This window comes from Muntiacus reevesi, chromosome X, assembly GCF_963930625.1.
Source record: "Muntiacus reevesi chromosome X, mMunRee1.1, whole genome shotgun sequence".
NCBI classification, from domain to species: domain Eukaryota; kingdom Metazoa; phylum Chordata; class Mammalia; order Artiodactyla; family Cervidae; genus Muntiacus; species Muntiacus reevesi.
Window position 1 is genome coordinate 51,384,555 of NC_089271.1, and position 288,358 is coordinate 51,672,912.

Here is a 288,358-nt window from a genome sequence, read left to right on the forward strand (position 1 = left end):
TGACTCTTTGCAACACTATGAACTGCAACCTGCCAGGCTCCTCTGTACATGGGATGTTCCAGGCAAGAATACTGGAGAGGGTTACCATTTCCTCCTCCAGAGGATCTTCCTGACCCAGGGATCGACACGCCATCTCTTGTGTCTCCTCTGCTGGCAGGTGGATTCTTTACCATTCAGCCACCTGTGAAGCCCTTAAAGAATAAATGTTTTTAATTAATTAATTTACATTATTTTTAAGATACAATGCTGTTGAACACTTAGTAGACTACAATACGGTATAAAGGATACTTTAACATGCATTGGGAAACCAAAAATTTGTGTCTCACTTTATTGCAATATTCACTTTATTGTGGTGGTCTGGAATACCCCACAATATCCCTGAGGTATGCCTGTACTAGTTGTTGCAATAAGAGGCTTGAGAGTGTGTACAATCAGTTACACTAGAGACTGACCAGTTTGGTGAGGAAGTCCCCCACCTGGAAGAGTTAAGACCAACTGTAACACTATTGAGGCAGCTGTCTTTAAACCTATTTCAGGGTACTTCATATGCAATAACTTCTCCAGTTCTTCCTCACTGACTGGCAGTGAAGTGGAGGACCGTTTATTGACCATACAATTTGATCAACATTTCCACTACTGTTTCCAGAGACTTCTCTCAAATCTCCTTAATTTGCCTCTGTCAGTCTTCTATCATTCCTGTAACAAACTGCCATAAACTCGTTGGCTTAAAACAACAGAAAATTTTAGTCCTGTAGTTCTGAAGTCCTAAATGGCTCCCACTGGGCTAAAGTCAAGATGTTGGCAGGTATGGGTTCGTTTATTTTTTTTTAAATTTCATTAATTTTGTCTGTGCTGGGTGTTCAGTTGGTGTGTAGGCTTTGCTTTAGTTTTAGCAAGCAGGGGCATCTCTTCGTTGTTGTGTGCGGACTTACTGTGGAGGCTTCTTTTGTAGCCAAACACAGGCTCTAGGTGCGTGGGCTTCCGTAGTAGAGGCATAGAGTCTAAAATTTTATCCTCCGTGAAAGCTAACAAGTTAGCTGGCCATGGTTTTATGCCTGCTGGTAGAAAACATGAGACTCCTGGGTCAGAGACAAAGGACTTGAATACTCACAGCGTTAGTGGTAGCCAGAGTATCACCATTTTCACAAGTTCCCTAAGCCTCAGTCCCCACAGGGTGTTGCAGAAGGCCAGATAAATCCTGCGTGTGCATTAGGTTCCATTATAGGAGAAGCACCCCTAGCTTATGGGTGTCGAGTCTTTCATAAAAGGTAGTAAGCCTGCCTGATCCTTGCCTTGAGGAAGAAATATCTTGAGCATAATTTCCAGTATAACTTGCCCTTTGCTCTGGAGAGGGAGACTCTGTCTTCTTAGGCTGTTCACGATATAAATATTCAAAAAGATAGTTTGGAAAAAAGGCAATCTTCGGTCTGCTTGAAAGATATACAGAAATATGAGATTTGTGGAGAATAGTCTCCCAATAATCTCTCAAGCCCCTTTGAATCTGGAACTGATGTAATGGGCTCTACGCCTGGCTACGTTTTTGTTGAAGCAACTGGGCGACTTGCCCTGAACTATGTTCCACCTTTTGGAATTTCCTAATTGTATTCTTGCGGTGTTATTTCATAGTTCCCATGTCCCTATGTTAATATGAACTGATAATTTTAGAGGCTTGATCAAAACAGATTCGATTTTTAGGCAAACGTACTTCAGAAGTGGTATTGAATGCTTGTTAATTCATCCCTCCAGATGGCACATTATGCCTGGTTATCTCTCTCGGTGTGTTGAAGTGTTGTCAACCCAATCCACAGATTTTAAATCTATGGATTTGAATTCTATTTCCTTAAATCCATTTCCTTCTCCAGGGGATCTTCCCGACCCAGGGATCTAAGCAGGGCGTCCTGCATTGCGGGCAGATTCTTTATCATCTGAACCATCAGGGAAGCCCCACGTATTTTGGGTTTTAACCGCTTATCAGACATACAGTTTGCAAATATTTTTCCCATTCAGTAAGCTGCCTTGTCATTTTGTGGAAGGTCTCAATTGCTGGGCATAAACATTTTAGTTTGGTATATTCCCACGTGTTTATTTTTGCCTTTGCTGCCTTTGATATTGGTGTCAAATCCAAGAATTTATCTCCACGAGTTATATCAGGAGCTTACCACCTTTGATTTCATCAGAAGTTGTATGGTTTTGGGTCTTATGATCGAGTCTTTAGTCCATTTTCAGTTAACTTTGATGTGTGGTGTAAGAGAGTGTTCCAGTTTCATTCTATTGCATGTGGCTGTCCAGTTTTCCCAAACCATTAATTGAAGAGACGGTCCTTTCCCTTTTCATATTCTTGGCTCCTTTGGTAAAAATCAAGTGACCATCAATGTGTGGGTTTATCTCTGGATTTTCTCATCTGTCCCATTGATCTCTATGCCTCTTTTCATACCACAATCAAGTTCGTCAGCACACTCTTCACCTCACAGAGTTACTTTGTGTGTGCGTGTGTGTGTTTGTGTGTGCAGTGAGAACACTTAAGTTAATTTTTGTATATGGTGTGCGGTGTGGATCACAGTTTGTTTTCTCCTCCAAAATGTTTTATCTATCTGTTCCAGGACCATTTTTTAAAAAGGCTTTCCTTTTCCCCATTTAAGTACTTTGTCACTTTTTCCATAAAACAGTTGTCCATAGGTGTGCAAATCTGTTTCTTAGACCCTCTATTCTGTTTCATTAATATGTGTGTCTGTACTTACATCCATACCACACTGTCTGAATTATTGTAGCATTAGAGTAAGTCTTACGGAGAAGGCAATGGCACCCCACTCCAGTACTCTTGCCTGGAAAAATCCCATGGGCGGAGGAGCCTGGTAGGCCGCGGTCCACGGGGTCGCTAAGGGTCGGACACGACTGAGCGACTTCACTTTCACTTTTCACTTTCATGCATTGGAGATGGAAATGGCAACCCACTCCAGTGTTCTTGCCTGGAGAATCCCACGGACAGGGGAGCCTGGTGGGCTGCCGTCTATGGGGTCGCACAGAGTCGGACACGACTGAAGTGACTTAGCAGCCGCAGCAGCAGCAGCAGAGTAAGTCTTAACATTACATAATAGAAATCCTCCATGTTAATCCCTGCTTTGTGTATTCTAGTTCCTTTGCAAAGCAATATAAATTTCTAACATCTCTGTTTCAGTTTTCACCAAAAAGTTGACAAAGAACTGGTTGAACAAATAGAAGGCAAATGAGTAAAGTGATATGAAATTTCAACAACACCGAATCAAGTTGACTTCTATATTAGAGAACACTGCACCCATCCTTGACTGAATGTACATTCTTTTCTGGGGACACATGAAACATTCTTCTAGGTAGACCATGTGTTGAAATCAGACAGGGTACGTTGTCTGACAACTGTGGAATTAAGTTAAAATTGACCCAGAAAGAAGGTGTCAAGAGAAAATGCCTGTATTTTTGAAGACTAAATGAAAGCGGCAGTAGAGGGAGCTATGTAAATTGAGAAAAAAAAGTGTAGATGCTGGGTTTTCTTGCTGGTCCAATGGTTAAGAGTCCGCTTGTCAAGGCAGGGGCCGCTCGTTCAAGTGACCCTGTGCGTTAAAACTACTGAGGCTGCACTCCAGAGCCCGGGTGCCAAACTCCTGAGCCTGTGCACCCCAACCACTGAAGCCTGTGTGCTCCAGAGCCTGTGTTCTCCAACGAGAGAAGCCACTGCAATGAGACACCCTCGCACCACAGCTAGATGGTAGCCCCTGCTTGCCACAACTAGAGAAAGCCCATGCACAGGAACAAAGACCCAGCACAGCCAAAGATATATATATAAATAAATTTTAATAAAGCATACATGCCTCCTTAAAAAAGGAATAAACACAAATTTCCCACTAACGTGAGCAACAAAGTAGAATAAACTTCAAATCCTGGGCAAAATTATTACTTTTTCCCCTTCAATCACTCTATTTATTTATTTATTAATTATTGGAATATAGTTGGTTTGCACTGCTGTGTTAGCTTTCTGCTCTAGAGCAAACTGAGTCAGGTATACACACTACTATGTATAAAATAGATAACAAATAAAAAGTATTATTTTTTAAAATGAAACTGTTATGTACAATGGATGGCAGAAATTTATAACTAGATATGTTTATTCTATACATTACGTGTAAGTAGGCCTTTAAAAGGCATAGCCTATGGGGTGTTATGGTAAAAATCACTAAAAACAGTTTCCTGTCTTTCCCTTATCTCCCTGTGCTGACCTGGTCACCCCAAATGGGGCTGTGCTTACAGGTATCAGTGTCCTTGGTGTTTGTTACAGGTGTCAGTGTCCTTTGAGGACATGACCATGGAGTTCAGCAGAGAGGAGTGGCAGCACCTGGACTCTGCTCAGAGGTTCCTGTACCAGGACATGGTGCTGAAAACTACAGCCACCTCCTCTCACTGGGTGGGCACAGCTACCCTGTGAATCTATGAGGACCCTGTTATGAGTAAAATTGTGTCCATCCAAGAAAATATGTTGACGTCCTAACCCCCACTATTTCTGAATGTTGCCTTAATTAAAAATAGGGCCTGAGATGGTAACAGGTAAGAAGGCCAGAAGTCCCAGAGCGGCAGGAGAAAATAAAGTGCAATTGGCAGAAGTTTCTTCCTCTTCTCTATATGTGTTGACGACACCTAGTTCTGCCTTGAGCTAACCAATAAGTTTTTCTTATGGAAACGTTTTTCTTAAGCTATGCTAACGAAACCATGTATTTGCTTTGGAACCTGCCTTTCTTCAAAATGGTTCTGCCTAAGACTAACTTTTTTTTTTTTTTTCATCCTTTTCTCAACCCTTGGGCTGATAATGGCTCAACAAAACAGTATTCATGTCAATTGTTTTGTGCCCAGGGGATGATACACCTTGGGCCATTCTATCTCAAAAATGCATATTGTGGGAGAGGGGCCTGGTGAAACTCCCTCAGCCTGAGGTGTCACTCTTATCTGATTAATAAACTTGCTAACAGACATAAAACACCTTGCCAGAAACTAGCAAAGGGGCATTCTTTCTGCCCCTTTCTGATGTCCATGTCAGCAGCTTTCTCTCTCTCATACTTTAAGAAAATTCTGTTACCCAAAATGTCCCAGTGGGCAAGCCTCGTCTCTTGCCCTGGATCAAAGTCCTCTCCTCCAGAGGCCAGGAATCCCAGCGTAGCACACGGCTCACAGCAGTAACCTTTCAGGTCTTTCCAGAAGTAATCAATCTAGAACGAGGTTGTTAGGTGGGCCCTAATCCAATATGCCTGGCATTCTTACAAAAGAGGGAAGGGTAGACACAGAGACACACAAACACACGGGAGAGACTGTGCCGAGGCACACAAGGAGTAGATGACCGTGTGATTGGAGTGATGCATCTATAGGACAAAAGATGCCTGAGGCCACCAGGAACCAGGAGAGAGGCATGGAACACACCCCTCCCTAGCACCTTCAATAAGAGCATGACCTGGCTGACACCTTGATTTTAGACCTCTGGCCCCCAGAACTGCAAGGCAAGAAATTCTTGTTGTTCTGAGCCACACGGTTTGTGATACTTTTTTACAACAGTCCTAGGAAACAACAGCTTTCTGTACTTGGGAGTGGAGTGCTATTGTAAGAAACACCTAAAAAGACATGGAAGTGGCTTTGGAATTGAGCAGTGGGGAGAGGCTGGAAAAATTTGTAGATGCTTGACAGAAAAAGTCTAGATTGCCTCAAGGAAACTGGTGGGAGAAATAGGAATAATTGTGTTTTTGCTGAGGTCTCAGATAGGCTTCCCAGGTGACGCTAGTGGTAAAGAATCCTCCTGCCGATGCCAGAGACTCTGGTTCCATCCCTGGGTCAAGAAGATCCCCCAGAGAAGGAAAGGGCAACCCACTCCAGTTTTCTTGCCTGGAGAATCTCACAGACAGAGGAGCCTGGCGGGCTACAGTTCATGGGGTTACAAAGAGTCGGACAGGACTGAAGCCAATTAGCACACAGCACTGGCCAAAGAACCTAGCATGTCTGGTACCTACCTGTTTGAGAAATGAATTCTAGGTATTTCCTAAAAGAACTAGAAGATTTAGAAAAGCTAATTTAATCTTAATTTCTGAATAATGATTTACTGGTTGAATTTAACACATGATGAATAAGAGACATGAATAGCTTTAGATATTTTCACCCTGCACAAGGTTAGGTATAACTAGGTGTTTAATAAGCATAGCGTATCATGGCGAAAATCCTTAAAGACAACTAACTTCCTAGTTCTCTTCCATCCAACCCCCAGTGCTGACCATGTCACCTTGAATGGGACTGTATTGTAACAGGGGTCATCGAGGACGTCACTGTGGACTTCAGCAGAGAGGAGTGGCAGCACTTGGACCCTGTAGAGAGGTGCCTGCGCCAGGATGTGACACTGGAGACCTACAGCCAACTGTGCGCAATGGGTGAGTAAGCACAGCTGCCCTCTGCACCTTCCAGGGGCCTCAGAGAGGCTGCTTGCAGTCTCAGCAGCTGAAGGCTCTGGGGCATCTGAAGTGTGTAATGGTGCCATCTTTGATTTGCCCGAGATACTTCAGTCCTTTTACACTTCTTTTGATTATTACTCTATTCCCAGGGAAATGGGATTACTTTCCTGAAGAGCAAATAGGAGCGTGGGTGAAAGGCCCTGAAACCCAATTTAGTGGACCCAATCCTGTATCGTGTCCTGTTCACAGGGAACCAAGGTCCCAAACCAGAGGTCATCTTCAAGCTGGAGCAAGGAGACGGTGCATGGACACGGGAGGAGGAAAGCCCACATCACGGCTGCTCAGATGTGTGACCTGAGTAGCTGGGGGACGTGGAGTAGATCTGTTTTTCTAGGACGGGCCGATGCCTTTGAAAGGCTCTGAAGATAATCTGTCTTGAAGGTTCTAAGAGCGCCCGTGATTCCTTTCCCAGAGTTCTCCGCGCCTGGAACTCGGGGCACTTTGTGTTGGCTGCAGCCGTTATAACAAGATGGCAGCGCCGGCGGAGTGACCACGGGTGCCTCCTGGCGGGAGCCTGCGGCACTGGTGGCAGTGGTATCGACGCCATAACTTCACGGCTCCCCTTTACCAGCCCCCGAAGTCTCCGCGGAAGCGAGGCCTCGGCCGCCGCCATAAGCCAGAGGCTCAGCCGGCTAACGGTGAGAACCCCCTCAACGGTTGGTGGGCTGGTGAAAAGAAACCAGACAGTAGCGGTGGTCAGGGTCCCCTTGGCGGATTCTGGGCCCTGTAACGCTGAGAAACAGCCAGCGTTCCCTGTTTCCTGCCTGCCTTCACGGCCTTGCTCTGTGGACGAGCCCGAGGGGCGTCCGTCGTCCCCTTAGAGGTGTCGGAGCTTAACCCCAACCCCATCTTTGTCTCTCAGGATGGCGAGCAGCAGCGGATCCAAGGCCGATTCCGTTGTCGGAGGGAGATATAAACTGGTTCGGGAGATCGGGTGTGGCTCCTTCGGGGACGTTTACTTGGCGATAGACCTCACCAACCAGGAGGAAGTGGCAGTGAAACTAGAGTCACAGGATGCGAGGCATCACCGGTTGGTATATGAGAAGGAGCTCTATAATGTTCTTCAAGGTGGGGTTGGCATCCCCCAGATACGGTGGTCTGGTCAGGATGCGGACTCTAATGTGCTAGTCATGGATCTTCTGGGACCCAGCCTTGAAGACCTCTTCAATTCCTGTTCGAGAAGGTTCTCGATGAAAACTATACTTATGTTAGCTGATCAGATGATCAGTAGACTCGAATATGTGCACACACAGAATCTGATACACAGAGACCTTAAACCAGAAAACTTCCTAATGGGTGCTGGGCAGCAGTGGAAGCAGTTATTCCTTATCGATTTTGGTTTGGCCAAGAAGTACAGAGACCCCAGGACGGGGCAACACATACCCTACAGAAAGGGTAAAAGTCTCACTGGCACGCCTCCCTATGCTAGCATCTGTGCACATCTTGGTATTGAACAGAGTCGCCGAGATGACATGGAATCATTAGGATATGTTTTGATGTATTTTAATAGAGCCAGCCTGCCATGGCAAGAACTAAAGGCTGCAACGATGAAGCAAAGATGTGAAAAGATTAGCGAAATGAAGATGGCGACACCTGTTGATGTTTTATGTAACGGATTTCCTGTAGAATTTGCCATGTACTTTAAGCATTGTCGTGGGCTGTCCTTTGAGGAAGCCCCGGATTACACATACCTGAGGCAGCTATTCCGCATTCTTTTCAGGACCCTGAATTACGAACATGACTATGCATTTGATTGGATAGTGTTAAAGCAGAAAGCAGAACAGCAGGCTGCCTCTACAAGTGGGCAGTGTCAGTCAGCCCAAACACCTACAGGCAATCAGACTGACAAAACCAAAAGTGAAGTGAAAGGTTCATAAGCAGGAATCAAGGAACAGAAGACAGAGAACAGGAGACTCGAGCAGCAAATTCATTTCCCTCTAAACTGGCTCTGGTCAGCAGAGATGGTCTCCTCTAGGCTGAAGGCTCTGTCATTAGTGAAACATGGTGTCCAGTTTTCTTTTTTTTTTTTTTTGGTGTCCGGTTTTCTATTTCACTTTTTCAAGTGGAAAAGTTCACTAAATGCTTGACACACACAAAATTGGTGGGAAAATTATGCCTGTGCTAATTTTAATTAAAATTTTTTATTTATTTATTTATTTTTTAGATAGTGGAGTGCAGTTTATTACACCGGCGGGGCCAAGGCAGATTCTCCTCTTAGTCAATAGTCAAATTCTTTTATTTTGAACTATACTGCTTTGAGAGATCTCATTTCAGAAGAATAGCCTGTACAGTTGCTATGGTTGTTAATGCATTCTGAAAGTTTATCCATCCCTGGGGTTTGCAGGTTGTTCACTTACAACATTCTTAACATGGTTGACTTCTTGTTTGCAAGCCAGCTGATATGGTCGTAATCAAGATTCCAAGTTTGAGCATATGAACGACTCTGCTTGCTTACTTGAGCTGGAAATAACAGCCTCTGAAGTGAAGACTTAAGAAAAACTTAGTGACTATTCGATTATCCTTAGGACTTGTCGTTAACTCTATAATGTTCTTGGTATTTAAAAAACGCGTGTTTGTCACAGAATTTTAGTTAACATCTTAAACTGAACGTGTATATATGTTGCTTACATAAACGTGTCACTGTAAACATCAACATGACCTGGGATTTGTTTTTATTTTGAAATGGAAGCTTTTTGGTTTACAGATTCATTAAAAACTATGAACTGTTTCTTTAAAAACAAAAAACAAGCTCTAAACTTTTAGAAGTGCTTGGACAGGGTTAACAGAAGCCCCTTTGATACTTAAATGCCATCTCCCAGTATGACCCTTGCCAACATCCACTGTCTTCTTTGCCTGGCTTTCTGGCAGGAGAGCTATCTGCCCTTCCCCCATCCCTGTAGCCTGGATCAAGGTGCTACCGTCTCAAGCACCTTGCTTTCTTAGTTATTTTTTTCCTTCCCTAATATTTTGTGCTTCTTCTGTCCTGCCTGCCCCTCCCCCGCGATAGATTTTGTCCTTATGCAATGGGAATCCATATATCTGCTTCCTTGCAAAACCACCAATTCCTGCTCTTGCTCCCGCCAATCTCTTTCCATTTCCTCTCCAGCTTCTCAACTGTCATCTAGAACTAGTTTCATTTCATTTCACACATGTCAAGAGTGACATCAGATTCTATACTCTTGCTCACCACCCTATGTCTCATCCTCAGTTGCTAACTTCCTGGTGTTTGTGCTTCAGTTTCTCTTATAATCAGCTACTTTGAATGTTAATTGTCTTTGTTAAACATGTGGGATTCCATTCTTCGAGGTGCTTGTTCTTATTGTTCTATCTATTTGTAACTGTAGAGATTTTGTGTTTTCCTTATTAATGAATACCTTGTTTTCTTTTTACAAGCTTTTTTTCCTTCCTTTCCCTCTAACTGAAGGACCCTGTCTTCTGTCCTCTGCTCTTCCCTTCCTTAAGGGAATCTTCCATCCGTTCTGAACCCTTGTTTTATTTTCCTATTCTAATGACTCATATAAATGATCCCTTCAGTCCTTGCATTACGACTGTACCCTAATACCAGAGTTTACCTGTGTAGAGTGACAGTTCTCACAGCTGTGCAGTTCCTTCATTCTCAATGTATTATTAACTGAAATCATCGTTGCCCAAATCAGATATTTTTCTCCAATATTCTTCACCCTGCAATTCCTCCTTTTTTCCTCTTTTTGAAATTATTTAAATGCCCCCCGCTTTTTAAGTTTCATCTATGTCACCACAGAGCAAGTCCATGTTTTATCCTGGATGATTCTGTTCCTAATGGGATTAACTGATTCCATTTTTTAACAACTTCATTTTAGGTGTTCATTACCTAAACCATAACATTTGTCTTGTACTAGCCTTATGAAATGAAATTGCAGTTCCTTCCAGTTATGTAGTACATGATAATGAAACTTTCCTCTTAATGACAACAGGCCCGTTGTTTCCAATAGAAACTTATCTTCCAACACGCATGTTTAACTCCAGTTTTCTTAATGCTTCCTACATAGGAAATTTCTGTGTCTAGGCTATTGATTATTTAGGGCTCTATTTAGATACAGGCTTCACCTGTTCTGTAAAATTGGGCCCTTAATCTCTCCAGTATCTAATATTCTTTTCCTTTTCTCACCCCCACCATCCCATAGAAACTCAGAACAAATAAAAACTTTTCCCCCCTTTATTTTAATTTTTAATTGAAAACGTTTGTAGAGATGATCCATTCACAAAGTTTGAAATTCAGAAAGTGTGAAAGAGTACACAGTAAAAAAAATCTCATTCTCACATCTACTCCCCAGTTCTCTTCCCTGGGGACTGCCAATGCTAATCATTTTTTACTTTCTTTCCAGACGTATTTCTTTACAAGTAATGCTTTTAGATTGTCTGGTATATGATAATTTTCCATCCTATATCTATGAAAAATCTTTAAGAATAGAAAAAGAGTATTTTATTCTTAAAGTTTCTAGTGGAAACATGGAGAAACCAGGTCAAGTACTGACATTAATAGTTTTGTGTAAATGTTTCAGTGGGTTTTTTATTAAAGTGTGTCAAAGAGAGTTCAAAGAATCAGATTGTTAGTAGGGAGGGGTGAAATGGCTTGAGAACAAAACAGAAATTCAGCCTTGTTCATTTATCACTCTAGTGAAGCAGACAACTCTCACTCAAAAAGCATCAAGGTGGGCAGCATAGTGTCTTCTTTCAAATTTCAGAGAAAATTACGTCTCCCTAAAGTTGTGGTGAGACCGGACTAATTTTTAGAGCAGATTGCACTTAACTGATCTATGAATCACATATATATTTTGAACTGGCACAACAGAGCAGAAAGAGCCAAACTGATGGAAGAAGTGTATGTGAATAATTATTGGATTGGGGAATATGCTGGATTTTTTTTTTTGAGGACAAGTTCATGACTAGCAGAATGCAAACTCACATCCATAGCTATGGTTCCAGACTGATGACTCTATTTATGTGCTGATAAGGAAGTCTGTGGGCTCAGAAATGTTAAAGATAAATATTTCCAGCACAGGCATTAACTTTTTACATTGAATAGTGGTAGCTGTAACTAAATATTATTGGCTGTAGTGAATTTTGTACACATATACTAAATGAAGTAGAAAGTTGGAAGAAGTTCTCAATCCATGCCTATGAATCAAGATGCTTAACCCTATAGAATAAATGAAATGAGGCTTGTGGATATACAGAGCATAGCATAGGAGTGAAAGAATAGTGAAGTCTGGCAGAGATAAGGCAAAGTTCTAGATTTCACTATTTTAGCCTAACCAAAAGAAGAAAACAAACTGGATTTCATGAAAAGACCCTGATGCTGGGAAAGATCGAGTGAGGGCAGGAGGAGAAGCGGACGACAGAGGATGAGATGGTTGGGTGGCATCACAGACTCGATGCACATAAATTTGAGTAAACTCCAGGAGTTGGTGATGGACAGGGAGACCTGGCGTGCTGCAGTCCACGGGATCGCAAAGAGTCAGACATGACTGAGTGACTGAATTGAACTGAAGTGAGAACATGACACAAACAAACTATTTCTACAAAATAGAAACAGACTCACAGAGAGACATAGAGGACAGTCTTGTCTTAGGCAAGGGAGAGGGATGGATTGGGAATTTGGGATTAGCAAATACAAACTAGTATATATCCAATGAACTACCAACAAGGTCCTACTTCATAGCACAGGGAACACTGTTCAGTATCCTGTGACAAACTACAATGGGAAAGAATACTTTAAAAATGGCATACAGCAGAAATTAGCACAATACTGTATTAATAAGTCAACTATACTTCAATAAAAATATTGATAAATATGAATCAATTTATCAATCAAAATATTGATCAATATTGATAAAAATGAGGACTAAGTTAAGCCCTCTTAAGTCCTCCAGCTAGTTTGAGAACCACTAGCAACACCTTTCCCAGGCAGTAGAGTACCAGATGTTATGCTGGGAACTGAGTAGGGAGAACTATATCATACACACACACACTTGGCCCTGTAGCAACCCTGAAATGTGAAAAGCAAATACAGGTATAGGTAGGAAAGGTAAATTCTCCATAGGGGTGGGGGGCAGTTTACCAGTGTTGGAGAAGCTTAAATTGGATGACAAGGAATGTAATGAAAAGTGCGAAAGTGTAGAAGTTTAAAAAACAAATGATGTCAAAGAAGGGTATATGTGACATTCAGGGAAGCAAAATGAATTAAAAATCTGAGGGCAAATGCCAGATTCCATCATAGAAAAAGTAAGCATTGTTTCCTTGATCTAATGGATCACCATGGAGGGATTATATATGCAGGGAAGATATATGAACTAAGTTTTGTACCTTTGAAGAATTATACTCACTGGTGCAATTGTATTTTATATTTCATCATAACATATTTTAAATGGAGATTTCTAAAAACAACATTAAAAGAGGAGCTGACCATAAACTGAGTCCTTGCACAGAATTTTAATTCCAGATTGAAAATGGCATATTCTAAGACCAATTTTTAAGCATTTAAAAAAATTTTCCAGTTTTAGGCAGGAGTGGCTGAGAGATTAAAAATTATATATACTTAAAGTGTACAATGGTGGTGTTTTGATATAAATATAGTTTTTTCAGTTTGACCTACCTAAGGCCCAAGTAGTGTCAAAAGTTCCAGAGGAAACTTCCAATGCAGGATGGTTTGCACCTATATGAAATGAAATCGTCAGTGAGGTGTGCACATGAAGAATCGTATCCACTGAGTTCTGCTTTGGCCCTATGTCCTCAGCACTTTTGGCTGGTCCTAAGCCAGCGGTTCTCAAACTTGAACAGGTATCAGAATCACCTAGAGGGTGCGTCAGCACACATATTGCTAAACCTCATACCCAAAAGTCTGGTGTAGGACCTGAGAATTTGTGTTTCTGTCAATCTCTCAAATGATGCTGCCTCTGCTAATCCAAGGAACATACTGTGAGAACCATTATAAAAAAGACGGCTTTTTGTGTCAAGCCCTACTATAATACAGTTATGACAACACTCTGTCTTTTTCATTAGGCCGACCCCTTGTCCAGTTTACACCTGTTATTCGGTATGACCATTATTACTACTATTAATGGCTGCAATGCACAGCTTGCGAGATCTTAGTTCCCTGATCAGAAATTGAACCCGGATCCTCAGCAGTGAGACCACAGAGTCCTAACTACTGGACCTCCAGGAAGGAAGTCCCCCAGCATAATGGTTAATGGTGCCTCCTTCCCATTCTAAAGTGTCCTGATTTAGATGATAAAGTATAAGGTTAACACATCTACACTCCATAGGGAGATCAAACATGTTTTTGAAATTCAATTAGCATAAAACATTGACCTTGGAAGAATTGGCATATTTTCTACCTGTGACCAATGCAAATCTTACAAATGACTGTGTATCTTTTCCAGCTACAGGTAAGAAAGAAACTTATAGCTCAATTTTAATTACTCTGCAGGACTATCAGGCACAAATGTCTACAGTCAAAATAGATGCTGGTGCTGACTTTGTTCATTCTCTCTATATCTCCTCTGACCTAAATTTATAGAGTCATACCTGGACATTTTGCTTCAGGGATTCTTAAAGGCCCCCTAAAGACACTGGGAAAGCAATGGGTGCAAAAGAAACAAATACATGAATTATTGATAACTCATTAAAAACTTGGTTACTTCCTGCTTTTATTGGGAAGGGGCTTGGGTCTGTGAAGTCAGGAGCGTCGTAGAGATCAGACCCACCAGCCTGGAAACACCCACACTTCAGCTGGGGGTCGCATCCTGTAGGAGACCCAAGGAGCACCACATTTCTATGGCCACAAGCTGTGTATCTGTAACTGATATGATTGTGTGACACTTAGAAAAGGCAGGTTTCTCTCTGGGACCAAGTGTACTACTATCCGCTCCTAAGTTGTTAGGTATCTGTCCTTACACCCTGATCCACGACTTCAATTTCTATAAAACAGTCATGTATATGCACACATTTTAAATGCGGAAATGTCGCGACAGTGGTGTTAATTGTCAAAACCAAAACTATCCTTCATACATGTTTACTAGCAGTATCTTGGTATTAAAAATTATGCTACATGCAAAAACTCAATATTAAGAAACGGTTAAACTTGTACACAAAAATATTTGCTGACAGAGAAATATTTAAATTACAGGAAAGAGGAAAAAAAGGTAAACAATTCTAGTTTCCATTTAAAGTGTGTGCATACATTAAAAACTCATGAGCTGAAACACTGAAGCCCATACCCAGAAAAAAATGCCTGAAAGCATAAACATCAACATGTTAGTAGAATTGATAGTTAAGAGGTAATAGAGTTAGTTCAATTCAGTTCAGTCAGTTCAGTCGTTCAGTCATGTCCGACTCCTTGTCACCCCATGGACTGCAACATGCCAGGACCCCTTGTCCATCACCAACTCCTGGAGTTGACTCAAACTCGCGTCCATGAGTCGATGATGCCATCCAACCATCTCATCTTCTGTCGTCCCCTTCTCCTCCCACCTTCAACCTTTCCCAGCATCAGGGTCTTTTCAAATGAGTCAGTTCTTCCCATCAGGTGGCCAAAGTGTTGGAGTTTCAGCTTCAGCATCAGTCCTTCTAATGAACGTTCAGGACTGATTTCTTTTAGGATAGACTGGTTGGGTCTCCTTGCTACCAAGGGACTCTCAAGAGTCTTCTCCAACACCACAGTTCAGAAGCATCAATTCTTTGGCCCTCAGCTTTTTTATAGTCCCAACTCTCACATCCATACATGACTACTGGAAAAACCAGTAGTTTTTGACTAGACGGACCTTTCTTGGCAAAGTTATGTCTCTGCTTTTTAATACGCTGTCTAGGTTGCTCATAACTTTTCTTCCGAGGAGCAAGCGTCTTTTAATTTCATGGCTGTAGCCACCATCTGCAGTGATTTTGGAGCCCAAATAAAGTCTGCCACTGTTTCCACTGTTTCCCCATCTATTTGCCATGAAGTGGAAACGGTGGCTGACTTTATTTTTCCTGATGTATGGATGTGAGACTTGGACTACAGAGAAAGCTGAGCGCCGAAGAATTGATGCTTTTGAACCGTGTTGTTGGAGAAGACTCTTGAGAGTCCCTTGGACTGCAAGGAGATCCAACCAGTCCATCCGAAAGGAGATCAGTCCTGGGTGTTCATTGGAGGGACTGATGTTGAAGCTGAAACCCCAATACTTTGGCCATCTGATGTGGAGAGCTGATTCATTTGAGAAGACCGTGATGCTGGGAAAGATTGAGTGAGGGCAGGAGGAGAAGGGGATGACAGAGGGCGAGATGGTTGGATGGCATCATCGACACAATAGAGATGGGTTTGGGTGGACTCCGGGAGTTGGGGATGGAGAGGGAGGCCTGGCGTGCTGTGGTTCATGGGGTCGCAAAGAGTCAGACACGACTGAGCGACTGAACTGAACTGAACTGATGGGACCAGATGCCATGATCTTAGTTTTCCGAATGTTGAATTTTAGGCCAAAGTTTTTTCACTGTCCTCTTTCACTTTCATCAAGAGGCTCTTTAATTCTTCTTCGCTTTCTGCCATAAGGGTGGTGCCATCTGTATATCTGAGTTTATTGATGTTTCTCCTGGAAATCTTGATTCCAGTTTGTGCTTCATTCTCATGATGAATCTTCATTCCAGCATTTCTCACGATGTACTCTGCATATAAGTTAAATAAGCAGGGTGACAATATACAGCCCTGACATACTCCTTTTCCTATTTGGAACCAGTCTGTTGTTCCATGTCCAGTTCTAACTGTTGCTTCCTGACCTGCATACAGATTTCTCAGGAGGCAGGTCAGGTGTTCTGGTATTCCCATCCCTTGGAGAATTTTCCTCAGTTTGTTTTGATCCACACAGTGAAAGGCTTTGGCATAATCAATAAAGCAGAATTAGGTGTTTCTCTGGAACTCTCTTGCTTTTTTGATGATCCAGAAGATGTTGGCAATGTGATCTCTGGTTCGTCTGCCTTGTCTAAATCCAGCTTGAACGTCTGGAACTTCACGGTTGAAGCCTGGCTTGGAGAATTTTTAGCATAACTTTTCTAGCATGTGGAATGAGTGCAATTGTGCGGTAGTTTGACCATTCTTTGGCATTGCCTTTCTTTGGAATGAAAACTGATCTTTTCCAGTCCTGTGGGGACTGCTGAGTTTTCCCAGTGTGCTGGGATATTGAGTGCAGCACTTTCACAGCATCATCTTTCGGGATTTGAAATAGCTCAACTGGAATTCCATCACCTCCATCAGCTTTGTTCATAGCGATGCTTCCTAAGGCCCACTTGCCTTCGCATCCCAGGATGTCTGGCTCTAGGTGAGTGATCACACCATCGTGGTTATCTGGGTCATGAAGATCTTTTTTGTATAGTTCTTCTGTGTATTCTTGCCACCTCTTCTTAATACCTTCTTCTTCTGTTCGGTCCATACCATTTCTGTCCTTTATTGTGCCCATCTTTGCATGAAATATTCCCTTGGTAGCTCTAATTTTCTTGAAGGGATCTCTCGTCTTTTCCATTCTGTTGTTTTCCTCTATTTCTTTACATTGATCACTGAGGAAGGCTTTCTTATCTCTCCTTGCTATTCTTTGGAATTCTGCATTCAAATGGGTACATCTTTCCTTATCTCCTTTGCCTTTAGCTTCCCTTCTTTTCTCAGCTATTTGTAATGCCTCCTCAGGCTACCATTTTGCCTTTTTGCATTTCTTTTACTTGGGGATGGTCTTGATCAGTGCCTCCTGGACAGTGTCACGAACCTCCGTCCATAGTTCTTCAGTCACTCTGTCTATCAGATTTAATCCTTTGAAGCTATTTGTCACTTTCACTGTATAATCATAGGGGATTTGATTTAGGTCAAACCTGAATAGTCTAGTGGTTTTCCCTACTTTCTTCAATTTAAGTCTGAATTTGGCAATAAGGAGTTCATGATCTGAGCCACAGTCAGCTACAGGTCTTGTTTTTGCTGACTGTATAGAGCTTCTCCATCTTTGGCTGCAAAGAATATAATCGATCTGATTTCAGTATTGACCATGTGGTGAGGTCCATGTGCAGAGTCTTCTCTTGTGTTGCTGGAGGAAGGTGCTTGCTATGACCAATGCGTTCTCTTGGCCAAACTCTATTAGCCTTTACCCTGCTTCATTCTGTACTCCAAGGCCAAATTTGCCTGTTACTCCAGGTATCTCTTGGCTTCCTACTTTTGCATTCGAGTCCCCTATAATGAAAAGGACATGTATTTTGAGGGTGTTCGGTCTAGAGTGAGAGGTCATTTTAAGTTTCTTCTTTCTCCTTAGAGCAGAGAACTTTACACTAAGTTACAAATGTTACACTCTCTGTTACAAATATAAAACTTTTTAATATATTCATATATATAAATAAACATTTTATATATTTATATACTTATATGATTTTTATATAAAAATATAAAACACATTTAACTACTCCATATCCATTTAGTAAACAATATTAGCGTAATGCAGTTTTGTAATATATACTCTCTCACTGAGCTGAGTCCCTGTGACAATCGCCTGTGCCTGGCGTTGAGCAGACTCAGGACCATCAGCAGAGGGAGCTGTGGGGCAGGGGCAGTCTCCCTCGTCTTCCTCTGTCTACAGAATTTCAAGGGGAACTTTTAGCGGGAAAGCTGGTCTTGGCTGGAGTGTGGGGAGGGTGGAGGACACAGTCAGGAGACCTGGCTCCTGTCCACTACTGTTACAACCCGAGAAACCTTGCCAACTCATGTACCTTCTCAGGCCATTTAATTCATTTTTAGAAGGATGAGGAAGAACTAGACGGGCCCTAGAGACTGTGCTCACCCTACAAACCTGCCATCCTCTAAGTTCCCAAAACAGGGATTTTTCTGCCCTAGATCAGGGTAGAGGGGAAGTCAGCAAATCCCCAAGGATCAGGAAAAAGGGAGCTCTGGTGGCGATCAGCTGAGCCTGTGCACAGAGCCAGTGGGGAGTGCTGGACGTCAGGGGGCAAAAACGGTATGAAACGAAACACACATACACAAATGAATACATGGGAAAATAAGAATAAGAGCAGTGTTTTCTATCAATGTCAATATGTTGGTTGTGATCATAGTCTGACAAGATGTTACCACTGGGGTGAAACTGGGTACTATGCCCTAAATGTCTGTGTCTCCCCCTCCCCAGATTTCATAGATTGAAATCCTTATCCTCAAGGTGATGGTACTAGGAGATGGGACCTTTGGGAGGTAATTAGGACATGAGGTTGGAGTCCTTATGAATAGAGCTAGTGCCCTTATAGGAAAAGACGTGAAATGAATGTGGGACACCAGCCATGTGTTTCTCAGAATCAGCAGGGGCATGGTGATGAATCTCAGGGGCAGCAAGTCTGGCATCGGCCCCCCCTGCCCTTGCCCTGAGTCCCTAGTGCCGGGTCAGGGTCACCTCCTTACAGAATTCCTGTCGCTGGAGCCCTCTCCCTCCTCACCTCACACACACTGCCTTGTCCCTCTGCAGCCAGGGCTGGGGACCACTGGGGCTGCTCCAGTTGGCTGGCATCTTCTTGCTGGGCTCCAGGCCCCAGGCTCTCTTGCTGACAACTCTGGGAACCCCAGGTCAGGTGGGCACCTGTGTTTTCAACCAGAACTGCTGGGGCCAGAAGGGAGATTCTGCAGCCTTCACCATGGGGTCTGGCCTAGGGGCTCTGCAGAGACCCCAGGAAACCTGGAGAGACAGTGCCCACATGCTCAGCTACTTAACATTCACCCCACAAACACTTCCTGCAGGCACTAAGGAGTAGCTAACTAGATTGGATACTATTGAAGAGAAAATTTCAGAAAAAAAACCACTCTGCTTTATAGCCAAGGTGGAATACAGGGAAGATTATAAAATTTGGACAAAACTTAGTGAAGGTTTGAATCCCAAGTCTCTCACATGTTAGCTGGGAGAATATGAAGAAGTTACTTGTGGACACAAGTTCTAAAGACAAGAAAACATGTATATCTGAAAGAGTGATAAAAAGTACATGGGGGGCTTCCCTGGTAATCCAGTGGTTGTGATTTCACCTTCCAATGCAGGGGTGTGGGTTCAATCCCAGGTCAGAGAGTTAACATCCCAGGTGCTTTGCAACCAAAAAATATAAAACAGAAGCAAGGGCTTCCCTGATGGTCCAGTGGTTAAGAATCTGCCTTGCAATGTGAGGGACACCGGTTCAGTCCCTGGTCGGGGAAGATGCCATATGCCTTGGAGAGACTAAGCCCGCGTGCCACAACTACTGAGCCTGTGCTCTAGAGTCTGAGAACCGCAACTCCTGAGCCCACCATGCAACTGCTGAAGCCCATGCACCTAGAGCCTGTGCTCCACAACAAGGGAAGCCACTGCAATGAGAAGCTGTCACACCAGAACTGGAGAGTAGCCCCCAATCACCACAACTAGAGAAAGTCTGCATGCAGCATTGAAGACCCACCACAGCCAAATAAAATGAATAAATCTTTTTAAAGAACAGAGGCAATATGGAAACACATTCAACAAAGACTTCAATGGTGGTCTACATCAAAACAAAATTTTTTTTAAGTACATGAAATGTACTTGTAATGGTAATGGGTGTGGTGTTATTCATGTCATGTCGTGTCCGACTCCTTGTGACCCCATGGACTGAAGCACGCCAGGCTTCCCTATCCTTCACTATCTTCCAGAGTTTGCTCAAACTCATGTCCATTGTGTTGGTTATGCCATCCAACCATCTTATGCTGTCACCCTCTTCTTTTGCCTTGAATGCTTCCCAGCATCAGGGTCTTTTCCAATGAGTCAGCTCTTTGTATCAGGTGGCCAAAGTGTTGGGACTTCAGCTTCAGCATCAGACCTTCCAATGAATATTCAAGGTTCATTTCCTTTAGGATTGACTGGTTTGATCACCTTGCAGTCCAAGGGATTCTCAAGAGTCTTTTTCAGCACCACATATCAAAAGTATCAGTTCTTCAGTGCTCAGCCTTCTTGATGGTCCAACTCTCACATCTGTATATGACTACTGGAAAAAACCACAGCTTAGACTATATGGACCTTTGGCAACAAAGTGATGTCTCTGCTTTTTAGTACACTTCCTGGATTTGTTATGGGCTTCCCTTGTGACTCAGCTGGTAAGTAATCTACCTGCCATGTGGGAGACCTGGATTCGATCCCTGGGTTGGGAAGATCCCCTGGAGAAGGGAAAGGCTACCCACTCCAGTATTCTGGCCTGGAGAATTCCATGGACTGTATAGTCCATGGGGTCACAGAGAGTCAGACACGACTGAGTGACTTTCACTTCACTTCACTTCTAGATTTGTCAAAGTTTTTCTTCCAAGGAGCTAGTGTCTTTTAATTTCATGGCTGCAGCCATCCTCTGCAGTCATTTTCGAGCTCAAGAAAATAAAGTCTGTCACTGTTTACATTGTTTCCCAATCTATTTGCCATGAAATGATGGGACCAGGTGCCATGATCTTAGTTTCTTGAGTGTAGAGTTTTAAGCCAGCTTTTTCACTCTCTTCTTTCACCCTCATCAAGAGGCTCTTTAGTTCCTCTTCACTTTCTGCCATTAGGGTGGTATCATGTGCACATCTGAGGTTGTTGATATTTCTGCTGGGGAAGAAATGAGCAGGGTGACAATATACAGCCTTGTCTAATTCCTTTCCCAATTTGGAACCAGTGCGTTGTTCCATGTCCAGTTCTAACTGTTGCTTCTTGACCTGCATACAGGTTTCTCAGGAGGCAGATAAGGTGGTCTGATATTCCCATCTCTTTAAGAGCTTTCCAGAGTTTGTTGTGCTTCACACAGTCAAAGTTAAGCATTGACTAAATATTAGCCATTACTGGTCAATTAAATTACAATTAAAAGGCACATATCAAGGCAACTCATTTAACTTTCACAATTCTGACAATTAGTTCCAACTATTATTATTCTACTCATTTTACAGGTAAGAAAATAGAGACTTAGTGATTTTAAAGTCATGTGCACTGCTGCTGCTGCTGCTAAGTGGCTTCAGTCGTGTCCGACTCTGTGCGACCCTGTAGATGGCAGCCCACCAGGCTCCTCCGTCCCCGTCCCTGGGATTCTCCAGGCAAGAACACTGGACTGGGTTGCCATTTCCTTCTGCAATGCCTGAAAGTGAAAAGCGAAAGTGAAGTCGCTCAGTCATGTCCGACTCTTAGCAACCCCATGGACTGCAGACCACCAGGCTCCTCTGTCCATGGGATTTTCCAGGCAAGAGTACTGGAGTGGGGTGCCATTGCCTTCTCTGCGTGTGCACTAACATGGCAAAACAAGTGGAAAGACAGGATGCAACCCAGATCTGTTTCAAAATTCAGTCTCAGCCACCATGTAATACTGCATCAAATGTCCAGTCCCTCACCTGCTCTCATCTATTGATAACTAACCAAACATCGTCAGGGCCCAGGCTCTTAATATTACTTCATGTGGATTGTAAATTACTTTTCCAAGAGGGAAATTAGCCTGGCTTTCAAAGGTCCCTCAAATAATCCCCAGCACACGATTCCAATAACATACTCCCACCAGGAATCCAATCATTGGTCTGTCTAGACAGCCAATAACTCATCCTTACAGTATCTGAAATGCACTCAAGGAGAGGCCAGATGCTGATCTTCCAGGCCCCAATTAACTTCCTCCACATGATCACAATTCCTGATACCCATAGGACCCCAAACCACTGATCCCAGGTATTTTCAAAATAAGACCCCTCAGAAGTCTCCAGTTGCTAAAGCTCCAATGCTCTTAGTTACTCGCTGACCACATCAGCCCTTCAATCATTATCTTGCAGAGGCCTTAGTCACTAACTTTTACAATCAACAATTCCAAAGAGACGTCATTACTTCCCTGCCAAAATGCCCAAGTATTGTTTGCTAAGAGTTCCCTCAAATGCAAATTGACTGTTGACAAATTAGTAACCCAGCAGGAGTTCCCATTACTGACACCATTAGGCCTGAAATCAGTGGTTCCTGATAGTGCCTACACATCAGTATCAAGCTAGGATCTTCTCAGAATGCTTATGCAGAGTTCCGCTCCTGAACGAGTGTAACTGAGTATCTGCGGGCCCAGGCATCTTTGTTTGTAAAAACTCTACAAGAGATTCTGATGCATTGAGAGGAGTGGGAGCCATTCTTTTTGTCATTATCAAGCCATTATTGAATTCCTATGTTCAATAGGAGTATTAGAATGGTGGTTGTGGCTCAGCTGGTAAAGAATCCACCTGCAATGCAGGAGACCTGGGTTCGATCCCCGGGTTGGGAAGATCCCCTGGAGAAGGGAAAGGCTACCCACTCCAGTATTCTGGCCTGGAGAATTCAATGGACTGTATAGTCCATGGGGTCCCAAAAAGTTGGACACGACTGAGTGACTTTCACTTCCGCTTTCATTATTATTCTACAATTTTGGTTTCCTTAATGTTGGGTAACCTTATCCTCCACTCTCAGATGATTAATTTATCTTAAATTTTATTTTTGGCTGTTCTGGGTCTTCGCTGCTGCTTGGACTTTTCTCTAGTTGTGGTGTGAGGGTTTCTGCAGTGGTTTCTCTTGTTTCAGAGCATGGACTGTAGGGCGCTCTGGCTTCAGTCATTGTGGCTCCCGGGCTCTAGAACACAGGCTCAATAGTTGCGGCACATGGGCTTTATGGTATGTGGGATCTTTCCGAACCAAGGATCAAACCTACATCTCATGCACTGGCGGGAGGATTCTTTACCACTGAGCCTCCAGTGAAGCCCAGGATCCAGTCTTAAATTTGATTTTCTCTTGCATGCATCTTCTCAGTATCAGACTTCTCTTACAACACTGGAATCCAGAGTCATTTAACATTTATGGACCATGGAGAGAACAGGAATTCAATGTTAGCAGCCTATATCCTTCCCAAAGATACCCCTTTTCTCAGCCAGAGTCAAAGAAGGTTAGTTTTAGACATGAAATAATTTGAAGTGTTTCATCGATTTACCATATTGAAAGAAAACATTCAAGGAAGCTTTTAAATAAAAAGAAAATTGAATCAGAAGTGAGATCTCAAAAGAACAAAACAATGGGTATATATATACACACACAGACACGAGTCCACTTTGTCATCATGAGATCTTTGAAAGCAACAGGAAACATATATATGTAAGTGTGTGTATAATCATAACAGAGGAAGAAAACAGGACTGGGAATTTTAAATTAAAAATACTAGGTGTCTTTTTAAGCAGAAACCTAAAGAAAATATAAATGGCCCATAATAAAAAATTATCTTGAAAGGTCAAGAAGTATAACTGTTTGTCTTGCTGAAGAAAACTAAAAGGAGAGGGCATGTCTCTAAAGGTATAATAGAGAATATTAGCATTTTTATTTTAATATAGTTGCTTTACAATGTTGTATTAATTTCTGCTATACAATGAATCGAATCAGCTATATGTTTACATATATCCTCTCTCTCTTGGACCTCCCTCCCACCCCCTAATCCCACCCATCTAAGTCATCACAGAGAACCAAGCTGAGGTTTCTCTGCTTTATAGCAGGTTCCCATTAACCATCTACAGCTATGGCTGAGAACCTGCTATAAAACACAGGAACCTTAGCTTGGTGCTCTATGATGACCTAGACGAGCAGGAAATAGCAACCCACTCCAGTATTCTTGCCTGGAAGATCCCATGGATAGAGGAGCCTGGTAGGCTACAGTCCATGGGGTCACAGTCAGACATGACTGATCGCATGCATGTGTTCACACACTCACGGATACACACACACACACACACACGGTGTGTATATATCTGAATCCTAATCTCCCAGTTTGTCCCACCCTCCCTTCCCCCATCCATATGTCCATTCTCTATGTTTATTTCCAGGGCAGGAATAGAGATGCATATGAAGAAAATATAAATTTAATCATGCTTGATAGAAAAGGGAAGATATACCTTTAAAGATTTTATACAAGTTAAAATTCCCTGACCTAAAAAGGGAGTGGATTGGGAAGAAAGGGTAAGAATGATCATACCTGCATTAAGTCATGAAAACTAAGAACAGAAAAAAGAAAGTAGAAACTGATATAAATAGTAAACATAAAGTAATAACGCATAGAATTAGCATAGAATTGGTATAAGGTCAAGATTCTACGGGTTTCAGGAACGTTCATGACACAGACCACATTATCTAACCCCTGAGAAATTAGGTTAGAAATCAATTTTTTAAAAAGGATTCACTTTTTATTGCAAAGTAGAAAAGTGCTTCAAAGTGCTTACACAGGTGAAATGAAAAAAATAATCATAACTGAACTTTTAAAATACTTGTTAATGAGCAATAATGATAATACAATACAAGATATCTTGTGGGTCTTAGATGGAAATGTTTAGCCTTATGGCTTAAATTAGAAAAGGAGCGGTTGACTAATAATTAGCTGGGGATCTGATGTAAAAAATCACATCACTGAATCCACAGTAGCCCCATCACCAAGGTAGAGTCCCCCCATCACTCAGCTCAGAGTAGTCAAACAAACCCTCTCAAGATCACCCCTGACCGGCGCTAACCTGTAACCCCTGACAACTCCTTTGCTTCCGAGGTCCAACCTCTAACACCCTGGTATTTAGTGGAGAGGCAGGGTAAGGTGAAGGCTCATGCTCAAGAGCACTTGGGAAGCCATGTTCCCCAGTCAACAGGCCGCTTTCATGCGGAGTCCACTAGAGTTCCTTTACCCTTTGCAGATTTGCTGGGCTTCTAATATGACCGCACTCAAGTGTCATTGCTTCTTAGGGACTGCCATCATGGAAGGGTGTCCCTGCACTACAGTGGAAGAAGCTGTTGCCTCCAGTCTCACCCAGCAGGCCAGTGGGGCTGCCCTGGGAGATGGTACTCTACCATGGTGCAGGAAGGTCTTTGGGGTTAGGGTCTGAGGAGCTGCTAAATGCAGTCCATGGGTGAGAGGGGCGCCATTACTAATGAAAAGAGTAAGAATAACCCAGAATAAGTCCAGGAGATACTATTATAGCAGAAATTGATGAAGGCTGCTTCTAATATGCTAGATCTTATTCTTTTAAGGCCACTCAGCCATTTTCTCAGAAATGTTTCTCTTTTTCACTTAATTACATTTTGAAAATGATTATTTCTAACTAGAGCTGTACATTGCAGCTGGTGTTTGCTTCTCTGAGAAAGCACTCCCTGACACTCCCTTCTTTTGTAAGCATTCTTTATTCCAGAAAGAAAGTCACAGTGTGATAGCTTCAGTTCAGTTCAGTCCAGTCACTCAGTCATGTCCGACTCTCTGCGACCCCACGAATCGCAGCACGCCAGGCCTCCCTGTCCATCACCAACTCCCGGAGTTCACCCAAACCCATGTCCATTGAGTCGGTGATGCCATCCAACCATTTCATCCTCTGTCCTCCCCTTCTGCTCCTGCCCCCAATCCTTCCCAGCATTAGGGTCTTTTGCAATGAATCAACTCTTTGCATGAGTTGTCCAAAGTATTGGAGTTTCAGCTTCAACATGATTCCTTCCAAAGAACTGATCTCCTTTAGGATGGACTGGTTGTATCTCCTTGCAGTCCAAGGGACTCTCAAGAGTCTTCTCCAACAACATGGTTTAAAAGCATCAATTCTTCAGCGCTCAGCTTTCTTCACCATCCAACTCTCATATCTATACATGACCACTGGAAAAACCATAGCCTTGACTAGACAGACCTTTATTGGCAAAGTAATGTCTCTGCTTTTAAATATGCTATCTAGGTTGGCCATAACTTTCCTTCCAAGGAGTAAGCATCTTTTCATTTCATGGCTGCAATCACCATCTGCTGTGATTTTGGAGCCCCCCAAAAATAAATCTGACACTGTTTCCACTGTTTCCCCATCTATTTCAATAAACTGTGGAAAATTCTTAAAGAGATGGGCATACCTGACCACCTGAGCTGTCTCTTGAGAAACCTGTTTTCAGGTCAGGAAGCAACAGTTAGAACTGGACATGGAACAACAGACTGGTTCCAAATAGGAAAAGGAGTACGTCAAGGCTATATATTGTCACCCTACTTATTTAACTTATATGCAGGGTACATCATGAGAAACGCTGGGCTGGAAGAAGCACAAGCTGGAAAGAAGATTGCTGGGAGATATATCGATAACCTCAGATATGCAGACGACACCACCCATATGGCAGAAAGTGAAGAGGAACTAAAAAGCCTCTTGATGAAAGTGAAGGAGGAGAGTGAAAAAGCTGGCTTAGAGCTCAACATTCAGAAAGCTAAGATCATGGCAGCTGGTCCCATCACTTCATGGGGAAATAGATGGGGAAACAGTGGCAACAGTGATAGCTTCAAGATGTACCAAAATCCACCCAAGACTGCCTGACACCAACTTTGACCATGAAGAAGTTTTCCAAGAGGAAAGAAGAATGCAAGCTTGCATCTGCCCTACTCCCTACCTGCAGCACTCCCATCCCCTCCTGAACTATAAGACCCCCTTTCTATTTTTCCCAAGGGAGGGCACAGTCCTGAGGGCACTAGGCTACTGTGGCCTCCTTTGCCTGGCAAAGCAATAAAAGCTACTCTTTTCTACTTCACTCAGAAGTCTGTCTTTGCATTTCTATTAGCCATTGGAGAACGTGATAGCTTATGGTGAACGGTGTCGGATTCTTGATCTCCAAAGAAGTTTTAGCTTCGGGACCAGGGACGAGCTTGATCACTCAAGGGCTTTTGTGTAGCAGAGTTTTATTCAAGTATGAAATGGGACAGACAAAGTTTCTGACATAGACATCAGAAGGGGGAGTGCAGAGAGTGGCCCCCTGCTAGTGTTAGCAAGGGTGTTATGTAGTTTTTAAACTAGTTATTACAATAAATGAAAAGAATCTCTCCAGGTTGTAAAGATCTTACTATACCCACTCCTATAATTTACATTTTAAGATAACAGGATGAGCCAGAAGGTTTTCAGGAGGAGAAACTGTCCTCAAGCAGGATACACTGTTATCATACAATCCTTAGGGCAGAGTTTGAACCGAGTTGTTTGTTGTGTAATCATCAGTTCCGGGCTTAAAGAAAAAAAAACGTTTTATGTGACCAAGGAATGTAGAGAGAGAGCAAAAAAAGGTGTTTGTCCTTTCCTCCTCCTTGAGAATTCAAGACCCCTATCTCCACTTTGAGTGCCCCAGATCCCTTTCTCCTCCTCGGGGACCCGGGACTTCTTATCAACCTGCCTAGGAATCGACTCTCTCAAACAGAGGCTGGGATTTTGGCAACAATACCACTGGAGTTGAGGGGAAATATGTCAGGATGGTATCCTCCCCTGGGCTGTACTATGGAGTGTTGTAGCAGGGATAGTAGGAGCAGTACTGTGGCCTTCCCCCACCCCCATATCAAGAAGGGAGAGGAGAGAAGTCAGGGTGGGAGCATTGGCAGTGATCTCAATTTGCCCCCACACTGAAGTAGCAGATTTGAGGTAGGAGATACATGCGCTCCAGGTTGGAAATTCACCTTCAGCCCAGTCTCTTCTTTGCGTTTCCTGAAGCAAAAGTTAGGTGGGCTCCAGTTGAGGACTATACAATCAGTCCGCTCTTGACTCTAAGAAAAGGAAGTAACAGAAATGTGATAAATAGCCAGTCTTTGTCTCCTGTAAACATCTCCAGGGAATAATCATGGCAAGGACAGTTCAGTTCAGTTCAGTCCCTCAAGGACAACTCCTTGCGACCCCCATGAACCAGCATGCCACACCTCCTTGTCCATCACCAACTCCCGGAGTCCACCCAAACCCATGTCCATTGAGTCAGTGATGCCACCCAACCATCTCATCCTCCGTCGTCCCCTTCTCCTGCCCTCAATCCTTCCCAGCATCAGGGTCTTTTCAAATGAGTCAACTTTTCACATCAGGAGGCCAAAGTATTGGAGTTTCAGCTTCAGCATCACTTCTTCCAATGACTATTCAGGACTCATTTCCTTTAGGATGGACTGGTTCGATCTCCTTGCAGTCCAAGGGACTCTCAAGAGTCTTCTCCAACACCACAGTTCAAAAGCATCAATTCTTCGGTGCTCAGCTGTTTTTATAGTTCAAATCTCACATCCATACATGACCACTGGAAAAACCATAGCCTTGACTAGACGGACCTTTGTTGGCAAAGTAATGTCTCTGCTTTTTAATATGCTCTCTAGGTTGGTCATAACTTTCCTTCCAAAGAGTAAGTGTCTTTTGAATTCATGACTGTAATCACCATCTGCAGTGATTTTGGAGCCCCCCTGCCCCCCACAAATAAAGTCAGCCACTGTTTCCCCATCTATTTGCCATGAAGTGATGGGACCAGATGCCATGATCTTAGTTTTTCTGAATGTTGAGCTTGAAGCGAACTTTTTCCCTCTCCTCTTTCACTTTCATCAAGAGGCTCTTTTGTTCTTCTTCACTTTCTGCCATAAGGGTGGGATCATGTGCATATCTGAGGTTATTGATATTTCTCCCGGCAGTCTTGATTTCAGCTTGTGCTTCCTCCAGCCCAGCGTTTCTCATGAAAAACGTTGGCAAGGACAAAGAGAGGCAAAAACCCTTTCTGAGTAAAGGATGAGGGAGACACTGCACATGCACAGAAAGGCTCCTTGAAGTCAAAAGTCAGGGGGATAACTACAGGCCATAATGAGTCTTGCTCCTTCCAGAAGCCTTCACTTTGAGATCCATCTTGGCTGAGGGGTACGTGTGCACCCCAGAAGAGGGTTCCAGGGTAGCTCAGGTGTGAAAAAGAAACCAGATAATTGGTCTGAAGGAAGACCAAGGACCCACAAGAACTGACCTATATAAATGACTTCGCCACCTCTTTACTGTGCTTCTCCTCACTAGGGGGGACGCCCACACCCTTTTTCTCCGGGTATGCATCTCTGCCTTGCTTCTAGCTCAAATAAACAAACTGTTTCTCTATGTGCTCTCCCACTTGTTGTTGTGCTGTGTCTCTAATATTAAGCTTTGCACCTGCATTTACAGTTTCTGCCTCCGTGATAAATGCGTTTTCCACTGGGGACAAAGATCCAGGGATAATTAGCTTCTAGCCTCTAGCCCTTGCTGGTTTGGTGGCTAGGATTCCTGGTTTTCATCCAGGCTACCCAGGTTCAATTCGTGGGCAGGGAATTAAGATCTCATTTCATGCCACCGTTCTCCTCTGCCTCGCCAAGATCAACACCAGTCCCTCCAAACGAAATAGTTAGTGCTATCAACAAAAATTAGTTTATTTATTTATGTTTTGGCCCTGATGTGTGGCTTGTGGGATCTCAGTTCCCCAAGCAGTGATTGAACCTGGACTATGGCAGCTAAAGCCTGGAATTCTGACCACAAGACCACCAGGGAACTCCCCCAAAATTAGTTATAAATTGATATGACCAATGGATGTTTTCTCTGTCTAATGTAATGTGTCAATAAAAACATCTTCTAGGACATTTTATTATTCATAATTCCTCATAAAATGAAATCTAATAATTTGAAATGATCTGGCCCTGTGCTCTGGTGTTCTTTATATCTTTGTGCCCTCAGACCAGTCACATCTGTTTTGGGCCCCAGTTCTACATTCTGGGCAGTAGAGGGCTACACTTTGTGACTACCCAATAATAGTGTGAAATTCTTCCATTATAAATCTGGGTGTAAATTAAATAAACTATCATTGTTTTGTATCTACTGACACAGGTAAATAATCGTAGCTGTTGGATCCAAGGTCCCTGCTCAGTGGTGGTGGTTTAGTTGTTAAGTCGTATCTGACTCTTTGCTACCCCATGAAATATAGTCTGCCAGGTTCCTCTGTCCATGGGGTTCCCCAGCAAGAATACTGGAGTGGGTTGCCACTTCCTGCTCCAGGGGACCTTTCCAACCCAAGGATCAAATCCAGGTCTCCCACATTGCAGGCGGTCTCCTGCAATGCAGGCGGATATTTGACCAACTGAGCCACCAGGAAACCCTGCTCAGTAAATACTGTAAAATATTTTTCACCTACTAAAGGAAGGCATGCAAGACAAGACTGATCAGAAGGCTGGGTATTACTCCTTGCATGTGTGGGTGTGTGTGTGTGTACTCAGTCACTCAGTTGTGTCTGAGTCTTTGTGACCCCATGGACTGTAGCCCACCAGGTTCCACTGTCCGTGGGATTCTCCAGGCAAGAATACTGGAGTGGGTTGCCATTTCCTCCTCCAGGGGATCTTCCTGACCCAGAGATCGAACCCAAGTCTCCTTCCTCTCCTGCACTGCAGGTGGATTCTTTACCACTGAGTCATTGGATAAGGCCACTCCTTGCATCTACTGTAGGACAAAAAGGTACTCATTGTTACATCCTTAGCTGCAGATGTGCAAATATTCTGACCTTGCATTCTTCCTTGTTTTCAACTAGATGCCCACATACTCGTGAAGATTTGAGACTGGCCTGCTCCAGAATGCAGGGCAGCCAGTGGGAGAGTTTCAGAGAAGGCTGCTCTTCCTATTTAAAGTGGCAATTCTCCAGCCCTTTCAAGTCACATCACTCTGTCCTATCCAACTCTCTTTAGAAGTTATCAGCTTTTAACAATGTTTATTGCCTTTCTTCTTCATCAGAATGTCAGGTCCAGGAAGTTAGGGGTTTGGGAGTTGCTTTGTTCAACCAAACATTAAGTATCAAGAGCAGTGACTGGTGATCAACAGATTATTGTTGAATGAATAAATAGCGTCCTATATACTCAGAAGTTCTCTGTCTCTGGTATTTTCTGCATTACTCTACAAAGTCAAATTTATAACTAGTCGTGTCATCCAGAGATGCTTGCAGAGTCTTTTAGAGGGAATAATTAATCTTTTAACAAAATGAATACAGCACATACAGAGTTGTGTTGCTCTCTACATGTGTGGTAAAGATGCTAAATTAAAGCATCTGAATACATATGTGAGAAGCAGAAATCACTGCAGTATCAGCATGAACAGAAATGAGCAAACAGGAAATGAATAAGATAATGTCCGATAAAAAGGAAGGGTATGAAGAAAACAAATGCATAGTGAGGAGTTAGAGAGTTCTGGGATAGGTCAGGGAAGAAAAACATCTAAGGAAAACACATTTGAGTGATAATATCTTATATGTGGATTTAAAAAAATGATACAAATGAACTTATTTACAAAACAGAAATAAACTTACAGATGTAGAAAACAAATTTATGGTTACCAAAGGTTGGTGGGGAAGAGAGTTAAATTGGAAGTTTGAGATTAAATTATACACAGTACTATGAGTAAAATAAAGAAAAAAGCTGTACTATATTAATCAGGAAAACTAAACTGTTAGACGGTGAGATGGACAGGTAAGCCTGGTGTGTGGCAGTGTATGGGGTAGTAAAGACTTGGACACGACTTGGCGACTGAACAATGACAAACTGTTAGATAAATATCCAAATGTAAAAAGAGAAAACCTGCATAGAGAAAAGTACAGTCCTGTCCTTGAATGGGCTAAGAAAATCTTTGGCCCCAGCCCAGAGACTCCACCCACTGGTGGGATGATCAAGAAGGCAGGTGCTCCATGGCCTTGACAGTTTCTTTCTTTCTTTTCTTTCTTTCTTTCTTTCTTTTTTTTTTTTTTTTTTTTTTTTACAATAAAGACAGCTTTTATTTCTTAATAGAGGAAGGCAATTGAGAAAAGTAAGGCCTTGACAGTTTCTGTGGCCTCTGTCAAAGGTGCTCTGCCTCCAAGGCTCACCCCGTCACACCACTCATGCACCTGCTCAAATGTCTTTTTTTTCTTTTTAAAAAAATTATTGAAATACAGTTGATTAGCAATGTTGTGTTAGTTTCAGTATCTTGCAATAACCTATAATTGAAGAGAATGTAAAAATAATGACTGTATAACTGAATCACTTTACTGTGCACTTGAAACTAATACAACATTTCTAATCAACTGCATTTCAATATAAATTTTGTAAAAAGAAAAAAAGACATTTGAGCAAGTACATGAGCGGTGTGACGGGGTGAGCCTTAGAGGCAGAGCACCTTTGGCAGGGGCCACAGTAAGTGTCAAGGCCATGGAGCGCCTGCCTTCTTGATTATCCCACCACGGGGTGGCATCTCTGGGCTGGGGCCAGAGATTTTCTTAGCCCATTCAAGGACAGGACTGTCCTTTTCTCCATGCAGATTTTCTCGTTTTACATTCAGATATTTGTCTGAGTTTGTTGTTGTTGTTCAGTCACCAAGTCGTGCCTGAGTCGTCACGACGCCATGGACTGAAGCACGGCCAGCTTCCCTTTCCATCTCACCATCTAACAGTTTAATTTCCCAGACTAACTTAGACATTAAGTTAGTTTTAATAATATGATTAGCACTGATGCACCTACCACCCAAGAGAAAAGGTATGGCCTTAACAATAATTCCATCTAACCACGTGTTTCCTCAATTCCTGGCCCTGCCTGTCCTTAACTGAGGTAAACATCATCCTAAATACCAAGTTCACCAATTTTTTATTTCCTTTTAATATAATTTTATCACAACTATACAGAATCCTAAATCTTTTTAATTTTATAACAGTGTGTTACGCTTTTTATACTATTTTGGGAATCACAGTCTGGTTTTTTTTTCCCTTAAATTCATCCCTATTGTTGGGTACTGTTCTGGTTCATTCATTTTGACTCCATTCACTTTTGTTTCCAGGTTTTGCTGTCGTGAACAAGATACCATGCATATTCTATGTTTCATGTGCAAAGTGGTTCTCTTAGATATATTCCTAAGCACGGACAGAATAGAATGTGAGGACTGTAAATATTCACTGTAGGAGGACATGCCAACTATCTTCTGAAGTGGTCACACTGATTTATATTCCTTCAACAGGGCAAGAAGATCGTGTATTTATATATCCTCTCCAACAGTCTGTTTTGTCAGACATAATTTTTGCAAGTTGAATGGGTGTTAAATGTTATCTCATTATTTGTATTTCCCTGATCACTAATGACTTTGAACATCTCTTCATATGTTTATTGGCTCCGTCTTTCTCCTCTGAAATAGTCTAATAGACTTAGCTTTTTAAAAACATAACCATAGTACTATTATGACACTGACATTAACAATGATTCCTGGTGCTGTATTAGACTAGTATGCATACCAAACATGCTTCCACTGCTTCCATTTCTTCTTTCATGTATTCATTCAACAAACACCCAGACCAGGACTATAGGGGCAGAAAGAGAATCTGGGATAATCAGAGACTCTAACCATCTAAGAAAGGAAAAATTGGCTAAGAGTGTAAAAGTATGCTCTGCCATTCATAAGGCTGGGGGAACAGACACAGATAAAGTCAGATGAAAATTAATAGGAAACATTATTTCTTTCAAGGATGTCCTGTATCTGTAATGCCATAAAGAACTCCTGCTTTGAGGGACTGCTGCTGTTTTACTCACTGAGAAACTTTGTTCTCTACAATCATAAAGTATCAGAAACTGTTTGATATCAGTCTAGTTAAAACATCCCACTCTTGCTGAAGATTTTAAGTCACTTACACACAAAAGAGCAGCTAAGGTTTCCAACCCCAGTGCAGAGACAGGGGGTATCTAGGTAGAAAATTCCATATCTATCGTAACTTTATGGTTTCCAAGGAAACAGGATTCTGAATTCACTTTATAGTCCACATACAGCCCTGCTTTGCTTTGAGTTTACCAAAACACTGCTTCATTCACATTTCATCTGAACTTCACCACTCCTCAGAATTTCATAACTCCATTTTTTCTTTTGTTTAGTGAACTACTCCATGGTTCCTCTGGTGTGTGGTCTCCCTCACTGACTGATAAATTTGTCAGACTACAGATTAATCCCAGATGTTCTTAGGCTAATTGGAATAGGACACCCTTCTATTCCATATTGTTAAACCGAGGCCCAGATGGAATGTCACTAGAATGAGAGCATCCAGCAAGTTCACACCTGAGCTCCTCCAAACACCTTCCATACCTGAGGATTCAGAAGGGCCTGAAGTGGGATACAGAGCCCTCCACCTCTGTCAGGAGGATTCCATGAAGGAGATATTGGAACTTGGTTTTGAAAAATACGTAGGCATTCCCAGGAGAAAGGCAGCATGACTTCTTCTTCATCTGCCCCAGTGACATCTCCCAGAGGGCAAGGGCATCTCCAGGCTTTCCTTACTGGAAGTGACAAGGGGCAACAAGCAGGTTAAAGGGCAGAAGTGGTCTTGTCTTAATTTTTAATTTTTTTATTTTCCATTTATTTTTATTAGTTGGAGGCTAATTACTTTACAATATTGAAGTGGTTTTTGTCATACATTGACATGAATCAGCCATGGATTTACAAGTATTCCCCATCCCGATCCCCTCCTCCCACCTCCCTCTCCACCTGAAGGTCTTGTCTTAAAGCTACGTTTGCAAAGTAAGGGCACTATTACTATTTACATTTTATTTTATGAAAAAATAAAAGCAATTTTTCCTAAAATATTTTTATTGACATATTGTATTAGAGGAAGGGAAAATTTTTTAAAAATTGGTATAAACTTCTTTTAGCTGGGGTGGCTGGAGTGGGTATGTCGATCATGTCGATTTGGGAGCATCCAAACCCCACAGCCAACCCCACAAGCCCAGCAGAGGGGAAGCGTACACTGACTCCTTCCCCTTTTCCTCCAGTGCTATATCCTAGGAGGGCCTGTAGGTCCCTGATTTCTTCCCTTTCGCCCCTCGTGGTAAGTTCCAGAAGGAGCCTGCAAGCAGTCCGACTTCTCATCCCCTGTTATCTGCCAGGAGATAATAGCCACTGGCATCTCTGTGTGTTTCCAGAGGCCTCTCAGCTTCTCTGAACATCGTTACACAGATCCATAGAGTTCAGAGCCAAAGGCCCTTTCTCCAAGAAGCCCGCCAGACAAAAGCCCCCATTCTTGTTCCCCACCGCCTGTGAGAGAGGGCCACCGCTCCGCAACGTGAGTAGAGGCGTCCTCATCCTCCGTACGGAATGGACACTCCTCCAACATGGCGTGCCCCACGGGGAATCGCAACTCTGGCGCGGCCACGTTCCCCGCCTGACAACGCTGCCGAGGGGCATGGAATGCCCGGAAACATCGACTCCGTAACAGGCGATGTTGACTGTTGGTTGACTGCGGCTTCGAACGTGGTTTTGCGCCTGTGCAGAGCCACGCCCCTTCGCGTGTGAACCTCCCACCCAAGCCCCGAGAAGGGGCGGTGCTAGGGGTGGTGACCGGAAGCGGCTGCAGTTTTCAGTCGCGGTTTCAGAGTTGTTGTGCAGAGGATCGCGGTGCTCTGTGTCCGAGCGGTGTGAAGGTAAAGGGGACCCGGGGAGGGTGAGTGTTGGGGAATTCTGTCTGGTCGGTGATGGAGTCGGCTGTCTGGCTATAGCTGGATGACTCGCTTTTTATTTTTCAGGCTTTCCTCTTTTCTCATATCAATGTTAAGATCTTAAAGTTCACTCTGAGACCCACAGGGTTCGGTGCTTTATATTCTAAGTGTTTTCTAAGAGTGGATTTTTTTTTTGTTTTGGTCCATGAATTATTTAGAAGTGCGCTTTCATTTTACAAAAGTTTATCTTTTCACTAGACTTCTAAGTTTTCTTTAGAGAAATTTCTGCATGAAGCTCATTTCTTGAAATCTGAGGGGACTCATGGCCTAGTCCTTGGTGAATTTTTAATGAATGTTCCATGTATAATTCGAAAATAATATTTAATTGTTTAGCTATCACTTGTGTTGTACAAAATTTGTACTCTTTTGTTTGCTTATTCTCTTACAGAGAAAGGAGAGATTAAGTCTTCACTGTGATAATGATTTTATTCAGTTCTTGTTCCACTGTCCATGATCCAATTTGAGTTCTTTTGTATGAAGCGGTGAGTGTTAGATCGAGGTGCATGTATTTGATGTTCAGTTACTTAAGCACTGTTTGTTAAAAAGACTGCAGTTCCTCCACTGACTCCTTTGGTACCTTTGTCAAAAATAAATTTGCCATACTTTTGTGCAGCTACTTCTAGATTCTTTGTGTTCCATTTGTCTATGTGTCTCTGCTTTTTTATGGTGAAAATATGTTGAATTCGTCAATACCGTATGAATTTATATGATTTTTCTTCTTTAGCCTGTTAATATGGGGGAATCCCCTTATTGATTTTTGAATATTGAACCAGCCTTACATTCCTGGAATTAACTTCACTTGCTTGTGGTGTATAATTCTTTTTTTTTTTTTTGTATTGCAGGAATTATTAATTAATGCTTTTTTTGAGGATTTTTGTGTCCAAGTTTGTGACAGACATTGGTCTGTAGTTTTCCTTTTCTGTCCTGTCTTTGGTTTTAGTATTAGGATAATCCTATCTCAGTAACTGATTTAGGACGTGTTCTCTCCTCTTGTATTTTCTGAAAGAGATTATGTAGATGATATTGTTTCTTTAATGTTCAGTAGAATTCTCCAGTGAAACCATCTGGGCCTGGAGATTTCCTTTTGGAAGCTGTTGATTATGGCTTCAATTTCTGCAGTAGTTAAATAACTGTTCAGGTTATCTATTTAGTGTCTGTTCAGAGTACCTACAATAGTGGGTAAATTGTAGGAGTCTATGTTTTGTGAGAAAATTGGACTATTTCATCCATGTTGTTGAATTTATGTGCATAAAGTGGTGTGTGATATTCCCTTACTTTCAATGACTACAGATATAGTTATATCTCCTGTTTCATTTCTGATATTGGTAATTTGTGTCTTCCCTTTTAATCTTTGTCAGGCTTGCTAGAGGATTACCAATTTGATTGTCTTTTCAACAAACCAGCTTTTAGTTTCGTTGATCTTTCTCTATTTTAAACTTTGTTGATTTCCACTCTTACATTTATTACTTGCTTCCTTCTGATTGCTTTGGGTTTTCTTTGCTCTTCTTTTTCTAGTTTCTTATGGTGGGAGCTTACCTTATTGATTTAATACCTTAATTCTTTTCTAATATAAACATTTAGGATTATAAATTTACCTTTCAACACTGCTTTATCTGCGTCCCAAATTGTGATATGTTGTATTTTCATTTTCATTCATTGCTTTTTAATTTCCCTTGAGACTTCCTCTTTGATCCATTGGTTATATAGAAATGTATTGTTTAATTTCCAAAGTTTGGCAACTTTCCTGTTAGCTGTTATTGATTTCTAGTTTGATGCTATTATAATCAGAGAACATAAGCTGTGTGATTTCAATTTGTTAAGGTTTGTTTTATGTCCCTGGAGAGTGTCACACAGGTGCTTGAAGAGAATGCGTGTTCTCTTAGTGTTTGACTGGAGTAGGATGGATATGCTCAGTTAGGACTCTTTTCTTGGTCCTTTGATTAAGGGGTGCAGGCGTTTCTTAGAGCTTTGTTGTCTGTGCCTGTTGATGGTTCTGAGTTATAAGCTTCTCTAGTGGCCTGTTTGTGATACTTGTGAGGGATAAGGAAACCCAGGGAACTCACTACAGTTGTTCCTTAGGCCCTGAGATCTGTGGACCGTGCCTTTTCTTTTTAACTTTGAGTCTTTCTATTTGTATTTGTTGTTATGTCATTTCCCCGCGCCCCCCTCCCCCTCTCCGGTCTCTTCCACATTCATTATTGCTGTTCCATCTGTATTTTCCTGTATTAAGTTTGTAAATTTAAATTTTGCTAGGGAATCACCTGTTTCACATCAATATAAACTATGTTGCTATACAGTTATGCATAATATCCTAAGATAACTACTTTGAAACACTGCCTTATCTGCAAATGATTCTCATTCTGTCTTCCCTCTCTGTATATGTGTGCGTGTGTGCCTGTGTGTGTGAGAGAGAGAGAATATATATGTCTTTTAACTCTTCTTTATCTCTTTTGCTAGGGAGTTATCTATGACATTGGTCATTTTAAAGGACCAGCTCTTTGTTTTCTTGGTACATATACACCATGGAATATTACTCAGCCGTTAAAAAGAATTCATTTGAATCAGTTCTAATGAGACGGATGAAACTGGAGCCCATTATACAGAGTGAGGTGAGCCAGAAAGATAAAGAACATTACAGTATACTAACAGATATATACTGAATTTAGAAAGATGGTAAACTCCTATTATATTCTTTTGATTTATTTAAGGCTTTTCTTAATTACTGTTTTCCTTGGGGAGGGGTTGCTTGATATTTTTTTTTCTATGTTTTAGAGTGAATACTTAGCTGTCTTTTGTTCTTGTTCTTTTTTTTATTTATTATTTTATTGAAGGGTAATTGCTTTACAGAATTTTGTTGTTTTCTCAACATGAGAAAACCTCAACCTCAACATGAATCAGCCATTGATAGGCATACATGCATCCCTTCCCTTTTGAATCTCCATCCCATCTCCTTCCCCATCCCACCTCTCTAGGTAGATACAGAGCCCCTGTTTGAGTTTCCTGAGCCATACAGCAATTTCCCGGCGGCTACCTATTTTACATGTGGTAGTGTAAGTTTCCATGTTACTCTTTCCATGCATCTCACCCTCTCCTCCCCTCTCCTCATGTCCTTAATTCTGTTCTCTATGTCTGTTTCTCCACTGTTGTCCTGTAAATAAATTCTTCAGAACCATTTATCTAGATTCTGTATGTCTGTGTTAGAATACGATATTTATCTTTCTCTTTCTTACTCACTTCACTCTGTGTAATAGGTTCTAGGTTCATCCACCTCATATACCCTGAGGAAACCAGGTTTGAAAAAGACATGTATCTATCTCTCCTTTGTTTTATCTATTTGTTTGTATAGAATATTTATTTTGTCGGTCTTTGGGGGCAGTTTGATACATCACCAGTGTATTAGGCCTGAGCCATTAACCTTGTAGCTTCACCACTGTTAACTGGTTCATTTTTATGACACTGCTGAAAAATCAGCTGTTTCTATGGCGATTAAAGATAAAAACTTTTTGAGAAAAGTGCAAGTTCCTTTTGTATACCTACAGAAGATTTTCCCACTCTATTAGATTTTTCATCTCTCACAATATTTATTTTCTTTAAATTAGTGGTAACTAGTTTTGCTGTATTTTTTACCTTGCTCTATGGAATACATTCTTGGACTTCTGCCCTCTTAGTTTGTCTATGGCCATAGGTATCAAAGACCCTCATGCATCTGCTCAAGCTCCAGGTGACGCCATCTGCACCTGTTATATTTATTTTTAATTAAAAATAAAGCCATTAAAATATATACATCTCACTCTGTATACAACTTTAGCATGTTCCATGACTTCTGGTAAAAATTGTGTAGCCTTTGTATTGATTTCTGACTTTGATCCTGGGTTATTTAGGAAAGTGCTCCTTTTCTTTTTTCTTTTTCCCTTGTGGCTCAGTGGGTAAAGAATCTGACTGCAATGTGGGAGACCTGGGTTCAAGCCCTGGGTTGGGGAGATTCCCTGGAGAAGGGAAAGGCTACCCACTCCAGTATTCTGGCCTGGAGAATTCCATGGACTGGATAGTCCATGTGGTTGCAAAGAGTTGGACACGACTGAGCGACTTTCACCTTCTTTTTCTTTTAAAGCATTTATTTATTTAGTTATATAAAAGAGACATACATATATATATATTCAATACCTTAGAATTCATCAATTTGAAGTGTCCGGTTCAGTGATTTTTAGTACATTCACAGAATTGTTTAGTCAACACCACAGTATAATTTTAGAACGCTTTCAATACCCCAGAAAGAAGCTTTTCACGCATTAGCAGACATTCATCATTCATGCCACCCTACATCCCCAGCCCTAGGGAACTTCTAATCAGTTTTCTGTCTCATGTGTTTGCCTATCCTGGACATTTCCTATATATGGAATCATAAAATATGTGGTCTTTTGTGACTGACTTCTTTCCCTTACGATAATGATTTCAAGGTTCATTTATGTTACAGCATGTATTGGTACTTCTTTTTTATTGCCAAATAATATTCCATTGTATGCACACAGCAAATTTTGTTTATCTGTTCATCAGTTGGTCGACATTTAAGTGGTTTCCTCTTTTTGGCTACTGTGACTAATAGTGCTGTGAATATTTGTGCACAAGTTCTGGAGTGGATATGGCCTTTCATTTCTCTTGGTAGATATTAGGAGTAGAACTGCTGGGTCATACGATGACTGTATATGAGTAGCATTTTGAGGAACTGCCAGCCTATTTTTCAGAGTGGCTGTACCATTTTATTTTATTTTCTTTGTACCATTTAAAAATTTTACCAGTAATGTCTGCAAGCTCAAATTTTTCACATCTCACCAACATTAGTTACTGTCTTTTTTTTCAGCCATCCTAGTGTATATGAAATGGTTTGCTAATGAATAGAACATTTTTGGTTTTGATTGTATTTCCCAAGGCGTAATGACGTTGAACATCTTATGCTATAAGTTAATATCCTATATACTATATGCGTATATATACTATATATACATATAGTATATAAGTATATACTACAGTATAACATCTTATACTATAACATTGAGACAACTACCAGGTTTTTTTCTGGCCATGTTATTTGATAAAATTGTGTAGAAAATTCTATAAACATAAGAAAAGAAAGCATATTCTCTCTTTCTCTGACACAACGTCATCTTTACGTGTTTAAAATTTAACCTATTCATACTTTTCACTTTATTTTACTTTTTATTTTGTTTACTTTCTTGTTTCTTTTTCATCTTGTTTCTTAACTTCTCTTAAGTTCCTCCTCATTTTATGTGGTACTTTCCCTTTCCCAACAAGGATGACTAAATCTGTAGTGCCTGGATTAGTTGCTCATAATGAAATTGTACCTCAGCTTGGACAGGGAGACACCTTCCCCTCCCTAGTTCCCTCAACGGGAGAAACAGTTTCTCCTTCTGGATGTTATTGTGGTAATTAAAAATTTTAGTCCCAGACTGTTAGTAATTTCCTTATGGCATATATCTTCTGTCTTAAGAAACTTTACTTAATATTTTTTCCAAATTATAATATTTTCAACATCTGTTTAATAATAGAACCATGTTTATTTTGAGCCTCCCACATATAAGGTACCATGTGGTATACTATTGAGAACGTGAGCTTTGAAGCCAGGTAGACTGACTTCAATTTAACATCACTGAACCTCTGTTTCTATATGCATACTGTGAGATGATAATAATTACAGCAGTACACAAATAATGTGATTGATGTGCACACTAAATGAGATACCTCCTTCTTCATATTACATGATTCCTTGTAATAACCGTACTTGCTAATATGAATTAAATATTTATCTGGGGCAGTCTGTTGCTGAGTTCCTTAAAAATACCAACTCATTTAATTCTCACAGTCCCTTGAAATAAATATTTTTGATTTGTTTTAGGGAAAAGAAAGCCTGAAGAAACATTTTCATATCCATATAGCTAAAGGATGACAGAGCTAGAAATGAAGCTTTTTTTAGTTTTAGTCTAAGTCTCATGGTCACACTCATATTCCCTTTTGATGAATGACCTGAATAGGTCGATGTGAATAGGTTCAATAGGTTGAATAGGTTGATGTGACTGTCTACTCCACAGTATGCCATGCCATAACAATTCTCTGGTGCTCTCAGGAAGCACTTGTGGGCTGAATGCAGAATAACTGACCACGTGAACACTGTCTTTCCAGGTTTCTTGGAATCTCTGCTTAGCCCTTGGGACAGACCCTGTGGTGAAGGCTGCAGGATCTTCCATTTCCAGCATCAGCAGCTGTGGTTAAGTCCACAGGTGCCCACCTGACCTCGGGTTCCTGGGAAGAGCAGAGTTGTCAGCAAGAGAACCGGGGGGTAAAGCCCAGCGGGAGGATGCCAGGCAATCGGAGTGCTGCTGGGCCGTCCGTGACCCTGACTCCAGGGGGCCGTGACAACTCCTGTGAGGTGAGGAGTCGGAAGAGGCACCCGGGGACAGAAATTCTCCAGAATGAAGGATAGTATCTCATTATTTTAATTTGTATGAGTTTTTTTTAAATCAAGCAACATCATCAGGGGATTTTTATTGCTGATTTATGTATGTGAATTTCTTTCTGTCCATTGTTGATTTATTTATATTAACTTAAGGATTTTTACAGAGTTTTTTTGAAGAGTAAGGTTAATAACCTTTTATCATTCGTATATATTGGGTTGTCCAAAAATTTTGTTTGGGGTTTTCTGTACGATGTTATGGAAAAAACCCAAATGAACTTTGTGGTCAACCCAATATTTCTGTGAATATTTTTTGCCACTTTGTAATTTGAAATTGGCTTCTAGTTCAGTTATAAGTGACAAAAGGTGCCAAAGAGTTCTCAAAGTCTTCTTGAAACAATGACTCTTCCCTGATTTGTTTCTCCCAGATTCCAGTTCCCTAGAAGCAAGCTCTCTTAAACTTTTTAATGGATTTCTTTTTAGTTTTGAACATTATCTATAGACTTTCCACTATGGAAGGTAGAGATTTAGCTTTTCCACGCACCTCCACTCATATACACATTTGCCTCTACCTATCAGTGTTCTGATTAGATCTATCGTGTTTATTATTGTGACTGTTTATAGTTGAGTCGTGTAGTATCCATGCTTACTGTTTCTTCACAACTTTTACTTTTCCCTGGAATTAACTATTTTTCAATGGATTGATCATTTCTTTGCTTTACTATAGACATATCAATAATTCAACTCCAAATTCTTTCTAGTTATTTAAATCTCCTCTGTGTATGTTCAGACATAGACGTTAAAGAATCTGCCTGTAATGTGTGACTCAGGTTCAATTCCTTGGTCAGGAAGATCCCCTGGAGAAGGGACTGGCAACCCACTGCAGTATTCTTGCCTTGAGAATCCCATGGACAGAGGAGCCTGGTGGGCTACAGCCCATGGGGTTGCAAAGAGTCAGACACACACATAGTGACATTACTTATAAATACTCATACCATGTTTACTGTGAACCCAGCACTGTTAAACACACACTACATCAACTAACTTATCTTTGTTACTATCTGAAGAAGTAGGTACCATTTTTGTTCTCATTTTTTATAAGGGGAAACTGTTGTTTGTTGTTTAGTTGCTGAGTCGTATCCAACTCTTTGAAGCTCCATGGACTATAGCCCCCCAGGCTCCTCTCTCCATGAAATTTTCCAGGCAAGAATGCTGGAGTGGATTGACATTTCCTTCTCCAAGGGGAAACTGGGGCATAGAGAAAAACTATCTGGCCTAAGTTAACATAGCAAGTAATAGCGGGGAGTGCTATCTCCACTCTGGGTATCAGTGTCTTCTCTTTGAAAAAACTCTCTCCTGGACTTTGTTCACTTGCTGAAGGCTTGTCTGGTTGCTGTCTCATGTTCATGCACAGTTATGATTTTGGTGTCTACTCTTCACCATCTATCAGGAAATCTTTTTTACCTCTGTCTTGTATCAGATTCCCTTCCTTGAGAATCCAGTTTTTTCCTTCCTGTTTCCTAGATCCTTTGTCTTCCTTCTTCTTGGTTTACCCCCTAATTTGGGGGGTGGGGTACGTCCTTCAGTATGTCCTTGAAAATGGATGCATGACAAGTGAACTTTACGAAGCTTTGCATATCTGCAAATGTCATGTAAAATGTATTTATGTAATATATATTTAACTGTAAATATATTTATAGAAATTAAAAAGTAATAAATACCATGGAAATATGTTTATTTGACCTGATAATAAATTTATCCTTTTGGCTGAGTGTAGAATTCTAGGTTGGAAATCATTTTTGTGTAGAATTTTACAAACCTGTTTCCAGTCTAGTCCTTTTCCCACTCATGCACACATTTTTTTCTGCTTTTCAAAAAATCTCTTATTTCAGTTGTTGATCCTCCATATTTTAAATTCTTTGCTCTACTGATTTCCATTTCTTTCTCTTTTGCTCTTCTTCCTAAAAGTTTTTTTTTTTAACTTTATCTCCCAAATCATCCTCTGTGTCTCTCATTAATGCTATTCTATATTTTTTGAAGATGGAGGGATAATCAAAGATACTGGGATGGTATCTTGAGACTGAAAAATGAGGCGGGCAACTCCATATAATCAATGGATCAGTTTATTGTTATAGGTAACTTACTCACAGTGTGGGATCAGGGAGTCAATGAACCAGAAGTATTCACAACTGCCTCTTACACAGCTGAGGGACGATTGGGACAATTCCACAGTTAACCTAGGGTCTGGGTGGGATACGTGCATTCCTAAGTCAAGATTTATGAATGGGCAACTAGTCTTATGGGTACTGGGAATAACTCAGTGAAGGTCTTTTTTTTTATTTAAAAAAATTTTTTTTAATTTAGAAATTTATTCTGTTTAATCCACAAGCTTTATATAGTTTTAGTTTAAAAAAAAAAGAAACAAAAACGAAACACAAACAGTGAAAACAAGACACTATTTCAAAGTCTGGGCCCTTCCAGCTTTCCAAATACAAGAGCTCTGAAAGTTGTATATACCGACTGGAACAAGACAAAATTATGAATGGAGCCATGACATTTCATAAAACAAAATTTTATGTGACTGAAGGATCCTTCCTGGGGCTAGTTAATTGCCTTTACAAAAAAGGAGAAAAGAATGAAATTCCAGTTTTCCAAATCAACTTGTTACACATCTATATAAACCCACAGTGTCCTGGCAAACAACGTGCTTTCATTTTCTGTCTCATCTTAGAGCTCGAATCCTGATTCATTTCAGCAGAGACTCCACAGGCAACAGGAAAGATTGTGGCATTAAAATATTCATTTATAATTTTGTGGTAGTTCACCAGTGGTCTTATTTCTGGGCAAGCTTGCAAACCATCAAGGTTGAAAGCCTCATAACTTAAATGGGTGCTAAGACTCAAATGAGAAAAATGAAAAAGGAAAGAAAAATTAGAAAGAGAAACCTCTGGGAATAGCCAGGGGTATTTAAAGGAACCATAAGAATGCCAATGATATTTAAACCCCCTTTTTTAAAAAGGGGATTTTTCTTTTTTGTCTTAAAATATTTCAGTCTAAACGAATTTATGTCAGCTGTCAATGAAGGAATGTCACTAATACACTGGGGACACCTTTTGCAATGTAAATCCATGCCCTTTTATTTTACCTGGTGAACTTCAACGTAGCAATTATTACAACAAATGTTATAGTCTAAAGCTCAAACACATTTTAGCAATTTTGAAGTTGAATTGGGTACAAACCAAATAAAATTTACATCATAACAAACATTTCCATCAAGGACTGTTGGGACACTTGAGCCTCAGTGAAGGTCTTCATTATTATTTAAAGACTAATAGAGCCTAGAGGCCACAAGATCTAATGATCATTAAGCAATATCTAGTAACTATCCATACAAAGCCCTTGGTGACAGAGAAGAGACCTACTATACAGTATAGCCCTAGGCAGGGTCAGTGCGGAAGCCCAAGATGGCCTCTACTATGATAACAACTATACATATGTTTTTTATATATATAATTTTATTTATTTGTTTGTTTAGGCTGTGTTGGGTCTTTGTTGCTTCACGAGGGCTTTCTGTAGTTGCAGTGAGTGGGGGCTACTCTCTACTTGCAGTGCTCGGGCTTGTCATTGCAGTGGCTTCTCTTGCTGTGGAGGAGGGGATCTAGGGTGCATGGGCTTCAGTAGCTGAGTTCCTGGGCTCTAGAACACAGGCTCAATAGTTGTGACATACGGGCCTAGTTGCTTTGTGGCATGTGGAATCTTCCTGGACCGGGGATTGAATGCATGTTTCCTGCAATGGCAGGTGAATTCTTTACCACTGAGCCACCAGGGAAGCCCATGTTTTTGTTTTAAATAGCTCTTTTTCTTTTCAGAATTTTTGTTTAGTATCTTATCATTCTTATATTAGTAATAGTTTTTAAATTTAATTTTTAAATGATAATATAGTCAGATGACTCAAAAATAAAATTTTTTTCATTTCTTTTTATTAGTTGCAGGCTAATTACTTCACAACTTTGCAGTGGGTTTTGTCATACATTGACATGAATCAGCCATGGAGTTACATGTATTCCCCATCCCGATCCCCCCTCCCACCTCCCTCTCCACCCGATTCCTCTGGGTCTTCCCAGTGAAAAATAAAAATTTTAAATATACATAACATTTTAAAATATGAAAAGCTATATACAGTCTAAATTCTCTCATCTTTTTCCTATCTATTCACTTCTCTTTGTTTTTTATTTTTATTTAGTTTTTGGCTGCACTATGGGGTATGTGGGATCTTAGCCCCCTGACCAGGGATTGAACCCATGCCCCCTGCAGTGGAAGCATAGAGTCTTAACCCCTGGACCACCAGGGAACTCGCTGTTTACCTCTCTTTAATACATATAACCAAGTTAGTTTTCTCTGCATGAATTTCTTTATGTAAGTAAAAACAGTTGAGCGCACACTGTTTTTTTTTCTTTTTTTAGTTCAGGAAAGGTATCCCATAAAACAAATTCTTATCAGTTTTTGGTCATTTTAAATCTTTTGGTAAAATAGAATGTGAGTTATAAACCATGCTGCCATGAACGTTTTTGTTCATGTCATGTCTGTGTGTCCACCCTCTCTTGACTGTATACACAGGGATGGAGTTAGTGGGTCCTAGATTCAGCCTATCTTTTAAAAAATATTTTTGTTGTGAAATATAACATATGTACAGAAAAGTGTGCAAAACAGACACGTACGGCTCAGTAATTTTTCACTGTGTAGGTCTAGAAAATGTCCATCGCTAGCATTCCAGAATTTCCTTACTTCCAAAGGTAATTACTCTCCTGACTTCTATGATAACTTATTTCCATTGAAAGGAAAATCACAAGCCACAGAGTGGAAGACGAGACAGACAAGAGAGGACTTGTACCCAGGATGCATAAAGAACAGTAAACAGTAAGAAAAAGCAGATGACCCTGTAGTCAGAGGGGTTATTTGAGTAGGTGTGTGCCAAAGAAAGAAATCCCAATGGCTAGTAACACCTGAGACGGTACTCAGGGAAATGCAGGGAAATCAGGGAAATGCAAAAGTGAAACCACGATGTAATCCTACCATACCTCCCCCAGAATGGCTAAAATTAAGAAGCCTGACAGTGACAACTGTTAGCAAGGATAAGGGCTTGTATCAGTAGCTCATAGAGTCATCTCAGCACATATAGTTGCTGATGTATTGGCTCATATGAGCAGTCCATAGACTGCTGGTGGGAGTGTAAACTGGTGCAGTCTCTTTGGAAAACATTATAGCTTTCTTCATCAAAGCATCTGTAGACCATATGAAGAAACTCTTCTAGAAAATACCCAAGAGAAATCCTTGGCTAGTGTACCAGGTTGTTGTTGTTCAGTCGCCCAGTCGTGTCCAACTCTTTGACCTCAGGCATGAGGAGGCTCCTGGGCAAAGAGCTGGCAATGTACTGTTTCCAGACCAGAGTGGGAATTAGGTAGGTATTTGCCTTGAATAATTAATTAGGCCAAATATTTCGGTTGCTGGATTTTTGTGTGAATATTGAATTTTGTAAAAAATCTTTTGAAGGAGAATACATGCCCTCCAATTTTGACCTTAATCTCCCATATACCCTTTCGAAGGACAGCTACAAAGACACACACACACACACACACACACACACACACACACACACACACACACACACACACACACACACACACTGCTGTATCCATTCCTAAACTTCTAACACTTTTCTCATTTATTAATAAGTCTTAGTGATAATTAAATGCATAGATAATTGAATAAATAGATGTAAGAAGTTGCCTTATTCTTTTCAAGGATGAACCTTATTCAATTACATGGATATATCACAATGTAACCAGCCCCCTGTTAATAGACATTTAAGACATTTCCAGGCTTCCCTGGTGGCTCAGATGGTAATGAATCCACCTGCAATGCAGGAGGCCTGGCTTCCATCCCTGGGTTGATTTTTGATGTATAGAGCAAAATGACCTTCTTTGTGGGTTTTTTCAATTGTATAAGAATGCCTGTTTTCAGCATACTCAAGACAGAACAGCATCTTGTCATATTTTTCTTTTTGGCCCATGTAGTAGGTTAAAACATGGTATCTTACTACAGATCTAATTTGCGTGTCTTGTATCATGACTGATGTTGAATACATGTAATTGTGTTTAAAGACCCATTTATATTATTTTTTCTAAGCTGATTTTAAATTTCCTTTGCCCATTTTTCTATTAGGTTGTTGCTATTTATATATTTAAAGACAGTGGCTCTTTGTCTTTTATGTGTGTCCCAAATATTTTCCCTCAACTTCTCAATTGTCTTTTAAAAGAAAAATTCTGACGTTTTCTCATGCGATTGACAAAATTGTGCTTATCAATCTTTTGTGTCCTCCCAAGTTTTGTGCCATAAGTAGATGGCCTTCCCTATTGCTCATGTATATTTTAAAAAAAAAATCCTGCATTTTTCTTTTTTTTCCCTCTGTCTTTTTTTTCTGGGGGGCGGGGGGTCATGCCATGTGGCATGCAGGATCTTAGTTCCCTGACTGGGAATCAAACCTGTGCCCCGTGAATTGAGAGCAGGGCATCTTAACCACCAGACTACCGGGAAAGTCCTGTGCATTTCCTTTTTAGTGCTTTCATGTCTTTGGTTTTGCTTTTACTTCTGTGACCGTCTGGATTTTTGATGGTTGTTGAAAAGTCTTAGCTGGGGATCAGTCTTCGTTGTCTTCAACATGGTTACACATTTGTCCCATCACTATTTGTTGAATAACTTATAGTTTCCCCACTAACATGCCGCACTTCATCATATATACACACATTATAATATATAATTGTCTGTGTGTTTATAAACCATATTCTCCTCTATTGATCTAATGGTCATAGTCTATATGATTCTAATTCCTTTGCATTTATAGTTGATTCTAATAAATAGGTGGGCTGAGTCTCTGATTACTCTTCTTTGTGAGGAAGGCTCCAGGGGGTGGTTCTGAAAGGCAAAGATCATTAATGCCTTTCACTTGCCTGTACTTCTGAGGTCTAAGGTGTTTCCTCTTCAGGTTCCGTGTTGTTGCTCGTCTTCTATTGACACAAAATCATGGCCCATTCTAGTAGCTATGAATTCACCTAACCCCCCAATTTTCTCCTACTACTTACCAGACCTTTTATCTGAATGGATCATGTACAAGAGAGACAAGGACATTTTTCATGAATTCACAGAGATCCGTTAGGTTGTGTACTTTGGCCTGTGTGGGTCGCTGTAGGGGGACATAGTAAGCAGTGTACTGAACCAAGTAGTAATTAGTCTTTCGATCTAGGACAGTGTCCATCCAACGGGAGAATCCAGGTAGCTGAACCAGAATTAAATTTCAGTCTCTCAGGCTCCCCCGCTGCTGGCTGGGCTGCCATCCAGAGGGTTAGCAGCCAGGCTGGTCTAGGTCACTCGGTGAAAGAAAGATTATACCCAGGATGTTCAACAGAGGATCCCACATTGTCAAAATATGTCCCTGTAACCCCTGATCTTAATTAACTACCCAGGGAGTAGCTGAAAAGAGCTGATTCCTTTCCAGCCATATTCATTGACCCAACTGCCATAATAGGGTGTATGAACCAGAAGCAGGTAAGGATGGTAGACTGAAATCCTTTGGAGTCCATTTAAAGATTTTTTAAACATATAAATTTTATTTTTCCAATGATCATTATTATTGCAAAAAGTGCTTAATAATACATAGAAAGTAAAAGCCTCTTTGTAATCTCATCCTGGAGAGACTGCCAAAGAATTATCTGAAAATTTCCAGGAAATGTTTGGTTGATTCTTTCTGTGGTATTAGAGTTTGTTAGCCTGATCCATTCTTTATTAGGTTCCTCATTGGTTTTTTACCTGATGATTGATTTTTATCATTACCTAGATCATTAATTCACTAGGAGTTACAAAATCGTGATGTTCTAATTCTGTCATTCCTTCTGGATTTATTGGCTGGAATGTTTCTATAAAGAAGAACTTTCTCTCATCAACTAGCTGTATTTTCCCTGTTTCTTTAACTGATAAAAAGCTCAAGGGGCTTGCCCCCAGCAAGGCTCTGGGTTTATGGATGCTGAACTTCCTCCTGTGTTCCCCTTAACATGAACCCACTGAATCAGAGGTCTATTCTGGCCTGTGTTGTTTTAGCACTGGCATTTGCACTGTGTTGCTTTTATGCATGTCTAGTATCCCCTAAGGGAGCATATAGTCACACTGAACTGTCTGGGCTGCCACATTTTCTCCTGAGGGTACCAATTATTGTTTTTAGGACTCCTACTACATAGGTTTGATTGATCAGTTCCTAATTTGAGTCCATGTTTGAGGAGGCTGTTCCAGTGCTTGACCATACCAGATGCCAGTGGATGGTAGTGAGTGAATCTGATTTCAGTATTGACCATCTGGTGAGGTCCATGTGTAGAGTCTTCTCTTGTGTTGCCTGAGGAAGGTGCTTGCTATGACCAATGCGTTCTCTTGGCCAAACTCTATTAGCCTTTACCCTGCTTCATTCTGTACTCCAAGGCCAAATTTGCCTGTTACTCCAGGTATCTCTTGACTTGCTACTTTTGCATTCCAGTCCCCTATAATGAAAAGGACGTAATTTGGGGGTGTTCGGTCTAGAGTGAGAGGTCTTCCTCTGTCTACAGAATTTGAAGGGGAACTTTTAGCGGGAAAGCTGGTCTTGGCTGGAGTGTGGGGAGGGTGGAGGACACAGTCAGGAGACCTGACTCCAGTCCACTACTGTTACAACCCCAGAAACCTTGCCAACTCATGTACCTTCTCAGGCCATTTAATTCATTTTTAGGAGGACGAGGAAGAACTAGAAGGGCCCTAGAGACTGTGCTCACCCTGCTACCCTTCCATCCTCTAAGTTCCCAAAACAGGGATTTTTCTGCCCTAGATCAGGGTAGAGGGGAAGTCAGCAAATCCCCAAGGATCAGGAAAAAGGGAGCTCTGGTGGCGATCAGCTGAACGTGTGCACAGAGCCAGTGGGGAGTGCTGGACGTCAGGGGGCAAAAACGGTATGAAACGAAACACACATACACAAATGAATACATGGGAAAATGGGAAAATAAGAATAAGAGCAGTGTTTTCTATCAATGTCAATATGTTGGTTGTGATCATAGTCTGACAAGATGTTACCACTGGGGTGAAACTGGGTACTATGCCCTAAATGTCTGTGTCTCCCCCTCCCCAGATTTCATAGATTGAAATCCTTATCCTCAAGGTGATGGTACTAGGAGATGGGACCTTTGGGAGGTAATTAGGACATGAGGTTGGAGTCCTTATGAATAGAGCTAGTGCCCTTATAGGCAAAGACGTGAAATGAATGTGGGACACCAGCCATGTGTTTCTCACCCTCAGCAGGGGCATGGTGATGAATCTCAGGGGCAGCAAGTCTGGCATCTGCCCCCCCTGCCCTTGCCCTGAGTCCCTAGTGCCGGGTCAGGGTCACCTCCTTACAGAATTCCTGTCGCTGGAGCCCTCTCCCTCCTCACCTCACACACACTGCCTTGTCCCTCTGCAGCCAGGGCTGGGGACCACTGGGGCTGCTCCAGTTGGCTGGCATCCTCTTGCTGGGCTCAGAAGTTCTCCGTCTCTGGTATTTTCTGCATTACTCTACAAAGTCAAATTTATAACTAGTCGTGTCATCCAGAGATGCTTGCAGAGTCTTTTAGAGGGAATAATTAATCTTTTAGCAAAATGAGTACAGCACACACAGAGTTGTGTTGCTCTCTACATGTGTGGTAAAGATGCTAAAAATAAAGCATCTGAATACATATGTGAGAAGCAGTAATCACTGCAGTATCAGCATGAACAGAAATGAGCAAACAGGAAATGAATAAGATAATGTCCGATAAAAAGGAAGTCTATGAAGAAAACAAATGCATAGTGAGGAGTTAGAGAGTTGTGGGATAGGTCAGGGAAGAAAAACAATGAGGAAAACACATTTGAGTGATAATATCTTATAAGTGGATTTTTGAGAATGATACAAATGAACTTATTTACAAAACAGAAATAAACTTACAGATGTAGAAAACAAATTTATGGTTACCAAAGGGAGGTGGGGAAGAGAGTTAAATTGGAAGTTTGAGATTAAATTATACACAGTACTATGAGTAAAATAAAGAACAAAGCTCTACTATATTAATCAGGAAAATTAAACTGTTAGACGGTGAGATGGACAGGTAAGCCTGGTGTGTGGCAGTGTATGGGGTAGTAAAGACTTGGACACGACATGGTGACTGAACAATGACAAACTGTTAGATAAATATGCAAATGTAAAAAGAGAAAACCTGCATAGAGAAAAGTACAGTCCTGTCCTTGAATGGGCTAAGAAAATCTTTGGCCCCAGCCCAGAGACTCCGCCCACTGGTGGGATGATCAAGAAGGCAGGTGCTCCATGGCCTTGACAGTTTCTTTCTTTCTTTTCTGTCTTTTTTTTTTTTCTTTTTTTTACCAATAAAGACAGCTTTTACTTCTTAATAGAGGAAGGCAATTGAGAAAAGTAAGGCCTTGACAGTTTCTGTGGCCTCTGTCAAAGGTGCTCTGCCTCCAAGGCTCACCCCGTCACACCACTCATGCACCTGCTCAAATGTCTTTTTTTTTCTTTTTAAAAAAATTATTGAAATGTAGTTGATTAGCAATGTTGTGTTAGTTTCAGTATCTTGTAATAACCTATAATAGAAGAGAATGTAAAAATAATGACTGTATAACTGAATCACTTTACTGTGCACTTGAAACTAATACAACATTTCTAATCAACTGCATTTCAATATAAATTTTTTAAACAGAAAAAAAGACATTTGAGCAGGTGCATGAGCGGTGTGACGGGGTGAGCCTTAGAGGCAGAGCACCTTTGGCAGGGGCCACAGTAAGTGTCAAGGCCATGGAGCGCCTGCCTTCTTGATTATCCCACCACGGGGTGGCATCTCTGGGCTGGGGCCAGAGATTTTCTTAGCCCATTCAAGGACAGGACTGTCCTTTTCTCCATGCAGATTTTCTCGTTTTACATTCAGATATTTGTCTGAGTTTGTTGTTGTTGTTCAGTCACCAAGTCGTGCCTGAGTCTTCACGACGCCATGGACTGAAGCACGGCCAGCTTCCCTGTCCGTCTCACCATCTAACAGTTTAATTTTCCAGACTAACTTAGACATTAAGTTAGTTTTAATAATATGATTAGCACTGATGCACCTACCAGCCAAAAGAGAAGGTATGGCCTTAACAATAATTCGATCTAACCACGTGTTTCCTCAATTCCTGACCTGCCTGTCCTCAACTGAGGTAAACATCATCCTAAATACCAAGCTCATCAATTTTTTATTTCCTTTTAATATAATTTTATCACAACTATACAGAATCCTAAATAATTCTTTTTAATTTTATAAAAGTGTGTTACGCTTTTTATACTATTTTGGGAATCACAGTCTGGTTTTTTTTTCCCTTAAATTCATCCCTATTGTTGGGTACTGTTCTGGTTCATTCATTTTGACTCCATTCACTTTTGTTTCCAGGTTTTGCTGTCGTGAACAAGATACCATGCATATTCTATGTTTCATGTGCAAAGTGGTTCTCTTAGATATATTCCTAAGCACGGACAGGATAGAATGTGAGGACTGTAAATATTCACTGTAGGAGGACATGCCAACTATCTTCTGAAGTGGTCACACTGATTTATATTCCTTCAACAGGGCAAGAAGATCGTGTATTTATATATCCTCTCCAACAGTCTGTTTTGTCAGACATAATTTTTGCAAGTTGAATGGGTGTTAAATGTTATCTCATTATTTGTATTTCCCTGATCACTAATGACTTTGAACATCTCTTCATATGTTTATTGGCTCCGTCTTTCTCCTCTGAAATAGTCTAATAGACTTAGCTTTTTAAAAACATAACCATAGTACTATTATGACACTGACATTAACAATGATTCCTGGTGCTGTATTAGACTAGTATGCATACCAAACATGCTTCCACTGCTTCCATTTCTTCTTTCATGTATTCATTCAACAAACACCCAGACCAGGACTATAGGGGCAGAAAGAGAATCTGGGATAATCAGAGACTCTAACCATCTAAGAAAGGAAAAATTGGCTAAGAGTGTAAAAGTATGCTCTGCCATTCATAAGGCTGGGGGAACAGACACAGATAAAGTCAGATGAAAATTAATAGGAAACATTATTTCTTTCAAGGATGTCCTGTATCTGTAATGCCATAAAGAACTCCTGCTTTGAGGGACTGCTGCTGTTTTACTCACTGAGAAACTTTGTTCTCTACAATCATAAAGTATCAGAAACTGTTTGATATCAGTCTAGTTAAAACATCCCACTCTTGCTGAAGATTTTGTCACTTACACACAAAAGAGCAGCTAAGGTTTCCAACCCCAGTGCAGAGACAGGGGGTATCTAGGTAGAAAATTCCATATCTATCGTAACTTTATGGTTTCCAAGGAAACAGGATTCTGAATTCACTTTATAGTCCACATACAGCCCTGCTTTGCTTTGAGTTTACCAAAACACTGCTTCATTCACATTTCATCTGAACTTCACCACTCCTCAGAATTTCATAACTCCATTTTTTCTTTTGTTTAGTGAACCACTCCATGGTTCCTCTGGTGTGTGGTCTCCCTCACTGACTGATAAATTTGTCAGACTACAGATTAATCCCAGATGTTCTTAGGCTAATTGGAATAGGACACCCTTCTATTCCATATTGTTAAACCGAGGCCCAGATGGAATGTCACTAGACTGAGAGCATCCAGCAAGTTCACACCTGAGCTCCTCCAAACACCTTCCATACCTGAGGATTCAGAAGGGCCTGAAGTGGGATACAGAGCCCTCCACCTCTGTCAGGAGGATTCCATGAAGGAGATATTGGAACTTGGTTTTGAAAAATACGTAGGCATTCCCAGGAGAAAGGCAGCATGACTTCTTCTTCATCTGCCCCAGTGACATCTCCCAGAGGGCAAGGGCATCTCCAGGCTTTCCTTACTGGAAGTGACAAGGGGCAACAAGCAGGTTAAAGGGCAGAAGTGGTCTTGTCTTAATTTTTTATTTTCCATTTATTTTTATTAGTTGGAGGCTAATTACTTTACAATATTGAAGTGGTTTTTGTCATACATTGACATGAATCAGCCATGGATTTACAAGTATTCCCCATCCCGATCCCCTCCTCCCACCTCCCTCTCCGCCCGAAGGTCTTGTCTTAAAGCTACGTTTGCAAAGTAAGGGCACTATTACTATTTACATTTTATTTTATGAAAAAAAAAAGCAATTTTTCCTAAAATATTTTTATTGACATATTGTATTAGAGGAAGGGAAAATTTTTTAAAAATTGGTATAAACTTCTTTTAGCTGGGGTGGCTGGAGTGGGTATGTTGATCATGTCGATTTGGGAGCATCCAAACCCCACAGCCAACCCCACAAGCCCAGCAGAGGGGAAGCGTACACTGACTCCTTCCCCTTTTCCTCCAGTGCTATACCCTAGGAGGGCCTGTAGGTCCCTGATTTCTTCCCTTTCGCCCCTCGTGGTATGTTCCAGGAGGAGACTGCAAGCAGTCCGACATCTCATCCCGTTATCTGCCAGGAGATAATAGCCACTGGCATCTCTGTGTCTTTCCAGAGGCCTCTCAGCTTCTCTGAACACCATTACATAGATCCATAGAGTTCAGAGCCAAAGGCCCTTTCTCCAAGAAGCCCGCCAAAGAAACGCCCCCATTCTTGCTTCCCACCGCCGGTGAGACAGGGCCACCGCTCCGCAACGTGAGTAGAGGCGTCCTCATCCTCCGTACGGAATGGACACTCCTCCAACATGGCGTGCCCCACGGGGAATCGCAACTCTGGCGCGGCCACGTTCCCCGCCTGACAACGCTGCCGAGGGGCACGGAATGCCCCGAAACATCGACTCCGTAACAGGCGATGTTGACTGTTGGTTGACTGCGGCTTCGAACGTGGTTTTTGCGCCTGTGCAGAGCCACGCCCCTTCGCGTGTGAACCTCCCACCCAAGCCCCGAGAAGGGGCGGTGCTAGGGGTGGTGACCGGAAGCGGCTGCAGTTTTCAGTCGCGGTTTCAGAGTTGTTGTGCAGAGGATCGCGGTGCTCTGTGTCCGAGCGGTGTGAAGGTAAAGGGGACCCGGGGAGGGTGAGTGTTGGGGAATTCTGTCTGGTCAGTGATGGAGTCGGCTGTCTGGCTATAGCTGGATGACTCGCTTTTTATTTTTCAGGCTTTCCTCTTTTCTCATATCAATGTTAAGATCTTAAAGTTCACTCTGAGACCCACAGGGTTCGGTGCTTTATATTCTAAGTGTTTTCTAAGAGTGGATTTTTTTTGTTTTGGTCCATGAATTGTTTAGAAGTGCGCTTTCATTTTACAAAAGTTTATCTTTTTACTAGACTTCTAAGTTTTCTTTGGTTAGAGAAATGTCTGCATGAAGCTCATTTCTTGAAATCTGAGGGGACTCATGGCCTAGTCCTTGGTGAATTTTTAATGAATGTTCCATGTATAATTCGAAAATAATATTTAATTGTTTAGCTATCACTTGTGGTGTACAAAATTTGTACTCTTTTGTTTGCTTATTCTCTTACAGAGAAAGGAGAGATTAAGTCTTCACTGTGATAATGATTTTATTCATTTCTTGTTCCGCTGTCCGTGATCCAATTTGAGTTTTGTATGAAGCGGTGAGTCTTAGATCGACGTGCATGTATTTGATGTTCAGATCCTTAAGCACTGTTTGTTAAAAAGACTGCAGTTCCTCCACTGACTCCTTTGGTACCTTTGTCAAAAATAAATTTGCCATACTTTTGTGCAGCTACTTCTAGATTCTTTGTGTTCCATTTGTCTATGTGTCTCTCTGCTTTTATGGTGAAAATATGTTGAATTTGTCAATACCGTATGAATTTATATGATTTTTCTTCTTTTGTCTGTTAATATGGGGGAATCCCCTTATTGATTTTTGAATATTGAACCAGCCTTACATTCCTGGAATTAACTTCACTTGCTTGTGGTGTATAATTCTTTTTTTTTTGTATTGCAGGAATTATTAATTAATGCTTTTTATGAGGATTTTTGTGTCCAAGTTTGTGACAGACATTGGTCTGTAGATTTCTTTTTCTGTCCTGTCTTTGGTTTTAGTATTAGGATAATCCTGTCTCAGTAACTGATTTAGGACGTGTTCTCTCCTCTTGTATTTTCTGAAAGAGGTTATGTAGATGATATTGTTTATTTAATGTTCAGTAGAATTCTCCAGTGAAACCATCTGGGCCTGGAGATTTCCTTTTGGAAGCTTTTGATTATGGCTTCAATTTCTGCAGTAGTTAAATAACTGTTCAGGTTATCTATTTAGTGTCTGTTCAGAGTACAATAGTGGGTAAATTGTAGGAGTCTATGTTTTGTGAGGAAATTGGACTATTTCATCCATGTTGTTGAATTTATGTGCATAAAGTGGTGTGTGATATTCCCTTACTTTCAATGACTACAGATATAGTTATATCTCCTGTTTCATTTCTGATATTGGTAATTTGTGTCTCCTCTTTTTATCTTTGTCAGGCTTGCTAGAGGATTACCAATTTGATTGTCTTTTCAACAAACCAGCTTTTAGTTTCATTGATGTTTCTCTATTTTCAATTTTATTGATTTCCACTCTTACATTTATTACTTGCTTCCTTCTGATTGCTTTGGGTTTTCTTTGCTCTTCTTTTTCTAGTATCTTATGGTGGGAGCTTACCTTATTGTTTTAATACCTTAATTCTTTTCTAATATAAACATTTAGGGTTATAAATTTACCTTTCACCACTGCTTTATCTGCGTCCCAAATTGTGATATGTTGTATTTTCATTTTCATTCATTGCTTTTTAATTTCCCTTGAGACTTCCTCTTTGATCCATTGGTTATATAGAAATGTATTGTTTAATTTCCAAAGTTTGGCAACTTTCCTGTTAGCTGTTATTGATTTCTAGTTTGATGCTATTATAATCAGAGAACATAAGCTGTGTGATTTCAATTTGTTAAGGTTTGTTTTATGTCCCTGGAGAGTGTCACACAGGTGCTTGAAGAGAATGCGTGTTCTCTTAGTGTTTGACTGGAGTAGGATGGATATGCTCAGTGAGGACTCTTTTCTTGGTCCTTTGATTAAGGGGTGCAGGCTTTTCTTAGAGCTTTGTTGTCTGTGCCTGTTGATGGTTCTGAGTTATAAGCTTCTCTAGTGGCCTGTTTGTGATACTTGTGAGGGATAAGGAAACCCAGGGAACTCACTACAGTTGTTCCTTAGGCCCTGAGATCTGTGGACCGTGCCTTTTCTTTTTAACTTTGAGTCTTTCTATTTGTATTTGTTGTTATGTCATTTCCCCGTGCCCCCCTCCCCCTCCCCAGGTGATGCCATCTGCACCTGTTATATTTATTTTTAATTAAAAATAAAGCCATTAAAATATATACATCTCACTCTGTATACAACTTTAGCATGTTCCATGACTTCTGGTAAAAATTGTGTAGCCTTTGTATTAATTTCTGACTTTGATCCTGGGTTATTTAGGAAAGTGCTCTTTTTCTTTTTCCCTTGTGGCTCAGTGGGTAAAGAATCTGACTGCAATGTGGGAGACCTGGGTTCGAACCCTGGGTTTGGAGATCACCTGGAGAAGGCATAGGCTACTGACTCCAGTATTCTGGCCTGGAGAATTCCATGGACTGGATAGTCCATGTGGTTGCAAAGAGTTGGACACGACTGAGCGACTTTCACTTTCTGTTTCTTTTAAAGCATTTATTTATTTAGTTATATAAAAGAGACATACATATATATATATTCAATACCTTAAAATTCATCAGTTTGAAGTGTACGGTTCAGTGATTTTTGGTACATTCACAGAATTGTTTAGTCAACACAACAGTTTAATTTTAGAACGTTTTCAATACCCCAGATAGAAACTTTTCACGCATTAGCAGACATTCATCATTCATGCCACCCTACATCCCCAGCCCTAGGGAAATTCTAATCAGTTTTCTGTCTCATGTGTTTGCCTATTTTGGACATTTCCTATATATGGAATCACAAAATATGTGGTCTTTTGCGACTGACTTCTTTCCATTACGATGATGATTTCAAGGTTCATTTATGTTACAGCATGTATTGGTACTTCCTTTTTATTGCCAAATAATATTCCATTGTATGCACACAGCAAATTTTGTTTATCTGTTCATCAGTTGGTCGACATTTAAGTGGTTTCCTCTTTTTGGCTACTATGACTAATACTGCTGTGAATATTTGTGCACAAGTTCTGGAGTGGACATGGCCTTTCATTTCTCTTGGTAGATACTAGGAGTAGAACTGCTGGGTCATACGATGACTATATATGGGTCGCATTTTGAGGAACTGCCAGCCTATTTTTCAGAGTGGCTGGACCATTTTATTTTTTTTTTTTTTTGTACCATTTTAAAATTTTACCAGTAATGTCTGCAAGCTCAAATTTATTCACATCTCACCAACGTTAGTTACTGTCTTTTTTTTTTAGCCATCCTAGTGTATATGAAATAGTTTGCTAATGAATAGAACATTTTTGGTCTTGATTGTATTTCCTAAGGCATAATGACATTGAATATCTTATACTATAAGATAACATCTTATATACTATATGCTTATGTAGACTATATATACACATAGTATATATAAGTATATACTACAGTATAACGTCTTATACTATAACATTCAGACAACTACCAGGTTTTTTTCTGGCCATGTTATTTGATAGAATTGTGTAAAAAGTTCTCTAAACATAAGAAAAGAAAGCATATTCTCACTTTCTCTGACACAATGTCATCTTTGCATGTTTAAAATTTAACCTATTCATACTTTTCATTTTACTTTACTTTTTATTTTGTTTACTTTCTTGTTTCTTAACTTCTCTTATCTTAAGTTCCTCCTCATTTTATGTGGTACTTTCCCTTTCCCAACAAGGATGACTAAATCTGTAGTGCCTGGATTAGTTGATCATAATGAAATTGTACCTCAGCTTGGACAGGGAGACACCTTCCCCTCCCTCGTTCCCTCAACGGGAGAAACAGTTTCTACTTCTGGATGTTATTGTGGTAATTAAAAATTTTAGTCCCAGACTGTTAGTAATTTCCTTATGGCATATATCTTCTGTCTTAAGAAACTTTACTTAATATTTTTTCCAAATTATAATGTTTTCAACATCTGTTTAATAATAGAACCATGTTTATTTTGAGCCTCCCACATATAAGGTACCACGTGGTATACCATTGAGAACGTGAGCTTTGAAGCCAGGTAGACTGACTTCAATTTAACATCACTGAACCTCTGTTTCTATATGCATACTGTGAGATGATAATAATTACAGCAGTACACAAATAATGTGATTGATGTGCACACTAAATGAGATACCTCCTTCTTCATATTACATGATTCCTTGTAATAACCGTACTTGCTAATATGAATTAAATATTTATCTGGGGCAGTCTGTTGCTGAGTTCCTTAAAAATACCAACTCATTTAATTCTCACAGTCCCTTGAAATAAATATTTTTGATTTGTTTTAGGGAAAAGAAAACCTGAAGAAACATTTTCATATCCATATAGCTAAAGGATGACAGAGCTAGAAATGAAGCTTTTTTTAGTTTTAGTCTAAGTCTCATGGTCACACTCATATTCCCTTTTGATGAATGACCTGAATAGGTCGATGTGAATAGGTTCAATAGGTTGAATAGGTTGATGTGACTGTCTACTCCACAGTATGCCATGCCATAACAATTCTCTGGTGCTCTCAGGAAGCACTTGTGGGCTGAATGCAGAATAACTGACCACGTGAACACTGTCTTTCCAGGTTTCTTGGAATCTCTGCCTAGCCCTTGGGACAGACCCTGTGGTGAAGGCTGCAGGATCTTCCATTTCCAGCATCAGCAGCTGTGGTTAAGTCCACAGGTGCCCACCTGACCTCGGGTTCCTGGGAAGAGCAGAGTTGTCAGCAAGAGAACCGGGGGGTAAAGCCCAGCGGGAAGATGCCAGGCAATCGGAGTGCTGCTGGGCCGTCCGTGACCCTGACTCCAGGGGGCCGTGACAACTCCTGTGAGGTGAGGAGTCGGAAGAGGCACCCGGGCACAGAAATTCTCCAGAATGAAGGATAGTATCTCATTATTTTAATTTGTATGAGTTTTTTTTAATCAGGCAACATAATCAGGGGATTTTTATTGCTGATTTATGTATGTGAATTTCTATCCATTGTTGATTTATTTATATTAACTTAAGGATTTTTATAGAGTTTTTTTGAAGAGTAAGTTTAATAACCTTTTGTCATTCTTATATATTGGGTTGACCAAAACGTTTGTTTGGGGTTTTCTGTACGATGTTATGGAAAAAACCCAAATGAACTTTGTGGTCAACCCAATATTTCTGTGAATATTTTTTGCCACTTTGTAATTTGAAATTGGCTTCTAGTTCAGTTATAAGTGACAAAAGGTGCCAAAGAGTTCTCAAAGTCTTCTTAAAACAATGACTCTTCCCTGATTTGTTTCTCCCAGATTCCAGTTCCCTAGAAGCAAGCTCTCTTAAACTTTTTAATGGATTTCTTTTTAGTTTTGAACATTATCTATAGACTTTCCACTATGGAAGGTAGAGATTTAGCTTTTCCACGCACCTCCACTCATATACACATTTGCCTCTACCTATCAGTGTTCTGATTAGATCTATCGTGTTTATTATTGTGACTGTTTATAGTTGAGTCGTGTAGTATCCATGCTTACTGTTTCTTCACAACTTTTACTTTTCCCTGGAATTAACTATTTTTCAATGGATTGATCATTTCTTTGCTTTACTATAGACATATCAATAATTCAACTCCAAATTCTTTCTAGTTATTTAAATCTCCTCTCTGTATGTTCAGACATAGACGTTAAAGAATCTGCCTGTAATGTGAGACTCACGTTCAATTCCTTGGTCAGGAAGATCCCCTGGAGAAGGGACTGGCAACCCACTGCAGTATTCTTGCCTTGAGAATCCCATGGACAGAGGAGCCTGGTGGGCTACAGCCCATGGGGTTGCAAAGAGTCAGACACACACGTAGTGACATTCCTTATAAATACTCATACCATGTTTACTGTGAGCCCAGTACTGTTAAACACACACTACATCTACTAAGTCATCTTTGTTACAATCTGGAGAAGTAGGTACCATTTTTATTCTCATTTTATATAAGGGGAAACTGTTGTTTGTTATTTAGTTGCTGGGTCGTATCCAACTTTTTTTTTTCTAAACAATTAATAACCCTTTATTTCCTACCTTTACTTTTTTATTTGTTTATATATTTTATATTGTAGTGGTTTTTGCCATACACTGACATGAATCAGCCATGGATTTACATGTGTTCCCCTTGCCGATCTCCCCTCCTGCCTCCCTCTCCATCCCGTCCCTCTGGGTCTTCCCAGTGCACCAGCCCTGAGCACTTGTCTCATGCATCCAACCTGGGCTGGTGATCTGTTTCACCCTTGATAGTATACTTGTTTCAATGCTATTCCCTCAGAACATCCCACCCTCGCCTTCTCCCACAGAGTCCCAAAGTCTGTTCTGTACATCTGTGTCTCTTTTTCTGTTTTGCATATAGTATTATCATTACCATCTTTTCAAATTCCATATATATGCGTTAGTATACTGTATTGGTCTCTCTCTTTCTGAAGGCTTACTTCACTCTGTATAATGGGCTCCAGTTTCATCCATCTCATTAGAACTGATTCAAATGAATCCTTTATAATGACTGAGTAATAGTCCATTCTGTACATGTACCACAGCTTCCTTATCCATTTGTCTGCTGATGGGCATCTAGGTTGCTTCCATGTCCTGGCTATTACAAACAGTGCTGCAGTGAACACTGGGGTACACGTGTCTCTTTCAGATCTGATTTCCTCAGTGTGTTTGCCCAGGAGTGGGTTTGATGGGTCATATGGCAGTTCTATTTCCAGTCTTTTAAGGAATCTCCGCGCTGTTCTCCATCGTGGCTGTACTAGTTTGCATTCCCACCAACGGTGTAAGAGGGTTTCCTTTTCTCCACACCCTCTCCAGCATTTATTGCTTGTAGACTTTTGGATAGCAGCCATCCTGACTGGCGTGTAATGGTACCTCATTGTGGTTTTGATTTGCATTTATCTGATAATGAGTGATGTTGAGCATCTTTTCATATGTTTGTTAGCCATCCGTATGTCTTTTTTGGAGAAATGTCTCTTTAGATCTTTGGCCCATTTTTTGATTGGGTCGTTTGTTTTTCTGGAATTGAGCTTCAGGAGTTTCTTGTATATTTTTGCGATTAATCCTTTGTCTGTTTCTTCATTTGCTATTATTTTCTCCCATTCTGAAAGTTGTCTTTTCACCTTGTGTATAGTTTCCTTTGTTGTGCAAAAGCTTTTAAGTTTCATTAGATCCCATTTGTTTATTTTTGCTTTTATTTCCAATATTCTGGGAGGTGGGTCATAGAGGATCCTGCTGTGATTTATTTGGCTGTTTGAGGCTCCATGGACTATAGCCCCCCAGGCTCCTCTCTCCATGAAATTTTCCAGGCAAGAATGGTGGAGTGGATTCCCATTTCCTTCTCCAAGGGGAAACTGGGGCATAGAGAAAAACTATCTGGCCCAAGTTAACACAGCAAGTAATAGCGGGGAGTGCTATCTCAACTCTGGGTATCAGTGTCTTCTCTTTGAAAAAATCTCTCCTTGAGCTTGTTGAATTGCTGAAGGCTCGTCTGGTTGCTCTCTCACCTTCACACGCAGCTATGATTTTGGTGTCTACTCTTCGCCATCTATCAGGAAATCCTTTTTACCTCTGTCTTGTATCAGATTCCCTTCCCTGAGAATCCAGTTTTTTCCTTCCTGTTTCCTGGATCCTGTGTCTTCCTAGATCCTGTGTCTTCCTCTTTCTTGGTTTACCCCCTAATTTGGGGGGTGGGGTACATCCTTGAGTATGTCCTTGAAAATGGATGCATGACAAGTGAACTTTACAAAAATTTGCATATTTGAAAATGTCATGTAAAATGTATTTATGTAATATATATAATTGTATAATGTCAGGAAGCATTTAACAAGAGGCTTCCTGTGTGCTGTTTTGGATCTGTCAGGAACCCTCTGGCCCTTATTGATTCCTGAATATTCAGGAATTAAGAGGAGAGGCACGCCTTTCCCGCCTTTCCAGGGACTGAGGAATCCAGGCATTTCTCATTACAGTGATAAGTACCCTCTTCGTTTTTATGAGCCAAATGGTAAAAGGTGATTGTTTGCAACTCTCTCTTTGATAGGGATCATCTTACGTTTTATAAGTCTGGAGTTTTAATCTTTGTCTTTGCTGAGAAGAACCACCTTGTAAGACAGTGTATATGCCCACAGCAAGTTGATTAAAACACCTTTGCTCCATCAGAGCTTTGGTCTCCGTGTCTTGCTCCCTCCCTCCCTTTCCTTTCTTTCCTTTCCTTCCTTTCCTTCCTTTCCTTCCTTTCTTTCCTTTCTTTCTTTTCCTTTTCTTTCTATCTTTCTTTCTGTCTTTCGTTCTGTCTGTCTGTCTTTCTTTCTGTCTGTCTTTTCTTTCTCTGTCTCTCTCTCTCTCTCCCTCTATTTCTGGCTAATTCCTTGGAGCGCGGAGGCCCGCTGAGCTCACTTTCTTGCCCGAGCTTCTAAGACCCTCTCGAGAAGGCGCACTGCGCCTTCACCCACTCCAGAGGGCGCCCGGTGCCTACGTGCAGCAGTGCTAGCCCTAAGAACAGGACTCTATTGGCTTTCCGCGTAAACCAGGGGATATCAGCCTCTTTCTCTCTCTTACTCTCCGGACCACCAGGTTCCGGTCCATTAAAGGACCAACAGTATAAATACCTTTATAAAAATAAAAAGTAATAAATACCATGGAAGTATGTTTATTTGGCCCTGATGATAAATTTATCTTTTTGCCTGAGTGTAGAATTCTAGGTTGGAAATCATTTTTGTGTAGAATTTTACAAACCTGTTTCCAGTCTAGTCCTTTTCCTACTCATACACACATTTTTTTCTGCTTTTCAAAAAATCTCTTATTTCAGTTGTTGATCCTCCATATTTTAAATTCTTTGCTCTACTGATTTCCATTTCTTTCTCTTTTGCTCTCCTTCCTAAAAGGTTTTTTTTTTAAAACTATCTCCCAAATCATCTTCTGTGTCTCTCATTAATGCTGTTCTATAATTTTGGAAGACGGAGGGATACTCAAGATACTGGGATGGTATCTTGAGACTGAGAAATGAGGCAGGCAACTCCATATAATCAATGGATTGGTTTATTGTTATAGGTAACTTACTCACAGGGTGGGATCAGGGGGTCGATGAACCAGAAGCATTCACAGCTGCCTCCTACACAGCTGAGGGACGATTGGGACAATTTCACAGTTAACCCAGGATCTGGGTGGGGTACGTGCATTCCTAAGTCAAGATTTATGAATGGACAACTAGTCTTATGGGCACTGGGAATACCTCAGTGAAGGTCTTCATTATTATTTAAAGACTAATAGAGCCTAGAGGCCACAAGATCTAATGATCATTAAGCAATATCTAGTAACTATCCATACAAAGCCCTTGGTGACAGAGAAGAGACTTACTACACAGTATAGCCCTAGGCAGGGTCAGTGCAGAAGCCCAAGATGGCCTCTACTATGATAACAACTATACATATGTTTTTATATATATAATTTTATTTATTTATTTGTTTAGGCTGTGTTGGGTCTTTGTTGCTTCACGAGGGCTTTCTGTAGTTGCAGTGAGTGCGGGCTACACTCTACTTGCAGTGCTCGGGCTTGTCATTGCAGTGGCTTCTCTTGCTGTGGAGGAGGGGATCTAGGGTGCATGGGCTTCAGTAGCTGCAGTTCCTGGGCTCTAGAACACAGGCTCAATAGTTGTGGCATAAGGGCCTAGTTGCTTTGTGGCATGTGGAATCTTCCTGGACCGGGGATTGAACGCATGTCTCCTGCAATGGCAGGTGAGTTCTTTACCACTGAGCCACCAGAGAGGCCCATGTTTCTGTTTTAAATAGCTCTTTTTCTTTTCAGAATTTTTGTTTAGTATCTTATCATTCTACTACTAATATACTAATATTATTATTCAACTACTAATATAATAGTTTTTAAATTTAATTTTTAAATGACAATATAGTCAGATGGCTCAAAAAAAAAAACTTTAAATCTATATAACCTTGTAAAATATGAAAAGCTATATACAGTCTACATTCTCTCATCTTTTTCATATCTATTCATGTCTCTTTATTTTTTATTTTTATTTAGTTTTTGGCTGCACCATAGGGCATGTGGCATCTTAGTCCCCTGACCAGGGATTGAACCCATGCCCCCTGCAGTGGAAGCATAGAGTCTTAACCACTGGACCACCAGGGAACTCGCTGTTTACCTCTCTTTAATACATATAACCAAGTTAGTTTTCTCTGCATGAATTTCTTTATGTAAGTAAAAGCCGTTGAGCGCACACTGTTATTTTTTTCTTTTTTTAGTTCAGGAAAGGTATCCCATAAAACAAATTCTTATCAGTTTTTGGTCATTTTAAATCTTTTGGTAAAATAGAATGTGAGTTATAAACCATGCTGCCATGAACGTTTTTGTTCATGTCATGTCTGTGTGTCCACCCTCTCTTGACTGTACACATAGGGATGGACTTAGTGGGTCCTAGATTCAGCCTATCTTTTAAAAAATATTTTTGTTGTGAAATATAACATATGTACAGAAAAGTGTGCAAAACAGACATGTACAGCTCAGTAATTTTTCACTGTGTAGGTCTAGAAAATGTCCATCGCTAGCATTTCAGAAGTTCCCTACTTCCAAAGGTAATCAATGTCCTGACTTCTATGATAACTTATTTCCATTGAAAAGAGAATCACAAGCCGCAGAGTGGAAGAAGAGACAGACAAGAGAGGACTTGTACCTACCCAGGATGCATAAAGAACAGTAAACAGTAAGAAAAAGCAGATGACCCTGTAGTCAGAGGGGTTATTTGAGTAGGTGTGTGGCAAAGGAAGAAATCCCAATGGCTAGTAACACCTGAGACGGTACTCAGGGAAATGCAGGGAAATCAGGGAAATGCAAAAGTGAAACCACGATGTAATCCTACCATACCTCCCCCAGAATGGCTAAAATTAAGAAGCCTGACAGTGACAACTGTTAGCAAGGATAAGGGCTTGTATCAGTAGCTCATAGAGTCATCTCAGCACATATAGTTGCTGATGTATTAGCTCATATGAGCAGTCCATAGACTGCTGGTGGGAGTGTAAACTGGTGCAGTCTCTTTGGAAAACATTTTAGCTTTCTTCATCAAAGCATCTGTAGACCATATGAAGAAACTCTTCTCGAAAATACCCAAGAGAAATCCTTGGCTAGTGTACCAGGTTGTTGTTGTTCAGTCGCCCAGTCGTGTCCAACTCTTTGACCTCAGGCATGAGGAGGCTCCTGGGCAAAGAGCTGGCAATGTACTGTTTCCAGACCAGAGTGGCAATTAGGTAGGTATTTGCCTTGAATAATTAGTTAGGCCAAATATTTCGGTTGCTGGATTTTTGTGTGAATATTGTATTTTGTAAAAAATCTTTTGAAAGAGAATACATCCCCTCCAATTTTGACCTTAATCTCCCATATACCCTTTCGAAGGACAGCTACAAAGACACACACACACACACACACACACACTGCTGTATCCATTCCTAAACTTCTAACACTTTTCTCATTTATTAATAAGTCTTAGTGATAATTAAATGTATAGATAATTGAATAAATAGATGAAAGAAGTTGCCTTATTCTTTTCAAGGATGAACCTTATTCAATTATAGGGATATATCACAATATAACCAGCCCCCTGTTAATAGACATTTAAGACATTTCCAGGCTTCCCTGGTGGCTCAGATGGTGATGAATCCACCTGCAATGCAGGAGGCCTGGCTTCCATCCCTGGGTTGATTTTTGATGTATAGAGCAAAATGACCTTCTTTGTGGGTTTTTTCAATTGTATAAGAATGCCTGTTTTCAGCATACTCAAGACAGAACAGCATCTTGTCATATTTTTCTTTTTGGCCCATGTAATAGGTTAAAACATGGTATCTTACTACAGATCTAATTTGCGTGTCTTGTATCATGACTGATGTTGAATACATGTAATTGTGTTTAAAGACCCATTTATATTATTTTTTCTAAGCTGATTTTAAATTTCCTTTGCCCATTTTTCTATTAGGTTGTTGCTATTTATATATTTAAAGACAGTGGCTCTTTGTCTTTTATGTGTGTCCCAAATATTTTCCCTCAACTTCTCAATTGTCTTTTAAAAGAAAAATTCTGACGTTTTCTCATGCGATTGACAAAATTGTGCTTATCAATCTTTTGTGTCTTCCCAAGTTTTGTGCCATAAGTAGATGGCCTTCCCTATTGCTCATCTATAGTTAAAAAAAAAAAATTCCTGTATTTTTCTTTTTTTTCCTTCTGTCTTTTTTTTCTGGGGGGGGGTGGTGGTGTCATGCCATGTGGCATGCAGGATCTTAGTTCCCTGACTGGGAATCAAACCTGTGCCCCGTGAATTGAGAGCAGGGCATCTTAACCACCAGACTACCGGGAAAGTCCTCTGCATTTCCTTTTTAGTGCTTTCATGTCTTTGGTTTTGCTTTTACTTCTGTGACCGTCTGGATTTTTGATGGTTGTTGAAAAGTCTTAGCTGGGGATCAGTCTTCATTGTCTTCAACATGGTTACACATTTGTCCCATCACTATTTGTTGAATAACCTATAGTTTCCCCACTAACATGCCGCACTTCATCATATATACACACATTATAATATATAATTGTGTGTGTGTTTATAAACCTTATTCTCTTCTATTGATCTAATGGTCATAGTCTATATGATTCTAATTCCCTTGCATTTATAGTTGATTCTAATAAATAGGTGGACTGAGTCTCTGATTACTCTTCTTGGTGAGGAAGGCTCCAGGGGGTGGTTCTGAAAGGCAAAGATCATTAATGCCTTTCACTTGCCTGTACTTCTGAGGTCTAAGGTGTTTCCTCTTCAGGTTCCGTGTTGTTGCTCGTCTTCTACGGACGCAAAATCATTATGGCCCATTCTAGTAGCTATGAATTCACCTAACCCCCCAATTTTCTCCTACTACTTACCAGACCTTTTATCTGAATGGATCATGTACAAGAGAGACAAGGACATTTTTCATGAATTCACAGAGATCCGTTAGGTTGTGTATTTTGGCCTGTGTGGGTTGCTGTAGGGGGACATAGTAAGCAGTGTACTGAACCAAGTAGTAATTAGTCTTTCGATCTAGGACAGTGTCCATCCAACGGGAGAATCCAGGTAGCTGAACCAGAATTAAATTTCAGTCTCTCAGGCTCCCCCGCTGCTGGCTGGGCTGCCATCCAGAGGGTTAGCAGCCAGGCTGGTCTAGGTCACTCGGTGAAAGAAAGATTATACCCAGGATGTTCAACAGAGGATCCCACATTGTCAAAATATGTCCCTGTAACCCCTGATCTTAATTAACTACCCAGGGAGTAGCTGAAAAGAGCTGATTCCTTTCCAGCCATATTCATTGACCCAACTGCCATAATAGGGTGTATGAACCAGAAGCAGGTAAGGATGGTAGACTGAAATCCTTTGGAGTCCATTTAAAGATTTTTTAAACATATAAATTTTATTTTCCCGATGATCATTATTATTGCAAAAAGTGCTTAATAATACATAGAAAGTAAAAGCCTCTTTGTAATCTCATCCTGGAGAGTCTGCCAAAGAGTTATCTGAAAATTTCCAGGAAATGTTTGGTTGATTCTTTCTGTGGTATTAGAGGTTGTTAGCCTGATCCATTCTTTTTTTTTTTTTTTTTTTTTTTTTTTTTTTTAATATTATTTTATTAGTTGGAGGCCAATCACTTCACAACATTTCAGTGGGTTTTGTCATACATTGGCATGAATCAGCCATATAGTTACACGTATTCCCCATCCCGATCCCCCCTCCCACCTCCCTCCCCACCCGACTCCTCAGGGTCCTCCCAGTGCACCACCCAGATGCCCATCAACAGATGAATGGATAAGGAAGCTGTGGTACATATACACCATGGAATATTACTCAGCCGTTAAAAAGAATTCATTTGAATCAGTTCTAATGAGATGGATGAAACTGGAGCCCATTATACAGAGTGAAGTAAGTCTGATCCATTCTTTATTAGGTTCCTCATTGGTTTTTTAACTGATGATTGATTTTTTTTCATTGCCTAGATCATTAATTCACTAGGAGTTACAAAATCGTGATGTTCTAATTCTGTAATTCCTTCTGGATATATTGGCTGGAATGTTTTTATAAAGAAGAACTTTCTCTTATCAACTAGCTGTATTTTCCCTGTTTCTTTAACTGATAAAAAGCTCAAGGGGCTTGCCCCCAGCAAGGCTCTGGGTTTATGGATGCTGAACTTCCTCCTGTGTTCCCCTTAACAGGAACCCACTGAATCAGAGGTCTATTCTGGCCTGTGTTGTTTTAGCACTGGCATTTGCACTGTGTTGCTTTTATGCATGTCTAGTATCCCCTAAGGCAGCATTTAGTCACACTGAACTGTCTGGGCTGCCACATTTTCTCCTGAGGGTACCAATTATTGTTTTTAGGACTCCTACTACATAGGTTTGATTGATCAGTTCCTAATTTGAGTCCATGTTTGAGGAGGCTGTTCCAGTGCTTGACCATACCAGATGCCAGTGGATGGTAGTGAGTGAATCTGATTTCAGTATTGACCATCTGGTGAGGTCCATGTGTAGAGTCTTCTCTTGTGTTGCCTGAGGAAGGTGCTTGCTATGACCAATGCGTTCTCTTGGCCAAACTCTATTAGCCTTTACCCTGCTTCATTCTGTACTCCAAGGCCAAATTTGCCTGTTACTCCAGGTATCTCTTGACTTGCTACTTTTGCATTCCAATCCCCTATAATGAAAAGGACGTCTTTTGGGGGTGTTCGGTCTAGAGTGAGAGGTCTTCCTCTGTTTACAGAATTTGAAGGGGAACTTTTAGCGGGAAAGCTGGTCTTGGCTGGAGTGTGGGGAGGGTGAAGGACACAATCAGGAGACCTGGCTCCTGTCCACTACTGTTACAACCCCAGAAACCTTGCCAACTCATGTACCTTCTCAGGCCATTTAATTCATTTTTAGAAGGATGAGGAAGAACTAGACGGGCCCTAGAGACTGTGCTCACCCTACAAACCTGCCATCCTCTAAGTTCCCAAAACAGGGATTTTTCTGCCCTAGATCAGGGTAGAGGGGAAGTCAGCAAATCCCCAAGGATCAGGAAAAAGGGAGCTCTGGTGGCGATCAGCTGAACGTGTGCACAGAGCCAGTGGGGAGTGCTGGACGTCAGGGGGCAAAAACGGTATGAAACGAAACACACATACACAAATGAATACATGGGAAAATGGGAAAATAGGAATAAGAGCAGTGTTTTCTATCAATGTCAATATGTTGGTTGTGATCATAGTCTGACAAGATGTTACCACTGGGGTGAAACTGGGTACTATGCCCTAAATGTCTGTGTCTCCCCCTCCCCAGATTTCATAGATTGAAATCCTTATCCTCAAGGTGATGGTACTAGGAGATGGGAACTTTGGGAGGTAATTAGGTCATGAGGTTGGAGTTCTTATGAATAGAGTTAGTGCCCTTATAGGCAAAGACGTGAAATGAATGTGGGACACCAGCCATGTGTTTCTCACCCTCAGCAGGGGCATGGTGATGAATCTCAGGGGCAGCAAGTCTGGCATCTGCCCCCCCTGCCCTTGCCCTGAGTCCCTAGTGCCGGGTCAGGGTCACCTCCTTACAGAATTCCTGTCGCTGGAGCCCTCTCCCTCCTCACCTCACACACACTGCCTTGTCCCTCTGTAGCCAGGGCTGGGGACCACTGGGGCTGCTCCAGTTGGCTGGCATCCTCTTGCTGGGCTCAGAAGTTCTCCGTCTCTAGTATTTTCTGCATTACTCTACAAAATCAAATTTATAACTAGTCGTGTCATCCAGAGATGCTTGCAGAGTCTTTTAGAGGGAATAATTAATCTTTTAGCAAAATGAGTACAGCACACACAGAGTTGTGTTGCTCTCTACATGTGTGGTAAAGATGCTAAAAATAAAGCATCTGAATACATATGTGAGAAGCAGTAATCACTGCAGTATCAGCATGAACAGAAATGAGCAAACAGGAAATGAATAAGATAATGTCCGATAAAAAGGAAGTCTATGAAGAAAACAAATGCATAGTGAGGAGTTAGAGAGTTATGGGATAGGTCAGGGAAGAAAAACATTGAGGAAAACACATTTGAGTGATAATATCTTATGTGTGGATTTTTGAGAATGATACAAATGAACTTATTTACAAAACAGAAATAAACTTACAGATGTAGAAAACAAATTTATGGTTACCAAAGGGAGGTGGGGAAGAGAATTAAATTGGAAGTTTGAGATTAAATTATACACAGTACTATGAGTAAAATAAAGAACAAAGCTCGACTATATTAATCAGGAAAATTAAACTGCTAGACGGTGAAATGGACAGGTAAGCCTGGTGTGTGGCAGTGTATGGGGTAGTAAAGACTTGGACACGACATGACGACTGAACAATGACAAACCGTTAGATAAATATCCAAATGTAAAAAGAGAAAACCTGCATAGAGAAAAGTACAGTCCTGTCCTTGAATGGGCTAAGAAAATCTTTGGCCCCAGCCCAGAGACTCCACCCACTGGTGGGATGATCAAGAAGGCAGGTGCTCCATGGCCTTGACAGTTTCTTTCTTTCTTTTCTGTCTTTCTTTTTTTTTTTTTTTTTACCAATAAAGACAGCTTTTACTTCTTAATAGAGGAAGGCAATTGAGAAAAGTAAGGCCTTGACAGTTTCTGTGGCCTCTGTCAAAGGTGCTCTGCCTCCAAGGCTCACCCCGTCACACCACTCATACACCTGCTCAAATGTCTTTTTTTTTCTTTTTAAAAGAATTATTGAAATGTAGTTGATTAGCAATGTTGTATTAGTTTCAGTATCTTGTAATAACCTATAATAGAAGAGAATGTAAAAATAATGACTGTATAACTGAATCACTTTACTGTGCACTAGAAACTAATACAACATTTCTAATCAACTGCATTTCAATATAAATTTTTTAAACAGAAAAAAAGACATTTGAGCAGGTGCATGAGCGGTGTGACGGGGTGAGCCTTAGAGGCAGAGCACCTTTGGCAGGGGCCACAGTAAGTGTCAAGGCCATGGAGCGCCTGCCTTCTTGATTATCCCACCACGGGGTGGCATCTCTGGGCTGGGGCCAGAGATTTTCTTAGCCCATTCAAGGACAGGACTGTCCTTTTCTCCATGCAGATTTTCTCGTTTTACATTCAGATATTTGTCTGAGTTTGTTGTTGTTGTTCAGTCACCAAGTCGTGCCTGAGTCTTCACGACGCCATGGACTGCAGCATGGCCGGCTTCCCTGTCCATCTCATCATCTAACAGTTTAATTTCCCAGACTAACTTAAACATTAAGTTAGTTTTAATAATATGATTAGCACTGATGCACCTACCACCCAAGAGAAAAGGTATGGCCTTAGGAATAATTCCATCTAACCACGTGTTTCCTCAATTCCTGGCCCTGCCTGTCCTCAACTGAGGTAAACATCATCCTAAATACCAAGTTCACCAATTTTTTATTTCCTTTTAATATAATTTTATCACAACTATGCAAAATCCTAAATAATTCTTTTTAATTTTATAAAAGTGTGTTACGCTTTTTATACTATTTTGGGAATCACAGTCTGGTTTTTTTTTCCCTTAAATTCATCCCTATTGTTGGGTACTGTTCTGGTTCATTCATTTTGACTCCATTCACTTTTGTTTCCAGGTTTTGCTATCATGAACAAGATACCATGCATATTCTATGTTTCATGTGCAAAGTGGTTCTCTTAGATATATTCCTAAGCACGGACAGGATAGAATGTGAGGACTGTAAATATTCACTGTAGGAGGACATGCCAACTATCTTCTGAAGTGGTCACACTGATTTATATTCCTTCAACAGGGCAAGAAGATCGTGTATTTATATATCCTCTCCAACAGTCTGTTTTGTCAGACATAATTTTTGCAAGTTGAATGGGTGTTAAATGTTATCTCATTATTTGTATTTCCCTGATCACTAATGACTTTGAACATCTCTTCATATGATTATTGGCTCCGTCTTTCTTCTCTGAAATAGTCTAATAGACTTAGCTTTTTAAAAACATAACCATAGTACTATTATGACACTGACATTAACAGTGATTCCTGGTGCGGTATTAGACTAGTATGCATACCAAACATGCTTCCACTGCTTCCATTTCTTCTTTCATGTATTCATTCAACAAACACCCAGACCAGGACTATAGGGGCAGAAAGAGAATCTGGGATAATCAGAGACTCTAACCATCTAAGAAAGGAAAAATTGGCTAAGAGTGTAAAAGTATGCTCTGCCATTCATAAGGCTGGGGGAACAGACACAGATAAAGTCAGATGAAAATTAATAGGAAACATTATTTCTTTCAAGGATGTCCTGTATCTGTAATGCCATAAAGAACTCCTGCTTTGAGGGACTGCTGCTGTTTTACTCACTGAGAAACTTTGTTCTCTACAATCATAAAGTATCAGAAACTGTTTGATATCAGTCTAGTTAAAACATCCCACTCTTGCTGAAGATTTTAAGTCACTTACACACAAAAGAGCATCTAAGGTTTCCAACCCCAGTGCAGAGACAGGGGGTATCTAGGTAGAAAATTCCATATCTATCGTAACTTTATGGTTTCCAAGGAAACAGGATTCTGAATTCACTTTATAGTCCACATACAGCCCTGCTTTGCTTTGAGTTTACCAAAACACTGCTTCATTCGCATTTGATCTGAACTTCACCATTCCTCAGAATTTCATAACTCCATTTTTTCTTTTGTTTAGTGAACCACTCCATGGTTCCTCTGGTGTGTGGTCTCCCTCACTGACTGATAAATTTGTCAGACTACAGATTAATCCCAAGATGTTCTTAGGCTAATTGGAATAGGACACCCTTCTATTCCATATTGTTAAACCGAGGCCCAGATGGAATGTCACTAGACTGAGAGCATCCAGCAAGTTCACACCTGAGCTCCTCCAAACACCTTCCATACCTGAGGATTCAGAAGGGCCTGAAGTGGGATACAGAGCCCTCCACCTCTGTCAGGAGGATTCCATGAAGGAGATATTGGAACTTGGTTTTGAAAAATACGTAGGCATTCCCAGGAGAAAGGCAGCATGACTTCTTCTTCATCTGCCCCAGAGACATCTCCCAGAGGGTAAGGGCATCTCCAGGCTTTCCTTACTGGAAGTGACAAGGGGCAACAAGCAGGTTAAAGGGCAGAAGCAGTCTTGTCTTAATTTTTTATTTTCCATTTATTTTTATTAGTTGGAGGCTAATTACTTTACAATATTGAAGTGGTTTTTGTCATACGTTGACACGAATCAGCCATGGATTTACAAGTATTCCCCATCCCGATCCCCTCCTCCCACCTCCCTCTCCACCCGAAGGTCTTGTCTTAAAGCTACGTTTGCAAAGTAAGGGCACTATTACTATTTACATTTTATTTTATGAAAAAAAAAAGCAATTTTTCCTAAAATATTTTTATTGACATATTGTATTAGAGGAAGGGAAAATTTTTTAAAAATTGGTATAAACTTCTTTTAGCTGGGGTGGCTGGAGTGGGTATGTCTATCATGTCGATTTGGGAGCATCCAAACCCCACAGCCAACCCCACAAGCCCAGCAGAGGGGAAGCTTACACAGACTCCTTCCCCTTTTCCTCCAGTGCTATACCCTAGGAGGGCCTGTAGGTCCCTGATTTCTTCCCTTTCGCCCCTCGTGGTATGTTCCAGGAGGAGCCTGCAAGCAGTCCGACTTCTCATCCCCTGTTATCTGCCAGGAGATAATAGCCACTGGCATCTCTGTGTCTTTCCAGAGGCCTCTCAGCTTCTCTGAACACCATTACATAGATCCATAGAGTTCAGAGTCAAAGGCCCTTTCTCCAAGAAGCCCGCCAGAGAAACGCCCCCATTCTTGCTTCCCACCGCCGGTGAGACAGGGCCACCGCTCCGCAACGTGAGTAGAGGCGTCCTCATCCTCCGTACGGAATGGACACTCCTCCAACATGGCGTGCCCCACGGGGAATCGCAACTCTGGCGCGGCCACGTTCCCCGCCTGACAACGCTGCCGAGGGGCACGGAATGCCCGGAAACATCGACTCCGTAACAGGCGATGTTGACTGTTGGTTGACTGCGGCTTCGAACGTGTTTTGCGCCTGTGCAGAGCCACGCCCCTTCGCGTGTGAACCTCCCACCCAAGCCCCGAGAAGGGGCGGTGCTAGGGGTGGTGACCGGAAGCGGCTGCAGTTTTCAGTCGCGGTTTCAGAGTTGTTGTGCAGAGGATCGCGGTGCTCTGTGTCCGAGCGGTGTGAAGGTAAAGGGGACCCGGGGAGGGTGAGTGTTGGGGAATTCTGTCTGGTCAGTGATGGAGTCGGTTGTCTGGCTATAGCTGGATGACTCGCTTTTTATTTTTCAGGCTTTCCTCTTTTCTCATATCAATGTTAAGATCTTAAAGTTCACTCTGAGACCCACAGGGTTCGGTGCTTTATATTCTAAGTGTTTTCTAAGAGTGGATTTTTTTTTTTTGGTCCATGAATTATTTAGAAGTGCGCTTTCATTTTACAAAAGTTTATCTTTTTACTAGACTTTTAAGTTTTCTTTGGTTAGAAAAATGTCTGCATGAAGCTCATTTCTTGAAATCTGAGGGGACTCATGGCCTAGTCCTTGGTGAATTTTTAATGAGTGTTCCCTGTATAATTCGAAAATAGTATTTAATTGTTTAGCTATCACTTGTGGTGTACAAAATTTGTACTCTTTTGTTTGCTTATTCTCTTACAGAGAAAGGAGAGATTAAGTCTTCACTGTGATAATGATTTTATTCATTTCTTGTTCCGCTGTCCGTGATCCAATTTGAGTTGTTTTGTATGAAGCGGTGAGTCTTAGATCGAGGTGCATGTATTTGATGTTCAGTTACTTAAGCACTGTTTGTTAAAAAGACTGCAGTTCCTCCACTGACTCCTTTGGTACCTTTGTCAAAAATAAATTTGCCATACTTTTGTGCAGCTACTTCTAGATTCTTTGTGTTCCATTTGTCTATGTGTCTCTCTGCTTTTATGGTGAAAATATGTTGAATTTGTCAATACCGTATGAATTTATATGATTTTTCTTCTTTTGTCTGTTAATATGGGGGAATCCCCTTATTGATTTTTGAATATTGAACCAGCCTTACATTCCTGGAATTAACTTCACTTGCTTGTGGTGTATAATTCTTTTTTTTTTTGTATTGCAGGAATTATTAATTAATGCTTTTTTTGAGGATTTTTGTGTCCAAGTTTGTGACAGACATTGGTCTGTAGTTTTCCTTTTCTGTCCTGTCTTTGGTTTTAGTATTAGGATAATCCTGTCTCAGTAACTGAGTTAGGACGTGTTCTCTCCTCTTGTATTTTCTGAAAGAGATTATGTAGATGATATTTTTTCTTTTAATGTTCAGTAGAATTCTCCAGTGAAACCATCTGGGCCTGGAGATTTCCTTTTGGAAGCTTTTGATTATGGCTTCAATTTCTGCAGTAGTTAAATAACTGTTCAGGTTATCTATTTAGTGTCTGTTCAGAGTACCTACAATAGTGCGTAAAAAGTAGGAGTCTATGTTTTGTGAGGAAATTGGACTATTTCATCCATGTTGTTGAATTTATGTGCATAAAGTGGTGTGTGATATTCCCTTACTTTCAATGACTACAGAGATAGTTATATCTCCTGTTTCCTTTCTGATATTGGTAATTTGTGTCTTCCCTTTTTATCTTTGTCAGGCTTGCTAGAGGATTACCAATTTGATTGTCTTTTCAACAAACCAGCTTTTAGTTTCATTGATCTTTCTCTATTTTCAATTTTATTGATTTCCACTCTTACATTTGTTACTTGCTTCCTTCTGATTGCTTTGGGTTTTCTTTGCTCTTCTTTTTCTAGTATCTTATGGTGGGAGCTTACCTTATTGATTTAATACCTTATTTCTTTTCTAATATAAACATTTAGGGTTATAAATTTACCTTTCACCACTGCTTTATCTGCGTCCCAAATTGTGATATGTTGTATTTTCATTTTCATTCATTGCTTTTTAATATCCTTTGAGACTTCCTCTTTGATCCATTGGTTATATAGAAATGTATTTTTTTTTAAATGTATTGTTTAATTTCCAAAGTTTGGCAACTTTCCTGTTAGCTGTTATTGATTTCTAGTTTGATGCTATTATAATCAGAGAACATAAGCTGTGTGATTTCAATTTGTTAAGGTTTGTTTTATGTCCCTGGAGAGTGTCACACAGGTGCTTGTAGAGAATGTGTGTTCTCTTAGTGTTTGACTGGAGTAGGATGGATATGCTCAGTTAGGACTCTTTTCTTGGTCCTTTGATTAAGGGGTGCAGGCTTTTCTTAGAGCTTTGTTGTCTGTGCCTGTTGATGGTTCTGAGTTATAAGCTTCTCTAGTGGCCTGTTTGTGATACTTGTGAGGGATAAGGAAACCCAGGGAACTCACTACAGTTGTTCCTTAGGCCCTGAGATCTGTGGACCGTGCCTTTTCTTTTTAACTTTGAGTCTTTCTATTTGTATTTGTTGTTATGTCATTTCCCCGCCCCCCCCCTCCGGTCTCTTCCACATTCATTATTCTGTTCCATCTGTATTTTCCTGTATTAAGTTTGTAAATTTAAATTTTGCTAGGGAATCACCTGTTTCACATCAATATAAACTATGTTGCTATACAGTTATGCATAATATCCTATGATAACTACTTTGAAACACTGCCTTATCTGGAAATGATTCTCATTCTGTCTTCCCTCTCTGTATATGTGTGCGTGTGTGCCTGTGTGTGTGTGTGAGAGAGAATGTATATGTCTTTTAACTCTTCTTTATCTCATTTGCTATGGAGTTATCTATGATATTGGTCATTTTAAAGGACCAGCTCTTTGTTTTCTTTAAACTCCTATTATATCCTTTTGATTTATTTAAGGCTTTTCTTAATTACTGTTTTCCTTGGGGGCGAGTTGCTTAATTTTGTTTTTTTTTTCTATGTTTTAGAGTGAATACTTAGCTCTCTTTTGTTCTTGTTCATTTTTTTATTTATTATTTTATTGAAGGGTAATTGCTTTACATAATTTTGTTGTTTTCTGAACATGAGAAAACCTCAGCCTCAACATGAATCAGCCATTGATAGGCCTACATGCATCCCCTCCCTTTTGAATCTCCATCCCATCTCCCTCCCCATCCCACCTCTCTAGGTAGATACAGAGCCCCTGTTTGAGTTTCCTGAGCCATACAGCAATTTCCCAGCTGCTATCTGTTTTACATATGGTAGTGTAAGTTTCCATGTTACTCTTTCCGTGCATCTCACCCTCTCCTCCCCTCTTCTCATGTCCTTAAGTCTGTTCTCTATGTCTGTTTCTCCACTGTTGTCCTGTAAATAAATTCTTCAGAACCATTTATCTAGATTCTGTACGTCTGTGTTAGAATACGATATTTATCTTTCTGTTTCTTACTCACTTCACTCTGTGTAATAGGTTCTAGATTCATCCACCTCATATACCCTGAGGAAACCAGGGTTGAGAAAGACATGTATTTATCTCTCGTTTGTTTTATCTATTTATTTGTATAGAATATTTATTTTGTTGGCCTTTGGGGGCAATTTGATACATCACCAGTGTATTACAGCTGAGCCGTTAATCTTGTAGCTTCACCACTGTTAACTGGTTCATTTTTATGACACTGCTGAAAAATCAGCTGTTTCTATAGAGATTAAAGATAAAAACTTTTTGAGAAAAGTGCAAGTTCCTTTTGTATACCTACAGAAGATTTTCCCACTCTATTAGATTTTTCATCTCTCACAATATTTATTTTCTTTAAATTAGTGGTAACTGGTGTTGCTATATTTTTTACCTTGCTCTATGGAATACATTCTTGGACTTCTGCCCTCTTAGTTTGTCTATGGCCGTAGGTATCAAAGACCCTCATACATCTGCTCAAGCTCCAGGTGACGCCATCTGCACCTGTTATATTTATTTTTAATTAAAAATAAAGCCATTAAAATATATACATCTCACTGTGTATACAACTTTAGCATGTTCCATGACTTCTGGTAAAAACTGTGTAGCCTTTGTATTGATTTCCAACTTTGATCCTGGGTTATTTAGGAAAGTGCTCCTTTTCTTTTTTCTTTTTCCCTTGTGGCTCAGTGGGTAAAGAATCTGACTGCAATGTGGGAGACCTGGGTTCGATCCCTGGGTTGGGGAGATCCCCTGGAGAAGGGATAGGCTACCGACTCCAGTATTCTGGCCTGGAGAATTCCATGGACTGGATAGTCCATGTGGTTGCAAAGAGTTGGACACGACTGAGCGACTTTCACTTTCTGTTTCTTTTAAAGCATTTATTTATTTAGTTATATAAAAGAGACATACATATATATATGTTCAATACCTTAAAATTCATCAATTTGAAGTGTATGGTTCAGTGATTTTGGTACAATCACAGAATTGTTTAGTCAACACCACAGTATAATTTTAGAACGTTTTCAACACCCCAGAAAGAAGCTTTTCATGCATTAGCAGACATTCATCATTCATGCCACCCTACATCCCCAGCCCTAGGGAACTTCTAATCAGTTTTCTGTCTCATGTGTTTGCCTAAATGACGTTGAATATCTTATACTATAAGATAACATCTTATATACTATATGCTTATATAGACTATATATACACATAGTATATATAAGTATATACTACAGTATAACATCTTATACTATAACATTCAGACAACTACCAGGTTTTTTCTGGCCATGTTATTTGATAGAATTGTGTAAAAAGTTCTCTAAACATAAGAAAAGAAAGCATATTCTCACTTTCTCTGACACAATGTCATCTTTGCATGTTTAAAATTTAACCTATTCATACTTTTCATTTTACTTTACTTTTTATTTTGTTTACTTTCTTGTTTCTTAACTTCTCTTATCTTAAGTTCCTCCTCATTTTATGTGGTACTTTCCCTTTCCCAACAAGGATGACTAAATCTTTAGTGCCTGGATTAGTTGATCATAATGAAATTGTATCTCAGCTTGGACAGGGAGACACCTTCCCCTCCCTCGTTCCCTCAACGGGAGAAACAGTTTCTCCTTCTGGATGTTATTGTGGTAATTAAAAATTTTAGTCCCAGACTGTTAGTAATTTCCTTATGGCATATATCTTCTGTCTTAAGAAACTTTACTTAATATTTTTTCCAAATTATAATGTTTTCAACATCTGTTTAATAATAAAACCATGTTTATTTTGAGCCTCCCACATGTAAGGTACCATGTGGTATACCATTGAGAACGTGAGCTTTGAAGCCAGGTAGACTGACTTCAATTTAACATCACTGAACCTCTGTTTCTATATGCATACTGTGAGATGATAATAATTACAGCAGTACACAAATAATGTGATTGATGTGCACACTAAATGAGATACCTACTTCTTCATATTACCTGATTCCTTGTAATAACCGTACTTGCTAATATGAATTAAATATTTATCTGGGGCAGTCTGTTGCTGAGTTCCTTAAAAATACCAACTCATTTAATTCTCACAGTCCCTTGAAATAAATATTTTTGATTTGTTTTAGGGAAAAGAAAGCCTGAAGAAACATTTTCATATCCATATAGCTAAAGGATGACAGAGCTAGAAATGAAGCTTTTTTTAGTTTTAGTCTAAGTCTCATGGTCACACTCATTTTCCCTTTTGATGAATGACCTGAATAGGTCGATGTGAATAGGTTCAATAGGTTGAATAGGTTGATGTGACTGTCTACTCCACAGTATGCCATGCCATAACAATTCTCTGGTGCTCTCAGGAAGCACTTGTGGGCTGAATGCAGAATAACTGACCACGTGAACACTGTCTTTCCAGGTTTCTTGGAATCTCTGCTTAGCCCTTGGGACAGACCCTGTGGTGAAGGCTGCAGGATCTTCCATTTCCAGCATCAGCAGCTGTGGTTAAGTCCACAGGTGCCCACCTGACCTCGGGTTCCTGGGAAGAGCAGAGTTGTCAGCAAGAGATCCGGGGGGTAAAGCCCAGCGGGAAGATGCCAGGCAATCGGAGTGCTGCTGGGCCGTCCGTGACCCTGACTCCAGGGGGCCGTGACAACTCCTGTGAGGTAAGGAGTAGGAAAAGGCACCCGGGGACAGAAATTCTCCAGAATGAAGGATAGTATCTCATTATTTTAATTTGTATGAGTTTTTTTTAATCAGGCAACATAATCAGGGCATTTTTATTGCTGATTTATGTATGTGAATTTCTTTCTGTCCATTGTTGATTTATTTATATTGACTTAAGGATTTTTACAGAGTTTTTTTGAAGAGTAAGCTTAATAACCTTTTACCATTCTTATATATTGGGTTGTCCAAAAAGTTTGTTTGGGGTTTTCTGTACGATGTTATGGAAAAAACCCAAATGAACTTTTTGGTTAACCCAATATTTCTGTGAATATTTTTTGCCACTTTGTAATTTGAAATTGGCTTCTAGTTCAGTTATAAGTGACAAAGGTGCCAAAGAGTTCTCAAAGTCTTCTTGAAACAATGACTCTTCCCTGATTTGTTTCTCCCAGATTCCAGTTCCCTAGAAGCAAGCTCTCTTAAACTTTTTAATGGATTTCTTTTTAGTTTTGAACATTATCTATAGACTTTCCACTATGGAAGGTAGAGATTTAGCTTTTCCATGCACCTCCACTCATATACACATTTGCCTCTACCTATCAGTGTTCTGATTAGATCTATCGTGTTTATTATTGTGACTGTTTATAGTTCAGTCATGTAGTTTCCATGCTTACTGTTTCTTCACAACTTTTACTTTTCCCTGGAATTAACTATTTTTCAATGGATTGATCATTTCTTTGCTTTACTATAGACATATCAATAATTCAACTCCAAATTCTTTCTAGTTATTTAAATCTCCTCTCTGTATGTTCAGACATAGACGTTAAAGAATCTGCCTGTAATGTGAGACTCAGGTTCAATTCCTTGGTCAGGAAGATCCCCTGGAGAAGGGACTGGCAACCCACTGCAGTATTCTTGCCTTGAGAATCCCATGGACAGAGGAGCCTGGTGGGCTACAACCCATGGGTTGCAAAGAGTCAGACACACACATAGTGACATTACTTATAAATACTCATAGCATGTTTACTGTGAACCCAGCACTGTTAAACACACACTTCATCTACTAAGTCATGTTTGTTACGATCTGGAGAAGTAGGTACCATTTTTATTCTCGTTTTTTATAAGAGGAAACTGTTGTTTGTTAGTTAGTTGCTGAGCCGTATCTAACTCTTTTTTTTTTTTCTAAAAAATTAATAACACTTTATTTTCTACCTTTATTTTTTTATTTATTTATATATTTTATATTGTAGTGGTTTTTGCCATACACTGACATGAATCAGCCATGGATTTACATGTGTTCCCCTTCCCGATCTCCCCTCCTGCCTCCCTCTCCATCCCGTCCCTCTGGGTCTTCCCAGTGCACCAGCCCTGAGCACTTGTCTCATGCATCCAACCTGGGCTGGTGATCTGTTTCACCCTTGATAGTATACTTGTTTCAATGCTATTCTCTCAGAACATCCCACCCTCGCCTTCTCCCACAGAGTCCCAAAGTCTGCTCTGTACATCTGTGTCTCTTTTTCTGCTTTGCATATAGTATTATCATTACCATCTTTTTAAATTCCATATATATGCGTTAGTATTCTGTATTCGTCTCTATCTTTCTGGCTTACTTCCCTCTGTAGAATGGGCTCCAATTTCATCCATCTTGTTAGAACTGATTCAAATGAATCCTTTTTAATGGCTGAGTCATATTCCATTCTGTACATGTACCATAGCTTCCTTCTCCATTCGTCTGCTGATGGGCATCTAGGTTGCTTCCATGTCCTGGCAATTATAAACAGTGCTGCAATGAACATTGGGGTACACGCGTCTCTTTCAGATCTGATTTCCTCGGTGTGTATGCCCAGGAGTGGAATTTCTGAGTCATATGGCAGTTCTATTTCCAGTTTTTTAAAGAACCTCCAGTCTGTTCTCCATAGTGGCTGTACTAGTTTGCATTCCCACCAACAGTGTAAGAGGGTTCCCTTTTCTCCACACCCTCTCCGGCATTTATTGCTTGTAGACTTGACAAAAGACTTATTTCACTGTTTAAAAGATTTACATATGTTTTGATATACATGTAAGTGGCAGAGGAAGCATTTATAAGTACCAGTTTTCTCAAGGAAATACTCTAAGAAAAGGGAGAAGATCTCTTTCAGTAACAGGGAAAATTCCATTTTTAAATATCCTTGCACTTTCCCTTTTGTTATAACAGCACATTTTTCTAATTATCTCCATTGTAATTTCTACCTTTGTCTGGGCAGTGTGCGGCCACCTAAATATCTAGCAATTCCGTATAACAGCAAAATAAAGCAGTTAGGAAAATCATCATAGGGTGAATTTTAAAAGTCAGTGCAGCGTTCAGAATGGGAGAAAATAATAGCAAACAAAGCAACTGACAAAGAATTAATCTCAAAAATATACAAGCAGCTCCTGCAGCTCATTCAGGAAAAATAAATGACCCAATCAAAAAATGGGCCAAGAAACTAAACAGATATTGCTCCAAAAAAGACATACAGATGGCTAACAAACACATGAAAAGATGCTCAACATCACTCATTATCAGAGAAATGAAAAATCATATCCACAATGGGGTACCATCTCATGCCAGTCAGAATGGCTGCTATCCAAAAGTCTACAAACAATAAATGTTGGGGAGGATGCCGAGAAAAAGGAACCCTCTTACAATGTGGTGGGAATGCAAACTAGTACAGACACTATGGAGACCAGTGTGGAGATTCCTTGAAAAACTGGAAATAGAACTGCCATACAACCCCGCAGTCCCACTGCTGGGCATACACACTGAGGAAACCAGAATTGAAAGAGACACGTGTACCCCAATGTTCATTGCAGCACTGTTTGCAATAGCCAGGACGTGGAAGCTACCTAGATGTCCATCAGCAGACGAATGGATAGGAAAGCTGTGGTACATGTACAGAATGCAATATTACTCAGCCATTAGAAAGAATACATTTGAATCATTTCTAATGAGGTGGATGAAACTGGAGCCTATTATACAGAGTGAAGCAAGTCAGAAAGAAAAACACCAATACAGTATACTAATGCATATAGATAGAATTTAGAAAGATGGTAATGATGACGCTATATGCGAAACAGCAAAAGAGACACCGATGTGAAGAACAGTCTTTTGGACTCTGGGGCAGAAGGCGAGGGTGGGATGATTTGAGAGGGTAGTGTTGAAACATGTATATTTTCATATGTGAAGCGGATCACCGGTCCAGGTTTGATGCATGAGACAGGGTGCTCAGGGCTGGTGCACTGGGATGACCCTGGGGGATGGGATGGGGAGGGAGGTGGGAGCGGGATTCTGGATGGGGAACACATATGCGCCTGTGGCTGAATCATGTCGATGTTTCGCAAAAACCACTGCAATATTGTAAATTAATTAGCCTCCATTTAAATTAAATAAATTTAGGAAAGAAAAAAACAAGAGAGACCATTTAGCTTTCTCAGATTGAAAATAGTTGAAAAACCAGAGAGAAAATTTACCTTTCTAAGGCATCTTTGCACTCCTGATACCTCTCTTCCAACAGCTGCAAGGATCAGAAACATCATGTTCTCTTCTGACAGCACAAATATGTCTACTGTTTGAAGGGACCTCCACTACGATAGCTTATGGTACAATACTGTCTGTCCCCTCCTATCTTTGAGTGGACAGAAACCTAACTAGGGTTTTTGTTTAGAGATATTGCAAATGTGAACTAGGTGTAAGGAGGAAAGCCGTATAATAAAGTTTACACCGGGGCCGGGGGGAAATAAAGAAATGAAAGTCAGTGCAAAGAACCTACTGTATAGCACAGGGAGCTCAGCTCGGTGCTCTGTGATGACCTAGATGGATGGGACTGGGGGAAGGCTGTAGAAACGAGGTCCAAAAGGAAGGGGATGTATGTATACATATAGCTGATTCAGTTTGTTGTACAGAGGAAACTAATACAACATTGTAAAGCAACTGTACCTCAAACAAAGTGCAATATACGTGTTGGAGGAAAAAACCTTTAAATATGTTTTACCAGTGGTTATAGCACATTCTTGATTAGCAATTGTGAAGAAGTTCTCTGTTACTCATAGGTTACTTTTATAAATTGTTAGGTTATCTTTGTTGCTTGCTCTTTCAAATGATTACTTATTTAAGTACTATTTTGCAGTTCCTAAGTAAATGGCAACCCACTCCAGTATTCTTGCCTGGAAAATTCCATGGACAGAGAAGCATGGCAGGCTAAAGTCCATGGGGTCACAAAGAGTGGGACATGACTGAACAAGTAAAAAAAAAATAAAACTTATGAAGTTGTACCCAATCCAAGCCCAAGGAGTAGCTCTCTGGAGGCCTGATAATTAATTTTTAATTGAGTTTTTTTCTTATAAGGTCCAATGAATTTCTCCTAAAGTCTTGTCTTTCAATAATTAGCATCACACATACATAGCTTAGCAATGCAGTAATGGTTCCATCTCCCCAGATAATATTTCCCAGATGCAAAACACAAAGACACCCATAGTCATTTCTAGTATATTATTATGAAGCACTCTTTGAAGGGTACAGATTGAACTTTCAGTGCTTAATGTATTTGGCTTTAATTATTTTGGGGCTTCTCTTGTGGCTCAGCTGGTAAAGAATCGCCTGCAATGCGGGAGACTTGGGTTCGATCCCTGGGTTGGGAAGATCCCCTGGAGAAGGGAAAGGCTACCCACTCCAGTATTCTGGCCTAGAGAATTCCATGGACTCCATAGTCCGTGGGATCGCAAAGAGTTGGACATGACTGAGTGACTGTCACTTTCACTTAATTATTTTAAGTCTTGAGGAAGAACCCAGCCTCTGAGCCATTGCTTGCATAGTCCAAATCAGTAACATGCATGCAAATCTCCATGAATAATAGGCATCTTCTTTTGTTTATCCGTACCAGGACTGGAGAGAACGTGCATCCTAAAATTAATTCAGTGTCATAAGACCTATCTGCTGCAATTGCCAGATATAAATACTAGATTTCTGTTCGTCTATTGATTAGGTGATTTCACACCATCCTTCTATCCCTACTGGTAAAGCCATAGTCTAATTCACTGAGTGTTTGTTCCTTTGAATATGAATAGTGCTGTAATTCTGAACTAATGATGCTATTATGGAGTTATTTGATAACTAACTGCTTCTGGACTGTCCAGTTGAGTGGCTCTGAGACCTATATGGTGATCTTTGCTCTATTATTACATCATTCCAAAGAGTCCAATCCCCGTATGTTTTCAATTTTTTTTTGACTTGAGGTTCCACAGCTTTTAAACATTTTGCATGACATGATTCCATCTAGTTTGCAGTTGTATTATGTGCTTTTTTAATTATTCCAAAACACTTAAGTTTATTATTCAAAGTCTCACTGTCAAAAGAGTTAGCTGTACCTGTGCCTGTTCCTGTTTCTTCCAGGATTGTATTCTAATAAGCCTCCTTTTGCTTTTGTACAGCCCCAAACAGGTCCGTTACACAGACTTCATAATGAGAGAGCTCAAGAGATACATGTCTGGTTTTGAAGATTGGTAGTAGCCTCACATATTTTAAGAGAAACTATCCACCAATAATCCTTCGGGGCTACTAAAATAGGCTCAGGGCATTGCCATTTTCCATACGTAGTAGGGAGATCTCTTTTATATATATGTAGATATAGATATAGATATCGGTATGTTGATAGGTTTCTCATCAGTTTGTATGAGGTAAGTGGCTCTAGGAGTAAAGAACCTGCCTGCCAAGGCAGGAGACACAAGAGATATGGGTTCCATCCCTGAGTCAGGAAGATCCCCTGGAGGAGGGCATGGCAACCCACTCCAGTATTCCTGCCTGGAGAATCCCATGGTCAGAGGAACCTGGTGGGCTACAGTCCATAGGGTAGCATAGAGTCAGACACGACGACGGGACTTAACACAGACAAGCAATTTACTATGACTGTCTTTACAGCTATCAGTAGTTTTATTTTATTTTATTTTATTTTATTTTATTTTTATTATTTGGAGGCTAATTACTTCACAACATTTCAGTGGGTTTTGTCATACATTGATATGAATCAGTCATAGAGTTACACGTATTCCCCATCCCGAACCCCCTCCCACCTCCCTCTCCACCCGACTCCTCTGGGTCCTCCCAGTGCACCAGGCCCGAGCACTTGTCTCATGCATCCCACCTGGGCTGGTGATCTGTTTCACCATAGATAATATACATGCTGTTCTTTCGAAACATTCCACCACCACCTTCTCCTACAGAGTTCAAAAGTCTGTTCTGTACATCTGTGTCTCTTTTTCTGTTTTGCATATAGGGTTATCATTAGCATCTTTCTAAATTCCATATATATGTGTTAGTATACTGTAATGTTCTTTATCTTTCTGGCTTACTTCACTCTGTATAATGGGCTCCAGTTTCATCCATCTCATTAGAACTGATTCAAATGAATTCTTTTTAACAGCTGAGTAATATTCCATGGTGTATATATACCACAGCTTCCTTATCCATTCATCTGCTGATGGGCATCTAGGTTGCTTCCATGTCCTGGCTATTATAAACAGTGCTGCAATGAACATTGGGGTACACGTGTCTCTTTCAGATCTGGTTTCCTCAGTGTGTATGCCTAGAAGTGGGATTGCTGGGTCATATTGCAGTTCTATTTCCAGTTTTTTAAGAAATCTCCACACTGTTTTCCATAGCGGCTGTACTAGTTTGCATTCCCACCAACAGTGTAAGAGGGTTCCCTTTTCTCCACACCCTCTCCATCATTTATTGCTTGTAGACTTTTGGATAGCAGCCATCCTGACTGATGTGTAATGGTACCTCATTGTGGTTTTGATTTGCATTTCTCTGATAATGAGTGATGTTGAACATATTTTCATGTGTTTGTTAGTCATCTGTATGTCTTCTTTGGAGAAATGTCTGTTTAGTTCTTTGGCCCATTTTTTGATTGAGTCATTTATTTTTCTGGAATTGAGCTTCAGGAGTTGCTTGTATATTTTTGAGATTAATCCTTTGTCTGTTTCCTCATTTGCTATTATTTTCTCCCAATCTGAGGGCTGTCTTTACACCTTGCTTATAGTTTCCTTTGTTGTGCAAAAGCTTTTAAGTTTCATTAGGTCCCATTTGTTCAGTTTTGCTTTTATTTCCAATATTCTGGGAGGTAGGTCATAGAGGATCTTGCTGTGATTTATGTCAGAGAGTGTTTTGCCTATGTTCTCCTTTAGGAGTTTTATAGTTTCTGGTCTTACATTTAGATCTTTAATCCATTTTGAGTTTATTTTTGTGTATGGTGTTAGAAAGTGTTCTAGTTTCATTCTTTTACAAGTGGTTGACCAGTTTTCCCAGCACCACTTGTTAAAGAGGTTGTCTTTTTTCCATTGTATATCCTTGCCTCCTTTGTCAAAGATAAGGTGTCCATAGGTTCGTGGATTTATCTCTGGGCTTTCTATTCTGTTCCATTGGTCTATATTTCTGTCTTTGTGCCATTACCATACTGTCTTGATGACTGTGGCTTTGTGGTAGAGCCTGAAGTCAGGCAGGTTGATTCCTCCAGTTCCATTCTTCTTTCTCAAGATTACTTTGGCTATTCGAGGTTTTTTGTATTTCCATACAAATTGTGAAATTATTTGTTTTAGTTCTGTGAAAAATACTGTTGGTAGCTTGATAGGGATTGCATTGAATCTATAGATTGCTTTGGGTAGAATAGCCATTTTGACAATATTGATTCTTCCTATCCATGAACACGGTATGTTTCTCCATCTCTTTGTGTCCTCTTTGATTTCTTTCATCAGTGTTGTATAGTTTTCTGTGTATAGGTCTTTTGTTTCTTTAGGTAGATGTAGTCATAAGTATTTTATTCTTTTTTTTGCAATGATGAATGGTATTGTTTCCTTAATTTCTCTTTCTGTTTTTTCATTGTTAGTATATAGGAATGCAAGGGATTTCTGTGTGTTAATTTTATATCCTGCAACTTTACTATATTCATTGATTATCTCTAGTAATTTTCTGGAAGAGTCTTTAGGGTTTTCTATGTAGAGGATCATGTCATCTGCAAACAGCCAGAGTTTCACTTCTTCTTTTCCTATCTGGATTCCTTTTACTTCTTTTTCTGCTCTGATTGCTGTGGCCAAAACTTCCAACACTATGTTGAATAGTAGTGGTGAGAGTGGGCACCCTTGTCTTGTTCCTGATTTCATGGGAAATGCTTTCAGTTTTTCACCATTGAGGGTGATGCTTGCTGTGGGTTTGTCATATATAGGTTTTATTATGTTGAGTTATGTTCCTTCTATTCCTGCTTTCTGGAGAGTTTTAATCATAAATGAGTGTTGAATTTTGTCAAAGGCTTTCTCTGCATCTATTGAGATAATCATATGGTTTTTATCTTTCAATTTGTTAATGTGGTGTATTACATTGTTTGATTTGTGGATATTAAAGAATCCTTGCATTCCTGGGATAAAGCCTACTTGGTCATGGTGTATGATTTTTTTAATATGTTGTTGAATTCTGTTTGCTAGAGTTTTGTTAAGGATTTTTGCATCTAAGTTCATCAGTGATGTTGGCCTGTGGTTCTTTTTTTGTGGCATCTTTGTCTGGTTTTGGAATTAGGGTGATGGTGGCCTCACAGAATGAGTTTGGAAGTTTACCTTCTTCTGCAATTTTCTGGAAAAGTTTGAGTAAGATAGGTGTTAGCTCTTCTCTAAATTTTTGGTAGAAATCAGCTGTGAAACCATCTGGTCCTGGGCTTTTGTTTGCTGGAAGATTTTTGATTACAGTTTTGATTTCCTTGCTTGTGATGGGTCTGTTAAGATCTTCTATTTCTTCCTGGTTCAGTTTTGGAAAGTTATACTTTTCTAAGATTTTGTCCATTTCATCCAAGTTGTCCATTTTATTGGCATAGAGCTGCTGGTAGTAGTCTCTTATGATCCTTTGTATTTCAGTGTTGCTTGTTGTGATCTCTCCATTTTCATTTCTAATTTTGTTAATTTGGTTCTTCTCTCTTTGTTTCTTAATGAGTCTTGCTAATGGTTTGTCAATTTTGTTTATTTTTTCAAAAAACCAGCTTTTAGCTTTGTGGATTTTTGCTATGGTCGCTTTAGTTTCTTTTACATTTATTTCTGCCCATATTTTTAAGATTTCTTTCCTTCTACTAACCCTGGGGTTCTTCATTTCTTCCTTCTCTAATTGCTTTAGGTGTAGAGTTAAGTTTATTTATTTGGCTTTTTCCTTGTTTCTTGAGGTAAGCCTGTAATGCTATGAACCTTCCCCTTAGCACTGCTTTTACAGTGTCCCATAGGTTTTGGGTTGTTGTGTTTTCATTTTCATTCATTTCTATACATATTTTGATTTCGTTTTTGATTTCTTCTATGATTTGTTGGTTTTTCAGAAGCGTGTTATTTAGCCTCCATATGTTTGAATTTTTAACAATTTTTTTCCTGTAATTGAGATCTAATCTTACTGCACTGTTGTCAGAAGAGATGACTGGAATGATTTCAATTTTTTTGAATTTTCCAAGACCAGATTTATGGCCCAGGATGTGATCTATTCTGGAGAAGGTTCTGTGTGCACTTGAGAAAAAGGTGAAGTTGATTGTTTTGGGGTGAAATGTCCTATAGATATCAGTTAGGTCTAACTGGTCCATTGTGTCATTTAAGGTTTGTGTTTCCTTTTTAATTTTCTGTTTAGTTGATATGTCCATAGTTGTGAGTGGGGTATTAAAGTCTCCCACTATTATTGTGTTACTATTAATTTCCTCTTTCATACTTGTTAGCGTTTGCCTTAGATATTGTGGTGCTCCTATGTTGGGTGCATATATATTTATAATTGTTATATCTTCTTCTTGGATTGATCCTTTGATCATTATGTAGTGTCCTTCTTTGTCTCTTTACACATCCTTTATTTGAAAGTCTATTTTATCTGATATGAGTATTGCGACTCCTGCTTTCTTTTGGTCTCTGTTTGCGTGAAATATTTTTTCCAGCCCTTCACTTTTAGTCTGTGTGTGTCTCTTGTTTTGAGGTGGGTCTCTTGTAGACAGCATATATAGGGGTCTTGTTTTTGTATCCATTCAGCCAATCTTTGTCTTTTGGTTGGGGCATTCAACCCATTTACATTTAGGGTAATTATTGATAGGTGTGGTCCCGTTGCCATTTGCTTTGTTGTTTTGGGTTCACGTTTGTACAACCTTTCTGCGTTTCCTGTCTAGAGAAGATCCTTTAGCATTTGTTGAAGAGCTGGTTTGGTGGTGTTGAATTCTCTCAGCTTTTGCTTGTCTGTAAAGCTTTTGAATTCTCCTTCATATCTGAATGAGATCCTTGCTGGGTACAGTAATCTAGGTTGTAGGTTATTCTCTTTCATTACTTTCAGTATGTCCTGCCATTGCCTTCTGGTCTGGAGGGTTTCTATTGATAGATCAGCTGTTATCCTTATGGGAATCCCTTTGTGTGTTATTTGTTGTTTCTCCCTTGCTGCTTTTAGTATTTGTTCTTTGTGTTTGATCTTTGTTAATTTGATTAATATGTGTCTTGGGGTGTTTCGCCTTGGGTTTATCCTGTTTGGGACTCTCTGGGTTTCTTGGAATTGGGTGGCTATTTCCTTCCCCATTTTAGGGATGTTTTCAGCTATTATCTACTCGAGTATTTTCTCATGGCTTTTCTTTTTGTCTTCTTCTTCTGGGATTCCTATGATTCGAATGTTGGGGCGTTTCACATTGTCCCAGAGGTCCCTGAAGTTGTCCTCATTTCTTTTAATTCTTTTTTCTTTTTTCCTCTCTGCTTCATTTATTTCCACCATTTTATCTTCTACCTCACTTATCCTATCTTCTGTCTCCATTATTCTACTCTTGGTTCCCTCCAGAGTGTTTTTGATCTCATTCATTGCATTATTCATTTTTAATTGACTCTTTTTTATTTCTTCTAGGTCTTTATTAAACATTTCTTGCATCTTTTCAATCTTTGTCTCCAGGCTATTTATCTGTAACTCCATTTTGTTTTCAAGATTTTGGATCATTTTTATTATCATTATTCTAAATTCTTTTTCAGGTAGATTCCCTATCTCCTCCTCTTTTGTTTGACTTGGTGGGCATTTTTCATGTTCCTTTACCTGTTGGGTATTTCTCTGCCTTTTCATCTTGTTTAGATTGCTGTGCCTGGAGTGGGCTTTCTGTATTCTGGAGGTATGTGATTCCTTTTTATTGTGGAGGTTTTACCCAGTGGATGGGGTTGAACGATTGGCTTGTCAAGGTTTCCTGGTTAGGGAAGCTTGCATCGGTGTTCTGGTGTGTGGAACTTGATTTCTTCTCTTTGAAGAGCAATGGAGTGCCCAGTAATGAGTTTTGAGATGGGTCTATGTGTTAGGTGTGACCTTGGGCAGCCTGTATGTTGACGTTCAGGGCTATGTTCCTGCATTGCTGGAGAATTTGCGTGGTATGTCTTGCTCTAAAACTTATTGGCTCTTGGGTGTTGGTTGGTTTCAGTGTAGGTATGGAGGCTCTTGGACAGTCACTTATTCCTTAAAGATCCATGTAGTCAGGAGTTTTCTGGTGTTCTCAGGTTTTGGGCTTAAGTCTCCTCCCTCTGGATTTCAGTTTTATTCTTCCTCTAGTCTGAGGACTTCTCCAACTATACAGCACTGATAATAAATCTTCTAGGTTAATGGTGAAAAGATTCTCCCTGGTTAGGGACACCCAGAGAGGTTCACAGAGTTACATGAAGAAGAGGAGAGGGAGGAGGGAGATAGAGATGAGCAGGAGGAGAAAACGGGGGACTCAAGAGGAGAGAGCAGATCTACGCAGTTGTCTGTTCCCAGAGTGTTCTCCGTAGCCCAGACACCCAGAAAGATTCACAGAATTGGATTGGGAAGAGAAGGGGAAAGGAGGAAATAGAGGTGTTCTGAGGTAGAAAATAGAGAGTCAAGATTGGGAGAGAATAATCAACACACTCCTGAATAAAAATGGGAACTGAATATTGGATTCTTAAATGTCCAGAATTTATATCATATACTGAAAAACAAAGATTAAAAATCTAGAGTAGAGGTTAGACTCTTAAAAATACTATGTTAAAAACAAAAATGAGAACACACAAAAAGTTTTAGAAATACATATGAAGTTCAGTTTAAAAATAGGGCTTCTCTTCTTTTTTTTTAAGGTTATAATGTATTGAAAATGAAAATTAAGGAGTAGTAGAGGAGTACTAGAGGACTTTAAAAGAAATAAGAGAAAAAGAAAAATAGAAAAAGGAAAAGGAAAAGGAAAAAAAATTTTTCCCTAATTAAAAAAATCGTAAAAATCTATGAAAATGAAAGTTAAGGAGTAATGGGGGAGTAATAGGGAATTTTAAAGGAAAATAAAAGAGAAAAAATAAAAGAATGTTTTTTTTTCTTAAAAAAAAAAGGTATATCTAGGAATTTCTCTGGAGCTGTTGTGGTCAGTGTGGGTTCAGCTCAGTTTCAGATAGCTCCTCGTTCCAGTTTACACTTCTCAATATCTACAGGCCTCTTCTGGTGTAGTCCGTGTTTTCTAGGGGGATTTTAATCTGTTACACCGGTCCCTTCCAAAGCGGTTCCCTTTGTTTATTTGGCTTCTGTATGCCGGTCTCTCCAGAGCCTCATTTCCGCCCTGACACAGGCGGGCAGAGGTGAACTCTTATTCAGGTAGCTAGTTCCGTCGCGCTGCGGGGAGGGGCTGGTGCTGCGGGGGGGGACTGGCGCTGCTTTCTCCGTGTAGGCTACTCAGGCTCCCAGCTGCTCTATATGGAGCGCGCCCTGCGCTGCGCGTGATTCCAGCCCTCGGGTGTTCCACAAAAGCGCGGAACAAAAAGCTGCACCTGCTCTTTGTGCCTTCCCCGTCAGAGCGGTCCAGGCAGCCAGGGGCTTGACGGGCGCACTTTCCCCGGGTGCGGTGCGCCCAGTCCCTTCCGCGGTCACCCAGTCTCAGTTTCTGCCAGCGCCAGTCGGGTGCGTGCGCCTTCTGCTCTCCGCGTCCCCAGCCCCAGTCCCCGCCCATGCCGGTCGGGTGCCTGCGCCCTGTGTCTCGCTGCGACCCTCCCGGCGGATGTCGGCCATCCAGAATCTCAGGAGGTCTTTGATTAGAAACTGGAGGCCTGTTTGCAGTGCGGCAGGGGATGTGGTCTTTGGGGCCGAGCCTGCCCCCTTCCCCTCCCCCCTGCCTCCTGCCTCCGGCGGGGCTGGGCCGGTAGGCAGCCTGCGAGCTCTTCTCTGGACTTTCTCGGTCCCTTTGTTCTGCGAACGGCCGGCAGTGTGTTCGGGCTGGTTAATTTTCTCTCTCTCTTTTGCTCTCCCACAGTTCAAGTTGGCAACTCAAAAAAGCTCCCTCCGATTGTCCTCAGGGTACTCAGGCCCAGACCCTATCCCAAGCAATGCCGCCGCTCCTCTCCATTCCGCCCCCACTTGCTAGTCGCGGATGCGGGTGTCTGGGGTACTTTTCTGCTGGGAGTTGCTTTTAGGCTTGTAATCTGTGGGTTTTATTTATTGTTTCCCTCCCAGTCAGGTTGCCCTCCAAGATTCAAACACTTCCCCCAGGCCCGCCAGTGCGAGGGTTTCCTGGTGTCTGGAAATGTCCTCTATTACGACTCCCTTCCCCGGAGGGATCTCCATCCTTAGCTCTTTTGTCTCACTTTTTATCTTTTATATTTTGTCCTACCTCCTTTCGAAGACAATGGGCTGCTTTTCTGGGTGCCTGATGACCTCAGCTAGCGATCAGAAGTTGTTTTGTGAAGTTTGCTCTGCGTTCAGTTATTCTTTTGATGAATTTGTAGGAGAGAAAGTGATCTCCCCGTCCTACTCCTCCGCCATCTTGGCTCCTCCCCCTATCAGTAGTTTTATTGAACCAATCTCCTACAATAGTAAAGGTGAGAGAGCAACAGTTCTCTTGATTGTAGTATAGTTAAGAGAATTCTTCTACAAAGATCCTTCCAATCAAAGTAGTTAGCAAAAACATTTTTGTGTCAAATTTAGGGTTGGAGTATCTTGATTCATATTAGTTACTTTGCTTTGGTATTATAAAAAATTACTCATGAAGATGGTTCCACCTTTACTCTGCCAATAATTGGGTTGTTTTAAATTTTAAGTTCAGATCATGTCTGTTTTAGGAATACAGTATGGAATTTATCAGAAATATGTAATTGTGGAGCCCATTAGTTGGAACATAGAAAAAAAACTGTGTGATATATGTTTTCTAGTAAAATCTGATTCTTAGGTAATTGAAATAATCCTCCTATGACAAGGACAGCAAGGCATCTATGAGAATAGTAATGTTTGCTTGTAGGGTATGAAAAAAAAATTTCTTTCCACTCTTAAGTTCTTGGCCGAGAGCTCTTTATAACAAAAGACAAATTAATATGAGAAAACAAGTTTATTAACTTATATACCTCAAGTATACATGGCTGTTACCAAGGGAACAATGAGTAGTAACTCAAAGCTGTGGTTTACAACGCTTGCTCATATAGCATCTTTAACAAAAAACAGTAAATTTATGGGGAAATGACAGGACATAACAAAGCAGTTTTAATCTTCCAAGGGCAGCATACAGTGGGAAGGTAAATATATGGGAGGAGACTAATGGTAGATAAAGGCTAGTTAATAAAATTTGTTACGTAGGTGCCATCTCCAGGCTGAAAGGATCTAACGTTGCCTCCCATGATTAACTTTTTTTTCTTTTTTAAAAAATTTTATTGGATATAGTTGCAAAAACAAAGTGTTATTTCCTGCTGTGTGGCAAAGTGAATCAGCCGTACATATACATAATATCCCCTCTTTTTTGAACTTCCTTCCCATTTAGGTCACCATAGAGCTCCATGATTAACTTTTGTCCTCCTGGTAGAGAAGAGAAGAGAGACATTGTTGAAAATTTTATCTTTTAAAAATGTTTATTGTAGTATAGTCAATTTAAAATGTTGTGTTTGTTTCTACTGTACAACAAAGTGAATCTGTTATACATATATATATATGCCCATTCTTTTGAAAAATTTTTTCCATATAAGTCATTACAGAATGTTGAGTAGAGTTCCCTGTGCTATTCAGTAGATTCTTATTAGTTATCTATTTTCTAAATAAATAGTAGTGTATCTATGTGAGTCCCAGTCTCTCATGAAAATTTTTATATTGCTTTTAGGCAAATGGGAGGGCAGGGAGCTTTTCTTGTACCTGCTTCTTCTCAACTGCATTCAGCTCAAAATAATCCTTATGCCAAAGTGGCGTATTCTGCTACCCTTCAACCTCTTTTCAGTTGAGCTCAACACCAGTATCAGTCACTCTAGAAAACTTAAATTTCAAGTCCTTTGTGGGAGCGAGCAACAGTCCAGTCCTCCTGAGGTGCTGCCTTCACAGGAAAAGCATGGATCCATTTTTTTTTAACTTGGATAGCCTACATGGGGAATGAGCACTTGGGAAGGTTTCTCCCAGTGTGGGGACAGCCTGTCTTTTCCTGGGACACTTTTATGTAGATGAGATCTCCTTTTTGATAGATGTGTCAGACTTTTTCCAGGGAGTCCTTCCAGGTTTTTATGACTTCATGTCTCAGAGTTTCTGAGGAAGAGAGCACCTCAGTCCCCTGTCCCTCCAACCTTCCCTGTGGCAGCCCACATCCTGGCGAAGGCCCAGATGGTGGACCTCCACACCACCATATACAACGCAGTCCGTGGTAGATGCTTCAGAGGCAGCTTAGTGGCTGGACAGGGAGGAGATGGACAAGCTGATGGGCGAGTTGGCCAGTGGGGGATGGGGGTGGGGGGTTAAGATGGGGACGCCGCTTGTCATCACCTACCATTACAGCCACCTAGATGTGGTTGAGTAAAGTGGACTGTGCGGCACCAGCTTGGAGGCAGGCGGCTTGGTACACTTCAACGACAAGACCATCAAGGGTGCGCAGCTGCCCTGGGCCACCTCGGCCACTGATGCCTTGGACCTGGTGCAGAGCCTGCTGTGCTGTGGGGCCTTGGTGAGCTGCACCATGCACACGTGCACGAAGTACCTGCGTGCTGACTGCTTCAGTGGGCACGTGGAGGTGGTGCACTACTCAGCAGGTGAACACCGGGTGGACCTGGAGGTGACCAACCGGTGCGGGCACACGTGCCTCATGATCTCCTGTTACACGGGGCCCTGCCAGATTGCCCGCTACCTAATACTTCAGGGCGCCCAGGTGAACCTGTGCAGCATCAAGGCCAATGTGGCCCTGCATGACTGCACCAAGGCCGGCAGCCTGGGTGTCCTACAGCTGCTGTTCGGGTGCCAGGCTTGTAGGGAATGGGATGGCTATAGCATGACACCACCTCTGGCTGCCCACGTGATGGACCACATCAGCATCGTGGAGGACCTCAGCCAGGAGCAGCCTGCTGGGGAGGAGATTCGGCGAGGGATGGCCCGAGAAGGCCCCTCCACCAGCCAGGCATGTGTGCCGCCCCAGCGTGCTTGCTGCTGCAGCTCTTCCCAGGGGGAACACCTGAGCACCAGCTGGGAAGCTGCCTAGCAGCCTTGGAGTTTCTGGGAGCCACCTACATGGCTAAGAAGCAGGATCTGCTCAGGGTCCTGAAACTCTTGGTAGGGGCCGTGGAGCTGCGTCACCAGGGGGCACGTATCTGCCTAAACCTGAGTCCTCGCCTCTGACTATTCCAGGGAGGTGAACACCACCGAGGAATTGGAGGCGCTCAGGGGGATGAGAAGCACATGCAGGCACTGTTGACCTGAGAGCGGTCCTGGTCCCTCCCACCCGACACTTCCCACTATATGCGCTACCAGGATGTGGTATAGGCCAACTTGGACAGTGTCTAGTGCTGCATCCACTAGTGGAAGTACACCTTGGACATGCAGGAGAACAACCTGGTGCCTCAGACCGCCAGAAGTTTCCTATCCTTTGATGAACTCTTTTCCTAAGTGCCCCAGAACCACTTGGCCCAGGGGCAGCCTGAGTACACCAGTTGGCTTTGCAGATCTAATGTGGGTGCTGTGCAAAGGTCTGGGAAGTTGAGCAGGCCCAAGGAGGCCAGGGACTCAGTCCAGTTCACCAAGGCCCTGGCCATCACCCTCCACCTGCTTTACCTGCTGGAGAAAGTGGAGTGCAAGCCCAACCAGGAAGACATGAAGCACCAGAGCTACTGCTTAAGTGTGCCCGTCACAGCAAGAATGTCTTCACTCCTGCACATGGCGGTGGACACCGACCATGAACGTGATTCACTTCTAAGTGGGCAGATTCTCTTCTATCCAGGTGGTCAAGGTGCCCTTGACTGTGGGGCCGACCCAGACAGCCACGATTTTGACAACACCCCCAATGCACATCGCAAAAGAGAACAACTGCTTGGGGATCATGAATGCCCTGATAGAGGTGGGGGCCCACATGGACACCACCAACGCCTTTAATAAAACAGCCTACGAGCTGCTGCATGAGAAGCTGCTGGCCAAGAGCACCATTCAGCCCTTCAACTATTTGACCCTGTAGTGCATTTCAGCCTGCACTCTGGACAAGAACAAGATTCCTTGCAAGGGCTTCATTCCCTAAGAGCTAGAGGCTTTCATCCAGCTGTACTGAAATGGGTCGGGGAGGAGAACCCAGGAGGGGCAGAGCCCACACCTGTCCCCACCCTGTCTCTGGAGACCACTTCTCGTGGCTGGAAACCAGGGAAGAGCTCATGGGCCTCCATGGCCCCCTCCCCTTATCAGGGAGAGCGGACAAGAATTAATGAGATGTTGGTGGTAGAAGCTTCCAGACCACATGCTCAGAGAACTGACTCTTTATAGGGGTTAGCACACTCATGCTTCATAAGGAGAAGATGCTCAACCTCCCACACATCCTGTCTGCCTGAGTTTCAGAGAATCTTGCCTCTGCCCTGGGGCAGAGGGATTGAAGCCTTTCTCCCCTACTAGAATCACAAGAAACTGAGAGTTGGGTTTGGCCTCTACCTTTTATGTATCAAACCAGATAGACCCAGCCACCCAGGGCAGTATTAGAACTGGAGGCCCTGAGGGGGCAAAGTGGGAGAATCAACCCTTCTGGCACATTTGCACCTGCTCCTTCTGCCCTGCTGTGGGTTGGACTCTGCCCCCGAGCCACCAGCCCCTTGGGTAGCTTTTGTGGCTTGGTATTCTGTTTATTTACTTGGGGGAGGGGAGTTGGTGCTTACCTGGTGGCTCAGTGGTAAAGAACCCACCTGCAGTGCAAGAGATACAGGAGATATGGGTTGGATCCCTGTGTCAGGAAGATCCCCTGGAGAAGGGAATCGCCACTCACTCAAATATTCTTGCCTGGAGAATCAGTCCCATGAGCAGAGGAACCTGATGGGCTACAGTATATGGGGTCGCAAAGAGTCCAAGAGGACTGAGCACACACCAGTATCGGCAGCTTACATGTGTGGTGCAGGAAGTTTTTCTGCCCTACACTTTTAAAAATTAATTTATTTATTTTAATTGGGGACTAGTTACTTTACAATGTTGTGGTGGTTTTGCCTCACATTGACTTGAATTAGCCGCAGGTGTTCATGTGTTCCCCCATTCCGAACCCTCCTCCCACCTCCCTCTCCCACTTTTTAAAAAAGATTTTGGTGTCAGTCTCCCTAACTTCATTTCATGCAGCAAAGTTTTATCTTGCCTGAGACGGCCTCGGCCAGCAAGAGTGAGCTATATTTTGTGAGGAGTTTCAGGAGGTAACAGTCCCCCAAACAAGGGTGACCGTACATTTCTGAACACTTGACTCATTCGCCTTTCCCTTGGGCTGCCCAACTTCCCATTCTCACTAGAAGAGAAGTCGTTTTCCAAACCAGGAGCAAGCCAAATACGGAAAGGGTGGGCTTGCCAGCTGCTTCCCACCCAACAAGAGCTATTAATAGGTTGGTTGATTTGGGGTTTGATTTTCACAGTTTCTGAGTTCAAACTGCAGGTCACCTCTGCCTCACAAATCATGCACAAGGACACAGGTGTGTGGCGAACAACCCAAGTGTCTGTAGCCATTTTTTAGATGCTTGGAAACCAGGATACATGTGACCCTGAGACAATTCCAGGTATTGACACACTAACCCACTGAGTCAGCTAGATAAGAGAGTGGATGTGCGAAATAGATTGTCGAGTAAAGTAGTACAAAATCTTGGTCTCCCATCTCTGGGGGTGGGGAGGGCGATCAAGTGCTCTTGCTAGAGAAGCCACCCCTGCAAGATTGTCTTGTGTCGAGACTGGGTCGGGGAGTATCCTCCATGCACATGGCCGCCAGCAGGAGAGTATTTTTGGTCTCTTGTGAAAGCAGTCAAAAGCAGAAGGGGACTGGAGCCGCCACCCCCACAGCTCAGGAAAGAGGCCATTCCCACCCTGTGCCTCTCCTCCAGCCCTGTCTCAGGGAAGCTACACAGAAACCTCCAGAAGCCACTGTAGGTGCTTGGATATTCTGTCCCTCTAAGGGAACTAGGTCTTGTTTGGATTTGCAGTGTTAGTTAGGACGGTCTTTACTTTCTAGGTCAGGTTTTTACTTTCTGTCAAGCCAGGAAATGCCATCACTGTCCCTCTAGTAGCCTGGAATAAAGAAACGAGGCAGTATAAAAAAAAAAATCCATAAGGAAGAGAAAAAACATTCACAGTACTGTCCTGTATTTATTGATACTGTAAGTTTATGTCATCTGTTTAGAAGAGGAGTTATTTGTCAGTGGCTACATCAGTATTGTTTTATGTGATACAAACATTATAGATGTTTTACATTTTATTAACACTAGATATGACAAAAGATAACGTGAAAAAGAAATTCATATTTATTTACAGTTATGATTCATGCCCTGATAATGAAGAAGCAGCAGTATGATTGCTTTATGGTAGCTCAGCCTATACGCTAATGAGTGAATTGTTATAAGAGCTTTGTGGCATACAGTATTATAGTCATATTCATAATCAGTATCAGAAGCATTTTTACTTTAAAAAACAAGTCTGATGACTGGCTTATATGTAGTTTTCCCATTTACAAGAGAGAGTGAGGTATACCGTACAATAATGTAATTCTTTCAGAGCAAAGTTGTAAAACAGTAAGAAAACTAGCACACCAATAATTTTATATTGAATATCACTCATCTTCTGCCTATGTAAGGATAGGCTGTCCACTGCAATACATCTTGCACACAATATTTTATACGATGCATACCTAGAAGATGAGAATGGCCAAAAAACATCCCATACGGTTCTTGTCATACAGTTATTAGTTTTTCACATGAAGACACGCAAAACACATACACAACAGATATGTTTGATAACCGTAAGGCTTGATGATTCTTTGCTAAAGTGGATGTTGATCACCATGAAGGTTTTCATGCTCCTCTTTGTGTTGAGTGGGTTGGGAAGGAAGAGGAAAAGGAGGAGTTCATCTCACTGTCTCCGGGGCAGCACAGGTGAAGGAAGTGGAAGGGAAGGCAGAAGATGCAGGCATACACGGTATAACTTTATGGAAACACATCGTGATCTCTGAGTTTTTTGCTTTATCTTTCTTCCAAAAATGTTTCTATACTATACCAACCCTTCTTCTACCATTTGCTTTAGTTTCAGTGCCTGTATCAGAGAAGATTCCATATTATAAAAGAAGTCAAAAGCAGTCTTGAGTCTACCAGATTGTCTAAATGTCAGTTTGTTTTCTAACTCTGCTTCTTCTACGTCTTCTCGTCTTCTTCCTCCTCATTGTCAGGCATTGGTTGGGAATTAGGCACTCATCTCTATCAAGTAGTCTTCTGTGAGTTCCTCTGGTGTGGTGTCTATTAGCACTTGAATTTCTCCAAGATCCACATCTTGAAATCCTTATCCTCTGCCTTTTTTTTTTTTCCCCACATCCACAACTTCCTGATTTCCTTGATGGCCTCTGTCATAAATCCTGTGAAGTCACACACAATATCTGCACAATTTTCTCCAGCAGGATTTTATTGTTTTGGGCTTGATGGCTTTTGTGGTTTTTTCTATAACAACAATGGCATCTTTAATAATGTAATCCTTTCAGACTTTAACGATGTCCTCTCTATTGGAGTTCTCTTCCATAGTGTTGACAAGCCTTTCCATAGAGGACTGTGTGTAATGAGCCTTAAAAAACCTTATGACCACCTGATCTAGAGGCTGAACTAGAGATATATTGTTTGGGGGCACTTGAATCACTTTAATGCCTTCAGGTTTAACACCTGGGGTTCTGGGTGGCCAGGGTATATTGTCCAAGGTCAAAAGAACTTTAAAAGGCAGTCTGTTACTGGAAAGGTACTTCCTGACCTCAGGGACAAAGCATCGATGGAACCAATCCAGGAAAAGAGTTCTGGTTCTTCAGGCCTCCTTGCTGTACAGTCAAAAGACTGGGAGCTGGTGTTTATCTTTTCCCATCAAGGCTTGCCTTGTGGCTCAAATGGTAAAAAATCTGCCTGCAATGCAGGAGACGGGTTAGATCCCTGGGTCAGGAAGATCCCCTGTGGAAGGAAATGGCAACCCACTCCAATATGCTGGAAGGAAATGGCAACCCACTCCAATATGGAAGAAGATGAGAAGACGTAGAAGAAGCAGAGTTAGAAAACAAGCATATGTCCATGGAGAATTCCAATTCTCCATGGACAGAGAAGCCTGGAGGGCTAGAGTCCATGGGATCTCAAAGAGTTGAGACTAACACATTCAGGTCTCAGGATTAGCATCTTTATAGATAAGGGCAGTCCTGTTCATAAACTCAGCTCCTTTTGAACAAAACAATAGCATTAGCCTATCCATTCCTGCCTTATATCCTGGTGCTTGCTTCTCTTCCTTACTAATAAATGTCCTTTCTGGAATTTTTTCCCCAGAATCGGCACGTTTGTCTGTATTCAAAAACTGCTCAGGCAGGTATCCCTCTCTTTCCTCAGTGGTTTTTTCTACATGGTATCTGGAACTCATCTGCTGCCCCCTGGTGGGTGCAAGCTGCTTCTCCTCTCATCTTGACATTTTAAGACTTCCCTGATAGCTCAGTTAGTGAAGAATCCACGTGCAATGCGGGAGACCTGGATTCAATCCCTGGGTTGGGAAGATCCCCTGGAGAAGAGAAAGGCTACCCACTCCAGTGTTCAGGCCTGGAAAATTCCTTGGACTATACAGTCCATGGGGTCGCAAAGAGTCAGACACCACTGAGCATCCGTCAGTTAATCCTGACATCCCTGCCTTCAGTCCTGGTGCTTGCTTGTCTTCCTTACTAATAAATGTCTTTTTTCACATATTTCCGGCAGAATAGGGCACTTTTGTCTGTATTCAAAACCTCTTCAGGCAGATACCCCTCTCCTCGGTGATTTTTCTACATGGTATCGAACTCATCTGCTGCCCCCTGGTGGGTACAAGCTGCTTCTCTTACCTTGACATTTTAAAAGCCAAACAAACCTCTTTCTTAAAATTATCAGACCTTTCTTCGCTGACATTACATTCTCCAGCTTTAGATTCTTCACCTTCCTTTTGCTTCAGGTTGTTGTAGAAAGACTTTACTTTTGCTAGAATCATATAGAGAGGCTTTTGGTATGCGTTTCTCAGAGCAATCCTGCATCTACATTAAAGCTACATTTTCAAGATGAGATAAGGTGTTTCACAAAATGTGCAAGGTTTTCATGCCTGTTGGTATAGCCACGGTGACAGCTTCATCAGTTTCTTTAAAAAAAAACACGCAATAGTCTTTATGCTGAATTCGGTTGTCTTGAGATGGTGGGAAACCACAGCTGCAGATCTCAACCTATAGCATATATCAAACAATTCAACTTTTTGTTGTAATGCAGTGGCTTTTCTCTGCTTCTTGGGAGCACTTCCAGCATCACTAGTGGTTTGGTTTGGTTCATGGTGTTATTCAAGGTTTACAGTATTGCACTAAGCACGATGAAAATACATGAGAACCACAGAAGATGACTTGTTACTTCAATACACAATTTGTTGGAGAGACAAACTGCTCACACAGAGATGATTACACATATCACACATATCACATGGTATTTTAAGCAGTTACCCACATCACTTGAGCTCATCGAAATTGCGAAAGGAGGTGGGTATGAAATGATTGCAGTTGTACAGTATGGATGACAGTTAAATTTATGCAGTTATAATTTATTGCTGACTTTTTCCATGTGCTTGCATTTCTCTTGACTGTGAGCAGCTGCATGTATTATTGTAATTGTGTGCATAAGTTTTGATAAATTGCAACTTTTTATAATAGATTTGTGTACATTTTATGATAGTAAATAGCAAAAGAGACTGTTATCTACACATATTTGATGAATTCAGGACATACCTAAAAGTTTGTAAATGTTTTGATATTTCTAGGCTACAAGGTTCATCTGTGAATTTTTCATATTGTTGCAAATCCCAAGAATTTTTTTCAATAGATTTTTTGAAAATAATCCATGTATAAGTGGGCCCGTGCAGCTCAAACCCATGTTGGTCAAGGGTCAAGTGTACATTGAATTGGCTTAACAGGCCACTTCAACCCCCAGGGACACTTTACACTTATCTGCACCTAAACCCCATGAACTGGGTACTCCCTCACCTTCTCAAGATCAGATAAAATGGTCTTAGGTGCCTGTATCCAACAGAGCCTTAAAAGTCTGATCTCTCCCTTCTCCAGAGTTCTCCAGCATACTTGGGGTGGTGGGGAGGTGCATGGCCTTTGGTCCCTCTTGGGAACAGGGACCCCCTGCTCCACCCAAATAATTTCTTCAAAGCGGTCGATTTCAGAATACAAGGGAAGGGAGGGACAAGGTGTGGAGTGAGAGGGCGGCTACAGGCCAGAAGGCACGTCTTTATGTTTAGTTTACAACAATGCAGCAGTTGGTTGGGCCTCAACCAAAGGATCTCTTGTTTTCAGTATGCCCAAAGCTCTGTATCAGATGACAAGGTCCTTGTGACTGATGCCATCTCTTTCAGATTTGAGGATGCCTTGCTTCTGTTCAGTTCACTCAGTCGTGTCTGACGCTTTGCGACCCAATGAACCACAGCACACCAGGCCTCCCTGTCCATCACCAACTCCCGGAGTCCACCGAAACCCATGTCCATTGAGTCGGTGATGCCATCCAACCATCTCATCCTGTCGTCCCCTTCTCCTCCTGCCCTCAAAGATCTTTCCCAGCATCAGGGTCTTTTTTCCAATGAGTCAGCTCTTCGCATCAGGTGGCCAAAGTATTGGAGTTTCAGCTTCAGCATCTTCAGCTTCAGTCCTTCCAATGAATATTCAGGACTGATATCCTTTAGGATAGACTGGTTGGATCTCCTTGCAGTCCAAGGGACTCTCAAGAGTCTTCTCCAACACCACAGTTCAAAAGCATCAATTCTTTGGCTCTCAGCTTTCTTTATAGTCCAACTTACACATCCATACATGACCACTGGAAAAACCATAGCCTTGACTAGATGGACCTTTGTTGACAAAGTAATGTCTCTGCTTTTCAGTATGCTGTCTAGGTTGGTCATAACTTTCCTTCCAAGGAGTAAGCATCTTTTAATTTCATGGCTGCAGTCACCATCTGCAGTGATTTTGGAGCCCAGAAAAATAAAGTCAGCCACTGTTTCCACTGTTTCCTCATCTATTTGCCATGAAGTGATGGGACCAGATGCCATGATCCTAGTTTTCTGAATGTTGAGCTTTAAGCCAACTTTTTCACTCTCCTCTTTCACCTTCATCGAGGCTCTTTAGTTCTTCTTCACTTTCTGCCATAAGTGTGGTGTCATCTGCATATCTGAGGTTATTGATATTTCTCCCAGCAATCTTGATTCCAGCCTGTGCTTCCTCTAGCCCAGCGTTCCACATATAAGTTAAATAAGCAGGGTGACAATATACAACCTTGACGTGCTCCTTTTTCTATTTGGAACCAGTCTGTTCCATGTCCAATTCTAACTGTTGCTTTCTGACCTGCATACAGGTTTCTCAAGAGGCAGGTCAGGTGGTCTGGTATTCCCATCTCTTTCAGAATTTTCCACAGTTTATTGTGATCCATACAGTCAAATGGTTTGGCATAGTCAATAAAGCAGAAATAGATGTTTTTCTGGAACTCTCTTGCTTTTTTGATGCTCCTTTGGATATTGGCAATTTGATGTCTTGATTCTGTAGCCATGGCCATATTGCTTTCTAATCATACCCATTGGCTAGCTTAGGCGTTACTAGTGCAGTTGTTGCTGTCGTTCAATCACTAGTCATGTTCCATTCTTTGTGACTCCATAGTTAGCAGCGCGCCAGGCTCCTTTGTCCTCCATTATCTCCCAGAGTTTGCTCAAATTCACATCCATTGAGTTGGTGATGCAATCTAACCGTCTCATCCTCTGTCTTCCCCTTCTCCTGTTGCCTTCAGTCTTTTCATCATCAGGGTCTTTTTTTAGTGAGTCAGCATTTCACATCAGGTAGCCAAAGTATTGGAGCTTCAGCTTCAGCATCAGTCCTTCCAATGAGTATTCAGGGTTGATTTGTTTTAGAATTGACTAGTTTGATTTCCTTGCAGTTCGAAGGACTCTCAAGGCTGTGATCCATGAAGGGGAACTATTGCAATGGCAACCTTTAAAGATGTTCACTTTAATTTGGGACATTTGCTACCCATTTTCATGATAGTGGGGGAGGAAAAAGGTTTTCTTTACCTTCTTAGGGTCCCTGGCAGGATCTAAAAATTAAACTGACAAAGACAGATTAACAGGAGAAAACCATACACATTTGTTTGTAAGCTTTATGTGACACGGGAGCCTTCGTAAGGAAAGGAAGACACAAAGAAACAGTTAGACTTCAGGAGTTCTGGGCTGAATTTGGTGAAGACTGGAAGGTTGTGAAGGAATATGATAAGTCAGAGAGTGTGAGGGAAGTTTAATAAACTGGGAGAATCTTAGCACAAAGTGTTTCTTAAGATCCCTTTGGTTTTCTGAGATAAGGATGCTCCTTTCCTCTCAGTGTAAGCAGGGAACCTTTCACATGAAGGTTTAATGACCTGTTTCAGGGAAGAAAGGCAGGGGGAAAGGTCAGAGTGACCTCACTGCTTCTACTGTCTTCTCAAAGTCCTTCATTTTAAAGTATTCAATATAACAAGGTGCATATTTGGGGGTAACACATCCTGAAACACATCTGTAATACTGTATCTTAAGTTTTTGCTCACTTTTAAGATAAGGTCTACGGAAATTTTTCAGGGCAGTGGGGCTGATCTCAAAAGGGGAGACGGGTGGGAAGTTCAAGAGAGAGGGGACATATGTTCACCTATGGCTGGTTCATGTTGATATTTGCCAGAAAACAACAAAATTCTGTAAAGCAAGTATCCTTCAATTAAAAACAAATTAAAACGAACAAAAAATTTATCTAGAATATTTTGGGTTAGTTTCTCACTTGGCAGTAGGTCGTCTTCATCAGCGTTATAGATCCAGTATAGGACAGTAAGAGCCCAGATGCCAGTCACTCCCTCATCTGTGGTTTCCTACAAAAGTTTGTCTTGGTGATATCTCCCCAAGAAACTGGAATTATAGCATGCAGGGTCTACTGCAGAAAACCTCTTGAATCCTTTGGTGTGGTTTCTTAATGGATCTGAGGTAGGCATGATAGACTGTAGAGGGACTGAGCCATAAGACATATCAGTTCTTCCCATTATTTTGCAACAAGCTTCTCATCCCCACCTGCTCTTTGCTCAATCATCCAGCCAAAGCTGGAACCATGTGCTTGGCTTCTGCCCATACTGGTCATGAGTTTCTCTCCCCCTGCCCTGTGTACGGATGCTCACCTCTGAAACTATTCTCTGAGTAAGTATTGCGAACCACTGTGACTTCCCCCCAACTCTTAGTACAGGCATCCCTCATTTTAATTGTGCTTTGCTTTATTGTGCTTTACAGATATTGTGAGTTTTTTTCTTTTTTTTCAGTTCTTTTCTATCATAGTTTATTGCAAGATATTGAATATATTTCCCTGTGCTATATAGTACGTGCTTGTTGTTTATCTATTTTAGGTATGGTATGTACATCTGTTAATCCCATACTCCCAATTAACCCCGCCCACTTTGGTAGCCATTAAGTTTGCATTCTGTGTTTGCTTCTGTATTGTGTTTTATTTTTTTTAACAAATGGAAGGTTTGTGGGCAACCTGGCATTCAGCAAGTCTGCTGGCACCATTTTTCCAGTAGCATTTCCTCACTGCCTGTCTCTGTGTCACATTACAGTAATTTTTGCAATATTGCAAACTTTTTCATTATTATTATAATTGTTTCGATTATCTGTAACCAATGATCTTTGATGTTACTATCAATCCATGAGTCTAGGATGGCAAACTTAAATGATAAATATGTGTTCAAACTGCCCTGCTTCCTGTCTCTCTTCCTCTCCTCAGGCCTCTCTTTCCCTGAGACATAATAATATTGAAATTAGTCCAGTTGATAAACTTACAGTTGCCTCTTAAGTGTTCAATTGAAAGGGAGAGTCTCTCACTTTAAATCAAAAGCTAGAAATGGTTAAACTTAGTGAGGAAGGTGCATCAGAATTTGAGGCAGGCTGAAAGTCAGGCCTCTTATACCAGTTACTGAAGTTGTGAATCAAATGAAAAGTTCTTGAAGGAAATTCAAAGTGCTGTTCCAGTGAACACATAAGTGATAAGAAAGAGAAACAGCCTTTTAGCTGATACAGAGAAGCTTTTAGTGGTCTGGATAGAAGATCAAACCAACCACAACTTTCCCTTAAGCCAAAGCTTAATCCACAGCAAGGCCATAACTCTCTTCAGGTCTGTGAAGCCTGAGAGAAGTGAAGGAAGCTGCAGAAGAAAAGTTTGAAACTAGCAGAGGTTGGATCATGAGGGTTAAGGAAAGCTGTCTCTGGAACATAAAAGCTCAAGATGAAGAAGCAAGTTCTAATGTAGAAGCTGCCACAACTTATCCAGAAGATCTAGTTAGAAAGCTAATAAAGATGGCTACACCAAACAGCAGTTTTTCACTGTACACGAAACAGCTTTATATCAGAGGAAGACAGCATCTAGGACTTTGATAGTTGGAGAGAAATTCCTGACTTCAAATATTCTAAGGACAGGCTGGCTGATTTTTAGGGGTTAATGCAGCTAGTAACTTTAAGAAGAAGCCAGTGCTCACTGACCATTTTGAAAATCCTAGGGCTCTTAAGAATTATGGTAAATCTACTCTGTCTGTCCTCTGTAGGTGGAGAAACAAAACCTGGATGACAGCACATCTGTTTACAGCATGGTTTACTGGATATTTTAAGTTCACTGTTGAGAACTATTGCTCAGGAAAGATTGTTTTCATAATATTACTGCTCACTGGCAATGTAGCAGTACACAAAAGCTGTGATGGAGATGTTGTTCTTGCTCAGTCGCTCAGTTGTGTCCAACTCTTTGTGTCCCCATGGACTGCAGCACGCCAGGCTTCCCTGTCCATCACCAACTCCCCAAGCTTGCTCAAACTCATGTCCATCAAGTCATTGTTCTCCTCATTGACTGGCAATAAAGTGAAGGACCATTTATTGAACATACAATTTGGTTAGCATTTCCACTACTGATTCCAAAGACTTTTCTCAAATCTTCTTAATTTGCCTCTGTTAGTTTTCTATCACTGCTGTAACAAACTGCCATAAAGTCAGTGGCAGAAATTTTAAATCTTGTAGTTTTGAAGTCCTAAATGGATCTCACTGGGCTAAAGTCAAGATGTTGACAGGAATGGGTTCCTTTTTTTTAAATTTATTTTGTCTGTGCTGGGTCTTCGTTGGCGTGTTGCCTTTTCTCTAGTTGGGGTGCGTGGGGGCTACTTTTCATTGCAGTATGTGGACTTCTCATTGTGGAGTCTTCTTTTGTTGTAGAGCACAGGCTCCAGGTGTGTGGGCTTCCTTATATGTGGCACATGGGCTCAGTAGTTGTGATTCCCAGGCTGTAGAGCGTGGGCTCAGTAGTTGTGGCATGTGGGCATGTGGGATCTTCCCAGATCAGGGATTGAACCTTGTCTCCTGCATTGGCAAGCAGATTCTTTACCACTGAGCCACCAGAGAAATCCGGATGGGTTCTTTTCTGAAGGCTCAAGGGAAAAATCAATTTCTCTGCTCTTTCTAGCTTTTAAAGGCCACACATATTCCTTGATATTGTTCTCTTCATCTTTAATAACAACAAAAGTCAGTTGGTTCTTCTCATGCTACATCACTCTAAACTTCTCTCCTGTCTCATTCCTACATTTTTAAGGACTCTTTACATTGTCCCCACCCAGACAGTCCAAACAATCTCCTTGTTTTAAGGTCAGTTGCTTAGCAGACTTAGACATCCTGAAATGTGAAGTCAAGTGGACCTTAGGAAGCATTACTACGAACAAAGCTAGTGGAGGTGATGGAATTCCAGTTCAAATCTTAAAAGATGATGCTGTGAAAGTGTTGCACTAAATATGCCAGCAAATTTGGAAAACTCAGCAGTGGCCACAGGACTAGAAAAGGTCAGTTTTCATTCCAGTCACAAAGAAAGACAATGCCAAAGAATGCTCAAACTACCACACAGTTGCACTTACCTCACACGCTTGTAAAGTAATGCTCAAAATTCTCCAAGCCAAGCTTCAACAGTATGTGAACCATAAGCTTCCAGATGTTCAAGCTGGTTTTAGAAAAAGCAGAGGAACCAGAGATCAAATTGACAACATCCTCTGGATCATCAAAAAAGCAAGAGAGTTCCAGAAAAACGTCTATTTCTGCTTTATTGACTATGCCAAAGCCTTTGACTGTGTGGATCACAATAAACTGTGGAAAATTCTGAAAGAGATGGGAATACCAAACCACTTGACTTGCCTCCTGAGAAATCTGTGTGCTTCAGGAAGCAACAGTCAGAACGGGACATGGAACAACAGACTGGTTCCAAATAGGAGAAGGAGTACGTCAAGGCTATATATTGTCACCCTGCTTATTTAACTTATATGCAGAGTACATCATGAGAAACGCTGAGCTGGATGAAGCTCAAGCTGGAATCGAGATTACCTGGAGAAATATCAATAACCTCAGATATGCAGATGAGGTTATCTGCAGATAAGCAGATATGCACCACCCTTATGGCAGAAAGTGAAGAAAAACTAAAGACCCTCTTGATGAAAGTGAAAGAGGAGTGTGAAAAAGTTGGCTTAAAGTTCAACATTCAAAAAACTAAGATCATGGCATTCGGTCCCATCATTTCATGGCAAATAGATGGGGAAACAGTGGCAGACTTTATTTTCTTGGTCTCCAGAACCACTGTAGACAGTTTGCAGCCATGAAATTAAAAGACACTTGCTGCTTGGGAGGAAAGCTATGACAAACCTAGACAGCATATTAAAAAACATATTAAATATTAAAAAGATACTGCTTTCCCAACAGAGGTCCACATAGTCAAAGCTATGGTTTTTCCAGTAGTCATGTGTGAAAGTTGAACCATAAAGAACGCTGAGCGCTGAAGAATTGATTGTTTTGGAATAAGTCAGACAGAGAAAGAAAATTCCATATGATCTCACTTTATGTGGAACTAAGAAGAACAAAAGACAAACAGCTCAGAGATACAGAGAACAGTTGGTGGCTGCCAGAGGCAAGAGTAGGTGGTGGACAAAAGGTGAAGGAGTCAAAAGTTGACAAACTTTTGACAATATACAGCCTTGTCATACTCCTTTCCCAATTTTAATTCAGTCCATTGTTCCATGTCCAGTTCTAACTGTTGCTGCCTGGCCTGCATACAAGTTTCTCAGGAGACAAGTGAGGTGATCTGGAATTCCCATCTCTTTAAGAACTTTCCACAGTTTATTGTCATTCACACAGTCAAAGGCTTTAGTGTAGTCAATGAAGCAGAAGTATATGTTTTTCTGGAATTATCTTGCTTTCTCTATGAGCCAGTGAATGTTGGCAATTTGATATCTGGTTCCTCTGCCTTTTCTAAGACTAGCTTGTACAACTGGAAGTTCTCGGTTCACATACTGCTGAAGCCTAGCCTGAAGAATTTTGAGCATTATCTTGCTAGCATGTGAAATGATTGCAACTGTATAGTAGTTTGAACATTCTTTGGCACTGCGCTTCTTTGGGATTGCCCTACTTTTCCAGTCCTGTGGTCACTGCTGAGTTTTCCAAATTTGCTGTCATGTTGAGTGCAGTACTTTCACAGCATCATCTTTTAGGATTTGAAATAGCTCAGCTGGGATTCCATCACCTCCACTAGCTTTGTTCATGGCAATGCTTTTTAAGGCCCACTTGGCTTCACTCTCCAGGATGTCTGACTCTAGGTGAGTGACCACACGATCATGGTTATCAAGGTCATTAAGACCTTTTTTGTATAGTTCTTCTATGTATTCTTGCCACCTCTTCTTAATGTCTTCTGCTTCTGTTAGGTTCTTACTGGTTTTGTCCTTTATCATGCTCATCCTTGCATGAAATGTTCCCTTGATATCTCCAATTTTCTTGAAGAGATATTTAGTCTTTTCCATTCTATTGTTTTCCTCTATTTCTTTGCATTGTTCACTTAAGAAGCCCTTCTTAGCTCTTCTTGTTGTTCTCTGGAACTCTGCATTCCGTTGGGTATCTTTCCCTTTCTCCCTTGCCTTTTGCTTCTCTTATCTCCTCAGCTATTTGTAAAGTCTCCTTAGACAAACACTTTGCCTTCTTGCATTTTTTTTCCTTAGGGATAGTTTTGGTCATCGCCTCCTGTACAGTGTTACAAACCTCTGTCCATTGTTCTTCAGACACTGTCTACCAGATCTTATCCCTTGAATCTATTCATTACCTCCACTGTATAAGGGATTCAACTTAGGTCATACCTGAATGGCCTAATGGTTTTCCCTACTTTCTTCAGTTTAAGTCTGAATTTTGCAATAAGGAGCTGATGTTCTGAGCCACAGTCAGCTCCCTGTCTTGTTTTTGTGGACTATATAGAGCTTCTCCATTTTTTGCTGCAAAGAATGTAGTCAGTCTGGTTTCAGTATTGACCATCTGGTGATGTCCATGTGTAGAGTCATCTCTTGTGTTCCTGGAAGAGAGTGTTTGCCATGACCAGTGTGTTCTCTTGAGAAAACTCTGTTAGCCTTTGTCCTGCTTCATTTTGTACTCCAAGGCCAAATTTGCCTGTTACTCCAGGTATCTCTTGACTTCCTACGTTTACATTCCAATCCCCTGTGATGAAAAAAGACATCTTTTTTTGGTTTTAGTTCTAGAAGGTCTTGTAGGGCTTCATAGAACCATTCAACTTCAGCTTCTTCAGCATTAGTGTTTGGGGCATAGACTTGGATTACTGTGATATTGAATCATTTGCCCTGGAAACGAACTGAGATCTTTCTGTTGTTTCTGAGATTGTACTCAAGTACTGCATTTCAAACTCTTGTTAACCATGAGGGCTACTCCATTTCTTCTAAGGGATTCTTGCCTACAGTAGTAGATGTAATGGTCATCTGAATTAAATTCTCCCATTCTGGTCCATCTTAGTTCCCTGATTCCTAAAATATCGATGTTCACTCTTGCCATCTCCTGTTTGACCACTTCCAATTTACCTTGATTCATGGACCTAACATTCCAGGTTCATATGTGATATTGTTATAGCATCATTATTTACTTTCACCAGCAGATGCATGCACAACCTGCCTCTTCATTCTTTCTGGAGCTGTTTCTCCAGTCTTCCCCAGTAGTAAAGGGGCCTACGGATTTGGGGGTCTCATCTTCCAGTGTCACATCTTTTTGCCTCTTTGTGCTGTTCATGAGGTTCTCGTAGGAAGAATACTGAAGTAGTTTTCCATTGCCTCCTCCAGTGGACCACATATATCAGGTATAGACAAGGCTATGGTCTTCCCAGTAGTCATGTATGGAAATGAGAATTGAAACATAAAGAAAGCTGAGTGCCAAAGAATTGATGCTTTCAAATTGTGGTGCTGGAGAAGACTCTTTGAGAGTCCGTTGAACTGCAAGGATATGAAACCTGTCAATCCTAAAGGAAACCAATCCTAAATATTCACTGAAGGACTGATGCTGAAGTTCCAATACTGAAGTTGAAGCTCCAGTACTTTGGACATCTAATGCGAAGAACTGACTGATTGGAAAAAAACATGATGCTGGAAAAGATTAAAGACAAAAGGAGAAGGGGGTGACAGAGGATGAGATGACTGGATGGCATCACTGACTCAGTGAACATGAGTTTGAGCAGACTCTGGGAGATAGTGAAGGACAAGGAGGCCTGACGTGCTGCAGTCCATGGGTTGGAAAAGAGTTGGACATGACGTAGCGACTGAACAGACTTCTTTCACTTAGCATAATGCTCTCAGGGTACATCCATGTTGTTGCAAATGGCAAGATTTCCTTCTTTTATGGCTAAATAACATTGTGTATGTGTATGTATACCACATTTTCTTTATCCATTTCTCCATTTATGGATGCTTAGGTTGATTTTATATCTCAGCTATTGTAAATAATATTGTAGGGACTTCCCAAGTGGTGTGGTGATAAATAATTTTCCTTGCAATTCAGGGGATGCAGATTTGATCCCAGGTTAGGAAACTAATATCCCACATGCTGCAAAGCAACTAAGCCCATTTGCCACAACTACTGAGCCCAAATGCCTTGAGGAAGATCCTGAATGATGCAACAAAGATCCCACATGATGCAACTAAGACCCAACATAACCAAAATAAATAAAACCCAATCTTTAAAAAAATAATACTTCAATGCACATGAGAGTGCATTTATCTTTTTAAGTTAATGTATTCATTTCTTAGGTAGATACCCAGAAGTAGAAGTGCTGGATCATATGGTGGTTCTGTTTTTAATCTTTAAGGAAGCTCTGTATTGTTCTGCATAATGAAAGTGAAAGTTGCTCAGTTGTGTCTGACTCTTTGTAACCCCGTAGACTGTATTGTATATTGTAGCCTGCCACACTCCTCTGTCCATGAGGATTCTCCAGGCAAGAATACTGGAGGGGGTTGTCATGTCCTCCTCCAAGGGATCTTCCTGACCCAGGGATCAAACTCAGGTCTCCCTCATTGCAGGCAGATTCTTTACCACTGAACCACCCAGTAAGCCTAATTTTACATTTCTGCTGACAGTGCATGAATTCCCTTTTTTCTATGTTCTCATTAACACTTGTTATTTATTGTCTACATAATAGCCATTCTAACAAGTGTGAGGTGATAGCTCACTGTGGTTTTGATTTGCATTTCCTGATAATTAGTGATGTTGAGCACCTTTACATGTACCTGTTGGCCATTTGTGTGTCGTCTTCTTTTCTTTTCCATTTATTTTTATTAGTTGGAGGCTAATTACATTACAATATTGTAGTGGTTTTTATCACACATTGACATGAATCAGCCATAGAGTTACATGTATTCCCCATCCCGAGCCACCCTCCAACCTCCCTCTCTACCCAATTCCTCTGGGTCTTCCCAGTGCACCAGGGCCGAGCACTTGTCTCATGCATCCAACCTGGGCTGGTGATCTGTTTCACCCTAGATAATACACATGTTTCGATGTTGTTCTCTAGAAACATCCAACCCTCGCCTTCTCCCACAGACTCCAAAAGTCTGTTCTGTACATCTGTGTCTCTTTTTATGTTTTCCATATAGGATTATCATTAGCATCTTTCTAAATTCCATATATATGTGTTAGTATACTGTATTGGTCTTTATCTTTCTGGCTTACTTCACTGTGTATAATGGGCTCCAGTTTCATCCATCTCATTAGAACTGATTCAAATGAATTCTTTTTAATGACTGAGTAGTATTCCATTGTGTATATGTACCACAGCTTCCTTATGCATTCATCTGCTGATGGGCATCTAGGTTGCTTCCATGTCCTGGCTATTATAAACAGTGCTGCAATGAACATTGGGGTACACGTGTCTCTTTCAGATCTGGTTTCCTCGGTGTGTATGCCCAGAAGTGGGATTGCTGGGTCGTATGGCAGTTCTATTTCCGGTTTTTTAAGGAATCTCCACACTGTTCTCCATAGTGGCTGTACTAGTTTGCATCCTCCTCCAACAGTGTAAGAGGGTTCCCTTTTCTCCACACCCTCTCCAGCATTTATTGCTTGTAGACTTTTGGATAGCAGCCATCCTGACTGGCGTGTAATGGTACCTCATTGTGGTTTTGATTTGCATTTCTCTGATAATGAGTGATGTTGAGCATCTTTTCATGTGTTTGATAGCCATCTGTATGTCTTCTTTGGAGAAATGTCTGTTTAGTTCTTTGGCCCATTTTTTGATTGGGTCATTTATTTTTCTGGAATTGAGCTGCAGGAGTTGCTTGTATATTTTTTAGATCAATCCTTTGTCTGTTGCTTCATTTGCTATTATTTTCTCCCAATCTGAGGGCTGTCTTTTCACCTTGCTTATAGTTTCCTTTGTTGTGCAAAAGCTTTTAAGTTTCATTAGGTCCCATTTGTTTATTTTTGCTTTTATTTTCAATATTCTGGGAGGTAGGTCATAGAAGAGATCCTGCTGTGTTTTATGTCGGAGAGTGTTTTGCCTATGTTCTCCTCTAGGAATTTTATAGTTTCTGGTCTTACATTTAGATCTTTAATCCATTTTGAGTTTATTTTTGTGTATGGTGTTAGAAAGTGTTCTAGTTTCATTCTTTTACAAGTGGTTGACCAGTTTTCCCAGTACCATTTGTTAAAGAGGTTGCCTTTCTTCCATTGTATATTCTTGCCTCCTTTGTCGAAGGTAAGGTGTCCATAAGTTCGTGGGTTTATCTCTGGGCTTTCGATTCTGTTCCATTGATCTATATTTCTGTCTTTGTGCCAGTACCATACTGTCTTGATGACTGTGACTTTGTAGTATAGTCTGAAGTCAGGCAGGTTGATTCCTCCAGTTCCATTCTTCTTTCTCAAGATTACTTTGGCTATTCGAGGTTTTTTGTATTTCCATACAAATTGTGAAATTATTTGTTTTAGTTCTGTGAAAAATACCGTTGGTAGCTTGATAGGGATTGCATTGAATCTATAGATTGCTTTGGGTAGTATAGTCATTTTGACAATATTGATTCTTCCTATCCATGAACACGGTATGTTTCTCCATCTCTTTGTGTCCTCTTTGATTTCTTTCATCAGTGTTTTATAGTTTTCTATGTATAGGTCTTTTGTTTCTTCAGGTAGATATACTCCTCTAAGTATTTTATTCTTTTTGTTGCAATGGTCAATGGTATTGTTTCCTTAATTTCTCTTTCTGTTTTCTCATTGTTAGTGTATAGGAATGCAAGGGATTTCTGTGTGTTAATTTTATATCCTGCAACTTTACTATATTCGTTGATTAGCTCTAGTAATTTTCTGGTAGCGTCATTAGGGTTTTCTATGTAGAGGATCGTGTCATCTGCAAACAGCGAGAGTTTCACTTCTTCTTTTCCTATCTGGATTCCTTTTACTTCTTTTTCTGCTCTGATTGCTGTGGCCAAAACTTCCAACACTATGTTGAATAGTAGTGGTGAGAGTGGGCACCCTTGTCTTGTTCCTGATTTCAGGGGAAATGCTTTCAATTTTTCACCATTGAGGGTGATGCTTGCTGTGGGTTTGTCATATATAGCTTTTATTATGTTGAGGTATGTTCCTTCTATTCCTGCTTTCTGGAGAGTTTTAATCATAAATGGGTGTTGAATTTTGTCAAAGACTTTCTCTGCATCTATTGAGATAATCATCTTTCAATTTGTTAATGTGGTGTATTACATTGATTGATTTGCAAATATTAAAGAATTCTTGCATTCCTGGGATAAAGCCCACTTGGTCATGATGTATGATTTTTTTAATATGTTGTTGGATTCTGTTTGCTAGAATTTGTTAAGGATTTTTACATCTATGCTCATCAGTGATATTGGCCTATAGTTTTCTTTTTTTGTGGCATCTTTGTCTGGTTTTGGAATTAGGGTGATGGTGGCCTCATAGAATGAGTTTGGAAGTTTACCTTCTTCTGCAATTTTCTGGAAGAGTTTGAGTAAGATAGGTGTTAGCTCTTCTCTAAACTTTTGGTAGAATTCAGCTGTGAAGCCATCTGGCCCTGGGCTTTTGTTTGCTGGAAGATTTCTGATTACACTTTCGATTTCCTTGCTTGTGATGGGTCTGTTAAGATCTTCTATTTCTTCCTGGTTCAGTTTTGGAAAGTTATACTTTTCTAAGAATTTGTCCATTTCTTCCAAGTTGTCCATTTTATTGGCATAAAACTGCTGGTAGTAGTCTCTTATGATCCTTTGTTATTTCAGTATTGTCTGTTGTGATTTCTCCATTTTCATTTTCATTCTCCATTTTGTTAATTTGGTTCTTCTCCCTTTGTTTCTTAATGAGTCTTGCTAACTGTTTATCAATTTTGTTTATTTTTTCAAAAAACCAGCTTTTAGCTTTGTTGATTTTTGCTATGGTCTCTTTAGTTTCTTTTGCATTTATTTCTGCCCATATTTTTAAAATTTCTTTCCTTCTTCTAACCCTGGGGTTCTTCATTTCTTCCTTCTCTATTTGCTTTAGGTGTAGAGTTAGGTTATTTATTTGACTTTTTTCTTGTTTCTTGAGGTAAGCCTGTAATGCTATGAACCTTCCCCTTAGCACTGCTTTTACAGTGTCCCATAGGTTTTGGGTTGTTGTGTTTTCATTTTCTTTCATTTCTATGCACATTTTGATTTCTTTTTTGATTTCTTCTATGATTTGTTGGTTTTTCAGAAGCGTGTTATTTAGCCTCCATATGTTTGAATTTTTAACAATTTTTTTCCTGTAATTGAGATCTAATCTTACTGCATTGTGGTCAGAAAAGATGACTAGAAATATTTCAATTTTTTTGAATTTACCAAGGCTAGATTTATGGCCTAGGATGTGATCTATTCTGGAGAAGGTTCCGTGTGCACTTGAGAAAAAGGTGAAGTTGATTGTTTTGGGGTGAAATGTCGTATAGATATCAGTTAGGTCTAGCTGATCCATTGTGTCATTTAAAGTTTGTGTTTCCTTTTTAATTTTCTGTTTAGTTGATCTGTCCATAGTTGTGAGTGGGGTATTAAAGTCTCCCACTATTATTGTGTTACTATTAATTTCCTCTTTCATACTTGTTAGCGTTTGCCTTACATATTGCGGTGCTCCTATGTTGGGTGCATATATATTTATAATTGTTACATCTTCTTCTTGGATTGATCCTTTGATCATTATGTAGTGTCCTTCTTTGTATCTTTTCACAGCCTTTATTTGAAAGTCTATTTTATCTGATATGAGTATTGCGACTCCTGCTTTCTTTTGGTCTCCGTTTGCGTGAAATATTTTTTTCCAGCCCTTCACTTTTAGTCTGTGTGTGTCTCTTGTTTTGAGGTGGGTCTCTTGTAGACAGCATATATAGGGGTCTTGTTTTTGTATCCATTCAGCCAATCTTTGTCTTTTGGTTGGGGCATTCAACCCATTTACATTTAGGGTAATTATTGATAGGTGTGGTCCCATTGCCATTTACTTTGTTGTTTTGGGTTCACGTTTATACAACCTTTCTGCGTTTCCTGTCTAGAGAAGATCCTTTAGCATTTGTTGAAGAGCTGGTTTGGTGGTGCTGAATTCTCTCAGCTTTTGCTTGTCTGTAAAGCTTTTGAATTCTCCTTCATATCTGAATGAGATCCTTGCTGGGTACAGTAATCTAGGTTGTAGGTTATTCTCTTTCATTGCTCTGAGTATGTCCTGCCATTCCCTTCTGGCCTGGAGGGTTTCTATTGATAGATCAGCTGTTATCCTTATGGGAATCCCTTTGTGTGTTATTTGCTGTTTCTCCCTTGCTGCTTTTAATATTTGTTCTTTGTTTTTGGTCTTTGTTAATTTGACTAATGTGTGTCTTGGGGTGTTTCACCTTGGGTTTATCCTGTTTGGGACTCTTTGGGTTTCTTGGACCTGTGTAACTATTTCCTTCCCCATTTTAGGGAAGTTTTCAGCTATTATCTCCTCGAGTAGTTTCTCATGGCCTTTCTTTTTGTCTTCTTCTTCTGGGACTCCTATGATTCAAATGTTGGGGCGTTTCACATTGTCCCAGAGGTCCCTGAGGTTGTCCTCATTTCTTTTAATTCTTTTTTCTTTTTTCCTCTCTGCTTCATTTATTTCCACCATTTTATCTTCTACCTCACTTATCCTATCTTCTGTCTCCATTATTCTACTCTTGGTTCCCTCCAGAGTGTTTTTGATCTCATTTATTGCATTATTCATTTTTAATTGACTCCTTTTTATTTTTCTATGTCCTTATTAAACATATCTTGCATCTTCTCAATCTTTGCCTCCAGGCTATTTATCTGTAACTCCATTTTGTTTTCAGGATTTTGGATCATTTTTATCATCATTATTCTAAATTCTTTTTCAGGTAGATTCCCTATCTCCTCCTCTTTTGTTTGACTTGGTGGGCATTTTTCATGTTCCTTTACCTGTTCGGTATTTCTCTGCCTTTTCATCTTGTTTAGATTGCTGTGTCTGGAGTGAGCTTTCTGTATTCTGGTGGTCTGTGGTTCCTTTTTATTGTGGAGGTTTCACCCAGTGGGTGGGGTTGAACGATTGGCTTGTCAAGGTTTCCTGGTTAGGGAAGCTTGTGTCGGTGTTCTGGTGCGTGGAACTGGATTTCTTCTCTCTAGAGTGCAATGGAGTGCCCAGTAATGAGTTTTGAGATGGGTCTATGTGTTAGGCGTGACTTTGGACAACCTGTATGTTGATGCTCAGGGCTATGTTCCTGCATTGCTAGAGAATTTGCGTGGTATGTCTTGCTCTAAAACTTATTGACTCTTGGGTGGTGGTTGGTTTCAGTGTAGGTATGGTGGCTTTTGGATGGTCTTTTATTGTTTAATGTTCCGTGTAGTCAGGAGTTTTCTGGTGTTCTCAGGATTTGGGCTTAAGTCTCCTGCCTCTGGATTTCAGTTTTATTCTTCTAGTAGTCTCAAGACTTCTCCAACTATATAGCACTGATAATAAAACTGCTAGGTTAATGGTGAAAAGATTCTCCACTGTGAGGGACACCCAGAGAAGTTCACAGAGTTACATGTAGAAGAGGAAAGGGAGAAGGGAGATAGAGATGAGCAGGAGGAGAAAAGGGGGGACTCAAGAGGAGAGAGACAGATCTATGCAGTTCTCTATTCCCAAGGTGTTCTCCGTAGCCCAGACACCCACAGAGAGTCACAGAATTGGATTGAGAAGGGAAGGGGAATGGGGGAAAATAGAGGTGTTCTGAGATAGAAAACGGAGAGTCAAAAGTGGAAGAGAGTAATCAACACACTCCTGAGTAAAAATGGGTACTGAATATTGGATTCTTAAATGTCCAAAATTGATCTCAAATACTGAAAAACAAAGATTAAAAATCTAGAGTAGAGGTTAGACTCTTAAAAATTCAGTATTAAAAACAAAAACACAAAAATTTTTAGAAATATATATTAAGTTCAGTTTAAAAATATGGCTTCTCCTTTTTCTTTTGCAAGGTTATAGTGAAATGAAAATGAAAATTAAGGAGCAATAGAGGAGTAATAGAGGACTTTAAAATAAGAGAGAAAGAATAAAATGAAAAAAAATTTTTTTCCTAGTTTAAAAAACAGTAAAAATATATGAAAATGAAATTTAAGGAGTAATGGGGGAGTAATAGGGAATTTTAAAAGAAAATAAAAGAGAAAAAATTTAAAAAGAAAAGAAAAAAATTTTTAATTAAAAAAAAGTAAAAATATATCTAAGAATTTCTCTGGAGCTGTTGCGGTCAGTGTGGGTTCGGTTCAGTTTCAGATAGCTCCTTGTTCCAGCTTACACTTCTGGATATCTATAGGCCCCTTCCGGTGTAGTCGGTGTTACCTACAGGGATTTTAATCTGTTGCACCGGTCACTTCTGAAGCGCTTCCCTTTGTTTATTTGGCTTCTGTTTGCCGGTCTCTTCAGTGTCTAATTTCCTCCCTGACACAGGCGGGCGGAGATGGTCTCTTGTTTAGGTTCGCTTGTTCAGTCGTGCTGTGGGGAGAGAGGGGCGCTCCTTTCGAAGATGATGGGCTGCTTTTCTGGGTGCCTGATGTCTTCTGCTAGCGGTCAGAAGTTGTTTTGTGAAGTTTGCTTAGCGTTCAAATGTTCTTTTGATGAATTTGTCGGGGAGAAAGTAGTCTCCCCTGTCCTACTCCTCCGCCATCTTGGCTCCTCCTTTCATTTTTATTTCTGACTCTGGCAGTCCCAACGCTCCACTGAGCAGGAAACGGACTAGGTACACTAAGGGCAGGAGTCTGCATTAAGCAGCGAAAACATCTAATTGGGATGGGAGTCTGTTTTTGTGCTGGTGATGTTGAGAAGAACCATTTCACTGGAGTAGTGAGACCAAACCCCGAGTGCTCAGCGAGTGAGTGGGCCAGTGATTGTGTGCTGCCGCCTTGGAGTTAATGTCGGGAGTATGAGCGCGGAGAGCTGCAGCATCAGGGGGAGGGGTGAGGAGGGAGGTAGGGCTTGTGTGTCTTCTTTACAGAAATGTCTATTCGGATCCTCTACTGCTTTTTAATCAGATTTTTTTTTTTTTGCTGTTGAGTTGTATGATTTCTTTACATATTTTGGATTTTGTTGTTGTTGTTGTTGTGTTAGTCACTCAGTCATGTCCCACTCTTTGCAACCCCATTGACTGTAGTCCAGCAGTCTTCTCTGTCCATGGAATTCTACAGGCAAGAATAGTGGAGTGGGTAACCATTTCCTTCTCTAGGAGAATTTCCCAACCCAGATATCAAACCTGGGTCTCCTGCATTGCGGGCAGATTCTTTACTATCTGAGTCACCAGGGAAGCCCCACATATTCTGGATATTAGCCCCTTATCAGACATAGGCTTTGCAAATATTTTTCCCAGACAGTAAGCTGCCTTGTCTTTTTGTGGAAGGCTTTGTGTGCTGTGCATAGACTTTTTAGTTTGGCATATTCCCACGGTTTATTTTTGTTTTTGTTGTGTTTGCTCTTGGTGTGAAATCCAAAAATTCATCTCCAAGACTTACATCAAGGAGCTTACCACCTGTGTTATCATCTAGAAGTTGTATGGTTTCTGGTCTTATGGCTAAGTCTTTAATCCATTTTGAATTAACTTTTGTGGGGGTGTAAGAGAATGTTCCAGTTTCATTTTGTTGCATGTGGCTGTCCAATTTTCCCAAACCATTTATTGAAGACACTGTCCTTTCTCCCATTTTATATTCTTGGCACCTTTCTTATAAATTAATTGACCGTAAATGTGTGGGTTTATTTCTGGCCTTTCTCTTCTGTCCCATTGATCTGTATGTCTGTTTTTATACCACAGTCAAGTTAGTTAACACATCCATCATCACACAGAGTTACTTTGTGTGTGTGTGCTTGTGAATGTGGTGAATACTGGAGTTAATTTTTGTATATGGTGTGAAGTGTGGATCATGATTTGTGTTTTCCTCCAAAACTTATTATACCTATTTGTTCCAGCAGTTTTTAAAAAAGACTTTCCTTTCCTGCATTGAAGCACTTTGCACCTTAGTCAAAAAACAGTTGTCCGTATGTGTGCAAATCTGTTTCTGAACCCTCTGTTCTGTTTCATTGATATATGTGTCTCTACTTATATCAATATCATTCTGTCTGAATTATTGTAACTTTATAGTTAGTCCTAATATTACATAGTATAAATCCTCCAAGCTAATCCTTGCTATGTGTATTCTAGTTCCTTTGCATAGCCACATAAACGTTTAACATCTCTGTTTCAGTTTTTAACAAAAGTTGACAAATAATTGGTTGAAGAAGTAGAAGACAAATGAATAAGGTGATATAAAATCAACAACACTCAATCAAGTTGATTTAAATATTAGAGAACACTGAACCTATCAGTAGCTGAATATACATTCTTTTCTAGGGACACTGAAACATTCTTCTAGATAGACCATATGTTGAAGTCATATAGAGTGTGTTTTCTGACAACTGTGGAATTAAAATTGCCGGACCTGCCGGCAAACGAAAAGGTCGAGGACGCAATCACCAGAGCACCTGAGAAACGAAAGACTCGGAAAGATGGGGTTGAGAGGGACGGAGTCAGCTTGTGACTGATTCCGACGACTTTATTGAGGGGTAACATACATATATATGCTATCAGGACTCACTGAATTTTAGATCAAAGACATGCATACGTGCAGAACTGCAGACACTAGTTTTAGCTCAGGAATTTTATCTCAACTCTTTAAGACTAGCAGAGCATGGCACTGGCATCAGTTGAAGATTGCCTAGACATAAACCATTCACAGGAGCCTGACAATCTTATCAGAGTCAGGAGAATGGGCAAAAGGTGGCTGCAGCAATTTCCTTGAGGGAGGTGAGAAAGGCCAATTTGCACTTTAATAAATCAGGGGTGGCAGGACAGAGAGGGACCTCTTGATCTCTCTCAGGGCCAAGAAGGAGCCTGAGCAGTCAGGCCAGCTCCCTGCATAAAATTGATCAAACAAAAGGGCATCAAGAGAAAATGCCTATATTTTTAAAGGCTAAATGAAAGCAGTAGTACAGGGAGCTATGTAAAGTGAGAAAAAAGTGTACATGCTGGACTTCCCTGATGGTCTAGTGGTTAATAGTCTGCTAGTCAAGGCAGGGGAGCGCGTTCATCTGACCCTGTGCACCACAACTACTGAACTCTTGCTCTAGAGCCCGGGAGACACAACTTCTGAGCCTGTGAACTCCAACCACTGAAGCCTGTGTACTCTATAGCCTGTGCTCTGCAACAAGAGAAACCACTGCAATGAAAAGCTCTTGCACCACAACTAGAGAGTAGCCCCCACTTTGCCACGACTAGAGAAAGGCCCACACACAGGAACAAAGACCCAGCACAAACATACATGCCTCCTTCAAAAAGCAATAAAACACTAACTTCCCATTAAATAAGCAATTAAATAAGATAAACTTCAAATCCTGGACAAAATTATCATTTTTTCCCCTTTCGATCACTTTATTTATTTTTATTGGAGTATATTTGCTTTGCAATGTTTTAGTTTCTGCTGTACAGCAAAGTGAATCAGCTATACACACTACTATGTATAAGTAGTTATACGCTACTATAGAAAACTAATGAAAATTCATTTTTTAAAATGAAAGACTCATATACAATGGGTGGCAGAAATTTATGAGTAGATATTTTTATTCTATACATTACACGTAAGTACGTATTTTAAAGGCATAGCCTATGGGGTATTATGGTAAAAATCCTAAAAGCATTTTCCTATCTTTCCCCTATCCCCCCATGCTGACTCGGTCACCCTGAATGGGATTGTGTTTACAGGTGTCAGTGTCCTTTGAGGATGTGACTGTGGACTTCAGCAGAGAGGAGTGGCAGCATTTGGACTCTGCACAGAGGCGCCTGTACCAGGATGTGATGTTGGAAATCTACAGCCACCTCCTCTCACTGGGTAAGCCTAGCCAGAATGTGAATCTGCGAGGAACCTTATGGGTAAAGTGTTGTCCATTCAAGAAAACATGTTAATGTCTTAAACCGCACTGTCTCTGACTGTGACCTTATTTAGAAATAGGATCTTCCCAGAAGTAACCCAGCTAAAACAAGGTCATTAGTTGGGCCCTAAACCAATATGACTGGCACTCTTATAAAAAAGAGAAGTGTAGACACAAACACAAACACTCAAGAGAGACCATGCGGAGGCACTCAAGGAAAAGATGACCATGTGATTGGAGGGATCCATCTATAGGACAAGAGGTGCCTGAGGCCACCAGAAACCAAGAGGGAGGCATGGAACGTTTCCCTCCCTAGCACCTTCAAAAAGAGCGTGACCTGGCTGACACCTTGATTTTGGACTTCCTGCCCCCAGAACCACAAGACAAGAAATTCCTGTTGTTCTGAGCCACCCAGTTTGTGGTACTTTGTTAAATAGCCCTAGGAAACTGCAACTTTCTCTACTGGGAAGTGGAGTGATATTATAAGAAACACCTAAAAAGACATGGAAGTGACTTTGAATTGGGCAGCAAGTAGAGTCTGGAAAGATTTGTAGGTGCTTCATAGAAAAAATCTAGATTGCCTCAAAGAAACCTGTGGTAGAAGTAGGAATGTTAAAGGTGTTTTTGGTGAGATCTCAGATGGTACAGTCCATGGGGTCACAAAGATTTGGATACAAGTGAACACACACACACACACTGCCAGATGGAAGATAGGCATATGTTGTAGGAAATTGGTATAAAGGTAAATCTTATAAAGTGACAAAGAATTTGGCTGAATTTTGTTCTCTTTGGTGGAAAGAACTTGTAAGTGATGAACTGGGATATTTAACTGAGGAGATTTCTAAGCCAAGTATTAAAAGTGAGACTTGATTTGTCCTTAATACTTACAGTAAAATGCTAGAGGAAAGAGAGAATTTGAAGAAGGAATTGTTAGTAAAAAGGAACTATAGCATGAAGATTTTGAAAATTTTCAGCCTATCCATATTGCAAAAAGCGAGATGTACTCTGGAAAGGGCACCGAGTGTGTGACTGGAGAACCAGTTGCTAAAATGATTAGACATGTGACTTGTAGATCCAATCAGCCATTTCAGCAGAAACACTGCCAGCTTGGGATGAACAGGGCAGAGGCAGGAAAAAGGAAGGAAGGAAGGCTGGGTTTCTGGGATTCTCCAGCCAGGAAACAGGCCAGTAAAGCTATTTGGCTGTGAATATCTTTTAAGAAAAGCAATGAGTGACCCTCCAAATGGTTCAGAAGCCAGCAGAGCTCTCACTGCCACCACAGACCCAGAGAGCATAACCTAGGAAGATGCAGGGTGACAAGCTGTCACCTCTTTGCTTCCAGAAGGTGAGCCACCCAATTGATTCCAGGGCTAAGAGGGCAAGGCCACCACCCAGGGTTGAGGGTGTAAGGTCACCACATAGGATCTGAGGTCACATCTCTTAACAGTGACATGCTCTGTTGAACTCTGTCTCCAGCTTTCCCTTATGGTACTTTTTGACTATCAGTTTTGTTCCAGTATTTAGCTTTCGGTCTTCCCTGGTGGCTCAGATGGTAAAGAACCTGCCTGCAATGCAGGAACCTGGCATTAGATCCCAGGGTTGGGAAGATTACCCTGGAGAAGGGAATGGTTACCAACTCCAGGATTCTTGCCTGGAGAATTCCGTGGACAGAGGAACCTGTCAGGTCCATGGGGTCTCAAAGAGCCAGACCCAACTGAGCGACTAACACTTTCGCTTCCTTTTATTTAGCCTTACACCAAGGAACCCACCTGCCAAGCAGGAGATGCAGATTTGATCCCTGGGTGGGGAAGATACCCTAGAGTAGGAAGTGGCAAACCCACTCCAGTGTTCTTGCCTGGGAAATCCCATGGATAAAGGAGCCTGGTGGGCTACAGTCTGTGGGCACAAAGAGTCAGACATGATTTAGCAACTAAAAACAACAATATTTAGATAACATGGAGTTTACTGCCCACTTTGGGCACATTCTCAAGCAATTCAACTCTGGGAAGACCCAGTCTCAGTGCTCCAAGGGTGGCTCCTGGCCTCACACCATCCATAGACTGAGCCTCCATCAGAAGAACTTGGGCCCCTTACAAGCAGCACTGGAAGTCAGGTCTACCATTTGCCACATTTTCTGCAGAACTGCCTTCTTCTGTGTTCACTCACCATTACTGAGGGAATCCTTGGTAAGTTTTATTTTCCTCCATTAACTAAAATGCTTAAATTCTGTGAGTAATTTGAGACTTCGTAGGAAACCAAAAGTTGTTTCTCAGAAGGAGAGCAGAGGATGGCAGAGCTTAGCTCCAAAATCCTAGGACTTGTGCTGTGATTCGTCTCAGGGGAACTGCCAAAGGCTCCATCCCTGTGTCGCTGACACTTCAAGCGCCACTGGATCTGATGGGTCATGTGACCCAAGTGGCAGGGTAGCTTGTATGGCAGTCTGGATGTGTCACACAGGGCCTTCTCCTATTCTGATCTCCACTCAAAATGGCAACTTTTTGAATCACCTAGTAAATAGGCCAGAGTAGCTCATCCAGATAAGGACTGTGTTGCCTTTGATGTCCAAAGAGGCCCTAGGTGTTGGCCCTCTTTTTACTTATGGAAAAGCCGGATGCAAAACTTATTCTTCAAGAGGTTAGAAGGAGTATCTCCACAAGCCCCCCACCACTGAACCCCTAGAAATCTCACTGAGATAGAAGGCCCCTCAATTTATTTTCAGATTCATTTCCCGTCTCCTGACACACAGATGTCTTATCCATATGTCTAGAGTAATTTCTCACTCTTGTCCACTAGGTCTAGTCAGCATAATATCCATGTAATGGACCAGTGTGGGGTTCCTAGGTGGCGCTGGTAGTGAAGAACCTGCCTGCTAGTGCAAGAGATGTAAGGGATATGGGTTCAATCCCTGGGGAAGATCCCCTGGAGGAGGTCACAGCAACCCATTCCAGTATTCTTACCTGGAGAATCCCATGGACAGAGGAGCTTGGCAGGCTGTAGTCCATGGAGTCTCAAAGAGTCAGACATAACAAGTGACTGAGCACACAGACATGTGATGTGATGTCTTGTGGAAGGGAAAATTGCCCAAGATCCCTACATGTTAAAATATGACATAGGACTGGAGAGTTGAGCTACCTCTGAGGCAGGACAGTGGAGGTATATAGCTGGCCTTGCCAGTGGAAAGAAAACTGCTTTTGCTGGTCTTTGCTAACAGTACTGTTTTTAAGAAAGGCATTTGCCAGATAAGTATGTATATGCCGAGTATCAAAGGATGTGTTCATTTGGTCAAGCAACAAAACTGTATGTGGTATAGCAGCTGCTGTTGGAGACACTACTTGGTTAAGTTTATGATAATCTACTGTCCTTCTCCAAGATCCATCTGTCTTCTGCACAGGCCAAATAGGCATGTTGAATGTAGTGGAATCGCCATCCTTGCATCTTTCAAGTCCTTGATGGTAACACCTAACCTTCGCAATCCCTCAGGAAAGCAGTACTGCTTTTGGTTTACTGTTTTCCTAGATGGAGACAGTTCTAATGGTTTCCACTTGGCATTTTACACCACAAGAGGCCTCACTCCATAGGTCAGGAGACCAATATGAGGATACTGCCAGTTGCTGAGTATTTTAATTATGCATTCCTATACCAGAGAAAATAACCACAAGATGGGTTTAGGAATTCGTTGAGCTCACTGTGTGTGATGGACCTGAGCTAAAACTCCATTGATCACTTCACTTTTATAAGCCCCTAATTCTGTCTGGTGAGCTACAGTAATGTTTTGGGTCTTTTGGAATTAGTGTCAGATCAGAGCCAGTGTCCTGTCTGGTAATATCTGGAAAGCCTCATTACTTTTTTCCCCAATGCAGAGGTACCCTGGTAAAGGGCTATAGGTCCTTTTAGGAAAAGTTGGGAGAAATATTAGTGATGTAAATTTTTGGCAGTGTCATGTGTTCATTGCTCCAGGGTCCTAGCCTCTCCTTCATTCAGAAGTGTTCATTCTCGGTGTATAAACTGACTCAAGTATGAGAGTTGATTGAGGAGCTGGGACTCTGTGTTTATATGTTTCAAGTTAGACTTCTTTTCACTTGACCTAGAACTCTTCCTTGTACAGATCAAGTAAGATTTTAGTAGATTGCCCACTTATTTGTTTCCTATGGAAATCATGATCAACTTGCCAAACTCACAAGTCTCTGTGAATCAGACTGACTACCTTTTTGACAGCACAGAAGGTTTGGTTCATCCCTATCTAATATATATTAAAGACATGTACACTTTTTTTTTTCTTTTGGTAGTAGGATAGCATAAGAGAAAGAAGTTTAAATCTCTAACTGGCCACTTGTTGTATGAATAACTAAGCCACTTACTAGCTGTGTGATTGGAATTTTACCTCTCCAAGGCTCAGCTTCCTTGACTGCTACAGGGAATAAGAGGAGAGTTGGTTTGAAGATTAAATGGATTAATTCATCTAAAGTGCCCAGGGCAGTGTCTGGTGTATAGTAAATACTCAATATTCTTTTATTTTTTTGCTGTTAATTTGTTTATATGCATGTCTGTGAGCAGGTGAACCACTCTGAAACAGGTGTTATATTTAATGCTATCCCCCCATTCTCATATAGTGTTAGAAGGAGAGAGGTATAGACATATAACACATAAATATATGGGTGTGTAGCATAGTTTCTTAAATATCTGAAAACTGTCCTTCGCAAATGTTCATACACTGTTTCTGCCCTGCTTTTCTTAGACTGTCCTAACTCTGCTGGCTTCAAAGAACGTTATCTCTTAAATAATGAAACACCAAGGTAAACATTGGGGCTTCCCAGGTGGTGCTAGTGGTAAAGAACCCACCTTCCAGTGCAGGAGATGTAAGAGACCCAGGGGTTTGATCCCTGGGTCGGGAAGATCCCCTGGAGGAGGGTATGGCAACCCACTCTAGTATTCTTGCCTGGAGAATCCCATGGACAGAAGAGCCTGGTGGGCTACACAGTTCATGAGGTCGCAAAGGGTTGGACATGACTGAAGTGACCTAGCATACACACACAAGGTAAAGGTTTGTTTTGAAAGATGTTTGAAGTCTAATGAGTTGTAGCATGAATTAAAACAGTATTATAAAAATTTCTACTCTTATTTGTGAATTAGACTGTTCTGATTACTACTCTGACCCTGTGCTAACCACATCCACCTTGTATTTGGCAATCCAGTGCCTCCGTTTGGCCCATGCCACACCAGGTTTGAAGTTCCCTTGTGGCTCAGCTGGTAAAGAATATGCTTTTAATGGGAGAGACCTGGGTTCAATCCCTGGGTTGGGAAGATCCCCTGGAAAAGGGAACGGCTACCCACTATAGTATTCTGGCCTGGAGAATTCCATGGACTGTATAGTCCATGGGGTCACAAAGAGTCGGACATGACTGAGCAACTTTCACTTCAGTTCATTTCACTTCACTTCACCCCAGGTTCCAATTACTCCCACTGCATTTAGGCTTTCCAATTCAGTGGCAGCAGTTCCCACTGAAATTTCTGACGTACAGTGAAGAACAATCATAGATTATCAGGGGCCCCCTCACAAATTTATTTGTCACAGTTGTCATGACTGGTGTGTCTCTGGACCATCCTGGTGTGAGTGAGCACATGTTTCATGATAAATCTACTCTTAACATTCCAATCTCCCTAAGCCTTCAGATACCTTTTTCTGTAGTACACCAAAGCAGTCCTGGAATTCCAGCTGCATTTATGTGGGCTGCAGTTTGGTTCATATTCCAGCCAACCATCCAAATATACTGCTTGTACCCTTCCTAACCCCTCAAGTGGCAACATGAAATTCAGAATCTGCTTAGTGTGCACATATTAAAAATTTCAGTCTGATCCAACTTTGTTCCTTCCATTATCCCACACATATCACCCAGATTTCTGTCCTTATAAATTGGACAAATCATGCAGTCATTTTGGAGTATCTCACATCTCCTCATGGGTCACACTTTGCACCTTACCCTTTGGGCCTTTGTTGTTGTTTAGTCACTAAGTCCTTCCAATGAATATTCAGGATTGATTTTTTTCTTTTTTTAGGATTGACTGGTTTGATCTCCTTAAGTTGGGACTTGGTGAACTTAAGTTTAGTTATAGGTCTAGAAGCAAAGACAGGTGGTGTCGTAGGTCCTGAGGGGAATCAGCAGTGCCTTACAAGGCAAGTCCCTCACGGGGAGGCCATTGCAGGCTTCTCAGGCAGGCAGGGATTTAACTTCTCAGTTTAAGGTGGAAGGGCTGCTTCTACTGGCAAAGACTCATCAAAATTTAGAGGTTCAGTGTCCTCATATGTTCCCATTCCACTTTTCAGGATCCTGTTCCTTCGTCATCAATGCCTTCCTTTAACAGCAGACACCCTGTGAGGTTGGGGATTCAATTTATGTTGTAATTTAGCCACTCACAGGTTGAGACTCTGGGTTTTGTTTTCAGTAAGCTCAGCTCTGCAGCTCCAGAAGCTAACAGTTAATTTCAGGACAGACTGAGAAATTTTTAGGTCATTCATGTTATGCTTGATCTGGAAAATCAGACCCCTGAGCTCATCCTTTTCTTTCCCCACTTTGTCCAGTGCAATTAGGAGCAACCAGACAATCTTACTATACTTGTAAGTTTGACAAAATTTCCAAGTGTCAAATACAAGGTCATCCAGAACCTCACCTCTTAAAAGCATTCAATTAGGAGTATCCAATGTTGATAGTTTGCATATCTCTCTTTTTTTAATTTTTAATTAATTTTATTTTTTTTCCATTTATTTTTATTAGTTGGAGGCTAATTACTTTACAGTATTGTAGTGGTTTTTGCCATACACTGACATGAATCAGCCATGGATTTACATGTATTCCCCATCCCAATCCCCCCTCCCACCTCCCTCTCCACCGGATCCCTCTGGATAGTTTGCATATCTCTTTTGTCCTGTCACACCTCTCTCCTTACTACTGGAAATAGTCATTAGTGCTTTTGAATTTAACCAGAATAAAGAATCAATTCCAGAAATCTCATAACCAATTCAGAAAACTCATACTTGCGATTCCGTTCAAGAGCAGGGTCCCCAACCCCCGGGCCATGGATCGGTACTGGTCCATGGCCTGCTGTTAGGAACTGGGCCACAGAGCAAGAGGTGAGAGGCAGTGAACAAGCAAAGCTTTATCTGTATTTATAGCTGCTCCTCATTGTTGGCATTACCACCTGAGCACCACCTCCTGTCAGATTAGATTCTCATAAGAGCGCAAATCCTAGTGCGCTTGAATCATCACAAAACTATCCCCCCACCCCCATCCATGGAAAAATTGTCTTCCACGAAACCAGTCCCTGGTGCCAAAAGGGTTGGGGACCACTACTCTAGAGTCACTCTTAGTATCAAACTCTGTATTATGGCTCTCCAGAGAAATGGAACCAATAGGATATAGGTATATACATATAGAGAGTATACACACATTTGTGCATGCATGTGTGTACATAAAGACAAAGTAGAGGAGAGAGATTTATTTTAAGGAACCAGTTCACCCAGTTGTGGGGACTGGCAAGTCTGAAGGGCAGACATGGTTGAGTGACTTTCACTTCACTTCACTGCTGAAACAAGCACTAAGACATACTCTTCTTTATTTCCATTGTGATATAGCAGACCACAGTTTTCCCTTGGTAGTCAGGATCAGCCACCCCAGCCAGCACGGTAACACCCTTCTTTGTCTGTTGATTCAGAGACGTGAAAAGACAAAGATGTCCAGGTGGCAGACTTATCTTCCAGTTTAATAGAATCAGTGTTGTGTCTCTTGGTACAAGTATTCCTCCCTTTGGAACTAAGGCATGTGGAACAGCAGAGCATAAGATCGCCAGTACAGGAAACAAAAGTTTTGCTAATGGGCCACTAGGAGTGATAGTAAGGTGTGCCACTCCTGGCCCAGGGCTGAGGGGATGGGGCTACCATCTTGGTGGGCTTGGAGGACAGAGCATTGAACCAGTGAGGATTATTGTCAAGCTGTGGCTCAACTGGGAAAGAATCTGCCTGCAATGCAGGAGACCTGGGTTCAATCCCTAGGTTGGGAAGATCCCTTGGAGAATGGAAAGGCTGCCCACTCCAGTATTCTGGCCTGGAGAATTCCATGGACTGTATGGACCATGGGGTTGCAAAGAGTCAGACACGACTGAGTGACTTTCGCTTTCACTTAAAACCTAATGGAATTTGCCCTGCTCGGTTTCAGACTTGCTTGAGACCTGCCATACCTTTCTAAATTCTAATTTCTCCCTTTTGGAATGGGAGTATCTGTCCTATGCTTGTGGCACCATTGTGTTTGGAATATTTTAGAAACAGGTAACGCATCTGCTTTCATAGATATGCATGGAGAGGAATTTTGTCCCAGAATAACTCATACTCAAGCCTTACCCATAAGATTCAGATGATTTAGATGATGAGATCTGAGACTCTGGGTTGATGTTTAGATGAGATTTTAGACCTAAGAGTTGATGCTGGGATAATTAAGACTTTTGGGGATATTGGTATGGAGTTGATGTATTTATATATGTGAAAGATGTGAATTTGGGGGGATCAAGGGGCATGTTCTTATTGGTTGAATAGTGACCCCTCAAAAAAAGATGTCAGAATCTTAACCCCCAGTACCTGAGAATGTGCCTGTATTTGAAAGTAGTATCTTTGCAGAGGGGATGAAATTAAAATTAGGTCATTGGGACCCAATCAAAAAATGGGCCAAAGAACTAAACAGACATTTCTCCAAAGAAGACATACAGATGGCTAACAAACACATGAAAAGATGCTCAACATCACTCATTATCAGAGAAATGCAAATCAAAACCACAATGAGGTACCATTACATGCCAGTCAGGATGGCTGCTATCCAAAAGTCTACAAGCAATAAATGCTGGAGAGGGTTTGGAGAAAAGGGAACCCTCTTACATTGTTGGTGGGAATGCAAACTAGTACAGCCACTGTGGAGAACAGTGTGGAGATTTCTTAAAAAACTGGAAATAGAACTGCCATATGACCCAGCAATACCACTCTTGGGCATACACACTGAGGAAACCCAATCTGAAAGAGACACATGCACCCCAATGTTCATCGCAGCACTGTTTATAATAGCCAGGACATGGAAGCAACCTAGATGCCCATCAGCAGATGAATGGATAAGGAAGCTGTGGTACATATACACCATGGAATATTATTCAGCTGTTAAAAATAATTCATTTGAATCAGTTCTAATGAGATGGATGAAACTGGAGCCCATTATACAGAGTGAAGTAAGCCAGAAAGATAAAGAACATTACAGCATACTAACACATATATATGGAATTTAGAAAGATGGTAATGATAACCCTATATGCAAAACAGAAAAAGAGACACAGATGTACAGAACAGACTTTTGGACTCTGTGGGAGAAGGCGAGGGTGGGATGTTTCGAGAGAACAGCATGTATATTATCTATGGTGAAACAGACCACCAGCCCAGGTGGGATGCATGAGACAGGTGCTCAGGCCAGGTGCACTGGGAGGACCCAGGGGAATCGGGTGGGGGTGGGGGAGGTGGGAGGGTGGCTCGGGATGGGGAATACATGTAACTCCATGGCTGATTCATGTCAATGTATGACAAAACCCACTGCAATGTTGCGAAGTAATTAGCCTCCAACTAATAAAAATAATTGAAAAAAATAAATAAATAAAGTGAACCTGTTAACAAAAAAATAAATAAATAAATAAAATTAGGTCATTGGGGTGGGCCCTAACCTGAGTGGTATCGTTACTTTTTTTTTAAAAAATGGGAGATTTGGCACAGAAATAGGCACACATAGAGAGAGGAAAGACAGTAAGAAGACACATAGGGAGAAGATAGCCGTGGGACTGGATTAAAATACATTTACAAGCCAAGGAACACCAGAGATTTTGGCAGACAGAAGAAGCTAGAAGGTGCAAGGAAGGATTCTCCCCTATATCTGCTGGAGTGAGCATGACACTGGTAACCCCTTGATTTCAGAATTCTAGCCTCCAGAAATGTCAGATAATACATTTCTGTTGTTTTAAGTCACCTGGTTTTTGGTACTTTATTTCTTTTTTTTTTTTTTAAGTTCTACCAGTTTATTGCTACCAACCCACCTCCCTCCACCCTCATGCCCGCATGCTCAGTCATGTAACCCCATGGACTGCAGCCCGCCAGGCTCCTCTGTCCATGGACTTTTCCAGGCAAGAATACTGGAGTGGGTTGCCATTTCCTTCTCCAGAGAGTTTTTGGTACTTTCTTACAGAAGCCCCAGGGAACTAACACAGAACCTCAGTGAGGTTGTTTCAATTCTCAGCTGCTAAGTGCTCTGGGGCATCTAAAGTGTGTGATGGTGTCATCCTTGATTTGCCTGAGATTCTTCAGTCCCTTTGCCCATTCATGCTTATTACTCTTTTTCCAATGAAATGTTACTTTTCCAAAGAACACATGGAAAGCAATTAGCTGGACCCCATTTTCTATCATTTCCTGTTAACAGGGTATGAAGTTCCCAAACCAGAGGTCATATTCAAGTTGGAGCAAGGAGAGGAGCCTTGGGCACTGAAGGAAAAAACCCTACATCACAGCTGCTCAGGTGAGTGTGATCCTGGCAGAAGGGAGACATGGAAATACTTGAGACCAATACCTTTAAAGTGCTATGATTGCTGCCCTTCTTGAAGGTTCAAAACTTTAGAAACTCCTTGACCTCTGAGGTACCAAACTGCTCTTCCCTGTATTTCCCTTACTGCTATCAACTGTCTTCTTGGCTTAGCTTCCCTCCAGGAGAATTGCTACAGTACCTATACTCTGGATTATATGCCAGATTTCCTCACTATGGATCTGGCTTTCTTGGATGTTTTCTCCTTCCATCATATTTTTATGCTTTAGTACTGAAACCCCACTCCCAAGGTCTTAGATCCTTATTGTATACATTCAGGTTTTAATGGATTTGCCTTCTTTGAAGATCAGTTGGTTGCCTCACTCCTGTTCTACCTGGTTCCCTTTCAGCTTCTTTTCTCTCTTGCTTTCATCTTCTTACTCTAAGATATCAACAAACTGTCATCTACAACCAGCCCCACGTCCTTTTCTCTTCGTAGATATTGCTTTCAGATTCCTTACTTCTCTTCACCTCCCCTAATCTCCATGCCTGTCTTCCATCTTCTCACTTTATGATCCCTGTCACCTAGCATTTTCTTTTAAAATCAACTTTATTAAGGTATAATTTACATACTGTAATAGGTATCCATTTTAATTGTAGAGTTTGGTGAGTTTTGACAAAGGTACACACTGGTATAAGCACCACCCCAGTTGTGATACTCCATCACACAAAAATGCACCTTCATGCCCCTTGTAGTTAATACTCAACACCACTTCGGCCCCAGGCAACCACTGAGTTACTTTTTGTCACTATAGACTAGATTTGCCTTTATTAGTGTTGCATATAAATGGAATCATTCCATATGTACCTTTTTGGGTCTGGCTTTATTTGTTCAGCATAATGATTTTGCAATTCATTCATGTTATTGAGTATATCACTAGTTTGTTTCTTTTAAATAGTGGATACTATTCCATGGTATGACTATTAAATAGTTCCTTTTAAATAGTGAATACTGCTCCATTATAATTTTTTTATCTCTATGCCTGTTAATGACAAGTGGTCATTATTTGGTTATTAGGACTAAAGTTGCAGTAAACATTCTGATTTGTCTTTGTGTGAACATATGTTTACATTTTTCTTGGGTAAATGCCTAGGGTTAGCGTTGCTCTTATATTACAATCAGTGTTTGCTTACCTTTCTTATAATTTCATAGAATTGCCGAACTGTCTTCCAAAATGGCTTTACATTCCCAACAGCAATACATGAGAAATTCTATTGCCCCAAATCTTTGCCTATACTTGTTATCATCAGTCTCTTTAAACTTTGCTATTAGAATGGATATGTAATGGTATCTTATGAATGTGAGCAGCATTTCTGATGATAATAATGTTAAGTATCTTCATGTGCTTATTATCATTTGTACATTTTTTGTGAAGTGTCTATTGAAATATCTTTCCCATTTGGGGGAGGGTGGTTGTGTGTCTTCTTCTTTTTGAGGTATAAGAGTTTTTTATATTTGCTTGATACAAGTTCTAAGCCAGATATATGTACTGCCAATATGATGTTGCAATCTGTACCTTACAGTTTTATTCTTACTGGTGGTGCCTATTAAAGGAAAAATATTTTAATTTTTATAGAGTCTAATGTATCATCTTTAAAAAAGGTTTTAGTATTTTTAATCATGTATTTAATAAATCTTTGCCTACTGCAAGGTCCTTGCTCCTTGGAAGAAAAGCTGTGACAAACCTAGACAGCATATTAAAAAGCAGAGACATTATTTTGCCAACAAAGGTCCATATACTCAAAGCTATGGTTTTTCCAGTAGTTATGTATGGATTTGAGAGTTGGACCATAAAGAAGGCTGAGTGCCATGATGCTTTTGAACTGTGATGTTGAAGAAGACTCTTGAGAGTCCCTTGGACTGCAAGGAGATCAAACCAGTCAATCCTAAAAGAAATCAATCCTATATATTCATTGGAAGGACTGATGCTGAAGCTGAAGCTCCAATACTTTAGCCACCTGATGTGAAGAGCTGACTCATTAGAAAAGACCCTGATATTGGGAAAGATTGAAGGCAGGAGGAGAAGGGGATGACAGAGGACAAGATGGTGTTCTCTTTTTTTGCAGTATCTTTGTCGGGTTTGGGTATGAGGGTTATGATGGCCATAAAGAAATGAGTTGTGAAGTGTTCCCTTCTCTATTATCTGAAATAGTTTGTGTAAGATTTTTACTTCTTTTTTACTGTTTCATGAAATTCACCAGTGAAACGATTGGCCCTCAAATTTTCTTTATGGGAAAGTTTTAGTAACAAATTTACCAGTGAACTCATCTGGGTCTCAAATTTTCTTTATGGGACTGTCATTTCAAATTCAATTTATTTACTAGATCTAGGGATATTCGTATTTCTTCTTGCTTTGATAATTTTTCTTTCAGGAAGTTTGTGCATTTTATCTAAGTGGTTAATATTTAACATTTAATTGTCTCATAATATTCCTGTATCATCATTTTACTTATTTAAATACTTATTTATTTAACTAACAGAAGGAAAAACGGAATACATATTCATAATCGGAGACTTTGACATTCCTATCTCAGTAACTGATTTTTGTCTGTTTACAGACAAAAGAATCTGTAAAGCTTTGAACATGATATACCAGTATGACCTAATTGACATACATAGTTCTCTACATCCCACAACTGTAGAATACACATTCTTTTCAAGTGCATGTGGCCCACTAACAAAAATAGGCCATATTTTGGGACATAAAACTAATGGCAACAAATTTCAAAGGGTTGGAATCATGCATTATATGTTCTGTAATTACTATTGAAATAAATCAAATCTCTGAACAGAGAGATAATTAGAACATACCCGAATGTTTTGAAAGTAAGCAACATATATACAAATAGCCCATAAGTCAAAGAAAAATCCATAATAGAATTAGGAAATATTTTGAGCAGAATGATAGTGAAAGTATGACACATCAGAACGTGTGGGATGAAGTGCCACCCAGATAGAAATTTATTGCTTTAGATCAAGAGAAAATCCTGAACTCATCTCTTCCCATTTGTTGTTCAGTCACTAAGTCGTGTTCGACTCTTTGCAACCCCATGGACTTAAGCACACCAGACTTCCCTGTCCCCTTCTCCTCCTGTCTTCAATCTTTCCCAGCATCAGGTGGTCTTTTCCAGTGAGTCAGCTCTTGACATCAGGTGGCCATAGTATTGGCGCTTCAGCTTTAGCATCAGTCCTTCCAATGAATATTCAGGGTTGATTTCCTTTAGGATTTCCTTTAGGATTGGTTTGCTCTCCTTGCAGTCCAAGGAATTCTCAAGCACCTTCTCCAGCACCATCAATTCTTCAGCACTCAGCCTTCTTTGTGGGCCAATTCTCACATCCATACATGACTACTGGAAAAACCATGCTTTGACTATGCAGACCTTGTCAGCAAAGTGATGTCTCTGCTTTTTAATATGCTGTCTAGGTTTGTCATAGCTTTTCTTCCAAGGAGTGTGTGTCTTTTAATTTCATGGCTGCAGTCACCATCCTCAGTGATTTTGGAGCCCAAGAAAATAAAATCTGCCACTCTTTCCATTTTTCCCCATCTGTTTGCAATGCAGGAGACCCTGGTTCGATCCCTGGGTGTGGAAAACCCCTGGAGAAGGGAATGACTACCCACTCCAGTATCCTTGCCTGGAGAATTCCATGGGCTACAGTACATGGGGTTGTAAAGAGTCAGACACGACTGAGTGACTAACACTTTCTCTTCCTATGAACACACCTAAACTATAACTACATAGAGAACAACTATCTCTGAAAATGACATGAAGACTAGCAGAACAAATTTTCCACATCTAAGGATATAAAGAAAAGTCCACATTGAGATATGTAGGAGGGGCAGAGACACAGTCTATTCAGAACCCACACACCCAGTGTGACAGCCTGCAAGCAAGAGGTATATCATAACTGCAGAGGTCCCCCTTGAAGAGCAAGGGGTTCGAATCCCATGTTGGGCCTCTCAGCCCAGAATACCTGCCCTAGGAAAATGAATCCCTACAACATCTGGCTTTGAAAACCAGTGGCACTTACATCTGGGAGAGCTAGATGACTGTTAGAAACTAAGATTTTACTCTTGATGAGCTCACATACAGACTTTCTCTCTCTGAGTCCCAAAGGCAGCAGCTTGGAAGTGCCTGGGCTATATGAGAATGAGATTCATTGACTAGTTTTAGAGCATGTGCCAGAGGGGCAAGAATCTGGTGAAACTTTCTCTAGGGACAGAAGTGCTGGTGGGTACCATTTTTTCACTCTCCTTCTACCTAGCTGACCTGGTGCTGGCAGGTACCATTTCTGTTACTCTCCACTCTCCACCAGCCTCACTAATACCATGCATCCAATATTCCGCTGAAGACACATCACACTGCACCCAGTGAGCTGCCTTGTCTGGCCCTAGTGCCCCCTGAAAAGTGGCTCCTGCTCCAGGGGGCCAATCCATCCACCAGCATGCTCACACCAATTATGGCCCAACCACCACAGGTGGGTACATGCAGGCCACACAAGGGATACCCCTGGAGCACCTGTTTCTGGTGACCAGGGGTGATTGCACCACTGAATATTAAGAAAATATCATGACCAACTTTATGCTAACAAATTTGATAACTGAGATGAAATGGACACAGTCCTAGAAAAACACAAATTACAAGAAATGTAAAAAAAACAGAGAAGTTTTAGCAATCTTTTTATCCATTAAAGAACTTTAACCTCTAATTTAAAACCTCTCCTCATTGGTGAATCTTTCCTATCATTTAAAGAATTCCAGTATTGTACAAGTTATTTTTTATTAAGAGTACTTTTAAAAAATTTTTGGGCTGTGCTGGGTCTTCATTGTGGCATGTGGGCTTTCTCTAGTTGTAGTGTGTTGGCTTTCTGTAAGTTGCCCCATGGTTTGTGGAATTGGAATCTTGAATGTGGAATTGGAATCTTAGTTCCCTATTCAGGGATCAAACCCATGCCCCCTGAATTTAAAGGTGGATTCTTAACCAGTGGACCACCAGGGAAGTTCTTTTGGATAACAACAAAAACAAAAAAATAACATTTTTTACCTCATTTCATAGTAAGTTGAACTATATATATTAGAGTAAAAAAAATATTCTTCTCTAAAAGATATCATTAAGAAAGTAAATAGGCAAGCCACAAACTGGGAGAAGATATTTACAGTACCTAGATTTGAGAAATGACTTACATTCAGAATATATAAAGAACTTGTAGAAGTCAAAAAGAAAAAGGCAGACAACCCAGTAGAAGAAGAAATGGGTAAAAGACTTGAACAGGTACTTTTAGAAAGAGGTATCTGCATGATAGTTGTGTATATGAAAAGGTTGAACATCATTATTCATCAGGGGAATGTAAGTTAAAACCACAATCAGACAACCCTACACACGTAAATAAAACAGAACAATGGCTAAAATGTAAAAGACTGACAATATCAAGTGTTATCGAGATTTTGGAGCAACTGGAATTTATATGCATTGATGGTAGTAATGTAAATTCTTTCAGTCAATTTGGGAAACTGGCAGTACGTACTAATGCTAAATGTATAGCTATTCTGTATCTCAGGAATGTCACTTCTAGGCATTTATTTAAGAGAAGTGATATGGACCTAACAGAAGCAGAAGATATTAAGAAGAACTATACAAAAAAAAGATCTTCATGACCCAAATAACCATGATGGTGTGATCACTCACCTAGAGCCAGACATCCTGGAATGCAAACTCAAGTGGGCCTTAGGAAGCATCGCTACAAACAAAGCTACTGGAGGCAATGGAATTCCAGTTTAACTATTCCAGATCCTAAAAGATGATGCTGTGAAAGTGCTGCACTCAATATGTCAACAAATTTGGAAAACTCAGCAGTGACCACAGGACTGGAAAAGGTCAGCTTCATTCCAATCCCAAAGAAAGGCAATGCCAAAGAATGTTCAAACTACTGGACAATTGCACTCATCTCACACACTAGCAAAGCAGTGCTCAAAATCCTTCAAGCTAGGCTTCAACAGTATGTGAACCATGAACTTCTAGATCTTCAAGGTGGATTTAGAAAATGCAGAGGAACTAGAGATCAAATTGCCAACATCTACTGGATCATCAAAAAAGCAAGAGAGTTCCAGAAAAAACATCTGCTTTGTTGACTATCCCAACAAAAAAAAGCCTTTGACTGTGTAGATCACAACAACTGTGGAAAATTCTTAAAGAGATAGGAATACCAGAACACCTTACCTGCCTCCTGAGAAATCTGTATGCAGGTCAAGAAGCACCAATTAGAACTAGACATGGAACAACAGACTGGATCCAAATCAGGAAAGGAGTACGTCATGGTTGTATATTGTCACCCTGCTTATTTAACTTATATGTAGAGTACATCATGTGAAATGCCAGGCTGGATGAAGCACAAGCTGGAATCAAGATTGCCGGGAGAAATATCAATAACCTCAGATATGCAGATGACACCACCCTTATGGCAGAAAGTGAAGAAGAACTAAAGAGCCTCTTGATGAAAGTGAAAGAGGAGAGTGAATAAGTTTGATTAAAACTCAACATTAAAAAAACTAAGATCATGGCATCTGGTCATGGCATGGCAAATAGGTGGGGAAACAATGGAAACAGTGAGAGACTATTTTTTTGGGCTCCAGAATCACTGCAGATGGTGACTGCAGCCATAAAATTAAAAGACGTTTGCTCCTTGGAAGAAAATCTGTGACCAACCTAGACAGTGTATTAAAATGCAGAGACAGTCTGTTCCGTACATCTGTATCTCTTTTTCTGTTTTGCATATAGGGTTATCCTTACCATCTTTCTAAATTCCATATATATGTGTTAGTATACTGTAATGGTCTTTATCTTTCTGGCTTACTTCACTCTGTATAATGGGCTCCAGATGTACAGAACAGACTTTTGGACTCTGTGGGAGAAGGCGAGGGTGGGATGTTGCGAGAGAACAGCATCGAAACATGTATATTATCTAGGGTGAAACAGATCACCAGCCCAGGTTGGATGCACGAGACAAGTGCTCGGGCCTGGTGCACTGGGAAGACCCAGAGGGATTGGGTAGAGAGGGAGGTGGGAGGAGGGATCGGGATGGGGAGTACATGTAAATCCATGGCTGATTCATGTCAATGTATGACAAAAACCACTACAATATTGTAAAGTAATTAGCCTCCAACTAATAAATGAAAAAAAAAAGTGGAGAACAAAATAAAACAAGACCAAAAAACAAAAAAAAAAGCAGAGACATTACTTTGCCACCAAAGCTCCATCTAGTCAACGCTATGGTTTTTCCAGTAGTCATGTAAGGATGTGAGTGTTGGACTATAAAGAAAGCTGAGCACCAAAGAATTGATCTTTTTGAACTGTGGTATTGGAGAAGACTCTTGTAAGTCCCTTGGATTGTAAGGAGATCAAACCAGTCAATCCTAAAGGAAATCAGTCCTGAATATTCATTGGAAGGACTGATGCTGAAGCTGAAACTCCAATACTTTGGTCACCTGATATGAAGAACTGACTCACTGGAAAAGATCCTGATGCTAGGAAAGATTGAAAGTGGGCAGAGAAGGGGACAGCAGAGGATGAAATAGTTTGATGGCATCACTGACTCGATGGACATGAGTTTGAGTAAGCTCTGGGAGTTGGTGATGGACAGGGAGGCCTGGCATGCTGCAGTCCATGGGACTGCAAAGAGTCAGACACGACTGAGCGACTGAACTGAGCACATACATCCACTAAAATAAATGTACAGGAATGTTCGTATCAGCATTATCATAATTGTCAAAAACATGATGTTGTTAAAGTGCCGCACTCAATATGTCAGCAAACTTGGGAAATTCAGCATTGGCCACAGGACTGGAAAAGGTGTTTTCATTCCAATCCCAAAAAAGGGCAATGCCAAAGTATGTTCAAACCACTGTACAGTTGCACTCATTTCACATGCTAGCAAGGTTATGCTCAAAATCCTTCAAGCTAGGCTTCAACAGTACATGAATCGAGAACTTCCAGATGTACAAGCTGGGTTTCAAAGAGGCAGAGGAACCAGAGATCAAATTACCAACATTCGTTGAATCATAGAGAAAGCAAGGGAATTCCAGAGAAACACCTGCTTCATTGACTGCACTAAAGCCATTGACTATGGATCACAACAAACTGTGGAAAATTCTTAAAGAGATGGGAATACCAGACCACCTTACTTGTCTCCTGAGAGACCTGTGTGTAGGTCAAGAAGCAATAGTTAGAACCAGCCATGGGACAATGGACTGGTTCAAAATTAGGAAAGGAGTATAACAAGGCTGTATATTGTCACCCTACTTATTTAACTTATATGTAGAGTACATTATGCAAAATGCCAACCGGGATGAATCACAAGTTGGAATCAAGATTGCTGGGAGAAATATCAGCAATCTCAGATATGCAGATGATACCACTCTAATGGCAGATGGTGAAGAGGAACTAAAGAGCCTCTTGATGAAAGTGAAAGAGGAGAGTGAAAAAGCTGACTTGAAATTCAGCATTAAAAAAAAATAAACTAAGATCATGACATCTGGTCCCATCACTTCATGGCAAATAGAAGGGGAAAAATTAGAAACAGTGGCAGATTTTATTTTCTTGATATCCAAAATCACTGTGAATGGTGACTGCAGCCACAAAATTAAAGGACACTTGCTCCTTAGAAGAAAACCTATGACAAATCCAGGCAGAGTATTAAAACAGAGAGACATTATTTTGCTGACAAAGGTTCATATAGTCAAAGCTATGGTCCAGTAGACATGTATGGATGTGAGAGTTGGAACATAAAGAAGGCTGAGCATTGAAGAATTAATGCTTTTGAATTATACTGGAGAAGACTCTTGAGCATCCCCTGGACTGCAAGGAGATCAACCAGTCACTCCTAAAGGAGATCAGTCCTGAATATTCATTGGAAGGAGTGTTGCTGAAGCTGGAGCTCCAATACTTTGGCCACCTGATGTGAAGAGCCAACTCATTGGAAAAGACCCTCATGCTGAAAAAGATTGAAGGCAAGAGGAGAAGTGGGCAGCAGAGGATGAGATGGTTAGACAGCATCACTGCCTTAACGGACGTGAATTTGAGGAAACTCTGGAAGATAGTGGAACACAGAGGAGCCTGATGTGCTATGGTCCATGGAGTTACAAAGAGTCGGACACAACCTAACGACTAAACAGCAACAGCAAAACCATTTAATTAAGCACACAAAGATTTTTAAATGGCACAAAAGATAAAAGCAGGAATGGAGGAAGAGGATATTAACCTTTCCTTTTATTTGAGAATAAACTGGACTTTTGTGAGCCATTTTTTTGAGTGGCAGTGAGAATGCTAGCTTGCATGCTCAGCTCTTTCTAAACAGATGACTCTCCATTTCTGTACGGTTCACTGAATCTGTGGGCTCAGTAAAGGACTCAGGAAGCTTTTCACTGCAGAAGCAAATTTTTATGATGAATATTGGTACTGGTGATCTAACTGTTGTCCAGTACAGCAATGGTTTAGAAGTTATGTTTTATTTACAGCTTAGACATTTTATATACATTTAAGTGTTTAATAAAGTGAAAAGTAAAACCACGTCTGAAATCTAGCCTAGGAATCCAAGGGTTAGTAACTTCCAAATAAATTAAAGCCAAATATATGAGAATTCAATGCAACTTAAGAATAAGAGGATGAGATTTTTGGACTGAACATATATTCAGAGTACAGTATCTAACTGACTAACAGGGGAAAACTGGATTTGATGACTCAGAGCATTCTCAATATCTAAAATCTCTTGCTGATGAGATAGCGTACAATTCTTCCATTTTTCAGTTATTATTGAGAATATAATATGTCTCATGAACTGTATTGGTAATGGAAAATCTGTGATTCACTCTTGGCAAGAATAGTGTATTAATTGTGTTAGTTAACAGTAATAAAGACAGTCATTATTATAATGACTTAAGTATAGAATCTTATTTCTTACATATAAAGTCTCTAATATCACAGGCCATTGGTTAACCTCGCTGCTTCTGCTTATTCATGAATCCATTACTCAGCTCCACCATCTCTTAAATTTTTGTGGCATCTGCATGTTTGAATCCATGTTGCTGTCAAATCCAGGTTTTATAGTAAGCATGAAGGTAGAAGGTATAGAGGAAATATGCCTACTGTTTCAATGCTTTGGTTTGAAGGTGGCACCCAACGTTTTCTCTCATATTCTGTGGAGAACATTGTCACCTGGTCACAATTTTCAAAGGAGGCTGAGAAATGTTATATGACTGGGCAGCCATATTCCTGGTTACTAATCCATTAATGCAAAAGAATGGTGAAACAGATTATAGTGGTCAGCTTTCATTCTACCACAAATGGCTTTTCATCACTCTCATTTTGTACTTCTTATTAAATATATTTAATTTTATTTCCAAGGAACCAGTTATACTTGGATGGAGAGTTGGAGTATAGACATCCATTTATTGTTTGTATAGGTCAAAATGGCTATGACCACAGTATTTTTCCTATAAACATGAATAAAATAATTTTTTAGTTTTATTGAGATATAATTGACATACAGCATTGTATAAGTTTAAGGTGTACAGCATAATAACTTGACATACTTATATTGTGAAATGATTGCCACAGTAAGTTTAGTTAACATCACATTATATAGATACAAAAATGAAAAGGAAAAGGTTTTCTTTGTGATGAGAACTTGTAGGATCTACTCTTAGCAAACTTAACTATTTTTATCACATTAATTTGATATTGATGCTGATAAGCAAGAAGCAGTGAGATTAGTGAGGATTTAGAATGGAAAGCTAGTGAGGACTTAGACTCGGAGTTACCCATTCAAGCCTAGGCTCTCCACAGATGTTTCCCCTTAAAACCCTTCTCTGTTTAATCTTCAGTCCACCTTACTTGATATCCCCTACCAAAATAGAGCTAGATTGCTTATGTTGAACTCCAATCTCCAATACTGAATATATGTGTAATTATTCTGAACTTCACTTTCCTTATCTACAGTGGTGGATAAGATACTTCATAAGGCTTTTGAAAGGACTGAGTTCATATGTATATATTTTGTAGAACAATGCCAGTACCACCAAATAATGTAAGAGCTTGGCACATAATAAGTGCTACTTATTTATTTTCTGTTGATTGTCATCATTGTCATCCTCATCATCATCAGATTTACTGTTTCTCTGTGACCAATTTAGATTAACCTAAGTGTACCTCTTAATCTTCTGCTATGTATTCTTTGTGTCATTTTACTTTTTTTCTCTTTTTAGATGGAAAATTTGGGATTAAAACCTTACAAAAAAGAATTTCTGGAAAAGTTTCATTTCATGGTGAAATGGAAGGTGAAGATGCAAAAGATGATTCATTGTATTCCATTTTAGAAGTACTGTGCCAAGATGCTGAACAGATAAAAAGCTACCAGGAAAAGCAGAACAAACCTCTGAGTCATGCTGCTTTCACCAATAAGAAAATGTTGAATACAGAGTGGGATTATGAATATAAAAACAGTGGAAAATTTATTCATCCAGGCCCAAATTGTATTCCTTCACAGAAAAGACCCCATAAATGTAGCTCATTTGGGAAGAATTTAAAGCATGATTTAGATGTACATATTCATAGTGAAAGCAATGCAACAAAGAACTTTGATAAAATTATTGGACACAGTCAAGTTTTCACCCAGAGCTCTTCTTATACTAACCATGAAAATACACATACTGGAGTGAAATTCTGTGGCAGCAATCAGTGTGGAAAAGTCTTTGGCTTCAAACAAGCACTCCGTCACAATCTGAAATTTCCTGTTGGGGAGAAAGCAAATATGTGTACTGAACTTGGGAAGATCTTCACCCAGAGGTCACAACTCTTTGCACCTCAGAGAATTCATACTATGGATAAACCTCATGAACTTAGGAAATGTGTAAATGTTTTTACACAGAAGCCACTACTCAGTATTTATTTGAGAGTTCATAGAGATGAAAAGCTATATATATGTTCTGAGTGTGGAAAGGCATTCATCCAGAATTCAGAATTAATTATGCATGAGAAAATTCATACTAGAGAAAAACCCTATAAATGTCATGAATGTGGAAAATCATTTTTCCAAGTGTCATCTCTCCTAAGGCATCAGACAACCCATACTGGAGAAAAACTTTATGAATGCAGTGAATGTGGGAAAGGCTTCTCCCTGAACTCAGCCCTAAATGTACATCAGAAAATTCATACTGGAGAGAGACACCATAAGTGCAGTGAGTGTGGGAAAGCCTTTACCCAAAAATCAACACTCAGAATGCATCAGAGAATTCACTCAGGAGAGAGATCCTACATATGTACTGAATGTGGTCAGGCCTTCATCCAAAAGGCACACTTGATTGCACATCAAAGAATTCATACTGGAGAGAAGCCTTATGAATGCAGTGACTGTGGGAAATCTTTCCCTTCTAAGTCACAACTCCAGATGCATAAGCGAATTCACACAGGAGAGAAACCCTACATATGTACTGACTGTGGTAAGGCTTTTACCAACAGGTCAAATCTGAATACTCACCAGAAATCTCACACTGGAGAGAAGTCTTATATATGTGCTGAATGTGGGAAAGCCTTCACGGATAGATCAAATTTCAACAAACACCAGACTATTCATACTCGAGAGAAACCCTTTGTTTGTGCTGATTGTGGGAGGGCCTTCATCCAGAAGTCAGAGTTACTTACACATCAGAGAATCCATACTACAGAGAAGCCTTATAAATGTTCTGACTGTGACAAATCCTTCTCAAAGAAACCACACCTCAAAGTACATCAGCGAATTCACACAGGAGAGAAACCATATATATGTGCAGAATGTGGGAAAGCTTTCACAGACAGATCAAATTTCAATAAACACCAGACAATTCATACTGGAGATAAACCCTATAAATGTAGTGACTGTGGAAAAGGCTTCACTCAGAAATCAGTTCTGAGTATGCATCGCAATATTCATACATGAAAGTAACCCTGTTTCTTGAAAATGAGAAAGCCTTATTACAGAAGTCAGGTCTAAGTGTGTATTATAAAATTCAACCAAGACAGATCATATATTGACTGCATTGCATATTAATAAGAATTTGTCAGGCTCTTTCACCTGAGATGAGAAAAATTATTCAGAAGAGAACCTCTAAGAATGCATTGAATGATGAGGAATTTCCATATTTGCACAGCCTCACAAAATATAATTGAATTCATACTGGGGAAAATGTTATCAGTTTGAGATATTAGGAAAAACCTTCCTGTAGAAAGTATTATAAGGCAAATTATTACCAAATTCTTTATAGATAGAGTATGAAAAATTAATGACAGTAATGTTTATTGTGTTGTATTAAGCAATTTAAAGTGACAAAAAATGAAAAGTAGGACAACAAAATAATATATTTGATGTGTAGACCTGCTCTCAGATCTGTTTGTAGCAAAACACATTGCACAATAGGAGGAATAATTGAGTTGAAATTTTTTTTTTATTTAATGTATTTGTGTCTATCAAATATGTTTGCTACTGAATATTTTGCTCATGTGAATCCACAGTTTTAAAGTCATTAAGGTTTTATACATACACTTGTCTGCTGATATAATTTTACACAAACACGTAAATATAATCATGTCATATATGTTGATATCCATGACATCATATTTTTATCTTCCTTCATTGTGGTACAATGCAAAAATAACCACAGCTCTCTCCCATCCTTTTATGCATCCCTGTTTGTAATATTACTGTTGCTTCTCTTATTAAGAGGCAGAGTTCTCTCTCTACTCCTTGACTCTGAGTTTGGCCATGTGAATTGCTTGGGGCAATATATATTAACAAAGAGATTCAAGAAGATGCTGGAGAGGTGTGAAAAGCCTGCCTTGAGACTTACCCTTTCTTGCCGCTCTTTGGAATTCTGAGACCTTCATGTGAAGAAGCTCAGATTACTAAGGGATGTGAAACCACGTGGAACAGAGATGAACCAACCCAGATGAAGCCCCTTAGACCAAATGCCAGACGTGGGAGTAAGGCCTTCTTCAACCTCCAGCCCCAGCCATGCCAGCCCACACCAGAAGAGCCACACTAGTCATCCCAACCAACCTGGAGAATTATGAGATAGATAAAATGATTATTGTTTTAAGCTACTAAGTTTGGGGTAGTCTGTTACACAGCAAATGCTGAGTAATACATAAAAGTGTACACCTACTCGGGGTGTTGTATCAAAATATAAAACATGTGGCATCAGCTTTGGGCCTGGGCAGCAGGTGGAGACTGGAAAAGCAATGAGGAAAACTGTTAAGAAAGTCTGCAGAAGATGGCAGTCCATGTTGTCTAACGAGGGAAAAAATAGCAAAACAGCTACCATACTCTGTGGAAAGATAGAGAATATACCAAATGAACTTGTGGATCAGGCTAAAGAGATTTCCAACAGAATGCTGAAGTATCTGTTTGCTTCTTTTAGCTGCATATGATAAAATGCAGAAAGAAAAATATGAACTAAGTAAATAACTGTTCCATTTGCAATCAGAGTTCAGAAGAAACACCCAAAAAAACAGGACTTGACTGAGTTGGAAATTTAACTGCCTCACATCTCCAATCTCTCCAACCATCAAAATATTCTCAAGGTGAAAAAGTGACCTCCAGAATATAACTGTTCCATTTGCAATCAGAGTTCAGAAGAAACACCCAAAAAACCACGACTTGGCTGAGTTGGAAAATAACTGCCTCACATCTCCAATCTCTCCAGCCATCAAAATATTCTCAAGGTGAAAAAGTGACCTCCAGAATAGAGATCAAATCATAGATATGGCTCTAAGACCCTTTGATAAAATGTGTAAAATATTTTAAGTTGGTGTTTGGGAGACCCTGTCAGCTAAGCTAAACATCTCCTAAAAACTTGTCAACAGTGTCCCAATAGCCTGACTCACTCACTGTTCAAAGTAGAGAGGGGCCCATCTTAAAAAGAATTGTTGATGATGTTGCGTTTGGGACATACAGTAAATACAAACCAGATTCATAGAAAACTTGCAACATTTTTAAGACTTTTACCAACAAAACTACCTCCAGGTTGGACTTAAAAAGACTGAAAAAGTCCAAAGTGAAAAATGGACTCCTCTCTCTTAACTTCTGTGAACAGGAAGCAAGCTGTGAAAGTTACTCAGCTGCAAACATGGGCCATTTCTTATGGGGAAAGAAGGCCGTCTCAGAGAGAAGATCCAAGAACAGTGTACTAAAATGGACTGGGAAGCCATTCCCAGGCAGAACTATGACCTAAACAAGAAACATTTTTTGCCCCTGGAGCAGAGAGACCTGACAGTATTTGCTCTGTGGGATTTCAGAATTATTATTGAACAGTGATTGATATATGTCTCTTTTTCCTTCCCTTTTTGAATGGAAGTATCTGTTACAGTTATCCTGTCCCTATCTCACTATTGTATTTATATTTATGTGTATGCACGTGTGTGAGTATGTGTGCGTTGGGTTTGGGAGGTGGTCATATAACTTGTCATTTAGTTCACAGGTCTCTGGATAAAAAAAACTGAGAATCTGCACCCAAGGAGCCTCAGCCATATCTGAATCTGATATAGAAGTCTTAAGGTCTTGGATTTGAGCCTGATGTTTTAATTTGGGATAAATGTTTGGAGGTCTTGGAATGGGGGTGAATATATTTTGCCTGGTGTGATAATGTAAATAATTTATTATCGGAAGAGAGACTTTGATAGAAAATTCTACAATTTTCCATCCCTATATGTATATCTGTTTTCAGTCATTATTTTGCTTTGTGTTTCAGTTGGAATAATTTCTATTAACCCATCTTCAAGGTCACTGATTTTAACCTCTACCCTGGCTCTTGTCAGATCTACTGATGAACCCATTGAAGGTAGTCTTTATCTCAGCTATGTTTTCTTTTTATTTCTAGATTGTCCATTTGAATTTGAAAGAGTTTTCATCTCTGCTGAAATTCCCCACATGTTCATACCTGTTGTTTACATTTTCCAGTACCCTTTATAACATACTAATCATTGTTATTTTAAACTCCTTGTTTGACAGTTTCAACAACTAGATCAACTGAACCTGGATCTGCTGATTGCTTTGTCTCTTGACAGTGGATTGTTTATTCTTGCTGTTTTGCATGTAATATTTGGCTGAATGCCAGATGTTATATGTAGGATAGTAGAAACTGAGGTGAATATTTAATTCCTGGGAGTAGATATGTTACTTTCCTTATAGATCATTGCCATAGGGGAATTGAGGCCAGCTAGTCAGGATTTGTTCTGGTGTTTAGGTGTTGTTATTGCTCTCTTTACCTGCAATGTATCAATGACTTCAAATTTCTCTAGTGTTCCCTTGTGCTTCCAGTAGGCACTGATTTTCCAGATAATTTATCTCGGTATTACTGCACCACCCTTGCCTTTAGGTCTTTCTTAATGTGCTTACACATGGAGAGTCTCTCTCTCTACCTCTTGCCTCTCCTTTAGTAGCAGACTTTTATTATTACCTGGGTCTTGGTGACCTGATAAGTGGGAGGGCAGGAGTTGTCTGGGACCAGCCTCAGTCTTAGACAGGCCCTATATCCCTAGATCTTGGAAGGTGAAGCTTTTTCAGTGATCCTGCCCTTCCCATTAGTATTAATATAAGGCTTTAAATGGTCTGAACATAGGGAGGTTTCCTGTCCTTTCCTTTTCCTTTCCTCTAACTACAGTAGATCTTTTAACTATGTCTTGGGGGCAGCAAGGTTTGCTGCACTTCACCCAGTGGCTTAAGGTTTTTATTCTGTGAGGGAGTAGGGTCCCATCAGGGCTTTGGCCATTTCTGTATCAGCAGCTGTGCCCCTAAAGGCCTACACCACTGAGAGAGGCTTTCTCCAGTCTCCCACCCTACCCCTGATGTTTCTTATGAGCAGCCAGTGGAGGTCTATGGAGAAGAACCTGCAAGTGGGGGCCTATGTGCCCAGCTCTCAGAGCTCTGATATCCTCAAACTATCCCACACTAAACTTTTAGAACTGTATTTAAGATTCTTGCTGAATTCTTATTTCTGGTGTGGTGGACCCATCTTCTTTCCTGCTCTGCCACAGATAACCCAGTGATAACTTCCTGCCTTCTTTGAGGCATTTGTCTTATATATCAAACTAAGTTGTTCCCTTATTACATTAGCTCCCTGATGAATTCAAGGAAAGTTATGATTTTGTAGATTACCAGGATTTTTTCTAATTGTAAGAATGGGAGCTAAGCTCTTTCCAAGTGTCTGCATTTTAGCCAGAATCCAGAAGTCTGGATGGTCTCCTTTGGCCGCTACTATCAGAATATATGCCCCCTTTCCACATGACTTTACCACTTTACCCAAGAGGTAGAGTCCATTTCTCCAGCCCTTGAAACTGGATTTGGCCATTTCTTTGGTCAACGGGATATTAGCAAATATGACACTAGCAGAGACTTGAGAAGTACTTGCACATTGAGGTTTGCCCGCTATTGCTGCTCTTTGAAATCCTGAGCCCAAGTGTGGAAAAGCCTGAGTTATGCTATGGAGAGACCTTATGGAGCAGCAGTGGAGCAGAGATGAGCCATCCCAATTGAAGTACCCTAAACTGACTAGATTTCACCTGCAAGATATGTGAATGAAGCCATTCTATCCATGTAACCATGGTCAAGCCAGCTGTGGTCAGCAGCCTCTGGGACAACCTTGCATCATGATCTCCACCTCTTGGTATCTATACCTTTGTATAATTCTGTTCCGATGAGTTTGCACCAGGTTAATGACTTGGTTCTAGTGAATAGAATAAGGCAGAGGTAATGGGATGTCACCTTCAAGATTAGGTTACAGAAAGACTGGGGCTTCCATTTTGGATGCTCTCACTCTCATTTGGTTCACCTTAGGGGAAGCATGAGGCAGCTCTATGGAAAGACCCATGTGGGTGAGTTTGGGAGCATATTCTCCCAATCTGGTCTTCAAATATGACCACAGCCTTAGCTGAACTTTGCAACTTCATGAAAGACCTTCAGCCAAAGGCACACTTCTGAGCCTCGCCTGAATTCCTGACCCACAGAAACCACAAGAGAGTAAATGTTTTAAGCTGTTGAATTTTAAGACAGCCTGTTTTTAGACTAGAAAAGGTCTGCCATTGACCCCACTGATCCCAGATAACTCACAGAGTCATTGATTAAAATGTTTATTGTTTTAAGCCACTAAGTTTTGGGAGGCTTGTTACCCAGAAAAAGCTATCTGATACATTTATTATTTACTGACTTTCCTCCACTGTTTATCCAGAACAGATAACTAATACTAATTAACTACTATGAATGCTTTCATGTTTTAATTTGTGCTCATATAAATTATATATAGATAAGCATGTTACATGCTTATAATCAGATAGAAGCTATATAAGGATTGTTTTCTTCCTTGACTTTCGAATATGGGATCATGTCACACAATTATCTCTGCTTGCTTTATTACTGAATAATAACTTTTTTGAATAATTGCATCATAGTTTGCAGGGTGGATATGCAATAACTTATTCAGCTATTTGCATATTAAGATTTATTTGTACACCCCTTTTTCAACTTAGCAATGCTGTTCAAAATATTAAGAGGCAGTTTTCATAATGGCTGTGTAGATAGGCTCAGGAACCAATGGCTAGGGTTTCAATTCTGACTCTACCAGTTACCAACTCTGTGACCTTGAGCAAGTTAGTAATCTCTGTGTACTGATTTATTCAGCTGTAAAGGATATTCACAGTAGTACATATCTCATAGTTTCAACGTGAGGTGAGTATAAACTTTCTAGGGCTATTATAATATAGTTCCACAAACTGGCTTCAACAGAAATGTGTTGTGAGGCCAGAAGTCTGAAATCAAGGTGTCAGGAGGGCCACACTTTCTCTGAAGGCACTAGAGAAGGACTTGTTTCCTGCTTCTCTCCTAGCTTCTGGTAGTCTCAAGTATTCTTTGACTTGCGGATGCATCACTCCAGTCACAAAGCCATTTTCTTCCTGAGTGTCTCCACGTCGTGTTCCCTCTGCATGTCTGTCTGTCTCTGTCTAACTTTCCCTTTTTTATAAGAACACAGTCATACTGGCTTAGGCCCACACTAATGACCTCATTTTAACTTGATTACTTCTGTAAAGACTATTATCAAGTGAGTTCACATTCTGAGGTACTGGCAGTTAGGACTTCAACATACATTTGCTGCTGCTACTGATAAGTCACTTCAGTTGTGTCCAACTCTTTGCGTACCCTATGGACTGTAGCCCACGAGGCTCCTCTGTCTACAGGATTCTCCAGACAAGAATACTGGAGTGGGTTGCCATTTCCTCCTCCAGGGGATCATCCCGACCCAGGGATCGAACCTGCGTCTTCTGCATTGCAGGTGGAATCTACTGCTGAGCCACCGGGGAAGCCCCTCAACATATCTTTGGGGGTACACAATTACTCAAAATAATGCATTTTTCTATATAAAGCGTGGGGAGTTCTTGATGAATACTAGATAGACACCACTTCCTGAGTCTGCCAAGGTCCCCCTACCATTCTCTATGATTGGGCAGAATTTGAGGGCTTTATCTGTGGTGTCTTAGTCTCCAACTACCTAAAGAAAATGTTTAGAGTGACAGGAAAAGCAGGCCAAGGACCAAGGCTTGTTACCACATTTTGAGGGCCAGGCCAAGAAAGATTCATGTATAGAGGATAATGGGAAGGAGCAGCCAGAGAGAAGAAAACATACCAGATGAGAAACTGACTCACAGACAACAGAGTGTTTCCAAGAAAGGTTTCAGTGGAGGAAATTTCCAGACTAAAGATCAATTCACATGATGATGGAAACTGGTTCTTGGATTTTGTGACAAGGAGGTCATTATTACCTGTGGTGTTATTTAGAAGTGAATTTAAGGAGAACAACTGAGCAAATTTGAAGGGATTTCTGAACTCGGTGGTGTTACTTCACCACAAAATTTTTCCAGTAGAAAAAAATATTAGGCTATTGGGCTTCATTACTCTATTGTTGTCTAGGTTATACTGAGAAATGTGTTTTCAAGAGTCCTTTGTGATTCCAAGTTAGAGTCAGCCGAAAGTAGAAATTGCATGAGATTTGGGAGGTCAAAATGAAGGAGCAACAATTACTCCAAAAATTTGAGATTAGATTCAGAGAAGGACAAATGCAGAGATACCTAGGTGTTAACATTTCTTCACTCTCTTCCACTCTGTATTCAGCCCTTTCTATCTCCCAGCCAGGCCTTCTCTGGTAACTCAGCTGGTAAAGAATCTGCCTGTAATGCAGAAGACCCCAGGTTCAATCCCTGGGTTGGGAAGATTCCCTGGAGAAGGGAACAGCTACCCACTCCAGTATTCTGGCCTGGAGAACTTCATGGACCAGTATAGTCCATGGTCTGGCAAAAAGTCAGACAAGACTGAGCAACTTTCACTTGTCTCCCAGCCCTGCTGACCTACAGTGGCCTTCAGTCTGCCACTCAATGCCTCGCTGCAGCCCACAAAGACAGCAGCTCTTCATAGACTTCCTCATCAGCTCCCCTTTCACAGTCTTACTTAAGCAGCTGAATGTGCCTGGCTTCTCAGATTTTCTTGGAAGCACTGACTTATCCACCCATGCCAGTGTTTCAAAAACACTGGTTTAGTGACTTCTCTGATCTTCCAGCTTCCCCTTCCGTACCTTTACTTCCCCAGCTACTCCCACAATTGTGCATGATCTAATTCATATTTTATATTTCCAAATGAATTTTGGAATCAGCTTGTCAGTTACTATAAAAAGCCTGATTGGGTTTTTTTTTGGGGGGGGGGCTTTATCACAAGAATCCATCAGTTTTATTAACATGTATTATCACACATAGAAAGAATAAAACCTTTTCCAATCCACTGTGTAACTGATTAAATACAGATTACAAGCATAAACAACGATATTCACTCCTCTGATACAATGATCTCAGAACTGTGATTTCTACGGTTACAAAATGGAGGCTAATCAATTACGAATGAAACAAGATGTACACTAATTACATGCCTTTTCTGAGCAGGGTTTCCATACATTTCTAGGGTATCAGAGGTATCTTTATTTGAAACATGTCAACTAATATTCATAACATCTGTTGATATTATAAAGATACATCAAAAGTTCAGTGAAATGTCATTGTATTTTCCTTAAAATGCAAGTGACATAACTATTGAAAATGTGCATCTTACTTTAATATGTGGAATTACTCCCTGAACACTTACTTCATGGTGACCTATAGGGATGTTTGACAAGAATGACTAACACCTCCATTTAAATGTTCAGTGTACATGCTACATCACTGTGTCCTTAGAAGAATAAATATAAATGATTTCTCTCTGGGATAGAAGGCCTTGTCTTCAATCATCAAAAACATAACTTTGCATACACACTAAAAATGAAGCATAGCAGCATGGAATAACTTTAGAGTTCAATAACATATCTTGGTTTTCAAATAATCACAAATCGTGTCAATATAAACAAAGATAAATTGCTAATAATTGTACATTTCTAAATACCAACCCTTCATCTTGTGATCCATACTAACATATCAATTTTCTATGTTTTAACTATGGATTACTGTCTACAATACTTCTGAAGAGAACTTCAAAAGAACAGAATTGATGAAATGCTTTCTAGTGTGCAGGCTTCCCTGAAAGCTCAGTTGGTAAAGAATCCACCTCCCACTCCAGTAATCTGGCCTGGAGAATTCAATGGACACAGTCCCTGGGGTTGCAGAGTTGGACACGACTGACAAAAAATCACTTTTGCTAGTGTGCAGTAGCTGGTATATATTTAGATTTAACTGTCATTAAATAATTTCCTACATTGTTTTATGTCAATTCTTATCTTTCTTAAAATAAAGGGTCCTGTATTTTCTAAGTGTATGTTTAGGACAAATCTCTTCCATCACTTATTTTATTACTAGAATATCTCTACAGCATGTGTTTTCAAATATTAGGTAAGGTGAGAGCTCTGATTAAAGCCTTTGCCACTTTCCTTACAGTTATAAGGTATTTCTTCCAGTATGAATACTCTAATGTTGAGTAGATGTGAATTCTTGATAAAGGCTTTTCCACATTCTTTACATTTGTAAGGTTTTTCTCCAGTATGAATTCGCTGGTGTTGAATAAGACTTGAGTAGTGACTGAAGGCTTTTCCGCATTCTTTACATTTATAAGGCTTCTCTCCACTATGGACTACTTGATGTTCAGTAAGACATGAGTGCTGTCTCAATGCTTTGCCACAATCCTTACATTTGTAAGGCTTCTATCCAGGGTGAATAGTCTGATGGTCAGTGAGACCTGAGCACTGGTTCAATTCTTTGGCACAATCCTTACATTTGTAACGCTTCTATCCTGTAGGAATACGCTGCTGCTTAGTAAGAGTTGAGTAGTGACTGAAGGCTTTTCCGCATTCTTTACATTTATAAGATTTTTCTCCAATATGGACTACTTGATGTTCAGTAAGACATCAGTGCTGTCTCAATGCTTTGCCACAATCCTTACATTGGTAAGTCTTCTATGCATTGTGAAAGTTCTACTGTTCAGTGAGACCTGAGCACTGGTTAAATACTTTGCCAGAATCATTATATTTGTAAGGCTTCTATCCAGAGTGAATATTCCGCTGCTCAGTGAGACCTGAGCACTGGTTTAATTCTTTCCCACAATCCTTACATTTGGAAGGATTCTATCCAGTCGGAATTCGCTGCTGCTTAGTAAGAGTTGAGTAGTGACTGAAGGCTTTTCCGCATTCTTTACATTTATAAGCTTTCACTCCAATATGGAGTACTTGATGTTCTGTAAGACATGAGTGCTGTCACAATGATTTGCCACCATCCTTACATTTGTAAGGCTTCTATCCAGGGTGAATAGTCTGCTGGTCAGTGAGACCTGAGCACTGGTTCAATTCTTTGCCACAATCCTTACATTTGTAAGGCTTCTATCCAGTAGGAATTCGCTGCTGCTTAGTAAGAGTTGAGTAGTGACTGAAGGATTTTCCGCATTCTTTACATTTATAAGATTTCTCTCCAGTGTGGAGTACTTCATGTTCAGTAAGACATGAGTGCTGTCTCAATGCTTTGCCACAATCCTTACATTTGTAAGGCTTCTATCCAGTAGGAATTCGCTGATGCTTATTAAGGGTTGAGTAGTGACTGAGGACTTTTCTGCAGTCTTTAAATTTATATGATTTCTCTCCAGTATGGAGTACTTGATGTTCAGTAAGACATGAGTACTGTCTCAATGCTTTTCCACAATACTTACATTTGTAAGGCTTCTATCCAGGGTGAATAGTCTGCTGGTCAGTGAGACCTGACCACTGGTTCAATTCTTTCCCACAAGCCTTAAATTTGTGTGGCTTCTATCCTGTAGGAATTCGCTGCTGCTTAGTAAGAGTTGAGTAGTGACTGAAGGCTTTTTCCGCATTCTTTACATTTATAAGGTTTCTATCCAGAATGGAGTACTTGATATTCAGTAAGACATGAGTGCTGTCTCAATGCTTTGCCACAATCGTTACATTTGTAAGAATTCTCTCCATTGTGAATGTTTTGCTGGTCAGTGAGACCTGAGCAGTGGTTAAATTCTTTGCCACAATCCTTACATTTGTACGGCTTCTACCCAGAGTGAATATTCTGCTGCTCAGTGAGACCTGAGCACTGGTTAAATTCTTTACAACAGTCCTTACATTTGTAAGCCTTCTATCCATTGTGAATCTTCTGCTGGTCAGTGAGACCTGAGTACTGGTTAAATTCTTTGCCAGAATCCTTATATTTGTAAGGATTCTATCCAGAGTGAATATTCTGCTCAGTGAGACCTGAGCACTGGTTCAATTCTTTCCCACAAGCCTTACATTTGTAAGGCTTCTATCCAGTAGGAGTTCGCTGCTGCTTAGTAAGAGTTGAGTAGTGACTGAAGGCTTTTCCGCATTCTTTACATTTATAAAATTTCTCTCCAATATGGAGTACTTGACGTTCAGTAAGACATGAGTGCTGTCTCAATGCTTTGCCACAATCCTTACATTTGTAAGGTTTCTATCCAGGGTGAATAGTCTGCTGGTCATTGAGACCTGTGCACTGTTTCGATTCTTTCCCACAATCCTTACATTTGTAAGGCTTCTATCCAGTAGGAATTCGCTGCTGCTTAGTAAGAGTTGAGTAGTGACTGAAGGCTTTTCCGCATTATTTACATTTATAAGATTTCTTTCCAATATGGACTACTTGATGTTTAGTAAGACATGAATGCTGTCTCAATGCTTTGCTACAATCCTTACATTTGTAAGGCTTCTATCCAGTATTAATTCCCTGCTGCTTAGTAAGAGTTGAGTAGTGACTGAAGGCTTTTCCACACTCTTTACATTTATAAGATTTCTCTCCAGTGTGGAGTACTTGATGTTCAGTAAGACAAGAGTGCTGTCTCAATGCTTTGCCACAATCCTTACCTTTTTAAGGCTTCTATCCAGTAGGAATTCGCTGATGCTTATTAAGGGTTGAGTAGTGACTGAAGGGTTTTCCGCATTCTTTACATTTATATGATTTCTCTCCAATATGGAGTACTTGATGTTCAGTAAGACATGAGTACTGTCTCAATGCTTTGCAACAATACTTACATTTGTAAGGCTTCTATCCAGGGTGAATAGTCTGCTGGTCAGTGAGACCTGACCACTGGTTCAATTCTTTCCCACAATCCTTACATTTGTACGGCTTCTTTCCAGTAGGAATTCGCTGCTGCTTAGTAAGAGTTGAGTAGCGACTGAAGGTTTTTCCGCCTTTTTTACATTTATAAGATTTCTCTCCAATATGGAGTACTTGGTGTTCAGTAAGACATGAGTGCTGTCTCAATGCCTTTCCACAATCATTACATTTGTATGGCTTCTATCCAGGGTGAATAGTCTGCTGGTCAGTGAGACCTGACCACTGGTTAAATTCTTTGCCACAATCCTTACATTTGTAAGGATTCTATCCAGAGTGAATATCCTCTGGTCAGTGAGACCTGAGCACTGGTTCAATTTTTTCCCACAATCCTTACATTTGTAAGGCTTCTATCCTGTAGGAATTCGCTGCTGCTTAGTAAGACTTGAGTAGTGACTGAAGGATTTTCCGCATTCTTTACATTTATAAGATTTCTCTCCAGTGTGGAGTACTTGATGTTCAGTAAGACATGAGTGCTGTCTGAATGCTTAGCCACAATCCTTACATTTGTAAGGCTTCTATCCAGTAGGAATTCGCTGATGCTTATTAAGGGTTGAGTAGTAACTGAGGACTTTTCTGCAGTCTTTAAATTTATATGATTTCTCTCCCGTATGGAGTACTTGATGTTCAGTAAGACATGAGTACTGTCTCAATGCTTTTCCACAATACTTACATTTGTAAGGCTTCTATCCAGGGTGAATAGTCTGCTGGTCAGTGAGACCTGACCACTGGTTCAATTCTTTCCCACAACCCTTAAATTTGTGTGGCTTCTATCCTGTAGGAATTCGCTGCTCCTTAGTAAGAGTTGAGTAGTGACTGAAGGCTTTTTCCGCATTCTTTACATTTATAAGGTTTCTATTCAGTATGGAGTACTTGATGTTCAGTAAGACATGAGTGCTGTCTCAATGATTTGCCACAATCGTTATATTTGTAAGAATTCTCTCCATTGTGAATGTTTTGCTGGTCAGTGAGACCTGAGCAGTGGTTAAATTCTTTGTCACAATCCTTACATTTGTACGGCTTCTATCCAGAGTGAATATTCTGCTGCTCAGTGAGACCTGAGCACTGGTTAAATTCTTTACAACAGTCCTTACATTTGTAAGCCTTCTATCCATTGGGAATGTTCTGCTGGTCAGTGAGACCTGAGCACTGGTTCAATTCTTTGCCAGAATCCTTATATTTGTAAGGATTCTATCCAGAGTGAATATTCTGCTCAGTGAGACCTGAGCACTGGTTAAATTCTTTGCCAGAATCCTTATATTTGTAAGGATTCTATGCAGAGTGAATATTCTTCTGCTCAGTGAGACCTGAGCACTGGTTCAACTCTTTCCCACAATCCTTACATTTGTAAGGCTTCTATCCTGTAGGAATTCGCTGCTGCTTAGTAAGAGTTGAGTAGTGACTGAAGGCTTTTTCCGCATTCTTTACATTTGTAAGGTTTCTATCCAGTATGGAGTACTTGATGTTCAGTAAGACATGAGTGCTCTCTCAATGCTTCGCCACACTCCTTACATTTGTAAGGCTTCTACCCAGTAGGAATTCGCTGCTGCTTTGCAAGGGTTGAGTAGTGACTGAAGACTTTTCTGCATTCTTTACCTTTAAATGATTTCTCTCCAATATGGAGTACTTGATGTTCAGTAAGACATGAGTACTGTCTCAATGATTTGCCACAATCCTTACATTTGTAAGGCTTCTATCCAGGGTGAATAGTCTGCTGATCAGTGAGACCTGAGCACTGGTTTTATTCTTTCCCACAATCCTTACATTTGTAAGGCTTCTATCCAAGAGGACTTCGCTGCTGCTTAGTAAGAGTTGAGTAGTGACTGAAGGCTCTTCCGCATTCTTTACATTCTTAAGATTTCTCTCCAATATGGACTACTTGATGTTCAGTAAGACATGAGTGCTGTCTCAATGCTTTGCCACAAACCTTACATTTGTAAGGCTTCTATCCATTGTGAATTTTCTGCTGGTCAGTGAGAACTGAGTACTGGTTAAATTCTTTGCCAGAATCCTAATATTTGTAAGGATTCTATCCAGAGTGAATATTCTGCTCAGTGAGACCTGAGCACTGGTTCAATTCTTTCCCACAAGCCTTACATTTGTAATGCTTCTATCCAGTAAGAGTTCGCTGCTGCTTAGTAAGAGTTGAGTAGTGACTGAAGGCTTTTCCGCATTCTTTACATTTATAAAATTTCTCTCCAATATGGAGTACTTGACGTTCAGTAAGACATGAATGCTGTCTCAATGCTTTGCTACAATCCTTACATTTGTAAGGCTTCTATCCAGTATTAATTCCCTGCTGCTTAGTAAGAGTTGAGTAGTGACTGAAGGCTTTTCCGCACTCTTTACATTTATAAGATTTCTCTCCAGTGTGGAGTACTTGATGTTCAGTAAGACATGAGTGCTGTCTCAATGCCTTTCCACAATCATTACATTTGTATGGCTTCTATCCAGGGTGAATAGTCTGCTGGTCAGTGAGACCTGACCACTGGTTCAATACTTTCCCACAATCCTTACATTTGTACGGCTTCTTTCCAGTAGGAATTCGCTGCTGCTTAGTAAGAGTTGAGTAGTGACTGAAGGGTTTTCCTCCTTTCTTACATTTATAAAATTTCTCTCCAATATGGAGTACTTGGTGTTCAGTAAGACATGAGTGCTGTCTCAATGCCTTTCCACAATCATTACATTTGTATGGCTTCTATCCAGGGTGAATAGTCTGCTGGTCAGTGAGACCTGAGCACTGGTTAAATTCTTTGCCACAATCCTTAAATTTGTAAGGATTCTATCCAGAGTGAATATCCTCTGGTCAGTGAGACCTGAGCACTGGTTAAATTCTTTATCACAGTCCTTACATTTGTAAGCCTTCTATCCATTGTGAATGTTCTGCTGGTCAGTGAGACCTGAGCACTGGTTCAATTTTTTCCCACAATCCTTATATTTGTAAGGCTTCTATCCAGTATTAATTCCCTGCTGCTTAGTAAGAGTTGAGTAGTGACTGAAGGATTTTCCACATTCTTTACATTTATAAGATTTCTCTCCAGTGTGGAGTACTTGATGTTCAGTAAGAAATGAGTGCTGTCTCAATGCTTTGCCACAATCCTTACATTTGTAAGGCTTCTATCCAGTAGGAATTCGCTGATGCTTATTAAGGGTTGAGTAGTGACTGAGGACTTTTCTGCAGTCTTTAAATTTATATGATTTCTCTCCAGTATGGAGTACTTGATGTTCAGTAAGACATGAGGACTGTCTCAATGCTTTTCCACAATACTTACATTTGTAAGGCTTCTATCCAGGGTGAATAGTCTGCTGGTCAGTGAAACCTAACCACTGGTTCAATTCTTTCCCACAAGCCTTAAATTTGTGTGGCTTCTATCCTGTAGGAATTCGCTGCTTCTTAGTAAGAGTTGAGTAGTGACTGAAGGCTTTTTCCGCATTCTTTACATTTATAAGGTTTCTATCCAGTATGGAGTACTTGATGTTCAGTAAGACATGAGTGCTGTCTCAATGCTTTGCCACAATCGTTACATTTGTAAGAATTCTCTCCATTGTGAATGTTTTGCTGGTCAGTGAGACCTGAGCAGTGGTTAAATTCTTTGCCACAATCCTTACATTTGTACGGCTTCTATCCAGAGTGAATATTCTGCTGCTCAGTGAGACCTGAGCACTGGTTTAATTCTTTCCCACAATCCTTACATTTGTAAGGCTTCTATCCAAGAGGAGTTCGCTGCTGCTTAGTAAGAGTTGAGTAGTGACTGAAGGCTCTTCCTCATTCTTTACTTTCATAAGATTTCTCTCCAATATGGACTACTTGATGTTCAGTAAGACATGAGTGCTGTCTCAATGGTTTGCCACAAACGTTACATTTGTATGGCTTCTATCCATTGTGAATCTTCTGCTGGTCAGTGAGACCTGAGTACTGGTTCAATTCTTTCCCACAAGCCTTACATTTGTAAGGCTTCTATCCAGTAGGAGTTCGCTGCTGCTTAGTAAGAGTTGAGTAGTGACTGAAGGCTTTTCCGCATTATTTACATTTATAAGATTTCTCTCCAATATGGACTACTTGATGTTTAGTAAGACATGAATGCTGTCTCAATGCTTTGCTACAATCCTTACATTTGTAAGGCTTCTATCCAGTATTAATTCCCTGCTGCTTAGTAAGAGTTGAGTAGTGACTGAAGGCTTTTCCGCACTCTTTACATTAATAAGATTTCTCTCCAGTGTGGAGTACTTGATGTTCAGTAAGACATGAGTGCTGTCTCAATGCTTTGCCACAATCCTTACCTTTTTAAGGCTTCTATCAAGTAGAAATTCGCTGATGCTTATTAAGGGTTGAGTTGTGACTGAAGGGTTTTCCGCATTATTTACATTTATATGATTTCTCTCCAATATGGTGTACTTGATGTTCAGTAAGACATGAGTACTGTCTCAATGCTTTGCCACAATACTTACATTTGTAAGGCTTCTATCCAGGGTGAATAGTCTGCTGGTCAGTGAAACCTGACCACTGGTTCAATTCTTTCCCACAATCCTTACATTTGTACGGCTTCTTTCCAGTAGGAATTCGCTGCTGCTTAGTAAGAATTGAGTAGTTACTGAAGGGATTTCCGCCTTTTTTACATTTATAAGATTTCTCTCCAATATGGAGTACTTGATGTTCAGTAAGACATGAGTGCTGTCTCAATGCCTTTCCACAATCATTACATTTGTATGGCTTCTATCCAGGGTGAATAGTCTGCTGGTCAGTGAGACCTGAGCACTGGTTAAATTCTTTGCCACAATCCTTACATTTGTAATGATTCTATCCAGAGTGAATATCCTTCTGGTCAGTAAGACCTGAGCACTGGTTAAATTCTTTATCACAGTCCTTACATTTGTAAGCCTTCTATCCATTGTGAATATTCTGCTGGTCAGTGAGACCTGAGCACTGGTTCACTTCTTTCCCACAATCCTTACATTTGTAAGGCTTCTATCCTGTAGGAATTCGCTGATGCTTATTAAGTGTTGAGTAGTGACTGAGGACTTTTCTGCATTCTTTACCTTTATATGATTTCTCTCCAATATGGAGTAATTGATGTTCAGTAAGACATGAGTACTGTCTCCATGCTTTGCCACAATCCTTACATTTGTAAGGCTTCTATCCAGGGTGAATAGTCTGCTGATCAGTGAGACCTGAGCACTGGTTTTATTCTTTCCCAAAATCCTTACATTTGGAAGGCTACTATCCAGTAGGAATTCGCTCCTGCTTAGTATGAGTTGAGTAGTGACTGAAGGCTTTTCCGCATTCTTTACAATTATAAGATTTCTCTCCAATATGGAGTACTTGATGTTCAGTAAGACATGAGTGCTGTCTCAATGCCTTGCCACAATCCTTACATTGGTAAGGCTTCTATCCATTGTGAATCTTCTGCTGGTCAGTGAGACCAGAGCACTGGTTCAATTCTTTCCCACAATCCTTACATTTGTAAGGCTTCTATCCTGTAGGAATTCGCTGCTCCTAATAAGAGTTGAGTAGTGACTGAAGGCTTTTTCCGCATTCTTTACATTTATAAGGTTTCTATCCAGTATGGAGTACTTGATGTTCAGTAAGACATGAGTGCTGTCTCAATGCTTTGCCACAATCGTTACATTTGTAAGAATTCTCTCCATTGTGAATGTTTTGCTCGTCAGTGAGACCTGAGCAGTGGTTAAATTCTTTGCCACAATCCTTACATTTGTACGGCTTCTATCCAGAGTGAATATTCTGCTGCTCAGTGAGACCTGAGCACTGGTTCAATTCTTTGCCACAATCCTTATATTTGTAAGACTTCTATCCAGTAGGAATTCGCTGCTGCTTAGTAAGAGTTCAGTAGTGACTGAAGGGTTTATCGCCTTTTTTACATTTATAAGATTTTTCTCCAATATGGAGTAGTTGATGTTCAGTAAGACATGAGTGCTGTCTCAATGCCTTGCCACAATCATTACATTTGTATGGCTTCTATCCAGGGTGAATAGTCTGCTAGTCAGTGAGACCTGAGCACTGGTTAAATTCTTTGCCACAATCCTTACATTTGTAAGCCTTCTATCCATTGTGAATGTTCTGCTGGTCAGTGAGACTTGAGCACTGGTTAAATTCTTTGCCAGAATCCTTATATTTGTGAGGCTTCTATCCAGTAGGAATTCGCTGCTGCTTAGTAAGAGTTGAGTAGTGACTGAAGGCTTTTCCCGCATTCTTTACATTCATATGATTTCTCTCCAATATGGACTACTTGATGTTTAGTACGACATGAATGCTGTCTCAATGCTTTGCCACAATTCTTACATTTGTAACGCTTCTATCCGGTATTAATTCCCTGCTGCTTAGTAAGAGTTGAGTAGTGACTGAAGGCTTTTACGCATTCTTTACATTTATAAGATTTCTCTCCAGTGTGGAGTACTTGATGTTCTGTAAGACATGAGTGGTGTCTCAATGCTTTGCCACAATCCTTACCTTTTTAAGGCTTCTATCCAGTAGGAATTCGCTGATGCTTATTAAGGGTTGAGTAGTGACTGAAGGGTTTTCCACATTCTTTACATTTATATGATTTCTCTCCAATATGGAGTACTTGATGTTCAGTAAGACATGAGTGCTGTCTCAGTGCTTTGCCACAATCGTTACATTTGTAAGGCGTCTCTCCTTTGTGAATGTTTTGCTGGTCAGTGAGACCTGAGCACTGGTTAAATTCTTTGCCACAATCCTTACATTTGTAAGGCTTCTATCCAGTAGGAGTTCGCTGCTGCTTAGTAAGAGTTGAGTAGTGACTGAAGGCTTTTCCGCATTCTTTACATTTATAAGATTTCTCTCCAATATGGAGTACTTGACGTTCAGTAAGACATGAGTGCTGTCTCAATGCTTTGCCACAATCCTTACATTTGTAAGGTTTCTATCCAGGGTGAATAGTCTGCTGGTCATTGAGACCTGTGCACTGTTTCGATTCTTTCCCACAATCCTTACATTTGTAAGGCTTCTATCCAGTAGGAATTCGCTGCTGCTTAGTAAGAGTTGAGTAGTGACTGAAGGCTTTTCCGCATTATTTACATTTATAAGATTTCTTTCCAATATGGACTACTTGATGTTTAGTAAGACATGAATGCTGTCTCAATGCTTTGCTACAATCCTTACATTTGTAAGGCTTCTATCCAGTATTAATTCCCTGCTGCTTAGTAAGAGTTGAGTAGTGACTGAAGGCTTTTCCACACTCTTTACATTTATAAGATTTCTCTCCAGTGTGGAGTACTTGATGTTCAGTAAGACAAGAGTGCTGTCTCAATGCTTTGCCACAATCCTTACCTTTTTAAGGCTTCTATCCAGTAGGAATTCGCTGATGCTTATTAAGGGTTGAGTAGTGACTGAAGGGTTTTCCGCATTCTTTACATTTATATGATTTCTCTCCAATATGGAGTACTTGATGTTCAGTAAGACATGAGTACTGTCTCAATGCTTTGCAACAATACTTACATTTGTAAGGCTTCTATCCAGGGTGAATAGTCTGCTGGTCAGTGAGACCTGACCACTGGTTCAATTCTTTCCCACAATCCTTACATTTGTACGGCTTCTTTCCAGTAGGAATTCGCTGCTGCTTAGTAAGAGTTGAGTAGCGACTGAAGGTTTTTCCGCCTTTTTTACATTTATAAGATTTCTCTCCAATATGGAGTACTTGGTGTTCAGTAAGACATGATTGCTGTCTCAATGCCTTTCCACAATCATTACATTTGTATGGCTTCTATCCAGGGTGAATAGTCTGCTGGTCAGTGAGACCTGACCACTGGTTAAATTCTTTGCCACAATCCTTACATTTGTAAGGATTCTATCCAGAGTGAATATCCTCTGGTCAGTGAGACCTGAGCACTGGTTCAATTTTTTCCCACAATCCTTACATTTGTAAGGCTTCTATCCTGTAGGAATTCGCTGCTGCTTAGTAAGACTTGAGTAGTGACTGAAGGATTTTCCGCATTCTTTACATTTATAAGATTTCTCTCCAGTGTGGAGTACTTGATGTTCAGTAAGACATGAGTGCTGTCTGAATGCTTAGCCACAATCCTTACATTTGTAAGGCTTCTATCCAGTAGGAATTCGCTGATGCTTATTAAGGGTTGAGTAGTAACTGAGGACTTTTCTGCAGTCTTTAAATTTATATGATTTCTCTCCCGTATGGAGTACTTGATGTTCAGTAAGACATGAGTACTGTCTCAATGCTTTTCCACAATACTTACATTTGTAAGGCTTCTATCCAGGGTGAATAGTCTGCTGGTCAGTGAGACCTGACCACTGGTTCAATTCTTTCCCACAACCCTTAAATTTGTGTGGCTTCTATCCTGTAGGAATTCGCTGCTCCTTAGTAAGAGTTGAGTAGTGACTGAAGGCTTTTTCCGCATTCTTTACATTTATAAGGTTTCTATTCAGTATGGAGTACTTGATGTTCAGTAAGACATGAGTGCTGTCTCAATGATTTGCCACAATCGTTATATTTGTAAGAATTCTCTCCATTGTGAATGTTTTGCTGGTCAGTGAGACCTGAGCAGTGGTTAAATTCTTTGTCACAATCCTTACATTTGTACGGCTTCTATCCAGAGTGAATATTCTGCTGCTCAGTGAGACCTGAGCACTGGTTAAATTCTTTACAACAGTCCTTACATTTGTAAGCCTTCTATCCATTGGGAATGTTCTGCTGGTCAGTGAGACCTGAGCACTGGTTCAATTCTTTGCCAGAATCCTTATATTTGTAAGGATTCTATCCAGAGTGAATATTCTGCTCAGTGAGACCTGAGCACTGGTTAAATTCTTTGCCAGAATCCTTATATTTGTAAGGATTCTATGCAGAGTGAATATTCTTCTGCTCAGTGAGACCTGAGCACTGGTTCAACTCTTTCCCACAATCCTTACATTTGTAAGGCTTCTATCCTGTAGGAATTCGCTGCTGCTTAGTAAGAGTTGAGTAGTGACTGAAGGCTTTTTCCGCATTCTTTACATTTGTAAGGTTTCTATCCAGTATGGAGTACTTGATGTTCAGTAAGACATGAGTGCTCTCTCAATGCTTCGCCACACTCCTTACATTTGTAAGGCTTCTACCCAGTAGGAATTCGCTGCTGCTTTGCAAGGGTTGAGTAGTGACTGAAGACTTTTCTGCATTCTTTACCTTTAAATGATTTCTCTCCAATATGGAGTACTTGATGTTCAGTAAGACATGAGTACTGTCTCAATGATTTGCCACAATCCTTACATTTGTAAGGCTTCTATCCAGGGTGAATAGTCTGCTGATCAGTGAGACCTGAGCACTGGTTTTATTCTTTCCCACAATCCTTACATTTGTAAGGCTTCTATCCAAGAGGACTTCGCTGCTGCTTAGTAAGAGTTGAGTAGTGACTGAAGGCTCTTCCGCATTCTTTACATTCTTAAGATTTCTCTCCAATATGGACTACTTGATGTTCAGTAAGACATGAGTGCTGTCTCAATGCTTTGCCACAAACCTTACATTTGTAAGGCTTCTATCCATTGTGAATTTTCTGCTGGTCAGTGAGAACTGAGTACTGGTTAAATTCTTTGCCAGAATCCTAATATTTGTAAGGATTCTATCCAGAGTGAATATTCTGCTCAGTGAGACCTGAGCACTGGTTCAATTCTTTCCCACAAGCCTTACATTTGTAATGCTTCTATCCAGTAAGAGTTCGCTGCTGCTTAGTAAGAGTTGAGTAGTGACTGAAGGCTTTTCCGCATTCTTTACATTTATAAAATTTCTCTCCAATATGGAGTACTTGACGTTCAGTAAGACATGAATGCTGTCTCAATGCTTTGCTACAATCCTTACATTTGTAAGGCTTCTATCCAGTATTAATTCCCTGCTGCTTAGTAAGAGTTGAGTAGTGACTGAAGGCTTTTCCGCACTCTTTACATTTATAAGATTTCTCTCCAGTGTGGAGTACTTGATGTTCAGTAAGACATGAGTGCTGTCTCAATGCCTTTCCACAATCATTACATTTGTATGGCTTCTATCCAGGGTGAATAGTCTGCTGGTCAGTGAGACCTGACCACTGGTTCAATACTTTCCCACAATCCTTACATTTGTACGGCTTCTTTCCAGTAGGAATTCGCTGCTGCTTAGTAAGAGTTGAGTAGTGACTGAAGGGTTTTCCTCCTTTCTTACATTTATAAAATTTCTCTCCAATATGGAGTACTTGGTGTTCAGTAAGACATGAGTGCTGTCTCAATGCCTTTCCACAATCATTACATTTGTATGGCTTCTATCCAGGGTGAATAGTCTGCTGGTCAGTGAGACCTGAGCACTGGTTAAATTCTTTGCCACAATCCTTAAATTTGTAAGGATTCTATCCAGAGTGAATATCCTCTGGTCAGTGAGACCTGAGCACTGGTTAAATTCTTTATCACAGTCCTTACATTTGTAAGCCTTCTATCCATTGTGAATGTTCTGCTGGTCAGTGAGACCTGAGCACTGGTTCAATTTTTTCCCACAATCCTTATATTTGTAAGGCTTCTATCCAGTATTAATTCCCTGCTGCTTAGTAAGAGTTGAGTAGTGACTGAAGGATTTTCCACATTCTTTACATTTATAAGATTTCTCTCCAGTGTGGAGTACTTGATGTTCAGTAAGAAATGAGTGCTGTCTCAATGCTTTGCCACAATCCTTACATTTGTAAGGCTTCTATCCAGTAGGAATTCGCTGATGCTTATTAAGGGTTGAGTAGTGACTGAGGACTTTTCTGCAGTCTTTAAATTTATATGATTTCTCTCCAGTATGGAGTACTTGATGTTCAGTAAGACATGAGGACTGTCTCAATGCTTTTCCACAATACTTACATTTGTAAGGCTTCTATCCAGGGTGAATAGTCTGCTGGTCAGTGAAACCTAACCACTGGTTCAATTCTTTCCCACAAGCCTTAAATTTGTGTGGCTTCTATCCTGTAGGAATTCGCTGCTTCTTAGTAAGAGTTGAGTAGTGACTGAAGGCTTTTTCCGCATTCTTTACATTTATAAGGTTTCTATCCAGTATGGAGTACTTGATGTTCAGTAAGACATGAGTGCTGTCTCAATGCTTTGCCACAATCGTTACATTTGTAAGAATTCTCTCCATTGTGAATGTTTTGCTGGTCAGTGAGACCTGAGCAGTGGTTAAATTCTTTGCCACAATCCTTACATTTGTACGGCTTCTATCCAGAGTGAATATTCTGCTGCTCAGTGAGACCTGAGCACTGGTTTAATTCTTTCCCACAATCCTTACATTTGTAAGGCTTCTATCCAAGAGGAGTTCGCTGCTGCTTAGTAAGAGTTGAGTAGTGACTGAAGGCTCTTCCTCATTCTTTACTTTCATAAGATTTCTCTCCAATATGGACTACTTGATGTTCAGTAAGACATGAGTGCTGTCTCAATGGTTTGCCACAAACGTTACATTTGTATGGCTTCTATCCATTGTGAATCTTCTGCTGGTCAGTGAGACCTGAGTACTGGTTCAATTCTTTCCCACAAGCCTTACATTTGTAAGGCTTCTATCCAGTAGGAGTTCGCTGCTGCTTAGTAAGAGTTGAGTAGTGACTGAAGGCTTTTCCGCATTATTTACATTTATAAGATTTCTCTCCAATATGGACTACTTGATGTTTAGTAAGACATGAATGCTGTCTCAATGCTTTGCTACAATCCTTACATTTGTAAGGCTTCTATCCAGTATTAATTCCCTGCTGCTTAGTAAGAGTTGAGTAGTGACTGAAGGCTTTTCCGCACTCTTTACATTAATAAGATTTCTCTCCAGTGTGGAGTACTTGATGTTCAGTAAGACATGAGTGCTGTCTCAATGCTTTGCCACAATCCTTACCTTTTTAAGGCTTCTATCAAGTAGAAATTCGCTGATGCTTATTAAGGGTTGAGTTGTGACTGAAGGGTTTTCCGCATTATTTACATTTATATGATTTCTCTCCAATATGGTGTACTTGATGTTCAGTAAGACATGAGTACTGTCTCAATGCTTTGCCACAATACTTACATTTGTAAGGCTTCTATCCAGGGTGAATAGTCTGCTGGTCAGTGAAACCTGACCACTGGTTCAATTCTTTCCCACAATCCTTACATTTGTACGGCTTCTTTCCAGTAGGAATTCGCTGCTGCTTAGTAAGAATTGAGTAGTTACTGAAGGGATTTCCGCCTTTTTTACATTTATAAGATTTCTCTCCAATATGGAGTACTTGATGTTCAGTAAGACATGAGTGCTGTCTCAATGCCTTTCCACAATCATTACATTTGTATGGCTTCTATCCAGGGTGAATAGTCTGCTGGTCAGTGAGACCTGAGCACTGGTTAAATTCTTTGCCACAATCCTTACATTTGTAATGATTCTATCCAGAGTGAATATCCTTCTGGTCAGTAAGACCTGAGCACTGGTTAAATTCTTTATCACAGTCCTTACATTTGTAAGCCTTCTATCCATTGTGAATATTCTGCTGGTCAGTGAGACCTGAGCACTGGTTCACTTCTTTCCCACAATCCTTACATTTGTAAGGCTTCTATCCTGTAGGAATTCGCTGATGCTTATTAAGTGTTGAGTAGTGACTGAGGACTTTTCTGCATTCTTTACCTTTATATGATTTCTCTCCAATATGGAGTAATTGATGTTCAGTAAGACATGAGTACTGTCTCCATGCTTTGCCACAATCCTTACATTTGTAAGGCTTCTATCCAGGGTGAATAGTCTGCTGATCAGTGAGACCTGAGCACTGGTTTTATTCTTTCCCAAAATCCTTACATTTGGAAGGCTACTATCCAGTAGGAATTCGCTCCTGCTTAGTATGAGTTGAGTAGTGACTGAAGGCTTTTCCGCATTCTTTACAATTATAAGATTTCTCTCCAATATGGAGTACTTGATGTTCAGTAAGACATGAGTGCTGTCTCAATGCCTTGCCACAATCCTTACATTGGTAAGGCTTCTATCCATTGTGAATCTTCTGCTGGTCAGTGAGACCAGAGCACTGGTTCAATTCTTTCCCACAATCCTTACATTTGTAAGGCTTCTATCCTGTAGGAATTCGCTGCTCCTAATAAGAGTTGAGTAGTGACTGAAGGCTTTTTCCGCATTCTTTACATTTATAAGGTTTCTATCCAGTATGGAGTACTTGATGTTCAGTAAGACATGAGTGCTGTCTCAATGCTTTGCCACAATCGTTACATTTGTAAGAATTCTCTCCATTGTGAATGTTTTGCTCGTCAGTGAGACCTGAGCAGTGGTTAAATTCTTTGCCACAATCCTTACATTTGTACGGCTTCTATCCAGAGTGAATATTCTGCTGCTCAGTGAGACCTGAGCACTGGTTCAATTCTTTGCCACAATCCTTATATTTGTAAGACTTCTATCCAGTAGGAATTCGCTGCTGCTTAGTAAGAGTTCAGTAGTGACTGAAGGGTTTATCGCCTTTTTTACATTTATAAGATTTTTCTCCAATATGGAGTAGTTGATGTTCAGTAAGACATGAGTGCTGTCTCAATGCCTTGCCACAATCATTACATTTGTATGGCTTCTATCCAGGGTGAATAGTCTGCTAGTCAGTGAGACCTGAGCACTGGTTAAATTCTTTGCCACAATCCTTACATTTGTAAGCCTTCTATCCATTGTGAATGTTCTGCTGGTCAGTGAGACTTGAGCACTGGTTAAATTCTTTGCCAGAATCCTTATATTTGTGAGGCTTCTATCCAGTAGGAATTCGCTGCTGCTTAGTAAGAGTTGAGTAGTGACTGAAGGCTTTTCCCGCATTCTTTACATTCATATGATTTCTCTCCAATATGGACTACTTGATGTTTAGTACGACATGAATGCTGTCTCAATGCTTTGCCACAATTCTTACATTTGTAACGCTTCTATCCGGTATTAATTCCCTGCTGCTTAGTAAGAGTTGAGTAGTGACTGAAGGCTTTTACGCATTCTTTACATTTATAAGATTTCTCTCCAGTGTGGAGTACTTGATGTTCTGTAAGACATGAGTGGTGTCTCAATGCTTTGCCACAATCCTTACCTTTTTAAGGCTTCTATCCAGTAGGAATTCGCTGATGCTTATTAAGGGTTGAGTAGTGACTGAAGGGTTTTCCACATTCTTTACATTTATATGATTTCTCTCCAATATGGAGTACTTGATGTTCAGTAAGACATGAGTGCTGTCTCAGTGCTTTGCCACAATCGTTACATTTGTAAGGCGTCTCTCCTTTGTGAATGTTTTGCTGGTCAGTGAGACCTGAGCACTGGTTAAATTCTTTGCCACAATCCTTACATTTGTAAGGCTTCTATCCAGTAGGAGTTCGCTGCTGCTTAGTAAGAGTTGAGTAGTGACTGAAGGCTTTTTCGCATTCTTTAGATTTATAAGATTTCTCTCCAATATGGAGTACTTGATGTTCACTAAGACATGAGTGCTGTCTCAATGCTGTGCCCAATCCTTACATTTGTAAGGCTTCTATCCAGTAGGAATTCGCTGCTGCTTAGTAAGTGTTGAGTAGTGACTGAAGGCTTTTCCGCATTCTTTAGATTCATAAGATTTCTCTCCAATATGGACTAATTGATGTTCAGTAAGACATGAGTGCTGTCTCAATGCTTTGCCACAATCCTTACATTGGTAAGTCTTATATCCATTGTGAAATTCTGCTGTTCAGTTAGAGCTGAACACTGGTTATATTCTTTGCCAGAATGCTTATATTTGTAAGGCTTCTATCCAGAGGGAATATTCCGCTGGTCCGTGACACCTGAGCACTGGTTTAATTTTTTCCCAAAATCCTTACATTTGGAAGGATTCTATCCAGTAGGAATTCGCAGCTGCTTAGTATGAGTTGAGTAGTGACTGAAGGCTTTTCCGCATTCTTTACATTTATAAGATTTTTCTCCAATATGGAGTACTTGATGTTCAGTAAGACATGAGTACTGTCTCAATGCTTAGCCACAATACTTACATTTGTAAGGCTTCTATCCAGGGTGAATAGTCTGCTGGTTAGTGAGACCTGACCACTGGTTCAATTCTTTCCCACAATCCTTACATTTGTACGGCTTCTTTCCAGTAGGAATTCGCTGCTGCTTAGTAAGAGTTGAGTAGTGACTGAAGGGTTTTCCGCCTTTTTTACATTTATAAGATTTCTCTCCAATATGGAGTACTTGGTGTTCAGTAAGACATGAGTGCTGTCTCAATGCCTTTCCACAATCATTACATTTGTATGGCTTCTATCCAGTGTGAATAGTCTGCTGGTCAGTGAGACCTGAGCACTGGTTAAATTCTTTGCCACAGTCCTTACATTTGTAATGATTCTATCCAGAGTGAATATCCTTCTGGTCAGTGAGACCAGAGCACTGGTTAAATTCTTTATCACAGTCCTTACATTTGTAAGCCTTCTATCCATTGTGAATGTTCTGCTGGTCAGTGAGACCTGAGCACTGGTTCAATTCTTTCCCACAATCCTTATATTTGTAAGGCTTCTATCCTGTAGGAATTCGCTGCTGCTTAGTAAGAGTTGAGTAGTGACTGAAGGCTTTTTCCGCATTCTTTACGTTTATAAGATTTTTCTCCAGTGTGGACTACTTGATGTTCAGTAAGACATGAGTGCTATCTCAGTGCTTTGCCACAATCCTTACATTTGTAAGGCTTCTATCCAGTAGGAATTCGCTGATGCTTATTAAGGGTTGAGTAGTGACTGAGGACTTTTCTGCAGTCTTTACAAATATATGATTTCTCTCCAATATGGGGTACTTGATGTTCAGTAAGACATGAGTACTGTCTCAATGCTTTGCCACAATACTTACATTTGTAATTCTTCTATCCAGGGTGAATAGTCTGCTGGTCAGTGAGACCTGATCACTGGTTCAATTCTTTGCCACAATCCTTATATTTGTAAGACTTCTATCCAGTAGGAATTCGCTGCTGCTTAGTAAGAGTTCAGTAGTGACTGAAGGGTTTATCGCCTTTTTTACATTTATAAGATTTCTCTCCAATATGGAGTAGTTGATGTTCAGTAAGACATGAGTGCTGTCTCAATGCCTTGCCACAATCATTACATTTGTATGGCTTCTATCCAGGGTGAATAGTCTGCTAGTCAGTGAGACCAGAGCACTGGTTAAATTCTTTATCACAGTCCTTACATTTGTAAGCCTTCTATCCATTGTGAATGTTCTGCTGGTCAGTGAGACCTGAGCACTGGTTCAATTCTTTCCCACAATCCTTACATTTGTAAGGCTTCTATCCAGTAGGAATTCGCTGCTGCTTAGTAAGAGTTGAGTAGTGACTGAAGGCTTTTCCTCATTCTTTACATTTATAAGATTTCTCTCCAATATGGAGTACTTGATGTTCAGTAAGACATGAGTGCTATCTCAATGCTTTGCCACAATCCTTACATTTGTAAGGCTTCTATCCAGTAGGAATTCGCTGCTGCTTAGTAAGAGTTGAGTCGTGACTGAAGGCTTTTCTGCACTCTTTACATTTATAAGATTTCTCTCCAATATGGAGTACTTGATGTTCAGTAAGACATGAGTGCTGCCTCAATACTTTGCCACAATCCTTACATTTGTAAGGCTTCTCTCCAAGGTGAAGGTTCTGCTGGTAAGTGAGACCTGAGCACTGGTTAAAATCTTTCCCACAATCCTTACATTTTGTAAGGCTTGTATCCAGAAGGAATTCACTCCTGTTTAGTAAGAGTTGAGTAGTGACTGAAGGCTTTTCCACATTCTTTACATTCATAAAATTTCTCTCCAATATGGACTACTTGATGTTCAGTTAGACATGAGTGCTGTCTCAATGCTTTGCCACAATCCTTACATTTGTAAGGCTTCTATCCAGGTGAAAAGTCTGCTGGTCAGTGAGACCTGAGCACTGGTTTAATTCTTTCCCACAATCCTTATATTGTAAGGCTCTATCCAGTAGGAATTCGCTGCTGGTTTGTAAGAGTTGAGTAGTGACTGAAGGCTTTTCCGCATTCTTTACATTTATAAGATTTCTCTCACATATGGATTACTTGATGTTCAGTAAGACATGAGTGCTGTCTCAATGCTTTGCCACCATCCTTATATTTGTAAGGCTTCTATCCAGCGTGAATAGTCTGTTGGTCAGTGAGACCTCAGCACTGGTTCAATTTTTTCACACAATCCTTACATTTGTATGGCTTCTATCCAGTAGGAATTCGCTGCTGCTTAGTAAGAGTTGAGTAGTGACTGAAGGCTTTTCCGGATTCTTTGCATTTATAAAATTTCTCTCCAAAATGGAGTACTTGATGTTCAGTAAGACATGAGTGCTGTCTCAATGCTTTGCCACAATCCTTACATTTGTAAGGCTTCTATCCAGTAGGAATTCGCCGATGCTTAGTAAGGTTTGAGTAGTGACTGAAGACTTTTCCGTCTTCTTTACATTTATAAGATTTCTGTCCAATATGGAGTACTTGATGTTCAGTAAGACATGATTGCTGTCTCTATGCCTTGCCACAATCACTCCATTTGTAAGGCTTCTATCTAGGGTGATTAGTCTGCTGGTCAGTGAGACCTGAGCACTGGTTAAATTCCTTGCCACAATCCTTATATTTGTAAGGTTTCTGCCCAGGGTGTATATTCTGATGGTCAGTGAGACCTGAGCACTGCTTCAATTCTTTCCCACAAGCCTTACATTTGTAAGGCTTCTATCCTGTAGGAATTTGCTGCTGCTTAGTAAGAGTTGAGTAGTGACTGAAGGCGTTTCCGCATTTTATACATTCATAAGATTTCTCTCCAATATGGAGTATTTGATGTTCAGTATGACATGAGTGCTGTCTTAATGCTTTGCCACAATCGTTATATTTGTAAGGCTTCTTCCTTTGTGAATTTTTTGCTGGTCTGTGAGACCTGAGCAGTGGTTAAATTCTTTGCCACAATCCTTACATTTTGTAAGGCTTCTATCCAGTAGGAATTCACTGCTTTTTAGTAAGAGTTGAGTCGTGACCGAAGGCTTTTCCGCATTTACATTCGTAAGATTTCTCTCGAATATGCACTACTTGATATTCAGTAACACATGAGTGCTGTCTCAATGCTTTGCAACAATCCTTACATTTGTAAGTCTTCTATCCATTGTGAATGTTCTGCTGGTCAGTGAGACCTGAGCACTGGTTGAATTCTTTCCCACAATCCTTACATTTGTAAGGCTTCTATCCAGTAGGAATTCGCTGCTGCTTAGTAAGAGTTGAGTAGTGACTGAAGGCTTTTCCGCATTCTTTACATCTGTATGATTTCTCTCCAATATGGAGTACTTGATGTTCAGTAAGATATGAGTGCTGTCTCAATGCTTCGAGACAATCCGTACATTTGTAAGAGATCTCTCCAGGTTGAACTTTCTGCTGGTCAGTGAGACCTGAGCACTGGTTCCATTCTTTCCCACAATCCTTACATTTGTACGGCTTCTATCCAGTAGGCATTCGCTGCTGCTTAGTAAGAGTTGAGTAGTGACTGAAGGCTTTTCCGCATTCTTTACATTCATAAGATTTCTCTCCAGTATGGAGTACATGATGTTCAGTAAGACATGAGTGCTGCCTCAATGCTTTGCCACAATTCTGACAGTTGTAAGGCTTCTCTCCAAGGTGAATGTTCTGTTGGTCAGTGAGACCTGAGCACTGGTTTAATTCTTTCACACAATCCTTACATTTGTGAGGCTTCTATCCAGTAGGAACTCGCTGCTGCTTAGTAAGAGTTGAGTAGTGACTGAAGGCTTTCCGCATTCTTTACATTCATAAGGTTTCTCTCCAATATGGACTACTTGATGTTCAGTAAGACATGATTGCTGTGTCAATGATTTGCCACAATCCTTACATTTATAAGGCTTCTATCAAGTATTAATTCGCTGCTGCTTTTTAAGTGTTGAGTAGTGACTGAAGGCTTTTCCGCATTCTTTCCATTTGTAAGATTTCTCTCCATTATGGAGTACTTGATGTTCAGTAAGACATTAGTACTGTCTCAATGCTTTGCCACAATCCTTACATTTGTATGGCTTCTATCCAGGGTGAATAGTCTGCTGATCAGTGAGACCTGAGCACTGGTTCAATTCTTTCCCACTATCCTTACATTTGTATGGCTTCTATCCAGTGTGAAAATTCTGCTGGTCAGTGAGACCTGAGCACTGGTTCAATTTTTTCCCACAATCCTTATATTTGTAAGGCTTCTATCCAGTAGGAATTCGCTGCTGCTTAGTAAGAGTTGAGTAGTGACTGAAGGCTTTTCCGCATTCTTTACATTTATAAGATTTCGCTCCAATATGGAATACTTGATGTTCAGTAAGACATGCGTCCTGTCTCAGTGCTTTGCCACAATCCTTACATTTGTAAGGCTTCTCTCCAGGTTGAATTTTCTGCTGGTCAGTGAGACAAGAGAACTGGTTCAATTCTTTCCGGAAATCCTTACATTTGTAAGGCTTCTATCCAGTAGGAATTCGCTGCTGCTTAGTTAGAGTTGAGTAGTGACTGAAGGCTTTTCCGCATTGTTTACATTTATAAGATTTCGCTCCAATATGGAGTGCTTGATGAGTGCTGTCTCAGTTTTTTGCTACTATCCTTACGTTTGTAAGGCTTCTCTCCACGTTGAATTTTCTGCTGGTCAGTGAGACCTGAGCACTGGTTAAATTCTTTGTCACAATCCTTAGTTTTGTATTGCTCCTCTCCAGTAGGAATTTTCTGCTGTTCAGTAAGAGTTGAGTAGTGACTGAAGGCTTTTCCCTTTCTTTACATTTATAAGAGTTCTCTCCAGTATGGACTACTTGATGTTTAGTAAGAGTTTAGTGCTGTCTAAATCCTTTGCCACAGTTCTTACATTTGTAAGGCTTCTCTCCAGGGTGAGTTTTCTGCTGGTCAGTGAGACCTGAGCACTGGTTATGTTCTTTGCCACAATCCTTCCATTTTTAAGGCTTCTCTCCAGTAGGAATTCGCTTGTGTTGAGTAAGATTTGACTTCTGATTAAAGGCTTTGCCACACATCATACATTTGTGTGATTTCTTCTGCATATGAACTACGTGATGTTGAGTCATACATGAGCTACAAGGAAACACTTTGCCCCATTCTTTACATTTGCTTTGTTTCTCCCTAGCATGAACTTGCTGATGCAGACTGAAATGTGAACACCTAGAAATGGCTTTGCCACTTTCCTTACCTTTGTAAGGTTTCTGCTCTGTATGCATTCGCTGATGTTGAGTAAGCTTTGAGTTCTGATTAAAGGCTTTGCCACACGTTGTACATTTATAATGCTTCTCCCCAGTATGAATTCTCTGATGTTGACTAAGGTTTGAGCAAGACATAAATGCTTTTGCACATTCCTTACATTCATAAGGTTTCTTGCCAGTGTGAATTTTCCGATCTTGACTAAGCTTTGAATTCTGATTAGAGGCATTGCCACATTCTGTACCTTTGATAAGTTTCCATCCTGAATGAATTTTCCTGTGTCTAGTTAGACTGGATGTGTTAGTAAAGGCTTTCTCACATTTCTTACACTTGTAACTTTTCTTCGGATCCTGAATATTCTGCTGTGTGTAAGATTTGAAGACTGATTAGAAATATCACTATATTCACAATTATAAGTCTTCTCTCCCGTATGTGTACTCTTCTTTAGTGGAAGACCTGATGTTTGATAAAAGATATTCCTACATGTACTATTTTTAGAATCCTTGTCTGAAGATTGAGGTCCCTGATGTTTCATAGGGTTAGAGTCTTGTTCAGTTTTAGACCCAGTTTCATTGCATGAATAGCTTCTCACTCCATCGTAAATATTCTTGTAACTATTGGGGGTAGAGCTCTTACTTAAGACCTGATTCGTGTTATTACTTGTGAGAAGTTGTTCCATATTAACCATATCATGATGTGTATTGAACAATGATGGTGGGATTAACTCTTTTCCATTATTATCAACATTACACATTTTGGAACAGAGAGAAACTGTTGGTGGAAGAATAATGACCCCTTGCTCACAGGTCCCTCAGATTGATTATATTGTGAATTTTCCCTATCATTTTTAAATTTCTGGTTTTCAGACGTGCTTGAATGTATGTGTAATTGAAGCCTGTGTTCAGAGTGGTTTGAATGAGTATTTGCAGTAGAGACTGAATGACTTTCCAGATTTTCCACATTTCCCTTCAGAGAACGTGTATTTTTCAAAAAATGATTTAAGCCTTTGCTTGAAAAGATACACTTCTCTGCAGATGTTGATAACTGAAATGGGTGTTTTCCCCAATTTGACTCACATTGCTCATTTCTTTTGGCAGTAATGTCTGCATTATGTAAACTGTCTCAGTTCCTTTATGTCCATATAAACATCTTCTAGGCCTTTTACAAAGCCCCGTATATTCCTGGTCTTTCATTAAATGTTCATTTCCAAGATGAGCTCTTTCATATGTTCCTAGGTTTGCCTTTTGGATTAAATTTTCTAACCTTGGATTCTTTGACATCAAAGCACGGGTGTTGTGAGAAGACACAGCCAAGGAGGCCAGGTTCCTGTAGTTCTCTAACATCACGTCCCTATACAATTCCCGCTGACCAAGGTCCAGGCATTCCCACTCCTTTTGAGTGAAGTCTATGGCCACATCCTGGAACGTCAGCCATCCCTGAGAAGCTGCCATTTCCTCCTCTTCTTCCTCCTGCTCTGCGTCTTCTCTGGGGATGTTACATCCCAAACTCACATCTGCATCTTGAGAAAATACCTTCAAAGGCATCCATGCAGCTGTTTAACCTGCAACTGCTGCAGGAAAGAGAAGAAAATGTTTTCCTGTTTCCTGATTGGGTTTTGATTGGGATTGAATCGAATCTATGGATCTATTTGGAAATAGTTGACATTTTAATAATATTGAGTGTTCAGATTCATGAACAGGATATATCTTTCCATTTATTTAGGTCTTCTTTCATTTCTCTCAGAAGTGTTTTCTAGTTTTTAGTATGCAAATTTTACACATTTTGTCAAATTTCATATTTCTAATTTCATAAGTATTTCATATGTCTATATTATTTTAAATGATATTAGTTATTTTAAAGTTTCCAATAGTTATTTGCTAGGATAGAGAAATGCAACTGACTTTTGCATGTTGATCTTGTATCCTATAACCTTGCAAAGCTCATTTATAAGTTCTAGTAGCTATTTTTGATCCTATAAGCATTTATACATAGACAATCATGTCATCTGTAAGAAATGGTAGTTTTGCTTCTTTCTTTCCATTTTATTTATTTCTTGTCTTATTGTACTCGCTAGAACCAGCAGTACAATGTTGAATAGAAGTGACTAGAGTGGAAATATTTGCCTTTGTCTTGATCTTAATAAGAAAACAGTTTCAATCCCTGGGTCGGGAAGATCCCTTGGAGTAGGAAATGGCAACCCACTCCAGTATTCTCGCCTGTAATATTCTGTGGACAGAGGAGCCTGGCAGGTAAGAGGAGCCTGGCGGGCTACAGTCCATGGGACTGCAAAGAGTCAGACAAAACTGATCACACACCCTGATGGCCTATGTGGGATCTCTCACCTCACCTCAATACATAATGGAGTATTGGATTATAATACACTTTGCTATTCCCATCTATTGTTATGATTTATAATCCAATTCCATTGTGATCAGAGAAAATACTTTACCGTTATATATACATAGCCCTGCATCCATGTCCCCATCCCTTCACATACTCTATGCACCACTCCTGCCTTGTATTCCACCTGTGCCTCCCTCGTCTCCACCATCATTTGAAATCCACTGAGCCCCTCTCCTGCACAAGGTATGCTCCCTATGGGCTCCATACACAGCCCTCACAGTGTCCACTGGTTCGTTTCTTTTCCTCCTCTCCCTGCTCGCATGCTAGAGTTCTCCACAATCCCATCTAATTCTGTAAAACACGGCCCTTCCCATCTCTCCATCGGTCAGTCTGGTTCCACTCAGTCTCGCCCTGGAAGGGCGATAAGGGCGTTGCTCGGGTACACTGAGGTTATGGGAGTCTCAGTGGCTAATCCATTCTCGGGACTAAAAATGCTAAATTTGGGCTCTCTGCTCAGGTCAAACTAACTAAACAAGATACATATTTGCTCTTCATTCACACAACAGTTAAGCGTGAGTTACCTCTGAAATCTCTATGGTGTGCGGGCCTTGTGGGGTGGTCTATGCGGTGGACGGGTTATGAGAGATGTAATCAGTGATGCTACAGTAATACAGAAGTTGCAGCAATGCCAGTAGTGGTACTGGCAGTAAGACAGAAAAACAGAACTGAAGTACTTCCAGAGGGACGTCTATGTGGAGGGCGGGGTGTTTGTAAAGGTTTCCCACATGCCCCGCCCACCACAGCTTCTTTTGGCCCGTTATAGGTGAAAAGGGTGGGTCCAGTACACAACCTAAACTTGGGCTTCCTTTTGTGTGTGTCTTTCGAAGCGACGGCTGTTTGCAGTTGTTGGCTTGCTGGAGGCGGGTCACCTCCCTTTTAGAAGTTCTAGCTTTGGACAGACCAAACGTTTGTTGTTCGTGTAAACTTGAGCACTTTGTCCTTATCCTCACCATTTCTCAGCTTCTTCATTTATGACATAGGGATGAAGATGGTAGCTATGTCATGACTGGTGCAGAGCATTTGGAGCTAGGCTCTGAGCATACTAAAGGGGTGTGATGGGTTTTCTAGGGCATCCTGATTACTTAGGGATAGAAATATGCTGAGCCACTAGGAAAGGGGGCCTCCCTGGTGGTGCTAGTGGTAAAGAACCAGCCTGCCGATGCAGGAGATGTAAGAGGCTTGGATTTGATCCCTGGGTGGGGAAGATCCCCTGGAGGAGGAAATGGCAATCCACTTCAGTATTTTTGCCTGGAGAATTCCATGGACAGAGAAGCCTGGCAGACTGCAGCCCATGGGGTCCCAAAGAGTTGGACACGGCTGAAGCGACTTAGCACACAGACATGTGCTAACAGAAATAACAACTATTAGCATTCTGCCCTTATGAGCTGGCACTGTGCTAAGTGCTTTACTTTCTTCAGCTCCTTTTCTCAGCCTAACACTGTACCAGGTGAGTACTACCATCATCTCCATTTTATCACTCCAAGCTGGGTGGTGCATGAAATACTTCCAGGTGCGGGGCCTCTCTGCTGACCTCTGCCCCTTCCTGTGTCCACAGCCACTTGCTTGTGATTCATCTGCTTTCCAAATCCCCCTGGGATGTGGGGAGTTCCTGCTGCAGCTGAGAAGGGGGTGGCCTGACTGTGGGGATTGCACAAGAAGATCCCCATGAATTACAAGGTCAGTCAGACCTAGTGGTACTACCATGATACCTAAGGCCACAGTAGAAAGAACCCTCTCTGGCTGGACTCAGACCCACCACAGAGCAGTGTGTGGGTTTATACACACACTGCACTTATATGGGTTATTTATATGGGTTATTTCACTATCTGACCTCTCCTGGGCCCAGAAAATGGGTGCATGGAACACTCCCCCTAAAATTATATCAATTATTCCACTTTCTCATTTCCCATACCTAAACCTTCACAACTATATCAGTAGTGATTTCTCCAGCTTCATTTATCTGGGATATGCAGAGAAGCACCAGACTCCCTTCAAATTTGTATACCTTTTTTTCTTGACTTACTCTTTTAGTTAAAACCTTCAAAACACTATTAATAATATCTTCTAAGCATCTAAACTAGTCATTTGACCCTAGGTTTCTATTGTCACTGGGCTTCCCTGGTGGCTCAGACAGTAAAACCTGGTGGGCTACAGTTCATGGGATCCCAAAGAATTGGACACAACGGAGCAACTTCACTACCAGACCATCCTGAGGTGCCCCAGATCCACACTGAGTTCCCATAACCCAGAACTGGGAGCCCTTAATATTTATACCAATTCTTATCTTAATGTCCCCCTCAGGGACTCTGCTGGGCCAAGGGGCTGGATCTTCTCTGGTCTGCTTGGCTGGGTCTGTGTCTACTCTTTTGCTTGCTTTCCAGAAACCTGTTGTGCTCTCACAACATCTCCTTTGTTCACATGGTGAGTTTATATATCAAAACAAACATTTGTTTACAGTTGCTATTTTTGTTTCTTAGAAAAACTCTGACTTAACTGCTTGTGGCCAGTCTACCACATTTAATTGGAAGATTCACATTGTGTTTTCGTCCTTTAAAAATCTCCTCTGGATGCATTAATTATGTTCCCTTTCTCACTCCTGATTCTATATCAATTTTAACTTTATTTTAATCAAGTTTGAGTGGTCTATAGACTCTTTCCTATTTCAGTGGTGTTTTGGTTTCATGTGTCAAGTGTAATGTATATTTTTAGAAAATGTCTCTTTATTCACCTTTCTCCTATTATTTGAAATCACTTTGTTGTTTATAACCTCTTGAGGAGGACACTTAGCTAGCAAATTTTTATTGTTCCCAACATATTCATTTAAGATTATAAATTTTCCTCTATATGTTCCTTTAAGCCCATAAGTTTTTTCTATAAACTTTTGTTGTTGTTGTTTTTCATTTATTTTTGTAAGTTGGAGGTTAATTACTTAACAGTATTGTAGTGGGAGCTTCTATAAACTTTTAAATCAAAGTATAACATTTATCCAGGAAAGCATACACATTTTAAAAGTATAGCTCAGTGAATTTTAGAGCACAGCCTTGTAACCACCCTTGAGATCAAGAAGTTAAGCATTCTCAGTGACCCAGGAGTGCCTTTCTCGGCTCCCCGTGATGTGGACTTGTACTGCTTTGGAAATGTGAAGAGGCATTTTCAATTGTCACAAGACGAGGCAGGATTGAAGTTATTTGTCCGATAGAGGTGGGGAGATGAAACATCCTGCAGGGTGTGGGATAGATCTGCCCAGCACAGAACTGTCCCACCCAAAATGCCGACAGCTCTACCGCTGACAGACATGGGGACAAACTCATCCTTGCTCCCTTTTCTGCCTTGGCCCCAGCCTGTGACCTGTTAGCTTACTCACACCCTCTAATTCCAGTTGCCTTTCATTCCCAGGTATCTGTAGTTACCCGCCACATTTATCTGGCACCTGTGCCCTGTCCCGCCCTGATGTGTCCACCTGGAAATGCCTTTTCCGGATCAGCCTGAAGGACACAATGCAAATTTCAAAACTTCTACCCCTTCCACAGCTTTGCAGCATTTGGGTGTCCACACTACTGGCTATAAACCCTTCAAGGATAGGAAATGTGTATTCTGCAATTTCTGTGTCCCCAAACACCCAGGAAAACCCCAGCTACAAAAAAGGAGTTCAAAAAAGGTTTGTTATATGAATACTCAATAGTATGGTGTTCATTATATGATTTTTTTAACTGGGAGGCTTTATTTAATACAATGGATATCTTGCCATGAACATCTGCTGTACTGTTTTTCCTGCAAAATTATTTTATCCTTTATCCATTCTGTGACTAATTAATCTGAAGTAAAAACAGTTTTTGGCTGTTATCAATAAAGCTCCTCTGGACATTCCAGTACATGCTATTTAGTGCACATATGTACACATTTCTGTTTGGTATATACATAGAAATTGAATGGCTGGACCATATGATAGATGTATTGTTAGCTCTTAAAGCAACTATTGATATTTTCCAAAGTGGCTATGAAGAAGGAATTCATAGGGCCTGGACTCCATCTCAGGCCTGTCCGTGCTGATCGTGCTCGGCTGCCTCTCCAGTGGACTCTGAACTCTCTGCTTAGTGCCTGTGGGAACGACAATGGAAGGATAAGACCCCCTCCAGACAGGGGGATCTTGAAGATCACATCCAGGTTGCTCATTACCTAAGAGGAAGCATACCGTAATCACCCCTGTCTCCGGACAAGTCATAAACTTTTTCCGTATCTCTCAGGATGTAATCACAGGCTTATCGATTATTAACTGGTTGGAATGTAACTACGGGCTTATTGATTATTGACTGTTTGAACACATAACACCTGAATGATGGGGTTATTGTAGTTGTATTTACCCTACCTTTGTTTATGTAAGTCTCAAAGGAATTGAGGTGGTGGGTTTGGACACGTACACATGGGGTAGGTGGTGGGTTTGGACACGTACACATGGGGTATAAAAGATTTTCACAAAAAAAAAAAAAAAAAAAAAAAAAAAAAAAAAAAAAGATTTTCACAAATGCTGGACGGGGTCCTTGGCTAAGAGGTGACTCTGCCTTGGGCCCGCCGGTGTAATAAACTGCACTCCACTATCTGCATTGTCCTTCTGAGTGAGTCTGTTTCCCGGAAAGCTTGGCTATAACAGCTATACCATTTTACATCCTTCCTAGCAGAGGAGGAGAATTTCTGCTGTTCCACACCCTCACCAACACTCAGCAGCAAACGCCTCCCTTTCTGTGATTGCATCTTTTAGATTTTTTTCACCATGTGCCTTGAGTCTCTTTCTTTTCATTGTTTTCCATTCTTTTAGCTCTCTGTAATTCAGTAATGATATTTTCTATTGTCTTATCTTCTGGGCTCACTATCCATGCCTCACCTGTTTCCAGTTTGCTACTAAAACCCTCTGTTGATTTTTTTAATTTATTTTTTTATTGAAGGATAATTGCTTTACAGAATTTTGTTGGTTTCTGTCACTGAAAAGCTAGCAATATCTGGATTACAACGAAGTGGAAAGTATCCTGGATAGGACTGGGAAATTGATTTCACTCATATGCCAAAAGCTAATGGATATTCTTGCTTACAAGTTTGGGTAGATACTTTTACTGGATGGATTGAGGCTTTTCCATGTCATAGTGAACCAGCTAAGGAGGTTATAAAGATTTTAATCCATGAAATGATCCCCAGGTTTGGGCTACCACTGAGCCTTCAGAGTGACAATGGCTCCGCCTTTAAAACTGCTGTAACTCAGGGGGTGTCTAAAGATCTAGGAATAGAATATCACTTACACTTTTCCTGGAGACCCCAATCCTCAGGAAAGGTTGAAAAAGCTAATGATATTATCAAAAGACATCTGCGCAAATTAACTCAAGAGACACAGGACAACTGGATTACAGTCCTACCCATAGCTTTAATGAGGGCTCGAACTGCCCCATAAAAGGAGGGACTGTCCCCCTTTGAATGTATTTATGTGAGGCCTTTCTTATGCACAGACATTGTTATAGACCCTGAAGCCTTGGAATTGACTAGTTATGTAACTCAGCTCTCAGCTGTTCAACAGGCATTAACAGAACTCTGGGAGATGACTCCTGACCCAGCCTCTGAGTCAAGCAAGCCTCTCTTTGAGCCAGGAACCGAGGTCCTCATAACAACACAGGTCTCTGGGGTCCCATCCCTCAAGCCCCTCTGGGAAGGCCCTTACCAGGTTATTCTTTCTTCTCCCACAGCTGTCAGAGTGCCAGGAATTGATTCGTGGGTACATCACACTTGAGTTAAGAGGTGGCACCCTGACCAGAACTAAGTGACGTCATTTTATGTCTTTACTTGCTATGCTCTGACTTTGTACTTTTCACATGGGCCTGATAATCTATGTGAGCCTACTCCTGCTGACTCCAAAGATCCTGAGTCTGCCGTTTGATCCTCAAGTCAATGCCTTCCTGTCCTGGGCTCCCTCCTATGCTGCATTCCACAATCAGTCTAATTTCTGGGTCTGTGGAGCACTCCCCTCTTCATCGGTGGAAGGCTTCCCACGGTGGACATCTCCACTTCAAGGACAAGACTTTCTCCAAGTCTGCGAATACCTTCAGCAACAATCATATGTAATGCCTCTTCTTCATCTGATGACATCTAACAAGCCTAAAATGGACTTGTGCAAGACTTTGTACTTTAACTATGGACATAATGTGACTTTTAGTTTTGATTATACATTGTCTCGGTTTAATGACTATTTTGCTACACATAAGACAAATAGGTCTAGATCTAATGGTTTTTTATCTGATGCTTATCAAATATGGGATGAGGTTATTTGGCTAACTCCTGAAAAAGGACATTTAATATCTACTGCCCCTACATGCTGGGAACAAACAGAGTCATCCCCAAAAGTTAGCCAACAACTTAATTACAATGATTGGAAACAATTGGGATTTTTGCCTCAGGAAATATGCAGCATAATCATTCCCGTGTTTTCCAACCCCAGTTCAGGTCTTCCCTTTGTCTGGCCAGGCACTAATTGAGACTAGATATCTCAGTCACGCTGGCTTGCTCCAAACAGGACCTATTGGATATGTGGCTCTTACCTATGGGCTTGGCTTCCCCCTGGTTGGGTAGGAAGATGCACCCTGGGTCTAGCCTTTACTCACAGCTTTATATTTTCAGAGCTTCCAGAAAAGCCTCCTAATTTACCCCACCTTAAAATTCAGTGGGCAAGGTCTGTATTTCACTGGTATGATTATTTGGCTGCAGTGTTTGTTCCCTCTTTGGGAACTATAGATGTTATGCTACGAGTGGATGCTTTGACTAATTTTACTCAACAAGCATTACAAGATTCTCAAAAAGCTATTTCAGCTCTTAATGCTGAACAAGCACAAATTAGAAAGGTGGTTTTACAAAACAGATTGGCTTTAGATATTCTGACAGATGCGCAAAGAGGAACTTATGCCATTATTCATACCCAATACTGTACATATATACCTGATATGAGCACTAAAATTGTTACTCATTTTACTAAACACATGAACAAGATGATTGGGGCTATGGTACCCCAGACTCTGTCTTCAAGCCAAATGGCTCAGAACCTACTTGACAAACCAGTATGTTATACTCAGATATTGTTCCCCTAATCTATGTAAACGAAACTATTTGTATGGTAATCTGCCCTTCTACAAGATTCAGGTCAATCGTTTTATGGCCTGGGATGAATCATCTGGTGCCAAGATTATCCCAAAATGCATCTTATGGATGAGGGGCCTGGAGCCATTCTGAGTTTTAAGACATTCCTTTCTTTTCATTAACAGATTGCTAGTGACTATATAACATCCAGCTGAAGACTAACAGGGGAGTACTCTTTCTGCCCCCTTCTGATGCCCATGTCAGAAGCTTTCTCTATCTCCTTTATATTTAAATAAAACTTTATTACACAAAAGCTCTGAGCAATCCAGCCTCGTCTCTGGCCCCAGATTGAGTTTGTCTCCTCCAGAGGCCAGGAATCCCGGCATTTTATCATTTAGCAACAACCTTTCATCTTGGGGGCTCGTCCGAAACCTCAACATGAATCAGCCATAGGTATACATATATTCCCTCCCTTTTGAACCTCCCTCCCATCTCCCACCCCATCCTACCGTTCTAGGTTGATACAGAGCCCCTGTTTGAGTTTCCTGAGCCATACAGTGAATTCCTGTTGGCTATCTATTTTACATATGGTAATATAAGTTTACATGTTACTCTTTCCATACATCTCACCCTCTCCTCTCTTCTCCCCATGTCCATAAGTCTATTCTCTATGTCTGTTTCTCCACTGCTTCCCTGTAAATAAATTTTTCAGTACCATTTTTCTAGATTCTATATATATGCATTAGAATGTGACATTTTATCTTTCTCTTCTGACTTACTTCACTCTATATAATAGGTTCTAGGTTCATCCACCTCATCAAAACTGACTCAAATGCATTCCTTTTTATGGTTGAGTAATTTTCCATTGTGTATATGTACCACAACCTCTTTATCCTTTCATCTGTCGATGGACATCTAGGTTGCTTCCATGTTCTAGCTATTGTTAATAGTGCTGCAATGAACGATGGGATACATGTGTCTTTTTCAATTTTGGTTTCCTCAATGTATATGCCTAGAAGTGAGATTGCTGGGTCTTATGGTGGTTTTATTCCTAGTAAACCTTCTGTTGATTTCTTACTTTCACTTACTGTGATTTTTAGCTACAGACTTTCTGTATGGTTTTTTTTCCCATAAATTCTCATTGTTTGATGACTTTCTTCATTTTACCATATCTTGACTTGAATATGTTAATTTCTTGGTCTTTTTTTGCCAGAGCTTGTGCAGTTTTCATTATGCTATGCTATCTCCAGCTGAAAGAAGCTGGTGATACCACCATAAAGGGTACTATGTTAAAATCCAACTAAATGTTTATAGAGGATAAATAGAACAACCTATATCAGGGAAAAGATATTTTTCAAAATATTTGTTACAAGAGCTTAAAAAAAAACGTCTAGAACTACATCCCCTTAATCCTAAATCATTAATCTTATTACTCCATCATTTACATTTATATTATTGGAAATTTACTGTTTTTATCATAGTTGATTTACAGTGTTGTGCTGGTTTGAGGTGTATAGCAAAGTGACTCAGTTTATATATATATATATATATATATATATATATATATATATATATATATATATGTGTGTGTGTGTGTGTGTGTGTGTGTGTATAATATTCTTTTTTACAGATTCTTTTCCCATACAGATTATTATAAAATATTGAGTATAGCTCTAGGTGCTATACTGTATGTCATTTGTTGTTGTTGTTTAGTCACTACATTGTTTCTGACTCTTGCAACCTCATTGCCTGTAGCCCACCAGGCTTCTCTGTCCACAGGATTTCCCAGGCAAGAATACTGGGGTGGGTTGCTATTTCCTTCTCCAGGGGATCTTCCAAACCCAGGGATCAAACCTGCACCTCCTACATTGTCAGGCGGATTCTTTACCACTGAGCCACCAGGGAAACCCCATAGGTCCTTGTTGGTTATCTATTTTATATATAAGTAAGTGTAAGTGTTAGTTGCTCAGTTATGCCCGACTCTTTGTGACCCCATGGACTGCAGCCCGCCAGACTTCTCTGTCCATGAGATTTTCCAGGCAAGGATACTGGAGTAGGTTGCCCTTTCCTTCTCCAGGGGATTTTCCCAACCCAGGGATCAAACCCCGGTCTCCTGCACTGCAGGCAGATTCTTTACCAACTCTATAGGAGTGTGTATATGTTAATGCCAAACTTCTAATTTATCCCTTCCCCCACTTTCCCCTTTGGTAACCATAATTTAGTTTTCTATATCTGTGAGTCTATTTTTGTTTTGTATATAAGTTCACTTGTATCTTTTTTTTTAAGATTCCATATATAAGCAATGTTATATGATATTTCTCTTTCTCTGTCTTGCTTATTTCACTTAGTATAATCTCTAGGTCCATCCATGTTGCGGTGAATGGCATTATTTTATTTTTTATGGGTGAATAATATTCTATTGTATTAATATATATGTACCACATTTTCTTTATCCATTCCCCTGTCGATGGACATTTAGGTTGCCTCCATATCTTGGCTGTTGTAAATAGTGCTCCAGTAAACACTGGGGTGCACGTGTCTTTGAATTATAGTGTTCTCTGGGTATATGCCCAAGAGTGGGATTGCTGGATCATATGGTTGCTCTATTTTGTTTTTTAAGGAATCTTCATGCTGTTCTCCATAGTGGCTGCACCAATGTACATTCCCACCAACAGTATAGGAGAGTTTGCTTTTCTCCACACCCTTTCTAGCATTTTGAGCTCATTCTTAACTCTGTGGGAGAAGGTGAGGGTGGGATGTTTCGAAAGAACAGCATGTATATTATCTGTGGTGAAACAGACCACCAGCCCAGGTGGGATGCAAGAGTCAAGTGCTCGGGCCTGGTGGGCTGGGAAGACCCAGAGGAATCGGGTGGAGAGGGAGGTGGGATGGGGGACCGGGATGGGGAATATGTGTAACTCTATGGCTGATTCATATCAATGTATGACAAAACCCACTGAAAAATAAATAAAAAATAAAAAAAATAAAAGTAAAAAAAAAAATAAAAAATAAAGGGCAGGGAAAAAAAAAAAAAAAGAATGGGAAGGAATCAGTAGACTAACTTTGGGTACCAGGAAATTCCAGTAAGGAGGCTTGACGAAGACTAAGATGATCCATGAGTCTTAAGACAGGAAACCCTGGGTGAGGCACTTTGCAAGGGTGGGAATCTTACTTGCAATATACTGGAGAGTCATTGAAGAGAGAATGTACTTGTAGCTGTCCTAACTTGTTAGGAATCACCAAAATCATATGATAAGGTATAGAAAATGGCCACAGAAATAAGGCGGAGTGACTGGAAGTCTTTGAGGCCCAGGTGGGAAATTTCCTTCCTATTCCACACTTTTCAGTGTGGAGATTTCTTAAAAAACTGGAAATAGAACTGCCATATGACCCAGCAATACCACTTCTGGGCATACACACTGAGGAATCCAGATCTGAAAGAGACACGTGCACCCCAATGTTCATCGCAGCACTGTTTATAATAGCCAGGACATGGAAGCAACCTAGATGCCCATCAGCAGATGAATGGATAAGGAAGCTGTGGTACATATACACCATGGAATATTACTCAGCCGTTAAAAAGAATTCATTTGAATCAGTTCTAATGAGATGGATGAAACTGGAGCCCATTATACAGAGTGAAGTAAGTCAGAAAGATAAAGAACATTACAGTATACTAACACATATATACGGAATTTAGATAGATGGTGGCGATAACCCTAAATGCAAAACAGAAAAAGAGACACAGAAATACAGAACAGACTTTTGAACTCTGGGGGAGAACGTGAGGGTGGGATGTTTTGAAAGAACAGCATGTATATTATCTATGGTGAAACGGACCACCAGCCCAGGTGGGATACATGAGTCAGGTGCTCGGGCCTGGTGCACTGGGAGGACCCTGAGGAGTCGGGTGGGGAGGGAGGTGGGAGGGGGGATCGGGATGGGGAATACATGTAACTATATGGCTGATTCATGTCAATGTATGACAAAACCCACTGAAATGTTGTAAAGTGATTGGCCTCCAACTAATAAAATAATATTAAAAAAAAAAAAAAAAAAAAAAAAAAAAAAGAAATGCAGATCCTTTGGCCACCTGGGGTGTGCCATGATTATGCTGAGTGCAGGGAGACAGTCTAGTATAAAACGGAGTCTATCCTGGAGGAGCTCAAAAACCTAATGTGGAGGACACTCTCATTAACAGGTGAGTTTAGTGCAACAAGGTACTAAGAAGATAAAAGTGTGCTCTGAAGGGGCCATGTTGCCTGAGGCTGCTAGCCTTGGAACGGAGGAGGGGTTAGGGTGGAGGTGGAACTCCTGCAATGAAGAGGCCCCAGAGTGCTTTGGTCCAAACAAGATAGAGGTTCATTTTCCCTCTCATAAGATTCCAGGGTGAGTGGTGGGCCCTGTGGGTGGAGGGTACTAGGGCAGCATTGCCACCCTCCTAGGACACTGCCCTCATCTTAGCATGGAGAGACTGGGTCATGGGCCCACCTGGGTCCCAGGGGGAAGGACAGAGGTCCCATTAGCAGGGCAGTGGCTGGAACTGGGCTCCTGGCACATGAGGGGACTGTGTCACACAAGGCCCACTTCCAGTACAGCCTGTCAGCTCCCCAGGGACAGAGGGTGACACCCCCCCCCCCCATACCCAGCACAAGATCCAGCGCTTGGCTGACTGATGAATGGCTCCAAGAGCCAATGCACAGAGGCTTCTCAAAAGTACTTTTTACACTTGGGTGCCACTCAGGGTGGGGACCTGAGGAAGCGCAGCGGGGCGGGGGTGGGGGGGATGCTGAAGTTGAGAAGATGGTGCAGGAAGGGCCCAGGCAGGAGGAAACTTAGCCAGAATTTGGAGAAGTAAATTCCACTGAGAGGAATGTTGGTGGGGAACACAGGAAGGGCTGAAGCGGGGCTGGCTGGAGGACACTTTTCCTACAGGGTTTCCTGGACAATACGGGGAGAGTGGCAGGGCTGGCTGACCCCTCAGAGAATGGGCCCTAAGAGGCCCTGGGAACTCAGGGAGTGGGAGAAAGGATTACTGCATCCTCAGCAGCAGAGAGGTTTCCCAGTGACACGGAGGCCAAGGCTGAGCCTGCTGCTGGGGGCTGCCAGGGTCCTCCCGAGAAGCCCTTCAGCCCATCCCGTCTTCCCAGCCAGCTATGCCAGGTGGCCGGGCACTGGAGATTCTGGACTCTGCTTCCCCACGAAAAGGAGACCAAGTGTGATGGTGGCAGTGAGGTTGGTGGCGGTGGTACATGGTTTTGGATCAGAACACTTGTCTTTCTATTTATACAGGATGGAGGGAGGAGGTGAGAAGAGGAAGTGTCCAGAGTCATTGTCATGTTCAGGGTGAGCCTGGCTAGAAGCATGTGCTCTGTCTCACACAAAGAAAAGGGAGATGTTTCAGTGCTTCATATCTTTGGGAAACAGGGAAATGCTTTCTAGTGCCCTGGATACATTTTGGTTCAGTGGCCCTCCAAGCAGGCCAGGGCCATTGGTGAAGGTCACCCAGGCAAGCCACTTTCAACTGCAACTGCCTCAACTATAGAATGTTGACAAGTTGCTTGTCCTGTAGATGCAGGACCACAGAGAAAGTGAAGTAAGATAGGAAACTTTGAAACGTGGAAACAAGGACCCAATACTCTGCCCAGGTAAGGAAATAGTCTCTGATAAAGTGAGCCTAATCAGATTGGAAAGATTCCATAAATATTATTGGTCTAAAATACTGCTCAAATTCCTAATGAACCCATACCCCCAAAGGACCAGTTAATTTTTTAAACCTTTTATTTAGAAATAATTTCAAACTGAGAGAGAATTTCTGTGAATAATACACAGAATTCCTATAAGCCCTTCAACCAGATTCAACAATTGTTAGTATTTTACCACATTTTCTTTGTGATTCTCCCTCCTTCCTTCCCTCCATCCTCTCTCTGTATACACATTTATATATATAAGCATCATTTCCTTTTTATGAACCACTTTATAGTAGGTTGCAGACATGATGGCTTCCTTGTTCCTTCCCTCCATCCTCTCCCTATATACACATTTATATATATAAGCATCATTTCCTTTTTATGAACCACTTTATAGTAGGTTGCAGACATGATGGCTCCTTGTTCCTGGATACTTCCCTGTGCATTTCCCAAGGACAAGTACGTTCTCCTACATAACTACTGTCTTAGCTTGGGCTACCATAAGAGAATACCATAGGCTGGGTGACTTAAGCAACAGAAATGTGTTCTCATACAGTTCTGGAGACATGGAAGTCGAAGATCAAGGTTCTGGCTGATTCCATTTCTAACAAGGGCTTCCCTCCTGGCTTGTAGATGGCTGTCTACTTTCCCCCCCCCCCCCAAACTTTAGACTTTTTATTTTGCATTGGGGATATAGCTGATTAAAAATGTGTGGTAGTTTCAGATGAACAGCCAAGGGATTCAGTCATACATATACATGTATCCATTCTCCCCCAAAGCCCCCTCCCATCGAGGCTGGCACATAACATTAAGCAGAGTTCCATGTAGGCCCTTGTTAGTTACCCATTTTAAATATAGGAGTGTATATATTTTAAACAGATAACCAACAGAAACCTATTGTCTAGCACATGGAACATAACGTTGAGCAGAGTTCCATGTAGGTCCTTGTTGGTTATCCATTTTAAATATTTACTATATTTAAAACATTTTGAATAGCACATGAAACTCTGCTCAATATTATATGCCAGCCTGGAGGGGAGCAGGGTTTAGGGGAGAATGGATACATGTATATGGATGGCTGAGTTCCTTCACTGTTTACCTGAAACTATCACAACATTGTTAATCAGCTGTATCCCAATGCAAAATAAAAAGTTTAAAGTTTGGGGGAAAAACAGTAGACAGCCAGAAAGGAAGCCCTTGTTAGAAACTGATTCAGCCAGAACCTTGATCTTAGACTTCTGGTGTTAAAAAAAATAAAAAAGTAAATTAAAAATATAAATATAGCAGTGTGTACTTGACCTTCCCAAAGGCACTAACTATCCCTTCCCCCTGGCAACCATAAGCTTTTTTTTCTAAGTCTGTGAGTCTGTTTTTGTTTTGTAAGTTCGTTTGTATCATTTCTTCTTAGATTCCACATGTAAGTGATGTCACATGATATTTCTCCTTCTCTAACTTCATTCAGTATGACACTCTCTAGGTCCATGTTGCTGCAAATGGCATTTCATTCTCTTCAATGGCTGAGTAATATTCCATTGTTTATATTTATTATTCTTCTGTCAATGGGCATTTAGGTTGCTTCCATGTCTTGGCTATTGTAAATAGTGCTACAGTGAACACTTGGGTGCGTGTATCCTTTCTGATCATGTTTTTCTCTGGATATATGCCCAGGACTGGGATTGCAGGGTCATATGGTAGCATTATTCTTAGTTTTTTTGAGAACCTCCATACTGTTCTCCATAGTGGCTATACCAATTTACATTCCCCCCAGCAGTGTAAGAGGGTGTCCTTCTTGCCACATCCTCTACAGCATTTGTTCTTTGTGGATTTTTTGATGATAGCCATTTTTACTGGTGTGAGATGATAGCTCATTGTAGTTTTAATTTGCATTTCTCTAATAACTAGTAGCAATGTTGAATGTCTTTTCATGTGCCTCTTGTCCATCTGTATGTCCTCTTTGGAGAAATGTCTATTCAGGTCTTCTGCCCATTTTATGAGTGGGTTGTTTGTTTTGATGCTATTAAGGATCATAAGCTGTTTGTAAATTTTGGAGACTAATCCCTTATAGGCCACATCATTTGCAAGTATTTTATCTCAATCTGTAGTTTTTTTATTGTTTATTGTTTCCTTTACTGTGTAAAAGCTTTTAAGTAGGTCCCATTTATTTTTGCTTTTATTTCCATTATTCTGGGAGATGGATTGAAAAAGATGTTGCTGTGATTTATGTCAGAAAGTGTTCTGCTATATTTTCCTCTAAGAATTTTATAGTGTCCTGTCTCATGTTTAGGTATTTAATCCATTTTGAGCTTATTTTTGTGTATAGAGTTAAGGAATGATCTAAAATAATTTTGTTACATGTGGCTGTCCGGTTTTCCCAGCACCATTTCTTGAAGAGACTGTCTTTCCAACATTGTGTAGTCTTGCCTCCTCTGTCATAGATTAATTGACCAGAGGTGCATAGACTTATTTCTGGGTTTCCTATCCTGTTCCATTATAGATGGCTGTCTTCTCATTGTTTCCTCAAATGGCCTTTCCTGACTGGATGCACATAGACAGTGAGCATGAGCCTCTCTGATAACTCTTCTTATAAGGACACTAATCATATCAGATCAAGGCACCACCCTTAGTTCAGTTCAGTTCAGTTCAGTCTCTCAGTTGTGTCTGACTCATTGCAACTCCATGGACTGCAGCATGCCAGGCCTCCCTGTCCATCACAAACTCCTGAAGTTTACTCAAACTCATGCCCATTGAGTCGGTGATGCCATCCAACCATCTCATCCTCTGTCATCCCCTTATCCTCCTGCCTTCAATCTTTCCCAGCATCAGGGTGTTTTCCAGTGAGTCAGCTCTTTGCATCAGGTGGCCAAAGTATTGGAGTTTCAGCTTCAGCATCAGTCCTTCCAATGAACACCCAAGATTGATCTCCTTCAGGATGGACTGGTTGGATCTCCTTGCAGTCCAAGGGACTCTCAAGAGTCTTCTCCAACACCACAGTTCAAAGGCATCAATTTTTTGGCCCTCAGCTTTCTTCACAGTCCAACTCTCACATCCATACATGACCACTGGAAAAACCATAGCCTTGACTAGACAGACCTTTGTTGGCAAAGTAATGTCTCTGCTTTTTAATATGCTATCTATATTGGTCATAACTTTCCTTCCAAGAAGTAAGCGTCTTTTAATTTCATGGCTGCAATCACCATCTGCAGTGATTTTGGAGCCCAAAAAAATAAAGTCTGACATTGTTTCCACTGTTTCCCCATCTATTTCCCATGAAGTGATGGGACCAGATGCCATGATCTTAGTTTTCTGAATGTTGAGCTTTAAGCCAACTTTTTCACTCTCCTCTTTCACTTTCATCAAGAGGCTTTTTAGTTCCTCTTCACTTTGTGCCATAAGGGTGGTGTCATCTGAATATCTGAGGTTATTGATATTTCTCCCGGCAATCTTGATTCCAGCTCGTGCTTCTTCCAGCCCAGTGTTTCTCATGATGTACTCTGCATATACGTTAAATAAGCAGGTTGACAATATACAGCCTTGATGGACTCCTTTTCCTGTTTTGAACCAGTCTGTTGTTCCATGTCCAGTTCTAACTGTTGCTTCCTGACCTGCATGTAGGTTTCTCAAGAGGCAGGTCAGGTGGTCTGGTATTCCCATCTCTTTCAGAATTTTCCACAGTTTATTGTGATCCACACAGTCAAAGGCTTTGGCATAGTCAATAAAGCAGAAGCAGATGTTTTTCTGGAACTCTCTTGCTTTTTCGATGATCCAGTGGATGTCGGCAATTTGATCTCTGGTTCCTCTGCCTTTTCTAAAACCAGCTTGAACATCTGGAAGTTCACAGTTCATGTATTGCTGAAGCCTGGCTTGGAGAATTTTGAGCGTTACTTTACTAGCGTGTGAGATGAGTGCAATTGTCTGGTGGTTTGAGCATTCTTTGGGATTGCCTTTCTTTGGGATTGTAATGAAAACTGACCTTTTCCAGTCCTGTGGCCACTGCTGTGTTTTCCAAATTTGCTATTTACCTGGGGCCAAACTATGGTGGAGGTAATAAAGATAATGGTGACCTCCCTCAAAAGATCCCAAGCATGTACTGCTATATTCAGTGCCCCCAACCCTGCAGCAGGCCACCACTGACCCATGCCTCCGCCGGAGCCTCCCAGACACCCACAGGCAAGTTCATTACAGTCTCCTGTAGGGTCACTGCTCCTTTCTCCTGGGTCCTGGTGCACACAAGGTTCTGTTGGGCCCTCCAAGAGTCTATTTCTCAGTCCTGTGTAAGTTCTGGCAGCTCTAGGGTAGGGTTAATGGAGACCTCCTCCAAGAGAGCTTATGCCATATCCAAGTCTGCTGCACCCAAAGCCCCTGTCCCTGCAGCAGACCACCACCGACCCATACCTCCACAGGAAACACTCAAACACAATTCTGTCTCAGTTTCTGTGGGGTCCTGGGTCCTCAAGCTTTGTTTGAGCCCTCTGAGTGTCTCTGGCGGGAATGGGGTTTGATTTTAAATGCGAATTCACCCCTCCCTGGTGGCTCAGAGGTTAAAGTGTCTGCCTGCAAAGTGGGAGACCTGGGTTCAATCCCTGGATTGGAAGATGCCCTGGAGAAGGAAATGGCAACCCACTCCAGTATTCTTGCCTGGAGAATCCCATGGACGGAGGAGCCTTGTGGGCTACAGTCCACGGGGTCGCAAAGAGTCGGACACGACTGAGCGACTTCACTTTCACCGTCTTGCTGGGGCTTCTCTTTTGCCCTTGGACGTGAGTTACCGCCTCACAGCCACTCCAGCACCTGTCGGTCTTGCTGGGGTTTCTCTGACCTTGGATGTGTGGTATCTCCAAGGGTATCTCCTTGTATCACAAGGGTATCTCCCATTAGACTTCATTTAACCTTAATTACTTAACCTTAATTACAAGGGTATCTCTCCATTAGACTTCATTTAACCTTAATTACTTCCTCAGAAGTAATTCACTGTGACTCAGAAGGTAAAGAGTCTGCCTGCAATAGGAGAGAACCAGGTTTGATCCCTGGGTCAGGAAGATCCCTTGGAGAAGGAAATGGCAACTCACTCCAGTATTCTTGCCTGGAAAATCCCATGGACAGAGGAGCCTGGCAGGCTACAGTCCCATGGGGTCGCAAAGAGTTGGACATGATTGAAGCAACTTCACTTCACTTCACTTCTTCAGAGCCTCCACCTCCGTTTCAGTATTTTAAATATATCTTGCCATTCTCTTCTGGCCTGCAGAGTTTTTGCTGAAAGATCAGCTGTTAATCATATGGAGTTTCCCTGTCGTATGGAGTTTACTTGTTGCTTTTCCCTTGCTGCTTTTAATATTCTTTCTTTATGTTTAGTCTTTGTTAGTTTGATTAGTATTTCTCTTGGCATGTTTCTCCTTGGGTTTATGCTGTATGGGACTCTGTGCTTCTTGGACTTGATTGACTATTTCCTTTCCCATGTTTGGGAAATTTTTTTAATTTATTTTAATTGGAGGCTAATTACTTTACAATATTGTGGTGGTTTTTGCCATACATTCACATGAATCAGCCATGGATGTACATGTGTTCCCCATCCTGACCCTCCTTCCCACCTCCCTCCCCATCCCATCCCTCAGGGTCATCCCAGAGCACCAGCCCTGAACACCCTGTCTCATGCATCGAACGTGGACTGGCGATCTACTTCACATATGATAATATACATATTTCAATGCTATTCTCTCAAATCATCCCACCCTTGCCTTCTCCCACAGAGTCCAAAAGTGTGTTCTTTACATCTGTGTCTCTTTTGCTGCCTTGCATATAGAGTCATCGTTACCATCTTTCTAAATTCCATATATATGCGTTAATATACTGTATTGGTGTTTTCCTTTCTGACTTACTTCACTCTGTATAATAGGCTTCAGTTTCATCCACCTCATTAGAACTGATTCAAATGTATTCTTTTTAATAGCTGAGAAATATTCCATTGTGTATATGTACCACAGCTTTCTTACCCATTATAATCTCTTCAAAAATTTTCTCAGACCCTTTCTTTTTCTCTTCTTCTTTCTGGGACTCCTATTTGATTTTAGTGCATTTTGTCTCAGACGTCTTTGAGACTATCCTCAGTTCTTTTCATTCTTGTTCCTTTATTCTCCTCTTTGGCAGCCATTTCCACCATTCTATCTTCCACCTCACTTATCCATTCTTCTGCCTGAAATATTCTGCTACTGATTGCTTCTAGAGTATTTTTAATTTTGGTAATTGTGTTATTCATCTCTGTTTATTTCTTCTAAGTCCTTGTTAAATATGTTAATTGATTCTTGCATTTTCTCCATTCTATTTTTGAAGTTTTGAATCATGTTTACTATCAGTACTCTGAATTCTTTTTCAGGTAGTTTGCCTATTTCCTCTTTGTTTATTTGGTCTTGTGTGTTTCTAGCTTGTTCCTTCATTTGCACAATATTTATCTGCCTTTTCATTTTTTTAACTTACTGTGTTTGAGGTCTCCTTTTCCCAGTCTTCAGGGTCAAATTCCTTCTTCCTATTGGTTTCTGTCCTTGGTAATCTTGGTTCAGTGGATTGTGTAGGCCTTGTGTTGGGTGTGACTTGTGCTTGCTTTCTGGTGGGAGGAGGTGAGGTGTGTTTTTTTTTTTTCCCTCTGATGGGCAGGGTGTGTGAGGTCATAATCCTGTCTGCTCATGATTTGGTTTGTGTTTTTGGTTTGGTTTTTGTTCATTGTTTGGATGAGGTATCCTGCACAGGGTGCTGCTAGCAGTTGGGCAATGCTGGGTCTTCTATGCAAGTGGTTGCCTTTGTGGAAGTTCTCACTAATTAATACTCCTTAGGGTTAGGAGTTCACTGGCAGTCTAGGGTCTTGGAGGTAGCACTCCCACTCCAAAGATTCAGGGCCCAATCTCTGGCTGGGGAACTGAGATTCCACAAGTGGTTTGTTATGGCATTAAAGGGGATTAAAACAAACAAAACAGAAAACAAAACAAGAAACAAAAGACTAATCCCAGACAAATGGTAAGTGCAAACTAAATCAGGCAAATAATAACAAAAATAATGGAATATATACACACACACACTTATACACACATAAACAAAATCAAAACAGTCCAGAAAAGAAAGTACAAGAGATGGGAAACCAAAAATGATATCAACCAGTTAAAAACAAAACTAACTAAAGCACAAATCAGAAAACAAAACCAAAGGAAGGTGCCAACTGGGGAATACAGCAATGAAAACAAAACAAACAAACATGGTGACAAAAAGAAAGAAAGAATATAAAAGCAAAGTTAAATAGAGTGTAGATAAAAAAGATTTATACACACACACACACACACACACATACATATATGAATAACTAAACCAGATAAAGAATAATAAGAAAAGCAAACAAAAGAATAAATATAAAAAATAAATTTAAAAAAATTAAAGAAAAACCCCCACAGAACCACAGAAGGCCAATGCAGAGGCAGTATATAAAGGAAATAAAAAATGTGATTTAAAAAATTCTCAAAAGCTTAAATAGATTTAGTAGTACTAAAAAACCAACAACTACAGCAAGAGGAAAAAAAGGAAAAAAATCCAGATGCAACTTCAGAACAAATCAAAATATAAAAATAATAAATGTTTTCTTGGATCTCAGCTGTCAGCATCCTTTCCCTTGCTGTGAGTCACAGTCCACCTCACCTCCTTAGGATGCCCTCCAATACTGGGCTGGTCTCTGGACCTGCAGTGGGTGCAGCTCAGACTCTAATTGGTCCTGTTCCTGAGTATTCTTGCCTCCAGTGTCCACAGCTGCCAGAGCTACTGTTTTCTTTTGTGGGAATTCTCACTGTCCTTTTTTTTTTTTGAAAGACCAATTCTCACTGTCCTTTTATATACTCCATAGACACATAGTCTGCCTAGTTGATTGTGTGGATTTAATCTGCAGCTTGTACAGCTGGTGGGATGGTTTTGGGTCCTCTTTCTTAGCCACACTGCTTCTGGGCTAAAATTGTGGTTTTATGTGCACTTATGCACGTGAGTTATCTACAGGGGTTTGCTCCTGAGGCTGCCCTGGAAGACTTGAGTAAGCCCCAGTGAGGACTGGGTGTGGAGGTGGTGCAGTTGCTTGGATTGTAGGAGCCCTGGCAGCACCAGGTACTCAGGGGAGTCAGCAGCTAAGGCAGCAGGAAATATGGTGCTCTTAGGGTTTTTCTAGCCTCCGGCAGCTCTGTCCCATTGAGGATCAAACATGGAGGTGGCATGGTTCCTTGGGCCACAGGGACCCTGGCTATACTGGGTATGACAGGGGCACCAATGGCTATTGGTGCAGGAGATGTGCTGCTATTAGGTTTTTTTCTAGTCTCTGGCAGCTCTTTTCCAGTGAGGACTGAGCATGGAAGTGGCACAGCTGCTTGGATCACAGGAACCCTGGTGGCACCAAGTGTACAGGCATATGAACTGCCTCAGCAGAAGGAACTATGGCCCTATTAGTCTTTTCCTAGCTTCTGGCAGCTGGCAATCAGAGAGCCTCTTTGTCTGGTCCTTCTCTGTTGCTCCGCCCATTCAGGCACTTTACGGGCCCCCTGGCTGGGGTCCTTCTCTATTATTTGGCATATCAGGCACTTAAAAGGCCACCCTAGCTGGGGTCCTTCTCTGTTGCTTGGCATATCAGGCATTTAAAGGGCCCGCCTGGCTGGGGTCCTTCTCTGTTGCTCAGCTTGTCAGGTGCTTAAATGGTCGCACTGGTTGGGGTCGGTTCCTATTGCTCAATGTGTCAGGTGCTTAAGGGCCCCCCCACCCCGTTGGGGTCCTTCTCTGTTGCTCAGTGTGTCAGCTGTTTAAAGGGTCTCCATGGTTGGAGTCCTTCTCCGTTGCTTGGAGGGACAGGCACTTAAATCGTCACTCTGGCTGGGGTCCTTCTCTGTTGCTCAGTGCATCAGGCACTTAAATGCCTACCCTGGCTGAGGTCCTTCTCTATTACTTGGCGCGTCAGGCACTTAGAGGGCCTCTGACTGGGATCCTTCTTTGTTGCTCAGTTCATCAGGTACTTAAATGCCCCCCCCCCCCCCGCCCCGGCTTGAGTTCTTCACTGTTGCTTGGCGTGTCTGGAGCTTAAATGGCCACATTCCCTGGGTTCCTTTTCTGTTACTTGGTGCATCAGGCACTAAAGCCCCCTCCCCCCCGCCCCCGGTTTGGGTACTTCCCTACTGCCCTCTGTGTCCGGGGCATAAGGGGCCCCCCTGCTTGGGGTCCTTCTCTGTTGTTTGGCACATTAAGCACTTAAATGGCCAAACTGGCTGGCATCCTTCTCTTATTTTTCGTGTCAGTCACTTAAAGGACCCCCTAGCTGGGGGTCCTTCTCTGTTACTTGGCACACCAGGCACTTAAAAGTGCCCCTGGCTGGGCTCCTCCTCTTTTGCATCAGGCACTTAAATGGCCACCCATGTTGGGGTCCTTTTTTGTTGCTTGGTGCATCAGGCACTTAAAGGGCCCCCGACTGGGGGCCTTCACTGTTACTTGGCATGTCAGGCACTTAAAGGGGACCATGCCTGGAGTCCTTTTCTGTTTCTCTGCACATCAGGCACTTAAAGGGCCCGCTGCCTGGGGTTCTTTTGTGTTGCTGCATGACAGGCCCTTAAATTGCCACCCTGCCTGGGGTCCTTCTCTATTACTGCACAAACCAGGCTGCCACCATTAAGGAATTAGAGAAACTGAGTACCAAGTAGATACCATCACTGACTAGACAGTTATCAGGTGTCTCATTTCAAAGGTCACAATGTGAAAGACTGGGCAAAAGATCATGACACTGAATGGAGATTTCATCTCCTCTATAACAGGGCTGGTAGAAAGCATGCAATGTTAAAGCAGCAGATTAAATTGCTAACCAAAGGTAAAACCGCTTTGGCTGTGTAGAACGAAGTACTGCCCCAGGCTTCAGTAAATTTGAATGACCAACCAGTAGAGCCTGTAGCCCTATATGCCAGACTGGGGACCCCTTCCAAGATACCCAACACTTCCCCTGGCCACTCACTGTGTACAGGGGCTGGTTTGTGAAGTAACATCCTTGGGTGATGAGGAAAAGATATGTGGGATCTTCTTACCCCTGAAGTGCTGAATATATTCAGGAGTGAAATGTTCTCATCCCTTTTAGACCCTGGAGTAGGTATTTGTTTTCTCACCTTTCAAGGGAAATGGGCAGCCTTTGCCAGGATAAAATTGAGCAGCTTTGTTGTGCAGTCACTGAAACTGCCCCTTCCCTGTCTTCAGAGGGCCCCAAGCCCGAGCAGGTGCCTTAAATCCTGAATCATGTCCTCCTATCAGGGTATCAAGTTACCAAACCAGACTTAATCTTCATGTTTGGGAAAGAAGAACACAGAGAAAAGTCTAAAATTGCATAGGTGAGTAAGAACTAGAAAGATTGGGGATAACGGATGGTGGATGGAAGATTCTAGCTAGTGAGGAAGAGGTTCCTTTGACATGCCACAGACATGCCAACAGTATTCCTCAAAGGAGATGAGGTAGGACATGGATAGGAGTTCCTTAGATTAAATGGCCTCTCTATGCATCTTCCCCTACTCTTTGCTTAGCTTTGAGAAAGAACCCTGGGACTTCCCTAGTGGTCCAGTGGTTAAGAGTTCATCTTCCAATGCAGGGACTCAGATTCAATCCCTGGTTGGGGAATTAAGATCTCTCATGCTGTGGGGCAACTAAGCCTTCATGCCACAACTATGGAGCGCATAGTTGGAGCACATGTGCTGCAACAAAGACCCAGTGCAACCAAAATTTTAAAAATAACATAAAATCAATATATAAAAAGAAAAAAGAACACTGCCTGCCTGCCGTGTTCTCAGGATGTTGTCCCTGCCTCCTCCAGCTGAAACGACCTTTTCTCGATCATTCTCCCTTTCCCTGGCCTTTGCACTTTCCCTCTCCAGTTGTCATCAATTCCTTTCCTTACACAGACACTTAAAGAGCTGTCCTTACCTTTGTGACTTTCATTTCTTCTACTTCTCTCACCCTTGTGAGAAACCTCAAGGTGTTTTCTCCCTGTGTTTTAGTCAGATTCCACCCCATCCAAATTTAAACTTTTAAGGACTTCCATTATATGGCCCCGTTGCTTGTTTCTCTCTGTTCCCCAAAATTGAAACTGTGGTGTCAGTTTTCTAGTTGTTTGCTGCCAGTACAAAGATAAACACTTTCTGTAATTTCAGCTTATATTAGCAAGTTTGCTAAATTCACTTGTTCAGAACATATCTGTAGGTCCTTTGGGATTTTCTGTGTGTACATGTCATCTGCAGACACTGAGTTTTATTTATTCCTTTCCAGTCGTTACTCCGTTTTCTTGCTTTATTTCACTGCCTAAGGCCTCCAGTACATTGTTGAATAGGAGTGGGCATAGCAGATATCTTGTCTCAAGACAAGCTTTTACCATATCACCATTAAGTCTTTGCGGTTTCTTTTAATGCAGCCCTTATCAGATTTAAGGAAGTTCTCTCTAGTCCTAGTTTGTTAATTTATATTCGGAAAGGGTGTTGAGTGTTATGAAATCCTTTCTCTAGATCTATAGAGGTCATTATATTTTTCTCCTTTATTAATTACATTATCAACTTTAATGTCAGATTTTTTATAATTCCTTGATGTTTATATTAATTAAATCTGTAGTGATGTCCACTATATCATTCTGATTTGAAAATTTGTGTTTTCCTTTTTTTTCCTCCCTTGATCAGTCCAGAGTTTCTCACTTTATTAATCTTTTCAAAGAATTTGATTTTCTCTATTGCTTCATCACTTCTGAAGGACAAGTACAAGTGTGATGGAGGAAGCTCCTGAGAAGTGTTAAGCGTAGGTAGTAAGTACACTAGGAGCTTGAAATATGAGCAGATGTGTGAAGTACAGGTGATGAGTAAGCAAGCAGCTTTTGAGACGCAGGCAGAATTCCTAAGATGTGTTAAATATAGTCAGCAAGTAAGTTAATAGCTTGTAGGATGCATTAAAGAGAATAAATGAAATCTACTATGGAAGAAACAAGTTACTGAAATATACAAATGTGAATATCAAGTCAATTTAGGGGAGGTGTCAGGGATACACTTGTCATAGTGCCTTGCCCTCTCTGCATGTTGTTGACATGGAAGAACTGTTCATTGAGCTGTGTGTCCTGATCATAGGCTGCTCCCATCCCATATACCTGTGGTCACCAATGGGGGACCTGGGGAAGCTCCTGAGACCACCTCCCACTTCTTCCCCTTAGTTCTCATCAACACAAGCTTCTGCATCACTGAGACTCTGAGACCCTACAGCCCAACTCCACAGATCCCCCTCACTTACCACACATAGCGCCTGGCACTCGCCTGGTCTGGTGGTCTGCCACACGTTGCCCACCCACACTCTTCCTCTATGCGCTTACTAAACACTCTGCCCCATTTTGCCATGAGCCTGACTGCTTTTCACTGTCCCATTCACCACTGTCATTCCCACTGTGCCTCATATTGTTTCCAATTTACTCCACTTGGTCCACATTTCCAATATCCACCCTGCCTGCTCAAACTACTCACTCCCATTCTCCCTGGCATTGCTTACATTCAACTGTTTGTTCTCCAGTAACTCACTTTATTGGATACTTCCATTTCTCTCTGCCCTTCCCTGTTCACCCCCACTGTCCCTCATCGACCCATTCCCATACTCAGCCCTTCATCGTCTCTCCCCTAATTCCATTCCATTTATCCACATTCTGCTGTTCTTCCCCACTCCTTTGCCTCTGGGTCCCTGCCTCACTCACCTCTGATTACCTACGTGGCCCATCACATCAGATTGCCACCTGGACTCCAGGAAGCAGGAGTAAAAAATCAACCTGAAGTGGCAAGACCTGATCACCCCTTCCCATCCCACTTAAGGGTGACCTTTGATGGGCCAGAAACCCAAGGAATATTTTTCTATCAGCAGGAGGATGAAAAGTTTGTTTTTTAATTTTATTGAAGTATAATTGATTTACAATATTGTGTTAATTTCTGCATAGCTAAATGATTCAGTTATACATACATGTATATATTCTTTTTATATTCTTATCAGTCGTGGTTTATTACAGGATATTGAATATAGTTCCCTGTGCTATAAAGTTGGACCTTGTTTATCCATGCTAAATGTAATAGTTTGCATCTACTAACTCCAAACTCCCAGTTCATCCCTCCTCTTTCCCTTTTCTCCTTGGCATTCCCAAGTCTGTTGTCTATGTCTGTGAGTCAGTTTTGTATGTGCATGCTCAGTTGTGTCCAACTCTTTGCAACCCCAGGGACTGCAGCCCACCAGTTTCCTCTGTCCATGGGAATTTCCAGGCAAGAATACTGGAGTGGGTTGCCATTTCCCACTCCAGGGGATCTTCCCAACCCAGGGATCAAACCTGTATCTCCTGCATTGACAGGTAGATTGTTTATCATTGAGCCACCTGGGAAGCCCTAAGCTCCACCTTAAGCATATCTATATTTAAATGTTATGAAATCCTGTATCTGGAATCTGACTTCCTTTGAACAGTAACAGAACAAAACGTGTTGCTTAAAAGTTATTTTTTGAGAAGGTAGTACATCCACATAGTACAATTTTCAAAAGTTATCTCACTCCCAATTCTTTCCCTCCAGCCACCCACTTCCCCATCCCTTTCCCAGAGGTAATCAGGGTTCCCAGCTTCTTGTGTATCTTTCCAGAGATAGTTTATGCATATACACTCAATTGTGTATTTACCATTTATTCTCCTTTTAATATACAAATGGCAGCATAGTATTCTCACTATCCTGCACCTTGCTTTTCTCACCCAATAATGTATGTTGGATATCATCCCACATCACTAAACAAATGGTGTCCAAGTTTTCTTTATATATTCTTTTTTTGTCTACCTGAAAGGTTGCTGTATGAACATTTCAGGATTTCAGGAGCCATGTGGAAAGCTTCCAACCTTTTGTTTTCACAAACAGTACATCACTGAATACCTCTGTATGTCCGTCTTTTGGTACATGCATGAATATATACAGTCCTAGAATTGGAACTGCTGGCTCAAAAGCCATGTGTGTTTTTGGTTTTGATTCTTTGGAATCATTCCTCCTTGAGTAAGTTTTCCTGGACTTGCTGTTTGCTGGAAGTTCATGTAGGGGAAGAAATGGGGCCATGTTCTAGGCAGATCAGAGCTTTCCAACTGGATTTTTTTTTCCATTTGGTAGTTCTTTCAGACTTCTCCAGAGTCAGTAAATAGGGGCAGCTGTTGGGTTCTTCACAAGAACACTCCCTTCTCTTTCCCCAATCCCTACCAACTGCTCCTCTCACAAGTATAGACTACTTTCTGCAAATATGGCTTGTCTGAGCACTTCCTTGTTGAGGCCCCTGCCTGCCTCTCCTGAGACTTCCATATAGGTCGAGGAAACGTCCCACCTGCCCATGCTCTGTTACCACTGTTATGTATCTATATGGTCTTGCACTCAGGGTATAGCCTAAAACTTGGCTAAGAGTCCTTACTAGTGCTATCTCACATCTGCACCCTTGACCACTCCTCTCTAGCCTTTGAAATCTCCTTGCACTGGTGCTTGATTTCCTCTGCCTCTGACAGCCCTCTCATCTGTTTTCAGCTATTTCCTAATTTTGTCAGATACAAAGTCCTTCCTTTTCCCCTTGTAGCTTCTGGGTGAAGACTGAGATGAAAATGAAAAAAAAAGGCTAACTTTACTCTCTATATATTTAAACCAGGAGTCAGAATATACTTTTTAATGTTTAACTAAACTGGTAAAAATGTCCTTCAGTGAACACAACTGCACCATCAGTTCTCTAATGTGCAATGAGCTTGGACTTCCAAGAATGGCCTTTCCCATGGGCTTTCTTTCCTGTATGAGTTCTCTGATGTACAATAAGATTTGATTTTTGAGTAAAGGCTTTCCCACATTCTGTACACTTATAGGGTTTCTCTCCAGTATGAGTTCTCTGATGAACAGTGAATGTTGATTTTTCTCTGAAGGCTTTGCCACACTCAGTGCATGCATAGGGTTTCTCTCCTGTGTGTGTTCGCTGATGTATTATGAGCTGTGACTTCTGGCTGAAAGCTTTCCAACATACAGGACATTCATAGGGTTTCTCTCCTGTATGAATTCGCTGATGTATAATGAGCTTTGACTTTTCTCTGAAGGCTTTGCCACATTCATTGCATTTATAGGGTTTTTCTTCTGTATGTGTTCTTTGATGTATAATGAGATAAGATTTCTGGGAAAATGCTTTTTCACATTCATTGCATTCATAGGGCTTCTCTCCTGTATGACCTCTCTGGTGTAGCATGAGATAGGATTTCTGAGAGAATGCTTTCTCACATTCATTACATTCAAAGGGTTTCTCTCCTGAATGAGTTCTTTGATGTACACCAAGGTTTGACTTTTGGGTGAAGGTTTTCCCACACACATCACATTCATAGGGTTTCTCCCCTGTATGAGTTCGCTGATGCACAATGAGGGTTGACTTCTCGTTGAAAGACTTCCCACATTCCATACATTTGTGAGGTTTCTCTCCTGTATGAGTTCGCTGATGTATAATGAGAGTTGACTTATCACTGAAAGTTTTCTTACACTCATTACATTCATGGGGTTTCTTTCCTGTATGAGTACTATGATGTATAATTAGATCAAGCTTCTGTATGAAAGATTCCCCACATTTGGTGCATTCATAAGTTTTTTCTCCTGTGTGGGTTTTCTGATGGACAATGAGGTTTGACTTCTGAGTGAAGGCTTTCCCACATTCATTACATTCATAAGGTTTCTCTCCTGTATGAGTCCTGTAATGTATAATGACAGTAGATTTTTCTCTGAAAGCTTTTCCACATTCTGGACACTCAAAGGGTCGCTCTCCTGTATGAGTTCTCAGGTGTATAATGAGCTGAGATTTTTGGCTAAAAGCTTTTCCACATTCTGTACATCCAAAGGGTTTCTCTCCTGTATGAGTTCTCCAATGTACAATGAGGTGTGACTTCTTGCTGAAAGTTTTCCTACATGCAGTACATTCAAAGGGTTTCTCTCCATTTTTAATTCTCTGATGTAGACTAAGACCCTTCTTTTGCCTGAGGGTCTTCCCACACTCTTTATATCCATAAGGTTTCACTCTGGGGGTTGTTTTCTCATATTCAGTATGGAAGAACAATTTTGCACATCCATTATCATGTTTCTTTCCCACAGAACTTCTACTATATAAGTCTAAATTATCTACCATATTATATCCAAATGATTCATATTTATGGGGCCTTTGTATTGAAGCAAAAAGGTTTGTACTCAGATAAAGTATGTTTCCAAGTTCATTATAGTCAAGGCCACTCTTACTGGTAATTGTTTTCTTGTCAGGGAATCCAACTTGCATCAGATATTTATCTTGGTCATCTTGATGCTGTCTCTCAATCTGTTCATCAACCTGGCAGGCTTCTTCTAGAAAGAAGTACAATAAACCACCTTTAAACTTTGACATTATGGAATGGACCTTCTTTAGAAATGTTTTGCCATATGAAAGCTGATACTGATATGTCATTTTAACAGAGTTCCTGGAGAGAGAATCTTGACCATCAAATCCTGTTATTTTACTTAACTCCCCACTTGCTAGCCTTTTTGTTACCAAGAACAATCTTATCCTAACACTTCAGTCTTTCTTACTTCTACTTTTATATCACTCTGGGGACCTTACCACCCTTTTTATCTTCATTTATCATATGAACTCTTTTAACTATTTCTGATATACTACTTCCACCTAGATAGAAATGCAACACTGCGACTCATGGACTCAAATCTTCCAACAATCCTGAAATCCACATTTTCAATAAATGAGAAAGATCCAGAATAATTATCCTTACAAAAACAAAGAAACCTAATGATCTTTGCTGAATTTGGATTTTTGCATTCATCCTAATGATCTTTGCATTCATCCAAGTTTGCATTCACAGTTCTTCAATACCAACTTCTACTTTTGCCTATACTATTTCCACTAAAAACCACATCTATTATTAATTCAAATCCTTCCTCATGTTTCATCACCCACATAGCCCAATCCTTCATGTTTTGCTATATTCATAATCTAGATAACTTTCAAGAAGCAGTTTAGTCTTTTCAAAAAAAGCTTACTCTGATCATCTTATATAACTTTCATTAACTTCTAAAGTAGTCAGTTATCTGTACCACTCATTTAGACAGTTAAAAGCACAAAGCCTTGCCTTTAATATATCATCAATTACAAGATGCATATTACTCCACATTTTAATACCACTGAATCCAGATTCACCTTGCAATCAATGTCATGTCATTAATTGGTGGCAAATTTTCTTTCTCAGTGGTGTGTTTTAAAATCAATGGTATCTTGGGCAGTAAATACTTTTTGCACATATATTGAATTTTTATTTTTTGTAGTTTAATTTTCTTCTTACCTATTCCTAAAATTTTATACAAAAAATTTCAAACATACAGAAGAGTTGAAAGAAGAGTATAGTAACTACTCATACTACCACTTAGATTTAACAGCAACATTTAAGATTAATACTGGATTTTAAAATGGATCATGCAGCTGTGGCTTCTCTTCCTATGACTTCCTTTCTTTCTATAGTAAAGCACTAGTTCTGAACTTGGCATGAACATCATAAAGAAAAGTTTTTACAAAATACATTTGATGGGACCCAAGCTCCACCAAGGATCTGCTGAATCTGGACCTCCTTAGGTGATAAGAAGCAACACAGCACATGTGGTGAGGGCTATAAGTTCTCTAGCCCAGGATCAAATCCTGGATCAGACTTTTACATGTTCTTTGACCTTAGGCATATTAGCTAATCTATCTGTATCTTACTTTCACATCTGGAAAACAGGAATTGTAACAGTATCCACCAAAATGTATGTCTATAGGATTAAATTAATTATAATAGGGCATGTATAGCACTTCAAATGTTTACTAGAACAACTACTACTATAATAATAGCTACTACTATTATGATTAAGAATCATTATACTATAAAAAGAAATAAGGGCTGTCTCAGGATATTTAACATGTTCTTGAATTAAATGAAAAAAAGATGAATAAAAATATACACAGTAGACTACCATTTTTCCATGGAAGAAATAAGTATTAAGTATATATTTAAAATAATATAGGCTCATACTGTAAAAAACAGTAGGATAAACTTTTAACTATTAATAAATGGTTACCTATGGGTAAGGAAAGGAAAGAGTAGGATGGAGAGGGAAAGAGGCTGGACTTCTTAGAATATACATTGTTTTCTAGATTTGATTTTGGAATCAAGTAAATATTTTACAAATATTTTATATAATCATAAAGCAAAACTGAAAATAAAAGGATTACCTAATAGTAGTAAGTATCAACTCATTCTGTATTTCCTAACAACCATGCTAAAAATTCTTGATTTTCAATGGCACCAACATGATTAACTCAACTGAATCAACCCACTGTACATATTCTGCAGTCTCAGAATAATACTAACAATACTACCATCATATGTAAAATTAATAAATTAAAATATTTTAAGCCTAGAATTTGATTTGGAAATATACATTTGAATACATGATGCATTTTCTCTTAAAAAATCTTTTACATGGTTCCTAGCTATGTCAATTTTAAAAAAAGCCTAGAAAACAATTCCCTACCATCCAAACTGTGGTCACGAAACATTACCACTAAAAAGAACCAAAGCTCCTTGGAGAAATGGCTGATTTCAGGGCAGGTACAGGAAATACATAATATGAGCCTGGAATATCTTATAGCAAAAGAAAGCTACCAAAGATTCGGGCCCCAACTTAAAGGGGAATCCACTGGCCAGAGATGGAGCAGTTTGATTTATAATAAGGATAAGGCAATGGATCAAAATATAAAAGTGTTTAAATCCATAAGTCCATAAACGATATTCAAAAAAGACATATTAGGCACCTTTGAATGATGCAACAAAACCAACTCATTTTGAAAACTGGTAAATAAATAGAAAAATATATGTAACTCATATATAATCAAATACAGTTGACTCTTGAACAACACAGGGGTTAGGGGCACTGACCCTCTGCACAGTTGAAAATCCAATTGTAACTTATTGGCCCTCCATATAGGCAGCTCCTCCTCCAAGTCTGTGGTCCCATATCTGTGGATTCAATCAACTGTAGATTGTCTAGCACAGTACTATTAACATTGAAAAAGGCATAAAAGTGGACCTGCATGCTTCAAACCCATGTTGTTCAAGGGTCAACTGTTAACAGATGGAGGGCAATCCCTCTTTATGGAAGTATTCCAGCTAATCAACAAATAAGGAAAAGTCCTTAAAAGTGCCAACTTACAAATGTAGAACGAATGATAGAAAATGCATAGTTTTTCCAACCATCTTAGTAATACAGTAAGCGCCCTACATATGAACCTTCAAGTTTCAAACTTTCAAAAGATGCAAATGAAAAAAAAAAGATGCAAATATGCGTTCACATGTCCACTCACATAAGTCAGTGTAGTACCATATAGCTGATTGTGTTAGTTGGGTACCAAGGCTAACTTTGCTGGACTTATGAACAAATTGGACTTACAAATGCACTCTCAGAAAGGAACCTGTTCATATGTAGGGGACTTACTGTAATTGATTCAGGGAAGAATCATCAATGAACATTAAAACCACTGGGTAAAAAATTTTTGAGGAACAGGATGTTCACAGTTTGGCAGTTCCACAAAATGTTAAACAGTTATCACATAGTCTAACAATTCCACTATGTATGTACTCACAAAAAATGAAAATGTACATTTCAAAACTTCTGCATGAATATTCATAACAGCATTATATTTAATACAGAAAAAGTGAAAATAACCTAAATGCCCATCAACAGATGAATGGATAAACAAAATGTGGAATATCCATACAATGAAATATCATTCCACCATAAAAAGGGATGACACATACTACAATATGAATGAACCTTGAAACATACAAATGAAAGAAACTGGACATAAAATTCCACATTTTGTATGGTTCTATTTATATGAAATGTCCAGAATAGGCAAAACTAGAGATAGAAAGTAGATCAGTGCTTGCCAGGGGATGGGGGCTGGGGGATGGAGAGTGACTGATAAGGGACAGGAGTTTCTTTGAGGGGTGATAATAATGTTCTAGAAGTAGATAGTGGGGTTAGATAGAGTATTCTGTGAATATACTAGAAATCACTGAGTTTTTGAGTTTTACTTCAAAAGCATGAATTATATTGTATGTGTATTATATCTTAATAAAGATAGTTTTAAAGAGAATCAAGATGCTTTAGGAGACCAACTCTGATAGGAATATCTAAACTGGATAGAATCAGGTAATCCAATTCAGAATTAGACCATTAGTGCCTAGGCCTGTGACTAATGTGGGCCTGGCTTCTGATGAGCAGTGGGAAATGAGAACAACAGAAGAGGCAGGCCTTGGGGCCAGGGGGCTGGCACTTATAAGACACCTGTATTACAGGTGTCTTATTCCCTGCACAGGGAAATGGGACTGTGCAGAAACTTATGGGTGAGCACCAACTTAAGGAGAGTGGCCTGGTAAGTGTAGAACAGGGGAGAAGGTGTTAGTCTTAGGTGTTGATATCCCTGTCCTCCATAAACCACCCCTGAGATATTCCTGAAAGTCGTTTCACAGGCCCTCACCCCTGACTGACAAGCTGGGATCTCCTGCCCCCATAGCCTGGGTCAATGCCACTTACCTGGAAAGCTCCAAATTGGAATTTTTCCTTCTAGCAGGCATCGCTCTTCCACCTCCAATTTGAGGATGAGATCTGGTTTGGTAATGTGATGCCCTGCTAATGAGAAATAAAAGCAATACCTCCTTGGTCTTCAGAGATTCTGAGAAAAAGGAAGGTGGAGTGTGGGGCAGTACAAGGGATGTATCACTTGACACAATGGTAGTCAAACCAATTCACCTGGGTTTTGAGTTCCCAAACATCTTGTCAGGAAAGCAAAGGGGGAAAAGGAACTCTGATCCCTGGAATTTAATGTCAAACTCTTCTATAGTTCAGAGCCCTAACAAGTTTCCAACTTGAGAAAGGAAAAGGCATTCTGTGGGACAGAGTAATCATAAATAGCAAAATTACCTGAAGAAGCGATTCTTACCTACAGAGACCAGGTTGCTGTAGGTCTCCAGCATCACGTCTCTGTACAGGGTCCTCTGTGGAGGATTCAGGTACTGCCACTCCTCCTGGGTAAAATCCACAGCCACATCCTCAAATGTCATGAGTCCCTGTAACTGTATATTCTTTTATTTGAAAATGCTGACCACTGAATGATAAGGATGGGATAAATGTAAGGAAACTTCTGTTTGGGTTCCCAGTTCATGCAGATGACAATACAGGATGTCTGTCAAGTTACTGACCTACTTGGTGGGGGAAAAAAATCTCAAGTCATGGTTGAGAAACTATTATACTAAATAATAGAATATTTAAGACAATGTGGTATTAGAATAGACAAATAGTCCAGTAGAATTAAAAAGATAATCCAAATGTATAGGGACACCTGAGTAATGATAAAGTTGAAACTGCAAAATAGTGAGGAGAGGATGATATTTTCAAATAAATATAGATGGGTTACCAGATATCTATGTGGGCCAAAAAAATGACATTTAACCCCTAACTCTCACCATACACAAAAATCAGCTACAGGTAAATTGTAAATCTAATATGAGAGGTAACACAATGAAGTATCTGGAGAATACTATAAGAAAATGTTTTCATAGGCTTAGGGTAGGGAAAATAAAAAACAAGACATGAAAAGCACTACTCATAAAAAAAAAAAGAAAAGCACTACTCATAAAGGAAAAAATATATGTTACAAGATTAAAAATACAGCAGTAAGAGAAGAGGAACTAAAAGAGCCTCTTGATGAGGGTGAAAGAGAAGAGTGAAAAAGCTGGCTTAAAACTCAATGTTCAATAAATGAAGATCATGGCATCCAGTCCCATCACTTCATGGCAAATAGATGGAGAAAAGTTGGAAACAGTGACAGATTTTATTTTCTTGGGCTCCAAAATCACTGCAGATGGTGACTGCAGTCACGAAACTAAAAGAAGCTTGCTCTTTGGAACAAAAGCTATGACAAACCTAGACAGTGTATTAAAAAGCAGAGGCATCACTTTGCCAACAAAGATCCATATAGTTCAATCCCTTGTCCAGGAAGATTCCACATGCCACAGGGCAACTAAGCCTGTGCATCACAACTACAGAGCCCACCTGCTACAACTACTGAAGCCTGCATGCCTAGAGTCCATGCTCTGCAACAAAAGAAGCCACCACAATGAGAAGCCCATGCACGGCAACTAGAGAAAGCCTGTGGGTAGCAACAAAGACCCAGCACAGCCAAAAAGAAATAAAAATTTTAAAATGCATACCACAAATTTAAAAAAAAAGAATATACAGTACTGTTAGAAAAGATACAGCAGTAAAAAGGTAAGTATAGATGGGGAGATTATCTTCAGCTTTCATAAGTGATAAAGGGTTCTTATCTGGAATATATAAAATAACCCCTACAAATCAAAAGAAACACAAACAGCACAGAAAAATAGACAAGAGATGTGAATACTAAAAAGATAAACATATGGACATATGTTCTGTGAACCTAAGAAAATGTACTTAACCCCATTAGCACTCAGGTAAATGAAAATTTAAGCCCCATTGAGACACCACTTGGCACTCACCAGAAACATTATAATTACATGAGGAAATGCCATAAAACTGTGTGGACATGGGAACTCTCACACACTGTTAACAGGAATGTAAAAACGGGTATAACTGCTTGGGAAAACAGTTTGCATTGTTTACTAAAGTCAATGACTGCAAATACTATGACCCAGCAATTCTACTCCTAGGTACACACCTTAGAGAAAATCGGGCACATGTACTCTAGAAAACAAGTACAAGGATGTTCACGGGAGGACTATTTGTAATGCTAAGTTGTGGGAAAAACCCAAATGTCCCTCAGCAATACAATGGGCAAATTGTGGCACAATCTTTCAAAGGAATACTATGTGCTAATGAAAAGGAATGAACTACAACTGCACATCCAACACAGATGAATGTCACAGATGTACTAATGAGCAAAAGAATCCAAACACAGAAGAGCACATACTACATGATTCTGTTTATATACAGTAAGAGAACAGGCAGGCCTAATCCATGCTGTTAGAAGTTAGGACAGTGGTTACCTTTGGGGCTGGTATTGATTGGAAGAGAGCATGAAGGGGGATTTGGAGGTCCTGATTATGTCCTAATCTTGACCTTGTTTCCAGGAGTGGCTCCACAGGGTGTTCACTTTGTCATAATTCATCAAGCTGTACACTTATAAACCATATTTCATGTATGTCATAATTAAATGTGTTTTATACCTTTATACTTAAAATTATTTTTGACAAGTGCAAAGACACTTCGATGGAAAATGGGAGTTCCCACTTCAACAAATGGTATTGGAACAACTGACTATCCATATGCAAAGAAAAAAAAAGAACTTCAACCATACCTCCAACATACATAAAAATTAACTCAAAAATGGATCACATGGAGAAGGAAATGGCAACCCACTCCAGTATTCTTGCCTGGAAAAGTTCATGGACAGAGGAGCCTGGCGGGCTGCAGTCCATGGGGTTACATGACTGAGCATGTGTGCACGAGGGTGGAGGGAGATGGGATGGTAGCAATAAAGTGGTAGAACTAAAAAAATAAAATAAAATGAGAAAAAAAAAGAATCACAAACCTAAATGCAAAATCTAAACCTAAAAAAAATTTTAGAATAAAATATAGGAGAAAATCTTTTTAACCTTAGATTTGCCAAGTATTTTTCTGATGTGACACCAAAACTCAAGACACTGTTAAAAGAATAAAAACCCATGCAATGGGAGAAAATATTTACAAATTGTACATCCGACAAAGAAGTTGTATTGAGAATACATAAGAACTAGAACTCTCAAAACTTAAAAAAAAAAGCCAAGAGACATACTTTATCAAAGTTAAATGGCAAATAAGCATATACCAAGATGCTCAACATCTATAGCCATGAGGAAACCAAATCAAAACCACAATGAGCTACCACTACATACGTATTAGAATGGGAAAAAACAAGACAATGGCAAGTGCTGGTGATGATGTGGAATAAACAAAGTCTCATTTATCATAGATAGAAATGCAAAGTGGCACAGACACTTTGGAAAACAGTTTTCCAGTTTCTTATGAAGTTAAGCATATACTTCCATAGTATCTACAGTCCAACTCACAGGTTTCTTTACCCAAGTGGGACGAAAACTTATGTAAATCCCAAATCCTGTACATGAACATTTATAAAGCAGCTATATTTGTAATCACCAAAATATGTAAATAACTCAAATGTTATTCAACCTGTGAATTAATAAACTGTAATACATATAATGTAATCCAACAATAAAAATGAAAGAACTAATGATACATGCAAAAACATGGGTGAACCTCAAATGTATTGTACTAAGTGAAAGCAGCCAGACTCAAAAAGCTACGTACTATATAGTAGTAGTAGTGTTAGTCGCTCAGTCGTATCTGACTCTTTGTGACCCCATGGACTGTAGCCTACGAGGTTCCTCTGTCCACGGCATTCTCCGGGCAAGAATACTGGAGTGGGTTGCCATTCCCTTCTCCAGGGGATCTTCCTGACCTGGGGATTGAACCCAGGTCTCCTGCATTGCAGGCAGATTCTTCACCATCTGAGCATACTATATGATTTCATTTCTATAACATGGGAAAGGCAAAACTATAGAGACCAAAAATATATCAATGATTACTAGGGACCAGGGTGTGGCAAGGGGTGAACTACAAAAGGGAAATATAGTTGACCCTTGAACAACACAGGTTTGAACTACATAGCTCCACTTATATGCAGATTTTTTTTTCAATTAAACATACTGGAAAATTTTTGGAGATTTGCAACAATTTGAAAAACTCACAGATAAACTGTGTGCACTAGAAACATAGAAAATATTAAGAAAAGTCTTGAAAAAAATAGTATATATGTAGATAATATTCTATCCTTGCATAGACATAAGGTGATTTTTTTTTTTTGGCCACACTATGTGGCTTGCAGGATCTTAGTTCCAGGTCATGGAGTTGAACCCTGGGCCCTCAGCAGTGAAAACTCAGAGTCTTAACCAGAAAGACTGATGTGAGGTGCTCCTCTCTGTTTTGCCTAACTCAGAACTCAGGCCAAAAAGCAGTAGAGGCATTGCTCTAAAAGACTGCAAGACAAACTAACAACCCAGAGATGCCTGGGGCCAAAGATTACAGTCCAGAGGGACAACAGACTGCCTAAGGCCTGAGATTCTGTGGGAAGTTAGGATATTCAAAAATACCCACATACAGGGAAAGGTAGAAAGCCACATACATGCCCAGGACAGGACTTAGGCTCACAAAAGACGTGAGAAGACTAACTGCCCTAATTCTTCATGAGCATAGAAAAATGAAAAGCTTCCAAATTCTTACATGAACTGAATGTAAAATTGACACATAAACCCACTTAAGATTGTACAAAATAGGAAAATGCAGACTAATCTCACTTATGAACAACAATGCAAAAATCCTAAATAAAATACAGTTGATCCTTGAACAACTGAAGGTTAATCCCCATATAACTTATATTGGCCCTCCAAATCAGAGGTTCTTCCACATCTGTGGATTCAACCAAGTCCACAGGACTGTGTAGTACTGTAGTACTCACTATTGAAAAAATCCACATGTAAATAGACCTGAACAGTTCAAACCCACCTTGTTCAAAAGTCAGCTGCATAAGCAAACAATAAATCCACATTAAGACAATAATACATCGTGACCAATTAAGATTTATTCCAGCCATATGATGATAGTTCAATATTAGAATATTCATTAACATAAATCACCGTTAAACAGACCTAAAGAAAAAACTTATATATGAGTATAACTAATATAAGAAATGCTAATACAAAAATATTGAAACAGAATTCAATACCCAATCCTGATAAACAAAACAGATTGGAATAAATGATAATTTCCTTAAAATAACCAAAGATAGATAAATATTGATAGATAAGATAGGAAGGAGGGAAGGAATGAAGGAAGGATTAGAATGGAAGGTAGGAATGGAAGGAAGAAGGAAAGGAAGGAAGGAAAGGCAAACTGGAATGGAAGTAAAGAAAGGATGGACAGAGGGATGAACTGGACTGGAAGGAAGGACAGAATGTATGTTTTGCATAGGGGCCTTGGATCACCATGGATAATGTAATGATGTGATTTAGGGTTGGGGCTGGCTACACCAGAAAGATCAACCACATGATTTAGGGTGGGGGCTTTGGGTCACTCCCAGAGGGGCTGGAGAGAGAGAGCAGGCACATGGACAATCATGCCTATAAAATGAAGCCCTAATTAAAAACTCTGAACATTGAGGCTCACAAGAGCTTCTCTGGTTGACAGAATTCCATGTGTACTACCACACATCAATACCAATTACACAAAGTCATGCATCTTGACTCTAGGGGGAGAGAAAAATGGAAGCCCCATGTTTGGTACTTTCTGGGGATCTGCCCTATATACTTCTCTCTTTGGTAGGTTCCAATCTGTGTCCTCTCCCTGTAATAAGCCATAGCCATAAGTATTGCTGCTTTCAGTGAGTTCTCTGACTTCTCCCAGTGAACTGTCAAACCTAAGCATGACCTTCGGGACCCCCCAAACTTGCAAGTGGTGTCAGAAGTGAGTGTGGTCTCTTATCAGGACAGTTTTCTCTAACTTCAGAGTTGTCCAACTCTTGATAGATAGAATGACACAAGGTCACAATGATGCAGTTATCCCTAAGTTAATTTATAAATTTAATGTGATCCCAATTTAAAACACAAGCTTCTTAATGGTACTAAACAAGGTAGTACTAAAGATCATATCAAAAAATAAATATGCAAGAATAGCTAGAAAATTTCTGGAAAAGAAAAAGCAGAAAAATTTCTGCTTCAGGGAGGAAGCAGCTCTACCAGATACCAAAACATATTTTGATACAGGCATTCTATCAAAGTATAGGGTTCGAAAGACCCACTTTTTAATTAATGGTGCTGAGTTAATTCGAAAGCCATTTTGGAAAGACTAGATTGGATCCACACCTCATTGCATAATGTATAAACACCAAATGGATCAGAGACCTAAATGCAAAAAAATGCAACTAATCAAAGTACTAGAAGAAAGCATAGGTGAATGTCCATATAACCTGGATGTTGTTGTTGTTTTACTCACTCAGTGGTGTCCGACTCTTTGCAACCCCATGGACTGTAGCCCACCAGGCTCCTCTGTCCATGGGGATTTCCAGGCAAGGATACTGAAGTGGGTTGCCATTTCCTTCTCCAGGGGATCAAACCCACATCTCCTGCAAGTCTCCTGCATTGCAGGAGGATTCTTTACTGCTGAGCCACCAGGGACAGAGAAAGACTTTCTAACTATGAATAAAAATTCAGATATAATAAAAGATTAATAAACATAACCACAAAATACAATATAAAAACACTTTGTACTGCAAAAACCACTACAATATTGTAAAGTAATTAGCCTCCAACTTATAAAAATAAATGGGAAAAAATGCAAAAAAAAAAAAATAAACACTTTGGTAAGTCCGAGGACAAAGCAGGGGTGAAATCTGTTGCAACATATATCACAAATAAAGACTGGTATAACATATATCACAGGTAAAGATTAATATCCTTAACATATAAAGAACTCTTGAAAATCAAGGGGGGAGAAAAGGACAAATACCTGACAGAAAATCAGGCAAAAAACGGAATACAATTAACAAGAGAAATAAAAATATCTCTTAAATATATGAAACTATATTCAACTTTACTCATAATAATAGAAATGGCAATTAAAACTAGAGATACCATTTCTTACCTAGCAGATTGGAAAAAGTTTAAAAGCCAGACAACATAATCTATTAGTATAGTCACAGAAAAACAAGGCACTATCATACATTGTTGGTAGGAATATAAAACAGTATAACTCATATAGAAGGGAATTTAGCAATATCTAATCAAGTGTATTTACCCTTTGATCAGCAATGCCACCTGTAGAAATTTATATAGAAGATAGGCCTGAATGAAAAGGAAACAACTTATGCACAATACATTTCATTTCAGCATTATTCTTTCTAAAATTTTATTTATTTATTTGGCTGTGCTAGGTCTTAGTTGTGGCGTGTGGGATCTAGTTCCCTGACCACAGATCAATCCAGGGCCCCCTGCACTGGAAGTGCAGAATCTTAGCCACTGGATCACCGGGGAAGTCCCCAGCATTATTCTTAATTGCAAAATACTGGAAACAACCAAAATTCACATGTACATAGGAGAATGATTGAACAAACTGGTGCATCCATTAATGGAATACTATGCAGCTGAAAAAATGAACGAAACAGAAATTGAACAATCCTCAAGTTCATATAAAAGTCACAAAAAACCTGAATAGATAAAGCAATCTTGAGAAAGAAAACAAAGCCGCAGGCATCACACTCCCTAGTTACAAATAAACTGTATTCAAAGCTATAGTAATCAAAATAGCTTGATTTGATTGAATCAAAATACTTGCATAAGAACTGACACATAGATCAATGGAACAGAAGGCCCAGAAATAAACCCATGCATATATGGTCAATTAACTTATGACAAAGGAGCCAAGAATATACAATGTGGAAAAGATAACCTCTTCAATAAATTCTAAAATAAATTCTGTTGGGAAAATTGGACAGCTACATGCAAAAGAATGAAACTGGAACACTATCTTATACTACATGCAAAAATTAACTCAAAATGGTTTAAAGACTTGAATATGGGACCCAAAACCATAAAATTCCTAGAATAAAACATAGGTGGTAAGCTCCTTGATATTAGTTTCAGCAGTGATTTTTTTGGTTAATAAAAAAATCATTGGTTTAATGATTAACACCAAAAAGCAAAGGCAACAAAAGCAAAATTCAACAAATAGGACTACATAAAAATAAAGCGCTTCCATACAGCAAAGGAATCCATCAAGAACATGAAAAAACCTACCAAACAGGAAAAAATTTCTGCAAATCATATAAATTGTAAGAGGTTAATACTGAAAATATATAAAGAACTCACAACTCAGTATCAAAAATAAACCCAGTATCAAAAAGAAAACAATTAAAAAATAAGCAGGGAGTTTTCCCTGGTGGTCCAGTGGTTAAGTCTGCCTGCCAATGCAGGGAACATGTGTTTGATTCTGGTCTGGGAAGATTCCACAAGCTGTGGAGCAACTAAGCCCATGCACCTCAATTACTGAACATTGCTCTAAAGCCCCTGCTCTACAAGAAAAGGCACTGCAATGAGAAGCCCACGCATCACAACTAGAGTGTGGCCCTCACTGGCTGAAACTGGAGAAAGCCCCGGTGCAGCAATGAAGATCCAGTCATAAATATTTTTTTAAATCAAAACAAAAATAAGCAGAGGATCTGAAGAGACATTTTTCCAAAGAATACATTCAGATGGCCAACAGGCACATGAAAAAATGCTCAACATCACTAATCATCAGAGAAATGCAAATCAAAACCACAATAAGCTATCACTTCACAGCTGTCAGAATGGCTATTATCTAAAAGATAAGCAATAGCAAGTGTTGGCAAGGATGTGGAGAAAAGGGAATCCTCATGCACTGCTAGTGAGAATGTAAATTGGTGCAGCCATTATGTAAAATAGTATGGGGGTTCCTCAAAAAATTAAAAATAGAATTATCATATGATCCATCCATTCCTTTCCTGGCTATTTATTCAAAGGAAACAAAAACACTGACTGGAGAAGATGTATGCACCTCCATGTTCACAGCAGCATTATTTACAATAGGCAAGACATGGACTTTACCTAAGTGTCCATTGAAGGATGAATGGATACAGAAAATGTGATAGACACACATATGCAAATGGAATGTTATTCAGCCACAAAAAAGGAGCGCCTGCCATTTGTGACAACATGGATGAATCTTTAGGGCATTATACTAAGTGAAATAAGTCAGAGAAAGTTAATACCATATGATCTCACTTGTATGTGGAATCCAAACAAACAAAAGAACCCTCATAGACACAAAAAACAGATTGGTAGTTACAAGACGCAGGTGGTAATGGGTGGGGATAGACAAATAAGTAAAGGTGGTCAAAAGGTATAAACTTCCAGTTATAAAATATCTATAAGTAAGTCCTGGGGATGTAATGCACAACATGATGACTATAGTTAATAATACTGTATCATATATTTAAAAATTGCTAACAGAATAAACCTTGAAAGTTTTCATCATAAGAAAAAAATGAGTAACTGTGGTGATGAATGTTAACTAGACTTACTGTGGTGATCATTTTGGAATATACACAAATATTGAATCATTATGTTGTACATCTGAAACTAATGTATATGTCAATCATATCTCAATTAAAATGAATGAGGACAGTATTTGTAAACATACATGGAGCAATTTCCAGGATATATTGTTAAGGGAAAAAAGCAAAGTGCAAAAGAGTCTATAAATAAAGTATACTACTTTTTTGAGTAATATGAAAGGGGAAATCATCACATGAGTACATCATGCAAAATGCCAGGTTGGATGAAGCACAAGTTGGAATCAAGATTGCCAGGAGAAATATCAATAACCTCAGATATGCAGATGATATCACCCTTATGGCAGAAAGTGAAGAAGAACTGAAGAACCTCTTGATGAAAGTGAAAGAGGAGAGTGAAAAAGTTGGCTTAAAACTCAACATTCAGAAAACTAAGATCATGGCATCTGGTCCAATCACTTCATGGCAAACAGATGGGGAAACAATGGAAACAGTGACAGACTTTATTTTGGTGGGGAGGCTCCAAAATAACTGCAGATGGTGACTGCAGCCATGAAATTAAAAGATACTTGCTCCTTGGAAGAAAAGCTATGATCAACCTAGACAGCATATTAAAAAGCAGAGACATTAGTTTGCCAACAAATCTTCGTCTAGTCAAAGCTATGGTTTTTCCAGTAGTCATGTATGGATGTGAGAGTTGAACTATAAAGAAAGCTGAGCGCCTAAGAATTGAGGCTTTTTTGAACTGTGGTGTTGGAGAAGACTCTTGAGAGTCCCTTGGACTGCAAGGAGATCCAAACAGTCCATCCTAAAGGAAATCAATCCTAAATGTTCCCTGGAAGGACTGATGCTGAAGCTGAAACTCCAATATTTTGGCCACCTGATGCAAAGAACTGACTCACTAAAAACCCTGATGCTGGGAAAGATAGAAGGCGGGAGGAGAAGGGGATGAAATGAGATGGCTGGATGGCATCACTGACTCGATGGACATGAGTTTGAGTAAGCTCTGGGAGTTGGTGAGGGACAGGGAAGCCTGGCATGCTGCAGTCCATGGGTTTGCAAAGAGTCAGACCCAACTGAGTGACTGAACTGAACTGAAAGGGGAAATTTTTAAAATATACCTTTATCTGCTTCTTTAAAAAAGAAACGTTATAAGCATAAATCAGAAACTAACAAGACTGGTTATCTCCAAGGTAGAATGAGAATTGGGTATTAGGTACAGGGAGAGGTGACAATTCTGTGTATATATCTCTGTCTTCAAATCATATTAACATTTTATATATAGTATAAAATAAGGATAAAGTTAAATCAACAAAGATGGAAAGAAATAAAATAAAAATGGAATACAAACAGAAAAAATGAACCTAACTGTATAGCAAATAAATAACATAACTACACTATATAGGAAAAAATCAAAAGGAAAAATTAATTCATGTAACTTCTAAACAGAGTACTTTGATTACATATCCTCAGTATAAAAGGCATGCAGTTTGTGTACTGTACTCAATAGGTTGATTTTTCACAGGTGTGTAGGAATTCTGATTCTATCTTCTATATATTGTAAGACTAAGAAAATGAATCAATATATTGATGCTAGGAGCCAGTCCCCTCACTGTTAGTGAAGGGAGATGCAAATATGGAGTAAGAGAGGTCTAAGAAGATTCCTGGGATATTGCATAAATTCAAGCTGTGCATGTATGTATGTGTGTGTATACACAGACATACAGAGACACAGTTCACTGAAAAGACCTAGAAGTAATAATGCTCCAACAGCAATGAGCACACCTACCACCCAGATTTTGATTTCTATACATAATCATTTACTAACAGGAACCAGTGCTGCTTGGAGAAATGGATGATTCTAGGTCTGGGGTAGGAAAAGTAAAAAAGATGGAAGCTGGAAAATCTTATTATGTTGGCACTAAGGTGGTGCTCAGAAAAGTATCAGGATGTGACAAAAGGACACAAAAGTCAGCTTAGGGGATCCCCCTGGATAACTCAGGGGCAAGTGAGCAGCAAAATAAACAATGACAATTATAATACATTATAATCTACTGAAAAAGTTAAAATCCATAAAAATTAAAATTCTGTATCAATGATATAAATAAAGAAGAGGGAGCCCCACCTCCTAACACCATCATTGACCTTGGGCATTAGGATTACAACATGTGAAGTTTGGGGGCACACAAACATCCAGACCATAGCAAAGGTCAACAAACAAAAATCAATCATATTTCTATATACTGGCAATGAATACCTGAAACTGAACTTTTAAAAACAAAACCACTTGCAGTGGCTTAAAAAATGAAGCATGCCATATTGTTGTGGAATGAACTGTGCCCCCCTCTAAAATTCTTAAGCTGAATGCCCAAACTCCCAGTGTGACTGTATTTGGAGACAGGGTCTTTAAGAAGGTAATTAAGGTTAAATGACATCATAAGAGTGGGACCTGATCCAACAGGATTGGTGTCCTAAAAATAGGAAGAAACACCACAGCTCCCTCTCACTCTGCAGATGCACAAAGGAAAGCCTATGTGAGGACAGTGAGAAGGCAGCTGACTATAAGCCAGGAAGAATGTCCTCACCAAAACCAACTCTGATCTGGGACTTCTAGCCTCCAGAACTGTGAAAAAATAAATTTCTGTTGTTTAAGCCACCAAGTCTGTGGCATTCTATGACAGCCTGAGCAGACTGATACACATATAGAATCTGTATGTTGAAAATTACAAAATGTTGACGGAGTCAGTAAATGAAGATCTAAATAAATAAATGGAGAGGTAAATAAATACTGTGTTCATGGACTGGAAGACACAACATAATAAAGACATCAAGTCTGCCCAAACTGATCTATAGGTTTAACTCAATTCCTATCAGAATCCCAGCAAGATCATTTTTAGACATGTAAACAAGATTATTCTAAAATGTACATATAAAGACAAAGGCACAAAAATAGCCAAAAAAGTTGAAAAGGTAGAATAAAGTTGGCGAAATCATACTACTTGATTTCAAGACCTATCATAAAGCTGCAGTAATGAAGACAGTGTGGTACTGGTGGAGGATTAGATACACAGATCAATAGAACAGAAGACAGTCCAGAGACAGATCCCACAAATATGGGCAACTGATTTTTGACAAAACCATAAAATCAATTCAATGGAGAAAAGATGGTCCTTTCAACAAATGGGGGTTAGAACAAATAGAAATCCATTTGCACAATTATGAACCATGACCTAATCCTTATGCCTTACATAAAAATTAACACAAAATGGATCTTGAGTCTAAATCTTGAGTAAACCTAAAATTATAAATATTATAGGAGAAAATCTTCATGACCTAATGTGATAACTGTGATTCATAATAAGAAATCCATTTTTGGTCTTAGCTCCCAAATTCTGGCAGAAAGAGCTCCTGAAAGGCTTGGAGTATCTCAAGCAAGGAAAGCAATAAAAGTGTCTTTTGGTATGTTAATGAGATGACTTTAGGACCCCACGTAAGGAGGGGGAGCTGGTGACCAGCCATGTGATTAGAGGACTGGAAGTTTTACTCCCGCCCCCCAACCTTGGGGATGGGGAGAGGGACTGGAGGTTAAATCAAAAGTCAATTGCTAAATAAATAACAACAACAAAGCCAATGGCCAATGAGTTAATCAATCATGCCTATGTAAAGAGTTCAGTTCAGTTGCTCAGTTGTGTCCAACTCTTTGCAACCCCATGGACTGCAGCACGCTAGACTTCCCCGTCTGCATAAAAATCCAAAAGGACTGGATTCAGAGAGCTTCTGAATTGTGCTAGAAGAGTGAAACACCTGGACCTAGAGAAGGTATGGAAGCTCTTCCCCATATATTCTGCCTTTACATATCTCTTCCATCTGCATGTTCATCTGTATACTTTAATATACCCTTTAATAAACTGGGAAACATGTTTCCCTGAGTTCTGTGAGCCACTCGAGCGTATGAATCTAACTCGAAGAGGGGGTCACTGGAAGCTCTGATCAACAGCTAGTTGTACAGAAGCACAGGTGATAAGCACTGGGCTTTTGACCGGCATCTTAAGTTGGGAGGTGGGGCAGTCTTGTGGAACTGAGCCCTTAACTGATAGGATCTGACACAATCTCCAGGTAGACAGTGTCAGTATTAAGTTGTAGAACACCCAGCTGGTGTCACAGAGATTTGCTTGTTGTGGGGGGAAACCACCACACATTTGGTGACCAGAAGTATCAGAAGTGTTATTTGTGAGAGTAAAGGAAAACTTATGGGAGTGACACAGTAGGAAAGAACTCCACATAGGAGATACAAGACTAGAGGTTTTCCATTTTAATTAGGGTGAGGCAAAGAGTTCTTAGACCTGACACTGTTAGGGGAAGCACACTGACTGAAACTGCCCACCCTGGCTAGGCACCATAGTAACCATTTGCATGAGTTGTTTTACAACAGGAGGTCGTGCTAAGGAACACGGACCTAATAAGCCACCACCAACCAGAAGAGTTCGGGAAAGGTCAAAAGGAGACACCAGATGTCCGACCTCCCAGAATCCTTTTCTCTGGCATCCATCTTGGCTGAACAAGGCGTGCACCACCAGCAAGGACTCTGAGCCAGAAAGATTGCCTAAAGACAACCCGGAAACTAATCCCATCACCATAAAACCCGAGACTGCAAGCCATGTGGCAGAGCTGTTCTCCTGGGTTCCCTTACCCTGCTGCTCTCCACCTGGGTGCCCTTTCCCAGTAAAATCTCTTGGTTTGTCAGCACATGTGTCTCCTCAGACAATTCATTTCCAAGTGTTAGACAAGAGCCCAGTTTCGGGCCCTGAAAGGGGTCCCCCTTCTTGCAACAACACCAAAAGCACAACCCATAAAGGAAATAGCTTATAAAGTGGACATTTTCAAAATTAAAAATTCTTGCTCTATGAACAACATGATTAAAAGACAAGTCACACACTTGGAGAAAATATTTACAAACCATGTATCTGACAAAGGACTTGTACACAGAATACACAAAGAACTCTCAAAACTCAATCGTGAGAAAAACAATCCAATTTAAAAATGGGCAGAAGACTTGATCAGATGCTTCACCAAAGAGGATATGCAAAAAGTAAATAAGCCTATATAAAGATATTCAATATCAGTGGTCATTAGAGAAACGCAGATTAGTCTGTGATTGAAGACAACTCCACCACCCAAAGGAAGATTCAGCAAAGAAATGACTTGAAAGGCAATTGCAGGAAACCTTTACTTCCCTGAGGACCTGATGAATAGTAAATGGAGCCAGATTTCCTCTGGCTGCCAGAGGCTCAAAGAGAAATTTGCAACTCAACTAATATTGTAATGCGTAACTGTCTGTTACACCCGAAGTCTTGTGTCTACATTTTAATTTGGCCTTTGCTGTCTCCCATTTTCCCTGATATTAACACTTGTTTATAAATAATCTATTTTATGTTTGAGATTCCTACATCGTTGAGCACATTCATGGTAAAATAAAAGGAAGAGACAACATCCTTACCTGGGGTTCGGCCATTCCCTCCTCCTCTTGGGAAGAAACAAGAGATGTGTGAAGACTGAGCTAGAAGAGTGGAGAAGTGTACAGCATATGAGAGACTGCATCAGGCTTCCAGTGCCCAGAAACATCTGCCTAGAGATCCCCTCACACCAGCTGGGCACATGGCTGCTCTGTGGAAGTTTGGGAAACCATGTGGCTTTAACAACCACTTGTGTATTCTTGAGTCTTTTTCTCATGCGAAAACAAAAGTTTTCTTCTGTAGATATACTTGTGTACTGACTCAGAAATTGTATTTCTAGGTATTTTCCTTAATTAAATAAATAATGGATCACAATTTCTCTTTAAATAGCTTCATCTCAGCACTGACTTTAACAATGCCAAACTTATGATCCATAATAAGGGATTAAATTCTATTTATATTAACTATTATAGCCATTAAAAGCTATTATAGCTATTAAAAATAATCTTGTATGGAACTGGACACTTATTACCTGTTTATTTTTCTGTACATGTATCTAAATTACAAGTATTTTAAATGTTATATGATAAATTTTTAAGCTGAATCATAGTAACTTCTAAATGAAAAAAAGGTAAGTTATGAAACTGCAGGAACCCATGCGTTAAATGTTTAAAAATGCATACACCTCATACACACTAAAAAATGTCAAGAATTACAATATAAATACAGGGGCATAAATTAGTTCCTTTTTATTTTCTTCTCCTCTCATTGCTAATCAATCTACAATGCAAATGTTACCTACTTTTAAATCCCAAAAAGAAACTGAACTTTAAAATTATTATTCCCATGCGTTTTAAGCCAGATCCCCCCAGACTCCACACCACCAGTCCCTGCCCAACCTTCCCAAGCCCCAAACTCTGGGCGAGGCCCTTTACTGGGTGAGTACTCTCAGGTACCTCTTCTTGCTTCTCCTCACCTCACTGGGGCCGTCTTGCCCAGGAGTCAGAAGGAAGCCCTCGGGTGCAGATTCACTTCAACTGGAACATTCAAAACTGGCCCCTACCTAGGAGGCTCGGAAAAGGGGATACAGGCAGGAGAGGTGGGGGCGCCTAGGCAGAAGCTTGAGGATGCGTATAAACCCTTAGCGCAGGTCACTGTGCTAGAAAATGTGTAAAAGTCAATATTTAGTAAGCCCCATTCAACCCTGACTAGCCCCATAACTTTGTCTACAACTGAGCCCACAAACCCTCATTCGCTGAGGTTCACCATCACTCACCCCACAACCTCCCACGTCAGTGACCCCCCAAACCCGATTCATTCGTTCCCCAGAACTCCCCATCACTCAGCCCATCATCCCTACCACTCGCCCCCTCAACCTCTTTCTCGATAACAGATTTTCTGCTCGGTGCAGAGGAGACAGTTACGAGAACTAGCCCCGGAGAAGCACTTCCGCTTTGGGACCAACTCAGGCTCCGCAGCCCACAGGGCTGCAGTGGCCGGGTGTGCGCACGCTCAGTGGGGCCTTTGAGCCCGCATCCGCCAATAGTCAACATGGAGCCCCCTCCCGCCGGCCGGACGCGAAAGCAATGGAGCCGCAGCGCAGGCGCAGAAGGAAAATGGCCGCTCCGGTGACGTCACTGCTCTGACGCGATGGCCGCGCCTACCGCTTCTCCTCCCTTCTAGGGCTGCAGTGTAGAACAGGTGTTTATGATCTACAGAGTCCGTCATTCCTAAGACTCCAAAGACGGGTTTCCTTATTGCGGGAGGGGAAATGCGCAATTAAGGAAAACGCTAGCAGGCGGGAATTTGATGTCTTGAACCTGGAGGGCAGCATCAGGTTTGCAGATGTAATTGAATAGGAACTCGGGATGCGTGGCAGAATTGTTCTGCGTGCACAAAGGCTGGGAGTAGGGAAAAGTCACTGGCTCCATCTAGTGGCCAAAGCTGGGAGTTTACAGTCTAGCGTTTGAAGGACGGTGTGCAGACAAACAAGCTGCTGAAGAATAAATAAACGGCGACCTAGTACATAAACACACACGGGGATGAAGGGGATGTGTTAAGTAGTGGCTGGGAGGCTGTTTTCTCAGGATGGGTAGGGACGATCTCCTTTTGTCGGAGGTGACAGTTACACTGATCAAAGGAGCCAGCCACAGAAATAATCTGAATCAAAGAGCTTTGTGGTGGAAGGTGAGGCTGTTGCAAAGGCCCTGTCTGAAGTAGGACTGGTTTGGCATATTGGAGGAACAGAAACAATGTCAGTGTGTTGGGAATGTAGGAATTGTGGGCAAGGGAGAAGTGAGTGGGTTGCAGATGCCCTAAGGCCTCCCCTGCCAGGGACAGAGCTCCTATTTCCTTCTGGACATAATGGGATGCCATTAAGTGGGGCGGGGGGGGGGGTCAGATTTTTAAAAATCCAGTCTGAAGCAATCTAGCATTATATATTAACTTTTTAAATACATGTATATTTGACTTTTTCTTTAATTGCCTGTCTTGCACCACTAAAATATGAGCTCCGCAGGAATTTACTTAAGCACCTCCTGTATGCCTGGTAGTGTTCTAGACATTGGAATACAGCAGGGAAGAAAACAGAACCAACCAACCAAATAAAATGATAGAAACAGCTATGTAATCTAGGGCAGGACTTAACTCCTCTGGGTTTAATTTCCTCATCTATAAAATGAGGATAACAACAGCACTTACATATAAGACTGTGGTGACAAATGAAATGTTAATTGTAAATAGTTTAGAACAATCCCTGGCACATAGCAAGTACTAATATATAAGTGATGATGATGATGTTGTTGATTAAGATAAAATTAGACGTGTCTATGTATAAAACTTTTACTAATAAGAAGGAAAAAATAAAAAGATGACCTGCAGGCTGCTTTGTGGATAACAGATTGCAGAGGGCAAGGATGAAAACAGGAAGAATAGTGAGGAGGCTTCTGCCAACGGGCCCAGTAAGTGATAATGGCGGCTCAGACCTAGCTCAGTATCTCCTGTGTGCCAGGCACTGTGTGAAGGACATACGACCTGCCTCAGATACTCCCCATTTTCTGTGAACAATCCTGTGGTCCTCCCTCTTGTCAGGTGAGGAAACTGAGTCCCAGAGATACTAAGTAACTTGCCCGAGGTCACACAGGTTCTCAAGATCAGATCTTTAACTTCTATCCAATAATATTTTGTTTATTTGGTATACCACAGAACTTCTGGAAAGTATCTGAGGGTCCTTATTCCAGAACCATTAAAAACAAGGCAACAATTTTTTTTTTGGCCAGGAATACATATGGAGCTTCCTAACAGACAAAGCAAAGAGAGAAAGCAGAGAAGTAACTCAGGTCTCTTGGAATCTTAAGGATTTGCACCTCCTGGATACAAAACTTGTCAACTCTCTGAATGCATCAGAAGGTGGAAAATAGGAGGATCTGGATCTTTAGGGCCCATGTTATTCTGGCCTCTTCCAGCCTGTAAACATAATTTCTCTACCACCTTGTACCACCTTGTACACACACATATCTTGATTCTAGCTTGCATTTCATCCAGCCCAGCGTTTCTCATGATGTACTCTGCATATAAGTTAAATAATCAGGGTGATAGTATACAGCCTTGACATACTCCTTTTCCTATTTGGAACCAGTCTGTTGTTCCATGCCCAGTGCTAACTGTTGCTTCCTGACTTGCATACAATTTTCTCAAGAGGCAGGTCAGATGGTCTGGTATTCCCATCTCTTTCAGAATTTTCCACAGTTTATTGTGATCCACACAGTCAAAGGTTTTGGCATAGTCAATAAAGCAGAAATAGATGTTTTTCTGGAACTCTCTTGCTTTTTTGATGATCTAGCGGATGTTGGCAATTTGATCTCTGGTTCCTCTGCCTTTTCTAAAACCAGCTTGAACATCTGGAAGTTCACAGTTCATGTATTGTTGAAGCCTGGCTTGGAGAATTTTGAGCATTACTTTACTAGTGTGTGAGATGAGTGCAATTGTGTGGTAGTTTGAGCATTCTTTGGGGTTGCCTTTCTTTGGGATTGGAATGAAAACTGACCTTTTCCAGTCCTGTGGTCACTGCTGAGTTTTCCAAATTGCTGGCATATTGAATTAGATTGGACTGACTGGGATTAGATTGGGATAATGCAGGATAGCATTGCAGTAATGGGCAGGGATCCCAGTGAGAATCAGCCCAGGTGAATGAGCTGAAGCATGTTTGTGAATGGTGGGAAATGGGGCCCAATGTGAGTAAAAAGTGGTAAATCTGAGACAGAGTGTGACTCAACAAGGGTACTGTGGGATGGAGTGGGAGCAACTCAACATGAATCAGGAGCAGAACGAGAGTGATGAGTGGAAACAGGGGTTACATTGGGGAGTGACTTTAATGAGATAATGAGAGGCAGCATGCGAGTAAATGGAGGCAGTGAAGATAGAGACAGTGAAAAATGAGAAAGAACAGAGGCGATCAAGCATAGAGTGAGTATGTGTGGATAACTTGGGCTAGTGTTTGAGAGTAATACAGTTCCAGGAAATGCAGGTAATATGGGGGCAGCCCTTGAGAGAATAGAAGTGAAGAAGGGGCAGAAAGAGAGTGAATGAGATGGGAATGAGGCCCAGAGTCAATGAATAAAGCTGAAGGATGGGCCACATGAGAGTGGATGGGAGTCATCTGATGCAGTGTCAGGCAGTGAAGGTTAAAGTAGGAGATGAGAGTCTGAGTAGGAGTGAAAGGAGGTAAAGAAGGAAAGGATATGAGAGAGCTTGGGTTATAGTGAGTAGGGGGTTACAGAATTACAGAAACACAAGGCCCAACATGAATGAATATAAATGGATACAAGGCAGTGTAAGTGGACAAGGGAATAAAAGCTAGAATGAGGATGCAGGTGAAAAAGCAGTAGAATGAACATGTATATGTAATATATAATGTGGGGCAGAGTCTGATTAAATGGGTGTAATGTGGGGCAGATTCCAGTAAATGAGGGTGAAACAGAGCACATTAAGTGAAGAGAGGTGAAGGAGGTGCTGAGAATGAGTAAATGGAGGTAATGTGGAGCAGAGGGTGAGGGCATGGTAATCATATTTTTTTTTTAATTTTTTTTTCCCATTTATTTTTTTATTAGTTGGAGGCTAATTACTTTACAATATTGTAGTGGTTTTTTGTCATACATTGACATGAATCAGCCATGGATTTACATGTATTCCCCATCCCAAGTAATCATATTTTATAGAGCATGAGGAATCCAAGGTGGTAGTAGGTATGGTGTAGTGACTAGAGCTGACTACTCAATGGAGTGGGGGAAATGGAGGTGATGAGGGGCAGAGTGAGGGGAAATGGAGGTAACCAAGTGGTAGAGCATGATTAATGGGATTTGAGTGGGACAGTGTTAAGGAACATAGGGGAATGTGTGCTGAGTGTGAGGTCTAGCACTTGGGTCCTGTCAGTCCCTTGAGTGTCCCAAACCCCTCTGTCCCTGCATCCCTTTCTGACATCTCTGGGTTTCTCCCTGTCCTTGTCTCCTTCCACCTCTGTGCGTATTATCAGTATCTTTCTTTTTTCTTTGTGTGTGTCTTTAAGAGAGCTGGCACAGGGGAAGATGATGAGATGCCCAACCCCCTCTCTGGCCTCTGTGTTCTAGAATCTATCACCTAGCTCTTTGCTCATAAAGCCCATAGTTCCAATAACCCCTAGTTCTGCACACTGCAGGGTGAGTCTGGAGCAGGGGAGTAAGTTAGGAAGACTTGTGGCTGTCATAATGCAGGTCTCAGGCACTATTGTTGTGATCCTGGTAATCCTGGTGGCTGCCAATGTGGAGGCCAAGATCTACGAACGCTGTGACCTGGCAAAGAAGCTGGAAGCAGCAGGCCTTGAGGGCTTCAACGGCTATACCATTGGAGACTGTGAGACCCCAGTTGCCCCAAATCCCATCCATGCAGTGAGCTGCCCACCACACTCAGACCCAGACCCGACCCCCTTGCTATCTGTTATCTCCCCAGGCTAGGGAATGATCCTCTTGGTCACCCTCTGACTGTTATGAGTAGTTTAACTAACTCTAGTTTCATCATCATTGCCTTCCCAACCATTTACCCTTATCTCTACTAACACCACCATCATTACCATCAATGTCACCACTGCTAAAATCACCATGAATGACATCACCACCGCCATTACTGACACCTTTCCAGAATCACCAACATCAACACCACCACCAAACCAACATCATCACCCCCACAACTGACAGGAAAACCATGCCTGCCCCACTCCCTCCTCCTACCTTCTTCCCTATTCCCAGGACTCATGCCTCTCTGCTACCTTTTCCTTCCCTGCTCCAGGGCTGTGCATGGCACACTATGAGAGTGGCTTTGACACTTCCTTCGTGAACCACAATCCCGATGGCAGCAGCGAATATGGCATTTTCCAGCTGAATTCCGCCTGGTGGTGTTACAATGGTGTTACACCCACCGAGAACCTCTGCCACATGGATTGTCATGGTGAGGCGACACTGAGGACACACAGAAGCCCTGCCTGGCCCCACTCCCCAACATGCAGAGGGCAAGACTGTCTAAGCCATAATCTTGAGTAACAAGCAGAGGAATTATAGGGAAAGGAGCAGAGTTGCCTGCACTGTTGCAGATACCAACCAGCCTGTATCCTTACCCAGACTGCCCTGAAGGGCTGTCTAGGTCAGGAAGACTCAGAGCTCCCAATCTTCACTTATAATGGAGGCTGCCATTTTCTAGGACTAGGAATCAAGAGGGGGAAACTGTCCTGATTTGGGATTGGGGTTGTCCAGGCCTGGAGGAAAGAAGCTGCTGTCTGTCTGTAGGAACAGAAACAAGGTACCTCTGTGCAGAAAGGAGAGAATTTTCCAGACAAGAGTGTTGTATTGTTGAGAACAAAACTGAATAGCAGTAGAAGTTGTTCAGGGTTGGCCAAAATGGGGACTGAGGTTATCTAGAACCAGCCCAAATGGAGGTTGAAGTTGTCCAAGTCCTACCACAGTGACAGAAGAGGTTACCCAGGACTTGTCCACTCAAAGGTTGAGGTCATCCAGGACTAGTCAACATGGTGGTTGAGATCATTATAACTAGTCAGAATGACAGTTAAGGTCATCCTCGTCCAGCCACCATAGCAGTTGAGATCATTTAGGACCAGGCACCATGGTAGCTGCAGTTGAACAGGACTAGTCAACATGGAGACTGAGGTCACTTGTAGCCAGTAAGAATGGGTGTTGAGGTTATCCAGAACCTGACAACATAGTGTTTGAAGTCCCCAGGACTGACCAACCTTGTGGTTGAGTGGTTTCCCAACAAGCCAACATCCACTGCAGTTGAGATCATTCATAACCACACAAAATGACAGTCAAAGTCATACAGAATTGGCCAACATGGAGTCTGAGGTTGTCCAGGACCAGTCAATATGGTGGGTGAGGTTATATATAACCAGCCAACATGACAGTCAAAATCACCTGGGATCAGTCAATGGGTTAAGGTTCTATAGAACCAGTCAACATGGTAGTTGATGCAATTCATAACAGGCTGATAAGTAAATCAAGGTCATCTAGAATCAGACAATATAGTGGTTGAAGATATTCAGGTCCCAAGAAACCTAGAACCCCTGGTCGCTTATATACTGTCACCCTGTTCCTAGTACCCCAGATCACTCTGTCACCTTTTCCCTTTAGAACTGCTCAACCGCCATATTCTGGATGACATTATGTGTGCCAAGGAGGTAGTGTCCTCAGAGAATGGCATGAGTGCTTGGTATGTTCATGGGGATGGCTTGGACCCTGGGTAGCTGGGAAAGTGCCACTGTCACTCCATCAGCCTGTTCACTTCATCCTCCCTTTCTTCCTTCATTTCCCAGGGATTCCTGGAAGCAACACTGTTATGGCCATGATTTATCTGAATGGCTCAAAGGATGTCATATGAATGCAAAACCTAACAAAAAAGTTGATTCATGACTCAGCTTCGTAGGAATGGAGATTTTATTTTCCTTTCTGTTCTTTCTTCTGTGGATATGATAAAGGATGATATCTATAAACAATGCAAATAACCTCTGATGTCTGGCTTTCTTCATTTTTTCAGTGCCTGAAAGTGCCCCTATTCAATCACTCCCCCCATATATTCAAAACTCTAATCAGGGGACATGAGATCACTTGGGTGGGGGTGGAAGATAATGTAGTGATTAAGAATATAGGTTCTCCTGGGATCAGATACCATCTCTACCACTTACTAGCTGGGTTGCCTTGTGTAAGGCACTTAATTTCTTTGTGCCTCTGTTTCCTCATCTGAAAAATGAGGATGATAGTGGTAGTAACTATCTCCTGGGGTTGTTGAGAAAATTAAATGAATTAATGTTTGTAAGGTACATAAAGTGGTACACAAAGCAGTTCTAAATCTGGAGGTAGAAGAGTGGAGTAGGGAGGTATGAAAATTGGCTTCCCTTAAAAAGTATCACTCCCAGTTGAAGTAACTATAGGGTGTTTAATTAAGACAAATACAGAATCTTCAGGGGAAAATGAATTGGTTTCAGCTGGCACAGGAAGCTCAGTAGGAATTGGGATTTTGAAGCATTCACGTTCTTTTTTTTTTTTTTTTTTTTACAACAAAATTAGCCACGTTTATTTAAAAGAAACATTACAAATAAGTGTGCAAAATTAAATTTCATGATTAAATACACATAAAAGTAACATGCATACTTTACATTGAAATCCACAGACAAAGTTAGTTGATTACATGACAGTAAAAGAACTGGCAAACTGAGAGCTTGCAGCTGCAGATTTTAATGTTTGCAACCTGAAATCAAAACAAAATTAAGTTTAAAGGGAATTTAAGAAAATTAAATATATACCTCAAGTAGTACTAACAATATACAGCCCATAACCTATTTTAGTTACCAAATGTTAAAAAAAAGTATGTGCCTCTCATTCCCAGAATGTTAGTGTGCAGCTATTCTTAAAAACAGGGAGAGAAGACGGTGAGAGAGGGAAGTGGAAGCGGCCGGCCGAAGCCCACAGGACCGGGCGCTGCTTTGTCGAGACGCCGGTTTCCCTTCGTATCCTCCGAATTAAGCGATGCGTTCTTCTATGACTCAGTTTTAAAGTCTACGCGTTACTCTGTTCCCTGCGAGTAAAGGGGACTCCCTCTGACCCAGAGCTGCCAGGAGGCCACAGGTGCGGCTCACGGGGTAGGCCTGGCGCTGCCTCAACTCCAATGGCGCCAGCAAGAGGGGGACATGTGACGTGTGGCTCCTGAGGGAGACACCAAGCCTGTGAACTCTAAACTTTCTTCAGTTCAGATGGGAGAAGGGCTTCCTCCCTCCTCCTCCTAAGGCTGCCGGTGTGATAATCCCATTTATATCTGGTGAGAAAGAACCAAGATTGCACGTGTGTTCACCTCTCCATCACAAACTAAGCAAAAAGGATGGAATCTGGCGCCACAAATGAATTTCACATTGTCCCTCCTTTTCTCAACGTGCCCCCAGCTTGTCCAGAGCCCTGGCTGCAGGTGGTGGATGCGGCAGAACCACTAAGCGAATGGTGAAGCCGGCGGTCAGGTGGGAGTGTCCCCGTGCCCCACTGATTCTTCCTTTAACATTGGACTCAGGAGGCCTGGCTTCGGAAAACAGCCATGAGTGGCTTCACGACAAGGTCCTGGGCCGTCCCTCCGGCCCAGCATCACCAGCCCCAGGAGCTCAAGGGGCCGCTGGGCGCCCAGGGGCCGCAGTGCTCGTGCTCCTGGTGAAGGGTCAAAGCTTGTCGTCCGTCATCTCCAGGAACTGCGCATACACGTCCCGGACGCACTCTCCCTTGGGGTTGAACAGGAACTTGTAGTAGCTGCCGTCCGCACAGATCGCAATGACAGCGTTTGGCTCTGTTCCAAAGGCACAAATGCATGGAGAGCCTGAGGGGACCTGAAACTTGGAGAAACTCCACTTGGAACTGAAGTATTTTGGAAGGAAACTGGCCGATGCCAAACTTGATTGTTTATTCCTTTTCGGATCTTCTGCTGCAAAAATGTGCACCGTGCCGTGGTCACTGGACACACAGATGAGGGAAGCGTCCTGATTGAAGTTAATGCAATAAATATTAGCTGCTTGAGATCCTCTTCGTAGTTCCTGGATTAAATGCCCTGATGAAGTATCAAATATTCGTATAAGGGTCCCTTTCTCAGAGGCGGTCGCGATTCTTGTTCCCTGCAGATTGAGAGCAATGCAGCTCAGGACGCCCTCGTGGGCGGGAATGTCCACCGGGGGCTTCTCGGTGCTGGCCAGGTCCACAAGCTGCACGTGGCCCGTGTGCGTGCCCGGGAAGGCCAGGAGCGAGTTGTTACTGTTGGGGCACAGGACACAGAGACCTTTAGGGTTATAGCAGGTTTCAAAGACGTGTAACTGATGGGGATTATGTGTGAATGTAAACACTTTGATCATAGAGTCCAAAACAACCACAATTCTATCTCGCCGTAATTTGGCAGCCTTGACTTCGGTAGAAAATTCTATTTCAATCACAGTTTTCTTCTTCAGGTCATCCCAGATCATCACTTTGTTCGGAGGGTATTTTGGCTTTTTCCCACCACCAACTAAAGCTAAATAGTTGCAGCGAAACAACATTTCAATATGGCCAACTCCTCCTTCTAGAAATTCTTGCTTCTCTTTCTCCTTCAGTGGATCGGTGTTATAGACTCGGAATCCATTTTCCATCCCACACGCAAAGCATCCATGGTCCTGGTTGAAGCCGGCGTAGAGCAGCCCGTTGCCGTGCGGGTTGCAGGGCAGGAGGTTCATGGCGCCGCGGGATCCACCGCGCCTCAGCGCCGCATGCCGCTCCGGGAGGTCGACCGCTGGGATCCGTCCGGCCAGCGCCGACGCTGCCGCGGCCGGAAGCGAAAAGCAGCATTCACGTTCTCTCACATATTACCATTCTAACTCTCAGCCCCCAATTCCTCCTTTCATGATCTATAACCAAAGTTTCAAATGACAAACTGGAAATTTAGGCCAGGAATTCAACAGCTGCACAAGGTAATAATTATTTTTACAGTCCATTTTGAGCAGAGAATTTAGGCATTTGAACTTGACGTTCTTTCCCTTTATGCTGCCAGCCCCATTGGAAGCAGCCACCCCCATGAGGAAGCAGTCTTTCACATTCTTTGTACTGTTTGGTTGCAGTGGATATTCAACTACCCAAAGCCTTGTTTTCAGTGTTGACTTCATTCAAGATAAGCACAGATGATCATTAAGGCAGCTATCTGCACTGCATGCTGAAAAATGCCAGAGTCCCCTTCCTTAATGCCACCTGGATTTCCCCTGCCTTCAGCCTCAACCAGCCTAGATAACCAAATCTCACATTTCCTTGAGGGTCCAATAAAAAGTACCATCACTCTGGATACCAGTTTCTGAATGAGATGCTTATTTATCAAATGAAGCATAGATAAACTCTGGTGAATTTAAGTAAAAAGCAGATCTTCTAAAAGCCTATCTGGTAGCTCATAGTATTTCTGGGAAGATTGCATGATCAAATTCAGAAAGGGGGTAGGTCCACACATAGAAAAAGCCAAAATCTTGACCACAGAATAGGTCAGGGCAGATATACTAGCACTGGGACTTCCCTGGTGGTCCAGTGGCTATGATTCTGCACTCCCAATGCAGGGGGCCTGGGTTCAATCCCTAATGAGGAAACTCGATGCAATATGTGGCAACTGAAAAGATCCCTCATGCCACAAGGGAAGATCAAAGACCACAAGTGCTCTAACTAATACTGGGTGCAACTAAATAAATAAATAAGAAATATGGGCATTATCAACTGTTGTTACTTTTGAAAACTGGATTTGATGCCCTAGTGTTTCCTTCACATTGTTCTGATCATGTATCCCTTCTATTTATTTACATTTATAGTACATCATTGTTATTCCTTTAGTGGTTATCTCTAGATCTCTAATTTTATATCATGGGGTTTACTGATTCTTCCTCACCATCAAGGTGTTCTCCCTGAATTGAGCCAGAACATAAGAGAGCCCCTTGTGCTGGCAGGCCTTTGGTTTCCTGAAGAGTTGCATCTTTTTACTTTTGCCCCAACAGGACACCTTTGACTGTCATGAAGATATTTTAAGTCACACATAGAGCAATGTTATCCCTGCATTTATCACAAGATTGCAGATGAGGCTGAACTATCAGAAAAATGTCTTCAAACCTCAATACCAGGAAATCTTTGCTTCTGAGAAGTGGCTCACTTTCTCTATATGGTTGAGATAAATAAAGCAAGTGAGTGTTTTTCCATCCCTTTATGTCATGGCTTCCAAGAAGCTCAGAAAATAACTAGCTCAACATAATTATGAAAGATCCTATGATCTCCATATATACATTTCAATTTTGCTTTGGTTTTGATCCACTTTTCTAATCCTAACTAATAATAATATACTAAAAACATAAGGCTTATTATATGTGTGCCAGGTATTGTTCTAAACACTCAATTGATTTTCACAACAGCCATAATGGTGTAGGTATTATTATTACCACTCTCTTCATCATCATCCCCATTTCAAAGATGGGGAAACTAAGGTGCAGAGAAGTTGGAGACTTGCCTAAACTTAGAAAGCTATTAAGAATCCTTTGGCTCCAGAGTCTGTGTTCTTAATCACTGTTGGTTCCTTGCCTCTAAGTGTCCTAACAGGTCTCACAGAGGGGAGCAAATAACAACTTACCTGGAACTTGGTCATGTCTGACTTGTGGAATGAGGGCAGTGGCCTAAAAAGGCAGAACGGTTGAGTGAAGAAAACAGAATTGGAGATGGCATGGAAAAGTTAGATTGAAAGTTCACCAAATCCTCAGGCTAGAAATTCATAAATGCCAGCTAGTAAAATGGCCATAACTGTAGCCAAAATATGGGAAAGAACATGTTTTCCCCACAGACCTCCATCATTCAACACCACCACCCTATCAGGGACCTCACAGGACCTCCCAACACTCATTCTCACCCATTACTGACTCCAGAGACCCCCCCCCCATTTCACACCCTACAGACCCTCCCATCACTCCAAATACCCTCATCACTCACTCTACAGATTCCCCCATCACTGACTTTAGAGACCTCGCATTACAAACCCCACAAATGCATCATCACACACCCCAAAAAAACACACCCATCAATTACCCTACACACCCTATCACTCACCCCACATCCCCTGTCATGCACTCCACAGATGCTCTCACTCAGCTTACAGACCTCTCATCACGTACCCCCGGAGACTTTTATTGGTCATATCAGAGCACCCCTCCAAGTAATCACCCAGTAAATTCACGTCTTTACAAAGCCCATACTCACACGTGTAACAGACCACTAGCCCTGTCTCACTTTCATTCTGAGTGAACCCTCTACCCTCTTTCATCCCCTGCTCTGATGTTAAGAACAGAATTCTTATTCTGGCGAGATCTGCTTGTCATTTCCAAAACCGGTCACAACTTCTTCCAACAACTACTTTCTTGGTCCTTGACCCCCAGCATTTCTGATCACCGGGCAATTGCTCTTCCTAAGACCATCAGTGTTAGTAGCCCGTAGCATCACTGATAGTCGTGTTCTATAACAGCATTGACTGTGTGGCTGGCAAGAAAAATGGCTGTGCCAATAAATCAGATCATCAAGGGAGCAGACATCTTTACAAAGGTTACCACTCTATAGCAGAGAAAGTTTAGAAAATATGGAATTTCGGGAAGAATTTGAAAACTTGCAATAAGAGCAGAGCCTTTTGTATAAAGGCTAGTGATGGGCAAGTTATACTCACATTTGGGGAGGTTCCTGGGAACTCATAGGTACAAACATAGAGCTGAGGACCACAGACCCCTGTGGGGAGATACCACTGGGGAGATGTGGGAGGGAGGCCAGGAATAGTGCAGCTATCCCTGGAAACTATTACCGGGAAGAAGAGAGGCAAAGCGGGGAATGATACACTCCTCTAGAGATCAGTATGTATCACTGGAGAGATGGGGAGTAAGTAGTGGGTAGTAATCCTCTCAAGAAGATAAAATTATGGAGATGGAGTAAAGCAGTCCTTAATGATAGACGATATTGGGCTAGTAGTGGTGAAGACCCGAGTTGGTACGCTCCTCTGTGGGAGATACCACTGGGATGATGGGGAGAACGCTGAGTAGTACAATTCTGTACTCAAAGAAAGAGATGTGTGAAGAAAGTGGTACCAGTAAACATAAGTACAGAGAGTTGGAGACAGAAGCCCCAGGGGAATTGGGGCAAAGTGGGATCCTAAAAGGAGACTAGGTGAGAATCCAGATCCGATGGTGACCCTCCAGGCCCATTTTGCATCCTCATCCTGGGAACCTACCACAGAAAGATGAGGTGTGACCAAGATACCAGGGTCAAAGTCCTGTGGGTAGGGGCTCTGGGTCTCCCTGAGGCCTAGAGTAGGAACCAACAGGGGGCAAACCAGTGCTCAGGTTCTGAACCTTTAATGCTCTACTGTATTAATCATACTCTACTACTTAGTCATGTGAAAGGCAAAATTCATGGGACACTAAAGGAGATTGTTTTCTCCAGGCTTTTGCAATAGGGAAGACTTTCTTTAAAGAGAAGCTTCTCAATGGCAAGGAAAGGAATCTAGGGTTTTATGTTGTTGTTGTTCAGTCATTCAGTCACTCATTCATGTCCAACTCTTTGCAACTCCATGAACTGCAGCACACCAGGCTTCCATCCTCACTATCTCCCAGAATTTGCTCAAACTCGAGTCCATCGAGTCAGTGATGCTATCTAAAGAAGCAGGAAAAAAAAAGAATCATATTTGAGTCATCAGAAAGGACAAGGACAGGGTTTATCTTGGAATATGCAGAAGTATTGGGGATTGCTATAGACTGAATTGTGTCCCTCCTAAAATTCATATGTTAAATCCTTAACCCCCAAGGTGCTATTATTTGGAAATAGGGCCTTTGGGAGTAATTAGCGTTCAGTTATATCATGAGGATGGGACTCAGGTCAGATGGGATTAGTGCCCTTATAAATAAACTTCAGAAAGGAAGAGGCTGTGTCAGGGCACAATGAGAAGCCAGAAAATGAGCTCTCCCCAGGAACCAAATCAGCCATCCCTTTATCCTGGAATTCCCAGCCTCCAGAGCTGTGCGAAATAAATTTCTGTTAAGACCCCCCAGTCTATGGTATTTTGTTATGGCAACCTGAGCTGATTAAAACATGGAACTTTGTAGTTCCCTTTTCGGGAACACAAAAGGGTTGGGGGATTTCTTCACTGCTTTCCAGAAGCACAGGCCTCCTCAGGTATAAAGTCCAACACTTCCAGTCACCTCCATTCCAGCTTACTCTGCCCCTCATGGCTCCCATTCCTCCTGACTCTACCAATCATTTAAATCTACTCCTTTTCACTGTGCCCCAGATTTACCCCATTCAGTAACACTGTTTATTCATTTTTATTCACTCTGCTTCATGGCTACCATTCACACACTCTGTACCTCACACTTTTTTTTAAAGTGAACTCTTTTTTAATTAATTAATTTTATTTATTTATTTATGGCTGTACTGGGTCTTCATTGCTGCATGCAGGCTTTCTCTAGTTGTGGTGAGTGGCAGGGTACTCTCCAGTTGCGGTGCACGGGCCTCTCATTGTGGTGGCTTCTCTTGTTTCAGAGCACTGGCTATAGGGCAGGTGGGCTCAGTGGTTGCGACTCGTGGACTCTAGAGCACAAGCTCAGTAGTTGTGGTGCACGGGCTTAGCTGCTCCATGGTGTGTGGAATCTTCCCCAACCAGGGATCGAATCCTGGTTTGGCAGGCAAAATCTTAACCTCTGGACTACCAGAGAAGTCCTGTACCTCATATTAATATCTTTTTATTTCAAACAATGTTCTCACATATTTATTACTGAACCAACCTACTAGTGAAGAAACAAAGAACATAGAAACAAAAGGAATAATCACTTTTCTAATAAAACCTGTCCAAATGTCCAGATAGTGGTAATGTTTTCAGCTTGATATGGTAAGATGCTAGTGACTCTGATACAGCATAAATATGTGTGCCATCTCATGTGCAATTCCTTACAGACCCAGCTTTATTAATCTCCAGTGTCTTCTCTTGGAGTTGTACCTGATTTTATTACCAGTTTATTCCCAATCCATTAGGGAATGGGACTATTCTTTTGTTTCTTGGCCAGGAATCACTTAATCCTGAAAGTCTTATGAGAAGAAAGTCATAGCGAGGAACAGAATCAATCGTACACACACCACAATTGTGGAGAAAGGGAGAGACAGTCAATATCTCTTTTACTGTAGTAAAACTCACATAACATGACATTTACCATTTTAATCATTTTAAAGTGTACAATTCACTGTCATTTAGTACATTCACAATGCTGTGCAACCATTGCCACTATCTAGTTCCAGACCACCTTCATTACCCCCCCAAAAGTGCTTACCCATTTCCTATTCCCTCTTACCCCCAGCCCATGGTTACTACTAATCTACTTTATGTCCCTATGGATTTGCCTATTCTGGATATTTCATGTAAATAGAATCATACACTATGTGGCTTTTTGTATCTGGTTTATTTCACTTAGCATGTCTTCAAGATTCATCCATGTGGTGGTATGGTATCCATAATCATTCCTTTTCATGGAAAAATTATACAGCTATACTACATTTGGCTTATCCACTCATCAGCTGATACACATTTGAGTTGCTTCCACCTTTCAGCTGTTGTGAATAGTGCTGCTATGAACATTTGTGTACAAATTTGTGTTTGAATTTCTGTTTTTAATTTTATTGGGTATATTCCTAAGTGTAGAATTGCTGGATCATATAGTATTTCTATGTTTAACTTTTTGAGGAATTATTTTCCGCTGTTCCTGCACTCTTTTACATTCCACACCAGCACTATAGGTGTCCAATTTCTCCACATTCTCCCAAACATTTGTCATTTTCTGTTTCTTTTTGTTATAGGCATACTAGTAGCTATGAAGTGGTATCTCATTGTGGTTTTGATGTGCATTTTCCTAATGACTAGTGAGGTCTTTCCAGGTAGTACTAGTGGTAAAGAACCTGCCTGCTGATGCAGGAGACATAAGAGATGCAGGTTCGACCCCTGGGTTAGAAAGATCCCCTGGAAGAGGGCATGGCAATCCACTCCAGTATTTTTGTCTGGAGAATCCAATGGACAGAAGAGCCTGGAGGACTACAGTCCATAGAGTCAGACATGACTGAAGCGATGACTTAGCACGTATGCAATGCCTAGTGACAGAATATTTCATGTGCTTATTGGCCATGTGTATATCTTCTCTGGAGAAATGTCTTTGGAAAAAATGTATTTTTTTAATGGATTTTTGTTGTCAATTGTAAGAGTTCTTTATACATTATGGATACCAAATGCTTATCTAATGTATGATTAGCAAATACTTCCTCTGATTCTCTAGGTTGCCTTTTGACTCTCCTGATAATGTCCTTTGATGCACCAAAGTTTATATTTTGATTTTCTGGTCACACTGTGCAGCTTGCAGGATCTCAGTTCCCTCACCAGGGATTGAACCCAGGCCCTTGGCAGCAAAAGCCCAGAGTCCTAACCACTGGACTACCAGTGAGTTCCCAAAAGTTTTAAATTTTGATGCAGTCTAATTTATCTAATATGTCTTTCATTGCTTATGGTTTTAGTGTCATTTCTTGGAAACCATTGCCAAATCCAAGGTCACAATGATTTACCCCTATGTTTTCTTCATATAAGAATGTTTTACTTCTTATATTTAGGTCTTTGATAAATTTTGAATTAATTTTTACATGTGATGTGAAGTTAGGATCCAATTTCCTTCTGTTGTATGTGGAAATCCAGATGTCTTTGCACGCTGTTGAAGAGACTTCTCTTTCCCCCATTGAATTGTCTTAGCACCCTTATTGAAATCAATTGATCATAAAAGTGTGGGTTTATTTCTGGATTTTCAATTATATTCCATTGACAGGTACATCTATCTTTGTGCCAGTATCACACTGTAGCTTTGTAGTAGGATTTGAAACCAGGAAGTGTGAATTTTCCAATTTGTTCTTTTTCAGATTGTTTTAGCTATTCAGGATCCTTTGTAATTTTGTATAAATTTTGGTATCTGCTTTTCCATTCCTGCAAAAAAATAGGCCTTTGGAATTTTGATAGGGATTGTATTGAATCTGTAGATTGCTTTGGGGAGTATTGCCATCTTAACAATGTTAAGTCTTCCAGTGGATGAACACTGGAAGTCTTTCCATTATTTAGGTCTTCCATTTTTTTCAATGATGCTTTGTACTGTTAAGTGTACAAGTCTTGCACCTGTTTGGTTAAATTTATTAATAAGTATTTTATCCTTTTTGATCTTATAAAATGGATCATAAATAGAATTACTATATATAGAATAAAATAGATTATAAACAGAATTGTTTTTCTTAATTTCCTTTTCAGATTGTTCATTGCCAGTGCAGAGAAATACAAGTGATTCTTATTGTTGATTTTGTACTTTGCCATTTTGCTGAATTTAGTTATAAGCGCTAATAGATTTTTGTGGATTCTTTAGGAATATGTGTGTGTGTGTGTGTGTGTGTGTGTGTGTGTGTATGATCATATCATCTTGGAATAGAAATAGGTTTACTTCAATTTGGGTGCCTTTTATTTCTTTTTCTTGACTGAAAATTGCTCTGGCTAGACCTTCAAGTACAATGTTTAGCAGAAGTGACAAAACTGGGCCTTCTTGTCTTGTTCTCCATTTTAGGAGGATACTTTCAGTCTCACTATTGAGAATGAGATTAGCTATGGGTTTTCTATAAATGCCCTTTAACAGGTTGAGGAAGTTGCCTTCTATTCCTGGTTTGTTGAATGTTTTTTAATCATGAAAGGATGTTAGATTTTGTCAAATGGTTTTTATGCATCAATGAGATGGTATCATGTGGTTGAGATATTTTCTAATTTCACTTGTAATTTGCTCTTGATCCATGGGTTATTTATAAGTGTATGACTTATTTTCAAACATTTCAAGATTTTCTAGTTATCTGTTAGAGACATGTAGTTTAATTACACCATGGCCAGAGAATATACACTGTATAACTTCATCCTTTGAAATTTGTTGAGACTTTCTTTATAGACCAACATGGGATCTATTTGGATAAATACTCCTCATGCACCTGAAAGGACTGTAAATTCTTTAGTTATTGGGTGTGGTAATTATATGAATTTGTGCCAATTATATGAAGTTGGTTAACTGTGATGTTCAACTCTTCTATATCATTTCTGATTTTCTTCTGTTTGTTCTGTTACTGACAGAGGTGTGTTCAAATCTCTAGCTATGTTGTGGGTTTGTCTATTTCACCCTTTAATTCTATCAACTTTCACTTTATATGTTTTGAACCTATGCTATTAGGTGATGTAGTAAGCAGAATAATGAACCCCCAAAGATGCACCATCCTAATGCCCAGAAACTGAATATGATGAGTTACCATGCACATGAATGCTTTTTACATGACAGAAAGGACGTTACAGACATAATTAAGATTATTAATCAGTTGATCTTAATTTAGAGAGATTATCCCAGATTATCCATATAGGCCCAGTGTAAATGTATGAGCCCTTAAAAGCAGATACTGGTGGAAGAGGAAGGCAGAAGGGACAGTCAATGATTCAAAGCACAGAAAGAAGTTGCCATGCTACTGTCATCTTAAAGATGGAGGGGACCATGTGAAAAAATAAATGATTTATGACAAAAAACTATATGACTTTGGAAGTGTATTCTTCCCTAGAGCCTCCAGAAAGGAACACAGTCCTGCCAACACCATAATTTCAACCTTATATGAAACCTTAAGAAGAGAGTCCAGCTGAGCCACATTTTGCCTGGGCATCTGTCCCATGGAAACTGTGAAGTAATAAATGGGTGTTGCTTTAAACTGTTAAGTTTGTGATAATTTATCACATCAGCAACAAAAACTAATAATGCAGGTAGATTAAAATTCAAGAACTGCTGAATCTTCTGAAGATTTTATCACTTTTATCATTATGAAATTTCCCTCTTTATCTCTACCAATACTTCTACCTTAGAGCCTACTTGCTTTGCTATTATTATAGCTACAACAGCTTTATATTAGTGTTTTCATTGTATATATTTTTTCATCCTTTTATGTTCAACTTTTCTGTGCCTTTTCATTCCTTTCTATATTTCTTGCTTCCATTTAGGATCAGATTAAAATAACTCCACTTAGTATTTCTAGTAGTATAAGTCTACTGGTGATGAATTCTCTTAGCTTTTATTAAATTTTGTAATAAATATTTGTGTTTATTTAACCTGCTGTTTTGGACTACCGGGATAGAATTGGGTGTAGAATTCTCAGTTGGCAGATTTTTCTTTCCTTTCAGCACTTCAAAGATATCATTCCATTTTTTTTCTGATTACCAGAATTTCTCTTGAAAAACCAGCCATTCATCTTATTGTTTTTCCTTTGCCCTTGTCCTTTTTTCTCTGACAACTTCTAAGGCTTTCTTTATAACTTTGGGTTTCATCAATTTGAGTATGGTGTGTTTAGATGTGGTTTTATTTGTGTTTATAATACAGTTTGGTGTGGTTCTTGAAACTGTTCGCTGATGACTTCCATTAGTGTTGGAAAATACTCAAACAGTAATTCTACAAATTAGGTTGGTGCAAAAGTAACTGTGGTTTTTGCATTGTTGAAATTTGCCATTGATATTGGAATACATTCTTAAATAAATGTGGCTATATTACACATCATTTTCATGTGCATTTCTCACTTTATGTTTTTTTGCTAATGACTTATTACTTGTTATTTATTTCATATTTATTTTAGACTATGGAAATGATGTTAGGCAAAGAGCAAACTGCAGCAATTTTTTTGAGTTCAAAATGGGGTGTAAAGCAGCAGACTCAACTCGCAACATCAACAACGCATTTGGCCCAAGAACTTCTAATGAATGTACAGTGAGTGTAGTGGTGGTTCAAGAAGTTTTGCAAAGGAAATGAGAGCCTTGAAGATGAGGAGTGTAGTGGCCAGCCATCAGAAGTTGACAAGGACCAATTGAGAGCCATCATCGAAACTGATCCTCTTTCAACTACAAGAGAAGTTGCTGGAGAACTCAATATCAACCATTGTATGGTCAGTTGGCATTTGAAGCAAACTGGGAAAGTGAAAAAGCTCGATAAGTGGATGCCTCATGAGCTGACTGAAGATCAAAAAAAATGTCATTTTGAAGTGTCATCCTCTCCTATTCTATGCAACAACAACAAACCATTTCTTGATCAGATTGTGACATGTGACAAAAAGTGGATTATATGCTACAACCAGCTCAGTGGTCAGACCAGGAAGAAGCTCCAAAGCACTTCTCAAAGCCAAACTTGCACCAAAAAAAGGTCATGGTCATTGTTTGGTGGTCTGCTGCCCGTCTGATCCACTACAGCTTTCTAAATCTTGGCAAAACAATTACATCTGAGAAGTATGCTCAGCAAATCAATAAGATGCATTGAAAACTGAAATGCCTACAGCCAGCATTGGTCAGCAGAAAAGGCCCAGTTCTTTCCCACAACAGTGCCCGACTGCATGTCACACAACCAATGCTTCAAAAGTTGAACAAATTTGGCTACCAAGTTTTGCTTCATTTGCAATATTCACTTGATGTCTCACCAACCAACTACCATTTATTAAAGTATCTCAACAACTTTTTGCAGAGAAAACACTTCCACAACCAACAGGATGCAGAAAATGCTTTCCAAGAGTTAGGTGAATCCCAAAGCACAGATTTTTATGCTACAGGAATAAACAAACTTATTTCCTATTGGCAAAAATGTGTTGCTTGTACTGGCTCCTATTTTTTTTTTATCAATAAAGATGTGTTTGAGCCTACTTATAATGATTTAAAATTCACAGTCTGAAACCCCAATTACTTGCAGTAACCTAATACTTCTTCCCTTATTTGCTCTATCCTCTTGTCAAACACAAGGCAAGGCAAGGCCAAAGCTTGACAGATTCAGCTGGTAAAGAAACAATGAATCCTTTTTAAGATTCAGACTGTTTATTACTGACTGAAGCAACAAATAAAAGGATCAACCAAAGATTACAGCTCCCTAAGACCCTGTGCAGGGCAGCAACAAAACAAAGGGGCCTGATGAATGCAACAAGAATGATAGGACCCTCTGATACTGAAACAGCTGCAGCTAAGAAGTTTTATAGCCTGCAGTTCTACTTTAAGAGAATGAGGCAGAAATTCTCATACCTCATTAGAACCTCAGAGGAGAGAGAAGTGGTCTCCCAGAGGTGATAGGGAGGCAAGTGGGAAATAACCCTATAGGAGCTCCTCACAAGCCTCTCATCCTTTCATTTTCCAGGAACAACACAGCATTCTGCCAAGACATCAATTCAACTCTATCCAACCTTCTCTATGTGGCTCATGTGGATACATACAAGGTCACCAGGACATGGTAGAGGAACTCTTCCACTATAGCTCTCGTCCATTCATGTCTTTAATTATTCATGTCATGGTTATTGTTATGCTTTATTTTTTTTCTTTGTATTACTTTTTGTGTTTTTTCTATTGTCCTGTCTTCTAATTCATTAATCCTGTCTTCTGCTGTGTTCAATACAAAGTTAAGCCCTTCCAATGAGTTCTTAACCTCTGATATTATAATTTTGAGCTCTAGCAGGTCCATTTGATCCTTTTTTTCTTTTAGTGATTGTAGTTCTCTGTTGAATTTTTATATCTTTACATGTATTTGTCCACCCTTCCCTCCATATTCTTGAACTTTTTAATCAAAGTTTCTTCTGGCTGCAGATAGAGTCTGGTGAAATCACACTGATGCCATTCAGACTTGCTTTTAGGCTTTGTTGAAGCTGGTCTATTCTGCTTACACCCTCACTCATAAGGTGTAACCCTTACTACTAAATTGTAGCTCTTACTCCAAGGACAAGGCTCTTCTGAGTCTCAACCGAAAGCCTAGATTGCTTGCCAGGGCCTCTCTACCTTGATGGGGCTTGAACTCCATTCTTTGTTTCTCTAGCACCAAATAGCTACAAGAAGCCTCACTCATCTCTTTACTCTCCAAGATATAGTTTTCTATTGGGTTTCTTGGAATCTTACCCTGCACACATAGAACTTAGACAAAAGGGTGTTTGTACACAGATACTTTGGCTGTCTTTCTGTCTGCAGTCCCTTCTTCTCTGAGGTTTTTTGACTCCTACTTCCAACTGCTTTGGCAAGGTAGTCACTTTCTAATGGTCTCTCTTCCCTCTTATTGTCTTGAACTGCCATTTGGAAAATATCAAGGTAAAAGTAGAACTCCCTGTGCTTCCCTTCTTTCAAGAATTATAGCTCCTCAAGTCCTGCATGCATTAGTAGGCTTCCAGTGGCTTCAAAAAGTTTCATATATGTTTATTCAGCCTATATAGTTGTTTCAGTAAGAGAGTAAGTCTGATACAAGCTACTCCATTATGGCCAAAATTAAAAGATCCCCCACACTTTAACCTCTACTTTTAGGTCTTGGTTTTCATATCTCTAAATGATATTGAATGAGAAAAATTTCACAGTGATCAGCCTGACAAAGCCTTACACAGTCAAGCTTCACCCATGCATCTAAATTTGCATTATACAAATTCCCAATAAATGTCATGTTTCATTCTATTAAGGACATCCATTGTTATTCAAAATGTAACATCTGTGAAATCAGGTTGTTTTACTATTAATGGCAAGAAATGATTCCATTGGCAAAGGTTTTTTTCCCTCAGTGATACATGAAATAATGCTACATCTTACAATTGATGGTACCTTAAATTAGATGAAATAAAGTAGCTGCTGTTCCATGGTATTATAATTAGTTCTTCCCTACAAATAATGCATTGTTCATATCTAATCACAATCCTTTGCTTATATACATATGTTCCCTTAGTTTATTCATCTTTCACCCTGTTTAAAACTTCTTGACATTATTTGGATGCATGTGTATACGCTAAGTCGCTTCAGTTATGTCCAACTCTTTGCAATCTCATGGACTATGGCCCACCAGGCTTTTCTGTCCATGGAATTCTCCAGGCAAGAATCCTGGAGTGGGTTGCCATTTCCTTTTCCAGGGGATCTTCCTGACCTAAGGATTGAACCCGCATCTCCTGTGGCTCTTGAATTGAAGGCAGATTCTTTACTGCTGAGCCACCAGGGAAGCCTATTATTTGGATAGTAGCTACTAATCAAAACTTTTAAAGAAGGCCTTCTCCAAGCTGTCTATGCCAGTTTAACTTTCATTTTTCAGGACCTTCTAAAGTAAATACTATATTTACCATTTATTTTGAACCTTAAAAGTTGCAGAGCATTACACTACAGTATAAAAGTAAAATACTCAAAGTGTTGACTTTTAAAAATTATTTCACATTGTACATTAGAAATCTAAACTATGATCTAAAATAAAAATCTCTCTGGAATGACCTTGAAACTAGATTTTTATTAACTCTTCTACCATTAAGGTCCTTCTGATTTCACCTTGAGTCAGGGTTACTGTTATGTTTTCCACATTAATATCTCACTGGTAGAGATCTTGAGTCCTCCAATTTGGGTCTCTGTTAACTTGACTACCATCAATTTCCTTCTTTTTTAGAACTTGTCTTTGGTTCTATTATCTTGTTGTTGATCAATGCCTCTATTAAGTTTTCCAATATCTCTGATATTCTAGACTGATTTCAAAGTCAGCCTTTCTAAACTACTCCACTTATACCTTGAAACTATAGTAATTAACTCTTTAATAATTAGTGTAATACAAACAATAATCACCCATGGGTCTAGGTCTCAAATCCTTGGCTTCTGTCAATTCCTTCATCAATGCCTCTCTGCTTTGAAATTGAGAAAGATCTCTGTCAGCTTCTCCACTGTGAATATCCATCTGCTGTGACCTTGAAGCCAGGTCACTTTACCACCATTAATGCCCCTTGAGTCTGACCTTGAAAGTGAATTTCTGTTAACTATGTCTCCATTAGTGTCCCACAGCTGTAACTTCAAACCCAGAGCCTCTATTACCTCTTCCAACATGAATGCCCCTTTAGACAGACCTCAAACTCAAGTATATTTTTAACTATTCTATTATCAAGTTCTCTGTGGGTTGACCTTAATCCCAGGCCCCTGTTAACCCCCCCACCACAAATTACCTTCTGGTCTAGATCTCAAATCCCAGGCCTCTGATTTACCTACCTCTATCAGTTTTATTCTGGTCTGACTTCAAATTTTGGTCTGTGAATTCTTTCAAAATAAGTGCCCATTTGGCTTAGATCTAAAATCATGAACCTCTGTTACCAGTTCTATTATCAATATTCTTCTCAACTCAGGACATAGAATGGATGCTTTTACTTTCAAATTCTCTCTGTGCTGATACTGAACCCGGACACCTGTTACCTGTTCCACTATCAGTGCTCCTCCTGTGACCCATGTGTCAGTTAACTATTCATCCATTAATACCCTTCTAGTCTAACCTTGAATCTGGGCTATTGTTAAATATTTTAATATCCAGCTTTTCAGGTGTGAACTTAAACCCAAACTTCTCAGTTTTCCCCTATTTATTGAGGTATAACTGACAAACAAAAAGTATGGCTTCCCTGGTGGCTCAGTGGTAAAGAATCTGCCTGTAATGCACAAGACCCAGGTTCAATCCCTGGATCAGGAAGATCCTCTGAAGAAGGGAATGGCTATCCACTCCAGTATTCTCACCTGGAGAATTCCATGGACAGAGGAGTCTGGTGGTTCATGAGGTCGCAAAGAGTCAGACACGACTGTGAATGAGCACCACAATTAAGTTAATTAACACATTCATCACCTCACATGTTTACTCTTGGGAGTGGTGGTAAGAACAGTTAAGATCCACATTCTTAGCAGATTTCCAGTATACAGTGTAGTATTATTAACTATAGTAACTATGCTGTAAATAGATCCCCAGAACCTATTCATCTTTTTACTGAAAGCTTGTATCGTTTTACCAAACTCTCCCCATTTCCCCCACCTCTTAACCCTTGGCAACCAACATTCTACTCAGTTTCTATGAGTTAGCTTATTTTAGATTCCACATATAAGTTCAGTTGCCTCAGTTCAGGCCAGCCACTCAGTCGTGTCCGACTCTTTGCGACCGCATGAACTGCAGCACGCCAGGCCTCCCTGTCCATCACCAACTCCCGGAGTTTGCTCAAACTCATGTCCATCGAGTTGGTGATGCCATCCAGCCATCTCATCCTCTGTCGTCCCCTTATCCTCCTGCCCCCAATCCCTCCCAGCATCAGGGTCTTTTCCAGTGAGTCAACTCTTCTCATGAGCTGGCCAAAGTATTAGAATTTCAGCTTCAACATCAGTCCTTCCAATGAACACCTAGGACGAATCTCCTTTATGATGGACTGGTTGGATCTCCTTGCAGTCCAAGGGACTCTCAAGAGTCTTCTCCAACACCACAGTTCAAAAGCATCAATTTTTTGGCACTCAGCTTTCTTCACAGTCCAACTCTCACATCCATACATGACCACTGGAAAAACCATAGCCTTGACTAGATGGACCTTTGTAGGCAAAGTAATGTCTTTGCTTTTTAATATGCTATCTAGGTTGGTCATAACTTTCCTTCCAAGGAGTAAGCGTCTTTTAATTTCATGGCTGCAATCACCATCTGCAGTGATTTTGGAGTCCCCAAAAAATAAAGTCTGACACTGTTTCCACTGTTTCCCCATCTATTTCCCATGAAGTGATGGGACTAGATGCCATGATCTTAGTTTTCTGAATGTTGAGCTTTAAGCCAACTTTTTCACTCTCCTCTTTCACTTTCATCAAGAGGCTTTTTAGTTCCTCTTCATTTTCTGCCATAAGGGTGGTCTCATCTGCATATGTGAGGTTATTGGTATTTCTCCCAGCAATCTCGATTCCAGCTTGTGCTTCTTCCAGCCCAGCATTTCTCATGATATACTCTGCATATAAGTTAAATAAGCAGGTTGACAATATACAGCCTTGACATACTCCTTTTCCTATTTGGAACCAGTCTGTGGTTCCATGTCCAGTTCTAACTGGTGCTTCCTGACCTGCATACAGGTTTCTCAAGAGGCAGGTCAGGTGGTCTGGTATTCCCATCTCTTTCAGCATTTTCCACAGTTTATTGTGATCCACACAGTCAAAGGCTTTGGCATAGTCAATAAAGCAGAAATAAATGTTTTTTTGAACTCTCCTGCTTTTTTGATGATCCAGCGGATGTTGACAATTTGATCTCTGGTTCCTCCGCCTTTTCTAAAACTAGCTTGAACATCTGGAAGTTCTCGGTTCACGTATTGCTGAAGACTGCATGTGAGATGAGTGCAATTGTGCGGTAGTCAGAAGCGCGCCGGCTGCGACGGACCGCGCAGAAGCGCGCCGGCTGCGACGGACTGCGCAGAAGCACAGCGGTGAGGCGCTATCCCTCACCCAAAGTCAGGGCGGCGACCGAGAGCGTCAGGCTGCGACAGCGCAGGAGTGGCAGAGAGGAGCTACCCCACGCCCGAGGTCAGGGGCGGCAGCCGAGAGGAGCCACCCCACGCGGAGGTCAGGAGCAGCGGCCGAGACGAACTACCCCACGCCCGAGGTCAGGGGCGGCGACCGAGAGGAGCTACCCCACGCCCGAGGTCAGGGGCAGCGGCTGAGAAGAGCTACTCCACGCCCGAGGTCAGGGGCGGCGACCGAGAGGAGCTACCCCATGCCGAGGTCAGGGGAGGAGGCGGAAAGGAGCAACCCCACATCCAAGGTAAGGAGCAGCCCTAAAGTGATACCCCACGTCCAAGGTAAGAGAAATCCAAGGAAGATGGTAGATGTTGTGAAAGGGCATCAAAGGGCAGACACACTGAAACCACAATCACAGAAAACTAGCCAATCTGATCACATAGACCACAGTCTTGTCTAACTCGGTGAAACTAAGCCATGCCGTGTGGGGCCACCCAAGACGGACGGGTCATGGTGGAGAGGCCTGACAGAATGTAGTCCACTGGAGAAGGGAATGGCAAACCACTTCACTGTTCTTGCCTTGAGAACCCCATTTAACAGTATGAAAAGGCAAAATGATAGGATACTGGGAGGAACTCCCCAGGTCGGTAGGTTCCCAATATGCTACTGGAGATCAGTGGAGAAATAACTCCAGAAAGAATGAAGGGATGGAGCCAAAGCAAAAATAATATCCAGTTGTGGATGTGATTGGTGATAGAAGCAAGGTCCGATGCTGTAAAGAGCAATATTGCATAGGAACCTGGAATGTTAGGTCCATGAAAGGCAAATTGGAAGTGGTCAAACAGGAGATGGCAAGAGTGAATGTCGATATTCTAGGAATCAGCAAACTAAAATGGACAGGAATAGGTGAATTTAACTCAGATGACCATTATATCTACTACATATAAGTTATACCATACATATTTGTATCTCTCTGTCTAGTTTATTTCACTAAGCATAATGCCTTTCAGGTTCATCCATGTTGTTGCAAGTGGCAGAATTTTCTTCTTTTATTGATGTATAATATTCTATAGTGTGTGTTCATGTATTTTCTTTATCCATTCATCTGTCAACAGGCACTTAGATTGTCTCCATACCATGGCTATTGTGAATAATGCTGCAATGAACATGAGAGTATAGATAACTCTCAGAGACTCTGATTTTATTGCCTCTGGGTATATACCCAGAAGTGAGAATGCTGGATCAATTTTTAATTTTTCAAAGAATCTCCACACTTTTCCTTATAGTGGCTATTGTTGTTTGGTTGTTTAGTCATGTCCGACCCTTTGCAACTCCATGGGCTGCAGCACACCAGGCTTCCCTGTCCTTCACCATCTCCAGAACTTGCTCAAACTTATGTCCATTGAGTCGGTAATGCCATCCAACCATCTCATCCTCTGTCGTCCTCTTCTCCTCCAGCCTTCAATCTTTCCCAGCATCAGGGTCTTTTCCAATAAGTCAGCTCTTTGCATCAGGTGGCCAAAGTATTGGAGCTTCAGCTTCAGCATCAGTCCTTGCAATGAATATTCAGGACTGATTTCCTTTAGGGTTGACTGTTCGATCTCCTTGCAGTCCAAGGAACTCTCAAGAGTCTTCTCCAGCACCACATTTCAAAAGTGACTGTACCAATTCACATTCCCACAAACAATGTATAAATATTCCCTTTTCTGCACACTCTCACTGACACTTGACATCTCTTGTCTATCAAGCCTCTTTTTAGTATTACACCATCTATGCTGCTCTGGCATGACCTTAACTTGGGCTTCTTCAAATTATTCCATCAGTAACTCTCTGTTCTAGACCTTGAAACTGTGCCTCCACCTTAACTTATACAATCAGTGCCCCTTGATTCTGAACTAGAACCTATGTCTCTGTTAACTATGCTAACATCAAACCAACAGCCTTTCTGGCCTGGTGGCTTGGGATTTTGTTCATTCTTCCTCTATCAATGACTCTGTGATGATTAATTTTTATATCAATTTTACTGCACTATGACTTTGGTTGAATATTATTCTGTGTATCTGAGAGTGTTTCTTGATGAGATTAACATTTGAATTGTAGACAAGTAAGGCAGATTGCTCTCCCTAAAGTAAGTGGCCCTATCCAATCTGTTGAAGGCATGAATAGAAGAAAAGACTCAGTAAGGGAAAATGCACTCTCTAACTATCTTTGAGATGGACACCATTCTTGTGCATCCTGACTGTAACTTACACCATTGGCTCTCCTGGGTTTCTAGCTTTCTGATTGCAGATCTTGGGACTTATTAGCCTCCATAACTGTGTGAGTCAATAACTTTATAATAAATCTTTTTATGTATGCATGCCCATGTGCACAAATATGCACACACCACTAGACACACACACACACATATACACACAATCAGTTCTGTTTCTCTGAAAAAAACCCAGACTAGTACAACCCTTTTGTTCTGATTTGGAACCTGGGCCCCTGTTAACTATTTAATCATTAATACCTTTCTGATTTGACCTAAAGCTCAGACTTCTGTTAAGCATCCCATCTTCACTAGCCTTCTGCTATAATACAAGCCCAGACCTCTGTTAACCTTTCCACCATCAATGACCTCAATCTCGGTGTTCTTGAACTATTCCACTATCATTGCTACTCTGATCCAGGCCTCTGTTATTCACTCAATGACAATTTTCTTTTGTGAACTCAAGTATTTGTCTCTGTTAACCCTTCTATCATCTGTTGTTAACTTGAACTTGGGTTTGTTTTTATTCTTCCATCACCATCATCCCTCTGCTATGACCTCCTATTCTGGTCACCATTTTGCTCCCTATGACCTCTAGTTTATGTTTTGAACCCTTCTGCTAACCATTCCATCAGCAATGATTCTCTATTCTGGATATCAAATCCTAGGCCTCTGATAATACTTTCCCAACTGTGCCCCTCTGCCTTGACTGTAAATTTAGGTTACTCTTAACTCTTCCACTATCAATGGTTCTTTACTCTAAATCTCAAAGCTTGGGTCTCTGAGCTCTGTTCTGCCATCAGTATCTCTCGCTTTTATTGTCAATTCAAGTACTTGTAATTGGTTGCAACATTAATGCCCCTCCGGACAGACCAAAAAGTTGAATATTTATTAAACTTTCCATCATTTATGTTGCTGTGGTCCAATCTCAGTTCAAGCCCTCTTCAGGTGACTACACAAGAGCATGGATACTAGGAGGAGTGACTTATTGGAAGGCATGACTCATTTGGATACAGTAATATAACAGTCTACCACAATTGTTAATAATTGTGATAATAATCACATCACTGCTGATCCTGCTCTCTGTTAACTTTTCCAATTCTAATAACCTGTGATTCTTAAGTAAAATCTGTGACTTTGTGAATTCTTCTACCGTCAATACTCCTCTGGTCTGAATTTTGTTCCTGGACACATGGAACAAATTTCACCATAAAGGTCTTTTTGATTTGTCCTCAAATAAAGCCTTGTATTATATTTTCAATCATCAGAACATTATCAAACCAAACTTGGGTCTGCTTGCCTACGCAGCACTCCTGACACCAGATTATAGTGAAGGGAATTACGGCTTTAATTGCAGATGCCAAGCAAGGAGAAGGGGCAGCTCATGCTCAAAAGACCAGAACTCCCTGACAGCTTTCAGGGAAAGATATTTAAAGCAACATTAGGGGTGGGGGCTGCAGGGTGTGTAATCAGCTCATGGACTTTCTTCTGATTGGTTGTTGGTGGTAAGATAACAGGGTGACGTTTCAGGAATTTTAATCATCAGCCTGGTTCCAACCAGTCTGAGGTCTAGTGCTTATGCTCAGCATGGAGTCATCATCCCTTACCTGAGTAGGGAGCTTTAGTTTCCCCCAAACAACACAAAGATATGTGTCAGATTGTTTTATATATATATATAGAACCTTGAGGAGGAAATAAGACTCTGTCTTTTCACTGAACTCTTGTTTCTTGACTGCTTTTCCTTTGTTTCTGCATTCCGTAACTTCTCTAATTAGTAACCATTTGAGTCTGCTCTCTGGAACTCAGGGAAGTCTAGGAGACTAAGGCCTTTTTCTACAAACAAGAAACAGGGGACACAGAGGGACTTTTGAGCCAGTAGGGTCTCACAGGGTCCTGCTCAATTTCAGTCCCTGTTTTTTGATATTCATCTATCCTGAGGGTAACAGGAAAGGGACAAGAAGGGAATAAAATTTTAGATAGAGAGGTTAATCATAAAGTCAGTAGGGTAATTCACTTTTATGGGGACATGGTTCAAATGCTCCTCTAGTCTCATCTTGGACTTCCCAGATGGTGCTAGTGGTAAAGAACCCATCTACCAATGCCCAAGACTAAGAGATATGGATTGGGTGATCCCTGGGTTGGGAATATCCCCTGGAGGAGGGTATGGCAACCCACTCCAGTATTCTTGCCTGGAGAATCCCATGGGCAGAGGAGCCTGGTGGGCTACAGTCCACAGTATTGCAAAGAGTTGAAGACGACTGAAGCGACTTAACACACACGCACACAGTCTCATCTTGAGACTGGTTTCGAGTTGAGAGGAATGTTGGGTTCCTCTCAACATTTACACCATCAAAGATCCTCTGTTGTGGGTCTTCCTGGGTGGTCCAGTGATTGATTAAAACTCTGCCTTCCAATGCAGGGGGCTTGGGTTCAATCCCTGGTCAGGGAGCTAAGATCCCACAGGCCATGCAGTGTAGCCACACACACACACACAAAAGACTTTCTGTTTTAAACTTAAATCCAAAACTCTATTAATTATTCTAGCAAAAGAGCTCTTCTCTACAGACAAACCCAACTCTCTGTTAACTCTTCCACCATTGATGCCCCTGTGAATTGATGCTGACCCTAGGCCTCTGTTTACTCTTTCATTTTTAATGCTTCTACAAGTAGAAACCATGATCTAAACTAGGCCTCTGTTAATTCATGTGAAATAAAATTCACAGTTTATGGCAAAACAAGAAAAAATTAAACATAAACATTCTTTTCTACCCTTTGATCTCCTCTCTCCCCTCAACCGGGCCTCCCTGGTGACTCAGCAGGTAAAGAATCCACATGCAACGCAGGAGATGCAGGACACGTGGGTTCAATCCTTGGGTGGGGGAGATCCCCTGAAGGAGGAAACGGCAACCCACTCCAGTATTCTTGCCTGAAAAATCCCATGGACAGAGGAGCCTGGTGGGCTTCAGTCCATAGGATTGCAAAGAGCTGGACACAACTGAGCAACTAAGCATGCATGCATGTTCCTCCCCCCTACTGTGCAGTATGTATCTGTAATTATACATTGACCAAACCTCCCCCATCAGCAGGAATACCTACTCAACCATAAAAAGCAGCATTCTTCTAGCATCAACAAAACAACTCCTAAAAAGAGAGCATTCCTTCCTGATCTTGTAAGGGGTCACATGACCCACCAGGCTGACACTTAGATCTTGATTATGTAAACTGTCAATAATGTGTCATTTAATGTAAAGCCCTCTGTCTCAAAAAACTTATATAACTGTGCCTTGACTTCTAACAAGTACAACAGTTCTCAGAGCTTTCTGAGATTCTCTTCCTGAGTTATAATCCTCAAATTTAGCTCAAATAAAATTTTCCAATTTTTTCTTAGATCAACTGGTTAATTTTTCATCAACACTCTTCAATATTTTATGAATTTCATCTAGATATCAAATCCTGTACTACTGTTAACTTTTCTACCATCAGTGTTCTTCTATATTGGATCTTAAGATTGGACTACTGTTAACCTGCCCACTATCAATGGCTCTCTAGTCTAGGATTCAGTATTTCCTGTCTATTAATTCCTCCACTATCAGTGTTTCTTGACTATGATCTTAAATGGCCTGTGTCAACTATTTCACCATCATGCTCCTCTCTTGTTGCTATAGAACCTATACTTAAAAAGTCATTCACCACCAGTGTCCCTCTGGTTTTATCTTGAATGTGGATCTTTGTTAAATATTACAACATCCATGTCTTTCAGGTCTGAAGTAGAACCCAAGCCCTTGTTTACTATTGTACCTATACAGTCCTTTTGATCTTACCTTAAACTCAGCCCTGTTAAAATTATTTCACTACCAATTCCTCTTCTAATCTAGATCTCAATGTTGAGCCCACATGTTTCATTTGGTTGCTATGTCTCAGGAGTACCATAATCATTTTTATTATTGCTTTTTTTTTTGGCCATACCACACAGCTTGCAGAATCTTAGTTCCCTGACCAGGGATTGAATCTAGGGCCACAGCAGTGAAGGCCTCGAATCCTAACCACTAGGCAATCAGGGAGCTCCCTCTTTAGTATTATTTTTAGTGATCCTCTAGCAGTCCATACTTTGGAGGTATCATTTCTTTCTCCAGTACTCATGGTTGTAATTTGGGTTATTCCCAATTTCTTGGTGTTAATTAAAAACCTGTGATGAAGATTCCTAAACTTAAACCTCTGTGAAATCCATAATTATTGTCTTTGATGAATTTCTAGAAATATAAATAGAATTGCTGGATCATAGAGGGCAACGAGTAGTTCATATGAATAAATAACATTTTCACACATTCCAATATAAAGATGTTTGCCACTCTGGTTTATCAACACTCTGTTCTTCCCCTTGGGGCCTTTCTAAACAGGAGTGAAAAATTATATAGTCCCTAGTGAGATGTTTGTTTAGCCTGTGCAGTAAAGACTTAATGCAGCTGGCCTGGGCTTCCCAAAACCTGCATATTCCAAACGTCTTCAGGAGTGGCCCTTAACCAGTTCTTGGGTGACAACCTCTGAATCCTTGGAATATCTTGCCTGATAAGAGCACCTTTGTGTATCTGAGATCTTGGACTACACCAGATACTTTATGCTAAAACCCAATTTATGCTGAATGTACACTTTGTGTCTCTGGGACTTTGGGTCACACTATATTGGTTTGACCTCTGGAAGGCTAGAGACTAAGTAGTTAAGGTGAGTCACGCAGGTACTACATGCCTATGTGACTGACCACCAATAAAAACTTGAATACCAAGGCTCCAATAAACTTCCCTGGTTGGCAATACTTTATACGTATTGTTACACATCAGTGCTAGAAAAAACAAGTGCTGACCATGCAATACCACTGGCAGAGGATAACTGGAAGCTAGGCCTGGTTTCTTCTGCACTCTACCCTCTGCATTTTTTTCCTTTGCTGATTTTAATCTGTACTCTTTCACTATAGTAAACCATAGTCATGAGCTTTTGATTATGGTATATTATATTTTGATGAAATCACAACCACTTTTCTGAGTTCTGTGAGTCCTTCTACTGAATCATCAAACTGAGGGTGCTCCTGGAGGCCCCATATTTGACATCAGAAGTGACATTCACTAGAATGACCCTGACTCACTGAAACATGGTAAAAGTATTGTTTGGGAAAAGGAAGGATGAGTGGATAAGAATTGATGACCCATTGATGCCTGGATAGCCTCCAAATCACTCACAGTATAAAGTAACAGCTGTGCTCTGATCAGTTACTAGAGGTAAAAGTTACAATGGAATTTAGAAATGACAGACCTCTCTCCTGAGGAATTGCCTCATTGGATGTATTAAAGTTCTTCAGAGAGATTCGTGTCAATGTATGGCAAAAACCACTACAATATTGTAAAGTAATTAGTCTCCAACTAATAAAAATAAATGAAAAATAAATAAATAAATATAAAATTAGAAGACCATCTGGGAGATGCAACATCTGAATGATGGAAGTTCCAGATGGGAAAATGGAGAAAGCAGAGGGGAGAAAATCAGCAAAATACTTCAGGAGAATTTCCCAACCCTGAGACGCATGTGTATTGTGATTGACAAGTAGACAAAAAGTACATGTACACTATAAATACAACTATGTCAAAATGTGTGTGTGTGTATATATATATATATATATATATATATATATATATACACACACAGTTGTGTAAAATATACTTACATGTAAAATATACTTATAGAGGCCAGAGGAAATACACATAGGAAAAAAAAAGAGTTATTTTGTTATAATGATGATATGAGTCTTTTAAATTTTATTTTAAATTATGCATATTTCTATAAATTAAGATCAAAAACCTTTGCTTTTAATCTCACCCCCAAGTGCCTGCAGAACAAAGTCCAAACTTGCCAAATAAAAATTCTATAATGGCTCTCAAAAATAAATAAATAAATAAATAAAATAGTCATTTCTTCTCACTTTTTTTGCAAGGTAGCTTCTTGCACAGTAAAGATTCTACAAATATTTACATTCTAAGTAGCAGAGCTATTTGAGATGCAATACAGTTCTGCCAGCACTTCTATTACAAAATAAATAAATAAAGTTCTCCAGAGAAACAGAACCAAATGAACAAACTATACATAAAGACACACACATACACATATGATTTATTATAAGGAATTGGCTCATGCAATTATAGAGGCTGAGAAGTCTCACAATATGCTGTCTGCAAGCTAGAGATCCAGGAAGGCAAGTGGTATAAATTCCAGTTCAAATCTGAAGGATTGAGAACCAGGAGCATCAACAGTATACACAACCCTCCCCTCCCCACCCCACCACCAGTTCAAAGGCAAGAGTAGACCAATGTCTCAGCTTAGTCAAGCAAAGAGAGTAAATTTGCTTGGATAGACTCAGCAATAAAGAATCCTCCTGCAATGCAGGAGATTCAGGCTCAATCCCTGGGTTAGGAAGATCCCCTGGAAAAGGGCATGGCATCCCACTCCAGTATTCTTGCCTGGAGAATCCCATGGACAGAGGAGTCTGGCAGTCTACAGTCCAGGGGTCACAAAGAGTCAGACATGACTGAAGCAACTTAGCATGCACCAGATAGTATCTCTACAACCCCTGGTCACCAGGAAGGTAGTGCAGGTGGCAGGGAAGCAAAAGAAAGAGACTGTTGACACCAGAGGGTACATACTAAAGGAGTGTCAAGAGTTTAACTAAGCTGCTCCATAATTTTGCTGCCTCAGCATCCATTTTGTTTGACCAAGCAGCCTGTGGGGGCCTTAAACTGTCACTAGCTCACTCATGCAAGCATGTACACTGATAACAGCCCACAGAATAACAAGTAAATGTAAGTTCCTGATATGACTTCCTCAACAACCCTTGTGATAAACAGTCTCCCCACCTAGGGCCTTCCCCTTGTGTACCCCTTAGATAAAACCCCTGTGGAACTTACCAAAACCCCATTTTTTTTGTTTGAATTGACCAATTCAGCCTTAGTCCAGAAACCCTAAAGCACTCAATTCAACAGACCTTAATAAAGGCATGTGCCCCCAGGTCCTGCCTCTCTGTCCACCTGCACCCTGTCTTGATCTACCACCCCCCAATGTGGCCCACAAAGGTGTGCCTCCTCCAGGATGTATAAAAAATAAACCTCTTTAATGTCAATTTCTTTATTAAATCTAAGCTCTCCATTCAGCTCCCCAGGCCTCTATTTAACAAATTTTAATTTAACAAAGTCATAACAAGGACTTACCTCATTTTGTAGATCACTATCAACACCTTCCCTTTATGTGTCTTACAGATGTAAGAAAATTAGGGTGATTTACAAAAGAATGAAGAACTACAATAGGGAAAAGTCAAGGGATTTGTCCAAGTAAGATGGACAAGTATCTTCATACATTAATATATCTTTATATATAAACCTTTAAGCAGTTATTAAGAGGGGACTCAGCCACCTGTTCATGGACACTTCCCTGTAGCAACCAAGGTGTCAGGGCTGGGGCAGGGTGATCTCAGACCTACCTCTATGGCATGACCCTGCCATGTGCCCACCCTCATCCTTTAGACTTTATCCAGCCCCAGGGGCGGTGCTGGGAGTAAGTAATAGTCAGGGTGGCTGCCGAGTGCTTATACTTGCCAATCCTCGGGTTTGGTTCAGTGATTTAACTCTGCAATAGCACCATGATGCACTTTGCACTGTTTTACAGATGCTGAAACTGAGACTTACGGTATGTTTTGTAATTGTGAGATGTGGAATAACAGTGGGGCAAAACTGAGTATAGAGAAAAGCAAATGGAACTTGACCTTCATTAGAAATAGACTTTGGGGACAGGGAGAGGGATGGACTGGGAGTTTGGGGTTGGTAGATGCGAACTATTACATTTAGAATGGATAAAAAAACAAGGTCTTACTGTATAGTACAGGGAACTATATCCGATCTCCTGGGACAAACCACAGTGGAAAAGAATATTTAAAAAGAATGTGTATATGTATTGTATAACTGAGTCACTTTTCTATACAGCAGAGATTGGCACAACATTGTAAATCAACTATTCTTCAATTTTTAAAAAAATTAAGAAAAAAGAAACAGTTATTAAAATGGGATTAATAAAAGAGACATTGATGGGGCCAAAATCAAGGCATTAATGCAGTTCTATTGGAGACTCTTGTGGACTAGTGTGGCCCCCTGCTTGACAACTGGAGCTGACTCATTAGAAAAGCCCCTGATGCTGGGAAAGATAGAAGGCAGGAGGAGAAGGGGATGACAGAGGATGAGATGGTTGAATGGCATCACTGACTCAATGGACATGAGTTTGAGCAAACTTCAGGAGATGGTGAAGAACAGGGAAGCCTGGTATGCTGCAGTCCATGGGGTCACAAAGAGTCATACACAACTGAGTGATTGAACAACGATATGCCATAAGAGAAATGCAAGGAATTGTATTCACATCGCTTCTCGGCCTTTTGGCTAAGATCAAGTGTAGTAAGAAATTGTATTCACAAGCAGGCGGACTCTTAGGGCTGACTTTGAACGAGGAGCTGCCAAATCCTACTACCACAAGGGTGCTGTCCTGTGAATAGCTCTCTATTAAATATGAGACAGCTACCTAGTTTGCTGATGGCGGTTCCAAAGTGGACAGATAACACCCTGTTTGGGAGGCTACCACATTACAGCTGACTCATAAAATCTCCAAATGAAGACAGCAAGAACAAATTACTTTCAGGTCTGAATTGCATGCTATTTTTCTTGCAATAATGGAAGAATTGGACAAAGAAAAGAGCCACTGTGTTTGAGTTTTTACTGACTGGTCTGGCCATGTGGTTAGATAGATGAGCAATAGAAAATTGGACTATTGAAAGGATCCCCATATGGGGCACAGCTCTATGAAAAGCAGTAGGGGAATTTAAATGGTGCTATAAAGTAGAACATTTTGATACTCATCAGAAGAACCTCTTTCAGGAGCCAAAGGATTTTACAAGTAGATATTGACGTGCTTGCTTGAGATAGCCACCTGGGTCCATGAAATGAATGGACAAGGGAAAGATACAGCAATGTAAGGTTAAACCGATCACTGACATATTCCTCTAGCACCCACTGAGACACAAAATGTCAACCAGAACTGCTGAGTGCTTTTGAACTGTGGTGTTGGAGAAGACTCCTGAGAGTCCCTTGGACAGCAAGGAGATCCAACCAGTCCTTCCTAAAGGAAATTAGTCCTGAATATTCATTGGAAAGACTGATGCTGAAGCTGAAACTCCAATACTTTGGCCACCTGATCTGAAGAGCTGACTCATTTGAAAAGACCCTGATGCTGGGAAAGATTGAAGGCTGGAGGAGAAGAGGACGACAGAGGATGAGATGGTTGGATGGCATTACCTACTCAATGGACATAAGTTTGAGTAAACTGCGGGAGTTGGTGATGAACAAGGAGGCCTGGTGTGCAATGGGACTGCAAAGAGTGGGACACGACTGAGCAACTGAACTGAACTGATGGGGGCAGAGTCCCTGGAGGAAGGCCCCACACATAGCTGGCAAGTAGACTATGTCAGACTGCTGCTGATAGTTCCAGGGGGTTATAAATGGATCTTTTAAACATTTTTTAAATTTAACTTTTAAAAATTTATTTGGCTGCACCGGCTCTTAGTTGCAAATTCAAGATCTTCTGTCTTTGTTGTGGCATGCAGGAACTTTTGTTGCAGCATGTGGGATCTAGTTCCCCAACCAAGGATCCCATCCAGGCCCTCTGCATTGAGAGTGCAGAGTCTTAGCTACTGGACCACCGAGGAACTCCTGGGATCTTTTTTTTTTTTAATTTGAAGTATAATTGACATATAACATTTATGTAAGTTTAAGGTAGACAGCATGTTGACTTGATACACATATATTGCAATATGTTACCATCTCTATGGCATCACATAAATGAGTCTTTTATAAATGCGACTTGACAGGAACAGACACTTTGTACTGGGCTTTGAGCAGTAGAAGCAAATACTCAGAATACTATAAAAGGACTGGAATAGAAGCTACTGTAGCAACTTGAACCACAGTTACATTTTCAAACCTAGGAATACACTTATAGCTATGTGTTGCTATAGCTACACTTATAGCTATAGCTACACTTATAACTTATAATAATGTCCAACAATGAGCACAGATATCACATTAAATGAATAGATCATGTTGCCTATGTAGCTCAGAGAAATGGAACAGGCAAATGTCTAAAATAGGGGGTGGATAAAGGCATGAAGAGCTGGTTTGCATTCCTTTATGAATGTGTGCTCACATTTAACATAAGGGCCAAGGGACAGTCCCTGCTTAATATATTCCTCCAATTTTCTGTGAGGTCTGGGGCAGAGAGAGCAAGGAAGATGCTGTTACTACTACACAATTATTTCCCTCCAACACCTCAACTTTCTTCTTTCCAACATGATGCAGTAGTCTTGGGACCAGGGCTACAACTGCAGGTGCCAGAACCAAGGATGATCCCTAAATGAGAAACTGTAACTCTACCATTTAACCTTTATGCCAGAATTCCGGGAATTCCCTAGTGGCCCAATGGTTAGGGCTCTCTGCTTCCAGTGGGCATGGGTTCAAACCCTGGTCTGGGAATTAAGATCCCGCCAGAATTTGTAAGGACTTAATGGGATAGATTGTGCCCTTCACCTGTTATATAGATAGTTCAAAGATGGCCTTTACTTATTGGCCCCAAAGTTGTTTATTTCTTCACTGCAGGCTGAAATTCAATAGCTCAAAAGCCTGTTGATGCCAAACTTATATGTTTACACATCCAATTATTTTATAGATAGCCCAAACAAGCAGATATTTCACCATTTAGGGCCTACCTGCTTTGCATGCCCCATGAAACCTCACCCTACCTCTCTTGTCAATAGATAAGGCAAGTCCTGGGCTGTAAAAAACCCAAATTGCTGCTGCCTTTCAGAGTTCTCTGACCCAGAGACTCCCCACTTTATTGCTGAGTGACATCACCTAGACTCATTAGCTCACTCTCTTAACTCCCAAGTCCCCAGCAGTTCCTTTGCCCTCCTCCTCTCTTAGTAGCCTCTGCCCCCTGACCTCCTGTTGTGAAGCACTTCCCCAGCCTGCAGACCCAATAAAGCTCGTATGTGCTACTGCCACCTTGTGGTCGTGTTTTTTCTTGTTCAGTTGCTAAGTCGTGTCAGACTCTGCGACCCCATAGATTGTAGCATGCCAGGCTTCCTTGTCCTTCACTGTCTCCAGGAGTTTGCTCAAACTCATGTCCACTGAGTCGGTGATGCCATTCAACCATCTCATCTTCTGTCACCTCCTTCTCCTTCCCTCAATTTTTCGCAGCATCAGGGTCTCTTCCAACAAGTCAGCTCCACATATCGGGTGACCCAAGTATTGGATTTCAACTTCAGCGTCAGTCCTTCCAGTGAATATTCAGGGTTGATTTCCTGTAGGGTTGACTGGTTTGATCTCCTTTCTGTCCAAGGGACTTTCAAGAGTTTTCTACAGCACCACAGTTCGAAAGCATCAATTCTTTGGCACTCAGACTTCTTTATGGTCCAACTCTCACATCTGTACATGATTACTGGGAAAACCATAGGTTTGACTCTATGAACCTTTGTCATCAAAGTGATGTTTCTGCTTTTTAATATGCTGTCTAGTTTTGTCATAGCTTTCCTTCCAGGGATCAAGCATCTTTTCATTTCATGGCTTCAGTCACCTTCCACAGTGATTTTGGAGCCCAAGAAAATAAAATCTGCCACTGTTTCCATTTTTCCCCCATCTGGGATCTTAGTTTTTTGAATGTTGAGTTTTAAGCCAACTTTTTCACTCTCCTCTTTCACCCTCATCAAGAGGCTCTTCAGTTTCTCTTCGCTATCTGCCATTTTTTCTTTCTGAACCCCCAAATACCTCAAACCCCTACAAGTGACAATGAAAAGGGGAGAATTTCTGGGCATGACTAGGAAATAGATATGGGCACCACCCAGTCAGCAGGAAAATCAATTAGCAAAAGTCCTGACTGACCTCAAATGGGTGGAATTCAAAATTTGAGATGCCACTGCATCTGGGGGTGGGGCGGGCAGAGGGGCCTAGCTGCATGGGGTAGGAAGTCATCCTGCCCACCTGGGAACCCATTAGGCAGATGGTGGATATTGTAAGACCTATGGGCCTGAACAGAAAAGGGGGAGGGGTACATGACTCTGAACTGAGGGAGGCTACCCCTGACCCGATAACGGGCTATAATGAGAGGAGCTCCCTGACACTGGCCAGCGATTCAGGGATAGTCTGTGACAAGAGGACATCCTTGTCACTGGGGGCCACTATAGCAGCTAAACAAGCCTATAAGGCAGAGGCGTCAGACCAAGGTTAGTCCCCTAAGTGTTTGCATCTTGGCAAACAGCTAGCCTGACTCTGATGCTATCACACTTGGATCTGCTGTTATCATTCTAGCCCCTCCTTGGAGGGGTATCCAGACCCCAACTTTTGGGTTGAGAAAGCTAAAGCACTACTTAAAACTGACAAAGACAAGGAAGTCATCTTCCTGCCTCTCCTACGACTCCTAAACAAGGGGGCATCCTGCTGAGCAAGAGAGGCAAGACAGAACTTCAACAACAATTGTCTTCATAGGACAGGATGGAAAAATGGATCCCTGCTAAGGGATCTTGCACAATTAGTAAGGAATGAGAAGTAAGGACCCCCAGAGGCAGCTTTGGACCCTGGTTCACATATACCTTGTTGATAAGGATTTTTTCTATGGAGGGCTACCCACCCAATATGAGGCCTCATAATCACCTGGGCAGGCTGTCAGTGAAAAACACCATCTGAGGCCAAAGATCTCCTCCATCAGCTAGGGATGCTGAAGTGGGCTTATCAGGTAACAGATGGTGTGCAGCAGGATGACTGGGCAAGTGGGAGGAGGGTGGATAGAGTTCTGAGTCCACAGAGTTGTTTCTCGGAGGGGCTCCTAACAAAGCTAAGTCCTCTTTACTGGCGATGATGGTTAACTACGAAAACAGTTCAAAATTCACAGCTGCTCTTCTATTTAATACACACTCAGGAAAGACAAACTCAGGTGCAAGTGTTTAAGCCACCTGGCCTATATCAGAATCACTACTGAGAGTGAAGCTGCCCCCCTCCTAAGTCAACAAACCTACAGCTTGGCCTCTGCTTAAGCGTGAACTCTGAGAAAACAAAGGTTATATATTAGTCAATTCTCCAGTGAAGCAGAACCAATAGGATGTATGTATAAAAAGAGATTTTTTTTTTTTTTTGTAAAGACTTGGTTCACAGGGCTATCCTGTGATAGAGCTGGAGCTCCAGGAGAGATCATGATGTAGTTTCAGTCCAAAGACTCACTGGCTTGGGGTCTAGAAAGAGACAATGTGTCAATCTGAGTCCCAAAGCAGGAAAAAACCAAAGTACCAACTCAAGGCAGTCAGGCAGGAGGAACCGACTTCTTGTGACCCCATGGACTTTAGCCCACCAGGTTCCTCTGTCCATGGAATTCTCCAGGCAAGAATACTAGAGTGGGTTGCCATGCCCTCCTCCAGGGGACCTTCCCAACCTAGGGATTGAACCTACATCTCTTATATCTCCTGCATTGGCAGGTGAGTTCTTTACCACTAATGTCACCTGGGAAGTCCTTACTTATGGGAGGGTCATCTTTTTGTTCTACTAAGGTCTTTACTACTTGGATGAGACCCACTCACACAGAGGAGGGGGGATCTGTTTTACTCAGCCTACCAATTCAAATATTAATCTCATCTAGAACCTCACAGGCACGCCCATAATAATGTTTGACCTGAAGTCTTGGCACTCTTGACCCAGTCAGATTGACACATAAACTTAACTATCATAGGTTACATTGAACCCTAAAGGACAAGAGAGTCCCACATCAGAGGTTCTCTAATAAATCAGTGCAGCACTGTTTATAATAGCCAGGACATGGAAGCAACCTAGATGCCCATCAGCAGACGAATGGATAAAGAAGCTGTGGTACACCATGGAATATTACTCAGCTGTTAAAAAGAATTCATTTGAATCAGTTCTAATGAGATGGATGAAACTGGAGCCCATTATACAGAGTAAAGTAAGCCAGAAAGATAAAGAATATTACAGCATGCTAACACATATATATGGAATTTAGAAAGATGGTAATACTAACCCTATATGCAAAACAGAAAAAGAGACACAGATGTACAGAACAGACTTTTGGACTCTGTGGGAGAAGGCAAGGGTGAGATATTTCGAGAGAACAGCATTGAAACATGTATATTCTCTACAGTGAAACAGATCACCAGCCCAGGTTGGATGCATGAGACAAGTGCTCAGGCCTGGTGCACTGGGAAGACCCAGAGGGATGGGATGGGGAGGGAGGTGGGAGGGGGGATCGGGATGGGGAATACATGTAACTCCATGGCTGATTCATGTCAATGTATGACAAAACCCACTACAATATTGTAAAGTAATTAGCCTCCAACTAATAAAAATAAATGAAAAAAAAAAATAAATCAGTGTAGCAATAGTACTACTTACTAGGGTTAGAGTACAAGTTTTGGCAGGCTTCCCTTCCAGAGGTAGCTTCATCTTCAGTACTTACATCTGGTCTCTGTCACTGGCCAGGACAGCCCCCATGCAGGGGTCCAACTGTCACAGAAGTGGGGCCTTGCCTGAAGGCAGTTGCCCTTTTATTGCATTAACTGTAGTTTGGGCTCCAGGACCCAAACATACTGGCTGGCTCTGTTGGACATAGGTGCTCAAACCTTCCTAATCCCAGGGTGCATTCATGCTTTAAAGCCCCCCCCCCAAAGAGGTGACTGGCTTGAGAGGACAATTAATTAAAAGAGAAATTACTCACTAATATGGACCTTTATAGTCAAAGTTATGATTTTTCTAGTAGTCACCACTGGGGCTAACTCACCCAAACCCCAGAAATGCCTCTATCCCTTGCTCAATGCGGACAGGAGGGAAGACAGTCAGAACCCTCAAAATAAGAAAAGCAATTATCTTCCTTTACTGATGGAGTGAGCATGGGGTGTAAGGGACCAAACAACAGACAGCCACAGCCTATCACCATAAAATCCATACAGGGCACAGACCAAAGCACCCAATGGGCTGAGCAGCATGTAATAGTCCTAGCAATAGAGTATGCCTTTGACAAACATTTCCCCAACGTTCATATTCTACTGACACCTGGTCAGTGTTCATGAGCTAACTTCTTGGTCAGCACATTGGCAAAATCAGGTATTTGGGATAAAGAGCTATGGGGCTAATTGCCACACTAGCTCCCACTCTGCCCATCTGGGTGCACCATACTTTGGTTTATACCAAACAAGACACAGAGGAGATACCTTAAGATGCCAAGCCTGATGAACTAACTGAACCACCAGAGCAGCTAGGGCTCTGGAAGGAGGGGGAGTCTCCCGACCTTTGAGAGAAGCCACCCCCACTTCTATCAGGGGACACATGAGAGGTCAGGGCTTTGGAGCATCATGGGGTTATGAAATGGATTGTTAGAGGAGTCAGTTCAGCGGTGAGACAAATCAACAGGGACTGTAGCAGAAGCCAGAAATCTAGACATTGGGCATGCCTCACTGGAGGGAAAATTCACAGAGAAGGAGGGCCACATCAAAGGTGGCAAAGTGATGTCACTGGGCCTCCCCAAGCAGCAACAGGAACATATATGTTAACATATGGTTAATAGTGGTGGATACCCACACAGGCCTTCCATCGCTCTCCCTTTGGGGGCCCCAATCTCTTTTAACTTTACTGAAGGGTTAACACAGCAGCCTGACAACCCTTGGGAGTGCTGCTAGTTACACAAATACATCAAGGTTCCCACTGCAAAGCAACAAACAGTGAGTAGTACAAAATCACATTGTGTGAGTTTTCACCTACCCCACTGTCTTAGAAGAATGTAATGGTCTTTAAAAACAAGGGCTGCTGAGAGAACCTGGAGTAAAATGGTCCCATAAGTTCAAAGGTGCAGTCCTAAGATATGACTGCACTGTATCAAAATTCACAACCAATGAAGTGACCACCCAAGGAGACACTGTGACCTCTCCTGGTGGGCATGTCCACACTGCACACAACCCAGTTACTAGTTTTCATGGACATGGGAGCCTCACATGCTGCCTGCAACAAAGGAACATCACTTGATACTTTCACCTTTTTCCCTTCTTCCTCGTAGAAAATCGAGAGCCTAGCAGACACTTCCCCTTTGATCCTGACAGGGACCTGCCATGGACCACCAACTTTGGGACCATACTCAAATGGGAGCTTCTGCTCCTCATCCAGTGTAAGCTGAGCAAACCACTCACCACTATCTGGAGAGAAAAGCATCCTCATCTGCTGCCCAAATACTCCATTAAATCTCCATAGAACAACCTTGAACCAGCCCTTGACACCCAGGAGGTAGAATTAATTACCCCTGGACTGGGTAATACCATTTGGACGATATCCAAGGGACAACCGAGCTTCCCCTGCCTACAATGTGGGAGCTGCAGGAGAGGTGGGTTCGATCCCTGGGTGGGAAAGATCCTGTGGAGGAGGACATGGCAACCCACTCCAGTATTCTTGTGTGGAGAATCCCATGGACAGAGAAGCCTGGTGGGCTACAGTCCATGAGGTCGCAAAGAGTCAGACACAACTGAAGCAAGGTAGCACAGCACGGCGCGACATGGCAAGGGACAACCAGAACTCCTGCTACTGCCCACAGATAATCTCTGACCTTCACCCTTTCTCTCTTGCTGTGCCCCTTCCATATCTGAGGTGTTCCTCTTTTACCAGTGTTGATTACACACCACTGATGGATCACCCTCCCCTGGCAAACTACACTCTAGTGCTGACAGTGTTTGCAAACAACATGCCCCTTACACAAGACAGGGAAACATACAACATGGGTCAGGATTGGAACCATGGGAAGCATGCTATTGGCCATTCAGGTCAGTCAGTCCTACTAACACAACCACAGACACCACCACTAAGGCTAGCATTCCTCCTCCCATCTCTACTACTATCTGCAACACCCAGTCTTGCTAAGCTAGGCTCTAAGATATGACTTGTGACTCACAGTACAGGTGTCTGTGGCTCAACTCTTACTTCAAATATGTGGCCAGTCATGGACTGAACCCATAACAAATTGAGCTGACTCAGGTGCTGAGTATGAGGTGGATGATATGCAGGTTTGCCTGGCTAGAAATTATAAACTCCTATTAACATCACCTTGAATTGCTCTGAGTTGTACAACTTGCCTTCCAAGGAACACAGAATACAAGCAGCAGTGAGAGCCTTGGTGGGCCTGTAAGGGAATCCCTGGTAAAGTGCCTCCCCTATAACAAGCTTCCCCTTGTCCAACACTGGATACTGGGCTTGACTCAAAACTGCAGTAGATATTTACTCAGCAGCAGAACCTCGCAAGGACTTGCCCTCACCAACCACACTAGCCACAACTCTCCAATGCCACAATCTTTCCAAATAATGTCCTGATACTAACCACTTTAGGATCACTAATTGGTGGGTGGAGGAGCAGGAGAAAGAGAGTGTGTGCAGGACACCACAGCAGTGAAAAGGAATACAGTCAGTCATGCCCTATCCACACAGCTTAAAGTATCCCAGGAGAAACTGAGAAGGGAGGTAAACTTTACCTTTTTTGTGCTTTCTCAGGCTTGGGGGCAAGCAGAGTTCAGGAACCTGTAGGAAGGAAGAAGGCTGAGTAAAGTTTGGTCAAGACAAAGCAGAGGCTAAGCAATAGGTAATTGTGAACACTTAGTCCCCCCCCCCCCCTCATTAAGTCAGACAAAATCTGTCCTTATGGAATAAGAGTTCCTGGGAAGTTGCTGCTGCTGCTGCTGCTTTAGTCGCTTAAGTCATGTCTGACTCTGTGCAACCCTATGGACTGAAACCTGCCAGTCTCCTCTGTCTATGGGATTCTCTAGGCAAGAGTACTAGAATATCTAGGTATTGAACCTGAGTATCCTGCTTTGCAGGCAGATTCTTAACCACTGAGCCACAAGGGAAGCCCCATTAGGAAGCTGAGTTAGGTCCAGATAGTTTTCAAGGGGTTGCTGGCCTTCATGTTCCTGTTGTTCTTGAAAGACTGTGTGTCATCTGTTGATTGTTCTGTTAGGCTGACAGCTGTTGGAAAATCTTGGGCTTCCCACGTGGCACTAGTGGTAAAGAACCCACCTGCCAGTGCAGGAGACATGAGACATTCGAGACACAGTTTCGATCCCTTGGTTGGGAAGATCCCCTGGAAGAGAGCATGGCAGCCCACTCTAGTATTCTTGCCTGGAGAATCCCACGGACAGAGGAGCCTGGTGGGTTGCAGTCCATAGGGTTGCAAAGAGTCAGACACAACTGAAGTGACTCACCATGCATGCATACTTAGGAATAAAATAAAATAATAGCTATTAAGGGTTTAATAAGGGAGTAGATCTAAGATTTGATGTTCAGAGAGAACCAGTTGAGAAGATTCCTAGACATTGGGCCTGAAGGGTATTCAGAGAGTGAAGAGGACAGTGAGAATCTGAAGAATTTTCTGGAATGTCTGGATGTTTTTGGTGATGGCATAGACATCAGAGAGGTTTCAGGGAACACACACACTGCAATGGCTTCCCATCACAAGTGCCCCATACCAGGATGGTGTCCAATGCCAGACAATTATGAAGATCCACTCACTGGAGTTCCTGTAGTTCTCAGGCAGTGATATTAGTGGTTTTGGTAAGATTATTCACAGTCATGGTTATTTCCTGTAGCAGAGCACAGAAGATGCAGGTGGCCAGATGAATTGATAAGCAGCCCACACAATAGCATTTCTAGGCATGCATGTAGCCCATACTTGACTTGCTGCAGCAAGTGTTTTTATCTTTTTTATTTTTTTCCATTTATTTTTATTAGTTGGAGGCTAATTACTTTACAATATTGTAGTGGGTTTTGCCATGCATTGACATGAATCAGCCATGGATTTACATGTGTTCCCCATCCTGATGCCCCCTCCCACCTCCCTCCCCATCCCATCCCTCTGGGTCATACCAGTGCACCAGCCCCAAGCACTTGTCTCATGCACCCAACCTGGACTGGTGATCTGTTTCACACTTGATAATATACATGTTTTGATGCTGTTCTCTCAGATCATCCCACCCTCGCCTTCTCCCATAGAGTCCAAAAGTCTGTTCTATACATCTGTGTCTCTTTTTCTGTCTTGCATATAGGGTTATCGTTACCATCTTTCTAAATTCCATATATATGTATTACTATACTATATTGGTGTTTTTCTTTCTGGCTTACTTCACTCTGTATAATGGGCTCCAGTTTCATCCATCTCATTAGAAGTGATTCAAATGTATTCTTTTTAATGTCTGAGTAATATTCCATTGTGTATATGTACCACAGCTTCCTTATCCATTCGTCTGCTGATGGGCATCTAGGTTGCTTCCATGTCCTGGCTATTATAAACAGTGCTGCAATGAACACTGGGGTACACGTGTCTCTTTCAGATCTGGTTTCCTTGGTGTGTATGCCCAGGAGTGGTATTGCTGGGTCATATGACAGTTCTAATTCCAGTTTTTTAAGGAATCTCCACACTGTTTTCCATAGTGGCTGTACTAGTTTGCATCCTCCTCCAACAGTGTAAGAGGGTTCCCTTTTCTCCACACTCTCTCCAACATTTATTGCTTATAGACTTTTGGATAGCAGCCATTCTGACTGGCGTGTAGTGGTACCTCATTGTGGTTTTGATTTGCATTTCTCTGATAGTGAGTGATGTTGAGCATCTTTTCATGTGTTTGATAGCCATCTGTATGTCTTCTTTGGAGAAATGTCTGTTTAGTTCTTTAGTCCATTTTTTGATTGGGTCATTTATTTTTCTAGAATTGAGCTGCAGAAGTTGCTTGTATATTTTTGAGATTAATCCTTTGTCTGTTGCTTCATTTGCTATTATTTTCTCCCATTCTGAAGGCTGTCTTTTCACCTTGCTTATAGTTCCCTTTGTTGTACAAAAACTTTTAAGTTTCATTAGGTCCCATTTGTTTATTTTTGCTTTTATTTCCAATATTCTGGGAGGTGGGTCATAGAGGATCTTGCTGTGATTTATGTCGGAGAGTGTTTTGCCTATGTTTTCCTCTAGGAGTTCTATAGTTTCTGGTCTTACATTTAGATCTTTAATTCATTTTGAATTTATTTTTGTACGACAACTTCTTTATCCATTCATCTGTCGAATGGACATCTAAGTTGCTTCCATGTTCTAGCTATTGTAAATAGTGCTGCAGTGAGCAATGGGATACATGTGTCTCTTTCAATTTTGGTTTCCTCAGTGTATATGCCTAGCCCAGAAACATTTTTAAGTAGACTACCAAACTATTCTTTCTCAATTAAAAATTCATTAAACTGCTAAAACCTCTCCCAGGCACATTTTTGGTAAATCAAATATCAGTATAAAAAGGGACTTCCCTGGTGGTCCAGGAACTAAGAATCTGTCTTGCAATTCAGGGGACACGGGTTTGATCCCTGGTCAGGAAGATCCCACATGCCACAGAGCAACTAAGCCCAGGCGCCACAAACTGAGCCAGTGCACCACAGCTACTGAAGCCCTTGTGCCTTAGAGCCTGTGCTCCACAACAGTAGAAACCACCACTCTGGGAAGCTCATGTACCACTACTAGACAGTACCCCCCACTCACCCCAACTAGAGAAAGCTTCAAAGACCCAGCACAGCCAATAAATAAATAAATTATAATAAATAAAATTTATTTTTTAAAAATTTGTGTAAAGAAACAAAATTAGGAAGAAAAGAAAAAAAAAAAGGATATTTTCAAATAGAACTTGATTTTTGAGTGATGAAGACATGCACTTGAGAGTGTGTGGATGGGAGTTCTCAGTTGTGTTTTGAAATCTCAGGTTAATGAGCATGATAAACTATTATTGCTGGCACTGACTTTACCCCAAGTAACCAAGTGGTACTCTCTACTCGAGTCCTTGGGTGGATCCCCCAACCCTCCTCTAACTCCCCACCCTTTCCCTTCCCATTGAGTTGGGAAGCCCTTGTAGACGTGCCTATCACAGTGGGAAGAAGGGGGAGGGAAATCACAGCATATGGGGTTCATGGTCACAGTGGGTGGAGCAAAGGGGATCAGAGTGCAAGTAAGCCAGGTCGCTCCCTCTGCTCAAGTCCAGCTGTCTGCCACAGCAGTGTAACCTGCAGCCGATGGCCCACTCAGGAAGTGAAGACAGCAACATCCATTCCTGCCTGCATTTATCTTCACTGTTTGAAGCTTTGTGACCCATCAGGACCCCAAAGGCTGTCTGATCACATTGCTGAGATGCCTGCTGTCTTCGGGTTGGGAGATCCTGATTGGCCTGTCGAGGGTAGATTTCTCTTGATCTTTTTCAGGGCTGGTGCTGCCCAGGCTCCGCTACCTCCTGCTGCACTAGGGACTTGACACTAGCGCTGGCCTGCTGGTGGAGTTGGGGCTTGCTGATCCCACCAGTGCGGTTGGGCCTCTTGAAGATGCTGATCTGTAGAGGGGGCTCCTGGGAAGTCTGTCATCCTGAATCACAGTAGGCACTCTGGAAGGAGATTTGGACTTCCCCACTGTCTGCCACCTCCTTCTAGCTCTCAGCAACTTCCTCATCTTCCATCTTACTGGTCACTTTCCAAGACCTTCAGTTTAGAGTCTGCAGTTGGGATGGACTTCCATTTAGAGTAGATTTTAATATCTTTTCAGTTTAGAAACACCAATCCAGGATTTGACCCCCTGGGGTTTGGCGGTAGAGTTAATGATGTAAAGATAATGATGAAAGGGCCCTGTTAATAAGACTCAAGGGGCTTCCTAAATGGCACTAGTGGTAAAGAACCCACCTGCTAATTCAGGAGACACCAGAGACGTGGGTTTGTTCCCTGGGTCAGGGAGATCCCCTGTAGAAGGGCATGGCAGCCCACTGTAGTATTCTTGCCTGGAGAATCCCCATGGACAGAGGAGCCTAGCAGTTCATAGAGATGCAAAGGGCTGGACATGACTGAAGTGACTTAGCGCACACACATACACACACACACACACACACACACACACACACACACACACACACACACAATAAGACTCAAGATTAGTCTTCTGGTTGCCTTGAGAGAATTAAGTCTCTAGTTTCTAGGTTATATAGTGGTATACATGGGAGAAATGGGGAAAAAGCAGCTTCAACTTGCCGAAGAGAAATTTGGGAATAATGAATAAATTTCTTGCCAAATTTTAGAATGTCTGAATTGACCTAGTTAGAGTCTTCAAGAGCTCAACAGAATAGAGAATTCTAAGGGCTAGCCAATAATTTTATAAGAGAACAGTTGGTATGACCCATCAGACAGGACCAAAGATCAACCAGGGATAAGGGTGAAACCCTTAGGCTATGGGAGATTGACTTCTTCCATCAGTTTAGCAAGTTTTTATTTTAATCGTCCGTTAGCTCTATCATTCCAAATGAGTAAGGGAATGACAAAGACAGTGTAATTTTTGTGATAAATGAAGAACTCATTGGATTTCTTGGATGATTTTACTCATGAAATGGACCTTTCAGTCACTTGAAAGAGCGAGTGTGGAACACTTGTCCTAGTAAAAGTTTAGCAACCACAGTGGCAGCAGCCCTTTTACAAGGGAAAGTTTCAAGCCAGAGAGGAAACATATATGATAGTAAGAATATATTTATTTTATAACCATGAGATTTAGGAGCTGAAGAAAAGGTCCTACATATCTACCTATTAAGAAAACTCAAAAGGTGAGTAATGTAAATTTCCAAATGAAATTTACAATTCCCCGTTAGCCTATAATATAGTGGATTTTGAAAAAGTAAAATTGTGACCAAGTTAATGTTTTTCAAATAATTGAAAGTATTATTTATAAAATTGTATTGTTGCTACCTAAAATAAGGTAAGGGGATTCCTTAGGTGCCAATTCAGGAGATCCAAGAGATGTGGGTTTGATCCCTGGGTCAGGAAGATCCCCTGGAGTAGGAGATGGCACCCCACTCCAGTCTTCTTGCCTGAGAAATCCCATGGACAGAGGAACTTGGAGGGCTACAGTCCGTGGGGTTACAAAGAGTCAGACATGACTCAGTGACTGAGCATGTACACACACACAACATAAGGTAAAGCAGCATGATGACACAAATAGAAATATATCAGAGACAGTGAGCACAATGACAAATCTCTAGGAACCTTACATAAGTTTTGAAATATTTATATTAATAATATTTTACCCAAACAACTTTAATCTAAGGAAAGCTAAGTATTTTTTGACAACACTTCCCATGTAATTTATATAATCTTTTATATAATATTAAATAAATCTAATCATTTTTAGCACCTCTTTTTACAAGGTGAAAGAACAAATCCTTTGATATTTTCCAGTGGCCCTCTGGGAAACCCCAAAGTCAATTTTGGATATAAAAGATATCAATTTGGATTAGATTTAGGGAAGGTGGAATGTCAAAAGTTGTCAGGATATTTGAACAATTTGGTAACACTATCTGAAAGTCAGAAAAATATTACATTACATACAACATACATACATATGTAAACATACAGACAGATACAAATAAGGATCTTATAGCCAGCATTCTAAAATTTTAGTTGAGTCATGCATAAACATAGAAATATAGAACTCCCTGGTTAATATAACACAGTTACGGCCCTTGTCTTTGCCCCCCTTTATATTTTTATCAGGATTATTCTGACAGATAGAACAAGTGAGGTTATCTGTTTAATATGAGGGCTTAGAGTTCCCGCCATCTACTTTGACCTGATGTGTAATACTTATGGAGTTGTGTGTGTGCTCAGTCATGTCCAACTCTTTGCAACCCCATGGACTGTAGCCTGCAGCCTCCTCTGTCAATGGAATTTTTTCCAAGCAGGAATACTGAAGTGGGTTGCCATTTTCTACTTCAGGGGATCTTCCCAATCCAGGGATCGAACCTGTGTCTCCTGTGTCTCCTGCCTCGGCAGGCAGATTCCTTACCACTGTGCCACTTGGGAAGCCCCAATCTTATGGAGGCTGTGGGAGGGATAAATATGGGAAGACGGGCCAAAGAGATACCCAGAAGCCAATGTCTCCAAAGATATCTGAGTGGATAAAATAGCCAGTCTGTTTCCAGTTAGCTTTCTCAGCTTTAGGTGGTTGCCTCTGGAGTCAGGAGTGACTATAGTCTAGTGATTACAGGAAGGTGAGGGACTAGAGTAGGAAGAGAAAGATTAGGCAGGGATGTTGAAGGGAGACAGATCAAAGGACTTAAGGCAACTTTAGGGAAGAACAGAGGCAGTAAGAGGAGGAAGAAGGAATGAAGTGGTGAGAAGGGGCAAGCCTTGGATGTGCCAGTTTGGGAAGGCCTCAAGTTTTCCAAAGAAGTCACTGAAGTTCCAAATTGCCTTTGGTAAATTTTTGCTATTTATGAATTTATTAAACTAAGTAAGTGCAGTAATGGCAACACATATAATAAGCAGAGAAGAAGAGTAGGGAAGACACCTGGCAGAATGAGATTTTTTGTTGTTATCGTTCAGTTGCTCAGTCGTGTCTGGCTCTCTGCAAACCCATGAACTGCAGCATGCCAGGCTTCTCTCAAGCTCATATCCATTGAGTCAGTGATGCCATACAACCATCTCAACATCTGTTGCTCCCTTCTCCTCCTGCCCTCAATCTTTCCCAGCATCAGGCTCTTTTCCAATGAGTTGGCTCTTTGTGGCCAAAATATTGGAGCTTCAGCATCAGTCCTTCCAATGGAATATTCAGGGTTGATTTCCTTTAGGATTAACTGGTTTGATATCCTTGCTGTCCAAGAGACTCTCAAGAGTCTTCTCCAGCACCACAGTTCAAAAGCATCAGTTATGAGATTAACAAATAGTTAGACCAAGATTAGAGAGCTGAGGGAACCCTTTATGCAATCTCCGGGGAAGAAAGCCAAAGGAACACCCACGTGCAATTTCTGGAGTAAAGAGCCATGTGAACTCCCCACGTGTTGTCTTTAGGGACTGGGGAGCTAATGAAAGATCCATACCAAATCCATGGGTTTGGGGAGCTGAGATAACTCCCATGCACAATCCCCAGTTTAGGGGAGCCAAGGAAATACAAAAGAAGCCTTACAGAGGGGCAAAGAAACATCTCTTTACCAGAGATGCTTGCCTTGCTTTTGGAACCTGACAAGTTTGAATAGAAGCCTGCAACCTGAGTCGCATCACTTTGGGTTACATTTTGTTGATGCCATATGATGATGAATTGGACCAATTGTTGATGACTGAATGGAGCTCTATATTCCAGTATCTTTTTCTTCTAATTTTTCAGGATCATATACTAGAAAATATACCATTTAAGAAGGAATTTCTGGGAATGACTCCCTACCAGACCATCAGACTGTATGGCCTACAGCTCTCAGCAGACCAAGTTATATGTCATTATAAACCTTGATGATAGAATGCTTGAGCAAGTGAGTGAAAGTTGTTCGGTAGTGTCTGACTCTGCGACCCCATGGGCTATACAGTCCCTGGATTTCTCCAGGCCAGATTAGTGGAGTGTA

At 40.8% G+C, this 288,358-nt stretch overlaps 5 protein-coding genes and 4 pseudogenes across 13 annotated transcripts; 4 read left to right on the forward strand and 5 right to left on the reverse strand.

The window, feature by feature from the left end:
• Positions 1 to 7,372: 7,372 nt before the first annotated feature.
• On the forward strand, positions 7,373 to 8,386 carry LOC136153844 (casein kinase I-like). Its single transcript, XM_065915961.1, has one exon. The coding sequence runs from the start codon at positions 7,373 to 7,375 to the stop codon at positions 8,384 to 8,386; it is 1,014 nt and encodes a 337-aa protein (XP_065772033.1).
• A 27,026-nt stretch (positions 8,387 to 35,412) lies between these two features.
• Positions 35,413 to 188,132, forward strand: ZNF81 (zinc finger protein 81). Of its 4 annotated transcripts, XM_065915939.1 has the most exons (14): positions 35,413 to 35,699; positions 36,163 to 36,256; positions 38,232 to 38,383; positions 41,970 to 42,216; positions 55,864 to 56,362; positions 61,070 to 61,316; positions 82,268 to 82,514; positions 126,585 to 126,711; positions 137,239 to 137,334; positions 148,653 to 153,035; positions 153,168 to 153,257; positions 153,428 to 153,562; positions 186,156 to 186,277; positions 187,997 to 188,132. In XM_065915939.1, exons 7-10 carry the CDS (start codon positions 82,443 to 82,445, stop codon positions 150,359 to 150,361), a joined length of 2,004 nt encoding a protein of 667 aa, XP_065772011.1. In that variant the 5' UTR covers positions 35,413 to 35,699; positions 36,163 to 36,256; positions 38,232 to 38,383; positions 41,970 to 42,216; positions 55,864 to 56,362; positions 61,070 to 61,316; positions 82,268 to 82,442; the 3' UTR covers positions 150,362 to 153,035; positions 153,168 to 153,257; positions 153,428 to 153,562; positions 186,156 to 186,277; positions 187,997 to 188,132. The 4 variants fall into 4 exon arrangements, with proteins under 4 accessions (XP_065772011.1, XP_065772015.1, XP_065772013.1 ...); XM_065915943.1 differs by lacking the exons at positions 35,413 to 35,699; positions 36,163 to 36,256; positions 38,232 to 38,383; ... (1 more) ...; positions 55,864 to 56,362; positions 61,070 to 61,316 and adding exons at positions 76,566 to 76,720; positions 77,185 to 77,278 and having other exon boundaries at positions 148,653 to 153,562; XM_065915941.1 differs by lacking the exons at positions 35,413 to 35,699; positions 36,163 to 36,256; positions 38,232 to 38,383; ... (1 more) ...; positions 55,864 to 56,362; positions 61,070 to 61,316 and adding an exon at positions 76,566 to 76,720 and having other exon boundaries at positions 148,653 to 153,562.
• On the reverse strand, positions 39,171 to 39,457 carry LOC136154461 (ribosomal biogenesis factor-like; annotated as a pseudogene).
• On the reverse strand, positions 80,037 to 80,458 carry LOC136153807 (ribosomal biogenesis factor-like; annotated as a pseudogene).
• On the forward strand, positions 95,535 to 100,022 carry LOC136153808 (protein fem-1 homolog A-like; annotated as a pseudogene).
• Positions 188,133 to 210,393: 22,261 nt separating the features above from the next.
• On the reverse strand, positions 210,394 to 234,634 carry ZNF182 (zinc finger protein 182). 6 transcript variants are annotated; one of them, XM_065915945.1, is made up of 6 exons: positions 234,548 to 234,634; positions 234,148 to 234,330; positions 233,216 to 233,275; positions 218,482 to 218,614; positions 218,076 to 218,171; positions 210,394 to 213,800 (listed from the first exon to the last, which is right to left on the reverse strand). In XM_065915945.1, exons 3-6 carry the CDS (start codon positions 233,228 to 233,230, stop codon positions 212,170 to 212,172), a joined length of 1,875 nt encoding a protein of 624 aa, XP_065772017.1. In that variant the 5' UTR covers positions 233,231 to 233,275; positions 234,148 to 234,330; positions 234,548 to 234,634; the 3' UTR covers positions 210,394 to 212,169. The 6 variants fall into 6 exon arrangements, with proteins under 6 accessions (XP_065772017.1, XP_065772022.1, XP_065772019.1 ...); XM_065915950.1 differs by having other exon boundaries at positions 218,482 to 218,566; positions 234,532 to 234,619; XM_065915947.1 differs by having other exon boundaries at positions 218,076 to 218,168; positions 234,532 to 234,619.
• Positions 234,635 to 238,912: 4,278 nt separating this feature from the next.
• On the forward strand, positions 238,913 to 241,120 carry LOC136153853 (sperm acrosome-associated protein 5). Its single transcript, XM_065915981.1, has 4 exons — positions 238,913 to 239,057; positions 239,490 to 239,648; positions 240,842 to 240,920; positions 241,024 to 241,120. Exons 1-4 carry the CDS (start codon positions 238,913 to 238,915, stop codon positions 241,118 to 241,120), a joined length of 480 nt encoding a protein of 159 aa, XP_065772053.1.
• Positions 241,121 to 241,738: 618 nt separating this feature from the next.
• Positions 241,739 to 244,043, reverse strand: LOC136153842 (WD repeat domain phosphoinositide-interacting protein 3). Its single transcript, XM_065915959.1, has one exon. The coding sequence runs from the start codon at positions 243,940 to 243,942 to the stop codon at positions 242,908 to 242,910; it is 1,035 nt and encodes a 344-aa protein (XP_065772031.1). The 5' UTR covers positions 243,943 to 244,043; the 3' UTR covers positions 241,739 to 242,907.
• A 5,156-nt stretch (positions 244,044 to 249,199) lies between these two features.
• Positions 249,200 to 249,580, reverse strand: LOC136154462 (large ribosomal subunit protein eL39-like; annotated as a pseudogene).
• Between the last annotated feature and the right edge of the window lie 38,778 nt (positions 249,581 to 288,358).

Bases quoted from the DNA above. Each gene is read 5' to 3' on its own strand.
- LOC136153844 (XM_065915961.1), top strand. From the start codon at position 7,373: ATGGCGAGCAGCAGCGGATCCAAGGCCGATTCCGTTGTCGGAGGGAGA.
- ZNF81 (XM_065915939.1), top strand. From the start codon at position 82,443: ATGCCAGGCAATCGGAGTGCTGCTGGGCCGTCCGTGACCCTGACTCCA. The intron at 126,712-137,238 runs GTAAGCCTAGCC...TCCTGTTAACAG, and splicing joins CAGCCACCTCCTCTCACTGG to GGTATGAAGTTCCCAAACCA. The intron at 137,335-148,652 runs GTGAGTGTGATC...TTCTCTTTTTAG, and splicing joins CCTACATCACAGCTGCTCAG to ATGGAAAATTTGGGATTAAA.
- ZNF182 (XM_065915945.1), bottom strand. The intron at 218,172-218,481 runs GTAAGAATCGCT...ATTTCTCATTAG, and splicing joins CAGCAACCTGGTCTCTGTAG to CAGGGCATCACATTACCAAA. The intron at 213,801-218,075 runs GTAAGTGGCATT...ACTTCTTTCTAG, and splicing joins TCCAATTTGGAGCTTTCCAG to AAGAAGCCTGCCAGGTTGAT.
- LOC136153853 (XM_065915981.1), top strand. From the start codon at position 238,913: ATGCAGGTCTCAGGCACTATTGTTGTGATCCTGGTAATCCTGGTGGCT. The intron at 239,649-240,841 runs GTGAGGCGACAC...TTTTCCCTTTAG, and splicing joins CTGCCACATGGATTGTCATG to AACTGCTCAACCGCCATATT. The intron at 240,921-241,023 runs GTATGTTCATGG...TTCATTTCCCAG, and splicing joins GAGAATGGCATGAGTGCTTG to GGATTCCTGGAAGCAACACT.
- LOC136153842 (XM_065915959.1), bottom strand. From the start codon at position 243,942: ATGAACCTCCTGCCCTGCAACCCGCACGGCAACGGGCTGCTCTACGCC.